The sequence below is a fragment of the Schistocerca piceifrons genome, chromosome 8 (genome assembly GCF_021461385.2).
Source record: "Schistocerca piceifrons isolate TAMUIC-IGC-003096 chromosome 8, iqSchPice1.1, whole genome shotgun sequence".
Lineage (NCBI taxonomy): Eukaryota > Metazoa > Arthropoda > Insecta > Orthoptera > Acrididae > Schistocerca > Schistocerca piceifrons.
The window spans coordinates 51943047-52231404 of record NC_060145.1 but is presented as its reverse complement, the minus strand read 5'-3'; the positions used below and the strand labels follow the sequence as shown (position 1 = coordinate 52231404).

At 42.6% G+C, this 288358-nt stretch overlaps 1 protein-coding gene across 1 annotated transcript; it reads left to right on the top strand.

The window, feature by feature from the left end:
* Positions 1 to 69915: 69915 nt before the first annotated feature.
* LOC124712070 (arginine and glutamate-rich protein 1-like) lies at positions 69916 to 257664 on the top strand. Its single transcript, XM_047242364.1, has 3 exons — positions 69916 to 69945; positions 256664 to 256698; positions 257181 to 257664. Exons 1-3 carry the CDS (start codon positions 69916 to 69918, stop codon positions 257647 to 257649), a joined length of 534 nt encoding a protein of 177 aa, XP_047098320.1. The 3' UTR covers positions 257650 to 257664.
* The last annotated feature ends 30694 nt before the right edge of the window (positions 257665 to 288358 follow it).

Here is a 288358-nt window from a genome sequence, read left to right as displayed (position 1 = left end):
AGCACAATGTCGACAATATAAAGTCAGTTCGTAGTAAAAATATTTCTGTTACTGATACATCAGATGTATGTACAGTATTTATCAATCATTTCCTGAGCATTGCTGCTGAATTAAATAAAATTTAGTTTCTACAGGGAATCATATAACTCTCTTGGCAAATGCCTTTCTTATATTGATGTCTGAAATACTCCCCTGTGATACAGACAAGGGAGAGATGGAGTCAATAATTAAATCACTGAAGACTAAGGGCTCTCATGGGTAAGATGGACTGTCTAACCCTGTATTTAGTAACATTTGTAATTTTTCCCTTAGGAAAGGTCAGTATCCAGATTGATTAAAGTAGTCAGTAGTAAATCCTTTATAGAAACGGAAAAAGGGATAATGTAAACAATTTAAACATATTTCTATGCCATCAGTGTTTGCTAAAGTTACTGAAAAGGCTGTGTGTAAGGATATTTGATCATTTCATATCGGAAAATTTCTTATCAAATGTACTGTTCGGCTTTATAAGTTGTTTAAGAACTGAAAGTTCTATATTCTCTTTTCTCTGTGAGGTACTGTATGGGTTAAACAAAAGGTTTCGAACGCTAGACAGTTTCTTTTTATTTACCTACGACGTTTGATTGTGTTGATCACAAAGTATTGCTCCAGAAGTTGGACCATTGCGCAATACGGGGAGCAGCTCACAGTTGATTCACCTCTTACTATAGCAACAGACAGCAAAAGGTTATTATTCACAGTGTTGAGATTGGCTGTGATGTGGGGTCTGCGTGGGGTACGGTCAAATGTGGGGTGCCCCAGGGATCAGTGTTTCACCCACTCCTGCTCATTATTTATATAAGTGATGTGCCCTCTAGTATTATGGGTAACTCTAAAATATTTCTGTTTGCTGATGGCACTAGCTTGGTAGTAAAGAATGTTGTGTGCAGCATTGGCTCGGTTCCCAATAGTGCAGTTCATTACATAAGTTCATGGCTCGTAGAAAACAAACTAACTCTAAATCACAGTAAGACTCAGTTTTTACTGTTCCTAACACACAATTCAACAAAACCTGACATTTTAATTTCACAGAATGGGCATATTATTAGTGAAACGGAACAGTTTAAATTTCTAGGTGTTCAGATAGATAGTGATTTGTACTGGAAAGCCCACGTTCAGGATCTTGTTCAAAGACTTAATGCTGCCTTTTTTAATATTCGAAGGGTAAGTGATCGTTCGACACGAAAATTAGTCTACTTTGCTTATTTTCATTCGCTTATGGCGTATGGTATTGTATTTTAGGGTAGCTCCTCCCATTCCAAAAGGATATTTTTGGCTCAGAAACGGGCGGTTTCGACAATAAGTGGTGTAAGTTCGCGAAACACTAGTCTGGGTGTTTTGACATTGGCCTCTCACTATGCATACTATTTACTGTCATTTCTTGTTAACAATATCATCTTATTCAGGAAAACAAGCAACTTTCACTTAGTTAATACTCGGCAGAAATTAAACCTGGATTTGGATCTGACTACCTTAACTCTTGTGGAGAAAGGTGTGCAGTATACTGCTGCATCCATTTCCTAATAAGTTACCACATGCATTGAAAAATCTTAGAACTAATCCACCCGCTTTCAAATTAAAACTGAAGAATTTCTTGAAAAATTAAGCTGATTATTGTTGTATTTCTGACTGAGTTTACTTAAACTTGTGGTTTGACTTTTTGGGTTCAAAAACGTTTTATTTTTATCTGTTATCACTTTTACGTTATAATTTCATGTACTGACACGTTCGATGACCTTGGAGATTTGCTCCTCAATTTGGTCTTACGAAACTTGACGTGTAAATAAATACATACATAAAAATTACATCATCGTACGACTCTTAGTTCAGAAGGTGCGACGTCATGAAGACTGAATGCGTGAAAACTACCTAATTATGCAAGACTGCGAGCCAGACTGCCATCTGGCCCAAAAACTGGTTTCCGAGTCACAGTCTGGCACACAGTTTTAATCTGTCAGGAAGATTCAAACCACTCTATGGCAATTCTCTTGGCTGTGGCTCTGCCATTTCATTTTCCTTTCCCAGAAGTGCCAGTCCACTGAGGTGTGCTGGAAAGCCTCTGTGAACTGTAGAAGGTGGGAGGAAGGTACTGGCAGAAGTGAAGCTGTCAGGGTGGGTCACTAGTTGTCCCTGACAGCTAATTATGTACGAGCATTGACTGAAAGAGGCAAGGTTCTAAATCTTGCAAGTAGTTTTAATTTGCCAGGGAGTTTCGACCACAAAATGCTTTACAGAGAGCTGCTGATGTCTGATATTTGCAGAATTCTTGGAATGGAAACAAATTTTAGCCCTTTATCATCATCTAGATCAAAGTGCTCAGTTTTTTGCTTCTATCAGGAAAATGTTTTAAGCCGCCCAGTTCTTGAGTACGAGAGTTACGGAATGCTAGTGTCGGTAAACAAACGCATAATCAGAAAACGAGAGAATTGCCTCAGGTATACTAGCAATGGAAAGTCAGCGACACATTATGAGTCCGAGGAGTGAATGCTCCGCTACTGCAGTGTACGTCATGTCAAAAGCATTCTCTGTATCTGTGGTGTCACCGCCAGACACCACACTTGCTAGGTGGTAGCCTTTAAATCGGCCGCGGTCCGTTAGTATACGTCGGACCCGCGTGTCGCCACTATCAGTGATTGCAGACCGAGCGCCGCCACACGGCAGGTCTAGAGAGACTTCCTAGCACTCGCCCCAGTTGTACAACCGACTTTGCTAGCGATGGTTCACTGACAAAATACGCTCTCATTTGCCGAGACGATAGTTTAGCACAGCCTTCAGCTACGTCATTTGCTACGACCTAGCAAGGCGCCATTACCAGTTACTATTGATACTGAATCATGTACAGTCAAGAGCGACGCTCATCATTAATGGATTAAAGTTAAGTATTCCTCCAGCTACGTCCGTTTTTCTAAAGTCTAAATTCCTTGTCCTTTTCCAGACCTCACGCCAGCCTGCGTGAGCTAAAACGCGTGCCTTTCGACCTTCCTCTAGTACCCGGTGTTGGCTCTCCTGCCAACCCACAACAGTATCCATATCCATCAACTGTCTGTGGTCAATGATACTGATTGTGTTCGGAAAACGATGTACATGCTATTGCAAAAATAAATAAATAAATAAAAATAAAATAAAAAATAAAAATATAAAAATTGGAAATATAGTTACAAATATTTAAAAATTTTCAGAGTACCCCGCCCCCCCCACCCCCCCGTTAATCTACATTTTTTTTTCTAGCAATTTTTTACTAGGAACAGTATGTGTCCTGGAGTGCTTCAGTGGAAACCTCCTTTGGAGTAGTTGGCACAGCAGGTTAGGTCACATCAATGCCATCAAAACAGTGTCCTGTGAGGGTGGTCGTGATCCTCAGACACAAAAAGAGGACTGCTGGAGCCACATAGGGACTGTGAGGGTGTTGCAGCAGCACTGTGAACTCACGCTTCACCGATAAGCCACGGAGTGGTGTGGCCGGAAGTGTTGTCGCAATGGAGCATCAAGGTGGCATCCGTCTCCTTCAGCACCCGAAGGACCATTTTTCTCCATCTTTCGATAACATCCACCGTGTAGGCAATGTTGACAGCATGTCCTGGGGGCCTTAATGTCAAAAAGGATGGCATCATGCTCACCATCGAAACAGTGTGCAGATGAAACTCGGTGTCAACTTTCACTCACAGCACATTCAGAAATATAATGTTTATGAAATGTGAAAAACTGTAAAAAATATTAAAATACCTTACATTTATGACGGAAAACTAAGATGAGTGACTAGATGGTAAAGCTGGACTCAACATAAGCAAAATACACCAATAATCCTAAACATTGTTATCAGTGCCCTCCCTTCCCCCAGGTATCAAATGCTGCCTGGTGGCATTGTGGGCATGCGACAAAGTAAGGAAAGTAAATAAGTGCAGCACAGATGAAAGGGGAATCACTCTAGTGGCGACACGGGCTTCAAACTGGGAAACCCACTGACATAAGCAACTCTGACAAGGGCAGATTCTTACGACCTGGCATCCAGGAACGAGCGTATAGGAAATGGCGAAGTTAGTCAGCTGTTCTCGTGCTACTGTCGTGAGCATCTGCAGAAAGTAGCTGAAGGATGATGAAACCACTAGTACGTGACAAGGTGTCACATGTCCAAGTTTCATCACAGAATGTGGAAGTCAGAAGCTTGCCCCCAGTGTTCAAATGGCTCTGAGCACTACGGGACTTTGCAGCTGAGGTCATCAGGCGCCTAGAACTTAGAACTACTTAAACCTAACTAACCTAAGGAAGTCACACACATCCATGCCCGAGACAGGATTCGAACCTCCGACCGTAGCGGTCGCTCGGTTCCAGACTGAAACGCCTAGAACCGCTCGGCCACCACGGCCGGCTTGCCCCCAGTGTTAAGCAGCACAGGTGGTAATCTGTGACAGATATGACGACAGAGTACAGTGTTGGAGCTAGCACAAATGTTTTGGAGCACATTGTTCAGTGCTAGTTGTTAAGTGTGGGGATCTGCAGTGGATGGCCCTCCTGATGTGTTCCCACGTCGACTGAACCGAATCGTCAAATACGATTGAGGTGGGTACGGGATCAGCAGGATTGGACTGTGGATCAACGGAAACATCTCACCGTGTCAGATGAATCAAATTTCCTTTTCACCAGGTCGATGGCAGTGTCCAGAAATGCCGTCATTCACGTGAACAGCTGTATTATGCTATGGGTAACAATGACCTGAGCTTCTACGGGACCAACAGCAGTATTGGAGGCACTGTGACAGCTATGGGCCGATTGAAAATTACTGAAGACAACTCGAGTCCCTTCATTCTCGTTTTCTTGCCTGACAGTGATTACGTCCTCAGGAAGGATAAATGCCCGTGTCACAAGGCCAGAACTGCAGTACAGCGGTTAGAGGAGCACGGCAGTCAACTCGTGTCGAAGTCTCAGCCACCAAATTTGTCTGACCTGAAACTATCAGGCTCTACAATAGCACCCACATATAGACGGCCCATAATTTATGGGAATTGCCTAGTTTCTGTGGAGACATCTGGTGCCATGTACCTCTGGAAGCCTGCTAATGTCTTGTAAAATCCACCCACATAATCACTGCTGTATTACATTTGAAAGGTCAACTAAAACACTATTAAGCAGATAGTCATATTGTTTTGGCTGGTCAGGGTATTTCTATAGTCAGTTAATCAAAATTACACAACCATTGTAGAATTTGGCTAACACCTGTGGTGTAATATCTTTACCCTCTACGTGAATGGCTCAGAAAATATGTCGGTCAATCGATTTGGAGGAGGGGACCAAACAGCGAGGTCAAGTTTATTAGTCCGTTGCTACTAACTCCAGGCGCAATACTTTTCGCAGACAGTCTCCATATTAGCCGCTCAATGTACCTACAAAAATATATCATTGTGTGACTCATAGTTCATGAGATACAACATCAAATACTGAGATGCGTGAGAAATTCTGCATCATACATGTAGCTTTAATTTATTCCCGCTTTACTAGTAACTCTACTAGCAACACATTTGGTAGCAGGCGCATGTTTTACTGGATGTACCTGCAGATTGTATCATTGTACAGCACGTCGTTCAGGAGGAAGAGCGTCATAAATATTAAACAGCGAGAAACTTAACATCAGGACTGATGGTCATGAAGTAGATGAAGTTAAGGAATTCTGCTACCTAGGCAGCAAAATAACCAATAACGCAGACTAGCACTGAAAAAAGAGCATTTATGGCCATGAGGGGTCTACTAGTTTCAAATATAGACCTTAATCTGAGGAATAAATTTCTGAGAATGTACGTTTGGAACAGAGCGTTGTATGGTAGTGAAACACGGCCTGTGGGAGAACCGGAACAGAAGAGAATCGAAGTATTTGAGATATGGTGCTACAGACGAATGTTGAAAAATAGATGAGCTGATAAGGTAAGGAATGAGAAGGTTCTGCACAGAATCTCCTACCGCCTCCCCCCCCTCTCTCTCTCTCTCTCTCTCTCTCTCTCTCTCTCTCTCTCTCTCTCTCTCTGCTTCCACCTTACCCTTTCCCTGTTCATCTCCTGTTGTCACTTCTCCCTGTTTCTCTATATCTCCCCCCTCTCACTATCCTTCTCCTCTTCTCTACCCATTCACAACCTCTCTTAATCCAGCCCCCTATGTCACTGTCCATCACCTCCATCCCCACCTCTGTCCAAAACCCCCTCTGTCAACCTCCTCCACATCCACGTGGAAAACACTGACCAGGAGAAGGGATAGGATGGTAGGACGAACATTTGTTAAGACATCAGGGAATGACCTCTGTGATACTAGAGGGAGCTGTAGACGGAGAAAAGTGTAGAGGAATACAACCAGCAAATAACTGAGGACGCAGGTTGCAACTGCTACTTTTGACGAAGGCGTTGGCACAGGAGAAGAGTTCGTGGTGGGAAGCGTCAAACCAGTCAGAAGACTGACGGCTCAAAAGAAAAAAAAAACATTAAATCGCGTGAAAATGACACAACAAGGTGAAATACGGGTGAAATATGTTAAATATATTTGAAATATATCTGACATGTCCATATGCGAGCAAGACCTAAGGAGAAAGGTCATCCTAAACTTCTGGAACATTTCAGTCAGATTTGGTACACATATTAGTTACAGTCTGGAAAGATATAATGTGGAGGTAAGAACAACCTGCTTCCTATTGGGGTGAATGTGATAATGTGGAGAGAAATGAGGAGATGGACAGATAACGAGGGAAAAAGAAGAGACATGCAGAGATAGGGGAGGGGGGCGGAATGGACAGGGAGAGGACAGAGGAGGAAATGGACAGAGAATAAAAGAGGAGCAGAGGGATAGTTACAGGGGTAGGAAGAGAAAGGGAGAGAGATGGGGAAGGAGGAGGTGAACGGAGCTAAGAGCAGACAGACCAGGTAAGGGAAGAGAAGGACTCGGGCAAGGTGGGGGTGGAGGAGATAGAAGTAGAGGAAAAGAAGAGATGGGCAGAAGGCGAAGGAGCAGATGGACAGGCTGCAGAGGAGCAGATTCACAGAGAGAGAGGGGAGGAGGTGGAGATTGCCAGGGGAAGTAGTAGGAGGAGATGACAGTGAGTGGATGTGGAGGAGGTTGACAGAGAGTGTGGAGGAGATGGACAGACGTAGGGATTGAGGTGATGGACAGTGACACGGGGGGATGGAAAAAGAGAGGCTGAGGATGGGTAGAAAAGAGAAGAAGGATGGTGAGCGGGGGGGGGGGGGTAGGAAGAGAGAAACAGGGGGCAAGAAGAGATGAACAGAGAGAAAGGGAAGGTGGAAACAGAGAGAGAAAGAGAGAGAGAGAGGAGGTGGTAGGAGATGGGCTAATAGAGGATTTAAATAAATAAATACCAGGGAAACGCCGGTTCCTCAGCTAGTACATAATAAATACGTTGTACGTTAATAGTGTGTAGGCTGATCCTCTTGCTACATGTTGTTGTTGGTTGTTGTGGTCTTCAGTCCTCAGACTGGTTTGGTGCAGCTCTCCATGCTACTCTATCCTCAGCAAGCTTCTTCATCTCCCAGTACCAACAGCAACCTACATCATTCTGAATCTGTTTACTGTATTCACCTCTTGGTCTGCCTCTACGATTTTTACCCTCCACACTGCACTCCAACACTAAATTGGTGATCCCTTGATGCCTCAGAATATGCCCTACCAACCGATCCCTTCTTCTAGTCAAGTTGTGCCACAAATTTCTCTTCACTCCCGTTCTATTCAATACCTCGTTAGTTATGTGCTCTACCCATCTAATCTTCAGCATTCTTCTGTAGCACCACATTTCGAAAGCTTCTATTCTCTTCTTGTCTAAACTATTTATCGTCGACGTTTCACTTCCATACATGGCTACACTCCATACAAATACTCTCAGAAACGACTTCCTGACACTCAAATCTATACTCGATGTTAACAAATTTCTCTTCGTCAGAAACGCTTTCCTTGCCATTGCCAGTCTACATTTTATACCATCCCTACTTCGACCATCATCAGTTATTTTGCTCCCCAAATAGCAAAACTCCTTTACTACTTTAAGAGTCTCATTTTCTAATCTAATTCCCTCAGCATCACCCGACTTAATTCGACTACATTTCACTATCGTCGATTTGCTTTTGTTGATGCTCGACTTATATCTTCCTCTCAAGACACTGTCTATTCCGTTCAACTGCTCATCCAAGTCCTTTGCTATCTCTGACAGATTTACAATGTCATCGGCGAACCTCAAAGTTTGTATTTCTTCTCCTAGGATTTTAATACCTACTCCGAATTTTTCTTTTGTTTCCTTTACTGCTTGGTCAATATACAGATTGAATAGCATCGGGGAGAGGCTGCAACCCTGTCTCGCTACGGTCGCAGGTTCGAATCCTGCCTCGGGCATGGATGTGTGTGTTATCCTTACGTTAGTTAGGTTTAAGTAGCTCTACGTTCTAGGGGACTGATGACCTCAGAAGTTAAGTCCCATAGTGCTCAGAGCCATTTGATCCATTTTTTGCAAACCTGTCTCACTCGTTTCCCAACCACTGCTTCCCTTTCATGTCCCTCGACTTTTATAACTGCCATCTGGTTTCTGTACAAGTTGTAATTACCCTTTCGCTCCCTGTATTTAACCTGCCACCTTCAGAATTTGAAAGAGAGTATTCCAGTCAACATTGTCAAAAGCAAGGTCGGCTTCTAGTAGTTTATCCATTCGTCTGTAAAGAATTCGTGTCAGTATTTTGCAGCCATGACCTTTTAAACTGATAGTTCGGTAATTTTGACATCTGTCAACACTTGCTTTCTTTGGGATTGGAATTGCTGCAAATAAACAGTAAGTCCGGCATACTAGCATGCTAGCGCCGCGGGGAGGGGGCGGGGGGGAAATGTGTTACTGTATTTGTGTTCCAAGGAGCTAAAAAATTGCTTCATTCCATTACGAAACCTCAATTTTTACCAGAGTTAAAGACTATTACCCAAATAAGAAATCTACGTGTACTTCCGTGAACTACCAGTTACTTAAAACTGGTTTCGAACCTAGAACTGTTCACGAAATAAAGCTACGTGTTACGCAACTCAGCCCATATCCGCATCTTCTCGTTAGACGCTCAGTTTCCAATTGCTTTCATGAACCCAGGAGTTTGCTCCATGAACACAATCCAGCCAGTCCGTGCCCACATTTCCTTCTGGGCCAGATGGGTCGAAGCCAGTCGGCTAATGAAACACTAGCAGCAGAGTGGCCGGTACGCACCGGCAATCACACGCAGATTAGCTGTTTATTATGAGACGCGGGCGCGCCGGAAGATGGCAGCCGGCGCGCTTCTTGCTCGCTGATTAACCTCGGCCGCCTCATCGCGCTTGCGAGGCGCAATGTTTCGCAGATGCGGGCGACTAATTGCCCGCGCTGCGATTACGGCCGGATCTGCTGCCCGTGACCGCAATTTCATTAGCCGTCCAGGCTCGCAGCGGCGCACTGGACTGGTACACGCTGCCCGCCAGTCCTGTGCTGGGGCCTCAGAATGTTACACTACGCACAGTGGCATTGCCGCCTGGTGACGGCTGACGGTCACGACTGGCTTCCTAACAGTCCTCGCCACTCCACAGATTTCCTTTCTATGAACACCCGGTATCGTATTTTAAAACGTCGTTATATTATGCATAGGCCATCATCCGTTTGGAGGATTGATGAGAGTAATTCGTGACATTGATTAGTTATTGACAGTTTAAAAATTTCTTTCACGTTCGGTATTACTGTCTGTAATCGGTACACTTTCCGTGTCCTGTATGCCAAAGTGGTTAGATTCAGTTAAGTTGCCTCACAAGCCACTTGATTCTCAATTTAGGTCGCAACCACATTGCATGTATGTAAGGTGTGTTGCATGCCTATCAGGCGTTACCTTATAACGATCTTTTTCTTAACGTATGCGGTCAGTAGCTTCCTAGATTCCCCTAAAAAAAGGAAGCAAAGTCTACAAACTGAGTGAGGATATATAAGGGGCCAGGTAATCAATGGAACATTTTGTTCTACATAGTTATCCTCTTTTTTTTACTTAAAAATAAACAGTATTTACAGCAAAACTCAAACTGTTAATATTTAATTCAGGCTTTATCCGAAAATTGTTGATTTATAACATGAAACAGCGAACATAAAGAAAATAACACAGATTTATTATATAGCCATAGAAACGCAATCTCCTCAACGAAAAGGTAAAATCAAAAAGAGTGCAACACAATAATATATCAAACGTCACTTCAGTACGTCATCGAATTTAGTTTCTGTTATTCATAAACAACTTTCGTATTTATCAACAATAACAGGAAACTCTTGCCTTTGATCATCATTGAGAATGTTCTATTGAGTAGAAAACACCACCAGTCACGTAAGACGTAACACCCCTGTTACACACATCAAAAAAGTTTTGCATCACCTTGGTTCCGAGAGTTCTGGAACCTGTACAGAAAACTGGAATGGAGAACAACATAAACATCATATCCCCATATTTATTGCTCATGAAAACCACACATTGCATTTTGTACCACCATACATCGAGACCTTCAGAGGTGGTGGTCCGGATTGCTGTACACACCGGTACCTCTAATACCCATTAGCACGTCCTCTTGCATTTATGCACGCCTGTATTCGTCGTGGTATACTATCCACAAGTTCGTCAAGGTACTGTTCATCCAGATTGTCCCATTCCTCAACGACGACTCGGGGTACATCCCTCAGAGTGGTTGGTGGGTCACGTCGTCCATAAAAATCCCTTTTCAATCTGTCCCAGGCATGTTCAATAGGGTTCATGTCTGGAGAACATGCTGGCCACTCTAGTCGAGCGATGTCGTTATCCCGAAGGATGTCATTCACAAGATGTGCACGATGGGGACGCAAATTGTCGTCCATGAAGACGAATGGCTCGCCAATATGCTTCCAGTATGGTTGCACTATCGGTCAAAGGATGGCATTCACGCATCGTACAGCCGTTACGGCACCTTCTATAACCACCAGCGGCGTACGTCGGCCCCACGTAATGCCATCCCAAAACAGCAGGGAGCCTCCACCTTGCTGCACTCGCCTGACCAGGTTGCCTTCAAACACGTCTCCGACGATTGTCAGGTTCAAGGCATAAACGACACTCATGGCTGAAGAGAACGTGAAGCCAATCCTGTGCGGTCCACTTGGCATGTTGTTGGGCCCATCTGTACCGCGCTGTTTGGTGTCGCGGTTGCAAAGATGGACCTCACCATGGACTATGGGAGTGAAGTTGAGCATTATGCAGCCTATTGTGGACAGTTCGAGTCGTAACACGACGTCCTGTGGCTGAACGAAAAGTATTATACAACATGGTGGCGTTGCTTTCAGGGTTCCTCCGAGCCACAATCCGGAGGTTTCGGTCATCCACTGCAGTAACAGCCCTTTGGCGGCCTGAGAAAGGCATGTCATCGGTAGTTCCCGTCTCTCTGTATCTCCCCCATGTCCGAACAACATCGCTTGGGTTCACTCCGAGACGCCAGGACATTTCCCTTGTTGAGAGCCCTTCCAGGCAGAAAGTAACATTGAGGACGCAGTCGAAACGCGGTATTGACCGCCTAAGCGTGGTTGAACTACAGACAACACGAGCCGTATACCTCCTTCCTGATGGAATGACGAACTGATCGGCTGTCGGACCTCGTCCGTCTAATAGGCTCTGCTCACGCATGATTGTTTAAATCCTTGGGCGGCTGTAATGATATCTCTGAACAGTCAAAGAGACTGTGTCTGTGACACAAGATCCATAGTCAACGTCTATCTTCAGGAGTTCTGGGAACCGAGTGATGCAAAACATTTTTTGATGTGTGTATTTCGTGGAAGGCTGCACATATCGAAACGCGGTTTTCGCCAAATGTTTGAGCGTCGAAGGCACGTATGTTTTTGTTTGTGAATGTTTCTACCTCTGGTATCAACGGAGATACTGAAACTTTTATAATTACATGCGATAGCTCTTAAGATAATAGTTACAGTAATATAGCGTTTGTTAATGTTGGCATTCAAACCTGTGATACAGAATGAAGAATTATCCTAGAATGTGAGAGCACAGTGACCGGAAACAGGATCTGCGGTACAAATATTGCCAAGCAGGCGTATTTGTACACCGTAAAGTACGCCTGCGCTACGAGAATAAAGCTTGATTTTCCCTTGAATCAACTGACGTCCTAGATGCAGGTACATATACGAATGGTGTATATGGAAATACGACGTAGGGCAGAATTTAGCGTATTACAAGGGGGTTAGAAAAACTGTTTCACATTTCTGTATCCTCCCAGATTTACGTGAGATGAAACAGAGAAATCAACTGCTTGTTCTTCAAGAAAAAAGAGGTCTTGTGCGCTGCAAAAAGCAGTTGCTAAATGTCAGAAGGGAGATTTAACCTATCTTTTCCTGTACGTGACTGTGTGTTTCTTAGAGATAAAATACATGCTGTTGGTTGGTTGGTTGATCGGAGGAGGGGACCAAACAGCAGCGTCAGCGGTTCCTACATGTCGAACAACTGTCTCTACCTACATCGTTCTAAATTACATCCCAAGGGATACATTCGTTGAACTAAACATTTTAATAAAAATCCTTTGAGGGTCACATTTACATCGGAAAATAAATATTTTTCTTAACAAAACGTCGTTCCATCTTGAACGTTAGCGCGTAATAACATTGTCACCAGTTATGTGCAATATACACTATCGACTTATTTGACATTGAAATGCAGTTTCGAATAGATGTAAATGAAATAAACAATTTACTAACAATAATTTGGTACCCACCTGATTCACATGACATAAATTTTGGTTTCCAAAAAAGTAACTCTACCCTTTATTCAAGCATGTGTTCAAAATGTTGACCATAGACTGAACGGCACATTTGTAGTCGCCGTTCAAAAGAACGATGAACAGATGAGGTTACATTGGATGATATGTCAGAGCATGCACTGGCGATTTGACGACACATACCGTATGGGGCTTTGTCATTGCATCTTTCAGTGCTCTCCAAAGAAAGAAATCAAGAGCAGTCAAATCGGGGAACCTCTCAGGTGGCTTGGCAACAGAATTTCTTCCTATGCAAACTCCAGGAAGGTTCTCGTTCAGTATCTGTATTGAAGCCGGGACGATTGAGAAAGACAACGATCGTGTTGCGCCCACATACTCTGTCGAATATCCAATGGTAGCTTGTCTAGAAGAACCGGCAGAATGTTCGTTAGGAACTGTGCGTACGAATGACAATTTGATTTTCAAACAGCTGAGTAAAACTGAACGTACTCAGACATTCACTAAAGTGACACACAAGATTTTTAGCGCAACGAAATCTGACTTTCAGTAATCCCTAAAAAAGAATGGCCCTGACTAACAATAACCTATACCTTTCATGAATTCTTACCTCACAAAAATCTTCATTACTCGAACTACTGCAATACAGCGAGTGCCAACACTGCCAGCTAAATAAAAGAGTCTAACTACTGAAGGCACTAACTACTGATAGGCATAGTTAGCAAATGAAAAATTTTGGTAGAGAACAAACAATGTATTTACCTTAATAGTGTTCAAAAGTCATTATATATATATATATATATATATATATATATCAGTTCATGACATCTAGTCTTACAAATTTACTGTCTCTGTCCAGATCATCCGCTCTCAAAACTCCGCCATCTCACTCCCCACATCCACCACTGCTGGCGGCTCACCTCCAACTGCGCAACGCTATGCGCTATTAACATCCAGCTGCCAACACTACAATAGCAAACAACAATGCAAACCACCCACCGCCTGCACACAGCACAGCCAGTGATTTTCATACAGAGCGCTACGTGGCGTTACCAATAAGAAACTTAAACAGCCTACTTACATAGCCCCCATGCTCCCCACAAAAAATTTTACAAATTGTTTTGGTCAGTGGCCAGTAACAATTTGATAAAATTTTTCATAATTACAACAAAGATATCAAATGCACACACTTATTGATACAATGTTGGTCAAAAGCTAAAATTTTCTCACAGTCCATAAAGACAGTCCTGGTCATTCATCACAGTAAAATTGCTGTGTTTTTTTTCTCATGGTTTGAGTAGTAAAAGAAAATGCACACGGAAGTAGTGAATTTGCATGCAGTCTTGCAGAAGTAGTGTTGTCCTTCCAACGGAAAGACAGTGCAGACTCTTGACATGCAGACAGGTAATGGGCCACAACAGAGGAAAACCACCGCACTGTCAGTCGAAGTTTTGAAGAATATTGGTAGGTAGGTCATTACAGAGCAGCCCCACTGTAGTCCTGGTAGAGAGTATGGTATTGGTGGGCCACCAGAGGTGCAGACCCACTGCAGTCCTTGTAGAGACGGCCAGCAGCCATCTGTTGCGACTGTGCACTTGCACAATCACCATCGAAGAGTCTTGCAGACAATATAGCATGTCCATGAACCACCACTTGTGCACTCACAAAATTTTTTTTTGAAATGTCCTTAGAACCAGCAATGCTGTTAACCAGTCGCTTGCTGAATTATTAACACATGTGCAAACACTAACAGTCCCAACGTCTCATCTATTGTGCATATACTATGACCAACAGAAACGTGTGCAGTGAAATGTAACTTAAATTGAAACATTCGTGTCTATACAATTACAAATTTATAACATAAGAATATAATTACAAAGGTACAAAGTACATCATTAAAGAACATAACAATACAGATAACATTGGTAGTAATAGGGGCTTTACAAAAGAATAGAAATAAACATATATATCAGTGTTACAGGAATTATGACATAAGTAAAAACATAAAAGGTCTGAATAACTTTAGAAACATCAACTTCACATGTGAGCATTAAAACAAAACAGAATAAATAATGTGTAAACATCTATACAAAGTAAATAACATATTATAAATGCAAATTATGTTTGAGGATAACAGTATTCCTCATCATAGTGAATGTAGCTAAGTATTAGAAAAATTCCACAACATAAGTCTTATCAGATAAACACATAAAGACCGGAAGAACACAAATACACAAGGTACACAGACACATAGTGGAATAACACAAAGGATAGGTCAGGGTTTGTTTTCAGTGTGACATTTGGTACTGCAGTCCAACCCAAAACTTCATTTCATAGATGTTTCCTCTTATTTCACTTTGTGTAATACCTTGTCAATGCATTTCTTCCAATTCCTCACAACTCACTATCTAATATAGTCTACCCCCTCTTAAGCTAACTTAAATCTTCTGAGCTCAGATGCTAAACTAAGGGACGAGGCAATGCAGCAGTACAAAACAATTAACACAAACAGCAATGACAAAAGAATGCAAATTGGCAAAGCAAGCAGAAGTATATTTAAATTAGCAAAGCAAATGCAACATTACAACTAATATAAGGCAATGTGCAGCAAATAAGAAAAATAAATCAGTAGTAAAACTGGCTTAACAGTGTAATACAAAGTGAAATTCAGTAGCATTATGCCTGGCAAACAGCAGCAGCAAATGCAATAACTTATATCTAAACATGACAAACCCACAAGCAGAAAAAAATAGTACACTGAAGACAACAATGCAGATAAGGGAAACGTATATTCACATCTTAATGTCTATGTAATTAAAGTGGTGCACCACAACTCATTCTACAAAAAAAAATTACCAAGTACTTGAAAAGAAAATTATGTATGCAGGTACTGTTGTTAGTCACTTCTTATTGTTCTTTCCTTTCTCAGTGCTCCTTTTTCGAAGAATGTGGATCATAAAATTATTATTTAATAGATCTGTTGACATAAAGTGTTCACATTAGCAAACCCATTTAATTTTATTTTATAAAACCAATGCTGCAATACAACTGGAAAACAGATATCAAATGAAATAACCAACTATGTAAAGCAAAGCATAACAATATCATTCAATAGTCATATGGCATTTCGTAAGTTATTAGAAATTCTCTCAATTCTCGTAGAAAGACACTTGTCATAATCAGGTGTGAAGATGTAAGAATATTTTCGATCAATTCAAAAGCATTTCAGTAAGTAGCATAAAGTACGTTCTCCACAGTATAATCATATGTTTCCAAGTAATAGTGTGTCATATTTGCGATGCTTTCTACAAAGGAATGTCAATAGCGAGGTTAATGGCATCTTTTTTCTCCACCTAATGGCTTTCTCTCCAGGCAGCTGGCACAGCTGGCCACTCACAATGCATTACGTCAAGGTCACTTAGCTTTCTTACCAAAATATTTACGACAGCAATTTGCACTACAGTGACAGTCTCATATAAAAAATTTTGCAAATCGAGAATTTGCGTTACAAATGTGTAGAAACAAAATCCTATAAATATAACAGTGTTCGAAAATTTTCGTTCAGTTCCCAGCCACTACTCATTATTCCTTAACTTATTACACATATACATATTCGTCGACAATTCTTCAATATTTCATCATAATATATTCCTCATATAGCATCAGCATATTGATCATAAACATACCTCAACAGCATAATACATATCATCATCGTAATAATAACATCATAACACCTTTTGTCAAATCTAAAAATCGTCATAGCTTCCTCCAATAATCTCAAAACAAAAAAAAAATTCTCTGTTCATTTCAATAGTGTCATCTGCATCAAACATACTTTAAAAATCATAATCCCATACCAAATATATCATTCAAAGCTCTCATAGTATCACAATGGTTCCAAAAAAATATGAACAGTTCACAAAGTACAGATAAAATACAATTTCATAAGTGTGAAGTTATGCAACTGTGTAATTGCGTAAACATGTGTCAGTGACGTAGTAAAAGAAATGTTTGTCTCTCTCAGTTAAATGATCAGATAGCTGTGTAATTCTGTGTTAGAGAAATATGGTACTGATGTGTAAAGTTGTATAAGCAAATACCATATTAGCTAGGGCTCCTTGTGCTTGCTACACACATAGTACACAAAGTAGGTGTGTACACCCTGAGGATTAATGTAATTATACCATCAAGTGTTACAAATTATAGCAATGGAATGAAATGTATCACGAAAAACCTTTGTATCTTTGTAATTCAAAAATCTTTAAAAAATTATGTTTTACGTACAAAATTAATCACTAAAATACGTCTACTGTAGCGCTAAACTGTGCGTCTTGTTATAAGATAATTTCTGTCATTACTTAACGGTAAAAAATGTGCCAAGTGTCGTAATTATCGTCGTCCATAAGCAAAGTTCTGTGGAAGTCAATGTACTTACCTCGTAATAAACAAAAGCGAAATGCTGTGCGTATAGATATCGTAGTTATTACGTACAGTACTGTGATCAAGAAAGTACTATACTGTAACGTATTGTTGTGCTACGAAAAAGGCTGTCTCATTGTAGCTATAACACAAAAGTTACTACTAAAACATGTTTTCCTTTCCAGAAGAATTCAGAAAAACTGTGCAGAGATAAAACAGATACACCACAAAAGCAACAATGTAAATTGTGTCACATAGTAGTAACGTCGTGATATAATCGTGTAGCTGTCAAAGAAACCAAATGCTAAGTCATCTTTAATCTCGCAGAAAGTGCTTCAAATAAAGAATGTCTTTTCAAGTAAACCAAAATGTTGCATTAAAATCTCATTACCAGTATATGTTCTAAGTATTTAAGCCGTATATTTGTTATGTAATAGTGCAACCAACAAGCAAGAATGTACAAATAACAACACTGCACCGTCTGTTCACTATGACGATGCATTTGTAATTACTGTCTAAAGAAGTTGCCCAGGTTCTTGACTGGATAGTTAACTTTAAAACATTGTTGCATGTTAAAAGTTTCTCAGTGTGTCAAAACACACTAGTAACGTGAAGTGAAAAGTTATATGGCAAAGACAAAGTTAAAAATCAGTTTAGCTTTCAATAAACGGTTTTTCATGTGAAATGTGGTGCAAGTCTTTACTCTTCCTACTATGCAGAGCTCCAGCTTCAACGGAATTATCATGTGGTATATGGTACATCGGTAACGAATGCTCAAATTTTTCTCAAAGTTAGCATCTATGTTATTTTTCTCTGAGCCAGCCGGCGCACGTGGCTGCCTGCGGTGCGAGTCATTGTCTGCTATCTCTTTGTTGGCATGCGTCGTTATTAGGATTACGAGACCTAACTTCTACAAATTCACCTTGTCGAGAGGGCCCTGCCATGTTTGAATCCCGCCAGTTCTGATAAAATTCAGGTCTGTCGCTTTGTCGGTAGATTACATAATTTCTTTTTTGTCGGTCACTAGGTGGAGAATTTCTCCCTGAATCGTAACTGTGCGCTGAACTGCTGCGTCTGAAGTTATTCTGTCTCCCTTGATAATAATTATTTTAGCTCCCATATTGTCTGTTTCTCTCATTGTCTCTGTGATATTCATTACTACGGAAATGCGATCTTTCTCTGTAACTATTACTCTGCCAGTGGTTCTCATATGGGTGGTGTCTGTTTTGTTCACGATTTGCGTTGTAAGAATAGCCTTGTCGTGTCCAGTTATTATTTCTGTCATCGCAGAATTGTGATGGATGTGACCTGTAATTCTTGTGTTCCTGTTTTCGCGTCCCGCGATTGTCAGTGTCAATTTCCAATTCTTGTAAGAGTCCCTGAAAAGCTTCAATGTCGTCTTTGCAACGTCCTGCCAAAATAATATGTCGCAAATGTTCAGAAAATTTGATTAAGCAAATGCGGATGAGTTCTGTGGGGCCGTATGGGTTTGAAAGGTACTGATTCTTGTGCAACATGTCTTCAAAATATTTCACAATACTGGAAAATTGAGATTGTTCGAAATGTTTCATCGTTATGATGCTATGTTTTACTCGATCTTGTGTAGCTTGAGACAAATATGCTGAGAGGAAGGCGTGATAAAATTCTCCTTCACTGTGACAATCGTGAATGATCGATCGCATTCTTACAGCTGGTTCATTCTCTAAGTAGCCACACACAAATTCTAATCTGTGCTGTAATAACCAGTTGGGAGGAAAACAATGAGAGAATTGATGAAGCCATGCTTGTGGATGAAAGCCGTTGCCAGAATTCTGAAATGTTTTGAATATACGTGTAGTAACGAACAGCTAATAGTCGCATATCGGTCATTGTTACTTCGTTTCGCCGGTTCAATCTTAAAATTCGGTGCGCCTTGCCAATTTCTTTCATAATTTCCGAAATGCCCTGTGTTATTATTTTGTGACTTTCCGTATTTCTAAGTCCCTCTTCCCATGTTGGAGGGCGAGTCTCCTCAGAAATATGTAATTCTTGTATTACCTGTGTTAACTGATCTTGTACTTCCCGGATTTCTCTTTTGTACTGTGTATTGATTTGATTCAGAGTTTGTTTGAATTTCTTAATTTGTTCACACTCTTCTGTGTCAGTGAAGGCTATAGGTCTTGTGTCATTCAGATCATCATCCACCTTTGTGGATAAGTTGGTGAACTGATCCGAAAGTTCGGCTACTTTCTACGATAGAGAACTTATTTCCTCAGTGTGTTTTTCTGAAGCAAGTTTCAGAGTGTCCATTTGTGTTGAAATCGTATCTACTGTGTCCTTTAAGTTTTCCTGAGTTTTTGCAAGTTGCGTAACCGAATCGGTAGATGCAACTGAGTCAATTTTAGCTTGCAAGGTGTCGTGATTTTCATGAACAATAGTTTGCAGTTCCTTTATGGCTGCTTCGTGATTCTGTAATGCATTTTCATGACACGAAAAAATCGGTTGGAAATGCTCACAAATTTGTGTTTTTACGTCATTACAGACTTTTTTACATTTCGATTCGATTTTAAGTAACTCAGCAGTTAAACCTTCACGTGTTTGTTCAAGTGTGGTGTTTAAATTTTGAAGCTGTTGCTGTGACTGTTTTTGATTTTGTTCCATTGCGTCTAACTGTTGCTGTGTTTGTGTCTGGTTTAGTTCCATTGTGTCTAACGTTTGAAGATTTTGTTCCATCGTGTCTAACTGTTGCTGTCTTTGTCTCTGATTTTGTTTCATTTGTTGCATTAATTGCAATAATAATGTACTAGTGTCTGGAATCTGTTCCTCTATGCTTTTCGGCAGTGCATTTGCACCGGTAACATTCACATTTTGACAAGCAGAAAATGTGTCTTGACTTATTTGAGAAAACGGTGAGGACCCAAAATCTGAGTCTACAGTATTTGCGGGATAGTGTCCTGTCATTTCGGATTCCTGGGGCGAGCTGTTGCCGACTGATCGATCAATAATGCTTCCCTGTTCACTAATTGTTTCACTGTCTACACCATTATTTGCCGCCCGCTCCATTTCCCTATGCACAGTTACCAAATTACTATGTTGAACATTAGTTAATTCATTACAAGGTGGTGCTGATACACTGCTATTGTCTTCACTGTCATTTCTCAGTTTACTTTGGAGCCTAGTATTATGTTTTTCACACGCGATAATTGTCATAATATTTCACACGGTAACACAGAAAAGCAGAATCGGAAGAGTAAAATAAGAAAACACATTAACATAGCACTGAAAATAATATCTAGTTAATCGCAAGCGCAGCTGCAAAATACTTGGCGCAAATCTACATGCATGCCAACACTGTTTTACTGTACAACAATGGAAACTACAACTACAAAGAAGATTCTCTCTACAAATACGCGCTAGCCTTAAAAAATAGCTACACTAATTACACAAACTACAAGAAAAAATCAGAAGATTCCAGTGTGGTATCCTCGGCTAAGGGTCGACATATGTAACGTCCCCTTAGAAAAATTAATGAATTACTGTGTGATAAACATCTTATTTGATTTTCAAACAGCTGAGTAAAACTGAACGTACTCAGACATTCACTAAAGTGACACACAAGATTTTTAGCGCAACGCAATCTGACTTTCAGTAATCCCTACAAAAGAATGGCCCTGACTAACAATAACCTATACCTTTCATGAATTCTTACCTCACAAAAATCTTCGTTGCTCGAACTACTGCAATACAGCGAGCGCCAATACTGCCAGCTAAATAAAAGGGTCTAACTACTGAAGGCACTAACTACTGATGGGCATAATTAGCAAATGAAAGATTTTGGTAGAGAACAAACAATGTATGTACCTTAATGCTGCTCAAAGGTCATTATATATATATATATATATATATATATATATATATATATATATATATATATATATATATATATATCAGTTCATGACATCCAGTCTTACAAATTTACTGTCTCTGTCCAGATCATCCGCTCTCAAAACTCCGCCATCTCACTCCCCACATCCACCACTGCTGGCGGCTCACCTCCAACTGCACAACGCTACGCGCTGTTAACATCCAGCTGCCAACACTACAATAGCAAACAATAATGCAAACCAGCCACCGCCTGCACACAGCACAGCCAGTGATTTTCATACAGAGCGCTACGTGGCGTTACCAATAAAAAACTTAAACAGCCTACTTACAGCGTCGTAGCCAGAAGTGCTTCTTCGCGTTCTCTGTCAGTTTCAGTCTTCCTTCTTGTCCTCTTTTGACCTTCAACCAGCCTTTCTGCATCCTGTAGTACAGAGAAGTAAACAGGTTAATGTGTTGACATTCTGATACAGCGTAGCGCGATAGCTCTGCTGGGCAGTGTTTGCACCGCTAGTGGCGATTCCAACCACCGTGCTCTCAAATTCTAGGAAATTTCTCGAATTTTTTTACGGCAGGTTTCAGTGTCAATGCTAAAACACGCTGTGTCACTGTAATCGTCGTCTCAAGAGCTATACAATGGAGCTATAAAAATATACAGTTCCTTAATAAAAGTAGCTCTTCAGTATCTCTTTTGATACTAGCGCTAAGAACATTAACCAAGCAAAAGTATGTGGCTCTCGATGCTCTATCACGAAAATTGCGTTTCGATTTGTGTAACCGTTCACGAAATAAAAGGGGTGTTACGTCATACGATACGTAAAAGCGCATAAGTTACGCCATCAACTAACTTTTCTTACTTAAAAATGCAGTTTATGTTCTGTAAGGATATAAAATACACGATGAGAAACACAGAATGACGCGGTTCTAATTATGTGCAAAAGAAACTCCCTCCCCCCCCCCCCCCCCAAGAAAAAAGCAGAAAAGTCGTAGGCTCCTAGTTTCTCTCTTACATATTCATTCATGTTTCTCTCCCTACGAATTCTACCAATACTACTGGTAATACTACCATTTATTAAGTCATTTACTTAGTATACCAAAACTACCGAACGGTAATTTTGGTAGATTGCAACTCTAGACCAGCCACATCTCATGGAACGTGCTCTCCTGGGGTAATCCTTGGCTGCGTCTGGTGCGAAAACCAAGCCGTATCTTCAGCAATACGGGCATTCGTAAAATAGTTGCATTAACTCTGTTAACGATTGTCAAATTAGGGCAGAGAAAATCGAGAAGGTTTCGGCTTAAGAAGGGCTTGAAAAGCGAATCGCTGTAGGGTTAAGTTACATAATGCTTTACAGCGGTCTGAGAGAAATGCTAGCGGAAGTTATTCCCTCAGTTAAACGCCCAACTCTTTTTCGGCTTTAAATTGACTATGGTTGAAGTATATTGTTTAATTTCACTTTGCGCATGCATAATATCCATATTCTCGATGTTGTATTCACTACCATCAGTATGAAGTAACTTACGTCGTTCAGGCTTCAACATTGGAATTCGTTTCGCAATTTCAGATGTATGGAAGAGGAGACTTTTTTGACGCTGCTCGCCATCATTGAAAAAGATATTTACCAGCAAGATACAAACATATTGCATTCCATAGTGCCAAGAAACAGGTACATATATTTTATAAGAAATTTTCATTATAGCAAGAACTTCCAGTGTGTAACTTCTGTAACTTTGAGGTTTCTGGCCACTGGGGAAACATTTAAGTCCTTAACCGAAGCAACATGTATTGGAGAAAACTCACTATTTGTAATAAGTAACATGAACTATTACAGATAATACTTCTAACAAATTAAAAACAAATACGCAGAAGCTTTCAGAAAGCAAACGGTGAAAATCGCGAATCTGCTATCTTTGGCTGTAAAATTCACGATGCCCCTACCCTTAAAATTACCTCACTTTTGTTTATATTACACTGTGCTGTACTCAACAGTTGAAAGACTACAGTTGGTTGAATACCCTTATTCTTATCGTTCGTTGCCTGATGCTGTGCATTACAGCCTCAATAATCGCTCATGATTTCGTTGCCTTCTTTGATTCAGTGCCAAAAAGAGGACGGCCCGATTGTTTACTCGGTTAATTAGTTACCTTAATCTCGAATTAAACAACATAGCATAACGGATAACTCAGATGTGACGGATCAGGCAACAGAAGGAGATAGCTGTATAAAACCATTTGCAGCACGCTCTTACACCATAAATACCGACATGGGATTCTAATTTAATAACTGATTCATTAGATGTTCTTCAGGGCATGAATCTATTCAGGATTGTTTTATTGCACGGGCGTCAGGTGACTTCAAGAACTTGCGTGAGAAACTTGGTGCTAATTCTTGCTTGTAGATACAATTTATTATTGGACTCCAGCCAAATCTTAAAGATGAACAAAACATCTGCGGTAACCAGTAGGGGGCTTGGGAGGAATTTCACCTGTAGCGTCGAGAGTCAAGAGCAGAGTGTGACTTGAAGAAGCTACGCTCTCTCTGCTTCCAGCTCCAAACCGAGAGGACGCAGATCTCCTGCCCGCTCTTTTCCTACTTTTAGGCTTTGGTCTACTGGAGATGGGCCACGGTGGCTCCCCCAAATTGGTAGCATGTACGCCGTCCCTAGGCTTGCCGCTTATATCCCATCGGTTGAATATATTGAGTTTTTGGTTATCAAATCCCATGTTTTTTCCAACAACTTACGTACACCTACATCATTCAGTATTTATTATCACCCCACCTCCCCCCCACCCCCCCAAAAAAAATTGCGTGTCCAAGCAGTTTTTTATTCATTAATATGCCGAAGATGTATAATTTATTGCTTGTACTTGGATATGAGTAGGCTTTTCATTTTTTCCTTCTTTTTTCGTGTTTTGTGTTTGTTAGTGTCTACTGGCACTATCGTTTACGTACTGTACTTTCACAATGCGTGTTATAACCGTGAGGCCTTACGTTAATCATTAAACGTTATACTAACCAAGATATGGCCTTAATCGCTGCAATGTTTTAAACTTTATTTTTTCATAGTGGCGAGCGAAACGTATTCGTTGAGAGAGACAGTTGGTGGTAACCTCCTGTGCGTAATCTGATTCCCATATGATAGTATTTTGTTGTTAACGTCGATAGCCAGATAAAACCACAGCATTTTATTCGTTTCTGGGGACCCACAATTCAATTAAGAAGCAACAAAACTGGTTACCAGAGGACCATGAGGAAAAAATTGTCGACCTTGCAAAACTAGCAAGAAACGCCTTGAGTTTGAGGTCGCAAGGCGCCGGCGACGTTTACGCCATTCGACGCCCCACATACTGTCTACTGTGCGACTACAATACTGGCTGCTCATGGCAGGATATGTTGGACGACGATCAGTTTGGGCTTAGGAAAGGTAAAGGCACCAATGAGGCAATTCTGACGATGCGGTTGATGATGAAAACAAGATTAAAGAAAAATCAAGACGTGTTCATAGGATTTGTCGACGTGGAAAAAAGTGTTCGAAAGTATAAAATGGTGCAAGACGTTCGATATTCTGAGAAAAATAGGGTACGCTTAGGCAGAAACGAGTAACATACAATTATAAAAGTGGACGATCAAGAACGAAGTCCTCGAATAGAAAAGGGTGTAAGACGAGGATGTAGTCTTTAGCCCCTACTGTACAATCTGTGCGTCGAAGAGGCAATAAAGGAAATAAAAGGAAGGTCCAAGACTGGGATTAAAATTCAGTGTGAAATGATATCAGTGATACGATTCGCTGATAACATTGCTATCCTGTGTCAAAGTGAAGAAGAATTACTTGATATCCTCAATAAGGTGAAACGATATCAGCCATACGATTCGCCGATGACAGTGCTATCCTGAGTGAAAGTGAAGAAGAATTACTTGATACCCCGACTCGAACGAACAGTATAATGATGTGAAACTTCCTGGCAGATTAAAACTGTGTGCCGGACCGCGACTCGAGCTCAGGACCTTTGATTTCGCGGGCAAGTGCTCCACCATCTGAGCTACCCAAGCACGACTCACGCCCCGTCCTCACAGCTTCACTTCTGCCAGTAGCTCGTCTCCTACCTTACAAACTTTACAGAAGCTCTCCTGCGAACCTTGCAGAACTAGCACTCCTGAAAGAAAGGATACTGCGGAGACATGGCGTAGCCACAGCCTGGGGGATGTTTCCAGAATGAGATTTCCACTCTGCAGCGGAGTGTACGCTAATATGAACTTCCTGGCAGATTAAAACTGTGTGCCGGACCGAGACTCGAACTCAGTGCCTTTGTCTTTCTCGGGAAAGTGCTTGGAAGGTAGGAGACGAGGTACTGGCACAAGTAAAGCTGTGAGGACGGGGCTTGAGTCGTGCTTGGGTATCTCAGATGGTAGAGCACTTGCGTGCGAAAGGAAAAGGTCCTGAGTTCTAGTCTCGGTCCCGCACACAGTTTTAATCTACCAGGAAGTTTCGTATCAGCGCACACTCCGCTGCAGAGTTGAAATCTCATCCCAGTCTAATGATGGTCTGAAAGTACATCAACCAAAGACGGAAGTATTGAGAGGTAACATAAATGAGAAAAGAATTTACGGTCACGAAGCAGATGAAGTTAAGGAATTCTACTACCTAGGCCGCAAAATAACCAATGACGGACAGAACAAGGAGGACACAAAAGCTGATTGGCACCGGTAGAAAGGGCATTCCTGGCCAAGAGAAGCCCACTGGTATCAAACATAGGCATTAACTTGAGGTAGAAGTTTCTGAGAACGTTACCTTTGGAGCACAGCATTGTATGGTAGTGAAACATCTACTGTGGGGAAAACGGAACAGAAGAGAGTCGAAGCCTTTGAGATGTGATGCTACAGACAAATGTTGAAAATTAGGTGGACTGATAAGTTAAGGAATCAGGAGGTTATGCGCAGAATGAGAGAGGAATATTTGGAAAACGTCGACAAGGAAAAGGGACATGATGATAGGATATCTGTTAACACATCAAGGAATGACTTCCATGGTACTACAGGGAGCTATAGAGGGCAAATACTGTAGAGGAAGACAGAGATTTGAATACATCCAGAAAATAATTGAGGACGTAGGTTGCAAGTGCTACTCTATGATGAAGAGGTTGACACAAGAGAGGAATTCGTGGCGGACCGCATCAAACCAGTCAGAAGATTGATTACGCAAAAAAAGAGAGAGAGAGAGAGAGACAGAGAGAAGGCAACAGAGGGCGGGTCTGAAGGTACACGTAACCAATGGTGAGCACAGTAGGAGAGTATGGAGCGTAGATGAACTGCTTCGTCGACGAGTAACTCACAGCAGTGGCACAATACAAGTGGTGTTGATACAAAGCAAAGCAATGGCAACGATAAATAAGGCAAACATTGCATTATATCTAGAACAGCGGTTGCCGAAGTTGACATTTCGTCAGAAAGGAACTCAAGAAAATGGCAGAGTGAGGAAGAAGTGACAGATGAAATATTGACGTTTCTGCAGTATGAGTCAGTGGAACGTGTCGTCTCGTATACTCTCGGCTGAGCAGATAATGTACTTGAGGAGTACAATGATGAAATTAAGTGATAAACAAGTGACAATTATACCGAAACAGGTGTCGTTCCATGTAGCTCGTCATCCTTGTCGGACAGGGAGCCAGAAATCCCGTCTCCAGTGAAACGTAGTAAGACATTCGTTGTCCAAGAAGCAGGTGCTAAACATAATTACGTACATGGAACGTCATCCGCATCATAGAAAAAAAAAGACAAATATGAACAAATTTCGAATAAGTCCGCAGCAATATTATCGTGTAGTTCGTAAGAAGAACTAAGGTTATTCAAGGGATCACAAAGCGCACTTTTTGCAAAAAAACTGGCGTCTGCGCGTTTCAGGTGCGCTGGATACTACTCACAGGGTGTGCGTGATAGAGACCTACAATGTTATTCACATCAAACTGCGCTCTAAATAGATTACAGTGATTTCAAAGGAAACAGTAATCGGTTACATAACCTCAGACTGTGCTATAGAATTGGAAGACGTAAAATAACGAAATTTCAATCAAAGCGTCAACTTGACGATGCACAGGAAACTGCGGGATCAGCCCGAAAATGTATATATGAGATAAGCAAACTTATCCCATTGTTTAGTAAGGAATTTGTTTCCAACTCGGACCAAAAGGAATTTGAAGAAGAAATACATATGGAAAGAACCCTGGAAATCAGAAGTACCGAGAGAGTTGTATAAAGATCAACTACCGACAACGTCTTAATGCATTCGTATGCAATTATGGCAACTGTTAATCTAGATGGTAAACTAGCTGGAAAGTTATTTATTGTGCTGCGAGAAGTTGGAGTCCTCTGCACCCTACAATTCTTTCTCGTGTGTGTGATCTTAACAGGGACAGTAGGGAATATCTACGTTACAAGAAGTAATAGTGGTGAAATGCTCAGAAGAGAACTACAGATATGTTACGAGCACTGCTTTGGCCAATAGCTGGTCAAAATAAATTGCTTTTGCTTGACTCCTGAAAGGAACGAAGGAATATTGGGTTTAACGCCACGTTGACATAGAGGTCATTAGAGACGGAGAACAGGCTCGAATTTTCTCTAGGATGCGGAAGGAAATCGGCCGTGCCCTTTCAAAGAAACCATCCAGTCATTTGCCTGGAGAGCTTTAGGGAAATCACGGAAAACCGAAATCTGGATAGCTGGATGCGGATTTGAACCGTTATCCTCCTGCTTGATTCCTGCTCTGCGTACTACAATCATACTCCCCTAGAGCAAACTATCCCTCCAGAAAAGTGTGCGACATTGCAATTCGGATCACCTAAAACCACTGAAGAAATTCAGCCTCTGGGTGTTTGCCTTCTCCGTGCCACAAAACATTATCGCACTATCTGCTGCTACTCCTTTTGGACAGCCAGTTCCACGATAAGCTCCACGACAGACTGTTTTGCATTCGATTGCATGCAGTCACATTCCATCATATCTCATCGACCCGTTATTCCAATGTGATTCTATATGAGTTCCATTAACAGTGGGTACCTAGCTGAACGTGCTGCACAATTTGTGACTCGCTTTCGATCATGTTGATGTGAACCTTTGTGATCACTGTCGTGCGCCATTTTTCGTTCGCTTTTTATGGCATAAGTTACTGGTTTGCTTTTAAATTTCTTGAATGTCGACAGTGGCCATTTTGTGAAGTGTAAGACATACATCCCATAGAAGTTGATCTCTGCACCTCCCAGACACTCATTTTCTGTCACCTTCCTGATGCACATGATGAGACATTAGCAGCTACATTTTTCTATGATAATTGTTAATACAACACTTCCAAACGAGCTTTACTAAAGACTCAACGTCCGGCCTCACACATAATAGGTTACTTGTCAGAAGTAACGAGTGACAGACTGTCACACCAACGCACAGATCAGGAAAGGATAAGTACCAGTATTTCTTCTCAGTAGCCTTGCCATTCCTCGCCACATGTGGCAAGACATTCTCATGTTAAAATATGTTTAATGTGGTTGTCTGAAGGAAACCACCAAGTCCTCTTTTAGAAGTCAAAATGGCGCGTTTTGGCCAACAGTGCCACAAACTAGCACACGTGGCGTTCGTCTGGTATACGCTATCAGATAGTATCCGCACACGTACTAGTAGACATTAATATCGGTTGTTTCCATCTCCAAGGACTTCAACTGTGGTGAGGACAGTTTCAATTAGGGGTCTAAATGTGTCTTTTTAAAATAATTGAAAAGCCACGATCGCTTCAATATCGTTTACTAGATGACCGATTTCAGTACTCTGAAGGTGCCATCATCAGATCTGTGAAGGTATAACATAACAGGTTTGAGGGAGGGCTTACATGAGTTAACTATACACATAACAATTATTACAGAACCACATACCTGAACCGTGGATTAACATTTATAAAACCATATGGACATCACGGAACATGAGGTAGACCATCTGATAAAAATCATTGTCACAACCAATAAAAATAATAAAAAACTGCTCTCGTGGTCGTTCTTTCCATAAAATATAAAACTGAAGTCACCAGATGAAACTACCACTGCTCGCCTAACACCGGTCGACATCATCACTGCCCTACCCCACGCAGGCTTACCTGCTGTGATTCTAGCGGTTCACAACCGGCCACCAGATAGCGCTGTCCAAGCAGCGCATACACAGTCCCACAGTTTTACCACTCATTACTACTAAAACACAACTTTACTGTCGCTGCTTGTCACATACCCATGCAAAGCCCACACCTGCGCATACATTTCCCGTAAATACTAAAATCACTGTAAAGTACGTCAATTACAAAGTAAAAGCATCTGAGGCACAGACATTATCCATTAGCGCCTTACAAAACTACATGTTATAATTTACCTTTATTCATATAAGAACGTCAGGAATATGCACACAGAAAGCTGTGTGTACTGAACATGCAGCCCAGTCTTCATCGAGAACCGAAACCAGAGTACATAGTGATGTTGGACGCTACAGTCTGGAGCAAAGTCGACGTTGTAACTCATTTCTAAAGTGACCCATTGGGTTTAGGTCGGGACTCTGGGCAGGCCGGTCCATTTCTGAAACTGTATGGTCTGCAAACCACTGCCTCACAGATGCTGTTTTGTGACACAGTGCATTACTATGCTGATACAAACAACCGTCGTCTCCGAACTATTCCTGTATTATACACAGTACGCAATGCTGTAATATATGTACATATTCTTCCTCATTTAGCGTTTTCTCGAGCGCAGTAGGGGGACCACACTCTAACGACGAATAACACCCTGTTAACGTAACGCCGCTTTCTCCGTACTTCACTGTCTGATACTACACACAATGGCAGCTGACGTTCTCCAGGTATTGACCAAGCCTAAACCGTTCAGGATTTCCGCAGGTTACAGCCAAGTTCATCGCTCCGAATCACTCGTTTCAAGTCGTACACCATCCAATGGTGTAGCTCTTTAGACCCCCACAAGCGTCACTTAGCACTGACATCAAAGAAAAAAAAAAATGTTCAAATGTGTGTGAAATATTATGGGACTTAACTGCCAAGGTCATCAGTTTCTAAGCTTACACACTACTTAACCTAAATTGTCCTAAGGACAAACACACACACCCATGCCCGAGGGAGGACTCGAACCTCCGCCGGGACCAGACGCACAGTCCATGAGTGCAGTGCCTCAGACCGCTCGACTAATCCCGCGCGGCAATGGCATCAAAGATGTGTGGTTTAGGAGGAGATGCTTGACCACTGTATCCCATTCCTTTTAACTTAATACGCACAGTCATTGTGATAGCTGGACCGCTGGTAGCACTTGGGACCTCATGAGTGAATCGTTCATGCGACAGTTCACAACGATCCTCCGAGATGCTCGATTGTACGTGCCTGTCAGTACATGAGGCCCCTGCTCTTGGTTTAGCAGTGGTTGTTCTTTCACGTTTCCACTTCACAATCACGTTACCAACAGTCGACTTGTACAACTTTAGAAGGGTTGAAATGTTCCTGATGGGTTTGTTAGCTGCGTGATATCGAGTGACTGGTCCACGTTCGAAGTTAATGAGCTCCCCTCACCGCAAGCCATTCTGCTGCTATTCCTTCTCTACTGACAACACAGTACACTCTACCTCCTCTTAATTCGAGGGTCAGCCTCTAGTGACAAACCGTGTTCAATTCCGAATTACCCATAGGTGTCCAGATACTTTTCACCATACACTGTACCTCTCAGCACAGTGCGCCAGTTGTAATCTTAGGTGTTCCTTGTCTCTAGATACTGAAAGGCAAAAAACTTTGCGTTGGAAGCAAGTGAACTGGTTCGCTTAATACGAGTACAAAATAGCAGAGAGCGTCAGAGAGAGTGGGATTCCCGCTCCGCTCTTCTCTGCTGGGCCAATCGAGCCTGCTGCCTGCCAGTGCATGCAGTAAGAGATTGCACAACAACATATTTATATATAAAAGTATCAGATCTTTTGTAACATAGTGAATAATGTAATAAATTCTCTAAAAACCGTTTTAATTCGTACTTTTTAGAGTCACACTGTAATGTGTGTAGTTTTGAATCTTCGAGTATGGACTCAACAAAAAAAAAGACAGTTGATTTATTAAAAAAAGAGGAGTGTTAATCTGTATCTTGTGAAAAGAGGACGGGTTGCTAGGCCGTCGCTCAGAACGTACTGTTACATTTAATTAAAATTGCTATTTCAGTGATAAAACCGAGTAAAGTATGTGTAAGAGTTGCCAAACATTTATGTATACAAAATTTTCTGGAAGTAAAGAATAGAAATATCTTGAGTTTTGAAAAGGAAGTGAACTTCATTGTCATCGCCGGCTATCAATCGACAGCATTGCAAGTGTAAAAAGTTCATTAAAATACATTCTCTATAGTTTTCATTCAATACTTAACAACGTCTCATCATTTCTTAATTGCAGTAATTGGATTATGTTCTTGTATATTACTATGGTGCTGAATGCTGAACTCGACTGATCAATTTTGATGTAGCAGGACGTGTAGTTTGAAGGAAGTTTGTGTACCAAGCAATCTCATTTTCTCACGAAAAGCAGATTGCTGTTTGATCTTATTTACATGCACCAGTGGTCCCTTAGGTATGAAAAGCTACCAAAAGTTGGCCTCAAAGCTATCCGCAATATGGCCAAGTAACCAACAGAGTCGGATATTAAATCTTAAAGAACAATAACTTCCTACAAATTATAGCACGTTACCAACCGGTGCAGAAACTGATCATTTAAGGAGACAGCAACCAAAATTCAGGTACCAGTTACAACTTAAAGTAATCAATCAAAAATCAATCTCTCTCTCTCTCCACACACATATATAAATATTCATATTATTAAGATTAAAGGTATTCTATATTGAAGCATGACAGTTTCTTTTATGGACTGCCAGGTTTCAACACAGGATTACAGCCTGTGCCGTCAGCCTCCGTAGCTCAGCGGTAGCATTACCGCATACCACCAAGGGGGCCCAGGTTCGATTCCCGGCAGGGGACTGGGTGTTGTGTACCTTTCATCATCATTGACACGCAAGTCGCCGAAGTGGCGTCAATTACAAGGACTTGCAATACGGCGGCCGAACCCCGAAGAGGATATCCCGGCCAATAAATGCCATACGATAATTTCATGGCCGCGCGGAGTGGCCGCGCGGTTAGAGGCGCCATGTCACGAATTTCGGAGCCCCTCCCGCCGGAGGATCGAGTACTCCCTCGGGCATGGGTGTGTGTGTTGTCCCTAGCGTAAGTTAGTTTAAGTACTGTGTAAGTCTAGGGACCGATAACCAAAGCAGTTTGGTCCCTTACGAGATCACACACATTTGAACATTTCTTTTTTATATAATTTCATTTTTCATAGCCTCTGTCATAGTACACAACAATCTGGTTGAGGAGCATGGTACAGTGTTGTGTTTACATGGTGCTAGTGGTAGCACTAAGGTTCTTGTGGTTCAGGTACGATGGTCGAGTTAACATAACAGCTGCGTCAGTTGGTTGGGAAATATGGCAGTTAGGGACAACTAGGGCGCCCGTTGGCTGAGAAAAGACGAGGTGCCATAGGCGGGCCCTTGCTGGTACAACGGCCGAGTTAACCTGACAGTTGCGTCAGGTGGCTGGGAGGAGTTACAGTTTACGTCTGTGAAGCTACTGTACCTGACGAAGGAAACTGCTACAATAGAGTCAGCTTTGAAGTAGAACCCCCGTCGTACCTGACTCCTTGGAGGTGGCTAGTAATAATACAGTTAATTATCCCACTCTGAATAAGTAATAGTTTATTAATTACAACAAAACTTATCTTCGCTCGCCTGGCTCGGATGTAGCTATGAAACTGCACACGTAGACTTGCGGCTCAGAACGCGCTAAGTCTGCCACTATTACTGAGTGGCAAACTGGTGAAAGTTCAGAAAGGGCGTACTGTGGGTTCATTACAGTTCCTGGAAAAGACAAGGTCGTAGACTCTTCTTGCCTTAGTTCTGATAGCGTTGGAGCGTAGGCGCAACTCACAGAAGACGAAAGTCTCTTCACTCCCCGACAGTTGACAGGGACTGCGTCGCGGTGAGTAGCCAGTACAAAGACGTTACTCCTGAAGGAACTTCCTGGAAGTGGCCAGGATCCGACATCGACCTGAACTGCCTTCCTGACCTCTGGCGACGCTGTTCCAGGGCAGAGGCGAGTCGGTGGCGCCTCGGAATTGCAGGAGGTACGGCGTCTTCATAGCGTCCCAGTGGCGCCTCGTGATACCACTTTGCTGTAGTATCTCTGCGATGATTGATGCTTCCGAAGCCGCTCTCGAAACTCGACGTCATTGTATAAGAACCCCAGCATACAATTGCAGAGCTTTCAGACTAGAGTGACTCACTAAAGGGCAGCATGAATGCTCTGATGTTTTGAACTATGGAGGTAGGCAATGTCGGTGGGTTAGAAGAACTGGACGTTAGGAGTGCTCAGATAGATGTAATGATTAGTGATATGTTGTTGGCTACATCATTACAGGGCAGTTGGATGTATTTAAATGCTGCCGTGGTCTTCAGTCCTGAGACTTGTTTGATGCAGCTCTCCATGCTACTCTATCCTGTGCAACCTTCTTCATCTCCCAGTACCTACTGCAACCCACATCCTTCTGAATCTGCTGAGTGTATTCATCTCTTGGTCTCCCTCTACGATTTTTACCCTCCACGCTGCCCTCCAATACTAAATTGGTGATCCCTTGATGCCTCAGAACATGTCCTACCAACCGATCTCTTCTTCTAATCAAGTTGTGCCACAAACTTCTCTTCTCCCCAGTCCTATTCAATACCTCCTCAATAGTTATGTGACCTACCCATCTAATCTTCAGCATTCTTCTGTAGCACAACATTTCGAAAGCTTCTATTCTCTTCTTGTCCAAACTAGTTATCGTCCATGTTTCACTTCCATACATGGCTACTCTCCATACAAACACTTTCAGAAACGACTTCCTGAAACTTAAATCTATACTCGATGTTAACAAATTTCTCTTCTTCAGAAACGCTTTCCTTGCCATTGCCAGTCTAGATAGCAAAACTCCTTTACTACTTCAAGTGTCTCATTTCCTAATCTAATTGCCTCAGCGTCACCCGACTTAATTCGACTACATTCCACATATTTAAATAGGATGTGGAAATATTAGGTGTGTCAAATAGTGACCCTAGGTGCTGAGACCAGACAGTAGGGTAAGCAGTTCACTACATTACTGCATCCTCAATTAGGAATGATGAACGATCGTCAGTTTTGTATAGGTTTTATTTCCAGCCTAGTTAGTAGCCTTCAGTGAATTAAAGCAGGTGTTTTGGTTAAATGATGTACAGATTTTGCTGTTGGAGGTTTTGCTGTTGCTATTACCACATGCTAATGGCATTCTCGCGCAGATGGGAACCAGAGTTACTATTCCTAGAAAACTTTTTTGCAGTTACCATGCTGTGCTGCGTAATAGGGGTATGGGGTGAGGAGGGGGTGGGACTGGTCCGAATTGTTGTTTGTTTCCCAGGGCACGGCTAGAGACATTGTCTGGTCGCTGCCCCAGGTGGCAGCACAGGCATAGGACTCTATTCGTGTGTTGTATTTGCGAAATTGTATTTTTATTGTAATTAATGACCGTTTGGTGAGTGTCACTCTTTCCCGTGGGCTGTGGGGGGTATGGACTATTTTTGGGGAAACGAGCTTGTTCCATTGAGCTGTGGGGGAGTCGCTGGCGCCAGTGATTCTCTTATCTAGTAGGGCTCTATTTATGCGCTGCGCTTCCGGCTATGCTCTCTTGGTTTTTCCGCTGCGGGGCGCTAGTGGTCGTGCCTGCCCGTTCCTTGGGCATATGTTGTGTTGGCGAGTCTTGGAGTGACCGTTACCGAGGATTGTTGCTTGCTCGCGGCGCTGTCTTATGATTTGAGGAGTGTGTCAGCGGCGGAATGGTGGTGATGGCCTCAAATGCATTAGCAAGTGTGTACATTGTACTACCTGATGCTGGATGCCTATGTATGCTATATGGATTCTCGTCCTTTGCTGCTACTGATGGTGGGCATCTGCTACTTCTATGAAGTTGTGTTTTGTCATCAGTATAATCTTAATTTGTGTTCACAGCCGGAAACAGTTATTTGTATGTGATTATCTTCGCTGTGGCGGAAATAAAGAATTCACTCTTCGTTCCGGTATAGTCTATTATTAAAACTAATACACTCCTGGAAATGGAAAAAAGAACACATTGACACCGGTGTGTCAGACCCACCATACTTGCTCCGGACACTGCGAGAGGGCTGTACAAGCAATGATCACACGCACGGCATAGCGGACACACCAGGAACCGCGGTGTTGGCCGTCGAATGGCGCTAGCTGCGCAGCATTTGTGCACCGCCGCCGTCAGTGTCAGCCAGTTTGCCGTGGCGTACGGAGCTCCATCGCAGTCTTTAACACTGGTAGCATGCCGCGACAGCGTGGACGTGAACCGTATGTGCAGTTGACGGACTTTGAGCGAGGGCGTATAGTGGGCATGCGGGAGGCCGGGTGGACGTACCGCCGAATTGCTCAACACGTGGGGCGTGAGGTCTCCACAGTACATCGATGTTGTCGCCAGTGGTCGGCGGAAGGTGCACGTGCCCATCGACCTGGGACCGGACCGCAGCGACGCACGGATGCACGCCAAGACCGTAGGTTCCTACGCAGTGCCGTAGGGGACCGCACCGCCACTTCCCAGCAAATTAGGGACACTGTTGCTCCTGGGGTATCGGCGAGGACCATTCGCAACCGTCTCCATGAAGCTGGGCTACGGTCCCGCACACCGTTAGGCCGTCTTCCGCTCACGCCCCAACATCGTGCAGCCCGCCTCCAGTGGTGTCGCGACAGGCGTGAATGGAGGGACGAATGGAGACGTGTCGTCTTCAGCGATGAGAGTCGCTTCTGCCTTGGTCCCAATGATGGTCGTATGCGTGTTTGGCGCCGTGCAGGTGAGCGCCACAATCAGGACTGCATACGACAGAGGCACACAGGGCCAACACCCGGCATCATGGTGTGGGGAGCGATCTCCTACACTGGCCGTACACCACTGGTGATCGTCGAGGGGACACTGAATAGTGCACGGTACAACCAAACCGTCATCGAACCCATCGTTCTACCATTCCTAGACCGGCAAGGGAACTTGCTGTTCCAACAGGACAATGCACGTCCGCATGTATCCCGTGCCACCCAACGTGCTCTAGAAGGTGTAAGTCAACTACCCTGGCCAGCAAGATCTCCGGATCTGTCCCCCATTGAGCATGTTTGGGACTGGATGAAGCGTCGTCTCACGCGGTCTGCACGTCCAGCATGACCGCTGGTCCAACTGAGGCGCCAGGTGGAAATGGCATGGCAAGCCGATCCACACGACTACATCCAGCATCTCTACGATCGTCTCCATGGGAGAATAGCAGCCTGCATTGCTGCGAAAGGTGGATATACACTGTACTAGTGCCGACATTGTGCATGCTCTGTTGCCTGTGTCTATGTGCCTGTGGTTCTGTCAGTGTGATCATGTGATGTATCTGACCCCAGAAATGTGTCCAAAAAGTTTCCCCTTTCTGGGACAATGAATTCACCGCGTTCTTATTTCAATTTCCAGGAGTGTATTTATACAGTTGCTGACAAGGCCGTGAAATGTTGAAGATATTTATGTACTCAGATACGGTTTAATACTTGACTGTAAATTACTACAGATTCTGAAAGAACTGAACTGCAAGAAGTCGCTTTCATTCTGTCTCAAAGACGGCCATTGCTCATCATTCCGCATTCTGCTAAGCGAGGCGGTGATCAGAATTCTCAACTTGGGATTTACCCACATCCGGCCACATTACTCCTCTCTGCACCTGACTTGTTGGTACTGGACGAGACGCTCCATCGGCCATCGGGCCGCACAGCTAGTCGTCGGTTGCACAAGCAAATTCACCCTCTCACGCCAACTCCAGGCGGCCAAATCGCTCGCCTACATAGGCGTAACGTTACAGATCCCGGCTGGAAGGGTTTATTGAGATTTGGGTGATGGGTGAGGATGCTGTTTGAGCTGTCAGTTAGATTCACTATTGGTGAAGAGTCGAGTGTTCCCTACGCCGTAGGCACTGAGGGACAAAAGTGTCATCATTATAGCCAGAGGGATCAGTCTCTAGGATTCAGTAGGTATTAGCAGGTCGTTACAGAAGCTGTGAGTGCGTAACCATGGCCTTTACTGTAGCTGGCTAGCGCGATCCCCAGTCGATTGTAATCGAAAATCTCCAGTATGGTGAATGAGACTACGTTCATATGCCATTTCTGTTCTACGGAATTGTGTTTCCACATGGAATAAATAAAGGTATAGTTAAACTAGATAGTACTGTTGCCTCAGACTTTTCGGTATTTTCGAGTTTTTGTGACCCAACAGTTTCCCAGATCCGAGTGGCGAGTGGAGCATTACACCATCCACTTTATTGGCGAGCAACAGTTATTGTTACTAACGGAATTTCAGAGGTTGTATTAACAGTTCTATAAGTTTTCACTGTCTACGTGTTCGATCAAAGGAGCTCATAACTTATTGACTTGTTTTAGGAACTGGGTTAAATGAATTTCATTGAAAAATTGCCTAATTGCCACATAGCATCATTCAATAACGATTCTTCAGCTGGTGGAAAGTGAGATATGAGCAGCCGAAATGAATACTGCAGGTATTAGCACTATTTTCATCTTTGAACATTTTACAGGCTCTTGTTGCTTGGGTTGATGAAAGAATGATGGTAGATTTAAGTCGGATTTCAGTTCTTGTCCCAAAAATTGACTGCCAATTAGTGACGCGAAGTGATAAACATCTGAGTGAGGAAATGATAAAAAAATTATCTCTGCCATTCCACAGATACTAGGCGTGTCCCACATCCAGCTACGAAGTTAACGTTGCTGAATCATCGACTCGTACACATTCACAACTGTTATAGTTCAGAATTAAATCAAGAATGTGGACGACGTTGTAAAGTCCACTATGACAATGTGGACTAAATGGCTGTCACCTCATGAAATGGTTGCATTCGATAGCCCAGTATCCTCCTGTCATTGTCCTGGAGCCTCTTCTGTCCTAAACAAGAGACCTGGCGCAGTGGATCACATGCTGATTTTGCATTCGGGAGGAAAAGAGTTCAGATCCCTCTCAAGCCATCCCGATTTGAGTTTTCCATGGCTTACCTAGAACGACTAAGGCGAATGAAAGAATGGTTCATATGAGAATGTCTTCATTGTCTCACATTACCACCATCCTCAGGCGCCGGCAGTGGCAAAAGAGTATTAGAATTCCTTGGAGCATTTATTGTGGAGTCTTTGTTACTAGCACACGTTGGCTAACTCTCCTGGGGAGTGTTTCCACGACACCGTGTTCAACACGGCCTGAGGATGGCGGTAACGTGCCGCCGAAACTAATCACGTGAGACAGTAAAGCCGTTCTCATGATACAGTTGTGGTGGTACTTTTCCTCATATATATCATCATCTAAAGTCCCTTGGCCATTCAGTAGGATGGCGATCCATAAAGAGCATGTCTCCTTTGAAATCGAAAGGTCGCTTACATGAGATCTGCAAGGATACATCGCGATGATTGACTACTCATGTTGACCGGAAAGGTTTAGTACACACTGTGCTTAACAGGCAATAACTGGATGAGAGGGACAATTGGAAAAAATTGGAATGTGAGCATAAAAATAGAAATAAGTCCACGGAAGACCCAGCTACAGGCTAATGCCAGGATTGTGTACGACTGACACTCTTCAACTATGGAGGCGATCTAGATTAATACTAAATTGGAAGCAAAAACTCTAAAAAGCTAAGATAACAATAGTACAGCTTTAATTTTGATTACCGCTTTGCAAAGTATCCGAAGATAGTAACAGCATTCTGAAAGCGGTAATCGAAGTAAATGCGGCAGAACAGCGACCTTCTCTGACTAAAGTTTTTGCTTCTAATTTCATAAGACGAGGATCATAATTATAATCGAAGAAGCCGAGAGAGGGAGGTGAGAGAATGAGGAAATATTGAAAAGGGATAAAAGTGCTACAGTAGTCGATTGTGATGCTAAATGGTGGAAATGATGGAAATAAGTAAATAATACAATGGACAGTACCCTTACTATAAGTAGCTAAAGACATCTACAAGTGCAATGAAGCTCATTATTAAAGAAATACACTCCTGGAAATTGAAATAAGAACACCGTGAATTCATTGTCCCAGGAAGGGGAAACTTTATTGACACATTCCTGGGGTCAGATACATCACATGATCACACTGACAGAACCACAGGCACATAGACACAGGCAACAGAGCATGCACAATGTCGGCACTAGTACAGTGTATATCCACCTTTCGCAGCAATGCAGGCTGCTATTCTCCCATGGACACGATCGTAGAGATGCTGGATGTAGTCGTGTGGATCGGCTTGCCATGCCATTTCCACCTGGCGCCTCAGTTGGACCAGCGTTCGTGCTGGACGTGCAGACCGCGTGAGACGACGCTTCATCCAGTCCCAAACATGCTCAATGGGGGACAGATCCGGAGATCTTGCTGGCCAGGGTAGTTGACTTACACCTTCTAGAGCACGTTGGGTGGCACGGGATACATGCGGACGTGCATTGTCCTGTTGGAACAGCAAGTTCCCTTGCCAGTCTAGGAATGGTAGAACGATGGGTTCGATGACGGTTTGGATGTACCGTGCACTATTCAGTGTCCCCTCGACGATCACCAGTGGTGTACGGCCAGTGTAGGAGATCGCTCCCCACACCATGATGCCGGGTGTTGGCCCTGTGTGCCTCTGTCGTATGCAGTCCTGATTGTGGCGCTCACCTGCACGGCGCCAAACACGCATACGACCATCATTGGGACCAAGGCAGAAGCGACTCTCATCGCTGAAGACGACACGTCTCCATTCGTCCCTCCATTCACGCCTGTCGCGACACCACTGGAGGCGGGCTGCACGATGTTGGGGCGTGAGCGGAAGACGGCCTAACGGTGTGCGGGACCGTAGCCCAGCTTCATGGAGACGGTTGCGAATGGTCCTCGCCGATACCCCAGGAGCAACAGTGTCCCTAATTTGCTGGGAAGTGGCGGTGCGGTCCCCTACGGCACTGCGTAGGATCCTACGGTCTTGGCGTGCATCCGTGCGTCGCTGCGGTCCGGTCCCAGGTCGATGGGCACGTGCACCTTCTGCCGACCACTGGCGACAACATCGATGTACTGTGGAGACCTGACGCCCCACGTGTTGAGCAATTCGGCGGTACGTCCACCCGGCCTCCCGCATGCCCACTATACGCCCTCGCTCAAAGTCCGTCAACTGCACATACGGTTCACGTCCACGCTGTCGCGGCATGCTACCAGTGTTAAAGACTGCGATGGAGCTCCGTATGCCACGGCAAACTGGCTGACACTGACGGCGGCGGTGCACAAATGCTGCGCAGCTAGCGCCATTCGACGGCCAACACCGCGGTTCCTGGTTTGTCCGCTGTGCTGTGCGTGTGATCATTGCTTGTACAGCCCTCTCGCAGTGTCCGGAGCAAGTATGGTGGGTCTGACACACCGGTGTTAATGTGTTCTTTTTTCCATTTCCAGGAGTGTATTTTTGTCTATTTCATACTTGAGTGCTGCAAGCTCACGGAATATATATATTGCGAGTAGAAATTATTCGCCAGTTTTTAACACCTTGATTTTACCTACCGAAAAGTTCTTTTTGCTCCTCTTTTATTTAACTGGGCAGCAATCGGAATGTTCACTTATTGCTGTTTTCAGCTGTAATCTATAGATCCAGTCATGCAACATTAGAAGACTTTGTTACACAGCGACACATACTTTGTTGTGATAATGGCATCCATCCATCCTTGAGGGATGATGGTGTAACATGCTTGGTTCAGAGTCTGCAGTGTCTGCTGAGGCTAAAAAGTCCCACTCGAGAGTGGCAGTCCCTACTGCAGTTTGGGCATGTGAAATTTGAGGGACTTCGAACAGAAGCCACTCTGTCTCTCCACTTTGTCCTGTTCCTGATTTGTTCCTGTGTGCGTTCGCCCTCTGAGAGCTTGACGCCGTTGCGCACAGTTACTCGCCACTTGACACGGTCAGCTGCAATGCTTTCCCAGCGACTGGGATTGATTCTGGTCTTGGTCAGGTCTCTCTTGCATACATCCTTGAAACGAAGATGCGGTCGTCCCACTGGCCACACACCCTCCTGAAGTTCTCCGTACAGCAGTTGTTTCGGTATCTGTTCAGGATCCATGCGCCTGACATGTCCCAACCGTCTTAGAAGCCGATGACTCAGGAGTGCAAAGATGCTGGTTGTGCTTGCACGATGAAAGACTTCGGTGTTGGGTACTCTATCTCTCCAAGAGATCTGAAGGATCTTCCAGAGACATCGGAGATGGAAGCCGTTGAGTCGAGATTCATGCTTAGAGTTGTCAATGTCTCACAGCTATAGAGAAGGGTGCTTATAACACAAGCGTTGTAGACTTTTAATTAAGTTTTTGTGGTAAGCAGTCCGTTGTTCCATACTCTGTTTCTCAATCTAGCCATGACAGATGATGCCTTTGCGATTCTGTTAGTAATTTCAGTGTCCATGGACAAGTTGCTACATATTGTGGATCCCAAGTAGGTAAAGTCATCAACTACCTGGAGAGGATTGCCATCATTGCTGATGGATGGAACGTGCTCTGCGCCATGATCTTAGTCTTTTGAAGGCTGATGAGTAGACCAAACTTTTCACAGGCATGTGATAGTTTGTTAATTATATACTGCAGCTCATCTTCTGTGTTCGCTACTAGAGTTGCATCGTCCGCATATAACAACTTACGGATAACAACTGTATTTACTTTGGTCTTGGCCATGAGGCGAGCAACGTTGAAAAGATTTCCATCAGACCTCGTATGTAGATACACTCCCTCCTCACAGTCTTCAAAGGCAAATCTGAGCAGAAGGGAAAAGAAAATCCCAAATAATGTAGGAGCTAACACACACCCCTGTTTCACACCGCTATTAACAGGGAATGCTTCTGATGTTTTATCGTTGAAGCAGATTGTTGCTTGTGTTTTCTCATGGAAAGAGACAATTATTTGTAGTAGTTTAGGTGGGCATCCAATCTTCTGCAGCAGTTTGAAAAGCAAATTTCTGCTCACTAAATAAAACGCTTTAACAAGGTCAATGAAAGCAATATAAAGTGGCATCTGCTGCTCACGACATTTCTCTTGTAGCTGTCTTAAGCAGAAGATCATATCTACGGTTGATCAGCCAGGCCTGAAGCCATACTGAGATTCTGGATAGATTCTGGAAGCTACGATTTGTAATTGCATTAGGATGACTCTTGCATAAGCTTTCCCGGCTACACTTAGTAATGAAATGTCTCTGTAATTGTTACAGTCACTTCTGTTCCCTTTTTGTTTGTATAGAGTAACTATCTTCGAATTCCTCATACTCATCGGGACATAACCTTCTTCCCAGCTGGTTGTGATAAGTGAGTATAAATGTTTGAGAAGAACGGAATTGTTATACTTAATAACCTCTGCAGGGATCCCATCTTCACCTGAGGCCTTTCCGTTAGCAAGACAATCTATTTCTCTACTGAATTCTTCCATAGTAGGCATTCCATCTAGTTCTTCCATAACTGGCAATTGTTTGATGACGTCACATGCATCCTTGCTAACTTCATTCTCGGCTGCATACAACTCGAGGTAGTGTTCAACCCAGCATTCCATTTGTTGCACCCGTCTTGGACTTCAGAGGAGCTATTTTTCTGACAATTGGTCCAATTGCTTTCTTAATACCGTCCTACATTGCCTTAGCATCCCCAGAATCGGCCGCTTTCTGTTTACCTGCACGTAAATTCAGCCAGTAGTTATTTGCGCATCTCCTGGATGTTTGCTGTGCCCGGTTCTTTGCTTTTCGTAGGTCATGTCGAGTTCATTCATTTGGGTTTCTTTTGTAAGCAAGCAGGGCTTTCCGTTTAGCCTCAGTGACTGGTTCCATTTCTTCCAAATTTTTGTGACGGCTCCCAAATCCCAGGTCCTCAGCGGTACTTTTGTGGCAGCCACCACAAATTGTATAAAGTGTTAAAGTGTGGGTAGTGACCAGGATGTAGCTATGTCTGTTGGCCGAAAAATAATTAATGAGAAGAATTGCGGCAGCTATAATGAAGAGATATCTTTATTTCTGACGAAACGTGCCCCAGCAGTACAAGTCCAAGTAATATCCAAGAGTAATCCGTGTACTGAGCCTAGTCGAATACAACAGCAAATATGACACTGCAATGGCTCCGCTATAAACTACACGAAATGCTAGCAATAGACAATCGACAATAGACTGTCCGTCTCGGGGCCAGCGCTCCTCCCTATATGCAAAAGGCAGAGGGCGCTGCACGTTTCCTGGGAAAGCACTTTCAAAATTACTGGCAAAATCCTCCTTTCTTTGTGTGTCATGGACATGATCTGTGTTGATACGGGGATGACCTCTCGGTTTAGCGTGGTGACATTTCTTAGGAGTGAGCCTCAATGTGCACCTCAACAGGTATGGGAAGGGGAGGTTGGCAAAGCTTATAGGTGACAGCATAGGTGGGGTTGGTGGGATCACTCATGGGAAAATTCCTGCAGTAGTGGGTGTTAGAGCTGCACCTTTTTTAGATTGAAGTCAGCTGAAAGGTATTCCTGCTTAAGGGAAGTCTCTCTAACAAGGGAATCACTTTTGACAAAGCTTAGGTATCCGAGTAATGAGGGAATTAGTATATTTCATCAAAATATACAAGGTATTAGAGATAAAGTTAGTGAACTGCTTATAGATGTTGACTCTGAAATTATTGCTATATCTGAACACTTCTTAAATAAGGAGATAATTCAGAGGCTTCCTTTACCAGGATACAGGTTGACTGGCAGCTTTACGACGAGCTCTTTGCGGTGTGGGGGAGTAGCCATGTATGTGAAAAACGGCATTCCATTTGAGTCAATTGATGTTTCAAAGTACTGCACTGAAAAGGTGTTTGAGTGTTGTGCAGGTATGGTTAAATTTAACGGAGCTAAACTTCTAACTGTTGTTATTTATAGATCCCCAGACTCCGATTTCACAACATTTTTGCTAAAGCTAGAGGAGGTTCTTGGTTCACTTTATAGGAAATACAAAAAGTTAGTTATATGTAGTGACTTCAATATTAATTGTATAAGTGATTGTGCAAGGAAGAGGATGCTGGTAGACCTCTAAATTCATATAATCTTATGCAAATCGTATTCTTTCCAACGAGAGTGCAAGGTAACAGTAGAACAACCATAGACAACATTTTTGTTCATTCCTCATTACTAGAAGGGCATTCTGTTAGCAAAAGGGTGAATGGCCTTTCAGATCATGATGCACAAATTTTAACTTTAAAAGATTTTTGTGCTGCGACACGTGTTAAATATAGTCATCAGCTGTTGAGGAAAGCTGATCCAGTTGCTGTAGAGACCTTCGTAAACCTTATAAAGGAACAAGAGTGGCAAGATGTTTATAGCGCTGATACAGTAGACGATAAATATAATGCTTTTCTCAAGACTTTTCTCATGCTCTTTGAAAGTTGCTTTCCGTTAGAACGTTTAAAACAGGGTACTAGCACAAACAGACAGACTGGGTGGCTGACTAGAGGGATAAGAATATCTTGTAGAACAAAGTGGCAATTATATCAAAACGTTAGAAACAGTCAAAATCTAAATGCAGCAGCCCCTTACAAACAGTATTGTAAGGTGATTAAAAATGTTATTAGGAAGGCAAAAAGTAAGTGGTATGCAGATAGAATAGCTAAGTCTCAGGATAAAATTAAAACCATATGGTCAGTCGTAAAGGAAGTTGCTGGTCTGCAGAGACAGGTCGAGGATATAGAATCTGTGCGTAGTGGGAATTTCCGTGTTACTGATAAGTCGCATATATTTACAGTATTTAATAATCACTTTCTGAATCTAGCAGGTGAACTAAACAGAAACCTAGTCCCAACAGGGAATCATATAGCGGTCTTAGAAAAAAGTGTTCCGAGACTGTTACCTGAAATGCTCCTCCATGTTACTGACAAGAGGGAGATTGAATTAATAATTAAATCACTAAAGATCAAGAACTCTCATGGATATGACAGGGTATCTAGCAGAATACTGAAGTATTGTTCTATGTATGTTAGCCCATTTCTCAGCCATATCTGTAACTTTTCCTTTAGGAGTGGTCGGTTTCCTGACCGATTAAAGTACTCGGTAGTGAAGCCACTTTATAAAAAGGGAGACATTGATAATGTTGACAATTTTAGACCTATTTCTATGCCATCGGTGTTTGCTAAAGTTATCGAGAAGGTTGTATATACAAGGTTACTGGAGCATTTAAATTCACATAATTTGCTGTCAAATGTTCAGTTTGGTTTTAGAAATGGTTTAACAACTGAAAATGCTATATTCTCTTTTCTCTGTGAGGTTTTGGACGTATTACATAAAAGGTTGCGAACGCTAGGTCTTTTCTTTGATTTAACGAAGGCTTTTGACTGTGTTGACCACAAAATATTACTGCAGAAGTTGGACCATTATGGAGTAAGGGGAGTAGCTTACAATTGGTTCGCCTCTTACTTTAAGAACAGAAAGCAGAAGGTAATTCTCCGCAATATTGAGAGTGGTAGTAATGTTCAGTCGCAATGGGGCACTGTTAAGTGGGGCGTTCCCCAAGGGTCGGTGCTGGGACCACTGCTCTTTCTTATTCATATAAATGATATGCCTTCTAGTATTACAGGTGATTCAAAAATATTTCTGTTTGCTGATGACACCAGCTTGATAGTGAAGGATCTTGCGTGTAATATTGAAACAGTAACAAATAATGTAGTTCATGAAATAAGTTCGTGGCTAGTGGAAAATAATTTGATGCTAAATCACGGTAAGACTCAGTTTTTACAGTTTCTAACTCACAATTCAACAAGAACCGATATTTTGATCAGACAGAATAGGCAAATTGTAAGCGAGACGGAACAGTTCAAGTTCCTAGGCGTTCGGATAGATAGTAAGCTGTTGTGGAAAGCCCATGTCCAGGATCCTGTTCAGAAGCTAAATGCTGCTTTATTAACCATTAGAACAGTATCTGAAATAAGTGACTCTTCAATACGAAAAGTAGTCTACTTCGCATATTTTCATACTCTTAAGTTGTATGGTATTATTTTTTGGGGTAATTATTCTGATTCAAAAAGGGTATTTTGGGCTCAAAATGGGCTGTTCGAGGTATATGTGGTGTAAGTACGAGAACCTCTTGTCGACCCCTATTCAAAAATCTGGGAATTCTGACATTGCCCTCACAGTACATATTTTCTTTGATGTCGTTTGTTGTTAGCAATATTAGCCTATTCCCAACAGTTAGCAGCTTTCACTCAGTTAATACTAGGCAGAAATCAAATCTGCATGTAGAATGCACTTCCTTGACTCTTGTGCAGAAAGGAGTGCGGTATTCTGCTGCATCCATCTTCAATAAGCTACCACAAGAACTCAAAAATCTTAGCAGTAGCCCCAACTCTTTTAAGTCTAAACTGAAGAGTTTCCTCATGGCTCACTCGTTCTATTCTGTCGAGGAGCTCCTGGAAGAGCTAAAAAATTAAGCAAATTCAAGTGTTACATTGTTGATTTTCTTCATTTAAACTTACGACTTGTCACCTGAATATGTTTTTTTTATATTTCATTTTATTTGTTTCTAATATCGTGTTATAATTTCATGTATTGACTCGCTCCATGACCATGGAGACTTCTCCTTAATTTGGTCCCACGGAACAATAAATAAATAAATAAAAGACCCGAGCTCAGCCGTGGTGCGACCTCTTCCGTCGGCGGTAACGCCCTGAGACGCCGACGGTCCGCGACAGCAACTGTGGCCAGCGATGTCACGGCCAGGGCGCGCGTGCGCGAGTTGGTTGGTTAGTTGGTTGGGTCCATGGATACTACACAAATTTTGCTCGTACCAGGCCTTATTTCTTATTCCTTTTATTCCATAGGCCAATACTGCTGAGTTGTAGATTGCACCCGAGAGTTTTGCCCATTTCTTATCAACATTCCTATCTGCACGTTTCCTGGGAAAGCACTTTCAAAATTACATCTACATCTACATCTACATTGATACTCCGCAAGCCACCCAACGGTGTGTGGCGGAGGGCACTTTACGTGCCACTGTCATTACCTCCCTTTCCTGTTCCAGTCGCGTATGGTTCGCGGGAAGAACGACTGTCTGAAAGCCTCCGTGCGCGCTCTAATCTCTCTAATTTTACATTCGTGATCTCCTCGGGAAGTATAAGTAGGGGGAAGCAATATATTCGATACCTCATCCAGAAACGCACCCTCTCGAAACCTGGCGAGCAAGCTACACCGCGATGCAGAGCGCCTCTCTTGCAGAGTCTGCCACTTGAGTTTATTAAACATCTCCGTAACGCTATCACGGTTACCAAATAACCCAGTGACGAAACGCGCCGCTCTTCTTTGGATCTTCTCTATCTCCTCCGTCAACCCGGCCTGGTACGGATCCCACACTGATGAGCAATACTCAAGTATAGGTCGAAAGAGTGTTTTGTAAGCCACCTCCTTTGTTGATGGACTACATTTTCTAAGCACTCTCCCAATGAATCTCAACCTGGTACCCGCCTTACCAACAATTAATTTTATATGATCATTCCACTTCAAATCGTTCCGTACGCATACTCCCAGATATTTTACAGAAGTAACTGCTACCAGTGTTTGTTCCGCTATCATATAATCATACAATAAAGGATCCTTCTTTCTATGTATTCGCAATACATTACATTTGTCGATGTTAAGGGTCAATTGCCACTCCCTGCACCAAGTGCCTATCCGCTGCAGATCTTCCTGTATTTCGCTACAATTTTCTAATGCTGCAACTTCTCTGTATACTACAGCATCATCCGCGAAAAGCCGCATGGAACTTCCGACACTATCTACTAAGTCATTTATATATATATTGTGAAAAGCAATGGTCCCATAACACTCCCCTGTGGCACGCCAGAGGTTACTTTAACGTCTGTAGACGTCTCTCCATTGATAACAACATGCTGTGTTCTGTTTGCTAAAAACTCTTCGATCCAGCCACACAGCTGGTCTGATATTCCGTAGGCTCTTACTTTGTTTATCAGGCGACAGTGCGGAACTGTATCGAACGCCTTCCGGAAGTCAAGAAAAATAGCATCTACCTGGGAGCCTGTATCTAATATTTTCTGGGTCTCATGAACAAATAAGGCGAGTTGGGTCTCACACGATCGCTGTTTCCGGAATCCATGTTGATTCCTACATAGTAGATTCTGGGTTTCCAGAAATGACATGATACGCGATCAAAAAACATGTTCTAAAATTCTACAAGAGATCGACGTAAGAGATATAGGTCTATAGTTTTGCGCATCTGCTCGACGACCCTTCATGAAGACTGGGACTATCTGTGCTCTTTTCCAATCATTTGGAACCCTCCGTTCCTCTAGAGACTTGCGGTACACGGCTGTTAGAAGGGGGGCAAGTTCTTTCGCGTACTCTGTGTAGAATCGAATTGGTATCCCGTCAGGTCCAGTGGACTTTCCTCTATTGAGTGATTCCAGTTGCTTTTCTATTCCTTGGACACTTATTTCGATGTCAGCCATTTTTTCGTTTGTGCGAGGATTTAGAGAAGGAACTGCAGTGCGGTCTTCCTCTGTGAAACAGCTTTGGAAAAAGGTGTTTAGTATTTCAGCTTTACGCGTGTCATCCTCTGTTTCAATGCCATCATCATCCCGTAGTGTCTGGATATGCTGTTTCGAGCCACTTACTGATTTAACGTAAGACCAGAACTTCCTAGGATTTTCTGTCAAGTCGGTACATAGAATTTTACTTTCGAATTCAATGAACGCTTCACGCATAGCCCTCCTTACGCTAACTTTGACATCGTTTAGCTTCTGTTTGTCTGAGAGGTTTTGGCTGCGTTTAAACTTGGAGTGGAGCTCTCTTTGCTTTCGCAGTAGTTTCCTAACTTTGTTGTTGTACCACGGTGGGTTTTTCCCGTCCCTCACAGTTTTACTCGGCACGTACCTGTCTAAAACGCATTTTACGATTGCCTTGAACTTTTTCCATAAACACTCAACATTGTCAGTGTCGGAACAGAAATTTTCGTTTTGATCTGTTAGGTAGTCTGAAATCTGCCTTCTATTACTCTTGCTAAACAGATAAACCTTCCTCCCTTTTTTTATATTCCTATTAACTTCCATATTCAGGGATGCTGCAACGGCCTTATGATCACTGATTCCCTGTTCTGTACATACAGATTCGAAAAGTTCGGGTCTGTTTGTTATCAGTAGGTCCAAGATGTTATCTCCACGAGTCGGTTCTCTGTTTAATTGCTCGAGGTAATTTTCGGATAGTGCACTCAGTATAATGTCACTCGATGCTCTGTCCCTACCACCCGTCCTAAACATCTGAGTGTCCCAGTCTATATCTGGTAAATTGAAATCTCCACCTAAGACTATAACATGCTGAGAAAATTTATGTGAAATGTATTCCAAATTTTCTCTCAGTTGTTCTGCCACTAATGCTGCTGAGTCGGGAGGTCGGTAAAAGGAGCCAATTATTAACCTAGTTCGGTTGTTTAGTGTAACCTCCACCCATAATAATTCACAGGAACTATCCACTTCTACTTCACTACAGGATAAACTACTACTAACAGCGATGAACACTCCACCACCGGTTGCATGCAATCTATCCTTTCTAAACACCGTCTGTACCTTTGTAAAAATTTCGGCAGAATTTATCTCTGGCTTAAGCCAGCTTTCTGTACCTATAACGATTTCAGCTTCGGTGCTTTCTATCAGCGCTTGAAGTTCCGGTACTTTACCAACGCAGCTTCGACAGTTGACAATTACAATACCGATTGCTGCTTGGTCCCCGCATGTCCTGACTTTGCCCCGCACCCGTTGAGGCTGTTGCCCTTTCTGTACTTGCCCAAGGCCATCTAACCTAAAAAACCGCGCAGCCCACGCCACACAACCCCTGCTACCCGTGTAGCCGCTTGTTGCGTGTAGTGGACTCCTGACCTATCCAGCGGAACCCGAAACCCCACCACCCTATGGCGCAAGTCGAGGAATCTGCAGCCCACACGGTCGCAGAACCGTCTCAGCCTCTGATTCAGACCCTCCACTCGGCTCTGTACCAAAGGTCCACAGTCAGTCCTGTCGACGATGCTGCAGATGGTGAGCTCTGCTTTCATCCCGCTAGCGAGACTGGCAGTCTTCACCAAATCAGATAGCCGCCGGAAGCCAGAGAGGATTTCCTCCGATCCATAGCGACACACATCATTGGTGCCGACATGAGCGACCACCTGCAGATGGGTGCACCCTGTACCCTTCATGGCATCCGGAAGGACCCTTTCCACATCTGGAATGACTCCCCCCGGTATGCACACGGAGTGCACATTGGTTTTCTTCCCCTCTCTTGCTGCCATTTCCCTAAGGGGCCCCATTACGCGCCTGACGTTGGAGCTCCCAACTACCAGTAAGCCCACCCTCTGCGACTGCCCGGATCTTGCAGACTGAGGGGCAACCTCTGGAACAGGACAAGCAGCCATGTCAGGCCGAAGATCAGTATCAGCCTGAGACAGAGCCTGAAACCGGTTCGTCAGACAAACTGGAGAGGCTTTCCGTTCAGCCCTCCGGAATGTCTTTCGCCCCCTGCCACACCTTGAAACGACCTCCCACTCTACCACAGGTGAGGGATCAGCCTCAATGCGGGCAGTATCCCGGGCAACCACAGTCGTAGTCCGATCAGGGGATGCGTGGGACGAGCTGGCCGTCCCCGACAAACCCCCATCCCGACCCCCACAGTGATGCCCATTGGCAACAGCCTCAAGCTGTGTGACCGAAGCCAACACTGCCTGAAGCTGGGAGCGAAGGGATGCCAACTCAGCCTGCATCCGAACACAGCAGTTGCAGTCCCTATCCATGCTAAACAAATCGACAAAATTTAAACGGTTATTAAAATACAAGATTGCCTAGTAAATGCAGTAATGCTGCTACTTGCGCACTGCTGACACTGCTCGGCGGCGGAAGGAGACTAAGCGAAATTACACTATTCAGGTACTAAAACACGATGCTACACTCTCAAATACTATAATACGCCCGAAATTTATGAATTAAACAATGCAAGTACCAAAAACACGCAAAGAAATTAAGAATTAAACTATGTAACAAATGAGTGAGCTAGGAGTATACGACTTGCTGCTCAGCTGCTTATCCAACGGCGGCAGGGAGCACACTGACTGCGACCAACCGACACTGGCCGTTCAAAACAAAACAGTAGACAAACGACTACGCGAATTTACACTATTCAGGTACTAAAACGCGATGCTACAACTCTCAAGTACTATAATACGCCCGAAATTTATGAATTAAACAATGCAAGTACCAAAAACACGCAAAGAAATTAAGAATTAAACTATGTAACAAATGAGTGAGCTAGGAGTATACGACTTGCTGCTGCAGCTGCTTATCCAACGGCGGCAGGGAGCACACTGACTGCGACCAACCGACACTGGCCGTTCAAAACAAAACAGTAGACAAACGACTACGCGAATTTACACTATTCAGGTACTAAAACGCGATGCTACAACTCTCAAGTACTATAATACGCCCGAAATTTATGAATTACACAATGCAAGTACCAAAAACACGCAAAGAAATTAAGAATTAAACTATGTAACAAATGAGTGAGCTAGGGGTATACGACTTGCTGCTGCAGCTGCTTATCCAACGGCGGCAGGGAGCACTGGCAAAATCCTGCTTTCTTTGTGTGTCATGAACATGATCTGTGTTGATACGGGGATGGTGGCACAGTACAGTCCAGGAGGGCGTTTTTACCAGCAAAACCTACGCCATGAAGTCTTGGCTCGTCTTGAGACTCCCTCTGCCAGAAGAATGTGTTTAGCGTGGTGATATTTCTTAGGAGTGAGCCTCAATGTGCACGCCACCAGGGCGTGGTCAGTGTTGCAGTCAGCTCTATGATAACTTCGTGTCAGTAGCACATTTTTGAGACCAGTACGCCTAACTATGACTATGTCGAGTTGATACCAGTGATGAGAGCGCGGGTGTCTCCAGGACACCTTGTGCTGATCCTTAAGCTGGATATATGTGTTTGTCCATAAAAGCAGCAAACTTCAACCAGTCTCTGGCCATTTTCATTCATTTTTCCCACCCCATGATGTCCCAGGCAATTCGGCAATATGTCAATTATCTGATCCAACTCTAGCATTAAAGTCCCCTAGACTATATAGTGTCTCGGTGCTAGGTACCTTGGTTATTCTGTCACTGAGTAAGTCATAAAACAGATCCTTCTCTTCTATGCTGGATGATACGGTGGGAGCGTACACATTTAGGATGTTGACAGTGCCGCTTGAGGAGCATATTTTTAAAGCAATAATTCACTCCGTTCCGCCGGATGGTGGCACAGTACAGTCCAGGAGGGTGTTTTTAACAGCAAAACCTACGCCATGAAGTCTTGGCTCGTCTTGAGACTCCCCCTGCCAGAAGAATGTGTAATTATCCTCCCTGATAGAGCCCGCGTCTGGAAGCCGCGTCTCCTGCAGTCCCGCGATGTCAACATTCAAACGATGGAGCTCTCTGTCAATTACGGCAGTCTTACGAATGAAGTCAACCCCTTGGGCATCGTCAATGTACCTTGAACACACGGTCCTAATACTCCAGGTGGCAATACGAAATATTGATTTCTTTATTATTCCATTTTTGTTTTTAGTGGGTGTACTATATCAACCTGTTTGTCGAAGATTACTTCTAAGCTCCACACACCCCCTGAAGCAGGCGGATAGTGGCGGGACAGCACCTTATCGGCTGGGGGCTGCCCAGCTTGAGGCGGGCGGTAGCTGTCCAATGAGATGCAATGATCTCTCCCACCGTCGGAAGTGGCACCTGGCACTCGAGTCTTACGCCAACCAGACAGAGCTTATAACCGGTAACTGGCTCTTCCCGTGTTGTGCCGAAGTCCTTGGACATCGATGAAGTGTCCTCTCCAGGATGCTACAAGCCTGAGTAATAAATAGGAAGACACGTGAGTTGCCCAGTCATCACGGTCTCCCTCTCGACCTAAATGACAATATCCAGAGGAAAGGCAAGCCAATACGTCTGGTATCACTTCGGTTGCAGGAGCTACCGGAAGGGGACGTAGTACGCCTTCCAATCGCCTTTGGGGCCCCACTCCAGATTTTCTTTCAGGGTTTTCTCCCTTAGCCTTCATCCCTCCTGAGACCAACCACAAGGCAGTGGTGTGTTAAGGTGATTAGAGAAAGAAAAGGACTGGTAACTGAGGAGAGGGTAAGGAATAGGATATATAGGATATAGGATATAAGACGTGTCCTTGTGAGGCACACTTTGTATGGATCCTCTGCTGAGACCTGCCCGACTAGGTTGGACCTGCCAGTAGCTACGCTACCGCCGATATAGCTCTCAGCTTCCTTGGAGCACACAAACTCTCCCGCCCAGACGGACAGTGCTACGATAAGGCGGTGCCTCACGGGAGAGCTATACTTCGTTGTAGTCTTGCGTTAAATGTCTATTCTTATCACCATGAGTAATGACGATGAGTAATGACGAAAGTTCAGGCAGTAACTACATTTTCATGAAACAGGTATAGTAAGATGTCTGCGGTAGCTATCGTGACGACCTATTCAAGTATTGTAAGAACGGAAGCGATCTAAACTGAGTCCTCGACGAAACTGAGAATAAATAGCACTACGAGCAGTGTGAACTTATGTAAGGGGCGTTGCTTGCGGCTTTGTTATCAGTAGATTCCCTTGGAAGGATTCATTTAAGTTTCTGGGTATGTCCGCGTAGTGGGACTATATCTTGATGGAGAATGAATTCGTATGTCGAGTAAACGCCGTTACCATACAGAGCAGTAATAATTAAACTCCTACCACTTGAGCCGATGTACAAGGATAACTATTTGCCGTTTGGGTACTTAGTTTTATTGGAATGATATTCACACTGTAGGATGAAGGATTTGCGTTATTTATAGAGTTTATATCATGACTTGCCGTTCGGCACCAGTAGTTGTTCGGCGAATAGTTTCACAAGCATCGTTACAGCTCCCGACATTCAACATGGGTCTGGGTAAGGTGAGCACCATGTGATTGTGACAATGGGCCACGTTTCTAGCGTGGAACGCAAACCTGGTAAGCAGTTAACAAATGCTACGGTCTCATGTGGAAATTAAAATTTGCTTCTTTCAAAGGTTTATTCGTTACTTATTTCCCGTATAACATTACAAATGTTAAAGTTTCGTTGTCCTACGTTGACTCGTTTTTCATGGCGGGCCCCTCCAGTAGCGATGGTTTTATTATAACCATCCAGCCATCCTGTACATTCCGACTGAATCGCAACGTCTCAGATAAATTAAAACCATGGCAGTGGCAGTTTCAGAAGTGTATACAGAGATGTAAAAGTTCGTTCAACAAGGGCTACACTGAAAATAAACACATTGGCCCAAAATCAAAGGAAGGATTGACCCATTGGAAGATATCCCATATACGTTACCTGACCAAATAAGCCCGCCCGGCTAGCCACGCTGTCTAACGTTCTGCTTCCCGAGCAGGAGGGCGTGCCGTTTGTAAAGATATTGCTTTCCCCCATAGTCGATAATACTTTCTTTTCTTTTGTGCATCACCTTGTCATTGTACGTATGTATAATTTATGTCAGCTATTCTTTATTTGTTAATACGTCACATTGTTTCTTCATTCATTTTGCTACTGTTTTATATTTTATATTGTACGAATATGAATATTCTGGTTTTATATGCATTGTAAATCTTTGGTTAGGCTAGGAGAAACACTGTGACAGAGAGAGAGAGAGAGAGAGAGCGAAAGGCTATCGATAGGGAGCGTACGAGTTGATGTGGTATCGTGGCCGGTTCGCTGGTGGAGAAACGTTGCGAAGTTCGGCGTGAAAGACGGAACAATTAATTACAGTGCGTCCGCTGTGTTAACAGAAGATCGTGCATTATTAAGTGAACAGTAAAACCTGAAAAGTATATCGAGTGTTTGCGGTGACGATTTTACATACTGTGTGAACTTGTGACAATTAGCAGTGAACTAGACACCATTGTCGTGTGGAGACACTAACTGTTATAATTGCGCGAAAGTGGAACAAACCAAAAGAACAGTGCTGTGATTTGATCAAGAAATATTTATTATATCATTCAAACTGTCTTAAGGACGACGACGTAAATTGATGTTTAACGGACTGTTATAGTGATAAACACATGTGACTATTTCCTATGGCAACACTGTGAAAGAACTGTGCGAAGTATTGGCATGAACCGGCTATATATCGTAAATACTAAAGACATTGAATAATTCCGACCTACCCGCACCGCGTATTAACAAACTTTTAATAATAAAACTTCGCGCGCGTAACGACAACGCACACACTGGAACTATTATTATCGCGCCAGTGCTGCCAGCTGATTCGACTTCAACGGAGACGTGAACCACAGCCGTATCTGAAATATTAATGAAACAGGAGGATCCATCATTATCTTCACGCCACGAACCAGGATTCACTTCACACATCGTCCGCGCAGACCACAGCTGACGTCATTGCACTGCCTGCAGCAACAGTTAAGACATTAAAATAAAATTATTACGCTGTCTCTCATTTCAAAATTAAAGACAATTGCAGTTAAATTATCTATTTTAAAAATACTGTCACAATATCAAGGTTCAATTTTGTTTAATTCCGATAAATATCCTTTCCACTATTTCGTCTTGTTGACAGTGTTGAAAGCCCGCCAAATTAAAGTTCAACTAATAATTTTCTTTCAAAATTCTTCTCAGACATTTTGCTGCGCATCATAATTTTATTTTAATGTTTGTGTGTAACTTCTTTTGGAGAGAGTACATATTTTATTTTTTGTGCAGTAAAATTAGCTACCATAAAATTACGTATATTACCAGCTGATGCTGTCCGCCATTACTGCTTGAAAACTGACCAATAGTATTTTTGCACCTATTTTCTCGTTGTCTGTCAGCTTCAAAACAAAATTAGGTATTTCGTGGGCATCTAGCAGATGCGCGATGTCTATGTAGGCCACCACAATAACTTTTTTTTTTTTTTTTACTTTTGCAGGTTTACTGAAATTATATTGACTTTAATTGTTCATTTGTCCCCAGTTAAAGTGATTTAAAGCATCTATATAATAATTGTACTGAAATATCTAATGTATTTTTTTATTACATAAACATTGACACACCATATTTAGATTAAAATTAGCGTCTTATTGGCCTCACATAAGATTCTGCACGTTCTGACAGAGAGTATGTCAATGTGTTTCTTTCGTCCATGACTAACAGGGGTAGTCAAGATTCCTTGTATAGGTCATGTTCTATTATTTGAAAAGGTTTCTTTTGGAAAGTAGAGAACCAGTTTCGTTACAGATGGCGACCGTTTAGCGTCAGGACAGTATTGTGCCATGCTGTCATGTCGAATTTTTGCAGCCTTCGGGTACGAGTTCAGAGTTTGACAGAGTAATTTTCTGTTTTGATTGGGTTAACTGTATTTAATTTTGTGGGCAATATGACGATCAAAGAGGAAGAAAGTGTAGCTAGCTTTCAGATGTGGGAATATAAAGAAAATGAGGAAAGAGACATGGAATTTGTTATGGAAAAAGCAGACATTGGGACAGCCATTAAATTAGAATCTGGTGTCAAAAGAGAAGTAGATGAGAAGGGAGTAGTAGAAAGTATGTTAGCATTGCTGTTGACGAATATGAAGGAAATGGAAAAGGGACTTGGTGGCAAGATAGAATCTATTAATACATCACAGAAAGAGATGATAGGGGATATACAAGCCGTTAACAAAGAGGTAAAAGCTGTTAGCAAAGATATGGGTGGCAAGATAGAAGCTGTTAGCAAAGAAATGGGTGAAGAAATTAAAAGGCTAGATGAAAAGTTTGAACAACGTCTGAAGGGATTTAAACAGGAACTGGAAGAGGGGTTCGAAAAGAGAATTTTGGATTTTAAGTCAGTTGTTAATAAAAAAATTTGAGAAGTTTAAAGATGATGTTAAAGAGACTATTAACGAGACAGAGTTTGAGTTAAATAAGAAGTAAAAGAAACTTGAAAACAGCGTAAAGGAAAGTGTAGAAGGCTTGGGTAAAAACATTAAAACCCAAGCTACCGAATGTATGAAAGGGAAGGAGGAAATTAAAGGTTATTGCAAAGGAATTTTCTGTGAATATAGGGAAAAGATTAAGACAGAAGTGGAAGATATTAAAGAGACCACTTCTAAGATTGGCAATAGAATAGGGAGTTTAGAAAAGACAGTACAGGATAAGCAGTTTACTGTATCACCGATAGTAGTGCAGATAAAGGATGGAAGTAGTTTCAACAATATAAATTTGATCCTAATGGAGACGTACATCCTGTGTCCTTTGTTAATAGTTTGAGGGGTCAGTTTACTACAGATTGGACAGAAAAAGATAAGCTAAGGAGGGCAAGTGCTTGTTTAAAGGGAGAAGGTTGAGATTGGGGAGCTGATGCACCAGAAAAATATGAAACATTTGTGGATTTTGCGTCAGCGTTTTTGAAAGAGTACTGGTCGAAAGAAAAACAAAGTGCTGTCATAGAAGCTTTTAAGAAGGCCCCATGGTATGATAGGAGGAGTAGGGACAATATGAGAAAATATTGTGAGAAGTGGATCAGCAAACTGAAACAGTTGGACAGCCCGTGGAGTGACAAAGACACATAGAACTATTGATAGAGAAGTTGCCTCCTAATAGAAGATGTGGGTTGATAGGAAATGTTAATACTATTAAAAATTTTCTGAACAGAGTGAGGGATGTAGATAGGTGGCAAGTGGGCTGTTCATTTAATGAAAACAGGCATGTAGATGGTCATCATAAGACTCAGGATAGAATAGGAAGAGTGAACCAAGTAAATGTTAGAGGTAGAGGAAGAGGCGAGGAAATTTCAGAGGAAATAGCCAAGGTTATCAGGCAGTAGGGGAGTCACGAGAGGGAACCCCACATCAGTGATGGCCCGTGCTGCGGCGGGTCATAGGTTAGGGCTTATTGAATTTTCAAAACACCATGGTAATATAAGGGATACAGTGATGTGTAATAGTATTAGTAATGGTTCAAATGGCTCTAAGCTCTATGGAACTTAACTTCTAAGGTCATCAGCCCCCTAGAACTAAGAACCACTTAAACCTAACTAACCTAAGGACATCATACACATCCATGACCGAGGCAGGATTCGAACCTGCGACCGTATCAGTCGCGTGGATCCAGACTGTAGCGCCTAGAACCGTTTGGCCACCCTGGCCGGCAGTATTAGTAATGATTATGCTGATAGGGTGTGTAGTCATCATGGTCCGGTGATTGAAGAAATTGGACCTGAAGTTAATGGTGAAGTTGGTAGGGAATTAGGGGACCTATGTATGGAAAGATTTTCCCAGATGTATGAGGGAGTTAAAGATTATGAGGGGCAGCCAAAGAGGGTGATAAAGAAACAGAAGATATTGCAAAATGCAAGTGATAACAGTGAAGGGAAGAATATGAGTAACGGTTGCAGTAGGGGAGGAGAGAAAGAAATTAGTGGGAAGGGTGCTTTCCATCAATGTGATGATTTAAGAAAAGATGTTAAGCTAGGAGAAGGTTCAATTCCTGAGGTCAATGGAGAAGTGATGAATGCTTATGCTTTGAACCATAAAGAGAGAGTAATTAATGAGGAAGAAGTTAATGTTTTTATTATTCATAGAGATGTAGGAATAGCAGCTGATGATAAGGAGGAAGTGGGTGTTTATGCTCTTCAGAAATGTTTAGAAGGGAATGAAAGTTCAAAGTTGAATTGTGATGACTCGGTTCATAGTGAAATTGAGGAGGTTTTGTTACATGAAGAAAGTAGTGATCAGGATGATAAAATTAAGCAACCTTTTGTGAGAATTGGAATGTATGGTGGGGAAGAAAAAGCTCTTTTGGATACAGACAGTGAAATTCGTGCCATTGCTGAAAGTTTATTTAATAACATAAAGGATCATAATAAAGTGATGAATATACCAGTAGTAGGTTTGAAGGTAGTGGGTGCTACAGGGAAATTAAGCAAGGTTATTAAACATCAAATAATTCTGGAATTTGAGATTTGGGACATAGGTCTAGTACATAATTTTTTTGTAGTACCTGGGTTAACAGTGAATATTATACTGGGCACGGATTGGTTGACACAATGCAAAGCAGAGATAAATTTTGGAGAAAGTATTGTTAATTTTGAGGATGATGGATCAAGGATCAGTGTGAAGTTTGATGGATTGGTTATAGACAAGGACCACTTATTAGGGCATTTGAAAGTGAAGATGATGCCTGTAGGGACTAGTTTGGGTCATGTTAAGCTGAACTTGGATTATAAAAGTGAGGAGGATACAAATGGACGTATAGAGGAACTGCAGAACCAAATGTCTAAAGTTGAAGGGTTAGATGAATGCCAGAAAGAATAACTGAAGGAAGTTTTATGGGTAAATAGAGATGTTTTTTCTGACAAACCGGGAAGAGTAAAGAATTTTGAATGTAAGTTGGATATTAAACTGCATGAACCTTTTTCGAAAAACGCATGCTCCATACCGTTAGCGCAGAGGGGAGTGGTGAGTCAAGAGATTGAGAGATGTTGGATTGTGCTGTTACAGAGTGAGGGAAGAGTGAATATAATTCACCTTTGGTCGTTGTGGGCAAGAAAGACGGTAGTGTGAGACTAGTTATTGATACCAAAATGTTAAATGAAGTGGTAAGGAGAGAAACTGATAGGCCAGAGGGTGTGGAAGGGATGTTACAGTGGTATCACAAAGTAAACTATCTCAGTAGTCTCGATCTGACCTCTGGATACTGGCAGTTGTCACTTGCCAAGGAATATAAGAAGTATACAGCGTTTTTGGTAAACGGGAAGTGTTATCAGTACACTGTTGTCCCATTTAGGCTGAATATTAGTGTATCTGTTTTTATACGAGCCCTTGATCAAGTATTAGGACCAGAGATGAGTTCAAAACAAGCAATAAATGTGGATGGCCTATTAGTTGCCACTGAGTCATGGGAAGAACATTGTTGTTTATTAAATAAGTTGTTTCAAGCCTTAAGGAAAGGCGGCATGACCCTGAGACTCAAAACGTGTGAGTTTGTTCGCAAGGAGATAAAGTTTTTGGGTAGAATTTTGTCAACTACTGGTATTAAAGTCATCCAGAAAAATGAAAGCAATTAAAGAGTGTATATCCCCAAGGAATAGAAAATAATTAAATTTTTTACGGGTATGTGTAATTTTTACCGTAATTTTGTGTCAGGTTAAGTTTTTAACAACTCGTGTTTGAATAAGTTATTGAGTCCTAAAGTGAACTATGTTTGGACAAAAGAGTGTCAGAAAGCCTTTAATGAACTTAAGGATGCTTTGAAAGAGGAAAAGATTTTACACCATCCTGATCTTAGTAAACCATTTTGTTTGGGGACTGATTCGAGTTGGTACAGTATTGGAGTGGAATTGTTTCAAAATTTTGGGGATGAGGAAAATGAAGATCATAGGACCATGGCCTTTGCAAGTAGGTCATTGACCAGGTATGAGAGAAATTACACTGTGAGTGTCAAGCATTGGCAATAGTTTGGGGATTTCAAAAGTTTAGATTTCACATATGGGGAAATAAAACTATTTATACTGATCACAGAGCCCTTATATTTTTGAAAAAGTTTCGACTGGTACTTAGACGGTTAACAAGATGGACCTTGTTCTTACAACAGTTTCCTTTTGAGATAAAGTATGTTGAAGATACACAGAACAAAACTGCAGATGCCTTATCCAGGTTACTGTTGAGTGAAGGTAGTGAGGTAGGGTACGATGTGGATGAGGAACATGTAAAATTATTTTATATAAAAGGTGTTCAAGGGGAAAAGAAAACTGAAGGGATTTGTAAAAACATGAGAAGGTACCAGAATCGGGATGGAATATGGAAGATGGTGAAACGTTGAGTTGAAAAGGAAGGATAATAACAATAAATTGCCAAAATATTACAAAATTCGTGATGGGGTATTGTTTAGGCGAACTGATGAAAATTCGGATGGTTGGAAAGTGTGTTGGCCTCCGGCATATATAGATAAGATAATAGATTATATACATTTGAGTTTTGGACATGTAGGTGCTAAGAAGTGCGTACAGAAATTAAGGGAAAGTGTGTATTTTGACAACATGGCCGTGCGGTTAAGGGCGCTGCAGCCTGGAACCGCAAGACCGCTACGGTCGCAGGTTCGAATCCTGCCTCGGGCATGGATATTTGTGATGTCCTTAGGTTAGTTAGGTTTAATTAGTTCTAAGTTCTAGGGGACTGATGACCTTAGCAGTTGAGTCCCATAGTGCTCAGAGCCATTTGAACCATTTTTTTTTTTTTTTTTTTTTACAACATGGTAAGGAGAGTGAACAGCCGAATCAAAGCCTGTGACAAATGTGAAAGATCAAAAGCTACAAATCAAACATGTAAGCTTCCTATGCAAAATATTAAACCGAATGGTGTGATGGAGCTGTTATCTGTGGATCTTTATGGTGCATTGCCGAAGACTAAGGGAGGTTTTGCGTACATTTTTGTGGTCTGAGAAGTATTTTCTAAATTTATAAAACTCTATCCCTTACATAAAGCTACTGGGAAAGCCATTTTGAGCAAGTTGGAAGGTGATTATTTTGTGAAGTTTGGGAAACCTAAGGCCATATTGTCTGACGTCTTATTGGTCCCACATAAGATTCTGCACGTTCTGACAAAGACTTTGCCAATTTTATTTTTTCATCCATGTCTAACAGGGGTAGTCAGATACCTTCTATAGGTCATGTTTTATTATTTAAAAGGTTTTTTTTCAGAAGTAGAGAACCAGTTTCTTTACACGGTTCCCGGCACAACTGCGCTCAGCGGATTAGTGTCGAGGTCCGGTGTGCCGGCCAGCCTGTGGTTTGTTTTTAAGTCAGTTTTCCATCTGCCTCGCGCGAATGTGGGTTGGTTCCTCTTATTCCGCCTCAGTTATACTATGTTGGCGATTGCTGCGCAAACACTGTCTGTACGTACGCGTACACCATAATTACTCTACCACGCAAATATTGAGGTTGCACTCGTCTGGTTAGAGACGTTCCAGGGGGTTCACTGGGCCCCGCACAGTAACCCTGGGTGGACCGCTGTGGCCTGTCCTGTGATGTGAACCACTGAGGGCTACGGTGGGAAGAAGCATCACCCTTATTTCTAGGTCCCCAGTTCAATACACAATTCAATGCGTACCCGACCTAAAGTATCCAGACACCTATTAGTGAACATTAATATGGGATGTGTCCACCTTTCGCTTCTATTACAGCTGGAACTCTACCGGGGACACATTCTATGAGGCGTCTTACCGTCTATGGAGCAATGGCAGCTAATTCCTCAAGCGCGGAAACCAGAGCGGATAGTAAGTTAGACTCTGGGACTAGGAGCACCATCTACGTCCTAACCCCTTACAGAGGTGTTCGATTGGATATAAGTCGGGACTCTGGGCAGACCAGTCCATCGCAGGACTGTTAATGTCCTAAAATCATTGGGTCATAGACGCTTCCTTATGAAAGGCTACATAGTTACGCTGACGCAAACCATCATCGTCACTGAAATGTTCCCATATGGAACGCAGTTCACAAAGCTGTAAAATGTATTCATATCCGTCGGTATTCTTAAGCGCAATAAGGGAAACACACCCTAACCACGAAAAATACCGTAATACCATGGCAGCGCCTCCTCCACTCTTCACTGTTGGCATTACACATGATGGCACTTAACGCACTGCTGGCAACTCGCCAACTCTTCCTCCGGATTTTCACTGTGTACAGTGCGAGTCATCACACCAAATCTCTCATTTCTATTCAGCCACTGTCAGGAGTCGCTAATAAGACCACCTCGTGCGTTGCTTAGCAGTGACTTCAGGAATCTGTGGTTTATGAGGAACTGCTCTACCATTAAGCACCATTACACCTCCCTCCGCACGGTCATTGTGCTAGCTGGACTGCTAGAAGCATCTTGGAACTCACATATGATTTTCTCCGCTGGTTCCAATCGAATCTTTGCAGCCACCCTTCGCGGTACTCAATGATCAACGTGTCAGTGTAAGAGCTGTGGCAGGTCTTGGTTGCGTATTATTTTAAGATTCCACATCACGACCAACTCTCCAACAATTGACTTGGGCGACTTTGAAGGGTTGAAACGTCCAATGACTAGTCCTCGTTTGAACTCAATGATCCCTCCCGACCGACTCATTCATCTGTTTCTGCTTCTCTGCTGACAATACAAATCTCCTTGCCTCCTTCCATACTGGCCGGTCCACCACACGTGACATCTAATGGTCAATTGCTCGTTACATAGGGGTGTGTGGACAAGTGTGATCACACAGTGTGTGACACCCAAATGGGGCGATTAGGTGCGTCACGTGATGCTACATGGCATCTGTCAAGACTGTTAGCTAAATTTTTCTGGTGAATACGACAGCATGCCACGAGGGTATGAATTTCAACGTGAGCAGATAATCGTTGCAAATAGCATGGGTCATAGCCGGCAGGTGTGGCCGAGCGATTCTAGGCGCTCCAGTCTGGAACCGCCTGACCGCTACGGTGGCAGGTTCGAATCCTGCCTCGGGCATGGATGTGTATGATGTCCTTGCGTTAGTTAGGTTAATGTAGTTTTAAGTTCTAGGGGACTGATAACCTCTGAATTTGGTCCCATAGTGCTCGGAGCTAATTGAACCATTTTTAGCGTGGGTGATAGTATGCTGTAAACAACACAAGAATTGGGTCGTGTAGGGCCATAAGAGTCTAGGAGATCTTCAGAATCGCAAAGACATTGTGTCCACAGGCAGCTAGCCCTAAAGGTGGAAAAATGTAAGTTAATGGGGAAGACTAGAAAGAACTGTAGTGTTACGATATAGCATTACTAGTGTCCTTGACACAGTCAAGTCATTTACATATCTGGGCATAACGTTGCAAAGCGATATGAAATGGGACGAGAGGTTGAGTACTGTGGTAGGGAAGGCGAAATGTCGAATTTCGGTTTATTGGGAGTATTTTAGGGAGAGTGGTTCACCTGTAAAGGAGACAGCATATAGAGCGATAGTCTAGTGCCATCTATTCTTGAGTGCTGCTCGAGTGTTTGGGATCCGTACTAGTTCAGATTGAAGGAAAACATCGAAACAGTTCAGTAGCGTGCTGCTAGATTTGTCATCGGTAGGTCTGAAGAGTTACAGAGATCCCTCAGGAGGTCAAATGAGAATTCCTGGAGGGAAGGCGACGTTCATTTCGAAAACCACTGCTGAGAAAATTTAGAGAACCGGCATTTGAAGCTGACTACCGTACTGCATTAAACATACCTTGCTCGTAAGCCACAAAGATAAGATACGAAAAATTAGGGGTCATAAGGAGGTATACAAACAATCGTTTTTCCCTCGCTCTGGAAATGGTAAGTAGTGGTAGAGGGTACCCGCCGCCACGCACCGTACCATGACTTGCGGAGTGTCTACGTGGATGTAGATGTAGACAAACGGATACCGCGTCGTTGCCTAAGAGTCACACTGGATCGATATTCTGCTGTGATTGGATCGCTGCTCTTTGAATGTGGAGGCCAGAAACTCAGCTCTAGCGGGGCTGCCGGGGTCCCACGTTCGCCTCATACGCTCATACCTGGACGGGAGGACCTTCCATATGAGGGTTGAGTCTGGACTGTCAACAGTTCGTCGCATCCGAGCAGGCGTGCCACAGGGCTCCGTTTAAGGACCGCTTCTGTACGAGCTTTATACGTCTGCTCCCCCTAAAATTGATGTCGCCCAGTTAGCCCTCTACGCTCACTACTCGGTGCTGTGCAGCAGGAGAATAACCGCCGAGACCGTCCGTTACCGACTTCAGCTCGCCACAGACACCTAGTGATGGGCACAACCGAATTAAAACGGTCGATTCATTCGATTGTTGCAAAACAATCGGCTCATTCCGTTGTAGTTATACATATCAGCTGAAATATTCATTCCTCCTTTTGAGTGAAACTAGCCTGTGGGAGCAACTGAATAAAAATAATCGTTCAGTCTGCATCTACGTAGATACTCCGCTGGGCACCGTACCGTGCGTGGTGGAAGGTACCCTGTACCACAACTTATAATTTCGTTTCCTGTTTCATTCGCAAACAGGGCGAGGAGAAAACGACTGTCGGTATGTCATTATGAGCTCTAGTTTCTCGTATCTTATCTTCGTGGTCGTTATGCGTATTGTATTTTGGCGGCACTAGAATTGTTCAGCAGTCAGATTCAAATGCCTGTTCTGCAAATGTTTCTCGAAAAACCGTCGCCTTCACTCAAGTGATTCCCATTTGAGTTCCCGAAGCGTCTGCGTAACACTTACGTGTTGTTCAGCCCTACCGGTAACAAATCTAGCTGCCCGCCTCTGAATTGCTTCGATGTCTTCCTTAAATACTACCTGGTACTGGTCCCAAACACTCGAGCAGCACTCAAGAATGGGTCGCAACATCGTCTCCTTTAGAGGTGAACCACTCTTTCCTAAAACTCACGCTAGAAACCGAAGTCGACCATTCGCCTTCTCTAGTACAGTTCTCACAAAGCCGTTCCACCTGTGACGGTACTTCACATAAATGGACATTTGGAGAAAGGAAAAAGAAGTTTTTGCTATGCGACGTGTGAACCATAAATTATCTAAAGACTAAGTATGTCTGTGCGATGTATAACAAATAGTAAAGAATGTAAATTATTATTATCAAATATCATTGTAACTGTTGTGTCTAGACAAGACAGCCTAGACACAATGAGAGGAAGCCGAAAGGTACGCGCTTAAACTCACGCAGGCTGGCGTGAGGTCTGCAACAGGATACGTAATGAATGCTATAAAGAAAAGTACGTAGCTTCTGGAATTCTTAACTTTAATCCGCAATTGTAGAACATCTCTCGTTACGGTACATGCTTCATAATATTAATTATCAATTGAATACGGCGCCTTGCTAGGTCGTAGCAAATGTAGCTGAAGGCTATGCTAACTATCGTCTCGGCAAATGAGAGCGTATTTGTCAGTGAACCATTGCTATGAACGTCGGCTGTACAACTGGGGCGAGTGCTAGTACGTCTCTCTAGACCTGCCGTGTGGTGGCGCTCGGTCTGCTATCAATGACAGTGGCGACACGCGGGTCCGACGTATACTAATGGACCGCGGCCGATTTAAAGGCTACCACCTAGCAAGTGTGGTGTCTGGCGGTGACACCACAGTAACTCCGGAGGCTTTCCGGGGGTAATAATTGATAATATTCTTCTCGGGTGTGCAGCCGGATAATAACGTCATCTTGACACAATATTTCAGCGTTCCAACTGGCCGACATCTTCAGGTGAGAGTGCTGGTACACGATCTCGCCGGAACTGACTTTTCAGCGCAAGCGGTGGCCCCTATCTAGGCCACAGAAGGCCCACAACGCTTGCGCGGGAAGGTGCCGTACCTGTCCTTTAGCGCAAGTAAACATACAGCGCCCCAGTGGTGGAAACAGGCGAAATCGAGATATCGCTGTCAAAAATAAAACATTATTCCGACGATTGAAACACAGACCGTTGTTTGTTAGTGTCTGATAACACCGGGTTCCAAGTCTTACTCAAAAGGTAACCCTTGTGTCTATTAATAAGATTCGTGATGACTGGGTGTTGTGTGATGTCCTTAGGTTAGTTGGTTTAAGTAATTCAATCTATGACCGAGAGTTCTGAAGAAAATTTATTTAATAAAGGTTTTCGAGAAGCCAGAGAACAACTACTAAGTCGTAGGGGACTGATGACCATAGATGTTAAGTCCCATAGTGCTCAGAGCCATTTGAACCATTATTAATAAGATTATCAGATAATCGAACCTCTATGGATTCTTTTAAAACACAGTCCCAATAGCGAAATGCAGGGGCAACCATTTGTGTCTCGTCATGCAGCATTCTATGTCCCTCGGTGAGACAGTGATCCGCCACTGCAGATTTCTCAGGCTGAAACAACCGTCTGTGGCGCCGGTGCTCAACACATCGGTCCTGAAAGGTCCGGACTGTCTGACCAATGTAAGCCTTCCCATAGTGACAAGGGATCTTGTACACACCGGGCTTCCTCAGACCCAAGTAATCCTTAACTGAGCCAAGAAGCGCTCTAATCTTGGCTGGCGGACGAAAAATACGTTTGACATGATATATTTTTAGAATTCTTCCTATTTTCGAGGAAATGCTCCCAGCAAAAGGTAGAAAAACCACCGATTTGCGGGTATCTTCTGGTGGTTCAGGCGAAGGTCCAAACTGGAAAGCACGACGGATCTGTTTATCTGTACAGCCATTCTGCTTGAACACAAACTTGAGATCGTACACTTCTTGTGTCAAGCTTTCTCCGTCATAAATGGCATAATCTCTTCTCACCAACGTCCGCTGGACCGCCGTACGTTGGAACGATGTATGACAGCTAGAAGCATGCAGGTAACGGTCCTTGTGGGTAGTCTTTGTATTAAAACGGTGTCCCAGTGTCCCATATTCCTTCCTGTACACCAGAACATCCGGAATCGGAAGCTTTCCATCACTTTCCACCTCCATGGTAAACTTGATGCTAGGATGCAGGAAATTAAAATGATCTAGGAGGCGGTCAAGAGCTTCTCTCCCATGAGGCCAGACCATAATCGTAAGGTTGACGTACCTCAGAATCACGTTGGTTTCAAAGACGCCGTCTTCAGTGCCATGTCGTCAAAATCCTCCATAAAATGATTGGTGACTATTGGGGACAATGGGCTCCCCATAGCCACTCCGTCAGTCTGTTCAAAATATTTGTCATTGAATACAGAGTACGTCGACGTCAGCACATGGCGACAAAGCTTGGTTGTTTCCTCATCCAGTTTCTCGCCAATTAATTGCAAGGATTCTTCCAGAGGAACCCGGGTAAAAGGCGACACGACATCAAAACTCACAAGCAAATCACAGGGACTAAGAGACAAGGACTTAAATCTCTGAATAAACGCCATGTAATTGGGAATATGATGTTCACATTTGCCGACGAGAGGGCCAAGAACAGACGCTAAATACTTGGCTAGATTGTAGGTAGGAGCACCCAAATTGCTCACGATCGAGCGAAGCGGGACCCCTTGCTTATGAATCTTGGGTGGACCGTATAATCTCGGCGGAACGGCAGCACAAGGATGAAGTTTTTTGAGAACATCGTCAGGTAAGGAACTCTTCTTCAGAAGTGAAAGCGTCTTCCGTTTTATCCGTTCAGTTGAGTCGTCCTGCAATCTTCGATGTGCTGAGTCCTCAAGTGATCCATCTTTCCTAGATAGTGATCCCGTGACAGAAGAACCGTTGCGTTGCCTATGTCCGCTGGTGGCTGTCCACCCGAGAAGAATATTATCAAATATCGATGTAACTAACAACGAACCGCTGTTTGTATAATCTCTGTGTAACATAGGCCGTGAAGAACAGAGACAATGCTTTGATTGGACTCCCTCTCCTGTTTTTGTTTTCGTCTAGAGGTAGGCCGCCACTGTAGTGCTGGAAGAATATATTTCCTCTTCGAAATAGTAGCGTTTGGAAGGCGGTGAGTAGAGCGTTGTGTTTAAACAATATTATATGGTACGTACTTCGGGGCAGCCGATGTCCGTACGTGTGTGCTATCGCGGTAAGTTAGTTAAAAGTCTCATGATAGCCCACAATATTTAGACACCACATCCAAAATCATAAAATATAATTATAAATATAAAAATATATAATCATCCCGTGATAAGTATCCCCATATATAGCTATACCGTGATGCACCTCATATCGCTTTGGAACGTTACGCCTAGATATCTAAACGACTTGTGTAAAAGCAGAATACTATTAATACTGTATCTGAACATTACAGGTTTGATCTTTCTACTCATTCTCATTGACTTACATTGCTTCACATTTCGGGCTAGCTGCTAGTCGTCTTGTCTTCCGACAGTCAAACAACTGCAGATTGCTGCCCACCCTGTCAGCCAAATCATTTATGTATACAGAGAACAAAAGCGGTCCTATAACACTTACCTGGGGCACTCCTGACTGTTACCCTGACTACTCATTCATACCTTGTAATGAAATTAGTCTGTGTGAAAAACCGAATAAAGACAGTAGTGTCAGTTGGTTGTAGTTTTACCTGTAGATTGGATTGTTATTCATTTATTTCTTTCGTGTAATAGCAGTCAGTGAGAGTAATCGCATGAAAAGATTCGACACCGTTGTTGCTTTGGATATTAACAGAATAGTTCATATAGTTCATTCTTTATTTTTCAGTGAAAACAATCTGTAGTTTATCGGTTGAACCATGTACTCATTCTGTGAACATAAACCAGTCTTCAGTGTTTTAGCTGGCACAGCTATCCATTGGTCCTTCTGACTGAAACCAGCCTGTAATACTTTAATTCGCTGAACTAATGCTGTGCTACATTATAGTGACAGAGGGTCGTCCTAAGTGAAGACGTACCTCAGGGGTATTCCAAAGTTAACACAAACAGTATACAATATACAAGTTCATTTAACGGTGAACTGGGTGGAGTAATTTTTCTTTTGATAATTTAAAACTGATTCATATACTGTTGTAAATTAAATTGTTCCAGGTGCCATTAACAAGTAACTAATTATCCTTGCGTATCACTGGTGTAGTACTGCCATCACTTAAATTGCCGACTCCACAAAAACTTCGAAAACCCTCAGACATGTGCGTCAAATCGGATTATTTTCCCAGACACAGACAGTCTGTAAGTTGGCCGATGGCCACGATGTCCAGCGGCGAGTGGGGACATGAGAAGGTGAGTGTTTCCTCGCTTGCGTTTCTGTGCTAACAATGCCAGCAGGGGCGCACCTCCTACCGATCAGTAGATATAAATTACACATGAGAGTAACAAGAATCTGTGAAAGCGTATTACAGAGCTGTTCGTACCCAGAAGCAGTACTAATTCCCAATAAGTAAAGTGAACGTAAATGAAATCATTTTTATACAGCTCATTGAGTAGAAAACAAATGACACTGTCGACATTCAGTTGTCTTGCGGGCGGCGTCGCGGCATACGTAATCGCCCATTGCCGGTGTCTCTCACCGTCTCAATAAAGTAGTATGAAAAACACAAGGTGCTCCTAAATTCTCTCTACAACTTTGATCATATATATTTCAGAAATGGGGATAGGTAGAAAAGCGCCATTGGCGGCATAATATTCATATACTAGTAAGATTCTAGTAACCGCTTAACAGAGTTCAGTGTATTAAGGTGACCATACTATCTAGAGCCAGATTCGGGGCACATTACAAAATTCGGAATTGAGCGTAATAAATGCTGACTATAACTTTAATTTGTTACAAAAGTAAATCAACTTATAATTTACTAGGACCTTTAAGATGGAGTGCCACAAGGCATACAGTATTTTTCAGTGCTATAGATTTTTTTCAGCATGCCTGTATTCTTCGACCACCTTATTAAAACATTCAACTTAAGTTTCATAATGACTCACTCTAGGCACTAACATTGCTTTTGTAGTGTCTGCAACAAACAGTAAACCGGCCGCTGTGGCCGAGCGCTTCTAGGAGCTTCAGTCCGGAACCGTTACTTAGGTTTAAGTAGTTCTAAGTCTAGGGGACTTATGACCTCAGACGTTAAGTATCATATTGCTTAGAGCCATTTGAACCATTTCAACAAACTGTATTTTGAGACTGCTCCATACGTTACTCATTTGGGAAAATACCCTTTCAGTAACAGCATACCGATACAGGTGAAATGAACGTACAATTCGTGGTAAACCGTTTCATGATTGTTAAATAGGTGAAATGAACGTACAATTTGTGGTAAAGCGTTTCATGATTCTTAAATCTGGGACAAATAGGTCTCCCGAATTACTCTTGAAAATTTCGGGACAGAGCTAGAAAAAATGTGACTGTCCCGAAAGAAGAGGAGACGGGACAGTTTAAATGCGTGCGTCATTTGTAGCACACAGGTTATCTAAGCGATATTCCAGTTCTGTGTCCGGCCTATGATGTCCTCATTAATGTGCGCTATTGCTGCTCTGATGTGAGCTCACAGTTCGTGCAACCCCGCCGAAGAAAAAAATGTATGGGTCTGGGTGTCAGATCTGGTCCGCCGCCTCCAATCTGTCCATGCAGCCCCAACTGATTCACCAGCTGCGACATGACACTTGGAAATCGACGACCGCCGCCTCTCCAAAGTTTCAAAATTTTGGCAATCAGTTGGGGATGCAGCTGGATCTATCGTCCAGTGTACCTTTTCCACGTAAGTGCATTCACAAATTGAGCTGCTACTTCCCTCCTCCCTCAGTGTGCCAAAGTAGCGAAAGGGGGGGGGGGGGGCGGGCGGCGTTACTGTTACCAGTGGATACGGTGATTACGATAAAGCATCAGCTATCCGCTCACCAGAGTGGCGCTGTACCCTCTATGAATTGCAAAGAAATGCCTCGAGCACATAGGCAATCACCAACAACTCGCTGCCTATACCTGCACCATCGCGATCTCTACAATATTAGTGCGCCTGTGTTATTCCGAATTACGATGTGATATCCCTTCATGCCTACGTGTCCGAAGGAACGGGCACTACGGTGACTACAGCCGTTATGAAACACTTGACATGTATTCGCAGTTGCAAATATAGAGAATCATCAGCTGTATAATGGAATGACGGCCCTAGACTCGAACACGGATTTCCCGCTTATAGCGAGCGGTAGCCTCATAATTTAGCTATCCGAGGAAGACTCACGGCCAGACCTGAACTTCAATACGTCGTCCACGATGTGTCTACAATCTGTACTCGTACATCCATTAAGTATATTCCTAAACAGGCTGACATCGGGCAAGCGACTTTGAACTAAAATGTTTGTCCTGTAAAGGAACATTCATAATGGATGTAGAAATATAGGTTTGAGACACATGGTTGACTACATGCGGAAGTTGGGGTTTGGCTGTGAGTCGTGTTCGGATAGCCAAATGATAAGGCAGCCGCTCGCGATTAGTGGGAAATTCGGGTTCGAGTCCTGTGCTGGCACAAATTTTCAACCTTGTCATTCCATTATAGAGGTCATAGTGTCCGCGGCTCGTGGTCTTGTGGTAGGGTTCTCGCTTCCCGCGCACGGGGTCCTGGGTTTGATTCTCGGCGGGGTCAGGGATTTTCTCTGCCTCGTGATGACTGGGTGTTGTGTGATGTCCTTAGGTTAGTTACGTTTAAGTAGTTCTATGTTCTAGGGGACTGATGACCATAGATGTTAAGTCCCATAGTGCTCAGAGCCATTTGAACCGGCGGGGTCAGGGATTTTTTCTGCCTCGCGATGACTGGGTGTTGTGTGTCTTTCATCATCATTTCATCCTCATTCACTCGCAAGTCGCCGCAGCGGCGTTAAAGAACTTGTGGAGCGGCGGTCGAACCGCCCCGCGAGGGGTCTCCTGGCCACCAATGCCATACGCTCATTATTATTATTACAGGTCATGGTTGTCTATATTCGCAACTGCGAATGCATTTCATGTGTCGCAACCTCTGGCGACTATTTCTGCTTTGCTTGTATCCCTTTAATGTGGCCTGCGTTTTGCCAGCTGTTCATGTCCATCCATATCGCAATTTGTTCTTGACAGAACAGTATAATTCCGTTCAAGTCGCTAGCGGAGTTACGCCAGTGATACTGTGCATTTTCTGAGTTCCATAAATTTGACCTGCGCCTCTATATAATACTTTTCGCTTGTAATAAATGTCACCAAATTGTTAGAGTAGCAATGATATTCGTCACTTCGTTATTATGAGTCACACAAAGTGCTACAAATGTTGACCCTGGACATTGATTCATGCTATAAAGCAATTCTGGATGGACGGTATCGCACATCGAATTTCATCTGCAGTTATCACAGCAGAGGCTTCTTTATACGGCTTGTCATATCTTCGCAAACTGTCGGCTTTCCTTTGTAGATTATTTTTTTCCTTCTCCTACTATCACTCGCTATGTACATCGTCCTTTGTACACCCTTGGTAGCGAATTTGCCAGCGCCAGGACTGCCAACGACCAGGCAGTATTATGTTTTATGTTTTAAATCATTCAAAAAGGAAAAAAAAAACTAGAACATGGAAAATTGGGAAATGCCGAGAGGAGAGGAAAAAAATGAGAGCAAGCGGGGGGGGGGGGGGGGTTGTAGAGAGAGAACTTGTGAATGAAAAAAAGTCACTGTAGGGGAAAGATATAGACACAGAGAGAGAGAGAGAAGTTGCGAGTGAAAGGACTGAGTGAGAATTGGGAGACGAGAGAAACGAACTTGTACAGGCGAGGAAGCTGGCATGAGCTGGTACGACAATGAACAAAATCAGCTCTCATTTCGGCGGAAGTCGACGACACTGTCGGTTGTTAGCAAACTGAATTAAATGGCGCGTCGTTAGCAGGAGCCGCCATTGTTTGCCGACTCGTTAATGGAATGATCTCTGACTGTTAGTTGCTCACACCGGCGCCAGGAGCGCTCGCAGCACAATGGCGGCGCTCGCAGGTGGCGGTGCCGTCTGCCGTCTCGCCGCCTTCTATTGTCGAAAGGGAGAATTGAGGCCCGCCTTAATGTCTTACTGCTGGCACAAAACTGACTAAAGGCTGGCTGGAAGAGGTTTCCCCGTCTGTGTGGAGGAACAAGGAAGGTGGAAGGGGCGGGCAAGGGAAGAGAAGAGGGCGCAGGGGGTGGGAAGGGGGGGGGGGGGGGGGGAGTGGCTGAGCAATCGAGACGTGTCAGGCCGCCCGCAGAGCTTTTGTGCCGAGCTTTTTCGAAACAGCCAATCACGATTAGCGACAGCTGGGAGCGTCGCTGGGGTGGTGGGCTATAGGGTGAGAGGCAAATGAAACTAAGAACTTATTTCCTGAATGATAGAGATCAGTTTTCACTTGCAACTATGTCAAATAAAAGCACCATTGAGTCTCTACCCGATTCAAAATACTATTGTGCCCCGCTCTAGACTGGAAAAGGTCAGTTTTGCTTCAGGTAAATATGCAGTTCAGCGTTATAGATTACCAAAGACATGTAATAATGTGAAATAGAACATCCGGTTCGAGGTCGGGAGTCAATATAGAATGAAGATATGACTACTCACAACCCAAGTTATTCCTTACAGCTAAAACAATTTGCAGTTTCAAATGCTACAAAATGTATATAGCGCTGTAGTCATGCAACAGTTTGATTCACAAGCAATTCCGAAAGTACAATTGCAGTGCTATAAACTAAAATGTATTTTTGCCAATTATTTATTATAAATTCACCAGAAAACTTTTTTACTATATTTTAAATACAACAAAACGTCTGATAAGCATCGTGTAGTGCACATTACACAATTTTTAAATAGGATGAGTTCTGAGTAGCCATATTAGAACCAATATAAACTTCTTGTGTACGAAAACAGGTCTTCTTCGATAATTTGCTCTTTTCACTTACATACAGGGTGTTTTAAAGTCTTGGCGACAAACTACTAGGGGTGATAGATCACGTCATGGGGAATAACCCTTTTCAGAGACCAAATGTTCACCGATGCTTCCTGGCGGCGTTATTCATCTTCAGTCATTTAGCACCCGAGAGGCGTTTAAGCTTATCACTTTCCCGCTTCATAATGCAGTGTGTGTTTCCCATTAACCAGTCTACTCCACGAGAAAAGTGGTGCGCCGAACTCCTAAAATATCTTTCTCCGCTTGGAGACGCAGATGCTTCAGGTTTTCGTGATGAAAATCATTCTATCGATTCACTGGGATAGATAGTAAGCAGATTGCAAGTTAGTGTACCCGGCAGGTTAGGTGATCTCTCGTTGCCACAGGGCCAACGTAAACAATGACACAATACCTGGCGTAGCTCTTAAGCATTTTGTCTCTTATAAAAGTTGTTCTTCATGATGTGATCTATAACACCCCGTATAGTGACTATGTACCTGTTTCATTCGTCGCATTTCGAATGGCCGATTACACGCATAGGGTGTGTTAAAAATTATCCCTTTTACAGGAGATAGAACTAGTGAAAACCGTGAAAACACGTCAGTAAACAGTTGTCTACAAACAGGTATTTTTGTAAGAAATTGTTCATGTCCACGTAGAATTATGGTTCCTCGTGGTACCACTGCCTCGACATATTTTTCAAATGAAAATGTTGTCCATTAAGCGCTGTAGAATTTCGACATTTTAGTTATCATCAAGCAAAATTCAGATCACATTTATGTAACTTGTTGCCACTCATTTAGCATGAAAATCGGTCCACCAGTCTACACGTGGAGACACTTACAAACATTAAGGTGAACACAGAGAATCCACACCATTTCATGCATTAACATCCAGCTCATAATCATGGTACGTCTACAGTCTGAGTATGGACATGCTGCTAGAATTAGTAGGCGAAGTACTTACTATACTGAGATTCTTTGGGAAATTCTTAACGGCTCTGAGCACTATGGGACTCAACTGCTGTGGTCATCAGTCCCCTAGAACTTAGAACTACTTAAACCTAACTAACCTAAGGACATCACACACATCCATGCCCGAGGCAGGATTCGAACCTGCGACCGTAGCAGTCGCACGGTTCCGGACTGCGCGCCTAGAACCGCGAGACCACCGCGGCGACGAAATTCTTAAGGCAGTGTGATTAATCCAGGAAAGAAATGGCTTACAGAACACATGTTTGACCGATCGTAAGTATTGTACATCACTCTGGCACTCTTGCCCCGTTGTATTAATAGAAGAGATGGACAGGACTAAACGAAGTGCAGCGAGATCCGTACGAGAGCTAGAATTTAGTAACCCCGAGAAATCGCAGATGTGTTGCGCCACACGAGGAGTTTCACTGTCGAAATTCCGGAAGTGCACGTTTCAGAATGATAACGAAGAGAAATTCAGAAATATTAGAGTTCATATGGAAGCTTATCAAGAGTCGTTGTTACCGGGTACCGTTTGTGAACGTAGCAGGAGTAAGGCAGCTTGCAGAGTGTGGTAGTAAAAATAGATATAGCTATATAGAAAGGTGTGTAATTCCGGAGTGATTTCGGTGAGGACATGAGTGCGGCGGGTAACATCAGTCCGCTGCTACCATTTGCTTGGTAGCGGAGTGGAGGAGTATGTACCCTAAGAATTTGAGAATGACCACGTTCATGTTAGGATGTCGAATCAAAACACCTTTCAGCCGTCTAAATTTACAATCGTTATTTTACTGAGCAATCGGTTTCGGTCTTACTTTACGCCATCTTCAGGCCTACAAGTGGTGATCGAAAGGATCGCTTTGTCAAGAACCTATGAATACCAGTCCTTGAATGCTGGCCCCAATTTTGACTGGCCCAGAGGTGGGATCTTCCTTCAGGTCGAACAGGAGACCGGAAGATGGCGTAACATATCGCCGAAACTGGTTGCTCAATAAAATAACAAATGGAAATTTAGACGGCTGAAATGTGTTTTTATTCAACATTATGTACTGAACAGCCGTTAAGATGGACATTCACGGGTGTTCGTGTTTGGTTCACTAGTGACTTCTCTGCAGGGAACACTTGAACAGGTGATTCTTGATATTGTATCTCACGATTGGTGTAAAGTTTTACAACTGAAGACCTGGGACCACAGCAGGACTGGAACACACAGCTTGTCTGTCATTTCATACAACTAGCGCAGCACAGGTCGAGGGTGTCAAGATTACGCTTGTGGCAGCCTTCAGACGTCACGTGACCAGTAGAAAGTCTTTTACTTGAGGGCCACTGACGTAGGGTGGTGCTGTACAGTCACAAAGAGGCTGATAAACAGCTGTATGCCGTTAATTAGGGGGCGCCAAGCAGGCACGTCTCAGAGCTTGAGAATCAGATATTTAACTTCAAAACATGTACACTGGTGTCCAAAATTAAAGCAACAGACGGAAATCTAGCAAGATTGCGAATGTGCTCACCATGGGGTGTTCCCATCTCTGGCAGCAGTACATGCTTGATAACTACGAAGCATGCTGTGAGTGATGTAACGTCTCGTGTTGAGGCAATAACAACTATTTTTCGTGCAGAGCCGCTCACAAGTCTTAGAGAGTGGTTGGTGGATGCTGACGTGATGCAATCTGACTCCTTAATGCACGCCAGACATGCTCTATGGGATTCAAATCTGGAGAGCGAGCAGGTCAGGCAGTGCATGCAGTATTTTCCGTATTTTTGGCCGGAGAAGTATACGTAGACATTAGTTTTTAATTGAAACTGACAGCAGAGAATTTCGGAAATGTATTTTGTTAAATTTCTTTCACCTACTCTTTAGTAGCTTGACATTTCATGGCTTAGAATTAGAACAGACTTGTTCATTCTTGAGATATATAAATTGTGTATTATTACTCGACGACAAAACAGATTTTAATTGCGTGCCATCGAAAGAAGCGATGGAAATGATCATAAACAAGTTTTCCAGCCAGAAGTCTACATACGGGAATGATGTACGACCTGTTCTCCACAGCTTGAGAATCTAGTGCTGGCGATAAGCAGAGACCAGAAACTGAAAAAATATTTCAAACGATATTTCGCCTCTCCTCTGTCTGGTTCACAGTGGCCTTAAATTAGTCACATGACACTCAGTTTCGGACAGGCGTCTTTCCTGTTTTCCACCAAACAATTCTACCGTTTCCACAATTACAACTGTTCAGACGCGTCACAGCTAAGCTTAATGTTTAATAGACTACCCACCTGCTACAAGAGTACAGTTAAATTTCTACCATCTCAACAACATTAGAGAATATTCTCTATCATTTCGCGGTGATTTCGTGGCGCTGCCTCAATTCGGCAGGTTCCCAACCAGGAAGGGGAATTTTTCGAGCTGTAAACCGAGGGTTGCCACAGGAAGGGAATGGCCTGCGGTTCTTTTCACGTGCCCGCCGCTAACATTGGGGAATTGGCAATTTCCGTAGCTGGCTCACATTTTTTCCAAGGTAAACGTCTCCCTTTCAGGTTTCCCTCTGCTGCTAATGGCTTTGCGGGACGGACTCATATTTTCCGCAGCGGCAAACGCATGCCTGACAGCTCTTTTAGCTCCGAGTAGCAAATCAATGCCGTACGTTGCACGAATCGCATCGTTTTATACCCATTGTAAAAGCACGTTACGGTAGCCAATAAAGAGTGAGCTGCAACGCTGGACTCGTACGACGTTAGAATTGGCGTTAAATCTAGTTACTAAACTGGAAACGGAATTTCTTTGTGTATTTCAGACTCAGGGGGGATTTGACTCGGTATGGATTTGAGGTATTCTTTTTTTTTTCCTTTTTTTTTGGCTCAATGGTTGTTTGAAGAGCTGTCTGCACATTCCTGTCACCAGAATGTAGCTTTGTGACCTACTAACAAACTCGAAGTCGTAAATAAGCGTCGTGAAGTACTCTTTTGTTATATTGTTATACATTCGTGTGAGAAACATAAGCAGGAAAGCAGTTTTCGCATAATATGTTACTGCCAAGTAACACAGCTCGACGATACAGTATAATTCGGAAGGTAATTGAATGAAATACGCGACGATACGAAGAGAAACGACATTTGTACACACAGAAAATTCACTGCACTCACCGCGATTTTTAATGTTTCCCTCGACATTACAAAAGGCAGGACATGCCGCTTAATAGTGTATGTGACCGCCACTGCTCACAAGGCATGCTGTGGAATGTGTTTTCATGCTGGAAACTACACTCATGCTCATAAATTAAGGATTATGATGACACATGGAGAAACAACGCTCTGGTGGGCGGTTTGCTGATTTAAATCATCTCGGGGTATGACCATGAGGTGCATTTGACCTGCGGTCGTCGCACGGTGGTGCTGGCGGCAGTCCACATACGCAGATGTGTGTTGGTGCATGTCAGAGTACAGTGCAGCGAGTAAGTGTGCAGACGTTCTCAGACGTGCTAATGGTGGCTGTGTGTTGAAAATGGCTCAAAGAAACACATATTGATGACATTATGAGGGGTAGAATATTAGGGCGACTGGAGTCTGTTCAAACACAGCAGGTAGTAGCACGGGTCCTCCGTGTGGCAGAAAGTGTGATCTCAAGGTTATGGCAACAATTCCGGCAGACAGGAAACGTGTCCAGGTGCTACAGTATGGGACGTCCACAGTGTACAACACCACAAGAAGATCTATATCTCACCATCAGTGCCCGCAGACGGCCACGGAGTACTGCAGGTAGCCTTGCTCGGGACCTTACCACAGCCACTGGAACAGTTGTTTGCAGACACACAGTCTACAGACGACTGAACAGACACGGTTTATTCGCCCGGAGACCTGCAAGGTGCATTCCACTTACCCCTGGTCACAGGAGAGCCCGTAGAGACTGGTGTCAAGAATAGAGTACATGGTCTTTGGAACAGTAGTCGCAGGTTATGTACATGGACGAGTCCAGGTATAGTCTGAACAGTGATTTTACTTGAAATTCATGATTTTCTGGTTTTTATCTTAAAAATTAAGGAAGCAAGATGGATTAAGTAGGCAAGTAAATAAAGCTAGGATGTTTAAAGTTAAGTAGAAGGGAAATCCGCTATAATCACAAAGATGTGAGAAGTTTCAAGTGAACAACTAAAAAACTATAGCGATAGTGTATCTCCAAAGGGCAAGTTCAGAGCTCATCTACTGCGTGTAGTGTAATTAAATTAATTCTCTCGCCCAAAATATTTGACTTTTATTATGATTACTTACCTGTGTGCTGATTGCACATTTAAATTGAGAGCTTCATCAGCCATCAGCAAAGGAAGCAATGATTTATTCGATAACTTAAAGTGGTGCATTACTAGCCCAGCAGCTACTTGGGAGACCAGATTTGATCTGGCGTTCCCTTAGCCGTCCGCACCGCGGCTTTATATGTAAGAACGCTGCGCGAGAGAAGAAGGCCCCAGTTGTCGCCAGACACTGATTAGCGCACCACCTGTGCTGGGAGTCGCGTCGCGTCGGTATCGTTGATATAAAAAACAGCCTCAGATGCAGTAATAAGTTACTCGGGATACGCGTAATGTAGTGGGACGAAATTAAGCGTCACCCATCCACCAAAGTCAGCCCAGTTTGCAGGTGACTATAAGTTTAATTTAGTTTTTGTTTATGTGTTTTCTTATTATTTGTAATAAATGTGAATTATCTAAAAGTTTGTATTTTTTTATGTGTTTCATGTACGGAGAGGTCGGCGCAACGAACGGGGACAGCATCTTCGTTGCCGCGACCAGAGAGGAAATTGCTGGCCGCTATACGTCGCGGGTCGACAGCCAAGGAGCAACAGAAGATCCTGGAACCGAGTTGTTGCGTCGTGTTTCTAAAAAATTAAAAATGAATTTTTATACTCTTTTTGTACAACAATGACATCAAATAGATCTTAGTCTTATTGAAATGTTAGTCACTGTCTGTCAACGCTCAAGTTCACATCTGTATGTGTAGTAAGCTAATAAAATAGTGTATGCTACTAAAGTTGAAACACGTGTCTTGAAGATTTATTTATGAAGAGTTATGTGAACGGATTAATAATATATTTGACAAGATTATTGATTCAGACAGCGTTGGCCGAAACTTTGAATCTAAAAAGTTTATTTAATGTGTGATTCTGATATCGATTAGATCAAGATAACGTGTGTCGATATAATTTTCTGAGGAGAAACAAACGAACTTTAAATTCGAAAAAGTTACGAAAACCAATTGGCCCAAGTGATGTAATTCTCTGCACACGACTCAACTGATGTTTTACAGTTTCGTTCAAGAACCATTCTATGACAATTTAAAAAGAATATGAATCATTTTTGAAGTGGGTTGTAACTGACGTAGGTGACGAAGTCTGCACATGGTCATATATCAAACGAAAACCTAAAATACGTCGTTACACCGCAGTAACCATGAAATCGTTTTCGAGTGAGGTGTTAATTTTGGGATGACATTAATGATCTATCTTTAGTTTGCGTATGTCGTATTTTCACGTGCCGCCGCAGGACAGACATTCTACATTATTAGCGTGGCGTTTGATGAACATTATCATCAAATTATGGCGAGCATTCAATTAAACATTTAATTTGAACGGTTACAGTTGCATCAGCGCATGAGACTCCAAACTGCTCTGGTAGTTGGATTGTGTGGATTATTTTTGGTCTGTGACTTTCAGAATATAGTAAACATTTTAGAGAAAATGGTTTTTAATTATGAATCCCAGACAATCTCCTAATTCCTCAGAGCTATAAGCTGTAGCTATTAGTATATTTCTCAGATGAAGTGGGCACTAGGAATTCTAATTACAGGCTTCACGTTTTGCTAATCACTTTCTGGTTGCCAATATTATAGTTAGAGAGCCAGTGTTGAGAATGGCAAACAGCATAAATAATACAAAACATTTAACCAGTTATTCCACCCGCCGCCCCACAGTGTGATGGTGTGGGGTGGGATTATGAATGGTGAACGTACGCACCTGCATGTGTTTGACAGAGGAACTGTAACAGGTCAGGTGTACCGGGACGTAATTTTGCACCAGTCTGTCCTCTTTTTCAGGAGTACAGTGGGTCCCACCTTCCTCCTGATGGATGATAACGCACGGCCCAACCTAGCTGCCATCGTGGAGGAGTACCTTGAAACAGAAGATATCAGGTGAATGGAGTGGCCTGCCTGTTCTCCAGACCTAAACCCCATAGAGCACATCTGCGATGCCCTCGGTCGACATATCGGTGTACGTCTTCAAACCCCTAGGACACTTCAGGAGCTCCGACAGGCGCTGGTGCAAGAATGGGAGGCTATACCTCAGCAGCTGCTCGACCACCTGATCCAAAGTATGCCAACTCATTGTGCGGCCTGTGTACGTGTGCATGGTTATCATATCCCATATTGATGTCGGGGTACAGACGCAGAAGACAGTGGTGTTTTGTAGCACATGTGTTTCGGGACGGTTTTCTCAACTTATCACCAATACCGTGGACTTACAGACCTGTGTCGTGTGTGTTCCTTATGTGCCAACGCTATTAGCGCCAGTTTTGTATAGTGCCACGTTATATGGTACCACATTCTACAGTTATCCTTAATTTATGAACATGAATGTGGTTTGATATGCAGTTCTTGTGGTAGGGAATTGTGTTCCTGTACCAAAGCAATTGGCAACTGCATGATGGTCTTTGGTATATATGGACGTGCTGCAGTAAGTTACCCCAAAAGGATCCCATGCGTGCTCGATGTGATTTAAGCCGGACGAATGGGTGGGCCAGTCCACTCGCCGAATATCCTCTTGTTCAAAGAGCTCCTCCTTTTGCACAATGCGGTACGGTTGCGCATTGTTATCCATAAAAATTAAGTCAGGACCGAACCCGCCTCTGGAAAGACGCTCTTTGACAAGGAGTACAGTGACATAATGATACTGACCGTTCAGTCTACCACGTTAAAAAATAATACCTCCCAACAACTTAATGTCTGGACCTCCAAAACGATCATGTTCGGTTGTGTTCCTGGATGGATTACGTACCCTTATAACATAAGTAATGGGAACACGTAATGCAACCAGGAGCACTGACGATCAAGATCGTTTTGATGGTCTATGTGTTACTGTGCATGGGTGTATTGACCTCCAAATCTTTGAAAACGGCACACTAACCAGTAAACGTTACTATGACACTGAACTCCCACCCCATGTGCGTCTTCTCAGGGGTGCATTCGGCCCTGACTTCATTGTTATGGATGACAGTGCCTCACCGCGTCAAACATTTAGGTGGAGGAGCTTTAGAAAAGAGAGGATATTCGGGGAATGGACCAGCATGCCCGTTCTCCTGACTGAAATCTGATGGAGCACGCGTGGAATGCGTTGCGGAGATGCATAGCAGCACGTACGCTAACGACTATCCAGTACTCGTCAACTGCACTGGTGTAGGAATGGGATACTGGACAAAAGAACCCCTTACGAACCATGTGGACAGACTGGAAGCTCGTTGCAGTGGTGACCACACACCTTATTAAGAACCGTGTTCCACATTTTGTAAGGTGATTATAACTAAAGTTAAACTTTCAAAACGCTGTAGATGAGACGCCCGCTAAACCCACTGGGCAGAACAGGTGATTAGGAATGTGGAAAGGGCCAAACAAGGTTGGGGTCAATTTCACCTTAAATTTGTAATTTATTGTAATTTAATAACACATTTACAAACAAAGCGGCACATAGCCGAATCTTTACAACAACGAATTTCAAAATGCAATTCTTTCACGGCTGAAGGCCTCCAAACAAGAAATCTTAAAAATCAACAGGATAAAAATGCACTTAAAATAGCAAATAAAATAATTAAAATATGTACATGGTCAGCTAGGCAGAAAGCCTCAAGGCAAAAGTGGATAGACAGACATAAACAAGACGCAATACAAACGCCTGAAGGCCCACAGTAAAATTTCCAAAACTGATTTACACAATTTTTTTTTACTTTTAAAGCATTGGCTATCATAGATTATAAACAGACAATTAAACACCCGTGAGGAACACAGTAAAGACGACGGCACTCAGAAGCATCCAGGGGATCAGTCTGCCCTTGTTCACTTAGGTGAGACAGGTGGTGAGACCAACTACACTTGATCCCTCGGTAACCCAACCAAGGGACAGCCACGGACCGACCGACAAAATGACTTGCTTGCCACCAATCGGTACATGATAACTCAAACACAAAATGTTTCGGACGTGATTATCAACAATGAAATATGTATTAAGCTATCAAAACTACACACCATGTTGGACAGCGACAATAGGTGAGGAAAGGACGCTGCCTGAAATTACGTTATTTGCCAGGATAGGTAACCGGAACACTAACGGCCACAAGGCAGAAAATTCCGCTAGTACACTTGAATTTGAAATACGGTAATATAGTTAATTTCACCAAAAAGGAACACTGCCTGAATTTACGTCAGTGGCCAGGGCAGGCAACCAGAACACTAACGGCCACAAGGCAGAAAATTCCGCGGATGCACTTGAATTGTAGTGAACCAATAGTTAATTCCACCACACAGCGGCTCGATTTCACCACTACAAACACGCGGTGTTTCTCACAGGAAAACCTCCCCAACAGCGAGCCACCGAAACGAACCACACAACATGAATGGACGTGGCTTGGGTACTTAAAACCACTACTCAACTTTGATGTCCTGGGTCGGTGAACCACGAAGCTCATTGCTATCGGACAGCTCCACACACGCTCCGTCACTGCGCAGGGGCTGCCAGCGGCCCCAGCCGACTGCACCGCGCGAAGATACAGGGTGTTTCAAAAATGACCGGTATATTTGAAACGGCAATAAAATCTAAACGAGCAGCGATAGAAATACACCGTTTGTTGCAATATGCTTGGGACAACAGTACATTTTCAGGCAGACAAACTTTCGAAATTACAGTAGTTACATTTTCAACAACAGATGGCGCTGCAAGTGATGTGAAAGATATAGAAGACAACGCAGTCTGTGGGTGCGCCATTCTGTACGTCGTCATTCAGCTGTAAGCGTGTGCTGTTCACAACGTGCAAGTGTGCTGTAGACAACATGGTTTATTCCTTAGAACAGAGGATTTTTCTGGTGTTGGAATTCCACCGCCTAGAACACAGTGTTGTTGCAACAAGACGAAGTTTTCAACGGAGGTTTAATGTAACCAAAGGACCGAAAAGCGATACAATAAAGGATCTGTTTGAAAAATTTCAACGGACTGGGAACGTGACGGATGAACGTGCTGGAAAGGTAGGGCGACAGCGTACGGCAACCACAGAGGGCAACGCGCAGCTAGTGCAGCAGGTGATCCAACAGCGGCCTCGGGTTTCCGTTCGCCGTGTTGCAGCTGCGGTCCAAATGATGCCAACGTCCACGTATCGTCTCATGCGCCAGAGTTTACACCTCTATCCATACAAAACTCAAACGCGGCAACCCCTCAGCACCGCTACCATTGCTGCACGAGAGACATTCGCTAACGATATAGTGCACAGGATTGATGACGGCGATATGCATGTGGGCAGCATTTGGTTTACTGACGAAGCTTATTTTTACCTGGACGGCTTCGTCAATAAACAGAACTGGCGCATATGGGGAACCGAAAAGCCCCATGTTGCAGTCCCATCGTCCCTGCATCCTCAAAAAGTACTGGTCTGGTCCGCCATTTCTTCCAAAGGAATCATTGGCCCATTTTTCAGATCCGAAACGATTACTGCATCACGCTATCTGGACATTCTTCGTGAATTTGTGGCGGTACAAACTGCCTTAGACGACACTGCGAACACCTCGTGGTTTATGCAAGATGGTGCCCGGCCACATCGCACGGCCGACGTCTTTAGTTTCAAAAATCAAATGGCTCTGAGCACTATGGGACCTAACATCTATGGTCATCAGTCCCCTAGAACTTAGAACTACTTAAACCTAACTAACCTAAGGACATCACACAACACCCAGCCATCACGAGGCAGAGAAAATCCCTGACCCCGCCGGGAATCGAACCCGGGAACCCGGGCGTGGGAAGCGAGAACGCTACCGCACGACCACGAGATGCGGGCTTCTAATTTCCTGAATGAATATTTCGATGATCGTGTGATTGCTTTGGGCTATCCGAAACATACAGGAGGCGGCGTGGATTGGCCTCCCTATTCGCCAGACATGAACCCGTGTGACTTCTTTCTGTGGGGACACTTGAAAGACCAGGTGTACCGCCAGAATCCAGAAACAATTGAACAGCTGAAGCAGTACATCTCATCTGCATGTGAAGCCATTCCGCCAGACACGTTGTCAGAGGATTCGGGTAATTTCATTCAGAGACTACGCCATATTATTGCTACACATGGTGGATATGTGGAAAATATCGTACTATAGAGTTTCCCAGACCGCAGCGCCATCTGTTGTTGAAAATTGTAACTACTGTAATTTCGAAAGTTTGTCTGCCTGAAAATGTACTGTTGTCCCAAGCATATTGCAACAAACGGTGTATTTCTATCGCTGCTCGTTTAGTTTTTATTGCCGTTTCAAATATACCGGTCATTTTTGAAACACCCTGTAACTTCCCTGGTTCGCAGCAACCGACCGACTCCTCCCAGAATACCGACAACATCTAAACTAGTCGTCAATGGAAATAACGCCGACTACACACACAACCTGACAAACACTTGGACGAAGACCTGAACGATACCAACAGTAACTAAGCACACACGAAGACAAATCGGGAGTCGATGCACACACTCGCAGCCGACTCATAAACGACCGGTAAGCCAAAAGGCGTCGTCCGGTAGGACGACCGACCGACGATCCACCAAGACCGTGGCCCGGCTCAAGTGATGCGCGGCGGCAATGGTTGGGCGATCCATATCGACGCAGCCCTCACTGCTCCAACCCGACTGCACTAGTGCCGCATTGCAACTCCCCGACTGGCAGGCCCGGACTGCACTTCAAGCGCATTTTAAACGACTGGCCGCTGAACTCACGACCCCAAACTCTTAACGACAGAAGTAATAGCAGCCGAGCAAAGATATTACGAGAGGGGATGTATCGATAAGCGCTGCTGGCGCCGGTCACGATCAGGCAAAGCATCAAAACTCAGTGAGAGTATTAATTTAAATTAAGGTAGTGAGGTGGAAGTACGTTAAAAACAGGGTGTAAAATACATGATGACGGGAACACGAGCCACACACGGCTCAGTAGAAATAACACCATTTGTCAGAATGACGTCAAATTGCAACGGAATATTATCGGAGAAGGGGGGGGGGGGGGAACGCATGGCAGAAGAAAAAAAATAGTGTGAAAATTGGTCAATAAATGGCGCTGCATGTGTCAGAATACGTAAATGAAAACACCTGCCATGCGCACGACCGATTGAAGTTGGTATAAACACGCCGGGTACACGGCTTTTCCTCTTTTCACCTCTGCGACGTTCGCCATAACTGCCTCAATGCATGATCGCGCTCTACTTGTAGAGCTGTATTACAAGAATGATGACTGTGCACACATCGCTCTGCAGAAGTTCAGGACACTGAAGGACTTGAAAGAAGGAGTTGGTCCGATGACTGCCATGGCTGATTGGCAGGCTGAAGTGCCTTCTGGATATCTCTAGACGAGTACCCATTCCTGCTTAACACTGATCGTACGTGTTCTATTTCTGTGGCCAAACTATCAGGATCTGACAGAGTTTGTGCTCTGTGGACCAGTGTTTTGAGCACTCCATTCTTCTGAGCCGGGTGGTAACTGCTGGCTAGTAGGTATAAGTCAGTGTGCCATCCGAACATTCATTTCACAATGGAAATGGAGAACGATGGACTACTTCCGTTCTTGGATGTTCTAGTGGAGAGAAAGGCAGATGGCACATGTCGACACAGTGTGTACCGCGAACCTACGCACACTGACGTTTACCTACAAGCCAGCAGTTACCACCATACGGCACAGAAGAATGGAGTGCTCAAAACACTGGTGCACAGAGCACAAACTCTGTCAGATCCTGATAGTTTGGCCACAGAGATAGAACACTTACGATCAGTGTTCAGCAGGAATGGGTACTCCTTTGGGGATATCCAGAAGGCACTTCAACCTGCCAATCAGCCAAAGGATCCAGAAGAAGAACCGGAAGAGTCAAAGAAGATGGCATACCTGCCATACGCCGGACCTATCTCTGCCAAAATCAGCAGGATTCTCCAGAAATATGACATTAAGGGCTTATTTTGCCCGCCTACCAATATTGGGACTATGCTGGGGAATATAAAAGATGACCTGGGGCTACGCAAGCCAGGTATTTACAACATACCATGCCAGTGTGGGATGTCATACATTGGCCAAACCATCAGAAATGTGGACATCAGGTGTAAAGAACACCAGAGACTTACCAGACTCAGACAGGCAACTAAATCAGCCATAGCAGGGCATTGTCTGGAACTTAGTCATTCAATGGATTGTGACACAGACTTCAAGATTTTGGGACAGTGTCATTAAAAAAGCCTTTGAGATTAAGGTCACAGACAATCTAATCAACCGTGACTCGGGATACCAAGTCAGCACTGCCTGGAATCCAGCGCTTGAGCTTGTGAAAACTCAACGCAGGAGACTCCGAGATTCTACAGGAAATAGAAATGGAGGCCGAGAGAACAGCCGTGAGACAAGGTGTCGGACATTAGAGACCAGATTTGACAGACCCTAGATCATGAACTCGACTTCAGAAGACTGCCCGGCCGGGCGCGGACGGCGGTCGGAATACCGGCGACCAGAGAGGGCCAACGTAGCAGCGTCTGGCGGGCGCGGACCGCAGACGGAACACACGACACAGCGCGGACCGATTATGGAGCGCCCAGCTCGAAACAGAAGTGGAAATCGTAGTAAGAGTCATGAGACAGAGTACCCAACATCTGAGTTCGGGTCTGACACAACTCAGATGACGACCACAACCGTTGAGGACGGCCAAAAGGGGCGCGGACGGCAGTAGGGACATCCGCGACTGGAGGAGTCCATAGAAGCCGAGTCTGGCGGGCGCGGACCACAGGCGGAACAGTCGACTCGGTGCGGACCGATTAGGGAACGCTCAGCTCCTTCCAGGCATAAATACTAGACTCGATCGGCCCAAAGAACAGTCTCAGGTAGCACCTGAAGAAGACAACGAGGCACGCTGTTGAAATGTCGTGCGAGAACGACTCGAACATCCGGCTGGATTCTCGAATACCCAAGATTTCAACAGATCGCCGGGAAAGCATGACGAATTACAGGATTCAGTTAGTTTGTAAGTGTTTCAACTTTGTCCTTTATTTCTCCACACAACTTGTGGGGAATGCTATGATGTTGTTACCAGAGACGCGTTTTATGGTGTTTATGGATTTCTGATTGGCGCCGACCTGACGTTTCTTATGAGTTTTGAGTTTATGGTTTACTATTATCGGCTATAGCGGCTTGAGACTCTCTACACATTTAGACTTGTAGCTAAACATTCTTTCATCACCTTCGGTTTCTCCGTTACTTGCTATTCTGAGCAGTATTGTTTACTCCATGATTGCTTTGTAATATGATGCCAGTTAACAACTTCTTTTTCACTCACAATCGTTGCCCCCTTTGGTGTCCAAGTGTGTTACTTCAGCAGTAGGCTCATATTTTGGTATTTTATTGGACTCCGCACACTTACGTATCTTTCAGTTTTACCCATACCTGCATTACCTACAGCGATACAACTTGCTATGTATCAGTTCCTATTTGGAAGGGTTCGTCGTTTTGTAGATAGGTCGTTAGTGTGATAGATTATACTCCTAGGGAAATAGTATGACGTTGTCGGCAGATTTTGGAGGGCTCCCTTTAGTTATTGTCAATACCATGTAATGTAAGTGTACAGAACATTTTTATCTTATTTAATACCATTAACATAATATCTGCGGTTTCTGATTTAGCAGCTGTAGGCTATTACACAGTTAACTGCTCTTTGTTCCCCTGTTGTAACGGTGTTTGAGTGGTGTAAGGGATACCAAGTCATAACTTTTTACTTCCATCTGGTATACAACAATTTCTGTCAAGGTATTTTTTTGAGTGTTCTTCGCGTATTCTTCGGTTCCGTTCTGCCGTTGGGTTTTGCGACAGGTTGTATTCTTGGATCTATGATAACTAGTAGTGATAATACTGTAGATATGCAAATTGCTGTGACTTCATAGATTATAGTACGACATCTTTGAATGAGGGTCCTCATAGGTACTAGGATTTTTGTGTTTTTCTCTTGTGTAAGAACTACATATTAACAAGCTTTGTTCGGCGAAACTTCTGACTGTATATTGTCAGTTTTTGTGGTTTTAAGTTTTGTCATGGTCTGTTATAAACCTCTGATGTTAAAAGAGTTTCATGACTAACAAGTATATACACTTATTTTATTCTGTTGTGCTGTATATACACAGGGTTTTTTTTATTAACGCCGCTACTTGCGTTTTGTAAGTTTAAGTATTTTTATACCACTTCCTCTAAAGCTTGCTGTGGTACAACCTTATATAGACTACATGTATACTCTTCTTGCTATGTAGGGGCCTGAAGATGGCATTATGAATTGTTGAAACCTGTAGCGAAAGTAAACTAAAATAGCTTCTCAATTGCACGGTTGTTTGGCGAATTTATTTGTTAACAGCTGAGCACAATGTCGTTCAGTCTCTCCACCACTGCAGTGAGTGAACACATGTACAGGGTGCATATCGGCTAACTCCTATCCACAATGCTGCTGAGTGTCACCGTTACGTTCAACTAACACTGCCGGAAAAATATTGCTGAGACTAAACATAGTAGTACTGAACGAAAACTTGAAGTGGGCGAAGGTAAATGTGGTATCACTATTGTCAATACCATGTAATGTAAGTGTACAGAACATTTTTATCTTATTTAATACCATTAACATAATATCTGCGGTTTCTGATTTAGCAGCTGTAGGCTATTACACAGTTAACTGCCAGTTCCAACGACCAGAGCGCAGATATGTTTCGCCCTCTGCACCTTTTCACATACTATGTAAAACATTCCAAATGCTTATAGTTGTGTAGAGAAATTAGTTTAATTAGTAATAAGTTTCCTAGTGCTTCTCTAACGGCAAATGCTGTTTTTCCTCACTCTTCAAACGGGTCATCTGGGGCTGACTTGGTAACAAGTCGAAAACGGCTGTAATACATGGTGTAATATGTATAAGCGCATATATTTTTGTATGTTGTACCTTGACATGTACACACTTCACCGTACTGGTTGCTTCTTCTATGCATTGAATTGTCTCCTCAGAAGCACGTCACAAATCTTACGACCTGATATTTTCTGCACAGTCGTACTGCACCACTAAAAAGTAAGTGGGCTACGCCTGTCAGTATATGCCAGGGGTTCCTAACAAAATTTTCTAGAGGACCCCCTCATCGAGCATGATTGGTACCTTGTCATATCACAGTATCAAGTACCTAAAAAAGCCACATTAAGAGTCTTTTTATACGTTTTCTATTTTTGGTACTTAGAAAAAACATTGACGTATTTATTATTGAAAAAATATTGAGCGGCCAAAACAAAAAATATGTTATCATACGAAATATATTTAATATATGTTTTGTTCTAATAGCATCTTTCCGACCCCTTTGGCATAGCTCGCGGGAACCACTGGTATAGGCTAACCATTTCGTGTCCACGTGTAATGGAGATACTAACCGATCTAAAAACGTAAGACTTGTCATGGCAATTATGTTTCTGCAGATGATGTAAATACTGATGCAGTGTTGTTCAGTACAACGCCCTCAGTCACAGACAGAAATGTCTAGACTTATATCCATTAAACCTTGTAAACACGTGTGATGTCTGGTCTGTTGGAAGTGTCTGCACTCACACACACACACACACACACACACACACACACACACACACACACACACACACAGACACACACACACACACAAACTCACACACTCATTATATATAGTATGTTTCAAAAAGGACTTCACAACTTTAAAAATTCATACAAATTTATTGAAAGAAGATATAAAGACGGGTGTAGTGTTCTTTTGTTGGGAACCACATCAAGTTATTTTACCTTAAAAAAAGATGTTGCACGTGGCTTCCGTTGGTTATCCTGCACACATTCCACCGGAAGTCAATTTCTTCCCAAACTCACTATAGCGTTGCAGGTGTAACTTGCTCAGTGGCGGCGCAAGTTCTTGCTCTTTGCCAAACAGTTGTATGTGGGGTTTGAGGTTCGCGAGATGCACGCCTCGTCGACGTCTGGAAACATCCCCCAGGCTGTGGCTAAGCCATGTCTCCGCAATATCCTTTCTTTCAGGAGTGCAAGTTCTGCAAGGTTCGCAGGAGAGCTTCTGTAAAGTTTGGAAGGTAGGAGACGAGATACTGGCAGAAGTAAAGCTGTGAGGACGGGGCGTGAGTCGTGCTTGGTTAGCTCAGATGGTACAGCAATGGTACAGCACTTGCCCGCGAAAGGCAAAGGTCCAGAGTTCGAGTCTCGGTCCGGCACACAGTTTTAATCTGCCAGGAAAGTTTCATATCAGCGCACACTCCGCTCCAGAGTGAAAATCTCATTCTGGAAAGTTTCGCAGGCGTGTTGACGAAACGTTGTCATTCACTCAACGACGACCTGATGATTTCCCATGTCTCACCGAGTCATCGGCGGATACATATGGCTGGCTCGGAGGGCACGCACCTCCCCCTCCCCCCCCCCCCCACCGTAACCCCCCTCCCCCCTTGCGGGCCGCACGCATTGCCACCCGCACCGCCCCCGCCAAGCAGCCCGCACGCTATTAGTTCGTTTCTTTCGTCAGTGGACTCGACTGAATCGAGTCATCGAATAGTTGTACTTTGCTATGTAGCACGCCCGTCCGCGTCATCGTATTTTATACGTTTCTGTCTGGCACATGGATAGCTAATACATACCTAGGAGAAAAATCGCGGCCATTCTAGTTATCTCGATGCGCAATCTGTCTGGCATAAGTTCGAGAAAAGTCGCGAATGTTCTACTGTTTTCTTGTACAGGAACCTTCGATACGTAGCGTTATAAATGCGGACTATTAGCCGAATAGGAAGTCAGTTTACATTCAGGAGCAGAAATATTAAGGCTGAAGAATGAATAAGTAAAGAGACCTAGTTGTAGCAAGTGCAGGTATGAAGATTAGTCAAGAGTGAGAGTGATCAGGTGATTGTGTAGTATTAATAACGATGAGTGTTCCTCGTCTTATAGGCAGACAAAGTCACAGGGAAAACTGCGATCATAATATTGATGCTATGACATATTGGAAAAAAACGGTTTTTATTCCCACGCTGGGCCATATTACGAATGACATGAGAGAACTTTTTGCTGAAGAAAATATTTATCAATTAAAGTTCAACATACTTTTTCCCTCATAACTACTAAAACATGACGGTATTGATCTGGAATTTAAATTGAATCAGTGCCTAACTGAAGTACTGTTCTTTGAAGAAGAATCACTCTTTGTGATTAAGAAGAGGCTCATGGGAGAGATTCTTCAATACAAGCAAATGAGCATAAACGTCCTTAATGATCGTGATTCTGCTACGCAAGCGTTGTCTGTTTGTTCTAGGTCTGACTATCCTACTTTGCACACACTGTACAAAATATCTGCTTGTCTGGCTGCATCTACTGCTACAGTAGAAAGAAGTTTTTCAACACTGCAGCGTACAAAGGCAAGCCTGAGTTCTACAAAGAAGGATGATCAACTTAATGGCTTACCTCTGTTGAACACTCACTTTGACATTGATTGCCCTATTGACGATGTAATTAACCAATTTGCCAGGAAGGATAGGCACGTAGAATTCATCATTTATGGAAGAGAACCACAATTGTAACTTATTTATACATAAGATGGTATTATCTTTTATATGTGTATAAGGAGTTTAAATAATACCGTTTTTAACTTTTTATGTGACTTGATTATTTTTTATTACTATAAAATTAAAGGTAGCTCAAGATATCTTTAGCGCCCCCATCTTGGGGTTTTTCTGTATCTGCCACTGTACCGAGGACCCTGTTTTTACTAAACATTTATGACCACTCATAAACTGTAGATCTACTTGGAGGATCTTTAGCGTACTTGGTACTCAAATTACGCTGAACTGTTTTCGCCGATTTCGGTTCTTCAAACCTAAACACACAGCACGGTTGGGTCCAGTGAAGGCAGCTATCTTTAATACAAATACCACTGGCGCACCTTACAGGGCGATTCAGCACTAGCGAACTACGCGAGATATAACCTGATGTGTTACCCTACAAATTGACACCACAATCACCTCTGTAGGCACTATGAATTTTCAAAGTTGTAAAGTCCTTTTTGAAACACCATATATATATATATATATATATATATATATATATATATATATATATGGTGTTACAAAAAGGTACTGCCAAACTTTCACGAAACAGTCCTCACACACAAAGAAAGAAAATATGTTATGTGCACATTTGTCCAGAAACGCTTACTTTCCATGTTAGAGCTCATTTTATCACTTCTGTTCAAATCACATTAATCATGGAATGGAAACACACAGCAACAGAACGTACCAGCGTGACTTCAAACACTTTGTTACAGGAAATGTTCAAAATGTCCCCCGTTAGCGAGGATACATGCATTCACCCTCCGTCGCATGGAATTCCAGATGCGCTGATGCAGCCCTGGAGAATGGCGTATTGTATCACAGCCGTCCACAATACGAGCACGAAGAGTCTCTACATTTGTTACCGGGGTTGCGTGGACAAGAGCTCTCAAATGCCCCCATAAATGAAAGAGGGTTGAGGTCAGGAGAGCGTGGAGGCCATGGAATTGGTCCGCCTCTACCAATCCATCGGTCACCGAATCTGTTGTTGAGAAGCGTACGAACACTTCAACTGAAATGTGCAGGAGTCCATCGTGCATCAACCACATGTTGTCTCGTACTTGTAAAGGCACATGTTCTAGCAGCACAGGTAGAGTATCCCGTATGAAATCATGATAACGTGCTCCATTGAGCGTAGGTGGAAGAACATGGGGCCCAATCAAGACATCACCAACAATGCCTGCCCAAACGTTCACAGAAAATCTGTGTTGATGACGTGATTGCACAATTGCGTGCGGATTCTCGTTAGCACACACATGTTGATTGTGAAAATTTACAATTTGATCACGTTGGAAGGAAGCATCATCCGTAAAGAGAACATTTGCACTGAAATGAGGATTGACACATTGTTGGATGAACCATTATCAGACGTGTACCCGTGGAGGCCAATCAGCTGCTGATAATGCCTGCACACGCTGTACATGGTACGGAAACAACTGGTTCTCCCGTAGCACTCTCCATACAGTGACGTGGTCAACGTTACCTTGTACAGCAGCAACTTCTCTGACGCTGACATTAGGGTTATCGTCAACTGCACGAAGAATTGACTCGTTCATTGCAGGTGTCCTCGTCGTTCTAGGTCTTCCCCAGTCGCGAGTCATAGGCTGGAATGTTCAGTGCTCTCTAAGACGCCGATCAATCGCTTCGAACGTCTTCCTGTCGGGGCACCTTCGTTTAGGAAATCTGTCTCGATACAAACGTACCGCGCCACGGCTATTGCCCCGTGCTAATCCATACATCAAATGGGCATCTGCCAACTCCGCATTTGCAAACATTGCACTGACTGCAAAACCACGTTCGTGATGAACACTAACCTGTTGATGCTACGTACTGATGTGCTTGATGCTAGTACTGTAGAGCAGTGAGTCGCATGTCAACACAAGCACCGAAGTCAACATTACCTTCCTTCAATTGGGCCAACTGGCGGTGAATCGAGGAAGTACAGTACATACTGACGAAACTAAAATGAGCTCTAACATGGAAATTAAGCGTTTCCGGACAAATGTCCACATAACATCTTTTCTTTATTTGTGTGTGAAGAATGTTTCCTGAAAGTTTGGCCGTACCTTTTTGTAACACCCTATATGTGTGTGTGTGTGTGTGTGTGTGTGTGTGTATGTGTGTGTGTGTGTGTGTGTGTGTCACTGCCTTTATAACTTCAATGCAGATGCAAAACAGGGTGGAAGCCTCTTGCGGGAATACCCAGTTGAGAATTTGGATCAAACGGGGAGTGCGTCCTGATTGCCGAGGCTGTGAAGGTAACCAATTGCGCTAATCGGGAGATACGGATTCGAGACCCGGTCCGGCAGATATTTTCAACTTTCACCATTGAATTATTTCGTGCCCGACAAGGTCCCGTAACCTCATCCTCAAAACGGTGTCTTGTATATTCGAGCATTTTCGTAGAGAAATTGTGCATTTGGTGGATATGCATGTTCACTGTCGTGAGCTACACAGAGGTCTACGCATCTCCATCTTGCGGAGCGTCACGGGTTCATCGTGTTGTCTGAGGGATCAGTAGTTCACCGTCGCCTTACAGTCCAAATATTTGGTGTAGAATATTTCTGAAACACGTATGTAGTAGACAGACACATTAGCGAGAAAACGAGTAGAGATTGTAGAAAATAACAGCTTAAAATGCTGTAAGATAATGAGGTGTGCTATACCATATAATTCAAAGTTAAAACTATGTAATGGTTAATCATAGAACGAAGGCTTTGATGGTCGGTATTTGCGTAATTGCTGATATTAGTTTTATGGGCGTACGCAGCGTGTAATCACGTCCCGCACCGACCTTCCGTCGATACACGGAAACAGTTCACGTTGATTAGCTTGTTAGAGACTGCAGTTGCTTTCTGAGTCGTTAAAGTCTCTGATAATGTCTTCAGCACTGGAAGACGAAACCACAGACAGAGTATTATACCTTGGACCACGGCCTTATTCCCATAACAAAAATATCAGCAATTACATGCCACGCTTAACTTAAAGTTTGACCATATGAGAATTGTGGCCTCACGTAGGTCTACAAAATCAAATAAAAGCAATTAAATACTGATTAATTTACAAACTGTAAGGCATGCAATTATGTCATGTGAGTAGATTGGAAATAGAAAGGCGTGTGAGTGAATTTCATTTATCTGCATTGCAACACACGAAAAATTACTAGAAAGGTTCCAAATTAGAACGAGCATTTCCCACTTTTAGTTCGTTATACTGGATAATTAATAAAAAAACATGGGATAAGTTTATTACACACCAATATAAATATCAACTGCAGCAAATAATCACACTTTCGTATCCCGTAAACAAAGATCGCGTAGTCGCGCAAATACAGTCACCGAGAGCAAAGCCACCTGTTATAGGTTACATGACAACTTACGCTGGTAGCCCGTACTCAAGAAATAATTCAAACTCAATATAATTTTTAAAGTTTTTCAGTTGTGCCTTGCTCCTAGTCCTCACAGCATTGGTTTGAACAACGTTCTGGACAACTCAAGCGAATAATTTGGCCACCAAAATCGCCCGACTTGAATACCATCTAACATTCATGGAAAATAATCGAGATATCAGTTCGTGCCCAAGATCCTGCACCAGCAGAATTTTTGCAATTATGGACAGCTATAAAGTCAGCATGGCTCAATATTTGTGCAGGGAACATCCAACGACTTGTTGAGTCCGCGCAACGTGTGTTGCTGCACTACGACAGAATTTACAGTAATACCGCAATTTGCTTATCAAAATAGTACTGAAGGAGATCTCAGACTCTGTGGTTATCTGCGATGCCCTTGATCGCATCAGTTGTGCAACGCTGCGGCACTCGTTGTTTGTGGCGTAGAAGCGAGCAGTTGTGTTTTTAGAGAAGGAGGTTTGGTATTTATGAATCTGAGAGAAATTATCTGGAATACCTTATTACGGAGATGGAACCTTATTATTGAACAGATGTTATTGATTCCACTGATAGAGAAGACTTCTTGGAGAATTTTTTAAAGGTAACCAGTGCATGCTCAAGAATGAAACGTTCGTTTATCAGAACTATTAATTGAATGTAATCTTTGTTTCTCAGATAACTAATAATATTCATGATCAGCGTTAATTTTATTTCTTTGTTTTCAGAACAAAAACAGTCGGTTGGAAAATTATTTAATGTCTACGAGACATTTCACCCTTTTGTGGCATCATCAGGTTGTGTAAAAGTGGCTGGATATGTGGTCCATCAGTCATAAAACCACACACAGTACAAAATACACACCAAAGTTTTCATTATGTGACAAACAACACAATTGGTCGGAATGTCTGTAATTGTTTTATTGAGAGAATTTCGCAATTTTTAGTGTTCTCTTATGTTGTAAGACTTTTTTCGACAATATTCAGAGTTTAATTTTTCAAGAATGACCTTCTTTAAAGTAAAACCCTTTTCCATCATTCTTAGTAAAGTTTTGAAACTTTTATCGTGTGTGCATTGCACCTAACGCCGCACGAAGCCACAGATTGTCTCTGACAACCAAACAAAAAATTTTGTAGTGAGCTGTTCATTTTTTCCTTAGTTACATTTGCTGATTTCCATTTGCTTTCGAGAACGTTAGCACACCCCAGAAACAAAACCACATGCTTAGTATGAGGTAAACTACAATTATTTCAGGCAGATCTCACTTTGAATCCTTGTGAGCAAACAGTACGTAGAATTTTCAGCTGTTATGCTTATTAAGTAGGTTAATGTACAGTGAACAGTGTAGGTAATACTAGCAATATTTTTCTACCGACTAGAGGATTATTTTATTCTGTGGACATTTCAAGTCAAACTTTGCACTTCATGTTTCATGACGTACTCCGGTATTGAGTTACAGTTAAATAGTTTTCACTAACAAGGGAACCTCCCTATCGCACGCCCCTCAGATTTAGTTAAAAGTTGGCACAGGGATAGGCCTTGAAAAACTGAACACAGATCAATCGAGAAAACAGGAAGAAGTTGTATGGAACTATGAAAAAATAAGCAAAATATACAAACTGAGTAGTCCATGCGCAAGCTAGGCAACATCAAGGAAAGTGTCAGCTTACGAGCGCCGTGGTCGCGTGGTTAGCGTGAGCAGCTGCGGAACGAGAGGTTCTTGGTTCAAATCTTCCCTCGAGTGCAAAGTTTAATTTTTTATTTTCAGATAATTATGAAAGTTCAGGCACTCACACGTAATCAACTTCGCTCTCCAAAATTCCAGGACATGTTCAGATTTGCTTGGACATATGCAGGATTTCACGGTCTACGCACGGGAACATTTGAAAACGTAAAAAACATATGTTTTGACAGAGCACAGGGAAAACTGTGCGACTGTGAAACTGTTGCATTCATTTGTTGCAGTTTATGTGACAAACTCTTAAGTTTTCATCACTTTTTTGGGAGTGATTATCACATCCAAAAGTAAACCTAAATCGGGCAAGGTAGAAGAACCTTTTTACGCATTCGCCAAGTGTGCAAGTTAGGTGGGTCTACAACATATTCCTGTTATGTGACGCACATGCCGTCACCAGTGTCGTAAAGAATATATCAGACGTGTTTTCCTGTGGAGGAATCGGTTGACCTATGACCTTGCGATCAAATGTTTTCGGTTCCCATTGGAGAGGCACGCCCTTTCGTCTACTAATCGCACGGTTTTGCGGTGCGGTTGCAAAACACTGACACTAAACTTAATACAGTGAACAAAGACGTCAATGAATGAACGGACAGATCGTAACTTTGCGAAAATAAAGAAAGTAAAATTTTCCTTCAAGGGAGGACTCGAACCAAGGACCTCTCGTTCCACAGTTGCTCACTCTAACCACGGGACCATGGCGCTCCTCAGCTTATGTTCTCCTTGATGTGGCCTATCTTGCACATGGACTACTCAGTTTGTATATTTTGCTTATTTTTTCATAGTTCCACACAACTTCTTCCGGTTTTCTCGATTGATCTGTGTTTAGTTTTTCAAGGCCTATCCACTGTGTCAGTTTATAACTAAATCTGAGGGGGGGGGGGGCGATGGGGAGGTTCCCTTGTACGTTCACTACTTTTGGGATTTAATCAGGTTTACTTTCATTATTTCGAATTCAGCATTTCACTTACATTTGAGTGTTGTTTCACGACACCGTTCACATGCCCAACACAGAGCCGATCAAGAGTCAGTATTGCTCAGCAGTTGAGTACAATATCTAAAACACACTTTACACGAGGAAAATTTTCAGTGTTTTCAGTTATAGATATATTGTTATAGGAAGCTTACAAGTTTTACAACAGTAGAAAGTCAAGAGGCATATGGGTATTTCTCGCACACCTTGTAGGATAAAAGAAATTTTACATCTTGGTGACTGTGCATACCTAAAACTATATACCTACTGTATCCATGAAGACAGCATTTGTTTTCAAACAAGACAACACAGCACACACCAGCGACATCTGCACTGTTGCCAAGTTAGAGAGTGGGACATTAAAGGTGGCCCAGAGAAAAGAGCAGGGGAAAGAAAATAAGGTACTAACGTGACTACAGCAGATGTTAAAGTGACGACCATTCATATCTTAGCACTTTTGGGCATTGGTCAGCGAGTTCCTGAAGGTGGATCGAAGCTGGACTGCTGGAATTACTACAATGTCATCCGAAATGTTCTGCTGTAGTTCTTGAAGACTATGAGGTTTGTTGCGTTACATCTTATACTTGAGGGCTCCGTACATAAAGTAATTGCACACCGATTATCAGGTGATTTGGGTGGCCAGCTAGGGCAACGACGAGACTGATCTCTACCAATAACTCCGTCAGGCGTGAAGATTGTGTAAATGTGCTCAAAGGTTCGGCCATCTGTATGGACAATAACTCCAGGTCTTTACCTCCTCTGTTAATGCCGCCACAAATAGTTTCAAAACGTTGGCAGTTTAAAGCGACGAAGTCTGCACCTGGTGAAAGAAGTTGGAACTAAAAATGCAGCACACCAAACCCCAACCTTCTGATCACGCAGTGGTGCTTCGTGGAAGTTATGCGAATTCTGCCCAAAATCCGTGATTCTGTGAGGAAATGGGATGGAAGCTGGAATACCTTCGAGTGGAGGCGTAACCACTCACAAGGGGAGGCCGCCAATTGTGAAATTCAGATTCGATTCATACTGCGCATAATAAAAGCTCATGGCCAGAGGTGTAATGTGGCAAAGCACCAAGATGCACTTCTCAGCCGTTGTCGAGAAAATCGACAGTTAAAAGAAACCGTTGCGGTGAAATAATCTCTACGATTAATAGTTTCCTACAGCGTCGTGGCGCAGCGGTAAGCGCTCGGGTTCGTAATCCAAAGGTCGCCGGATCGATTCTCGCGCCATGCAACATTTTTTTTCAGCATTTGTTTTTTGTAATTCATATATATATATATATATATATATATATATATATATATATATATATATAATTCCCGGTAATCAGTTGCAACAATTATGCATATAATAAGTTGTTGAAAGTCGTCTGTTGTGGAAAAACTGGCGACTTCGAACATCATTATGTTTTCCGCAAACAAAGTTGTATTTCACAAATGTTATTAATTGTCTTCATAATGTTAACCACGTATAGTTAACGGAAGACGTAGAAACGATATTCCGAAACGAATACGTATAGCGTAAGCCAAACGTTCAAATTAGAATAGAGACCCCACGAACACAAATTTGCTGTGGCACGTATGATATATAAACTCCGTTACTCGCTCGTTACACTTGAAGGACAGATGTTGAATGGGCCGAAACGAGCCGCCGCATAACAGCGTAGTTGCGTGCTAACGTCGAAAGAAGGTAGATGAGGTCCCTAGCGCAACTTATGACATCGTCGAAAATCAGTGCGGACGGGAGAGCTTTTGTACACCCTGTTAAACAAACGGAAAAATAGGGGCGGTACAATTGGAGAGCGATCCGCCTGCACCAACATGCATCAGCAATTCATTAATATATATATATATATATATATATATATATATACACTCCTGGAAATTGAAATAAGAACACCGTGAATTCATTGTCCCAGGAAGGGGAAACTTTATTGACACATTCCTGGGGTCAGATACATCACATGATCACACTGACAGAACCACAGGCACATAGACACAGGCAACAGAGCATGCACAATGTCGGCACTAGTACAGTGTATATCCACCTTTCGCAGCAATGCAGGCTGCTATTCTCCCATGGAGACGATCGTAGAGATGCTGGATGTAGTCCTGTGGAACGGCTTGCCATGCCATTTCCACCTGGCGCCTCAGTTGGACCAGCGTTCGTGCTGGACGTGCAGACCGCGTGAGACGACGCTTCATCCAGTCCCAAACATGCTCAATGGGGGACAGATTCGGAGATCTTGCTGGCCAGGGTAGTTGACTTGCACCTTCTAGAGCACGTTGGGTGGCATGGGATACATGTGGACGTGCATTGTCCTGTTGGAACAGCAAGTTCCCTTGCCGGTCTAGGAATGGTAGAACGATGGGTTCGATGACGGTTTGGATATACCGTGCACTATTCAGTGTCCCCTCGACGATCACCAGTGGTGTACGGCCAGTGTAGGAGATCGCTCCCCACACCATGATGCCGGGTGTTGGCCCCGTGTGCCTCGGTCGTATGCAGTCCTGATTGTGGCGCTCACCTGCACGGCGCCAAACACGCATACGACCATCATTGGCACCAAGGCAGAAGCGACTCTCATCGCTGAAGACGACACGTCTCCATTCGTCCCTCCATTCACGCCTGTCGCGACACCACTGGAGGCGGGCTGCACGATGTTGGGGCGTGAGCGGAAGACGGCCTAACGGTGTGCGGGACCGTAGCCCAGCTTCATGGAGACGGTTGCGAATGGTCATCGCCGATACCCCAGGAGCAACAGTGTCCCTAATTGGCTGGGAAGTGGCGGTGCGGTCCCCTACGGCACTGCGTAGGATCCTACGGTCTTGGCGTGCATCCGTGCGTCGCTGCGGTCCGGTCCCAGGTCGACGGGCACGTGCACCTTCCGCCGACCACTGGCGACAACGTCGATGTACTGTGGAGACCTCACGTCCCACGTGTTGAGCAATTCGGCGGTACGTCCACCCGGCCTCCCGCATGCCCACTATACGCCCTCGCTCAAAGTCCGTCAGCTGCACATACGGTTCACGTCCACGCTGTCGCGGCATGCTACCAGTGTTAAAGACTGCGATGGAGCTCCGTATGCCACGGCAAACTGGCTGACACTGACGGTGGCGGTGCACAAATGCTGCGCAGCTAGCGCCATTCGACGGCCAACACCGCGGTTCCTGGTGTGTCCGCTGTGCCGTGCGTGTGATCATTGCTTGTACAGCCCTCTCGCAGTGTCCGGAGCAAGTATGGTGGGTCTGACACACCGGTGTCAATGTGTTCTTTTTTCCATTTTCAGGAGTGTATATATTTGAATTACAAAAAACTAATAATTAAAAAAAATGCATGGCGCGAGAGTCGATCCGGCGACCTTCGGATTACGAACCCGAGCGCTTACCGCTGCGCCACGACCCTGAAGGAAATTATTATTCGTAGAGATTATTTCACCGCAATGGTTTCTTTTAACTGTCGATTTTCTCGACAACGGCTGAGAAGTGCATCTTGGTGCTTTGCCACATTACACCTCTGGCCATGAGCTTTTATTATGCGCAGTATCTGAATTTCACAATTGACGGCCTCCCCTTGCCAGTTGAAACCAGGCGCCATCAGACATTGTAACAGCGAAAATAATACCTTCTGCACCATCCAAATTTTCGCCATTTAATATCCGTTCATAACTTGCACTTCTGATTCTGAAGCTGTAAGTTGTTTTACTGGACCTAAATTTAATAAGTAATCGATGTAATAGTATATTTATTTCTGACTGTATATAATTGATTGTAATTATAATGAAAATATTGTAAATTGCTGGGTAATAACTAAGGGAACTTTATTTGAATGTATCGATAGTAACGACGAAATGGCAGTAGCTGTGTCGTTGTTCATCTTTGCATATGGAGAGTCTGTGTCGCGTTGCGAGCAGAGAGGAGGGAGAGCAGTTTGAGTCATGCAGAGGTCAAGGGTGCGGAAGTGTTTGTTGGTCGCTCCTGCAGACGCGGTGAGAAGCTATGTTCGCGCCAATGTAAAAGCGCCTGATTCGTTAACCCGCGAGTACTGAGCACACGACATGAGTGGACAGGTGGAGCTAGCTGCAATTCCAACTACTCCCTGTCCCACACTTATCCGTGGCTATGGAGACGACTCGGGGTTCTTTTCACTGAACAGCAGCCGCAACAAGAACGGTAGCTCAGCATTGTCGTCGGCTACATTCTTCGTCGTCCGCAAGACAGTCGTAAGACTGTTCTGTGAAAAATTATAAACTTACTTAGGCACTCCCTAGGAACATTTCCTTCACAGAGCATGGCTAAGCTGAAGAATAACCTGCAATAGTTAAAACTTGTAGGGCACCTGGGTTGTAATTGTCTTGAGACAGGCTGCTACGGTCGCAGGTTCGAATCCTGCCCCGGGCATGGATGTGTGTGATGTCCTTAGGTTAGTTAGGTTTAAGTAGTTCTAAGTTCTAGGGCACTGATGACCATAGGTGTTAAGTCCCATAGTGCTCAGAGCCATTTTTCTGTCTTGAGACATTATTAACGCGCAGGGCCCCTTTTCCTTTCGATGCTATCGCCGGGTGTCGTAAGAATATGAAAATTGATTAATTATTTACTGCCAGTTTTGTGCGTTTGCCAATGACCAGTTTCAGTGTAAATTTTCTGCCTCAGTAACTGTTCATTCTTGTATTGCGTGATAGATGCTGCTTAAAGTAAAGTAAAATTTAACTGGGAAACTAATAACTAAAGATACAGCACAAATTAAGAGTGCGCAATTTCATTTATTCTGTGTTTAGCTCAATGGGTGACTTCTGCAGGCTGTATGTATTTTATTGTTGTTGTTTTAAAAGTAAAATCAATTGCTCATTTGCTTAAAGTAAATTTACTTCAATCTTTCAATAATCAATTGCTTGCCTTTTTCTAAATTTTGCATTACCCTACCCTGAGATTACTGAAAGTAATTGTTTTACATAACAAAGTTTAAAGTTAAGCTACTCGTTTGTTCAACCAGTAATTTCATTTAACGCTACTTTCCAGTTTTTTTCAGAATAAGTAACTGCAAACTCAATGATTTCTGATTCATGTATTTTCTCGTGAACTGTTGTGCTGAGGAAAAATTTGACATTTACTACCAGTCTGTGAATAATGGAAATATGTTCGTCCATGTGCTCTTACATGATCTGTGTATATTTTGTCGAATGATTCTGACTGCGCAGGTAGACCTGGAACATGAGGTCCAGCAGCGGCTCTACTGATGGAGGAATATTTTCTGTCCTTAGGATTATTCTGCCTGTCTGCTCAGTTACTGGAAAACAGAGATAATTTCCCTTTGGATGGCACAATCTATCTTCCGCTGCGCTGTCAACAGTATCTCTTTTTTCTCTAGTCTACTTAAAAGTAAGTTAAATTCTAAATTATCATAACTGGGTGTAGCTGGCTTGCTGTTGGCTCTGGTTTCTGTTGTGGTTTCTGCGGTGGTATTAGATGGATTGTGGCTTGGGGTTGGCCGCTGATTGGGAGACATTTTACGATCTGTTTAGGATGTAACACGGTTACACTTCATTTCTTTGTCACAGCCTTCTTCAATGCTTTTTGCCTTCACAGGTTTTTCATTGATGTTGGTGGTGCTTGCTGGTGTGGTGTTGTCTATGGTGGTGATTTGTGGGGGATTGACTGTAGGTGTCATATTGTCTTTGTTGATGTTTGGAGTGGTGGTTGTTTCTAGACGCATATTGACACCGTTGCAAATGTCAGATGTGTCTCCCTCAGATTTTTCCTCGTCTAATTTGTCTACTTTTATAAGTCTGGGTCCGGTAGTTGTGAGTTTTGTATTCGTTTGTGGCCCGATTGTTTCGGTGTGTATTGGTTCAGGCTATACGTATCTGTCTATTCCTTGTTCCTCTTGCTCGGGGTGAAGAGTGCCTTTCGATACAAATTTGACTCATTTGATATACTGTTCACATTTATGTGTGTCGTAGTGTTTCCCATATGATGATGATTCCGGTTTGTGTCATATTGTGTATGAGTGATATTGAAGGTGACAAGCCGATCTCTTACGACAGGCGTCGGGTTGATTTTGTAAGACTCTGAAGCATTTTTTAATGAACTGATGCCACATATTCTGGCATACGGGGAAGATTCGGAATGTTTTCTGACTTGTTCAAAGTAGATCGTGTCTGACGTCATTTATGGACGAAGCGTTGCATGGCACTCTTTTCCGACATTTCGACATCATTTAATTTTCAAGAAACAACTGACCACAATTTCCATCACTTTATTGTCACGTAACTTATCCCACAATGAACACATGCTGCTCCATTGTGAGTACCATCGTCTTCTTTGCTCTGCTCCACTCACACTGTCGTAGCGCGCACTACGCCCTGAACCGGTATGGATCACGTGGCGGGTTTACACGTGATATGCGCGTTACGGGGTGCGGTTATACGGATACATTAAAGTCCAACCGTATCACCAGTCCGGGCCACTTTTATTTACCTCGCCCTGTAGTGTCAGTGGAATACAGATACAAAAGGGAACGGGAACGAGGTATCAAAAGAAATGCTGTATAGCGTGTATTCTTCAAGAAGAATATAATAATTCCAATCCCAAAGAGAGCAGGTGTTGACAGATGTGAAAATTACCGAACTATCAGTTTAATAAGTCACAGATGCAAAATACTAAAACGAATTCTTTACGGACGAAAGGAAAAACTGGTAGAAGCCGACCTCGGGGAAGATCAGTTTGGATTCCGTAGAAATATTGGAACACGTGAGGCAGTACTGACCTTACGACTTATTTTAGAGGAAAGATTAAGGAAAGGCAAACCTACGTTTGTAACATTTGTAGACTTAGAGAAAGCTTTTGAAAATGTTGACTGGAATACTCTCTTTCAAATTCTAAAGGTGGCAGGGGTAAAATACAGGGAGCGAAAGGCTATTTACAATTTGTACAGGAACCAGATGGCGGTTATAAGAGTCGAGGGGCATGAAAGGGAAGCAGTGGTTGGGAAAGGAGGGAGACAGGGTTGTAGCCTCTCCCCGGTGTTATTCACTCTGTATATTGAGCAAGCAGTAAAGGAAACAAAAGAAAAATTCGGAGTAGGTATTAAAATCCATGTAGAAGAAATAAAAACTTTGAGATTCACCGATGACATTGTAATTCTATCAGAGACAGCGAAGGACTTGGAAGAGCAGTTGAACGGAATGGACAGTGTCTTGAAAGGAGGATATAAGATGAACATCAACAAAAACAAAACGAGGATAATGGAATGTAGTTGAATTAAGTCGACTGATGCTGAGGAAATTAGATTAGGAAATGAGACACTTAAAGTATTAAAGGAGTTTTGCTATTTGGGGAGCAAAATAACTGATGATGGTTGATGTAGAGAAGATATAAAATGTAGACTGACAATGGCAAGGAAACCGTTTCTGAAGAAGAGAAATTTGTTAACATCGACTATAGATTTTTGTGTCAGAAAGTCGTTTCTGAAAGTATTTCTACAGAGCGTAGCCATGTATGGAAGTGAAACATGGACGATAAATAGTTTGGACAAGAAGAGAATAGAAGCTTTCGAAATGTAGTGCTACAGAAGAATGCTGAAGATCAAATGGGTAGTTCACATAACTAATAATGAAGTATTGAATAGAATTAGGGAGAAGAGGAGTTTGTGAAACAACTTGACAAAAAGAAGGGACCGGTTAGTAGGACATGTTCTGAGGCATCAAGGGATCACAAGTTTAGCATTGGAGGGCAGCGTGGAGGGTAAAAATCGTAGAGGGGGACAAAGAGATGATTACACTAAGCAGATTCAGAAGGATGTAGGTTGCAGTAAGTACTGGGAGATGAAGGCTTGCACAGGATAGGGTAGCATGGAGAGCTGCATCGAAACAGTCTCAGGACTGATGACCACAGCAACAACAACAACAGTCTCTGATACCGAAATATTCAGAAAGTAGCCCTAACACCCCCTGATCAGTGGAGTCCGGGTTTAGCCAGTTAATATTTCCAGCTGAGCCTGAAACTGAAGTCCTGTGAATGACGTCATCCTGCCCCGGCTCACGTTGATAGGTGGTCTAAAAACGATGTTTACCGGTGTGTCGGTTTTGTAAGTGCTTACACGTGGCTGAGTGGCGGAATTGATAGGCTCCGGGCCCACCCGGCGTGTATCGGCGTAGCGAGCGGGAAGTTGCGGGACCTCGTCAATGCCATGGCGGCTTTGCAGCGCGCGTCACCCCAACAATGGGCGAGTGAGCCGTATCGACAGAGGGGGTCACAACAGCCAGTGGCGCGAGCGGTCGGCGGCGAGGGTGAAAGGGGTGGGGATTGGGAGGGGGGGGGGGGGGCGAAATCCAATTTCCGAACGGGCGGTGGTTAACAAAATAAGTGGTTAGGGCCGCGTCGGTGGCTGGCAGGCGCTTGATTAAATTTTATTTGCTTCCAAACCACTAACTTAGCAGTAATTGCTAATTATTTTAACAATTCCGCTTAAGCATTCATAACGTCATTATAGGGCGTCTGTTTGAGCTCCACAGCACACTCTATAATAATGTGATCACGTAATAAGTGCGTATTAATTTTAGCAGTTTCACGTAAACAATGAAAGTAGCGCAATTAGTTCTCCAACCCCTGTAAGGAGCTGCCGTTTGTAAGCAGCGTTGTGATATTTTGAGCGATCGACAGTCCCACAGATTCAGATATGAGGAAACAAGCTGTCTTGGTTACAGTGTTCACGTTTCTGTAGTTATTTCACGGCGACGCGTGTCACCTTTATTTAGGCATGTTTGGATTGTCTATGTATGGACACACGGGATGGAGAGGATGAAATACAGCAGCAGTTAGACGACCCTAATCAAGGGCTTAGAAACATTGCACGCTGTCCTTATTACGGCATGTGGCGCAGTACAACGCAAACGCAAGCCAAACGGGATCAGGCCTACAGCAAAGCTTTACATCCATCCGGAATGTGCACTGCACCTCCAGCGTCTTTATAATGTATGGTTTTACTGTAGACCTGATCCAGTTTGGTTTGCATTGGACTACTCTACTCAACGCAGTTGTGACTCACAGAGATGAACGTGAGTGCCTCACACAGAGAGCATCACAGTGTGTCCTCAGAGCTACAACACTAAGAATCGCTTTTCTGCTTTTCGCGAGATCAATGTGTGGTTCTTTTTTTCTTCGTTTCTTTTTTTGTCACGGTTATTTATTTATGATAATATACAGTCAACTCACCAACAATTGTTACAGCACCACAACCATTGTATCCTTCACAACAGCCTCCCGCGGTGGCCGAGAGGTTCTAGGCGCTTCAAAAAAATGGTTCAAATGGCTCTGAGCACTATGGGACTTAACATCTGTGGTCATCAGTCCCCTAGAACTTAGAACATCTTAAACCTAACTAACCTAAGGACATCACACACATCCATGCCCGAGGCAGGATTCGAACCTGCGACCGTAGCAGTCGCGCGGTTCCGGACTGAGCGCATAGAACCGCTAGACCACCGCGGCCGGCACTCTAGGCGCTTCAGTCCGGAACCGCGCGAGTGCTACGGTCGCAGGTTCGAATCCTGCCTCGGGCATGGATGTGTGTGATGTCCTTAGGTTAGTTAAATTTAAGTAGTTCTAAGTTCTAGGGTGACTGGAATTCGAGTGTAGGAAAAGGGAGAGAAGGAAACATAGTAGGTGAATATGGATTGGGGCTAAGAAATGAAAGAGGAAGCCGCCTTGTAGAATTTTGCACAGAGCACAACATAATCATAACTAACACTTGGTTTAAGAATCATGAAAGAAGGTTGTATACATGGAAGAACCCTGGAGATACTAAAAGGTATCAGATAGATTATATAATGGTAAGACAGAGATTTAGGAACCAGGTTTTAAATTGTAAGACATTTCCAGGGGCAGATGTGGACTCTGACCACAATCTATTGGTTATGACCTGTACATTAAAACTGAAGAAACTGCAAAAAGGTGGGAATTTAAGGAGATGGAACCTGGATAAAATGAAAGAACCAGAGGTTGTACAGAGTTTCAGGGAGAGCATAAGGGAACAATTGACAGGAATGGGGGAAAGAAATACAGTAGAAGAAGAATGGATAGCTTTGAGGGATGAAGTAGCGAAGGCAGCAGAGGATCAAGTAGGTAAAAAGACGAGGGCTAGTAGAAATCCTTGGGTAACAGAAGAAATATTGAATTTAATTGATGAAAGGAGAAAATATAAAAATGCAGTAAATGAAGCAGGCAAAAAGGAATACAAACGTCTCAAAAATGAGATCGACAGGAAGTGCAAAATGGCTAAGCAGGGATGGCTAGAAGACAAATGTAAGGATGTAGAGGCCTATCTCACTAGGGGTAAGATAGATACTGCCTACAGGAAAATTAAAGAGACCTTTGGGGATAAGAGAACGACTTGCATGAATATCAAGAGCTTAGATGTAAACCCAGTTCTAAGCAAAGAAGGGAAAGCAGAAAGGTGGAAGGAGTATATAGAGGGTCTATACAAGGGCGATGTACTTGAGGACAATATTATGGAAATGGAAGAGGATGTAGCTGAAGATGAAATGGGAGATATGATACTGCGTGAAGAGTTTGACAGAACACTGAAAGACCTGAGTCGAAACAAGGCCCCCGGAGTAGACAACATTCCATTGGAACTACTGACGGCCTTGGGAGAGCCAGTCCTGACAAAACTCTACCATCTGGTGAGCAAGATGTATGAAACAGGCGAAATACCCTCAGACCTCAAGAAGAATATAATAATTCCAATCCCAAAGAAAGCAAGTGTTGACAGATGTGAAAATGACCGAACTATTAGCTTAATAAGTCACAGCTGCAAAATACTAACACGAATTCTTTACAGACGAATGGAAAAACTAGTAGAAGCCAACCTCGGGGAAGATCAGTTTGGATTCCGTAGAAACACTGGAACACGTGAGGCAATACTGACCTTACGACTTATCTTAGAAGAAAGATTATGGAAAGGCAAACCTACGTTTCTAGCATTTGTAGACTTAGAGAAAGCTTTTGACAATGTTGACTGGAATACTCTCTTTCAAATTCTAAAGGTGGCAGGGGTAAAATACAGGGAGCGAAAGGCTATTTACAATTTGTACAGAAACCAGATGGCAGTTATAAGAGTCGAGGGACATGAAAGGGAAGCAGTGGTTGGGAAGGGAGTAAGACAGGGTTGTAGCCTCTCCCCGATGTTGTTCATCTGTATATTGAGCAAGCAGTAAAGGAAACAAAAGAAAAATTCGGAGTAGGTATTAAAATTCATGGAGAAGAAATAAAAACTTTGAGGTTCGCCGATGACATTGTAATTCTGTCAGACAGCAAAGGACTTGGAAGAGCAGTTGAATGGAATGGACAGTGTCTTGAAAGGAGGATATAAGATGAACATCAACAAAAGCAAAACAAGGATAATGGAATGTAGTCTAATTAAGTCGGGTGATGCTTGTAACCTCCCCCTCACTTATCGACCTTAATGACAGTGAAAAATGAAACCGCGTGTACCTAATGGGAATTTTGGAAAAGCAATCGTCACCGAAGTTAACCTGTCGGTAAAGAGGGAGGAAAGGGTTACATCTAAATGAAAGGAAAAATGCAAGCGAAACTGGTGGAAATTTATTTTGAAATAGGGATAAAGTTAATAAAGAAAGTAAATGTGCGGCCGTTACGTTAACAATCAACTAGCAGTAATTAGATATTTGAGATTTGGGGAAATTACGGTCGCCAGTCCTATGGACAATTACTATAATAACTGAAAAAGAAAGGTTATTACACATATAATTAGCACTAGAAGCGTGGCAACTGAAGGTTGACACGTGTAGTGTGAAAACTGAAAGTTTGTCAGAAGTAATAAATTTCGCTACACTTAATTTAGCGAAAGAATTAATGAAACCGGATAATCGAAAGTTAATTTAGTGACTGAAGTTAATAGTGAGCTTTCTTTCTGAAGCACATCGAAATACAGTTAGTCTTGGACTACCTCAACAATCATTTCTAAAGCTACTTGAATCTACGCAATTTAGAAAGAAGAGATTTAAATTTGAACTTGAATTAAACGATTCTGAACAATTAACAATAGTAAAATTTAGTACGTACCAAGCTGAGCTGCAGTCACAGGTAAGCTAAAATACGGTAACAAAACTCGCACTCTTAATTTGTGCTTGTGTAATCTAACTATTGTAGCCAGCTATGAATACTTAAATTGAACTTTGAAATTAAAGCAGTGAAATGGAATTATGCTGGCGTTTGAATTTCAACGACACTCGGGTTCATTTCGGAAAATGAAGGGACCCTGCTTGGCAATGCAATTGGGACAATGAGCAACAAAGGTTCATGCTAAGTTGCTGTAATTTTCCGAGGCAAATGGAACAATTTGAAAAGCTGAGGTCTGCCATACAGTTCTGAAACTTTACGTGCTTTTAGTCTTCCTTGTTGGTTGATTGAAGGTTTGAAGCCGTCGATCGAGGAGGTGGCGACAGTCACTCATTGTCGGCCGTCGCTGTTGCAGAAGCTGGATGTTGGCGCGCCTTCTTCTCGACACGGTCACCAGGCGAAACGGGCTCTTGATGTGCGCCAGCTAATGCTTCCCGTCCGCGACATCATGTCAGAAACTATCATCGCGAGTCGAGCGCAATTACATGCTGCCAAACCCCGAAAGCGCGGCAACTCGCGGGAGCGTCACACAACACACCTGCTCCACTCGCTACTCCAGCCAGACTCCCACAGCTCTGCCCGCGCTCCACGCGGCAGAGTTAACACTACCAAAGATCCTACACACTTTGAGTCTTCACACGACCTATCGATGTAATCGTTCGATAGCAGTTTTCCCTAGGCAAGACCCAGCGTAAAAATACAAATAATATTTACGAAACAAACCAATTATACATCGACATAAATGCATAAATATATATATACAAATAGTAAAACAATTACAATATGTAAAGACACAGAAATGTCATATATTCAGGTAACAAAAATAAGGAAAACAAATTATAGTACAATAGATGGAAATAGGAGGATATGCATTTCCGGCGTTACATGCTGAGGGAATTAGATTAGGAAATGAGGCACTTAAAGTAGTAAAGGAGTTTTGCTATTTGGGGAGCAAAATAACTGATGATGGTCGAAGTAGAGAGGATATAGAATGTAGGCTGGTAATGGCAAGGAAAGCGTTTCCGATGAAGAGAAATTTGTTAACATCCAGTATTGATGTAAGTGTCAGAAAGTCATTTCTGAAAGTGTTCGTATGGAGTGTAGCCATGTATGGAAGTGAAACATGGACGATAAATAGTTTGGACAAGAAGAGAATAGAAGCTTTCGAAATGTGGTGCTACAGAAGAATGCTGAAGATTAGATGGGTAGATCACATAAATAATGAGGAAGTATTGAATAGGATTGGGGAGAAGAGAAGTTTGTGGCACAACTTGACCAGTAGAAGGGATCGGTTGGTAGGACATAATCTGAGGCATCAAGGGATCACCAATTTAGTATTGGAGGGCAGCGTGGAGGGTAAAAATCGTAGAGGGAGACCAAGAGATGAATACACTAAGCAGATTCAGAAGGATGTAGGTTGCAGTAGGTACTGGGAGATGAAGAAGCTTGCACAGGATAGAGTAGCATGGAGAGCTGCATCAAACCAGTCTCAGGACTGAAGACCACAACAACAACAACAACAACAAGTTCTAGGGGACTGATGCCTTCCGATGTTAAGTCCCATAGTGCTCAGAGCCATTTGAATCATTTGATACCTTACGGTCGGCATCCAATGTACACGTCGCTAGCCAATCCGAAGGTGCCTAAATAAACGTGAAACGCATCATTGGCAAATAATAATAAAAATTTTAACACTGCAACCAAGACAGCTTGTTTCTTCCTATTACACATACTGGTTGTGGAGCCAACCCCATTATCAACTGGAAGAAGAAGTAGCAGAAGAAACACTTTCCTTATGCACATACAGGACAATATTCCAGTGTACATTGAAAATCGAATGACATATAGATAATGCTAAAAGGAATTCCTGTCTTTTACCATCCTCTTCATTTTAGAGTGGCACTACACCCAACGTCTTCAATTATTTGTTGTTGGACACTCTGCAGCACCGTCTAATACGGTGAAAGTTATTCCAGATGTGCTATCATTCTTGTCAGTATCTTACACGTGTTCTTTTCTTCGTCAATTCTGTAGAAACCCGGTTCACTCTTTATCCGGCCATCTAATTTTCAACATCCTTCTGTAGCACCACCTCATCCGAAACACTTCAATTCTCGTCTGTTCTGTCATACAATGCTGTGCTTCAAATGTACGTGCAGAGAGACTGCTTCCTAGCACTGAGCTCGTGTTTGCTACTAGCTGACTTCTATTGGTCAGGATTGCCCTCACTGACTCTGCTAACTTAATCTTCATGTTCTCTTTTCTTCGTCCGTCAGGTTTTGCTTAAAGCGTAGCATATTTCCTTCACTTCGTATACTGCGTGATCCCAAATTTTGAAGTTAAATTCATCGCCAATATCTTTTCTGCTACACCTCATTACTTCCATTTTCTTCACTTTACTCTGAATTCATAGTCTGCACTAATGAGACTGTTAATTCCATTCCACGCATCCTCTAATTCTTCCTCTCTTTCACTAAGACAGTAGTGACATTATTGAATCTTATCACTAATATCACGTCACAATGAACTCTTCAATCTTTCTTTTGTTTGCGATAGTGCTTCTTCGAAATATTAACTGAACAGTTGGGGAGAAAAATTACATCCACATCATACGTCCTTATTAGTTCGAGCATTTCGTTCTTGATCATCCACTATGGTTATGCAGCCTTTGTTCTTGTACATGTCGGAAGTTACGCGTTGTTCCCTATTACTTATTCCTATTTTTCTCTTAAATTTGAGCATCTTGCACCATTTTATTAGGGAAAAAATGGCAAACTTCTTCAGTCATTCCTTTGGGAGAAGAAAAGGCACAAAAACTAATTCATACCTATAATGGTCAGGTTATAGTTATCTCATGGTGCTTCTTCTTTGGTCGCAAATTGGCCGAGAAATTTCAGTAGTGAATCATTTAAAAGAGGTTACTAACTTCAGAACCACACTGTCCCCTGCGGACTTGATTGGCAGATATCCACAAACAGTTTTCCAACATTGTTACAATTACTAGAATAATTTCTTATTAATTACTGACTAAACCACTCGCCAAACCAAGTAATGGAAGAATACAACGAATGAACACTTGTTGATCAAATACCGCCCATAGCACCTGAAGATAGCTTTTGTAGATCGAAACCGGTTTTGGTTATATCATAAAAAGTGATTTGTGTCAAAAACAAAAAATAAAAACATTACAATACGTCAGTCATCGTCTCAGCATAGAGAATGTCGTTCTTTTCATGAGAATTTTCGTATGTGCTTTTTTACAAATAACGTTTTCATACGCGCCAGAATGTCAACCTGTATGTCTTAATACATGGCTTCTGATGGCCATGTGGCGGCCCATTGAGACATGCGAGGGCTATATAGAAAGTAAGTTCCGATCAGTCGCGAAATGGAAACCACAGTGAAAATCCGATGAAGGTTTGCACGCCCACCGGGCACGTCACTTCGCTCTTTTCAGTTCTGCGGGAACAGTGAGCACATAAAGATGCCTAGAAATAGTCTCTCGCCAAGCGCAAGGGCCTGGTGAGTGTTTTCTATGGGGAGTGTTTGATCACCCGCAATATAGCTCATAAATGGCTCCCTCTGAGTTTCATCTCTGCTCACATTAGCCTCTGCCTATGAAGACAACATTTTGGCAGAGACGAGCTGTGGACCAGTACAGAGCTGGCAGAAAGCACAGGCGGCTGTCTGCTATGACGAAGGTATTGGAAAGTTGGTTCAATGCTACGACAAATTTTGCAGTGAACACATAGTGCATAGTGGGGCGATAACTCTGTTGTAGAAATAATTCCAAAGGCAAGATAGCTTAAATACTGTTTACCGGATAACCGGTTTCAACACACTAAAGGTGCCATCCAGATCCGATGATGGCACCTTTAGTGTGTTGAAACCAGTTATCCGGTAAACAGTATTTAAGCGATCTTGGCTTTTGAATTATTTCTGCTACGACTAATGTCTAACTCGGATCGGCATGTATATAAGTAGCTGGAAGTTGTAGCAAAGTATTGAAAAAAATTACAATTTTTCACTTTCACAGTGGTTTTCATTCCGCGGCCGATCGGAAGTTACTATCCGAATACCCCTTGTATAAGCTGTGGTAAGTGCAGGATGTTTTTCAAGATGGAGCTGATTCGGTGATGTTTTGGGGGTGTTCCTCATACCATAACTTGGAGCCACTCACTCTGTTTACCGTGAACTCTTATCATGACGTTTATTTCATCATTTCCTTTGCCAACGAGGGTTTCTTTATGATGAGTCTGCTGTGTACATTTTCGTCTTCCAACGTGAGAACTATATTCACACGGCTACAGGCACACGTTCTTGTTTGACGAACACCGAGACGTCCTGTGCTACCTCAACTGAAGTGCATAGTCACCCGATCACAAACTCCACGGAAAATATCTAGGGCTATTTTTAACAATGGGTGAAACGCATCACTCATAATTCCCGCAGTCTGTTCGTTCTACGGAATCCAATCATCAATGAGAGAATCCAGCTGGATATGGCACACCGGAGGGAACTTGTGTGCTCTCATTAAACCACTATTAAAGCTTGACGCGCTGTTGTAATGTACTGGGGTGCTTCCTACTGGAGGCGACAAATTTTCTTTTATATTTTTGTCAATCTCTTGCGACATGACATGATATCACTTAACAATGCGACTACGTAATACGGTCTTCAGCGGGTGCTGTGGCACACTTATCACTTCCAGGTTGACAACTGGCAACAGAGCTGTTAGCTGTCGGAAGTCATGCCTCATCGAATGGGGTATAAATCTCTCTTTTTTTGATTGGCAGGTTTAAAGCGTTCTACACGGTCCATTCTCATCAGTGCGACCACCACCTATGTTCGACGCCAGCGTGCAATAACCACTCACAAACGATAGTTGGCAGCACTAGCTGTGGCGGGTAAATAAGCTTGTCGGGAGCATGTGGAAAGGAGTGCAGTCGTTGTCGTAATACCAAAACGGAGCGATTTATCTGACGTACAAAAGGTCACGATCATAGGCTTAGGGCCAAGGGTGTAAGCTTTTCAGAAATGGCTAAGTTTGTAAATCTTTTGCGTACCCATATGAACCAAGCAAGTATCGGAAGTGTCTCCTAAACGACCGACCGTTCAGCAAACGTCGCTCTGTATTTGCCTCCGCAGCAAGCGCCCGTTTCAGTGAACCGTGCTGATTGCTGTCTACCGGTGGTAAAGACTGTTATTTGTAGCTGGACGTCCACTGAGTGGCCACAGATGGGTATTTCGGATGAATTACGTTTTAATGCTCTATCGGACAGATGGACGTTGGTGTGTACGGAGTGAAACATCTGAAAGCAAGGGATACAAACCGAAGTAAGGAATGATAAGGACTCGAGAATGTTATCGTGGGATCCCTGGATTATATCTCCATTCTCGAAGGCACAGTGAATCAACACAAGTGTCCGTCCACCCCTACATGAAGTTTTTTTCTCCTCATCGGGATGGCATCTACCAGCAGGACTATGAAAAATGTCACACAGCTCGCAGTGGACGTGAGTAATTCGAAGAGCATAAGGATGACTTTACCGTACTCCCCTGGCCACCAAACTTCCCGGATTTGAACCTATTCGAGAATTTGCTGGATCTACTCTGTCAGGCTGTTCGCTCCATTGCTCATCAACAATCTAGTGCAGCTGGCCAAGGTGCTGGTGTCGATATGGCGCCACATCCCTGTCCGTACCTTCCAGGACCGGTTTGGCTCTCTTCCTGCACTCTCACGCTGCAAAATTAGATTATTTAGGTTTTTGATACCTGATGATATTAATTTGACTGGACCGTGTATGTCGTTAAGGCCCCACATTTGCAACTCGCGATTATTTTAGCTGGCTGATTAGGACATTTGGAGGGAGCTAACGCTACAACGGGCGAGAAAGTGCTATAACGTGACCACGGAAGCAGTTTTCGATGTTCCAAATTGTGAAAGGATGAAGTAGGGGTTTAGAAGAGCTGTTGAACGGAATGGAAGGAAGATATAGGATGAACATCAACGAAAGAAAAACGAGGATAATGGAATGTAGTCGAATTAAATCACGTGATTCTAAGGGAATTAGATTATGAAATGAGACACTTAAAGTAGCAGATGTGTTTTGCTATTTGGGCAGCAAAACAGCTGATGATATTCGATGTAGAGAGGATACAAAATGTAGACTGGCGATGACAAGGAAAGCGTTTCTGAAAAAGAGTAATTCGTTAACACCGAGTATAAATTTACGCGTCAGGAAGTCTTTTCTGACAGTATATGAATGGAGTGTAGCCATCATGTATGGAAGTGAAACATCGACGATAAACAGTTTAGACAAGAAGAAAATTGAAGCTTCTGGAATGTGGTGCTAGAGGAAGTACCGAATAGAATTGGAGAGAAGAGGAATTGGTGGAACAACTTGACTAGAGAAAGGGATTGGTTAGTAGGACACGTTCTGAGTCATCAAGGGATCACCAGTTCAGTATTGGAGGGAAGCGTGGAGGGTGCATCACAGGACCTGTCACTTTGTGTGGCAGACATTAAACATCTTGGGCAACGCCGGGCGTTGTAGTTAGTTTCCGCTAAAGAAATATGTGTATAGGAGAGCGTCTCCGCGTGCTTGGCTCTGGATTTTAACATCAGACGAACGGAATTGCATACGCGGCAGTACTCATTTTGTGAACTTAACTACGATTCAATAAAATCTATTTATTTCCGATTTACTGAATTTCTCCACACAAAACAATACGTCCGGGTTTACTCCAGCATGATGCCTGCGGGCCCGTTCGAAATCCCGGGAAAACCATGCGTATGGCAGCCTTTGCTCAGTGCAAACTTTGCCACTCCGCTTCCTCCTCCTCTCCCCCCCCCCCCTCCATACCTCTATCCACCTCTCTACCGGCATCCCACGTTTCGTTGAATCCTCATCTCTGCTTACCTTTTATTTCTGATTATTGAGATCAATACGGTTTCACAATTAATTACAAGGTAGAAAATTTTTTTTTTTTTTAAATTAGGATTTTAAACATGGAAATCATACCGTAAAATAACACGATCCCTTCTTCATTATTTCAGTATCCCATATCAATGCAAAGCCGCTAGCATTAGAGCAACAAACGCAAAATTTCCTTCTGCCCTCTTGTACTTCTGTTTCGGTTCACAAAAAAACGTCTGCGGAACGTCTTTTAACAGAGAACCAACCACACGATTTACAGGTGATCTACATACTGATAATAAATGCAGATAGCTGATAAAGTTGGAAATACTTGCCGGCCGCGGTGGTCTCGCGGTTCTAGGTGCGCAGTCCGGAACCGTGCGACTGCTACGGTCGCAGGTTCGAATCCTGCCTCGGGAATGGATGTGTGTGATGTCCTTAGGTTAGTTAGGTTTAAGTAGTCCTAAGTTCTAGGGGACTGATAACCACAGCAGTTGAGTCCCATAGTGCTCAGACCCATTTGAACCATTTGGAAATACTTGTACACAATGACCACGTGACTTTGCGTCGTAGCTTAGGTGTCAATAGACGATCATATTTCCTGTTTTCACCTGTATTACAGTAATCTATAGTTACGCATATCCTATTTAATTAATATCTAACGTTTTTCTCTGAAATTATTAAAAATATGCAGTACGTTATAGGTGCCATTACATTGTTGTTATTCATTTATCTACGACTGTAGCATTCACTTGTCACCTGATGATGAAATAAGCATATATAATAAGTCAGTTTTGACAGTTAAACGTTACTAAAATCTTAGCTATGTCGTGCAATGCAGAACCAGGTAGAAATATAAGTTTTATCTTGTGGTTGTCAATGGGACGGATTTAGGTAGCTTGCACCTCAGAGTTAACTAATATCTCACTAAGTTTCATCGCTATTGTTAACAGCCCATGTATCAATATGTACTTGTCTCTTCTTGAGCACTAAAACGCCGTTAACAATTCATGTCGGAGCATTAGACAGATAATGTCTTGGCTGATACAAGAGTTAATAGCATTAACAATCTAACAGAGATACACGACCCTATAAACCTCACAATTTGAACCCTTCAGGAAATACACTGAGGAGCCAAAGAAACAAGTACCTTCCTAATATCGTGTAGGGCCCACGCGAGCACGTAGAAGTGCCGTAACACGACGTAGCACGAACTGGACTTATGTCTTATGTAATGCTGAAGATAACTGACACTATGAATCCTGCATGTCTGTCCATAAATCCGTAAGAGTACGAGGGGTTGGAGATTTCTTTTGAACCACGTTGCAAGCCATCTCACATACGCTCAATAACGTTGATGTCTGGGTTGTTTGGTAGCCAGAGGAAGTATTTAAACTCAGAAAAGTATACCTGGAGCCACTCTGCAAAAATCCTGGACCTGTGGTGTGTCGCATTGTCCTGTTGAAATTGCCCAAGTCCGTCGGAATGCACAATGGACATGAATGGATGCAAGTGATTACACAAGATGCTTTCGTACGTGTCACCAGTCAGTCATATCTAAACGTATCAGTAGTTACATATCACTCCGACTGCACATGCACGCATTTACATAGCCTCCACGAGACTGAAGAGTCCCTGTTGACCTGCACAGTCCTTGTATTCATGAGGTTGTCTCCATACTCGTGCACGTCCATCCGCTCGCCACAATTTGAAAGAAGAGCTGTCCGGCCACGCAACAAGTCTCGAGTGATCAACACTTCAGTGTCGGTGTTGACGGACCCAGATGAGATGTAAACTTTTGTGTCGTGCAGTCATCAAGGGTACACGATGGTCCTTAGGCTCCGAAATTCCATGTCGATGATGTTTCGTTGAATGGTTCACACGCTGACAGTTGTTGATGGTTCAGCGTTGAAACCTGCAGCAATTTGCGGAAGATTTGCACTTCTGTGACGTTGAACAATTTTCTTCCGTTGTCGTTGGTCCTGTTCTTGCAGGATCTTTTTCCTGGCCCAGCGATGTCGGAGATTTTATGTTTTACCGGATTTCTGATATTCACGGTACACTCGGAAATGGTCCTACGGGAAATTTGCCACTTCGTCGCTAGCTCGGAGATGCTGAGTTCCATCGCTCATGCGCCGACTATAGCACCACATTCAAACTCACTTAAATTTTGATAATCTGCCATTGTAGCAGCAGTAACCGATCAAACAACTCCACCAGACACTTGTCGTCTAATATAGGCGTTGCGACCGCATCGCCGTATTCTGCCTGATTACATACGCATGCCTATAACAGTTTCTTTGGCGCTTCAGTATAAGATGGTTTTATGTGATTCATTCTGTATATCCAGAACAGCCGCAAAGATGATAAGATTTGAAGAAAATCATTCTGATATACAAATTTACCAAGTATTCTTCTGCTTGTGCAAAATCCTCAAACGAAACAAAAAACAAAGTACTTTAAACATAGCTGCGCTACAGCAACGGTTCCACGTAAATCAGACTAAGAGCAGCCGACCAGTTGCAAAGGATAAAGTAATCTTTACCTAGGTTTCAATAGATATAAATCTATCTTCTTCAGAAGACGGCCTGGGGACAATGAACATCGTAATATATATTAAGGTATGAAACATGAGTCAAGTTTTTTTTTTTTTTACTTTATTGTTATTTTAAAACCTGTACAACAGGCAGGCTGTCAGCAGCACACTACGCTGCTCTTCAGCCATAGAATATACAAGCAGAGAAAACAGGAGAAGACACATAAGTTACAGAATGTGGGCAATAAAACAGGAGACACATAGAGACAAACACGGAGCCGTTCACACTCGTCGATAATCCACACTGCTAACTGATGAGACGACGCACAAACTCTGAAGATGACGATGGCACTGGTGAACGACGGAGTGTGACGGGGAACACTGAACACTAAACACGACGGCACACACTAGACACTGATGGCGATGATCTCTGGCGCGCGAATGTTCACCATGCGTGTGCGAGTCCGGGGACCTGCCAAGAGAGGAGGAGGAGGAAGGGGAGTGGGAGAGGGGAGAGCAGAGATGCCACGGGCAGGAGAGAAAGGGGGGAGGGAGGAAGGGGGAGGGGAAGCCCGGGGGGAAGAGTGGTGGAGGGAGGGGATGGGGGAAAAGGAAAGAGAAGGGGAGGGAAGGAAGAGAAGGGAGGGAGGGAGGGTGCCTAAAGGAAAGGACACCGGAAGTGGGTGGTGGGGCAGGGTCAAAGTTGATAGGAGGGGTAGATGGAGGGGAGGAGGACATCATCAGGGAGGGGGAGCTGGCGGAAGCCACCTTGGGAGAGAGTAAGGAGGGTGGAGAGATGGAGACCGGGCGGGACGTGGGAATACAGGCGCGGCAGCGGGCGGGGATGGGAGAGGATTGGGGAGACGAGCGGGTGAGGAGGATCGAGTTTACGGGAGGTGTACAGGATCCGTATCCTTTCAAGGAAAAGGAGGAGGTGGGGGAAGGGGATGAGATCATACAGGATCCGCGTGGGGGAGGGGAGACGGATGCGATAGGCGAGGCGGAGAGCATGGCGTCATGAGTCAAGATTTTTTTTTTTTTTCTTTTTTTCTTTATTGTATTTCAATTCCCCATCGGGGCGGGCTGGCAGCAGCATATGCGCTGCTCTTCAGCCGAAAGACATAGAACAAAACAATAGAAGACATTTAAAAACAGCAAAGGAGAGAAGAAGGCGAACATAGATATAAAAAAGGGAGAACATCATGGAAGGCAATATACAAAAAAGACGGGGTGACTGTAAAATGGAGATAAAAAAAAACTGTTTAAAAGTAGCACACACAAAAAGCCACACTCTGCGACGATTAAAAGAACACAAGGCACAGTATGACTGGAGCATAAAGGTGTTGACGGATGGCATAGCACACAACGTAACACTGACGGCGAACCTCAAGGCAGTACACAATTAAAATCACACCTCTGGACGCACACGAGAAACAGCACGAAACAACACTGACGTGGCACACTGATGATGATCAATACAGAGGATCTGCCAGGTTCAAGGAGATGAGGGAGACCTGAAGAAGGGGGGGAGGGGAAGAGATGGGGGAGGGGAATGGGGGGCGCTCGGAAGAGGGCCAGGTAGGGAGGGATGTGGGAAGGAGAGAGGCAAGTATGGGGTGCAGGGTCTCAGGGGTGGGGGGGGATGGAGGAAAATCCGCTCTGGGAGAAGGAGGAAAGAGGAGAAGGGGGCCCTGGGGAGGGGGGGGGGACAAGGCCGGGTTATAGTTGGAAGGAAGGGTATATGTCACGGCGAAGTTCGTCATCTGGGAGGGGGAGGCGTTGGAAATTGCCCTGATGAAGGAGATGGAGGGTGTGGAGGTGGAGAGAGGGAGGGATACAGCGATAGAGGCACGGCAACGGGCGAGGGGTGGAGAGGAAGGAGGAAACCAGAGGGTGGGGGGGATCAACCCTGCGAACAATGTAAAGGATGCGGAGATGTTGGAGGAACAAGAGGAGGTGGGGGAAGGGGATCAGTTCATACAGGAGCCGTGTGGGGGAAGGAAGGCGGATACGGAAGGCAAGGCAGAGCGCATGGCGTTCAAGGATTTGGAGAGCCTTGTAAAAGCGGGTGGGGGCGGAGATCCAGGCGACGCTGGCATAACAGAAGATAGGACGGATGAGGGATTTGTAGGTGTGGAGGATGGTAGAAGGATGCAATCCCCATGTCCGACCGGACAGGAGTTTCAGCAGGCGGAGGCGGGAATGGGCTTTCTGCTCGATGGTCAGGAGATGAGGGGTCCAGGTGAGGTGTCGGGCAAGGGTGAGGCCAAGGTATTTCAGGGTGGGGGTGAGTTGGATAGGACGACCATAAAGGGTGAGGTAGAAATCTTGGAGGCGAAAGGAGCAAGTGGTACGGCCTATGATGATTGCCTGGGTTTTGGAGGGGTTCAGACGGAGGAGCCACTGGTTACACCAAGTGGTGAACTGGTTAAGGTGGGTTTGGAGGGTACGTTGAGACCGTTGAAGGGTAGGATAGAGAGCCAGGAAGGCGGTGTCATCAGCATATTGGAGAAGGTGAACTGGTGGGGGTGGCTTGGGCATATCAGCTGTATACAAGAGATAAAGGAGAGGGGAGAGGACAGAACCCTGGGGGACGCCAGCCGTGGGATAAAAGATATGGGAGTTGGTGTTGTGGAGGGTGACATAGGAAGGACGGTGCGAGAGGAAGGAAGCGACCAGACGGACAAAATTGATAGGCAGGGCGTAGGTTTGGAGTTTAAAGAGGAGACCGGGATGCCATACACGGTCATAGGCATTTTGGAGGTCAAGGGAAACAAAAATGGTGGAGCGACGGGAGTTGAGCTGGAGGGACAGAAGGTGAACAAGGTTGAGGAGTTGGTCGTCAGCAGAGAAGGAGGGTCGGAAGCCACACTGGGTAAGGGGGAGGAGGTGGTGTTGAGCAAGGTGCCGATGGATACGGTGGGAGAGGATGGATTCAAGGACCTTTCTGAAGACGGAGGTGAGGCAGATGGGACGATAGGAAGAGGCGGTTTGAGGAAGAGGAGGACGCGGGAGGTCTTCCACAGGTCAGGGTAGAAGCCAGTAGAGAGGATGACATTATAGAGATGGGCGAGGACAGTTAGGAAGGAATAGGGGCTTTCTCGAAGGTGACGGTAGGTGACACAGTCGTGACCAGGGGCCGTGTTGCGCTTGGACTGGAGGAGAAGCTTAATGTCTTGTGCTGTGATGGGAGTGTTGACGTCGGAGGGGGGCAACTGCCCCAAGTACTGGAGACTAGGAGCAAGTGGAGCGACTGAGGTATCAGCACGTTCCATGACGGTGGGGAAAAGAGAATAATCAAAGTGGGGATCATCAGGGATGGAGAAGACCTCGGAAAGGTGGGAAGCGAAGTGGTTGGCCTTACTGAGGTTGTCTGGAAGGGGGCGATCGTCATGGAGAAGGGGGTAGTGGGGAGCGGAAAGGGAACCAGTAAGACGATGGAAGGCAGACCAGTACTTGGAGGAGTTGATAGGGAGGGTGGCATTGAGTCGTGTGCAGGTCTGGCGCCATTCCCGGGGTTTCGTTGCTGTAATAAGGTTCCGTACGTGTCGCTGTATTTGCCGGTGGCGTTGGAGTGTATCCCTCTCACGAGTGCGGAGGAAGGAGCGATAGAGGCGGCGGGATTCACGGAGGAGGAGGACAGCCCGCGGAGGGAGAGTGGGACGGTGTGGGTGGATGGTTTTAGTAGGAACATGGGCCTCCACGGCGTCAGTAATTACCGTCTGAAGGAAGGACGAGGCGCGGATGATGTCGTCAGGATGGCGATAGGTAAGAGGGTGGCTTTCGACCTGGGTGGAGATGGAGTCCCGGTAGGCATCCCAGTTGGCACGGCGATAGTCATGGACGACCTTGGGAGGGGGTGCACGTTGCGGAGCTGGAGGGGGGCGGTTTGCAGACGTTATGGTGAGAAGGACAGGGAGGTGATCGCTACCTGTGGGGTCAAGGACGGCGACAGTGATACGCCCAAGGAGGTTGGCGGAGGCAATGACAACATCGGGGGTGGTGTTACTTTCGGGTCGGGTGTGCTGGGGAATGGGAACAAGGTCACCCTGGATTGTGGAGAGGAACTGATGCCACCGCCGAAGGGCAGCAGGAGTGCGGCTATGGACGTTGAGGTCAGCGGCAATCACATAGGTGGAGAAGGTGTGGTCAATGTGTGAGATGAAGTCATAAGGAAGAGGAGCAGTGGAGCGGACATAGATGGTGGCACAGGTAATGGTGAGGGAGGGGAAGAAGACGCTAAGGATAAGGTGTTCAGTGGGGTCATTGAGGAGAGGTTGTGGCCGGACGGGGATATGCTTAAGGTGGCCAATCGCGACTCCACCCTGCGCACGAGGACCAGGAGCATCAGTGCGGTGGAGGATATAGGGGGAGGAGCGGATAGAATGGTGGGGCTGGAGAAAGGTTTCATTCAAGAGGAAGGTGTCGACCTGGTGGTGGGAGAGGGTGTGCATGACGAGGTATTTGTTGGAGCGGAAGGAGCGAATGTTCTGGAAGAGGATGCGAGACTCGTGCCGCGCCATGACGGGAAGGAGGGGGGGAAGAGAGGGAAGGGAAGAGACTAAAACTAGGGTGTCGAGGCGGGTGAAGGTGAAGTGGGCTTGGTTGTGGGAGTAAGTGGCGAAGGTGTTCAGGTGGAAAACAGAGCGAGCAGCAAGGGATATTTGTTGGAAGGTGTGCGGGCGCTGGAAAGGGTGAATGTTTTGGAGTACAACGGTAATGAACCGGATGATGTCCTCGGCCGTGGGGGGTGGACGGAGGGAATTGTTAGGATGGACAGGAGGATCGACGGGACGAACTGGGACTGTAAGTTCAGGGGTGGCTGGAGGGGGTTTAGCTTTACACTTGTGGGAGTATGTGGGATGGGGGCCATTGCAGGTATTACAGGAAGGAGGAGCAGCGAGGTTGGGGCAGTTCTTGAGAAAGTGGGAGGCCTTGCAAAGGGGACAGGTGGGGGGGTTTTTGCAGTCGGGAGTCAGGTGGTCATTGTACATCAGGCACCGTTGGCAACGGTAGGATTGGGGAGGGGATTTGGAGGATTCAACAGGGTGGCGACGGTGGTATATCAGGGCACCCTGGGTGAGGAGATGGTCTATGGACGGGGCAGACTCTGAGAATACCCGCATGAGGCAGGTGGGACCAGAGGCATTGTGGATACGGCGAGCAGAGCGGATTTCAAAGTCCGGGTGGGAGTTCAGTTCTACCAACACTTCATCCTCTGTGATCACCGGGCTGAGCTTGGTGATCACAGCGGTGTAGGTGGGGGGGCGACGGGGAGGCTGGGGCTGACGAGGAGTGGAAGCGGAAAGGAAGGGTGTCAGAGAGGCGTGGGGGCCAAACATAACTCGGGGGAGTTTTCGCAGGAGGTCTGTGTGAAATGATGGGGACGGGGACTTGATAAGGACTGAGTCCCTGCGGGGAATGAGTTGGGAGATGGGAGCACCAGGTAAGTACTTTCGTATTTCCTTGGTGAGGGTACGAGCGTCGAGGAACTTAGGATCGGGAGTGTACAGGACAAAGGTGTGGAGGGTGGGGGCCAAGGTAGGGGTGGCAGGAGGAGGGGTGGTGTCCATGGTGACGGCAGGGGGAGGGGGAGGTGGCGTTGATTTTTTGTGGGAAGTGGCAGGAGCAGAGTCGGTAAGGACGCGGTTTTGGGGTTTTTTGGAGACTGGAGGCTGTGAGGAGGGGAGAGGGACGGGGAGGAGAGGGAGGTGGCGGGTGGCAGATCCCTGTGGCGTAGTGGAGGCACCGGGAGAAGCAGCTGGTTCAGTGGTGGCGATGGTGGCTCGGCGCAACGTGATGCGTGCGGGAGATGCAGAAGACGAAGCGATGGGGTCGGTGAGAGAGGGGAAGCCAACCACCTGAGGGGCGGCAGCAGAGGCGGCAACAGAGGCGTACGTGAGGGCGGGGGTAGTAGTGGGAGCTGTTGAGGGTGTGGAGGCAGGAGGAAGGGTGTAGAGGAGTGGGTATACAGCAGGGGAGGAGATAGGGGGGTGGGTAAGTGGAGGAAGGGAGGGGGAGGTGAAAGGAGGGAGGCCAGAGGCGGCACTCCAGGAAGTGACTGTGGGAGAGGGGGAGGGGGAGGTGTAGATGACGGTGGAGGTGGGAGTACTCATTGCAGACGAACGGCGACGGACAGACGGACGTGCAGCAGGCGGCGTCGGCGTCGGCGATGGGCAGCGGCGAACAGCAGGCGGCGTCGGCGTCGGCGGCGAACAGACGGACGAACAGCAGGCGGCGGCGGCGGCGGCGGTTACGACGACGGCGATGGACAGCCAGCAGGCGGACGGACGGACGGACGGACGGACGAACGAACGAACAGCGACAGCAGCGGGCAGACAGACAGACAGACAGACAGACACACACAATCTTCGAAGACGGAGATTCCACCCTGAGAGTAGCCCAGGCTTTGCAATCTGATGCTTTCGAAGGAGGGGATCAAACCCTCTAGATGATGAGTCAAGAATGAAGTTTAACATATATTAGGAAAATATTGTATTACAAGATGTGAGATAGATTCTTGGTACTTACAGTATTATAACAATATGAAGTGATATGTCCTTATCGTTTAGGCAAACATCTGCATAGTTACATTAATTATATAAAATATAGCCCTGAAAACAGGGTTTGTCAGACAAATAAAATAGGTACATGGAAGTTGGAGGGCGCCTAAGCGACTGAGTAAAATCGGCCAGCGTAGTAGCACAGCGGCCAGGGCAGGTGGCGCTCATGTCGCGAACTATGTGCCGATAGGCGTACTGAAGTAACATTTGAAACATCAATATTAAATGCGTTCTTAAATAGAGTGATAATAAATAAAATGGCAAGCATTTAACTCCCGTTATGACATTGTGGGAGGTATAGGAACAATAACGTAGATACATACATCAAAAAGACAGGTGGCGCTTCCGCCGTGAGTTACATGCAGTGGTCTATATAGCCAAAATATAAAAGTTATATTACCATATTAGTGAAGCCCATAGAACGTATATAAGTCAAAACATCCAGAACAATCAGTAATGGCTTTTAAGAAAATTACGAGACCTGGTCTACAATCCAGTTACTACGTAATATAGAATAAGAGAAAATTACATGAGGGCCGCTGTAGTGGCAGCTATACATCGTGAGAAGAACACATTATATAAACGGTAGTAAACTGAAAGATTTGAAAGTGCATTATAGCTTCCTGAGGAAATAGACTACTGAGGTTACTAGCATTAATGTTATATATTAAACAGTACGGGATTAAAGCCTTCGAAAAATTGTTTACAGCCAAGGTTTAACTGATCATTCAGTATATTGCCGTCTTTGAGCTCTAGATGTTTAAAAATAAATAGCTCTTCCCACAGATCTAGTCTCCGTCCTTTGACCTGTCTATGTAGGATAACCGTGTCTTCTAACTGTTTAGGCGTATGGCCGGTTATCAAGAGGTGTTCAGCAAAGGTAGAGTTGCGAATATTCGTTCCTTTTTTACCTAAAAGATGTTCTTTATATCGTGTTTTCACAGCTCTGCCGGTTTGACCAATATAATAAGAGGGGCAGTTATTACAGGTTAGCTTGTAAATACCTGAATTAGAAAACCAATCGCTGGCAATCTCTACTGACTGTACAAGATTTCTTTTTAAACTGTTATCTGTAGAAAAGGAGACGTTACAGTTATATTTTTTATTTAGAAGACGTTTAATCCTATACGATAAGTTACCCAGGAAAGGGATGGAAATAAATTTATTAGTTTCTGTGGTATCCGTGGGGACAATATTTCTCAAAGTCGAACATTTTTGGGAGATTTTCTTATTGAGCAGGTAATCGATCATATTCTGGTTATACCCATTATTAACCGCAATCGCTTTGATGACATTCAATTCCTTTTTTTGATCAGCAGGTGATAAAGGGGTGGTTACCATTCGGTGAATGGCGGAATGAAAAAATGCCAATTTATGAGCTTTTGGATGGGTTGAGTCAGCAGGAATGACATTATCTGAGAATGTTTCCTTGCGGAAGATATTAAAATGGAAGGAATTATCTTCTATAGAAATTGTTAAATCGAGAAAATTAAGTTCACGTTTATCATTTTGAAGTTCTTTTGTGAAGGAAATTTTTTCATGTAAACCGTTGAAAGTGTTAAAGAGATGCTCTAACTCATGATCAGTGCCATCAAAAGCAATGAAAATGTCATCAACATACCGTGCATAATAGCGGATTTTGTGGCGTAATTCTGAACTTGAATTGAAGAACGTGGGTGCGGGTGAGGGGGAGTGGTTGTACCAACATACCCTGAAAACAACATTGTGAATCAAAAATATTCATACAGTATTGTTTAAGCCAATAATAAATATTCTGAATTTCATGACACACTCTCACTCTACTGCGACCCTAACTTTTCTGTACCGAACAGAATGTAAACCACAATGTGAACCACATCAGCCATACAAAGATATATATGACTGTACTGAAGCATCCATACATGCTTACGTAAGCAACGAATTACATTGCACAGGTGTCACAATAAAATCAGGTCTGCTTCGTAACGAACATATCTTTCTTGCATTTCGTAATATCACTTAAAACATAAAACACTAAACTGCAATAATCAGGGCAGGGATGATGTTCCTTTGAAAGTACGTTTCAGAAAATATTGTTACATCTGCCATGAGAAGTTAACCAGTATTTTTATAATTTTTTTGTTATCCTACGAAATGAAAATGGTTCAAATGGCTCTGAGCACTATGTGACTTAACTTCTGAGGTCATCAGTCGCCTAGAACTTAGAACTAATTAAACCTAACTAACCTAAGGACATCATACACATCCATGCCCGAGGCAGGATTCGAACCTGCGACCGTAGCGGTCGCTCGGTTCCAGACTGTAGCGCCTAGAACCGCACGGCCACTCCGGCCAGCCCTACGAAATGACAATTATATTGTTTGACCATTTCAAATGGTGCTCTTCAGATCTATGTCTTGACCAGGATGACACTGCATAGAGTAATGTAGGAAAATTTAAATAGAAAAGTCGTCTTCCTTAACAAAAAACCCATTATTTTCTCATATTATTTACAAAAACTGAAGGACAATTTACAACATGTCCATATCTAAATAAAATCTACATTTTTAGGTCAAGTCGCTTACATACTAATAGATGCCTCTGTAACAGTGTGGTTGAACGTTTTAGTTATTATAAATGAATAAACCAATATGTTGTAAGGCGAAAATGGATTAGAAACGTTAAAAATAACTTTCAATATTGACATTTAAGTTTTTCGTTTACTATGACGTCATTCCCTTCTTCGTCATTCAAGGTTTGAAACCATATGTTCAGATAACAATCAAGATGTTATGAAATAACATGACGGTCTCAAAAGAACGCTGTTTTGCTATAAGAAAAACAGAATTTATTTAGCTGTTTCTACGGAAACTGCTGGGTTGTGTACATCGGGCTTCCACTCGCAGACCATTGTTACTGGGCAACGCAGGTGGACCTATAAAGGCACATTTGCATGCCGAGCATGAGTTTCCACGGAAACGCGAAATATTAATTAAATAAATAATCAGTGACAAATAAATAAAGCCTATGGCACACAACTGCAGCGCTGTGTCGCTGATAAAACAAAAGCACAATTACGTTACTCTTATGTTTGATTAAGAAAGAGAGAGCTCTGGTTGAAGTGGTGCGAGAAGCACGTATTTTATTTTATTGTCTGGCACACCGCCATATTTCATGTTATAGAAGAATACTGCGAGTTGCAACCACACTAGGCACTCGATTCTGTAAAGAATTTATATTTATAAAAGTAAGTAGGATTATGAACTGTAGGCTTATTCATTGAATGTATCTGATTTAACTAACTGTGTAACTTTTTTATGTTTAGTAGACAATCACCTCTGTACGACGTATTGGCATGGCTGGCAAATTATTGTAATATTGAGATTTAGATTATGAGTCCGCACCTACCGCAGCAGTCTTTGGAAACGATTTAATTACGAAGTCCGATTATTCAGTTTTATTTCACGGTCAACTACGAGTAACATTGCCTTTACGAAAAAGCCATTGTCAAGCGTCTGATAACGAATAATCAAACGTCCACGTTCCAGATAAGCAAACACAATTGCAATCACAATCACCATCATACAGATAGAATAATTAACATATTTAAAATAACAACATTTTTTTTTAATTATTTTATTTATTTTATATTGGCGACTGCGTGTCGGACTTGTTATTTTGTCATTTGTTACATTGTTCTCTTTGTTTCATGTAAAAAATCAACTTTCTGGACCTGGACGTCAATGTATGAGAGATAACAAAATCTGAAGATATTTTCCAATTCTGAAATTTTGCGGGAAGACGCAATGAAACTTCCAGCAAAATAAGGTAAGACGCAGCATCTTTGCATTAGCAGGCTTGACCAGACGTATAATTCAGTGTATTAGCTTTTCAGTAAATTCTGTAGTGTTTCTTTTCTGCATAACAGTTTCAGTGATAAATTTCATTCTCAGTACTTTTCCCTAAACAATAACGTATGCAACAATACCAATACACGAGTGTACAATATGGCCGACTTCTGTACGATATCATGTAACATGGCCAGCAGCCATTACCAATAATCTCAAATTCAGTTTATATTTTTAAATTAACAGACAGCCATTGTTGCTACGAGCGATTCATGCTCAACTACATTTTATTTTAAAAATCAGTGTCAAAAATTTTCTTGAAACATATATCACGTGTGGCATGGTAATAACTAGAAAACAATACGCAAAAATGGAACAGCAAGGACGTACTATTCAGACGCAATCCGACTCGGACGTGAGACAAGTGTTAGAAAATGACTTTACGACAGCAACCGGTAGTGACGATTCATCAAACATTGACGCAAGTGTTGACGAAAATTTTGACGATAGGCCGTCCACTACAAAAATTTCAAAATCTCAATCAGAGCCCATGTTAATGCATGACGTCACGTCTAATGACGCGGCGGGGGCAGAGACCTTGCAAACGGTAAACATTGCCGACATGTTACAAATGCTAATGAAACAAAACGCAGAAAATATGGCAACCGTAAGGAAACAGAACGCCGAAAACATGGCAACCTTAAAGGCACAATTAGAGACACAAAATGAACAGTTAAAAACACAAAATGACGAAATCAAATCTGATCTCATAGCAATCAAGATAGGTAATGACACTTTATGTAAGCGTGTGGAACTTATAGACGCCACACTGACCAAACAGATGACCGAACTCAGTACTAAATTTTCCCAGCTCAATACGAGACAAGAAAAGACTACAACTGACGTAGCACTTTTACAGACACAAGTAAAAAACCTTAATGTCACGTGTGAAGTTCTTACTGAACAAATTCAAACATATCCTTCAGTACATGACAATCTTGAAAAACGAATTATTGACGTACAGAATAAATTTGACAATGTTGAACAACACCTGACTGACATCTTACAATCAGATGCCACAGCTCATTTTCAAAATATTAATAAAGAATTTCATGATTGGGTTGAGAACAAAGACAAACATTTTGATAGATGCTTACGTGAAAATTTACCAACAATTGTGCACGACTCCGTAGCGCAATACATTACTAATAACAAACAGCTGATCAGTGACGCAGTACAATCCGTCACTGCACCCATGAGACAATTCACCGATCAACTACAGTCTGAATGTAACGAAAATATCAGTCAAAATGTACAGTTCAGAAACCAATATACATTCGAGTATGATACACACATTCCGCTCACGACAAATACACAAGAACAAAACACACCACGACTACAACACATACCACGATGTGGAAACACAAACACAAGCTATTATCATGGTAAACCACAGCAACATTATCGTAATTACTCGCCAGCTGAACATACCAGTAATTACAGTGTAATAAATCCATATCACAATGCGAAGGAAGATGAAAGCTTAATGAAACACAGGCAATTTCAGATTTTTATCCCAGAAAAACGAACCATTCATCCGGTGATTTTTCTTAAATCTTTTAGTAACGCATTTCCACGCACTTGGAGTGACCGGAAAAGGATTTCATATATTGTCGGTTACATCCAAGGCGATGCAGCTGTCTGGGCATACAGTCAAGCTGACGTATGTACCACGTACAGTGAGTTTGAGCGTGCTTTTCTGAACAAATTCTGGTCGCAATCCGTCCAGGAGCGACTCAGAAGACAAATTTTAGAACCTGAAACTTTTAACAGTAAAAATGGTAACTTACGCAGATATTTTGAAAAATACTTGAACATGGGACACTTTTTAGACGAACCAGTCGCAACGCGTGATATACTCCGAGCGTTGAAGGCCAAATTGCCTTTCAACATTAAGGAAAAACTTCTACATATCCCGGATGACGATTCAGATTATTTTTTAACAGCTTTAGATTCGGTTGACATGTTACTTGAAGATCAGCGCTTCGCGCGGCAAAACAGCAGCCACGATGTTTACTCTAGTGGTATGCAAAACGTGCAGGCTTGCCAACACAATTCTGGCGCGCCCACAGTTGGATACGCGATACAACAAAAACAGCAAACTCACATGCCGTCTCAGTACGGAAAACAAAATCAACACGCGTATTCCAATACAAACAATAGTTACAACAGTAATAACATTTCATGCGGCAATCCATACAAATGGCACCGCGGTAATAACTACAACGGTAACAACGGATACAAAGGTAATAACAAAAACACAAACAGAAATAGAAATAATAATAACTACGAGCCAAGACAGCATCAAGGTTGGACTCGTAACGATCAGTACTTTCATTCAAACTCTGCTTTACCACAGCAGCCACCAGGACAAAATTGGAGCATACCTTACGACCGACAGGTAAGTTATAATGCGCAACAGCAACAACAACCGCAAAAGTTTGGAGATCATAATAGGCAATATCCGAATGTGAATATAATAGAAACGACACCTGATGCACAACCTCAATCTGTGTCAGTACCTAGTACAAATGATAATCCAACAAACTAGAAACAGTCACTACTTTGCCCCAGGTCGTGGCTGAAGAATTCTTGGGGGGCGACTTCAATGTTAATCAGTTATTTGACACCGCACTTGAACAACAGAATATTGATATGCCGAGTAATTCTAAACAAAAACTACCTGTTTTATTTATAAGATACAACCACAATAACAATATATCAGATGAACTTTTACAAGACAGTACACAATGCCGTTTAAACACAAATGAAATTGTTTTAGCATCTACTACTGGTGTAGTAGGTGGGATTCCAACTACTATTATCCTAGATACAGGTGCAGCTGTGAGCGTTTTGTCTTTTAATTTCTATAAAAAGATGTGTGAATTGGAACCTGTGCCTGAGTTTCCTGCCCAAAACTGTAAAATAACTACTGCACTAGGTAATAAGTCATGTAGGGTTACGAAGCAAGTTTTTGTAAACGTTAAAATAGGTAATGGAACCGTACAATGGCCATTCCTGGTTGTACAAAACCTTGTGACAAATTGCATATTAGGAATAGATATTATGAGCGAGAAGGACTGCATTATAGACTTCTCCAAAGGTAAATGTATTTTAAATGATAAAGGCAGTGTAATTATTATTGATTTGGACAGGAGAACTCTAAAGCATGACAAACACTGTACAGGGTACAAGGTTCAGTTAGTACTTGACAATGACATTCAAGACATGCAAACACACTCATCTGACACAGAGCTAATGGACTTGAAAACATTGCTTGATCATAAGATAAGTGAAGCTACAGCTCTCAGTGTACATGAACGTATAAAACTACAGGAAGTGTTATCCAAATATTTACAAGTTTTTACCAAACGATTAGGTGTTATCAACACGTATGTGTACAAGATTGAAGTTAAGCCTCACAAGATCTTCTACCATAAGACATATAACGTACCGTTATCTCAACGACCTGCTGTGTGGCAAGAATTAAAACAAATGTTAGACTGGAAGGTCATTGAACCATCCACCTCACCTTATTGTAGTCCTCTACTTGTTGTCAAAAAATCAAATGGAAGCATTAGGTTAGTGTTAGACGCACGAGCTATTAATGAAATAATTTTACCGGTTCACACAAAACCTGAAAATTTAGAAGAGCAATTACAGAAATTTCTAGATGCAAAATATTTTTCCACAATAGATCTCGCTAATTCGTTTTGGCAGGTGGGTATCACTCCTGATTCTCGGAAATATACTGCATTTATGTTCGGGGGGCGAACCTATCAGTTTTGTGTTCTACCCTTCGGACTGAATGTCAGCTCTGGGGTATTCATTACAGCCCTGGATACCGTGCTTGGCGGCGATTTAGTTGAGACAGTCACACACTATGTAGATGATATACTGATAGCTACACAATCTTGGAATGAACACGTTGACACTCTTCAAGGAATTTTAGAAAAATTTGCACAAGCTGGAGTCACAGCCAACCTAAGAAAATCAAAATTTGGTTGCAGTGAGATAAAGTATTTAGGACATATCATTAATTCACAGGGCATACGTCCGGATCACAGTAAATTAGATGCTATCAGAAACTTTCCTAGCCCTCGAACTAAAAAGGCAGTTAAAATCATTCCTTGGGCTATGTTCATTTTTCAGACGTTTTTTGCCACAACCACTTTTGAACAGTAAACATCTGCTAAATCTACTCAGAAAGAATCAAGTTTGGATCTGGTCGAAACAGTGCCAGAATGACTTTAATACAATTAAACATGCTTTAGTGAATGCTAACATATTGAGCCATCCAGATTTCAATTTAGATTTTTGTATGACTTGTGACGCTTCACGTACTGGCTTGGGCTGTTGCTTATTTCAAGTTGTAAAGAATAAAGAGGAGGAACAGATAAGAATTATTGGGTTTGCGAGTCGCACTCTTACTGAATGTGAGCGTACATACTCCACTACTGAGTTAGAAACACTTTCCATAGTATGGGCATTCAAGAAATTCAATTATTATTTATTTGGGAAACATACGGTAATTTACACCGATCACCAGGCCCTGACATTTTTGTTAACTTGTAAACTTGTACATCCTAGACTATCACGATGGGCAGTTACACTTCAGAACTACTCTTTTGAAATTAAGTACATAAGAGGTAAGGACAACACCATTGCAGACACTTTGTCTAGACTTCCACAAGGTATGAATGATACCAACAGTGACTTAGAAAATATAAATGACTACAGGATTCTCTTAATGCAAGACAAGCAGTATCACCAATATTATATTGATATGTGCAGAAACATGGCTGAATTACAAAAATCTGATCCTCACTGGTACAAGATAATAACATTACTGGTAGAAAAACACAATCATCCTTTGACTAAGTATTACAAGTTACACAATGATGTGTTATTTTACCGCCGACATCCAAATGCTACTAACTGGTGTGTATGCATTCCCAAAGAGGCTGAACGTAATCTAATTTGCCACACACACTTAGTTTGGGGTCATTATGGGACGAAAAAGTGTTTGGCAAAGCTCAGTACATACTGTTATTTTAGCAATATGAGAAGAAAAATTTACAGGGAACTAAAAACATGTGTCATATGTCAAAAATCAAAACCTCAGAATTTATCCACAAAAACAGATTTACATTCTATTTTACCTAGTAAACGCCTGGAAATTCTGTGTACTGACATCAGTGGACCGCATCCAGCAAGCTCTGGAGGCGTCAAATATATCTTAGCTTTTTACGATATATTTTCTAAACATGTAAAACTTTATGCTTTAAAATCCGCCACTGCAAATGCGATAATACGAAGATTCTCAAGTGATTACCTGACGCACGTGGGAAAACCTAAAGTAATTCTATCAGATAATGCAGCATACTACTCTGGGTACAAATGGAGAAATTTCTTGAAGGACAATAACATTGAAAGTATACTTATTTCGAGGTTTAGTCCACAATGTAACGCGACTGAGAGACTTTTCCGAGAATTAAACCGTTTCATGAGGACCCATATTTCATCAAAACATACTAATTGGGTGTCCTACCTAAGTCTTTTCGAAGACGTACACAATAACTTAAATATTTACGATACGAATTACACACCTAACGAGATCATGTTCAATTGCAAACAGAACGATCAGTGGATAGAACCATTACCTAAGTTGTCAGACAAGGAAATCACACCTGAACAGAAAATAAAAGAAGTATTGACTACATTGACACATCACGCACAAATACGAAACAAACATCACAGAAACATAATAAAAAGAAAACAAAAATTCGAGGTAGGAATGCTTGTACTAGTTCGTACTCATCATAAATCTGTAGCACTCAAACGACGCAACGCTAAATGGCGTCTGCTACATGAAGGACCTTATATAATTGTTAACATACCGCATCCTGGTGCGTATCTGTTACAACATCCTAGAACTAACAAAATTATTGGGCTATACGCACACCGAGATCTTAGAGCATTTCATGCTGAATAATGTCAAAGTCATACCCATCAAAATATTGCTAAGCAACTCGAAAAACTCTGTTGTTACAACACAGATAATAAGTAGTATAGAAATTTTCATTTCAGCGGTTCCAGTGACGCAGTTGAAGACAGAAGAACTCTTCTTTCAGCGCGCGCCTCCACCTGAAAGACGGAATATTAAAGTAAAATTTATGATTACGTAGCAGTGGATGACATATTAATTTTCACGGAACATTTGTTACTGAAGGTACCACTGACTTGGTGTGACACCTGACGAACTGACAGTCGTCATCTGTGAAGCGATCTTTTACTTTGAGAAATAGATTAGACGCACATCTCTCAACACGAAAAGCATCTATCAGTAGTCAAGGCCACACAGACACTCTACACACACGCACAAAACGCGAGGAATCGAACACTTTCTCTCTCTTACTATTTTGAATATTTATTGAGTAGTGAAAACGCCTGGTCTTGCCTACTGATGTAATGAATGTTGTGTCTAACCTATCTTAATTTCAGATGACATCACAAAAAACATCGATAATATCCCAGCGAAACCGCTAAAGAGGATGTAAATATCTGCAATTCATGTGATCAAATGTGACACAATGTAATAACCTATAGCGATGTAATGATGTAAACATGTTTATGTGCAACTATATTATGTTTATGCTAAGAAAATATGTGACGTGTGTATGTATAATTACTTATTTTTTTAACTGTTACTATGTAAAAATTTGAACAAAACGAGTGCCAAAAAGACATTGCATAGTGAACCACTGTTCACGGACATTAACGAACATTACTAACTCTGCAACTACGCGGAAACCTATGTGAAAGAAACTGTTAATGCCATTCATTATGCAGCGTATCTATGTAAACGCGATGAACGATTTCCTTGATTAATAACTACGAACATTTAGGTGAGCTATATTCAGCAAAAAACTGAAATGTGAAGTGCATAATTCGTGCATCGTCTAGTGACATTACTACAGTACCCGACTTCAAGATGTTAACTGGATTAAATGGACACAAAGTGCCTGTCCAGAAAACAACACGACGGGTGGAAGAATTTTGGTTGGAACTTCAGGGAATGAAATGTTCTCGAAATGTGACGGACACTCTTACCTGGACTGTCCAAGGATCGACGCCAGCTATGTGCCGTCCGAGGTTCTGCAGCCAAGCTTCCACGGAATGTAAAAAACGAACTGCACGTGGACCAATTACTCGACGGGTCACGTCTGATCTGTAATAAGCAATGCTTTTAGTCACAACCAACTGCATCACTACGACTATAATGGAAATGGGAAATGGACACGCTTATGTATTAATCACGTTGTTATACAACGATGTTACTGTGATCAAAAAAACTTTACCATGACGATACTAACCTGTAAAAAATTATTGTGCAGTGGATGAATATGAACTGTAATAACGACACGATGTGTATAGGTCAACGCACCTGAAAAATACGGACATTTTTCTTTGAAGTATTTCAAAACAATACTATGTAACTAAGAACATTCAACAATCTAAGTTGTATTGTGTTATAACAAATATTGTAAATTTAAAACTAAGTTACCTGTCATAGAATGTAGTCTTCATATGTAATCTTGGTTGAATATTTTCTTTGTGCAACGACTGAAAAACGCGCGCTCACGAACAATGTGATCTGCAATACTGTGCCGCGTGAATCTAACTGTACGATATAACGGCAGTGCCGCAGTTACACAGACGCTTCTGCGCATGCGCGCACTCTATCTGCCAACATTAGAACTTTTACCGCGCACCCGCGTCATTCAAATTTTGTATATAATGTGTATAATGTGTAATGTAAGTCATGTAAATAGTTGTAGATAACTTAGATTTTCTTGTGCCTTTAGGTGAATTGCTCGCCTGCAGGTGTGTCCTTTCGCCTCGCAATTCAGGGGGCAATATAAAGGCACATTTGCATGCCGAGCGTGAGTTTCCACGGAAACGCGAAATATTAATTAAATAAATAATCAGTGACAAATAAATAAAGCCTATGGCACACAACTGCAGCGCTGTGTCGCTGATAAAACAAAAGCACAATTACGTTACTCTTATGTTTGATTAAGAAAGAGAGAGCTCTGGTTGAAGTGGTGCGAGAAGCACGTATTTTATTTTATTGTCTGGCACACCGCCATATTTCATGTTATAGAAGAATACTGCGAGTTGCAACCACACTAGGCACTCGATTCTGTAAAGAATTTATATTTATAAAAGTAAGTAGGATTATGAACTGTAGGCTTATTCATTGAATATATCTGATTTAACTAACTGTGTAACTTTTTTATGTTTAGTAGACAATCACCTCTGTACGACGTATTGGCATGGCTGGCAAATTATTGTAATATTGAGATTTAGATTATGAGTCCGCACCTACCGCAGCAGTCTTTGGAAACGATTTAATTACGAAGTCCGATTATTCAGTTTTATTTCACGGTCAACTACGAGTAACATTGCCTTTACGAAAAAGCCATTGTCAAGCGTCTGATAACGAATAATCAAACGTCCACGTTCCAGATAAGCAAACACAATTGCAATCACAATCACCATCATACAGATAGAATAATTAACATATTTAAAATAACAACATTTTTTTTATTTATTTTATAGACCGAATGCTTACAAACAAGCTAGGAGCAAAATTTTTCTGTTTATCATCCTTGTGAGGCAGCTTGCCGCAAGCTGTTTACGTTTCTCCCGCATCCCAGCCGACAAGCTACTTTCTCGATGGCTGAAAGTTACGGAAGCCGCTACTGGACTTCTTACGAAACAAAAACAACCAAAAATAAATAAGTCGGTTGTCGCACAGAGGTAGCAACTGGACTGATCCAGATTAGACGAAGGTGCTGTGCTGCAGCCCATATGCTATTGCAAATATGAGTTCGATTACAAACCGCTACCGATGGGCTCTGGCTTCAGGAATCAGACGAATAAAGCTAGATGTGCGGACGAAGAAATTAGATCTTGAAAAACTGTGAAACGAAGGGGGGGAGTAAAAGGGCTGAATTCATTCATCAGAAAAGCAATCGAAGTAAAAAGGTGCATACCTACTCCTCGACGTAGTCTACATTAAAGAGTTTACAAATTTAGAAAACATATTTTGACAGCGTTGATAGAAATTACTTTGTGAAATTTTAAAGTTAGGAGGATTAAAATGAAGCTTGTGCAGAAGGCAGATTGCAGTTGTAAGGATAGGACATTAAAAGTAGGTAGCAGCTTGAGAAGATGGTAAGACGCCAGTGTAGCCCATATCCCATGTTATTTAACCTGTACAATGGGCTGGCAGTAAAGGAAACCAAGAAGCAATTTGAACCTGAAATTAATGTTCAATAAGAAGAAGTGAAAACTTTGATGTTTCTTGATGATACAATTCTGTCAGAGATGATAAAGTATTTGGAGGAGCGATGGAATGGATAGCATGATGACAATCGAAAACGATAAAACAAGGCTAGTGACACACAGTCCAATTAAATCAAACGATTCTGGGGGAGTTATATCAGGGAATGAGACACTAAAAGTATTACACGTGTTTTGCTATTTGGCTAGCATACTAACTGATAATGGCGAAAGAACTGACATCAGATTTCTAGCGTCAATTACAAGAATATTATTTCTGAAAAATAAAAAAGAAATTTCTTCACACCGAACATAAATTTATGCTATGAAATTATGTTTTCCTTGGAAGATATGAGTCTCAAATTTGGTTTAGATAATGATTGAAGCTTAAGAAATGAATTAAAATTGATGCCACAGCTGGGACTTGAACCCAGATCTCTTACTTACTAGCATTATGTTCAAAGCTGGGTGCTATACCATTACCGAAGAGCCTTGGCAACAGTGTGACGCCTTAAAAGTGGGAAAATAGGCTGATGGTGTGTAACTGAAGTTTGTGTTATGGAGGGTATTGTACTGGGGTAGTCTGTGCTGCGATGTTAGCTATACTGCTACGGAGTTGTAATACGAGTAGCTATCTCATCTGCGTAAGAAGCAGGAGACTTAGGTTGAAGTACCGGCTGTGGCAGAAATGTTACTTCGTTTCTTCAGCTTCTGTCATTATCGAAGATGAATTTATATTTTGGGAAGCATTTGCTAGAAGTATTTAGGGTGTAGCATTATACACGAGTGGAACGTTTACGATAACCAGCGCAAGCAGAAGGAAATAGAAGCTTTGGAAACGTGGTCTTACAGAACACTGTAGAAGAGTCTGTAGTATATTGAGTCAGTAATGAAGTACTGAATCGAATCGGAGAGAGTGGAGCCTTATTCATGAGCTCCTTAGAAGGAGGCATAGCTTGGTATTACAAGACTTAGGGCATCAACGCACCGTTCATTAGGTAGTGGAGGTAGTGTGGATAGTGGCGGTTGTAAAGGGAGACCAAAGTTCAACTACTAAGGAGGTCCGAATGGATGTGAATTTCTATATTTAGGTCCATTTGACATCTGTCAGGCAGCCGTGAAACTGTCATCGTGTACACGGCACGCTTCCAGGGCAGTTTCACATCCATGTGGCTGCTGCCATGCGCAGAATAGCGTGGACCGAAAAGTTTTTTCAATTTATTCCAGCCCAGACTGTCAGCTCAGTCTCAACGAAATAGAATACATGGATCTTAGATCTTTTCAACGTAAATAAATGCCACGGACTTACGCCACCTTAGAGGGGGGCCTGTATGTCCACATGGTACCACTTCGCTGGTCGACTTAGGAGCCATAATATGAGAACGATGGAGGTAATCGTCGAAAGCTCGAGATTTTATCTAGAACTGACGCGGCAAGAATACCGAGAATATTTTATACACTTAGGAGCCATAATCTTGCTGAATCCATAACCCCCCCGTTATCTATTTACGGCTACCCTTGGAGCGCTTCTTTCAACTGATGCCGGAAAGTGAGGATTCTGCGCTGTAGATTGGATGAGGAAGAACAGTGTGATGAAGTTTTGTGAAGGTGTTTGGCAAAAAAAAAAAAAAAAGAAAGATGATCAGCCTCGTGTAATATCCACGACACTATGTTAAAATGTACTAAGTGTACAAACTTCAACAAATATTATCGATACAACATAAAAAAGACTGTATCGTGTAAAGATGACTATAATTATTTCATTATTTCTGTAATAATTTAATTTCTGTGTGAATTAAAACTATTATCAGACAACTACATTCATAGACAACGACAATTATAATCTGTTTTTGTTATCTGTGATAATTGTGGTTCAGTTGTTCTTCCTGTGCTAACGGATGAACTGTTCGGACGTGAGACGTGTGAGGTCTATAATGAGAAAACCTGTAACTATATATTGTTAATTATTATTTGAAAAATAGAGTCGCTATTGTCTAGATGTAGATTTGTATTTATTTCAGTTATGATCCAATCTAATTTATGTTTTTAAGTGTTAATTTTCAGCTCCGCAATTAGGAGCGCAGCTATCAGCGCTAGAAACGTACAGCGGAGTTTACTAGTACCTGGTATAAAAAATGTGAAACATTTTCGTTGAGAATAATTTTAAATGCTAAAGAATAGAGAATAAAAGGCTTAAAGACTTTTATCTGAATATATTAACTTGATATAAAAGGAATGGAGAATAACAAGAGACAAATTGACTCTCGTCTGTCTGCCGCCATCTTAGCAAAAATATCTCCGCGGCCGTTTTGAATCGAGAATTTTAACATAAATGTTGTTAGATATAAATGAATGGAAATAAATGTGCACCGGTGGTCCCGAATCTGCTTTAAAAGACAGAATTCAGCTCAGATTGAATCTTTAAAAATAATGCTCACAGCACGTAAGGTAATATCAATTTCTTATTTGCTGATGTATGAAGCCTAATTATTTCGGACGATTTACATGAAATATTTTAATAGGAGACATACGTAAATGTTGTGCGCGGGTAGTATTTTGTGGCTAAATGTTCCTTTTGCTAGAGAAAACTGCGTCCATGTTAAGTAAAAGCACTCCGTCTTCAGGCCACAGTGGCCTACCGGGACCATCCGACCGCCGTGTCATCCTCAGAGGAGGATGCGGATAGAAGGGGCGTGGGGTCAGCACACAGCTCTCCCGGGCGTTATGATGGTATTCTTGACCGAAGCCGCTACTGTTCGGTCGAGCAGATCCGCAATTGGCTTCACGAGGCTGAGTGCACCCCGAAAAACGGCAACAGCGCATGGCGGCCTGGATGGTCACCCATCCAACTGCCGAACAGGCGCGACAGCGCTTAACTTCTGTGATCTCACGGGAATTGGTGTAGCCACTGCGGCAAGGCCGTTGCCATCTTAAGTAAGAATTGTGTAAAATCTGGTAAATGATGCGCAATTTAGTGCCACTCACACGACTTTATAGACAACATTTCTACACAACGTCAAGTGGAGATTTCTTTAGCAGAGTGACAAATATTAGCCGGGATAATCATTTTTGTGATGAAACGAATTGTTACGCTGACAATAGGTAACTGGTTTCATATATTTTTTGATCTACCTGAAATATCATTTGCAAGTAATTAAAGTCACGAAATACTATAAACCGGTTCCGCCACACTCGTAACGTGAAAGCAATTCCGCACTGACGGTCCCCCATTGTCCTTTATTGTCTTCTGTTAGGGGGCGGGAAACGCAGTAGGCACACAACTGTAAGTACCCAAACTGGGGGTCGAGCGTGGCAACATCGTCCAGTTTTGCAACAAGGTGTTTGACTGTTATCCATCAGTCAGCTTGAATGAGAGTGTCAGTGCGTTCCAACATTGCAGCAGTCACAGCTTTGTATGGCCCGCCGCCACGCGGGAGATCGGACAGGTTTGCGTGACCTTGTTGCAGTGGTGACAGGTGCCTCATCCAACGACTCACCGTACATTTGTTCACTGCCAGGTCTCCGTAGACATTTTGCAGGCGCCTATGACTATCTGCGATGCTCTGTTTTTTCCGCCAAAAGAAACTCTGTGACAGCTCTGTGCTTGGAACGCACCTGCGTTACAGACACCATTTTCTGGGCTACGTATAGTGGTGCCACCTATCGCAACTGCATGAAACTGCAGGGGATGAAGCAGGAATATTCTACGATGTCCCACAACATATTCCGAATTTTTCAAACGAAACTGGACGAGAAAAAAAATGTGTTGAATTTCTTATCGAACATCCCTCGTATTTCAAGAGATCCGTAACGATCCTGCGAAATTCATGCAGTACTTTCGAATGAACTATGTGGGCGACTGAAGGATTCGTTAGAAGTGAAATAAAAATACTACATCAGGATAGAGAAAAGCCCCCTCCTCTTTTCTCAGCAGGTCCCCGGAGTCGTACACGCTCAGTGGACATTCGCGCGCCGGAGATCATCGCCATTAGTGTCTCGTGTGTGTGCCTTCGTTTTGTGTTTCGTGTTCTTTCGCCATCACGCCACCACCGTTTACCTGTGCCGTCGCAGTCGTCCATGTTACGTGCGCCGTGTCAACAGGTTTTAGTGTTTTTCTTTTGCAGCGTGAACGGCTTCGTGTATATTGTTTTTCAGTGTATACAATTTTTTACCCGTCATTTGTCTTGTATCATCTGTACCTCCATTATGTTTTATATTGTTTCACTCTCGGCTGAAGAGCAGCGTATTATGCTGCTGACAGCCCACCTTTGTACAAGGTATTGAAAATAACAATAAAGAAAAAAAAAAGATAGAGAAAATTAATATTTTGCACTAGACGCATCGTAATCCATTGGGTACTTACTGCAGGAACAGAGGAATAATGAGACACATAATTCGAAAGTTTCAAAAGAAGTTTGTTTATATACGTGTATTTGCTACCGAGCAACGTATGGAGAATTTTTCAAACGTCTTATAACCTGAATCGTTATTTTTCTGTAGAGATATTAAGTGGGGTAGGACGTCAAACGGGCCGACTTGGAGCAGGAGAGGCACCACAGGACATTTTAATTTCCACTGTTTATACTTTTACAAATAAATTCATAAAACTTTGTCAGCATGACCAGGAAGGATTCAGAATTCACACTCATGGGAGTGGAAGTTCGAAAACATAACGAAATGACTTTTTTTTTTACATTTGAAATTTCATCACTTTTTTCACTTGCTAATGGCAGTATTTGTTGCTATAGGTACACTTTTCTTCATAAGTAAGAGAGATTCTTCGATGAATTTTGCACAGCATGCAAACCATACTTAAAGGTGTATGAAACTCTAGAATTTTCCAAATCTATTAAAAACTTTCGTAAAAAATGGGGTAATTAACTATAAAATTTGTGTTTTTTCTAAACATGAAGTTTAAAATATAACAGTTCATTCGTTTTTTCATAAATTAAATACATTCTAGAGTTTCATACACCTGTGTGTATGGTATGTATGCTGTGCAGAATTCATCGAAGAATCTCTGTAACTTATGAAGAAAAGTGTACCTATAGCAACAAATGCAGCCATTAGTAAGTGAAAAAATGATGAAATTTCACACGTAAAAATTTTATTTTGTTATGATTTCGAACTTCTACTGCAATGAGTGTGAATCCTGAATCCTTTCTGGTGTTGCTGACAAAGTTTTACGGATTTATTTGTAAAATTACAGACACTGGAAATTAAAATGTCCTGTGATGCCTCTCCTGCTCCAAGTCGGCCCGTTTGACGTTGGTTGGTTTGGTTGTTTGGGGAAGGAGACCAGACAGCGTGGTCATCGGTCTCATCGGATTAGGGAAGGATGGGGAAGGATGTCGGCCGTGCCCTTTCAGAGGAACCATCCCGGCATTTGCCTGGAGTGATTTAGGGAAATCACGGAAAACCTAAATCAGGATGGCCGGACGCGGGATTGAACCGTCGTCCTCCCGAATGCGAGTCCAGTGTCTAACCACTGCGTCACCTCGCTCGGTCCGTTTGACGTCCTACCCCCCCTTAATAGCATATGTAGTATCGCATAATTTTGTGGGCGAGAGAGCCGCCTCTGAGACTGAAAATACGATATTCATAACTGAACTTGCAGGCTTCTAGACAGTTGTATATAGGAATTTCAGCAAATAGTCTAAGGAACAAAATGATAGATTACTTTTTGAATTCGTCTGTGTCTGTAAACGTGTAAACAATTTATTGAATATGGCACACGAAAATATCTTTAAGTGACTGAAAAACCTACGAGTGGTATTCTCTTTCTTCCCTTGCTATTCATGTTTTGCAAATGACGCATTCAAACGCTTGAATACAATGATAAGTGGAGTTTTGCATGAATACTGTTATTCCGATTTTCTGGAGTTTTTTCCCTCAAAACTAACAATTCTGTCACTAAATAAATTAATCTCTCATGTCAGTTGTCCAGGCCATGTGTATTGGAACAAAAAGTAGTACAGATAGCAGTATAACGAATCAACTGATGTACACGGCGTTGTTGACTCTGAGACTGCCGTGCTGTGCCTAAAAGATGCGAAGGTGGCTTTATTTACAGAGCCAACATTATCTTTTACGTCACAGTGCTGACGGCACGGCAGTCGTCAGTTGTAGAGGGAGTGCCCGCCAAAATCAAGGCTTTTGTTTGTGTCTGTTCCTGTCAAATTTGTACGCAATAAACATAGACGAATCAATTCAGGTTAGCATGAGATAACGTCTTTTCGCGGCGCGCTTGAAAAAAAAAGCACATACAATACGAAATCTTCATAAAACGTTTCAGGGATCTACAGGGTAACATTTTCTGTAGATGTTCACATTATGGAGATTTTGACTGCCTCAGGTACACTGGTGTGCAAGACTTAAGGAGGAAAGTAGATTTCACTCGATTTGTCACTGCCAAGTAACACAGCTTGATGGAACTTGAACTAAACACGGAAAGAACTGCCACAACGTAGTACATAAGTCAAATAAAAAGAAATGAGCAACGAGACAAGCAGATATGACTTATTCAAAGACGATAAGTACATCGAAGTCACCGCGACTTACGTTGGCCCCCTGAATATAACAAACGGCTGGATATGGTTCTAAATATGGCGTGTGAGTGACAGGGACGGTAACGCACGCTCTGCAACGTGTCCCATGCTGCGCACAAGGCTGGTAAGGAATTCTTGTGGTAGGGCGTTACATTCTTCCTCCAGCCAGGTTGACAACTGCTGAATGGTCGTTTATACTTGTAGACGTGCTGCAGTACGTCTTCTAATGCAAATCACACGTACCTGATGGGATTCATGTCGTAGAAACCGGCAGGCCAGTCCATGCTCCTGATATCCTCTAGTTCAGTGGTTGGCAAACATTTGTGCTCGATGGCCAGTTCTGATATTTTAGGACAGCAGCTCTGGCCGTATGTGCACCGATATTACTATTAATTATTATTAATTGTTAACTCACTAATTATTACGTTATGAGCCGCCAACAATAAGGACGCGATCAGTAGATCGCAGGCTGCCAAGTGGTCATCGTTAAAATTGGCCACCAGCCGCACTTCCTGTCGACTATCCTCTGTTTCAAATTACTGCCAACTTCAGCGACTCTAATCGTCTGTGTGACCGGAGGGTTAATTGGTTAGTAAAAGTGTGAGCGGCATGGGTGCTATTCTGTAATTCTGCGCAACGGATTAATCTGAGATGTACCCTTTACCCTGTGGCTCCTGCAAGATGCAATTTCCACCCCCACACTACTACAGGAGTCAGACAGACGCTCCTAACCTTCTAAAGAGAAATGCCTGAAAAACCTTCAGCAATAAATGTCTTCTGGAGTCGTCCACAGTAAGGAAATGACACAAAAATTCACAAAATTTCTTACGTAACTAGTGGGATACTTGGGTACTGGAGTAGTGCTAGTTAGTGTAAGAAAAAACATGAAACTAACGAAAATTATTATTTATTTTGCTAAAATTCTGAGAAATCACAAAAGGACTTTTAGCTATGAACTGAACAAGTTATTTCCGGATTCTGTTCTGAATGTGAAATTACCTCTAAAGGATAGGATTCGCTAATGAAATTTCTATACAAAGTTTAACATTGTTATTGACTTGGCAGAATGGCTGAGAGCCGCGCCTACTCAACTTGAATATTTATCTGTTAGAATGTTGCCAGGTACAGTCGAGACTGTTGCGTGAGAAACGCAGTGAAGTGTAGTGTTGTGGAGGAAATATGGGGCTCGCAAGAGCTGTAGCGCACAATACCGTAAGCTGCGATGACTGCTGTCTGCGCCGCTCGCTGCTGACAAGTAAGATAACTCTCGTTCTATCTGGATTGACCTTCGCCAATCAAACTCTCTCTACGCCTTGATGAAGTCAAAGACTCCTATTCGCCCCTAGTCTAACTATCGGCGTGGTACACCGGTCAGATAACCAGTCCACCGCGATGCCATTCAAAAATTCGCTCGCAGGCGTTTAACTATAACTCTGTCTGTTCACACCGCACAATAAGTGTGGGGGCCAACACAGTGTACAACGCTCAATCGCAAAGACTCAATGGACTCAATATAGAGTCGCACTTCGATTCGCTCTCGAATGAGGTGCTCTCCCTGTAAAGTACTGAGGAGAGACTTGTTCCTCACTCTTTGAGTACACGTACGAGCGCGCACGCTCTCATTACATGTTCTCGCTCCAAGAGCGACAACGGAACGGCCCCTCTCGACACCAGACGTGAAGGGTTATATGTTTCGCTCTCTTCAATTACTCCTTCAGCTCAAGGCATCAGAAATATTGTCTGCCAATCAGCATTGCTCTTCTAAAACGGCAGAATGACGTTTCGTTTAAGGCGACCAATCCGGAAATCTGTAGCATCGGCGCTTGGCGTTTGTTGTCTCCCTGTGAAAATCTCTGAAACTGCGTGCAATGTTGTAAAGAATGCATAGGCTGGGCGCTCCCACACAATGTAGCGGAATTGGCTTTTAAGCAGAACACGGGGTTGTTCTTCCTTTCACTCGGGCAAACGCTGTCTGCTCTATGGGCGGTCACCGGCTGACATAGATAGGCTGAGTCGTCCTCTGAAGGGACCGGCCCCCCGGAGTGTGGTTTGCGTATCCCGAACTAAAAGCCCTTGCGACCGTCGTGTCTTCAATGTATGTGTGTACGCCAGCCTCGAGTATTTCAATCTCGGTGCGCATTTGCGATTTATTTGTTTATGCATATCGTTTACATGAATTCATACAACATTGACTTTATCTTATCGATTTTGGATTCGAATGAAGCGTCTTGATGTTAGTAATATGATTGTGAGGGCGGAATATGTAAGCAATGAAGGTCAGGAGACCACAACGTCTTACAACAGTGATTGTACTTACATTTAAATGCATCATGCAATATGAGACAGGATCAATTGTCTGTTTTGACCTATTTTTCTTCTACTCATTGTGCTGTATTACAGCAGCCTTCATTTAGTTCCATGGTCTTTGCTACGAATATGTGCAACATTTGAAGACGATCCTCTCTATAATCCATGTACTTCCATGCCAAGATTTCTACCTCAGCAGCTGATCGGTACAAGTCACGCATGCCTGTCAGTTATCAGTGTTGGAGGACAAAGAATGAAACATGCCCATTCTCACACACTCCAGCCTCTCAGTGACCATGCCACTTCCCACTCTGCCCCTGAGGTAAGTGGCCAACTTTACACAGCTCACGGCGTGATCCGCGAACGCCAATTGAAATGAAGCATTTGTTAAAGTATTACTGTCTCCGTATTTTTTTTTGTAACTGATCAAGAAGAAAGCTCTTTTCAGAAGCTTTTCAAGTTGGCAGAGATAGTTGGATTCGGCTCTTAGTTGCTAGATGCATATTGCTATAAATACGACAGAGAACCCAGGCCGACAGAAGTAACTAGCTTGGGCCGCATGCAGCCGAGTGCCGCAGTTCGACGCCCACTGCTATAGTTCCAAGAGCTCCATCAGCTCCGCTTTTATATGCGTTCGCATATTGGCAACCATGAAAATGACGTCAGGCCCGAATTCATAACTGAAAAGATGTCATGGGGGAAGGAGTACAACACATCAATAACACTGACCAGCGAGTGTACCGTGTTGAAAGATTTGGAAATCAATACGCCAATGAAACATTAAGCATCCGCACTAGATAACAACTGCACCACAAAAATGATCACGTTTGGTAGTGTTCCTGAGCGTATTACGTGTTCTCACCTCTCGCCATATAACCATACGTCCAGCATTTGTTTGAAAAAAATAATTATAGCTTATGTCTGTACGTGTGTAAATAAGTACTCAAATAATATAGTGAAAACAGATTGCATTGCTGAAGCCCTTTCTCCCTGAAATTATAGATCATTGGCTCTGAGCACTATGCGACTTAACATCTACGGTCATCAGTCCCCTAGAACTTAGAACTACTTAAACCTAACTAACCTAAGGACATCACACAACACCCAGTCATCACGAGCCAGAGAAAATCCCTGACCCCGCCGGGATTCGAACCCGGGAACCCGGGCGTGGGAAGCGAAAACGCTACCGCACGACCACGAGCTGCGGACTATGGATCATTCTAAATTGTGCTGAACACGGGAAGATAACTAACATTCATGGGCGCTACTAATTCAGAGTAACCGTACTCTCTGAGGACAATCAGGAAAGCTCTATTTCGGAGATTCACATAAGTTGGAATTGATTTACTATCAGTGTTTTTCCATTGGTGAACTTCATGTTCCCTTTCGCTATATCTTACCACAGTCTAAAGTATATACTATTCGAGTATTGGCTCTACATTTGTAAACAACAATTGTGTAACGGAAGAGACACCGCCAGAGCCATTGTCAGAGTGACTTGGGCATTCGCCATTGCCAGACAACACCCCTGCTGATACAACAACTCAGCAGAAGCCACCGCTTTAGCCCTGCTGCTTCCACGTTTCAACGACCAGAGATTCTGACTATCTTCATGAAGCTTCTGGATTTTTAAACACTGCCACCTGAGAACAAATGAACGTCGGTCACTGACCTCAATCCGGACCTTTCTATGGTGACACAGAAATGCAGTCCGTTTTCACACTGTCAGCCAGAAGCAACTGCCAGTAGGAAATCCATGGTGGGTGACCAATTGAGCAGGTTAGCTGCACCCAGTCTGTTTGAAACACCGCCTGGGAGTCTTCACCACAAATATGTCAGACTTCAAGCTATTGTTAGGCTCTGTCTGCCCTGCGTTTGGCAGCAAATATCCTGCTACTACCTCTATGGGTCCACTCACCATGGTATCTACCGCCGGAGGATTCCAGCCATCCGCCACTGTTCTGCAGACTTTGGTCCAGAGTCAGACTGCAGTCAGCACCACGACCTTCCACAAGGCAGAAGACACTGTCACGTCGCCTCATTTCTGTATCGACGCTGTGTTCAGCCTAATGGCTGTCCACGTTTAATGAATTAATAAGGAAAATTTAATATTTATCGTTGGTTCTCTACAGTTGTCCATAACGTCCCAAACCACTGAAGAACCCAACATGCCAGTGGTGGAGGCTGAACCTGGAACGATCTTGCTTCCTTCTACATAAGCCTCTTCTGTTCTTCTTGGTAGATGCGATGGCTCCAAAAATGAAAGTTCTACTAATAGTCTACACCAATAATGTGGTCGACATTAGACGTAGACTTAAATCTATACTCGTTAACAAATTTCTCTTCTTCGGAAACGCTTTCCTTGCCATTCCCAGTCTACATTTTATATCCTCTCTACTTCGACCATCATCAGTTATTTTGCTCCCCAAACAGCAAAACTCCTTTACTACTTTAAGTGTCTCATTTCCTAATCTAATTCCCTCAGCATCACCCGATTTAATTCGACCACATTTCATTATCCTCGTTGTGCTTTTCTTGATGTTCATCTTATATCCTTCTTTCAAGACACTGTCCATTCCGTTCAGCTGCTCCTCCAGGTCCTTTGCTGTCTCTGACAGAATTAAAACGTCATCGGCGAGCCTCAAAGTTTTTATTTCTTCTCCGAATTATTCTCTTGTTTTCTTTACTGCTTGCTCAATATACAGATTGAATAACATCGTGGATAGACTACAACCCTGTCTCACTCCCTCCCTAACCACTGCTTCCCTTTCATACCCCTCGACTCTTATAACTGCCATCTGGTTTTTGTACAAATTGCACATAGCCTTTCGCTCCCTGTATTTTACGCCTGCCAACTTCAGAATTTGAAAGAGAGTATTCCAGTCAACGTTGTCAAAAGCTTTCTCTAAGTCTACAAATGCTAGAAATGTAGGTTTGCCTTACCTTAATGTATTTCCTAAGATAAGTCGTAGGATCAGTATTGCCTCCCGTATTAATATTTTGCAGCCGTGGCTTATTAAACTGATAGTTCGGTAATTTTCACATCTGTCAACACCTGCTTTCTTTGGGATTGGAATTATTATATTGTTCTTGAAGTCTGAGGGTATTTCGCCTGTCTCATACATCTTGCTCACCAGATGGTTGAGTTTTGTGAGGGCTGGCTCTCCCAACGCTATCAGTAGTTCTAATAGAATGTTCTCTACTCCCGGGGCTTTGTTTCGACTCAGGTCTTTCAGTAATCTCTCAAACTCTTCACGCAGTATCATATCTCCCATTTCATCTTCATCTACATCCTCTGCCATTTCCATAATATTGTCCTCAAGAACATCGCCCTTGTACAGACCCTCTATATACTCCTTCCACCTTTCTGCTTTCCCTTCTTTCTTTAGAATTGGGTTTCCATCTGAGCTCTTGATATTCATGCCCGTGGTTCTCTTTTATCCAAAGGTCTCTTTAATTTTCCAGTAGGCAGTATCTATCTTAACCCTAGTGATATACGCCTCTACATTCTTACATTTGTCCTCTAGCCATCCTTGCTTAGCCATTTTGCACTTCCTGTCGATCTCATTTTTGAGACGTTTGTATTCCTTTTCGTCTGCTTGATTTAATGCATTTTTCTATTTTCTCCTTTCATCAATTAAATTCAGTATCTCAGGTCCCATCTCCTTAACTTCCCACCTTTTTGCAGTTTCTTCAGTTTTAGTCTATAGTTCATAACCAATAGATTGTGGTCAGAGTTCACATCTGACCCTAGAAATGTCTTACAATTTAAAACCTGGTTCCTAAATCTCTGCCTTACCATTATATAATCTATCTGAAACCTTCCAGTATCTCCAGGTTTCTTCCATGTATACAACCTTCTTTCACTATTCTTGAACCAAGTGTTAGCTATGATTAAGTTATGCTCTGTGCAAAATTCTACAAGGTGGTTTCGTCTTTTATTTCTTACCCCCATTCCATATTCAACTACAACGTTTCCTTCTCTTCCCTTTCCTACTATCGAATTCCAGTCACCCATGACTATTAAATGTTCGTCTCCCTTCACTATCTGAATAATTCCTTCTATCTCATCATACATTTCATCAATCTCTTCGTAATCTGTGGAGCCAGTTGGCATATAAACTTGTACTACTGTGGTAGGCGTAGGCTTCGTATCTATATTGGCCACAATAATGCGTTCACTATGCTGTTTCTACTGGCTTACTCGCATTCGTATTTTTTTTATTCATTATTGCACCTACTCCTGCATTAACCCTATTGATTTTGTATTTATAACCTTGTATTGACCTGACCAAAAGTCTTGTTCCTCCTGCCACCGAACTTCACTAATTCTCACTATATCTAACTTTAACCTATCCATTTGCCTTTTTAAATTTTCTAACCTACCTGCCCGATTAAGGGATATGACATTCCACGCTTCGACTATTTTACCTCTGGAATATTTTATCGAAGAGGACGCCATCATTTAACCATACAGTAAACCTGCATGACCTCGGGAAAAATTGCGGCTGTAGTTTCCCCTTGTTTTCAGCCGTTCGCAGTACCAGCACAGCAAGGCTGTTTTGGTTAGTGTTACAAGGCCAGATCAGTCAATCATTCAGACTGTTGCCCCTGCAACTACTGAAAAGGCTGCTGCTCCTCTTCAGGAACCACACGTTTGTCTGGTCTCACGACAGATACCCCTATGTTGTGGTTAAACCTACGGTACGGCTCTTTGTATCTCTGAGGCACGCAAGGCTCCCCACCAATAGGAAGGTCCATCGTTCATGGGGAGGGGGGGGGAGGGTCATTACCATAATTTAGGAAAAACTTTAGAAAATCTTGCGGGACCGGAAAACATAGTAAATGTGATTGGACGCTCAACTTACTTCGTCTCAGACCGATTCTGGCATGCAAGAAGATGGCCACCACCAATCACAGCGAGCTCTGTACTTTCTACCCACTATTTGTTAGCTCACAATTGGGTATATCTTGGTGTACTGCTACGTTTCCGTGTCGACAGTGAGATGGTTTCGAGACAGAAAAGAAAAATGAAATGATCGTGTGGCATTGCTGGTCGCGAGGCCCCATCCAGGGAGGTTCAGCCACCGGCTGCAAGTCTTGTTTCAGGAGGTGCCACACTGAATGACTTGCGTGTCGGTGATGATGACATGATGATTAGGACAGCACAACACCCAGTCCACAGACGGAGAAAATCTCCATGCCGGCCGGAAATCGAAGCCGGGCCGGCAGCATGGTAGGCGAGCACGTTGCCGCTCACCTAAGCAGGCCGACGGAGACAAAGTGAAAGATCCGCCTCATTCTGATGACAGTAGACTTCAATAGCAATTCAGCTTAGTCAGGAACATATTTGAGTAGCATCAAGGACTTTTGATTTTCAGTAGTAGGATCCTTGTATCCTGGTATCTTTGTATCCATGTATCTTTGTAGTCTTGTTGTTCGCTTTGTCGGGTTTTTGAACCAGTTGTAATGTTTGGTAAAGGCGTGATAGCTTAGACTATAGACACCTGTGGAGTATAAGGAATGTAATTTACCAGGTAACACCGCCTCGCGCACTGGGTCTCACAATGCAATTTGTTGCGTTTTTGGTAGAAAAGGAGCTACGCATGCCAGTGTCAGGAGTGCACCAGGACAAGACATGGGAAACCATGGGTGAATAGAGGACACAGTAGAGGTCAAAATAGGAGTACTTTTTTTCATAAATACACTCCTGGAAATTGAAATACGAACACCGTGAATTCATTGTCCCAGGAAGGGGAAACTTTATTGACACATTCCTGGGGTCAGATACATCACATGATCACACTGACAGAACCACAGGCACATAGACACAGGCAACAGAGCATGCACAATGTCGGCACTAGTACAGTGTATATCCACCTTTCGCAGCAATGCAGGCTGCTATTCTCCCATGGAGACGATCGTAGAGATGCTGGATGTAGTCCTGTGGAACGGCTTGCCATGCCATTTCCACCTGGCGCCTCAGTTGGACCAGCGTTCGTGCTGGACGTGCAGACCGCGTGAGACGACGCTTCATCCAGTCCCAAACATGCTCAATGGGGGACAGATCCGGAGATCTTGCTGGCCAGGGTAGTTGACTTACACCTTCTAGAGCACGTTGGGTGGCACGGGATACATGCGGACGTGCATTGTCTTGTTGGAACAGCAAGTTCCCTTGCCGGTCTAGGAATGGTAGAACGATGGGTTCGATGACGGTTTGGATGTACCGTGCACTATTCAGTGTCCCCTCGACGATCACCAGTGGTGTACGGCCAGTGTAGGAGATCGCTCCCCACACCATGATGCCGGGTGTTGGCCCTGTGTGCCTCGGTCGTATGCAGTCCTGATTGTGGCGCTCACCTGCACGGCGCCAAACACGCATACGACCATCATTGGCACCAAGGCAGAAGCGACTCTCATCGCTGAAGACGACACGTCTCCATTCGTCCCTCCATTCACGCCTGTCGCGACACCACTGGAGGCGGGCTGCACGATGTTGGGGCGTGAGCGGAAGACGGCGTAACGGTGTGCGGGACCGTAGCCCAGCTTCATGGAGACGGTTGCGAATGGTCCTCGCCGATACCCCAGGAGCAACAGTGTCCCTAATTTGCTGGGAAGTGGCGGTGCGGTCCCCTACGGCACTGCGTAGGATCCTACGGTCTTGGCGTGCATCCGTGCGTCGCTGCGGTCCGGTCCCAGGTCGACGGGCACGTGCACCTTCCGCCGTCCACTGGCGACAACATCCATGTACTGTGGAGACCTCACGCCCCACGTGTTGAGCAATTCGGCGGTACGTCCACCCGGCCTCCCGCATGCCCACTATACGCCCTCGCTCAAAGTCCGTCAACTGCACATACGGTTCACGTCCACGCTGTCGCGGCATGCTACCAGTGTTAAAGACTGCGATGGAGCTCCGTATGCCACGGCAAACTGGCTGACACTGACGGCAGCGGTGCACAAATGGAGTGCAGCTAGCGCCATTCGACGGCCAACACCGCGGTTCCTGGTGTGTCCGCTGTGGCGTGCGTGTGATCATTGCTTGTACAGCTTTCTCGCAGAGTCCGGAGCAAGTATGGTGGGTCTGACACACCGGTGTCAATGTGTTCTTTTTTCCATTTCCAGGAGTGTATGAGTTTTGTAAAGAAAAATGAGTAACGTAAATTATAAACCTTAGGTAACAGATTTCAGGAACTTTTATATTGGATTTACATTACGTGGAATACGCGACTTAGGGTACTCAGTCTGGTAGGAAACAATGGTAATTAGAATAATAAGTAATGTGTGTATTAGGAGAAAGGATAGTCTCGGAGTTAGCATGATTTAGTTCCCAGTTGGAATATAGATAATGAGCATGTTGTAAGAGTCGCAATGGATTCTGATGGTTGTAATTGGATGGTTCAGATATCCTGTCGTTACGTTATGCGCCACTGAACCAAAGCAGCAATGTACTGAGGCACCACACACATGCTGTACGAGTGATTGGCCCTGACGTTCTCCGTTAAACCACTCCATTTTTTTCATGACACAGTGCACATGATTGCAGAGAACCAGCCACTACAGAAGATCACATAGGATGCTAGGGAACGTCTTATAAAGTTTTCTGAAGGTGTATTATGGGCACAGGAGGGCAGCTATAAGGAAACTGTGATCCAGGAAGAAAGCCCATCGTATCAGAGAGCTCAGTGAGGCAGGGCACCTGTAAATTCTCTGACTGAGATGTTGTTGTGAATTTAAATATGGAGATTTATTATGAACTATCGTAAGTAATAGGATGGAGAAGTATTATGTGTGTTTGTTGATGTATTGAAGTTTGATTTTATTCCGGTGACCAAGAATGAATTTTGATCGTACTAACCCACAGGAACTATCGACTTCAATTTCGCGATAAGATAAACTACTTCTAGCAGCAACAAACGCGCCCCCGCCAACTGTGTTTAACCTACCCTTTCGGAACATCGTTGGGTTCTTCGCAAAAATTTCGGCTGAACATATCTCCGCCTTTAGCTAGATTTCAGTGCCTATAGCGAATTGAGCATCAGTGCTTTCTATTAGCTCTTGGAGCTCTGGTACTTCCCCCAACACAGCTACGACAATTTACAACTGTTGCTGTATCTGCGGTTTTCCTGTGTTCGCCTGCACACTTTGTGATTGAAGCCCTTTTTGTGATTTCCTACAACCCCCTAACCTAAAAAAAACCGCCCACTCCACTCCACACAGCCCTTCTACCCACATATCCGCCTCCTACGTGTAGTGGACTCCCGATCTATTCAGCAGAACCCGAAACCCAACCACCCTATGGCGCAAGTCGAGGAATCTGCAATCTACATGGTCGCAGATCCGTCTGTGCCTGTGATTCAGAAACTCCACTCGGCTCTGTACTAGACGTCCGCAATCTGTCCTGTCAACTATGCTCCAAATGGTCAGCTCTGCTTTCATCTCGGAAGCAAGACTAGCAGCCTTTACCACATCTGTTAGCCGCTCGAAACAAAAGAGAATCTTTTCTGATCCAAAGAGACACACATAGTTGGTACCGACGTGAGCAACCCCCTGCAGTTGGCTGCACCCTCTGCTCTTCATGGCATCCAGAAGGACCCATTCAATGTCTGGAATGACTTCACCCGGCATGTACAGGGTGTGCACATTGACTGTCTTCCCCTCCTTGGGAGCCATATCCCTGAGAGGCCCCATAACGATCCTAACGTTGAAGCTCCCAACCATCAATAATCCCACTCTCTGTGATTACTCAGATCTTGCAGGCTGAGAGGTTTCCTCTGAAACAGGACAGGCGACTGCATCTGTCTCAGCGACAGTGTCAGTCACAGACAGCACCTGGAACCTATTTGTCAGACAAACGAGGGAGGCCTTACGTGCAGGCCCTTAGGAAGTCTTTTGCCGCCTGCTACGCCCCGGGTCGACCTCCCACTCGACCAGTGCCAGCAGTAGTAACCGGGATGGCCACCGGTGAGGACCGATTGGAGGACTCGGCCATGCTGGACGCCCGTTGGATCCCCACGGCCGGCCCACAGCAGTGGTGCCCATCCATTAGAGCTTCAAGCTGTGTCACCAAAGCCATCAGAGCCTGGAGCTGAGAGCGAAGTGTAACCAACTCAGGTCACATCCACACACAACAATCGCAGTCCCTATCCATACTAAAATCTGCAGTCAAGTAAACTGATAAACGGACTATCGGCACGTGCTGCGGAACTCTACTGTAGACCCTGACGAAAACGCAGGAACTGTGTCTAATAAATTAGATTGATATGCAGAGATACAAAAACCAAAGTACTAAAGCACTCAGGTGAAACTAAATAATTCCTGGTTAGGAAATTGAAATATGTCATAAAACCGGTTTACTTTCCGACGCAAACGAAATCGACACAACTGTTGCTATTACATATTAAATTAACACGCACAAACTCAAGAAACTAAACTACCAAAGCCCGCAGATGAAATAATACTGTTCTCTCCTGGTTAGGAACTCATGGAAGTCACAAAATCGTTTACTTCCCTGTGGTTGCGCTGTCTCGCGCCGTCTTTGCTGTCTGACTGTCATTGAATAAAACAGAAGTGATTTCTGGCGTTCCCCAAAGTAGTGTTACAGGCCATTTGCTGTTCCTTATCAATATAAACGATTTCGGAGACAATCTGAGCAGCTGTCTTAGGTTCTTGGCAGATGATGCTGTCGTTTATCGACTAGTAAAGTCATCAGAAGAGCAAAACAATTGCTAAACGATTTAGGAAAGGTATCTGTATGGTGCGAAAATTGGCAATTGACTCTAAATAGCGAAAAGTCTGAGTTCATCCACTTGAGTACTAAAAGAAATCAGTCTAATCTAAAGGCCGTAAATTCAACTAAATACCGAGGAATTACAATTATGAACAACTTAAATTGGAAGGAACATACAGAAAATGTTGGGGGGAAGGCTAACCAAAGTCAGCGTCTTATTGGCAGCACACAGACTGCCTACACTACCCTTGTCCATCCTCTTTGAGAATACTGCTGCGTGGTGTGGGATCCTTACCAGGTAGGATTGACTGAGTACATCGAAAAAGTTCAAAGAATGGCAGCACGTTTTGTATTGACGTGAAGTAGGGGAGAGAGTATCACTGAAATCATACAGGATTTGGGCTGGACATCATTAAGACAGAGGAGTTTTTGTTCTCAGGAATCTTCTCACTAAATTCCAATCACCAACTTTCTCCTTTGAATGCGACAATATTTCGTTGACGCCGACCCACATAGCTCAGAGCTCGCACCGGAAGATAAATGTGTCCGATCTTTCAGCGCGCTTTTACGAGACTGGAATAATAGAGGAATTTGTAGGTGGTTCGATGAATCCCCTGCCACGTTCTTAAATGTGATTTGCGGAGTATCTATGTAGATGTAGATGTAGAGGCTAATAGAGAACTGCATGAGTCGATAGAATCGCGATCGTCACAACGGGGTGTAGATTTGTCAGTCGCAAGTTTAGTTGCTCGTTCTCTAGTAAGGCATCTGAGGATGTGCAGGCCTTTGAGGGAGACCTTGGAAATCTGGCTCAGATGGAAGGTTTGTCTGATAAGGAATTATTGAGAGTTGCAAAATTGAGACTAACAGGTAATTTGAAACTTACATAGGGGATATAGGAGCTCTTAAGCGAGTCACAACATTCGAAGAAATTAAAGAAGATTACAGAGGTATACGAAAGTAAATAGTGCCAGACAGTATAGGGAACAATTATGAGTGATAACTAAGGAAAATAAGGAAAGTGGGGAACGGTTTGCCGATAGCACAAGAAAAACTACTGGATGTAACTGTGAATTAGCACAGAATGCTGCAATCAACGAAATTAGTTAGCTGAAGCTGACGATAGAGCACTCGGTGCATTTTAAGAGGGCTGCATGTGGAAATGTCAAGACATGTACTGATAGGTTGTAACAACAACTGTACATATAATAATTTTTTCTTCTGATTTTCGATAAATTAGTGTAAGCAATGTTTTGATTTCATTTCTTTTTCTTTTCGTGTCATTATGTTAAAGAAACTGTAAGCAACTTTCGATGTGAATATTAATATTTATGTCAAATTTCAAACAATGCTATAGCAGAATTAAAGTGTAACCCATGTTGAATATATTGTAACATGTTTAAAATTGTAATTGTGCGCCTGGTCCATACGTAGGCAATGTATTAGGATATGTGGAATGTAAAACCTTTGGTGAATACCCTGTCTGTAGGGGAGCGGTAAAAGGTGGATGGCAGGCGAGCGCGGGAAAATGCACACGGGCGCTGCACGGCATAACGGGCTCAGCAGAGTTAGAGTTGGGCATCGGTCTGAGAAACACGCTCTGGATCGAGGAGGCTCTCCTGGGAAACGTGATTTCATTGAGCCTCGGATGTGCTGTTTCTGACGACTATACAGCATGGCTATATTCCATAGGCACCAAATGGAAAAGGATTGCGACGCTAAGAAGAAGCAAAGTGCCGATACATCAAGAGCCATAGCTGTGATTGTACGTGTGCTCTGTGCCTCGCCATCTCGCCGCCCGCCAACCGCCGCATCGACACGAACAGGTTGAAACATTTAGTACTGTATTCGTGTGGACCAGTGTTACTTTTGTTCCTGACTGTTCAATAACAACTTAACTTTTACCAGAATTGTCCTATCATTTAATTATCCTCATCACTAACTTAGACAGGGTCCTTTCCACATGTTGTGCAATCCAAGTGTCCCGAAATGAAGATTTAAAGTTTATGTTAATAAGAATTACCTGCAGACCTATCTATGCTAGAATGATGTTTAAGGAACTTTATTGTTAATGAAAATACAAGTAAAGAACATAGGTCTGACAAAGTTGGAAGATAATGTTGAAATTGGTTTAGTAATGAAGTATAATTAATTTGAGACAAAAATAATGGTAGTTAAATAAGCAAGAAATAAGACAAAAAGAGCAGTAATTCATATATTGGAAACCTTGAGTGCTTAATGAGTTCAATAGTCAAAGAACTTCAATACAGTGACAATTACAGTTTCAGGGTCCCCACCCCCCCTTTTCTATTCATTTAAATTCTGAAGTGTACTGAACTGATTTGACCAGCAAAGTTAAAGTCAATATAAAACCTAAATTTATCAGTGTTTTACCCTTCTTAAAATTGACATTGTATGTGTGTTTCAAAAGTGCTATTTCTAGGGTAACCTATGCCCGATTTCAGTCGGATCAATAGACGAAACGCAGTTTGTAGTAATCATTATAGTTTAATGTTGTGTATTTATAGCTTGTCCAAATTAGTACAGAAAGGGAAAATATTAGTTCAGTAGATTTTTCTGGTTCTAAAATTTACCGTATAATGCAGTATTACTACGTGTTGTTGTGCTTGTACGTACATCCACTCGTACAAGGAAAAAACTTACTTAATGCCTAATTAGGCTGGCGACCGTATTATTAACAATTGGTAGCATCTGCTGTGTATATTTCTTGCCCGTCCTAATGTGTAGTTACACTTTAGACTTGCTTGACGTATCATTGTTGTTACTGAGTGGGTGTCTGATTTTGCCTCCATTCAGGTACACGCGGTCAACATATTTACTAAAATCCTTTCTTATAAGGTGAAGCCCGTCAACTTACCATAGTACAGACTTTAAAGAGTTAATGTACGCCCGAGCATAGACGTTACAAGGTGGTCCGACGGATTTGTGCACTGCTGTGCGATTAACTATAGGGACTGAGGAGATCGGTTTGTCGACTGGAATGCGGGGTAAATGGACAGTGTTTGCTGCTGATATAAAATCTTTCAGATGTCGATGAACCGGACAGTAACGAGACGGTGTCACCAGCCTCAGGGTGACGCGAATAAGGTAAGAAGTAGTTGTGATTTTAGAAGTAGAGGACCGGGAAACAGTAAGGTGTTAAACGCTAACAGGAGCCCCAGGTCAACTTATGGTCATTCCCAGTAAGATTGTATGTTACAAAATCATATTCGAAGGTGGACTGTGCGAAAAGAGGAATAGTAGGAGAGAAGTATGCAGGATATTATTGGAAAAAGGGGCACGTGTATCGGTCACCACAAGTGATCTGGTAAAACATAAGCAGTGGGACCCACTATGGTACAGATTGCATGGAGTGAGGATAAAGATGTCACACCATTGTGATGGGTGGAAGTAGATTTTTGCCAGGATACAGTTCAGTTTAAACAATGTGCAGAGATTGTGCCACATGTGAGTGAGGGTTACAACGTCATATTAGGATTAGATTTCTTATATCAGCTTTGTGGTATAATCGACCTTAGGCAAAATGGAGTGGAATTTGACGGGAAAATGTTTCAGTTAGGTGAAGCCATTGCCAGTACAGCGATGTTGCGAGGAGAGTCTGTCTCAAAAGATGAACTGATTAAGCCGTGAATGAGCGCACTAAGGCTTTATTTGAACGATCGTGTGCCTAAGGGTCCTGGCAAATCACTTTGGGTCACTGCTGAGTGTAGCTTGCAGGTGGAAACTTTGTGTGTGGTGGAATAGTCAGAAGAGAATGAAGTATTTGGTCCTGTGGGTTGCTTAGTTAAAAGACGTATTTTAGGCATACAAGAAATAAAGAGTGAATAGAAGGCACCTGTTTATACAGATAGGTAGATAGGGCAGAGAACATAGGATTAACAGAGAGGTTGTTAATCGCTAGTATGGATATTCTGGAGGAAGAAGAATGGGACACGAGGGGTGCCAGCCATGGAAAATCGCCAGACGCCATTGAAACTGCATCACCAGGAAAAGCGAAGCACCTAGAAGAAAGCAACATTGAACGGATGGAAAAAAAATACTTTTGGAATTTAAGCATTTATTTTTTCCTAAAGGGCCGTAACGGCTACGCATTATACACACCACTGCATACCAATAGGAAATGAATCGCCAGTCTACAGCAAACAATAGAGAATAACTTGATAATTACCGAGCGAGGTGGCACAGTGGTTAGACACTGGACTCGCATTGGGAAGGACGACGGTTCAATCCCGCGTCCAGCCATCCTGATTTAGGTTTTCCGTGATTTCCCTAAATCAATCCAGGCAAATGCCAGGATGGTTCCTCTGAAAGGGCACGGCCGACTTCCTTCCCCATCCTTCCCTAATCCGATGAGACCGATGACCACGCTGTCTGGTCTCCTTCCCCAAACCAACCAACCAACCAACCAACCTTGATAATTGCTACCAATTCTGAGGGAATTTATCGATCAAGAGCTGAAAGATAGAATAATTGAAGAAAGTAATAGCGAATGGGGTGGGGGGTGGGGGGGCGGCAGGAATAGACATTGTCCCCAAAAATTGATGTATTGAACACAGGAATAAAGTTTTGATGTGATTACAGACACCTAAATGCAAAACTGATATGGACGTCTACCCGTTGCCAAACATCATCATTTAGGGCAATGCAAATATTTTTCAACAGAGGATCTGAAGACTGGTTATCAGCAGATAGAGGTTGCACCGCTGGGTCGACAAAAAACAGCCTTTTGCAACACCCTGGGATCACTACCAATTAAAAGAGTGCCATTTGGATTAAAAATTTCACCTGCACCATTTCACAGCGTTGCACAGAGTAGACTGAGGTTTAAAACCACGGCAATGCTAGTGTATATGGAAGTGATACGGAACAACAAATTCAGCGATTAAGGGAAGTATTCCATGGTTGCAAGCAGCGAAGGTAACATTGAGTACGTACAGAAAATATTTATTTTGTGGTGGAAGAAGTAGCATACCTACGTCGTATCAAAAGTAAAGTTAGAGTTAAGAGAGACCCAAGATTAGCTGTACATGAATTTCCGGTACCAGCGTCTGTAAAGGAGTTGCAGTCGTTCTTAAGAGTTATGAAATATTACCGGCGATTCATAAAAGGTTTTGTGAAGATTGCCAGGCCATTGACACAATTATTAATTTTTGTGGTCAGAAGAGTGCCTGCATGTCTTAGAGTAGCTAAAAGAAGCCTTAACATCGATTCCGATAGGGATATTACCGGATTTTAATACAGAACATGTTTTATCATATGATGCATCAAAACATGCTCTTGGCTGTGTATTGTTACAAGAAGTAGAAAGCGTAGAACATCCAGTAGTTCACGCAACAACTAATTTCTGCAGAAAGAAATTATTCCGTAATGGAGAAGCGCTGTATCATGTGTGAGTTACAGAGGCGAGCGAGTGTGCCGGGACTTACACCAGTTCACTGGTAGCAGCGCTACGACACCTTAACGCGTCTGCGTGTAGCGCACAAGTATTGCACCGCAATTAAGTATGAAATTAAAAATCAAACTTTACGTTTAAAGCTTTGTTAAAACATAATTTTGTGCTATAATGTTCCAAATACCAAGTCTTAATGATCTAGACTTAACAGATTACATAAAAATTCCGTTTTAAGAGAAAAATAAGTGGCACTAAATACTGAAGCTAGAAAGCCAGAATTTGGTCAGAATGTGCAGTTTGAGCTCATAAATAAGTGGTGCAGGTTTCCAAAGCCATATAACAAAAATTAACACCGGAATCCACGTTTTAGGGAAAAATCAGAGGCGCTAAATAATGAACTTAGAAACATGAAGATTTGTTTTATGCTTCAGATCACCCCAAAAATAATAACTAAAAGACCACGTTAAGATTCCTTTTATAGTTCTTGAGTAATTAAGTAAAAAACCAATTTTGTAACCAAAGTATACCCAATCGTAGTAGATTGAAAACCTGTAATTTTAATGATAAGAGAATTTTGGTTAAAGTGAATGTTAAAACGTACCAAATGATAAATCTATACCAAATTTGAGAGTTGTAGTATTAATAATAGCCGATATAAGTGTTAGTAAAGGTATGGTTCAGAGGTAACGATCTACCGTTAGTTCCACTATGAAATTTCTAAAAGGCAAAGTTTCCATTCTAGCGATCTGAAACTTTTTCGCTGATTTCAAACAGCTTGACTGTATATAAGTAAAAATTACGAGGTTTCTGAAGTAACTTGTAACCAAGCTATTAAAGTTTATATGCCCGAGAAAGCGGTCGTTTGGAGGCTGCTGCAGTATGCAGATAGCTGTAGACAACAGATGTTCCACCAGTCGTCCGCTCCGGGACCTTCCAGAATGAGATTTTTCACTCTGCAGCGGAGTGTGCGCTGATATGAAACTTCCAAGGCCAAGTTCCCGAGTTCGAGTCTCGGTCCGGTACATAGTTTTAATCTGCAAGGAAGTTCCGGAAGTAGAAGTCTTAGATAGGGAAGTAGTAGTGACAAAATGGTTGCAGTCCTTAGAAGTCAGTGTTTGGAAAGCACGTGGAAAGTAACAGAACTACAGGAGGCTATGCAGCAGGCTGTAGCGGGCAGTTAGGGGCAAAATTCTTGTCATCACAGCGGTATTTAGTGGTCTAGAGAAATTGCAGAAGAAACTACTACGGGGGTTGGGGTTGGTTTAGAACCCGAAAACAAAAACTTACCTTTTTGTTTCCAGGTATCCACAGTATTGGTGAGAGTGGATGGGATATACGCTTACATTTCCGTATCTGTAACAGTAACAAGGAAACGCCTAAATTACGTGTGCTACATAGTTAAGGCATATGATGTCAAATGGGGGATACTGAAGAAATCCGTAAGAGTGAAAACGCCGTGAGTATTATTGGTTGCAAAAGACAAGGGAAGATGTGTAGAAATGGAGGAAGCAAAGCTACAAAAATGCCACCGCGAGGAGATCACGGTCTGTCCGAATATCGTATAAGGGATGGGCAGGATTCCAGCGCAGTGAAATTGCTAAAGGGGCAAAAGAAGGTAATGAAATGTCCCCTTTTGAAAAATTATACATGACTGTGCTTAAACTGACACACAATATTTTTAGCGCAACGCAATCTGACTTTCAAAAATCCCTACAAAAGAATGGCCCTGACTAACATTAAACGTTTCACAAATCACTTACCTCACAAAAATCTTGGTTACTCGAACTACTGCAGTACAGCGAGCGCCACTACTGCGAGCTAAATAAAAGATTCAAACTACGGAAGGCACTAACTACTGATAGGCATAGTTAGCAAATGAAAGATTCTAATAGAGAACAAACAATGTATTTACCTTAATAGTCATCAAAAGTCATAATATATATAGCAGTTCATGACATCCAGTCTCACAAATTTCAAAACTCCGCCATCTCTCTCCCCACATCCACCACTGCTGGCAGCTCACCTTCAACTGCCGAACGCTATGCGCTGTTAACATCCAGCTGCCCAACACTACAATGGCAGACAACAATGCAAACTAGCCACAGACTGCACACAGCACAGCCAGTGATTTTCATACAGAGAGCTACGTGGCGTCACCAATAAGAAAACCTAAACAGCCTACTTACATAGCCCCCATGCTTCCCACAAAAAATTTTACAAATTTTTTTGGGCGCTGGCCAATACATATTTGTTAAAATTTTTTTCACAATTACAATAACAAAGAAATCAAATGCACACACATATTGATACAATGTTGGTCAAAACTAAAATTTTCTCACTGTCCATAAAGACAGTCCTGATCATTCATCACAGTAAAATTGCAGTGTTTTTGTTCTCAAAGTCTGAGCAGTAAAAGAAAATGCACACGGAAGCAGTGGATTTCCATGCAATCTTGAAGAAGTAGTGTTGTCCTTGCAATGGAAAGACAGTGCTGACTCTTGACATGCAGACAAGTATTGGTCCACAACAGAGCAAACCCACAGCAGAGTCAGTCAAAATTTTGAAGAGTATTGGTAGGTAGGTCATCACAGAGCAGACCCACTGTAGTCCTGGTAGAGATTACGGTATTGGTGGGCCACCAGAGGTGCAGACCCACTGCAGTCCTTGTAGAAATAATGGTACTGGTGAGTCAGCAAAGGTGTAGATCCACTGTAGTCCTTGTAGAAATAATGGTATTGGTGGGTCATCAAAGATGCAGACCCACTGTAGTCCTTGTAGAGATGGCCAGCAGCCATCTGTTGTGACTGTGCAGATGCACAATCACCATGGAAGAGTCTTGCGGATAATATAGCAAGTCCATAACCACCACTTGTGCACTCACAAAGTTTTTGGAATTGTCCTTAGAACCAGCAATGCTGTTATCCAGTCCCTTGCTGAATTATTAACACATGTGCAAACACTAACAGTCCCTACTTCTCACATATTGTCCATATACTATGACCAAAAGAAACGTGTGCAGTGAAATGTAACTTATAAGTTATATGATGATCTGGTATCAATTACAATTTTATAACATAAGAGTACAATAACAACAGTACAAAAGACATCATAAAAAACATAATAATACAGATAACATTTGTAGTAATAGGGGCTTTACAAAAGAATAGAAATAAACGTATACATCAATGTTACAGGAATTATGACATAAGTAAATACATAAAAGATCAGAATAATTATTGAAACATCAACTTGAGCATTAAAACAGAACAGAATTAATAATGTCTAACATCTTTACAAAGTAAATAACATATTGTTAATGCAAATTATATTTGAGGATAACAGTATTCCTCATCACAGTTCATGTACCTGAGTATTAGAAAAATTCTACAACATAAGTCTTATCAGATAAACATATAACGACAGGAAGAACGTAAATACACAAGGGTACACAAACACATAGTGGGATAACACAAGGAAAGGACAGGGTTTGTTTTACTGCAGTATTTTGCAAACAAAACTTTCTTTACTTCTCGGAGATCTCCCTTCCTTCTTCATTATTTCCAAAAAGTCCTATCCATACCTGCTTTCCATACTTTTCTCGTATAGCCTCTCAGCGCATTTCTTCAAATTCATCGCAACTCATTCTCATATAGGCTACCCCCTCTTAAGCTAACTTAAATCTACTGAGCTCAGATGCTAAACTAAGGGACGAGCCAATGCAGCAGCACAAAACAATTAACACAAACAGCAATGACAAAAAAATGGAAAATTGCAAAGCAAGCTACAGTAAATCTAAATTACCAAGCAATGCAACATTACAACTAATATGAGCCAATGTGCAGCAACAAGAAAAATAAATAAGTTGTAAAACTAGCTTAACAGAGTAATACAAAGTGAAATTTAGTAGCACTATGCCTGGCAAACAGCAGCAGCATTTGCAATAACTTATATCTGAACATGACATATCTCAAGCAGAAAAAATATTACGCTAAAGACAACAATGCAGACAAGGGAAATGTATATTCACATCTTAATGTCTATGTAATTAAAGTGATGCACCACAACTTATTCTACAAAAGAAATTACCAAGTACTTGAAAAGAAAATTCTGTATGCAATTCCTGTGAAATGTTATTGTGCTCCTTCGTTTTTTTTTAAGTATATCGTAAAGTGGTTATTTCCTGGATCTGTAGGCATAAAATATCTATATTAGTACATCTATTAAATTTTATTTTAACCAATGCTGCAGTGCAGCTAGAAACTAGATATTAAACAAAATGAGTAAATATATATAGCCTATATAGAGCAATGCATGAAACGTCATTCACTAGGCAAATGGCGTCTCCAAAGGCAAAAGAATCTCTCAACTGGAGAGACAATAAATGTAAAATGTTTCTCATCATTTCATTAGGCATTTCAGTAAATATCATAAATTAAGAGCTCCACAGTGTAATCATATGTTTCCAAGTTTGAGTGTGTCGTATTTGCGATGCTTTCTACAAAGAAATGTCAATAGCGAGGATAATGGCCTCCCTCTTTTTTTTCTACCTGTGCCTCTGAAAAGGCACACACTAATGGCATTTTCTCCAGGCGTCTGACATGGCTGGCCGCTCAAGATGCATTACATCAAGGTCACTTGGCTTTCTTACCAAAATATTTACGACACCAATTTGTACTACTGTTACATCTCATATAAAAATTTCACAGTTCGAGAATTTGCATTGCAAATGTGTAGAAACAAAATCCTATTGATATAACAGTGTCAAAAAAATTTATGTCGGCATTGTAATACATTCACGCATTTACATACATTTCATAGCTCTTAAAGTACGATTCTTGGTTTCCAACAACCTTTTTCACAAACCAGAGTCCCTAACCACTACTCATTATTCCTTACCTTATTCATCGACACTTCTTCAATATTTCATCATAACAGATACATAGCATACTCAAATAACTCATATAGCATCAGCTTATTGATCATAAACATACCGCAACAGCATAATACACATAGTCATCGTAATAATAACATAATAACACCTCAGTCAACTCTCAAAATCGTCATAGCTTCCTCCAATAATTTCAAAACCTAAAAAAAATTCTCTGCTCATGTTAAAAGTGTCATCTGCCTCAAACGTACTTTAAAAATCGTGATCCCATACCAAATACATCATTCAAAGCTCTCATAGTATCACAATGGTTCCAAAAAAATATGAACAGTTCACAAAATACAGACGAAACACAATTTCATAAGTGCGAAGTTATTCAACTGTGTAATTGCTAAACATCTGTCACTCATGTAGTAAAAATTGTTTGTTTCTCTGTTTAAATAATCAGATAGCTGTGTATTTTATATGTTACAGAAATATGGTACCGATGTGTAAAGTTGTATAAGCAAATACCATATTAGCTAGGGCTCCTTGTGCTTGCCAAACACATGGTACACAAAGTAAGCGTGTACCCCCCTGAGGATTAATGTAATTATACCCTCAGGTGTTACAGATTACAGCAATGGAATGAAATGTATCACGGAAAACTTTCTTTGTAATTCAAAAATCTTGAAAAATAAATGGTTTAAGTACAAAATTAATCACTCAAATGCGTGTCCCGTAGCGCTAAATATGCGTCTTGCTGTAAGATAATTCTCTGGAACTGTCGTAGTTATCGTCCTCTGTAAGCAAAGTTCTGCTGAAGTCAATGTACTTACCTCATCATAAACGAAAGTGAAATGCTTTGCATATAGATACCGTAGTTATTACGTTCCTCACCGTGATCAAGAAAGTACTATAATGTAACGTATTGTTGTGCTACGAAAAAGGCTGTCTCATTGTAGCTATACCACAAAAGTTACTACTAAAACATGTTTTACTTTCCAGAATAATACAGAAAAACTGTGAAGATATAAAACAGATACAGTGCAAAAGCAACATTGTAAATTGTCACTCATTAGTAGTGTCGTGATAAAATCGTGTAGCTGTCACATAAAATAACCACTGTGTCATCTGGAATCTCACAGAAAGTACTTTAAATGCAGAATGTATTTTCAAGTAAACCAAAATGTTGCATTAAAATCTCATTAGCAGTACTGATAAATGTTCTAAGTATGTGAGCCTTATAGTCATTACGTAATCATGCAACTAAAAAGCAAGAATGAACACACACAATAACACTGTGTCGTATGTTCACAATAACAATGCATTCGTAATTTCTGTTTAAATAGGTTCTCTTGGTTCTTAACTGGATATTTTATTTTAAAACATAGTTACATGTTATCAGTTTCTAAGTGTGACAAAGAGTACTAGTTACGTGAGGTGAAAAATTTTGAAGTAAAGACTGAATTAAAAAAAAAATAACAGATTATCTCTCAACAAACGGTTTTACATGTGAAGTGTGGTGTAAACCTTTACTCTTCCTAGTATGCAGTGTTTCAACTTCGATGCAATTATCATGTGGTATATGTCGGTGAAGAATGCTAAAATTTTTCTCAAGGTTAGCGTCTATGTTAATTTTCTCTGAGCCAGCTGGCGCACGTGGCTGCCTGCGGTGCGAGTCATTGTCTGTCTCTTTGTTGGCGTGCGTCGTTATTGGGATTAGGAGACCGAACTTCTACAAATTCACCTTGTCGAGAGTGCCCTGCTCTGTTTGAATCCCGCCAGTTCTGATGGAATTCATGTCTGCCGTTATGATTATATCGTCTGTCATCATGTCGGTAGTTCCTGTAGTTTCTTTCTTGTCGGTTAAGTGGTGGAGAATTTCTCCCTGAATTATCACTGCATGGTGGACCGTTGCGTCTGAAGTTATTCTGTCTCCCATGATAATAATAGTTCTGGTTGCCATATTGTCTGTTTCTATGATTGTCTCTGTCATATTCATTACTACGGAAATGTGATCTTTCTCTGTAACTATTACTCTGCCAGTGGTTGTCATATGGGTGGTCTGTTTTGTTCACGATTTGCGTTGTAAGAATAGACTTGTCGTGTCCAGTTATTGTTTCTGTCGTCACGGAGTTGTGACGGATGTGACCTGTAGTGATTGTTTTCCTGTTTTCGCATCGCACGACTGTCTGTGTCAGTTTCAAATTCTTGTAAGAATTCCTGAAAAGCTTCAATGTCGTCTTTGCAACCTCCTGCTAAAATAATATTTCTTAAATGTTCAGGCAATTTCATTAAGAAAATGCGGATGAGTTCTGAAGGGCTGTATGGGTTTGAAAGATATTGATTCTTATGCAACATGTCTTCAAAATATTTGACAAGACTGGAAAATTCTGATTGTTCAAAGTGTTTCATCATCGTGATGCTATGTTTTACTTGGTCTTGTGTAGCTTGAGACCAATATGCTGAGAGGAAGGCATGGTAAAATTCTCCTTCACTGTGACGATCGTGAAAGACCAATCGCATTCTTACAGCTGGTTCATTCTCTAAATAGCCACACATAAATTCTAATCTATGCTCTAATGACCAGTTGGGAGGAAAACAATGAGAGAATTGATGGAGCCACGCTTGTGGATGAATGTCGTTGCCAGAATTCTTAAATGTTTTGAATTTACGTGTAGTAATGAGCAGGTTATAGTCAAAATCATCATGTCGGCGAGTCACATGTCGGTCATTGTTACGTCGTTTCGGCGGTTCCATCTCAAAATTCAATGCTCCATGCCAATTCCTTTCATAATTTCCGAAGTGTCTGTGTTATTATTTTGTGGTTGTTCCATATTTCTATGTCCCTCTACCCGTACTGGAGCGCGAGTGTCCTCTGAAATATGTATTTCTTGTATTACTTGTGCCAACTGATCTTGTACTTCCCGCATTTCTCTTTTGTACTGTGTTTTGATTTGATTTTGATTTTGTTTGAATTTTCTAATTTGTTCATACTCTTCAGTGTCTGTGAAGGCTACAGGTCTTGTGTCATTCAGATCATCATCTACCTTTGTAGATAAGTTAATGAACTGATCCGAAAGTTTGGCTACTTTCTCCGATAGTGTACTTATTTCCTCAGTGTGTTTTTCTGAACCAAGTTTCAGAGTATCTACTGTGTCCTTTCAGTTTTCTGAGTTTTTGCAAGTTGCGTAACCGAATCGGTAGATGCAACTGAGTCAATTTTAGCTTGCAAGGTGCCATGATTTTCATGAACAATGGTTTGCAGTTCTTTTATGGCTGCTTCGTGATTCTGTAATGCATTTTCATCCGAAAAAAATAGGTTGAAAATGCTCACAAATTTGTGTTTTTACTTCATTACAGACTTTTTGACATTTCGATTCAATGTTATGTAACTGAGTAGTTAAATCTTCACGTGTTTGTTCAAGTGTGGTGTCTAACTTTTGAAGCTTTTGCTGTGTTTGTCTCTGATTTTGTTCCATTGTGTCTAACTGTTGCTGTGTTTGTCTCTGGTGTTGTTCCATTGTGTCTAACTGTTGCTGTGTTTGTCTCTGCTGTTGTTCCATTGTGTCTAACTTTTGAAGATTTTGTTCCATTGTGTCTAATTTTTGAAGCTTTTGCTGTGTTTGTCTCTGATTTTGTTCCATTTGTTGCATTAGCTGTAATAACAATGCATTAGTGTCTGGAATCTGTTCCTCTACACTTTTCGGCAGTGCATTTGCACCGGCATCATTCACATTTTGACAAGCAGAAAATGGGTCTTGACTTATTTGAGAAAATGGTGAGGATGCAAAACCTGAATCTACAGTATTTGCAAAATTGTGTCCTGTCATTTCGGATTCCTGAGGCGATCGATCGATAATGCTTCCCTGTTCACTATTTGTTTCACTGCCTATGCCATTGTTTGCCGCCTGCTCCATTTCCCTATGCACACTTACCAAATGCTGAACATTAGTTAATTCATTACACGGTGGCGCTAACACACTGCTTTCGTCTTCACTGTCATTTCTCAGTTTACTTTGGAGCCTAGTATTACGTTTTTCACACACCATGATTGTCACAATATTTCACACGATTACACAGAAAAGCACAATTTGAAGAGCAAAATAAGATAACATAGCAATGGAAATAATGTCTACTTAATTGCAAGCACAGCTGCGAAATACTTGGTGCAAAACTACATGCATGTCACAACTGTTTTACTGTACAAAAATGAAAAACTAGAATTACAAGGGAAATTCTCTCTATGATTATGCTCTAGCAATAAACAAAGGCTACACTAATTACATAAACTACAAGAAAAAAAATCAGAAGATTCCAGGTTCATATCCTGACAGGGTCACCATATGAAACATCCCCTTTCGAAAAATTATACATGACTGTGCTTAAACTGACACACAATATTTTTAGCGCAACGCAATCTGACTTTCAAAAATCCCTACAAAAGAATGGTCCTGACTAACATTAAACTATACGTTTCACAAATCACTTACCTCATAAAATCTTGGTTACTCGAACTACTGCAGTACAGCGAGCGCCACTACTGCCAGCTAAATAAAAGATTCAAACTACAGAAGGCACTGACTACTGATAGGCATAGTTAGCAAATGAAAGATTCTAATAGAGAACAAACAATGTATTTACCATAATAGTCATCAAAAGTCATAATATATATAGCAGTTCACGACATCCAGTCTTACAAATTTCAAAACTCCGCTATCTCTCTCCCCACATCCACCACTGCTGGCAGCTCACCTCCAACTGCCGAACGCTATGCGCTGTTAACATCCAGCTGCCCAACACTACAATGGCAGACAACAATACAAACTAGCCACAGACTGCACACAGCACAGCCAGTGGTTTTCATACAGAGCGCTACGTGGCGTTACCAATAAGAAAACCTAAACAGCCTACTTACAGTAAGAGTGCAATAAAGAAGTGATCAAGCCAGAATTGTATGTTCAGCATGTCGAGGTCCATTGGTTGTACTCCACGTTTGACAAGATGGTAGTAGTGGTTAATTGGGTTACTTGTTTCGACCAGGGTAAACTTACATCAGCAAAGACACTAGAAATAAGTGGCCGTAGTTTGTTATTAAATGGAACAGTGTGTAAGATAATGGGGCCTACTTTCGTCTGCCTACCACGAGTTCAGGGTTAACTCAGCTGAATAAATCATAGCCTCGTTTGTATTGGCCATAGGAGCCCATGGGAGTGCTACCTGCCGCAAATCTAATCAGCTTAAAGCTAACTCTAAGATCAGAATTAATGCAGTCTACAACCCGCTTTTGAACCAGTATGAGGGACGAGACTCCCTGGAAGTCTTATTGCAGCATGTAAATTTATATAGGAAAATAAGTACTGGAAAGAGACAATATTGACTTTTTTCATACCTACCGCCACAGAAAAACTTGTTCTGCTGAGCGTAGTCCTTGTTTCGGTATGTAGAAGGCGAAGCACAAAACTGAGTTCGGACCGAGCTGTCATTGAGATTCCAGTCGATTGGATACCCCAAGCATAAAAGCAGCAGAAGGCAGATGAACAAATGAGGGGGTCGCCTTAAGATATTAAGCTTGTAAGTTTGGAATAGATAGTTAGAAGTTATTGTGTAAGAAGCTTAGTAACGAAATAGGTTCCTTGGTATTTGAATTAAGGAGCAGGCCAAGGGTTCAAATGGCTCTGAGCACTATGGGGCTTAACATCTGAGGTTATCAGTCCCCTAGACTTAGAACTACTTAAACGTAACTAACCTAAGGACATCACACACATCCATGCCCGAGGCAGGATTCGAACCTGCGATCGTAGCAGCAGCGCGGTTACGGACTAAAGCGCCTAGAACCGCTCGGCCACAACGGCCGGCCAGGCCAAGGGGGGCCCAGTAGAAATGTGTAAAATTAAGTGTTGCTGTTAAGGAAGCCAACTGTTACAACAAATCTTGAGACGCGAAATAAGACCAGAAGAGCCGGTCGCCAGGAACTCTAGTGTAAAAGATAATCTAGTTTGGTCGATCTGAGGGACCAGATCTTCATAAAAGAAAAGGAGACCAATGTAACATATCGACCATATTCAGTCAAAAAATACGCCAGAGTGGAAGTGAGTTTTAACAGAGCCAACCGCAAGCACCGGAGAGTGTTATGCGTTGTGAAGCAAAACACCACCCGAGACGTGTTGCGAAGCAGAGTCAGCTGGGCGCGGTGTATCTATAGCTGATAGTGGAATAGGCTAGCGGGAGGAGAGAAGCCCTTCCTCACTTCCCACCGAAGTGTTTAGAGTATGTACATTAAGCACTAAATTAATATAGTCATGAGTGGATAAGTAATCAACCATTTCGTACACTAAATTATTCTCGTCTCAGCGTCACTGCCTACACCACGAGGCTGTGACACCTGGAGTGACACTTTGGACTGCAGTACGGCGTCCGCTGTTCGCCCTCTGCCCTACCACGAGAGAGCTGCCGCCAGAGCAGGGAGCCATCCGCTGGCTGGAGAGACCACGGCCATCGTCAGTTGTGCCTCAGTGCTGTCATCACATTTGCAGGCAGAGACGTCGCTGACAGCGGTATTCGAGTGACGGTTCGCTCGGCCCCGCACTTTGCGCTGTCAGCAACGTTGGATGTCTATTATTTAACATTTGAGGCAACTGGACGCCTCCACCAAGCTATTCCTGATTTACTATGGCCGAGCGCCAGAATAAAGAAGTTAATTAAACAAAACAACTGTCGTCCTGACGTGTCATTTCTCTCTCCACGGGTGAGAACCGAAGGATTATCTAAGAAGTAAATGGCTTGAGAGCATTGGCACCGTGTAATCATCCTTTTGATAAGTCCAGAGCAATGAAACACAAAAGGAATAAGCCATAGAAACATCTTGAAGATAATACTGTAAAACTGTGTGCCGGTCATCTAGTCAAACCTGGGACCTTTTCCTTCATGGGACCTTTGCCTTTCATGGGCATGTGTTCCGCCGACTGAGCTACCCAAGAACCACTCACGAGCCTTTCTCACTACTTTTCTTGTGCAAGTACCTCTCTCCTGCTTTTTCACAGAAATTCACCTGTAAGCCTTGTGGAACAAGAATTCCTGTTAAATATTGCGGAGAACGCCACTGTTTGCTTGTAGGCTTCTGATGTGCATACACTTGTGGGTGAATTTTGCGAGGGGACTCACTGCTTTCCCCTTATTTTCGCTTATGTAACTGCTCCCAAAATATTTACTACAGAACTCCGTTGATATTTTCAGAGTTAGAACTTGATTCAACACTGAAATATTTACAGGCGCTGAGAAGGCATACATGCGAAATGGTATGTTCAACCTGAAACTTCCAGTCAAATAACCATCCATAAAAACACATTTCCTGTCTTGTACATGGTGCGAAATTCAAGGCTCCCATTCCAGTCTCTGGAAGGCATTATGCGGTGTCACCGCCAGACACCACACTTGCTAGGTGGTAGTCTTTAAATCGGCCGCGGTCCGTTAGTATACGTCGGACCCGCGTGTCACCACTATGTGATTGCAGACCGAGCGCCACCACACGGCAAGTCCAGTCTAAAGAGACTCCCTAGCAATCGCCCCAGTTGTACAGCCGACTTTGCTAGCGATGTTTCACTGACTACATACGCTCTCACTTGCAGAGACGACAGTTTAGCATAGCCTTCAGCTACGTCATTTGCTACGACCTAACAAGGCGCCTTATTCAGTTACTACGAATGTATTCTGAACAGATAATATTGTGAATCATGTACCGTCAAGAGCGACGTTCATCATTAATGGATTAAAGTTACGTATCAAACTAATTACGCCCACTTTCTGAATTCTAATTCCTTGTCATGTTCCAGACCTCACGTCAGTATAGTTCCTCCCTGCTCACGCCAGCCTGCGTGAGCTAAAACGCGTGCATTTCGGCCTCCATTAGTAACACGGTGTTGGCTCTTCTGCCAACACAACACATTATATAGCCGCGAGCTGGACTTTCTACAATGACTGGTCAATGGACGCAAAAAATACACCAGTAACATTTTCGAAATCCTTTGTGCAGGGTGGAACAAGTAAAAGCTGCCCGGAAGATTGGATACGACAGAAAGTGAATGTATGCATGTAAGCATGTATGCGCACCCCATTAAGTGTTCATCACGTGTATGCGCCCCATGTGAACCACTGGTTCAGAGTGTAGTGCGGGCTGTGTCAGTTTGGAGCAGTGTAAAGGGGATGGTAGTACTCACAGTGGAGCTGTAGGTGTTCGTTGTGCAAAGTTATGTGAGAAAAAAGTTGTGGGCATGGTGTGGTCAGTTGTCTACTCATAAGTCTAATTGTATCAAAGAGAGCCGGCCGGTGGGGCCGAGCGGTTCTAGGCGCTTCAGTCAGCCTCGGGCATGGACGTGTGTGATGTCCTTAGGTTAGTTAGGTTTAAGTAGTTCTAAGTTCTAGGGAATTGATGACCTCAGCTGTTAAGTCCCACAGTGCTCAGACCCATTTTGTATCAAAGAGCCAGAAAAGAGTGCCACACAACACTTAGTCCAAAAATGGCGTCAGACGAGATCTGCTTTGAACAAGTCAAGAAACATTCTGAAACATGCCCGCACACCAGAAAATGTGGCTGCAGTTCCGTAGAAAATGCTTCAGGGTCCTACCAAATGAAGTGGTCCTCTCCCACAAGAGACCTGTACATCATGTCGTTCATGCAAACGACTACTCCACCTGGACCTGCACATGCATACCTCCTGGTTGTCTGCTGTTCATGCATTAAATACCGGCAGCTGCACCTCAGCGCCTCCAGTTTTGAGAGTGGCTGTTTACTGAGCTAAAAGTGAATGACCTGGACATGGGTCTGTTCTTTATGTCTGATGAAGCCTGGTTTCAATTGAGTGGTTATGTCAACCCACAGAATTATAGGTTCTGGGCAGCATAGAATCCATAAAAATTCCACGAAACACCATTGCATGATCAAATGTTTGTGGTTTGGTGTGCAGTGTCTGCAAGGCACATTATTGGTCCAATCTTCTTTCACCAGACGCTGGCATCAGTGCATTACATTGCCAACATTTTGAAACCATTTGTGGGAGCATTAACGGATGAGAATAAGGCATATAGCTATAGCCAACAGGATGGAACAACTGCCCATACAAGCCAGCTGAACCTCAGAGTACATTTTCACAATCTTCAAGTTCGGGAGAGTGTTTAGCCAAGGTCAGTCTGCCTGTGGCCGCAGCTGGCCTTCCAGGTCACCTAATCTGTCAGTGTGTGATAACTTTGTGTGAGGAGCCCTCAAGTCTAAAGTGTATCGCACGAACCCTTATAGTATTCAAGAACTGTAGCAGAACATTTTGGATGAGACTGCATCAATACCAGTATTTAGCAGTTTGCTGACCAGTGCCGGAAAGTTCCAAGAGATGAATGATGGTCACTTTCAACATCTGATGTCGCAAACACTGTATTTCCTCTCCTCTGCTGTGCTTATTTGAACCCTGTAACTCTGTTCTCAGGGCCACTTTTATTTGCCCCTCCCTGTACTTATAAATGAGAGAAAAATTTGCAGACACATGTTATCAAGTTGGTTAAAATGAGATGTTGCAGGAGGATGTATGATAAACAGTTTAGTAATAATTAAAGAAAACTGAACACTGTTGACATCAGTCCTTCTGTTTTTTCAGCCTTTTTATCGTGTCTGGCAGTCAGACTTGAAATAATTAATAATTCCTGAGAACGTAACTTGCAATAAAAGCAAACATATAAAAATTACTCCATGCCATTATGACAGGGTACTACAGTATGCAAATTCGAATTATTTCACAATAAAGTCAGTCTTTGTTATTAATATAAATGACGCGTTTCACCGTTTTGGGGCATCATCGGATTGTGTATAAATAGCTGGGTATAAAAGCAATAAACAAAGCTATATAAAATGTTTTTATTTTGTAAAAAAGAGAACATAATCCTTAAGTAAAATCAACTTTTGTTTCCTCTGTCGCCGTCAGAAGGTTCATAGATTCAGTACGATTTTGGTTACAAAATGGTTCAAATGGCTCTGAGCACTATGGTACTTAACATCTGAGGTCATCAGTCCCCTAGAACTTAGAACTACTTAAACCTAACTACCCTAAGGACATCACACACATCCATGCCCCAGGCAGGATTCGAACCTGCGACCGTAGCGGTCACGCGGTTCCAGACTGAAGCGCCTAGAACCGCTCGGCCACACCGGCCGGCTTTAGTTACAGCCAACTTTAATAGTGAAAGTACTAATCGACTTGAATTAATCCAAAACAGAAAAGTATCCTCACTATAAATGCTACGATTTGTGTGTTCGAAAGCCTACTTGTACACTGCGCATTGTTGTTATACGTAGCTGTCTTATACTTCGGATTAACTTGGTGTAAGCTGAATCAGCATTTAGTAATTTTACGTGAGCCTAAAACTTGATTGTAAAATCGCCACTTTCCTTGCTCAGTTTTGATTCCTATGTATCTTCATTACTTCGCAAAATACTTATCGTGATATGGATGCAAAGACGATCCTGAGTATGGGATGCCTCACCCAGTTCTATCCTTATATGGTTCATTTCTCGTCTATAAATCACAATGGTTGGCGATCGGACTCATAATTATAACGGGCGGACACTCGCGTGCAGTAAGGCCTCAGTGTTGATTTCACTAAAAGCTCTAAGCAATGCAGAGCTAAGCTCTTACAACACAATCTTTAATTTTGAATAATAGTAACCAATGTAGTAACTTGACAAGAAAAAAAAGGGGCAGGAGAACAAACAACATAAGTCGTAACCACTTTGAAATAGCGACATATTCTTCATATGGACATTATGGATCCTGCACATGTATTATTTTCGTTACCGCAGGGAAAGATACTTTCATCAGTACAGAATACATCTATTTTAAATTTGAGACACTTTTATGTAAAAGAACACTGAAATGTTGAGTGAAAATAACCCGCTAATCGTTGAAGACACATATCTACTGTCGTGGTGTTATCTGTAATTTTTGTAAGTAATAAACATCTTTCTTTAAGATTATCTTTAGAGAGAGTTGACCACTGCCTGAAAATGTGTTTTTACACTGATGTTTCCTCATAATATCCAATGTGAAGAATTTTGCAACTAATAGTACTTCAACCCAATGTAACAAAAACACTTTCCTGCACTTCCGTTGAAACATAAATTTAGTTTGTCACACACCATGAGTCAGTAAAATCATATGTCCTGGACACCAAAGTAATTATCTTTTTTGTATTAATGAAAATGTGCTCAATACCTTTTGTTGTCTCCTTTGGAACTGCTTTTATTATGCTTGTATATAATGTGATGTTTTGCTTAATATGGCAACAATAAATTTAAGAATAAGCCTACGTATAACCAGCTTATATTCTGAAAATCTTGCTCAAATATCACAATATGTGAAGAGGGCACACTAAAAATCTACTGAAATAACAACACTATGACAAAGCTTGTTGCTTTTAAACACTTAACTTGTACGAGGTGCATTCAAGTTCTAAGGCCTCCGATTTTTTTTCTCCGGACTGGAAAGAGATAGAAACATGCGCATTGTTTTAAAATGAGGCCGCGTTCATTGTCAATACGTCCCAAAGATGGCAGCACCATACGGCAGATGGAATTTTACCGCCAGTGGCGAGAATGACAACTGTTTTAAATAAAATGGCGACGTTTTCCTTACTTGAACAGCGTGAAATCATTCGTTTTCTGAATTTGCGTGGTGTGAAAGCAATTGAAATTCATCGACAGTTGAAGGAGACATGTGGTGATGGAGTTATGGATGTGTCGAAAGTGCGTTCGTGGGTGCGACAGTTTAATGAAGGCAGAACATCGTGTGACAACAAACCGAAACAAGCCGGTCTGACGACATGATCGAGCAAGTGGAGAGAATTGTTTTGGGGGATCGCCGAAGGACTGTTGAACAGATCGCCTTCAGAGTTGGCATTTCTGTGGCTTCTGTGCACACAATCCTACATGACCACCTGAAACTGCGAGAAGTGTCATCCAGGTGGGTGCACGAATGCTGACGGACGACCACATGGTTGCCCGTGTGGCATGTTGCCAAGCAATGTTGACGTGCAACGACAGCATGAATGGGACTTTCTTTTCGTCGGTTGTGACAATGGATGAGACGTGGATGCCATTTTTCAATCCAGAAACAAAGCGCCAGTCAGCTAAATGGAAGCACACAGATTCACCACCATCAAAAAAATTTCGGGTAACCGCCAGTGCTGAAAAAATGATGGTGTCCATGTTCTGGGACAGCGAGGGCGCAATCCTTACCCATTGCGTTCCAAAGGGGACTACGGTAACAAGTGCATCCTACGAAAATGTTTTGAAGAACAAATTCCTTCCTGCACTGCAACAAAAACGTCCGGGAAGGGCTGCGCGTGTGCTGTTTCACCAAGACAACGCACCCGCACATCGAGCTAACGTTACGCAACAGTTTCTTCGTGATAACAACTTTGAAGTGATTCCTCATGCTCCCTACTCACCTGACCCGGCTCCTAGTGACTTTTGGCTTTTTCCAACTCTCCGTGGCCGCACATTCACCAGCCGTGCTGCTATTGCCTCAGCGATTTTCCAGTGGTCAAAACAGACTCCTAAAGAAGCCTTCGCCGCTGCCATGGAATCATGGCGTCAGCGTTGTGAAAAATGTGTACGTCTGCAGGGCGATTACGTCGAGAAGTAACGCCAGTTTCACCGATTTCGCGTGAGTAGTTAATTAGAAAAAAAATCGGAGGCCTTAGAACTTGAATGGACCTCGTATTACTCGAACAGAGGCGTCGAATCATGACTTTTACAATATGTCCGTTATTATGAAAAATAGAATATACTGAACCTCACCATGGAATTAAATACTTCAGTCCTTTTGTGGCGTTGATCAACGTATTCTAGCTTTTGAGGATATTTTGCTACCGATGGATGGTTTAGCATCTTTTACATAGTGACTTTCAAATCGTAATTTCCATCGTAATACTTGGCCTGTACCGTACAGTGAGTAATCCTGCAACATAATGTCTGCCTCCTTCACAGCAAAAGGCGACTTCCCACTCGCCCTCGTAATAGCATTGGCAAATGGCTGCTTAATACTGTAGAATTATGTGTAGCAAGAATTTACCGTCCATCTGAAGCCGTTTAACAATGATTACGCTCATATTTATCACCACACAATACAGTGCGTTGGCATCGCGCCACACGCTGCTTCACAGCCCTCCCGACTCACAAAGAGAACTGTTCTGCAACTTTCTGTCACAACTTTTCTCCCACCTTACCCTTCTGCGGGGAAGTCCCTTTAGATTTTAACTTAAGCCTAATACCATGGCTCGTTACAGCTTTAGTTACAAAGGTTCACAATACTTTTAAAACTAAGATCTACTTAACAATATATTGCTATCAATACAAAAAAAACATTATTTACAACTATATATTTAAAACACAGTTACAGATTATTGGTTATGTACTTCGCAGGTAGATGGGAGCACCTTACAGCGGCGAACTACCTTTCTTTACCTTGCTGCCGATAGATGGCACATGTGCCTTCTACTTGCTTAATACAGCTTTTTACGACTGCCCTGCTACGTATCGTATTTTTTTTTAGTTATGGCAGAGAATAACGAAATAATTTCTACAAAATGAAATGAAACAACTCCTACACTGTGTGACGTATATTTGTGACATTACAACCAGACACTACCTATGAAGTTTGCTCTATGTGAGGTTTGGCAGAAACATGGAACACGTTTCCAAGAGTGCGAGCCAATGGACGCATAGTAGGCAATCCAGTACGCGGCAGTGTAGCAATTCAAACCTACTTGTTCCTATTCCTCAACATCTGCCTGGTATTGAAAGGCGCTGCTGCTGCATTGCTGTTTTGGTGAGACGGTTCTGTGTACTGGGTTTATCCGTAGTAACGACCTATTTGCAAAGTTATTTCCTCAATCGTTCGTGAGGTGCTTGCTTTCCACTGTAAAGTTTACAGTAATTCGTTTTGCTGAAGTTGCTGTGACTCGCAGGGGTGAACTTGTGCTGTAGGTGCCGTAGCAAACGGTTTGTCTCTTTGTGAAGTCGAGAGACACGAGGTTCCGTACAGATTCCGACTTTCGTTAGTCAAATGTTAAGAGTTATACAGTCAGTTTAGTCACTCTTCCCTTTAGTTTAGTGGACAAAGTCCTCTGCATCAGGTGGTAAGGAGACATTGTTCACACAATAACTTTACAACTGCACTTTACCCCTCACGTGTTACATTGCAAGATGGCGTATATTTCCTTTCCAGTTGATTTTACAAGCAAATCACATGAAATACTATTCAAAAATTGGTTCTTATATTGATTTCCTGCTCATTTATTGGGTGTATAACTCGTAACTAGTACTGTGCGCCATCATTCGTCAGTAAAATGTAATATACAGCTTATGGCTGTGCTGATTGATCCATTTTACGTTCTTGCGTAATATTTTCGCATCAGAGGTGGTATCATGAACTATAGTGCTTTTGCTTATCTTGTAAGGTGGCAACAACGGCCTTTGCCGCAATGGATACACCGGTTCCCGCGCGATCATCGAAGTTAAGCGCTGTTGGGTGTGGCCGGCACTTGGATGGGTGACCATCCAGCATGCCGGCACGGTAGCTCAGCGTATTCGGTCAGAGGGCTAGCTGCCCTCTGTAATAAAAGAAAACTGAGTTAATGGATCAACAACGAACTAAAACGGGTTTCTTTCGACGTCCGCCCCGAGCAGATACAACGAACGAAAACGAACAAAATGAGATTAAAAAGGCCGGCACGCTAGCTCAGCGTGTTCGGTCAGAGGGCTGCGTGCTCTCTGTAATAAAAAAAACTGAGTCAAAGAATGAACGATCAACTTGAACGGCTGTGTTATGACGTCCGCACAGACGAAACGCAGCGAACAATATCGAACAAAATGAGTTAAAAAAAAAAATCCGCCATGCCCGGTTGCCTTTTTTCGGGATGCACTCAGCCTCGTGATGCCAATTGAGGAGCTACTCGACCGAATAGTAGCGGCTTCGGTCAAGAATACCATCATGACGACAGGGAGAGCGATGTGCCGACCTCATGCCCCTCCTATCCGCATCCTCCTCTGAGGACGACACGTTGGTTGGATAGTCCCGGTAGGCCATTCGTGGCCTGAAGACGGAGTGCTTTGTAAGGTGGCGGTATAATTTTTCCCCTTAACGTACTATTTTAAATACAGAAACGTAATCTACTCATCAAGCTGAGCAGTTTCATACAATGCATGCCCTACTTCAAGTAAAGTGATACTAATTTGCATAGTACGGAGAGAAGTACAACTTCGAATGCATTTCTAGAGGGGCCATAAAAAGCCGACCCTCTACAGTGGGGAGGCGGGCACCGCTAGCACAGCCAAAGCTGGTCATTTATGACAATGCACAGCTAACAATAGGAGATTAAACGAGCTTCTCTCACACCTGTGTGGAATAGAAAGTAATATCTACCATAGCAGGGGTCCGCGTGGTCGCTCTTAGAACCCCAATACACGGAATTCGCATTTAGGAAAGATGTTGCGTCACACAAAATAAAGTTAACAGCGGATCAGAGACAGCTGGGCGGGACACGCGTAGAAAGCTCGCACCGGATGCCTGGGAAAGCGTCTTGAAAACGAATGCTTTCAGAATCACGCCGAGAGGTCTTTGAAAAGCACGAAAAACGTTGTTGCTAGGTTTCTTTTTTCAAAACAGAAAACAGGTCACAGGAGAAAGCACCGCTGATTTTAACAAATACTCGCGTATCGTGTGATGAAGGCGTGGAGAACACGAGGTTGCACGTGGAAAGCTCGTGTATGGGCAGAATCTTAAAGGATAGGAGCAAAACATGAGTGCTTTAGGCCAGAAGGTAAATAGTTTCCACCCCAATACGCTTATCAAGCCTCATTGGGCCAAGAAACGACGCAAGTCGTACCACAATCAGCATTGACCACTACGACTTGTAGTAGGAGATGAACGGAAAGTACAGTGGGGAGAACCAAAACGATATACAGGATGGTCTCATCAGAGAGAGGGGAGAGGGGTCTCTTCAGATCAGGGCAGTGGGCAGAATGGAGAGAGGTTCTTCAGAGCACGGCCCTGTGTAGACAGAAGACCTCCTGTTCTGTCGGCGCAGAGGAGCTTTTTAATGAACGCTTGCGTTAATAGAGTTCGAAAATCTCGTAATATCTCCGGAGTGGAGATTAAGAATTTCGGGTCGAGTTAGTTACGTTCTGTGGTCGCTAGGCCAAAGCTAGTGGACGCTGCCAATAGTTTAGCTAGGGAAAAACACAGCTTTTCGCTTCATGAAAACTCAGGACAGTTTCTGACTGCTGATACAGTCAAGGCCTGAATAATAATGAGGTTTACAGGTCCCCACATCGCCGACGCGCCACTGCCAACCACATAAGCCGCCAATAAAGCACAGTAAATAACGCGTCTGCTCAGATGGTCAGTAAGAAAGTCACTAGCTTGTGTGTGCACTTAAGTTCTATTGGAGACTGGAGTTGTTACGTATTTTCTTCTCATTCCCTCTAGTCCATGCTAGCCACGTACGTGTATGCGTTCATACAGCGTAAAAGTCGAGAAAAGTATCGGTAAGTATACGTTACTATCCAGCAAAAATAGCATAGACAATAGGGCACATTAAAGTGTTGTGGGTGTAATATTTTGGAGGGTAAATTGTTTTGGATCATTGTATTGTAAGTTATGCTAGGGATTGTTTTGTCATGTAGGAACACTTTTTAAAGGTTGTTATGTGTTAATGTTTATCACGATCAATTTCATTTAGTTTGTGAATTCATTTTCCAACGTTACCAACTGCACACTCTAACGCAATGTGTCTGCTGATTCTGTAACAAAAAGATTTACTACAGGTAACAGTTGCTTGTGTCGTCTAGAGTAGAGGCTAGTATAACACCCCAAAGCCCCCTTAAAGTCAATTAAGACAGAATATCAAAATATGAAGTAGGGAAGAGTTATCTTGGCAAATACGACATCTTTGCCGGTGAGCTAACACCAAGAAGTTTTGATAATAATAACATTATTCATCACTCAGAGTTATTGTTATTAAAAGAGGAGGAAGAAACCTCAGATTTAATTAATGGACAAATATCCAAGTAATAATTGCAATTAATATCTTGAAAGCTACGTCCAAGGTGATGTTAGACAGAGATAACTTTTATGTGGAAGAGAGTTGTAAGCGCAACGAAGAAATTCAATGCGCCTGGAATACTCTTTCACAGAAGAAGTCGCTTGCTGGCTCTCGTCCTGTAAAGACGTGCGAGAACAATTCTTGTCTTAGTTATTGAAAATGAAATGTCGTGTGACGAGGGCCTCCCGTCGGGTAGACCGTTCGCCTGGTGCAAGTCTTTCGATTTGACGCCACTTCGGCGACTTGCGCGTCGATGAGGATGAAATGATGATGATTAGGACAACACAACACCCAGTCCCTGAGCGAAGAAAATCTCCGACCCAGCCGGGAATCGAACCCGGGCCCTTTGGATTGATAGACTGTCGCGCTGACCACTCAGCTACCGGCGCGGACCGTCTTGGTTATTGAGAGTACGGAACGTGACGAGATTGTTTGCGTTCAGAAGTGTTTCTTGCGTGACTTGATTCACGAACTTCGGAAACTGATTTTCTAAGCGGAGACAGGAACTGATAGACGCGTTTAACCGTGCATAACGGGTTAATTGAACTTTATTGACGACACTAGTGAATATTGGACTTGACTTCCAAATAGTTGGAACTAAAAGAAGAGTGGACAGTATATTAAAGGACTACACTCTATTAGTCTCGAGTAGGACACAATTACACGAGTTCACGAAGATAATACAATTACGCTGAAGAGTCAAGTTGTCGTAATTGTCAAGAAACTTAATTTTAATAGAACTGACTTTACCAACCAACTGCGTGTGCGTATGGTGCGAAAGTTATAAAGTATGTAGTGGCCAAGGAACAATAAACTGTTCGTTCCAAGTGAAATATCAAGCGTGGAATACATCATTAAGTGATTTAATCAATGATAGTTAACCAATGACTGTTCAGCAGCGACAATTTAATCTGAATATCAAAATACCTACTTCATTAATTGAAAAGAGAACTTTTGAACATTTTGTTTAACATTACGGCGTAGGTTCACGCGGCCGTGATCAAAGAGTGTCTGTGGATCTCGCTTCGTACAAGTTCAACAACTCCATAGCAACGAGCCAACAACGTACGAGAAGATTGACAATTACAATGTTTCCTCGCAATAGGTGGTGTGTACGATGCGGATGAGATAAGATTTAACAACTACTGCATACCCGGGCAATGAATCATTCGATCTTAAATCAGAAGAAGCATCCAACGTACGAGTTCGCATTTCTGTCGCCCGTTCACCAACGGGGACCTACGTCATCGCGCATCGTGTCTCAACTCAACTGCGAGAGCTGTGGCAGTGGCAGCTCTACGGCGTCGACAGTATCAACACGCGGTTGGAGTGCGGGGACGCCGCACTACCCCTTCCTCACTGAAACATCTTAGAGTGTGTATGATGGCTGTTACTCTGATGTCTAACCGTGACTTCAGCCAGGATCTCCTTACCTTGCAGGGCCTGTGTTCACAGGCAGATTAGTTCTGTGAGATATCTCCGTGCGTGGAAAGTGGTAAGGACGGTTCTTAACAACCGAGGGAGCACGTTACTATCTTATATTTTTCTGCTCACATTCTCAAAGACAGCTGTCGATCATCAATAAGCGTCCGTCGCATTCGTTCCTATGAAAAATGGAGCCCAAAATGGAGCAACGCGTTAGTATGAAGTTTTGCTCCAAATGAGAGAAAACGACGTCAGAGACTGCTGAAATTATAGTGCAAAGGTACGGTGTTAAAGTTAAAATTATACATGACTGTACTTAAACTGACACACAATGTGTTTTAGCGCAACGCAGTCTGACTTTCAATAACCCCTACAAGAGAATGGCCCTGACTAACATTAACCTATACCTTTCACAAATCACTTACCTCACAAAAATCTTCGTTACTCGAACTACTGCAATACAGCGAGCGCCACTACTGCCAGCTAAATAAAATATTCAAACTATGGAAGGCACTAACTACTGATAGGTATAGTTAGCAAATGAAAGATTTTAATAGAGAACAAACAATGTATTTACCTTAATTGTCATAATATATATAGCAGTTCATGACATCCAGTCTTACAAATTTCAAAACTCCGCCATCTCTCTCCCCACATCCACCACTGCTGGCGGCTCACCTCCAACTGCGCAGCGCTACGCGCTATTCGCATCCAGCTGCCCAACACTACAATGGCAGACAACAATGCAAACTAGCCACAGACCGCACACAGCACAGCCAGTGATTTTCATACAGAGCGCTACGTGGAGTTACCAATAACAAAACCTAAACAGCCTACTTACATAGCCCCCATGCTCCCCACAAAAAATTTTACGAATTGTTTTGGGCACTGGCCAATACAGATTTGAAAAATTTTTTCATAATTACAGTAAGAAAGATATCAAATGCACACACTTATTAATACAATGTTGGTCAAAAGCTAGAATTTTCCCACAGTCCATAAAGACAGTCCTGATAATTCATCACAGTAAAACTGCCGTTTCTTTTCTCAAAGTCTGAGCAGTAAAGGACAAAGCACAAGGGAGTAGTGGATATCCATGCAGTCTTGAAGAAGTAGTGTTGTGCTTCCAACAGAAAGACAATGCTGACTCTTGACATGCAGACAGGTAATGGGTCACAACAGAGCAAACCCACAGCAGAGTCATTCGAAGTTTTGAAGAATATTGGTAGGTAGGTCATCACAGAGTAGACCCACTGTAGTCCTGGTAGAGATTGTGGTATTGGTGGGCCACCAAAGGTGCAGACCCACTGCAGTCCTTGTAGAGATAATGGTATTGATGAATCATCAAAGGTGTAGACCCACTGTAGTCCTTGTAAAGATGGCCAGCAGCCATCTGCTGCAACTGTGCAGGTGCACAATCACCATCGAAGAGTCTTGCAGACAATATAGCAAGTCCATAACCACCACTTGTGCACTCACAAAGTTTTTGGAATTATCTTTAGAACCAGCAATGCTGTTATCCAGTCCCTTGCTGAATTATTAACACACGTGCAAACACTAACAGTCCCTACTTCTCAAATTGTGTCCATATACTATGACCAACAGAAACGTGTGCAGTGAAATGTAACTTACAAGTTACTTAATTTGATGAACTGGTGTCAATTACAATTTTATAACATAAGAATAGAATTACAAAGGTACAAAATACATCATTAAAGAACATAACAATACAGATAACATTTGTAGTAGTACAGGCTTTACAAAAGAATAGAAATAAACAGATACATCAGTGTTACAGGAATTATGACATGAGTACATATGTTTAGACATTATTTATTCTGTTCTGTTTTAATGCTCATGTGTGAAGTTGATGTTTCGAAAGTTATTCTGATCTTTTATGTATGTACTCATGTACTCATGTACTCATGTACTCATGTAGTATTAGAAAATTTCTACAACATAACTCTCATCAGCTAAACACATAAAGTCAGGAAAAAGACAAATACGCAAGGGTACATAGACTCATAGTGGAATAATACAAAAGGAAAGCCAGGGTTTGTTCTACTGCAGTATCTTGCAAACTAAACTTTCTTTACTTCTTGGAGATCTCCCTTCGTTCTTCATTATTTCAAAAAGTGCTATCTATACCTGCTTTCTGTACTTTTTTCGTAAAACTTCTCAATGCATTTCTTCCAATTCATCGCAACTCATTCTCTTATACAGTCTACCCCCTCTTAAGCTAACTTAAATCTACTGAGCTCAGATGCTAAACTAAGGGATGAGGCAATGCAGCAGCATAAAGCAATTAATACAAACAGCAATGACAAAAAAAATCAAATTGGCGAAGCAAGCAGCACTAAAATAAATTAGCAGAGCAATTGCAGTATTACAACTAAAATAAGGCAATGTGCAGCAAACAATAAAAATAAATCAGTAGTAAAACTGGCTTAACAGAGTAATACAAAGTCAAATTCAGTAACACTATGCCTGGCAAACAGCAGCAGCAAATGAAATAACTTATACCTAAACATGACAAAGCTCAAGCAGAAAAAATATTACACTAAAAATGGCCATGTTTAATACCTATGTCACATCCTAACACTAGAGTGATGCATCACTGTAGCTTGCTCTAGCAGTTATGTTACCAAGTCACTGACAAAAATTATGTATGCAATTCCTGTGAAGTAGAAATGTCTTTTAGTGCTCCCTCATTTTTTTTGGAGTACATCGGTCATAAAGTTATTTTTTACTGGATCTGTAGGCATAAAATACTTATATTAGTACATCTATAAAATTTTGTTTTAACCAATGCTGCATTGTAGCTAGGAACTAGATATTAAACAAAATAGGCAAAGCAAGGCGTGAAACGTCATTCACTAGCCATATGGCATTTCAAAATGCAGTAAACAGTCTTTTAACTAGCAAGACAATAGACATGAAATGTTTCTCATCATTTCATTTCAGTAAATATCATAAATTAAGAACTCTACAGTGTAATCATGTTTTCAAGTTTGAGGGTGTCGTATTTACGATGCTTTCTACAAAGGAATGTCAATAGCAAGGATAATGGCCTCTTTTTTTTTCTTCTCCACCTGTGCCTCTGAAAGGCACACACTAATGGCTTTTTTCCAGGCGTCTGTCGTGCAGCTGGGTGCCCACGACACATTACGTGAAGGTGGTCACTTAACTTTCTTACCAAAATATTTACTACAGCAGTTTCCGCTACAGTGACAGTCTCATATAAAAATATTTCACAGGTCAAGAATTTGCGTTACATATCTGTAGAAACAAAATCTTACTGATATAACAGTGTCCAAAAAATTTTCATCGGCATTGTAATACACTCATGCATTTACATACATTTCATAACTGTTAAAGTACGATTCTTGGTTTCCAACAACCTTTTTCACAAATCAGAGTCCCTAACCACTACTCATTATTCCTTACCTTATTATACATATACATATTGTCGACACTTCTACAATATTTCATCATAACAGATACATAGCATAATCAAATAACTCATATAGCATCAGCTTATTGATCATAAACATACCGCAACAGCATAATACACATAGTCATCATAATAATAACATCATAACACCTCAGTCAACTCTCAAAACTGTCGTAGCTTCCTCCAATAATTTCAAAACCTAAAAAAAATTCTCTGCTCATGTCAAAAGTGTCATCTGCCTCAAACGTACTTTAAAAATCGTGATCCCATATCAAATATATCATTCAAAGCTCTCATAATATCACAATGGGTCCGAAAAAATATGAACGGTTCACAAGGTACAGACAAAATAATATTTCGTAAGTGTGAAGTTATCCAATGGTGTAATTATGTAAATATCTGTCACTGATGTAGTAAAATAAATGTTTGTCTCTCTCAGTTAAATGATCAGATAGCTGTGTAATGTATGTGTTAGAGAAATATGGTACCAATGTGTAAAGTTGTATAAGCAAATACCATATTAGCTAGGGCTCCTTGTGCTTGCCAAACACATGGTACACAAAGTAAGCGTGTATCCCCCTGAGGATTAATGTAATTATACCCTCAGGTGTTACAGATTGCAGCAATGGAATGAAATGTATCACAGAAAACTTTCTTTGTAATTCAAAAATCTTGAAAAATAAATGGTTTAAGTACAAAATTAATCACTCAAATGCGTGTCCTGTTGCGCTAAATGTGCGTCTTGCTGTAAGATAATTCTGTGGAAGTGTCGTAGTTATCGTTTTCTATAAGCAAATTTCTGCTGAAGTCAATGTACTTACATCATAAACGAAAGTGAAATGCTTTGCGTATAGATATCGTAGTTATTACGTACCTTACCGTGATCAAGAAAGTACTATAATGTAACGTATTGTTGTGCTACAAAAAAGGCTGTCTCATTGTAGCTATACCACAAAAGTTACTACTAAAACATGTTTTACTTTCCAGGATAATTCAGAAAAACTGTGCAGATATAAAACAGAAACACCGCAAAAGCAACAATGTAAATTGTGTCACACATTAGTAGCGTCGTGATATAATCGTGTAGCTGTCAAAGAAACCAAATACTAAGTCATCTTTAATCTCTCAAAAACTGCTTCAAATAAGGAATGTCTTTTCAAGTAAACCAAAATGATGCATTAAAATCCCATTAGCAGTATATGTTCTAAGTATGTAAGCCTTATAGTCGTTATGTAATCATGCAACTAACAAGCAAGGATGTACACACACAGTAACACTGTGTCCTCTGTTCACTATCACAATGCAGTGGTAATATCTGTTTAAATAAGTTCTCTAGGTTCTTGACTGGATATTTAACTTCAGACATTGTTGTATGTTAACGGATTCTAAGTCTGACAAAGCATACTAGTAATGTAAAGTGAAATTTTTATAGCAAAGACTAAGTTAAAAAACAGATTATCTTTCAATAAACGGTTTTACATGTGAAATGTGGTGCTATCCTTTACTCTTCATAGTACTCACAGTTTGATTTGAATGCAATTATGTTGTATACGTCGGTAAGGAATGCTAAAATTTTTCTCTAGGTTAGCGTCTATGTTATTTTTCCCTGAGCCAGCCGGCGCAGGTGGCTGCCTGCGGTGCGAGTCATTGTCTGTTTCTTTGTTGGCGCGCATCGTTATTGGGATTTGGAGACCTAACTTCTACAAATTCACCTTGTCGAGAGGGCCCTGCTCTGTTTGAATCCCGCCAGATCTGATGCAATTCAACTCTGTAGTTACGATCATATCGTCTGTCGTCATGTCAGTAGATTCCATAGTTTCATTCTTGTCGGTCACGTGGTGGAGAATTCCTCCCTGAATCGTAACTGCGCGCTGGACTGTTGCGTCTGAAGTTATTCTGTCTCCCGTGATAATAATAGTTCTGGTTGCCAAATTGTCTGTTTCTATGATTGTCTCTGTCATATTCATTACTACGGAAATGCGATCTTTCTCTGTAACTATTACTCTGCCAGTGGTTGTCATATGGGTGGTGTCTGTCTTGTGCACGATTTGCGTTGTAAGAATAGCCTTGTCGTGTCCAGTTATTATTTCTTTCATGGCGGAATTGTGACGGATGTGATCTGTAATTGTTGTGTTCCTGTTTTCGCGTTCCGCGATTGTCAGTGTCACTTCCTAATTCTTGTAAGAGTCCCTGAGAAGCTTCAATGTCGTCTTTGCAACGTCCTGCCAAAATAATATGCCGGCCGCGGTGGTCTCGCGGTTCCAGGCGCGCAGTCCGGAACCGCGCGACTGCTAAGGTCGCAGGTTCGAATCCTGCCTCGGGCATGGATGTGTGTGATGTCCTTAGGTTAGTTAGGTTTAAGTAGTTCTAAGTTCTGGGGGACTGATGACCACAGCTGTTAAGTCCCACAGAGCCAGCCAAAATAATATTTCTTAAATGTTCAGGCAATTTCATTAAGCAAATGCGGATGAGTTCTGAAGGGCTGTATGGGTTTGAAAGATATTGATTCTTATGCAACATGTCTTCAAAATATTTGACAAGACTGGAAAATTCAGATTGTTTAAAGTGTTTCATCATCATGATGCTATGTTTTACTTGGTCTTGTGTAGCTTGAGACCAATATGCTGAGAGGAAGGCATGATAAAATTCTCCTTCACTGTGACAAACGTGAATGACCGATCGCATTCTTACAGCTGGCTTATTATCTAAGTAGCCACACATAGTTTCTAACCTGTGCTCCGATGACCAGTTGGGAGGAAAAAATGAGAGAATTGATGAAGCCGCGCTTGTGGATGAATGTCGTTGCCAGAATTCTTAAATGTTTTGAATTTACGTGTAGTAATGAACAGCTTATAGTCAAAATCATCATGTCGGCGAGTCGCATGTCGGTCATTGTTACGTCGTTTCGGCGGTTCCATCTCAAAATTCAGTGTACCTTGCCAATTTCTTTCATAATTTCCGAAGTGCCCTGTGTTATTATTTTTTGGCTGTTCCGTATTTCTATGTCCCTCTTCCCGTATTGGGGCGCGAATGTCCTCTGCAATACGTAATTCTTGTATTACCTGTGTCAGCTGATCTTGTACTTCCTGGATTTCTCTTTGGTGTTGCGTATTAATTTGGTTCTGATTTTGCTTGAATTTCCTAATTTGTTCGCACTCTTCTGTGTCATTAAAGACTACCGGTTTTGTGGCATTCAGATTATCATCTATCTTAGTAGATAAATTATTTAGCTGATCCGAAAGTTCAACTGCTTTCTCTGATAATGAACTAATTTCCTCCATGTGTCTTTCTGAACCAATTTTCAGAGTATCTACTGTGTCCTTTAAGTTTTCCTGAGTTTTTGCAAGTTGCGTAACCGAATCGGTAGATGCAACTGAGTCAATTTTAGCTTGCAAGGTCTCATGATTTTCATGAACAATAGTTTGCAGTTCTTTTATGGCTGCTTCGTGATTCTTTAATGCATTTTCATGCCGCGAAAATATAGGTTGAAAATGCTCACAAATTTGTGTTTTTACGTCATTACAGACTTTTTGACATTTCGATTCAATGTTGTGTAACTCAGTAGTTAAAGCTTCACGTGTTTGTTCAAGAATTTGTTCCAATGAGTCTAACTTTTGAAGCTTTTGCTGTGTTTGTCTCTGATTTTGTTCCATTGTGTCTAACTGTTGCTGTGTTTGTCTCTGGTGTTGTTCCATTGTGTCTAACTTTTGAAGCTTTTGTCCCATTTGTTGCATTAATTATAATAACAATGCACTGGTGTCTGAAACATGTTCCTCAGTGCTATTCGGCAATGCATTTGAACCGCCAATATTCGCATTTTGAAAAGCAGACAATGTGTCTTGACTTATTTGAGAAAACGGCGAGGACGCAAAACCTGAATCTACAGTATTTGCAAGATTGTGTCCTGTCATTTCGGATTCCTGAGGCAAGCTGTTGCCGACCGATCGATCGATAATGCTTCCCTGTTCACTAATTGTTTCACTGCCTACACCATTATTTGCAGCCCGCTCCATTTCCCTATGTACAATTACCAAATTATTACTTTGAACATTAGTTAAATCATTACACGGTGTCGCTAACACACTGCTTTCGTCTTCACTGTCATTTCTCACTTACATAAGTAGTGAGTAAATAGTGAGTGAGGGATTCATTTTTTTTAGACATGGAACTGACGCTTTCGAAGATGAGCCACGGTGTGATCAACACTCATAATCCCAAACAACATCGAACGAGTGCGACTGATACCTGCGGATGATCTGCGGCTGTTACTGAGAATGAGAAAGTTGAAGATAAGCATGGATACTGTAGGCGCTGATGTTAATGAACAAATAAAGACGCTTCGTACACCCGACCACGATGATTCGAGTAATTCCACAAGAAGCCTAGTAAAGGTATTTGCTGTGTAACTTTTGATTGTGTTATTTTCACAGACCAGTCCCAGAGTTTCGCAGTCGCACGTTGTACACTGTGTAGTCACATTAATGTAACCACCTGGCAACAGACTGAATAACCACATTTTGCAGCATGCACTGCTGCCAGACAGCCGCCCGGAGTTGCTGAGCGGTTCTATGCGCTACAGTCTGGAACCGTGCGACCGCTACGGTCGCAGGTTTGAATCCTGCCACGAGCATGGATGTGTGTGATGTCCTTAGGTTAGTTAGGTTTAAGAATTTCTAAGTTCTAGGGAGCTGATGACCTCAGAAGTTAAGTTTTTTTTTTTGTGCCCGACATACAGTGACATTCTGGGAGCTATCGACAGAGGTTTGGAGCCTTGGCGACTCCAGTGGCCTAGCCATCTGTGCTAGATGTCGCAGTTGAGCACCTATGGTACCTATGGTGCGAAATGACCGATGGAGGTGGTCCCACAGATCCTGTACTGAATTACAATCCGGTGAGTCTGGTGGCCAGGAGATAAGGATAAACGCATCCTGATGCTTTATAAACGACGCACATACACTGCGAGATGTGTGATACCGTGCATTGGGCTGCTGGTAGGTGCCATTGTGCCGAGGCAAAGCTGCAGTTAGGAATGGTCCCCAAGGGTAGAAACATACTTGCGTTGATCCATCGTACCATCGAGAGTAGGGAGATCACCAAGGGAATGCACAAAAACATTCCCCAGGCCATAATGCTCCCTCCTCCAGCTTGGACCCTTCTAATGATTGGGGTATTTGCCTTCAAACTTTTAAAGCTGCACATGGCAACTGTCATTTCTCATTTAAAAAAAAAAAAACACCCTTCGCCACTCAGAGGACCTCCGGTGGCGGCACTGGCATGCAAATACCAGCCATAGTCGCCGGTGAACAGCAGTCAGAATGGGAGCACGAACCAGGCGCCTGCTGCAGATGCCCATACGCAGCAATGGTCGCTCAATAGTCGTTGAGGAAACACTGCTGGATGCCCCTTGGATCGTATGGGTGGTCAGTTACTCAGAAGTTGCGCATCTATTCCCCCGTACATACACTACTGGCCATTAAAATTGCTACACCACGAAGATGACGTGCTACAGACGCGAAATTTAACCGACAGGAAGAAGATGCTGTGATGTGCAAATGATTAGCTTTTCAGAGCATTCACACAAGGCTGACGCCGGTGGCGACACCTACAACGTGCTGACATGCGGAAAGTTTCCAACCGACTTCTCATACACAAACAGCAGTTGACCGGCGTTGCCTGGTGAAACGCTGTTGTGATGCCTCGTGTAAGGAGGAGAATGCGTACCATCACGTTTCCGACTTTGATAAAGGTCGGATTGTAGCCTATCACGATTGCGGTTTATCGTATCGCGACATTACTGCTCGTGTTTGTCGATATCCGATGACTGTTAGCAGAATATGGAATCTGTGGGTTCAGGAGGGTAATACGGAACACCGTGCTGGATCCCAACAGCCTCGTATCACAAGCAGTCGAGATGACAGGCATCTTATCTGCATGGCTGTAACGGATCGTGCAGCCACGTCTCGATCCCCGAGTCAACAGATGGGGACGTTTGCAAGACAACAACGATCTGCAAGAGCAGTTGGACGACGTTTCAAGTAGCATGGACTATCAGCTCGGAGACCGTGGCTGCGGTTACCCTTGACGGTGCATCACAGAGAGGAGCGCCTGCGATGGTGTACTCAACGACGAACCAGGGTGCACGAGTGGCAAAACGTAATTTTTTCGAATGAATCCAGGTTCTGTTTACAGTATCATGATGGTCGCATCCGTGTTTGGCGACACCGCGGTGAACACACATTGGAAGCGTGTATTCGTCATCGCCATACTGGAGTGTCACGTGGCGTGATGGTATGGGGTGCCATTGGTTACACGTCTCGGTCACCTCTTGTTGGCATTGACGGCACTTTGAACAGTGGACGTTACGTTTCAGATGTGTTACGACCAGTGGCTCTACCCTTCATTCTATCCCTGCGAAACCCTACATTTCAGCGGGATAACGCACGACCGCATGTTGCAGGTCCTGTACGGGCCGTTCTGGATGCAGAAAATGTTCGACTGCTGCCATGGCCAGCAAAATCTCCAAATCTCTCACCAACTGAAAACGTCTGGTCAATGGTGGCCGAGCAACTGGCTCGTCACAATGCGCCAGTCACTTCTCTTGATGAACTGTGGTATCGTGTTGAAGTTACATGGGCAGCTGTACCTGTTCACGTCATCCAAGCTGTGTTTCACTCACTTCCCAGGAGTATCAAGGCCGTTATTACGGCCAGAGGTGGTTGTTCTGGGTACTGATTTCTCAAGATCTATGCACCCAAATTGTGTGAAAATATAAAGCACATGTCAGTTCTAGTATAATATGTTTGTCCAGTCAATAGCCGTTTATCATGTGCATTTCTCTTGGTGTATCAATTTTAATGGCCAGTAGTGTACACCTGTCTTGTATGGCCTGTGGTGCACCTCAACACTTGTTTTGGCAATTTGGACAATCACAGTATAATTTAAACATAGTGGCAGGCGAACAATTTACATACTTAGCCATTTTGGATATGCCTCCACACTTGGCCTAAAAGCCAATGATCGTGCTCTTTTGGATGGCAGATAAAGCGCTTTGTTTTCGCATTACGACAGCGACTAGAAATATTCCCGCGTCCTCCTGACACGGTTTTAACCCTCCACTGCTTGTGCTGCCATCTGCTGCCTGTCAGTTGTTATTGTTTGTTGACGTTGAAATTACTTAAAGGTCACATTAATATGGTTACACAGTGTACATTATCTACTCAAGATCGGCCTGTCATCTCTACAGCTTGAGAAATACGAGGGTAATCCCATAAGTAGGGTCTCCTATTTTTTTTATAAGTACATAGACCTCTTTATTTCTACAATGGTTTACATCAGCTTACAGCTTGAACATTTAGCTATTTTTCGACGTAATCACCACTCCTGTCCATGCATTTTTGTAGACGCTGTGGCAGTTTTTGTATGCCCGTGTCATACCAGCTTGCCTCCATGCTGTTCAGAAAGTTATGAACCCCTTCTTTCACCTCGTCTTCGGAGCTGAATCGCTTTCCGGCCAAATGTTCTTTTAACCTAGGGAACAGGTGATAGTCACTGGGCGCGAAGTCAGGACTGTAAGGTGGGTGGGTGATTATGTGCCACTGAAACTGTTACAGGAGAGCAACGGTTTGCGGAGCTATGTGTGGGCGATCGTTGTCATGGAGAATGTGTACGCCCTTGTTCAACATTCCTCTTCTCCGGTTCTGAATTGTCAGTTTGAGTTTTTTCAGAGTCTCACAATACCTGCCAGCGTTAATTGTGGTCCCAGTGGGCATAAAGTCGACCAACAACACCCCTTTCTGATCCCAAAAAAAGGTTGTCATGACATTACCGGCAGACTGCAGACTGTGTTTGTTTGAATTTCCGCGGCTTTGGCGAAGAAGGATGCCGCCACTGGCGTGATTGTTTCTTGGTCTTAGGTGTAAAGTGGTATGCCCAGGTTTCGCCACCCGTGACAATTCAGTCCAGAAAGTTGTCCTCTTCGGCTGCAAGGCGGTTAAGAAATGCGCAGGAGGCATCAACTCGTTGCCGCATGTGGTTCTCAGTCAGCATGCGTGGCACCCATCTTGCGCACACCTTCCGGTAGTTCAATGTTTCCGTTAAAATGCTATGAGCGGTGCTTCGGGAAACCTCAGGAACCAACGTGCAGAGATCATCTAGGGTGATCCGCCGATCTTCACGCATGCTTTGCTCAACCTTCAACACTGTCTCTTCAGAAATTGACGGTCTCCCACTCCTTTGTTCGTCGTGAATTTCGGTCCGACCAGCTGCAAACTCTCTACACCACTTGACGAACGTTTTTGACATCCATGCACGACTCACCACACACTTCCGTCAATTGGCTATGGATTTCAATCAGCGCAGTGCCCTTTGCGTTCAAAAACCTGTAATATTTCTGGCTTATTCAGCCATCATATTAAGCTCCAGGAAGCTATTCCCAGGTCAGTGGAGATGCAAGAAGCATAGAGATGACGCAATGTGGGATGAGCTACCGGTGACAGATGTTAGATTCGGCTCCATTCCCGTGAGAAAGACCGCCTGCATGATGCTGCTGCTCTGTGATTGGCTGCTGTGTTCGGCGGTAGGGCGCCAAAACGTTAAACTTTAGTTGCTATTATTAATTAAACCTGGCATCCAAATTACTTCATTTTTTAATTAAACATCTCTCAACAGCCAGCTGTTAATCAGTCATTTCAAAATTATTAAAATCAAAGTATTACTAAAACGAAAGACTGACGATATTACTGCCGATGCACTTCGGTGGCGTTCGGGTCACGCCTTGCTGGTTTGGCGCGCGAAGTGTCTCGGGCAGTCCGGCTCTCCATTTCTGACCGTTCCAGTAGACAGACATGTTGTCTGTTATAGCAGTATTTGTTTCATGCAATTTTATTTACTACAGTTCCGACCGTCGCTAGGTACAGACATGTTGTCTGTAATAGTAGTATTTGATTCATGTAATTTTATTGTCCAGTTCTGACGGTTCCAGTAGACAGACATGTTGTCTGTGGCAGGATGTATTTCATGTTATTTTAGCCAGATATAATGACTGTGGAAAGATATGTTCAATACCTTGTGATCAAGAATAGTTTCTCGTGGCTATATCAATAAAAAGCGTGAGTGGCATCCCAAATGAGTTACAGTTCATTCGTAGCAGCAGTTCCTTGCGAAGTTAATTTCAGCCTCAAGAAAAAGAATCCACGACCTGCGTGCTGTTTTCTGCGCTGGGGACATCATCATCATGAAGACAGCAGGTTAGTGAAGTCGTACAAGAACTTATGTATTCCACACAGGGCAGTGGAAACAACTAGGCACCTCACGTGTACTGCATGCACAGTACAAATGTGCTCAGTGACACGTCATCTGCAGTAATGCAGAGGAGGTAAAGAAGGATGAAAGTATTAACACTATCTCACTTGTATTCCTTTTTCTTGCCGTAAACCGAATAACTGCGCGCAATTCGCGCTTGCCGGTAACATCTAACGGGAGCTCCATTCTCAACGGCTGCCAAGCCAAGACTGAACGCCTCAGCGCGGCGAGCGCGTGTTTAAACACAGCGCGTGAAGCACTCTTCATAACAGTGCGACCAGCTGTCGCCCAAACAGAGTTCTGTACTTATAAAAAAAATAGGAGACCTTAGTGTTGGGATTACCCTCGTTGTTGCCTATCGTTCCGTGGCAAAATGAAGCATTACTTTACAGGTGTAAACATTGCATCACTGGTCGTGACAGACGCGCAAAATGGTTGCGCCAGACCCAGGCTGGCACGAATCCTTAAGCCGTCGGCACACGGACCGTGCATCCGAACGTTGAGCGTTGAGCGTGCCGAGTTTCTGACGTCATAGCGTGGAATAGCACGTTCGGGAGTCTTTCCGAACGTGCAGAGCAATATCTGGCATGTCAGATATTCTGAGCGTGCGTCTGAGCGTTGACCAATGAGATGGCACAACGCCACCTACGTCACACACACGCCGTCTCCCTTCAGTACAGAGTTATGAGGCGCTACACTGGCATTCATTTCAAGCGTACATGTATATATGCCGTTTCTGAGCACCAGAAAATTCAGAATCACTGGAAAACCCATTGTTAACTGTGTGATTCGTTCCAAGAAAATAATTAGAAACATCATATTCGTGGCAAAAGAATTATTGTAACTTGCGTAGACTATTTGAAGCCAGCAACACACTGAAGATCCACCCAAAACGCATTGCTCTTGGTACAATTTCTTATAATTAAATTTCAGTTAGTAACATATCTACGATTAAGGTTCTCTGAAGGAGCTAACATAATATAAATAGTCGTTGGAAGTGAGTTATTGGTGTAGTGTAGCCGGCACGGTAGCTCAGCGTGTTCGGTCACAGAGCCGGTTGGCCTCTGTAATAAAAAAAACTGAGTGGGAGGATCAACCACCGAACTTGAACAGGATGTCTTGCGACGTCCGCAACGACCAAACACAACGATCAATAATGAACAAAATGAAAAAAAGAGAGAGCCGGTTGGCTTCTGTAATAAAAAACTGAGTGGAAGGATCAACTACCGAACTTGAACAGGATGTCTTGCGACGTTCGGAACGACCAAACACAACGATCAATAACGACAAAAAAAAAAAAAAAGCGTCAGTGTCCGCTGTAGAGATATTTGATGGGGCGATGGTTCGCGTCCTAGCAATTCCAAATTTTTTTTCCTAACATTCGCATTTTTATTGGGTTCTAATACTTTATTATTATTTTAATATAAGTATATACTATAATATTTGATGTTATGTAAATATCAGTTTACCTTTTTTTGAGGGGTGAGTGTTCGATTGGCTTAATCTACAGGACAGCTTGCGCTACTGCTGTAAAGATATTTTGCTCCTTTTTCTTTTACGCTTCGTAACTCACATGTTGCAAAGATTCTGTTACTGGGTAGGAACACTGATCAAGTAAGACTGACCTTGGGATTTTACTAAAATGTAGGAATGATGAAATAATGTTTATTTCATGCGGAGAAGTATTCCAAATTTGTACCGCACTGTTTGAAATGGAACTTTTATAAGCCTGTGTCCTTATTGGTTGGACATGGTACTTTCCTTTTCGTGGACGATGGAGGAAATGTGCGTTTTAATAGAGCTAATGTGGGAATTTTACGCGCGCCCGTTGAGTAAACAATGTGGTTTATGAACTAGAAACATCCCTCAACTGCCGCTGGAGTGTGTTGCGATCGCGTATACCACGTCGGGGCTCACGCACCGTATGCACAAGTCGCATCGTTTATGAGCGTTCAGCAGCACGTTGAACTTGGCACGCTCAACGTTAACGCTCGACAGCACGGTCCGCGTGCCGATTGCTTAAGTGTCGGAAAGGGCACCAGTGCCGAGGTGGTGCCGGCAGCGGGCAGGCTTGCGGTGTAGGCCTGATGGCTTGCCATTAATCGCACTGCTCCCTGCCCCCACTGTACTGCTGGCCTGGGGTGCAGCTGCGGGGGCAGTCTATTGGGGGGCGCGGCTGCCGGCCAGTGTGCTGCGCCACACCGCAGGTGCCAGGCGCCAGTGGCACGTGCTGTGCTGTGCTGTGCTGTGTCCCTCCCGCCCCCACCCTCCCCCTTCGCCGTGTCGCAGCCTAATTGGCTGCCAGCGGCCTCGCCGCGCCGTCCCATATTGCACCAGGTGCGGCGCGGCTGCCTCCACAGCTGATTGCTGTCCGTTCTGAGCGTTCGTCACATCACGTCAATGAAGCTATCCCGACTGTTGGCGAAACAGACGACACCTGTCGCGCCGAGAAGTGTGAAAGGCCAGAACAGATGAGAAATTAACACAACACGGAAAAAAATTTCAGCAAGAGCAACACATTTGGACTGATACGACGCCCGACAGATTTCAGTATTCGGTCATTCCATTATTTATTTTAAGCAAATTAGTGTATTATGATGGCCCAGGAACTTCAACGAAATGGCCCAAGACATATTTCACAGGAAAAGATTTGAACAGGACAGACACGTATTCAACCATCGGCTGCGAAAAATTGCATTTGGTTTCCCTCAGGGTTACATTTTAGGACCATTCCTTTTCTTTTCGTTCATCATAATCGATGGGATTCATAAAACTGACATTCATGATTTAAACAATGAAACACTGCGCCAGTTACGTATTTTTCCAAGCTTAGCACAAGACATTCCGAGAATTAAGTCTCATTTTCAAGTGCAGATATTGACGTGAGTATTTTGTGTGATATTTGCATGCTTATTGCTCTGCCTCGGCTGCACCGTAGTCGTATTTTTGCATTCGCGAAACCGGAAAGAAATAAATCTTCGGAAGCGTTTTATCTGCTAATTGCTGTCAATTCTGAGTGGACGACTCATTTGTCAATGAAACTGCCCTGACTGATGGCGAAACAAACGACACACCGTGATGTCGAAAAATGTGAAAAGTCACTACAGAAGACAGTTCAATAAAACATGAGGAAACACGCTCCTTTATAGTAAGCGCAAAGGATTTAGAGATACGACATAGGTTAGGTTCTAGGATTCGGTCATCCCACTATTTGAGTAAATTAGCACATTATGATGGACCAGGAACTTCAGCGAAATAGTCCAAGGCATATTTATGAACTATTGCGCTTGGTGTCCCATAAGGTTCCATTTAAGGAAGTTCTTTTTCAAAATTTTATTCATAATAATCGATGATTTTGGAAAACGTACAATCGTCATTCATGATTTAAACAATAAACACTGCAGCAGTTACGTATTTTTTCAAGCTTAGAAAGAGCCGTTCCGTCCAGAGAATTTATTCTCACTGAGAGCTACAAATATTTACATAATTACAGGGTGACCCAAAAGTCTGTTAACGTTTGAAAATGTGCTGCTTCGCGGACTAATATAGGCCGAGAAGTAAAACTTGACACACTTGTCTCAAATGACATAAGGCTTTACTGAAAGCAAAACAAGTGCAAAAACTGGCCAACAAATGGAGCTGGACAGCAATATGTTACTGATACCGCGTGAGAACCGTGTATAAAATGTCAGAGCGACGGGTGTAAGGTACCGATACGTTACAGAATCGCATCACTTCTTGCCTGGCTAATAAACACCTGCTGGAGAATACGACTATTATGCAGGCTAGCGGTCCTACTGCTACACGTGTGGAAGACGTCTTGCGCAAATCGTTTGTTGAGGATTGCGTCCTGAGGCACCACTTCCGTCATGCTTGGCTTCCCAGGCCTCCAGACCTGGTTGCGCAGTTACCTGAGGTTGCAAATCTACCTAAACAATCCGACAACCCTCCCCTCTCACTCTCTCTCTCTCTCTTTTCTATTATTATTTATTCATTTATTTATTTTGAGTCATCAGCTTTCTATTGGATAATGCGTCCCGCTAAAAATTGCTGTGCCAACCACTTCATCTTCATCTCAAAGTACCACGTCCTAAATTATTTGCTGCATGTACTCCAGTCTCTGTCTTCCCCTACAGTTATTACTTTTCAGAGCACCCTATGTTATCATGGACGTTATTCCCTGATATCTTAACAGATGTCCTACCGTCGTGATCCTTCTTCTTCTCGTCAATGTTTTCTCTATATTTTACTCATAGCCGATTCTCCCAAGAACTTCCTCATTCCTGATCCTGTCAATTCAGCTGACTCTCAACATTTGTCTCTAGTACCGCCTCTCTTCTTCTTTTCCGGTTTTCCTACAGTCCGTCATTCACTAGGACACATTGCTATGCTACAAACGTACGTTCTCAGAAATTTCTTCCTCAGATTGAAGAATATGACTGATACCAGTACACTTCTCTTAGATCTCTGTTTCGTTACCACTAACAACAAAGGATTACCCTTGCAGAGCAGCAGGAAGGTGCTCAGTGATTTTCCTAGAAGCCAACACCGACCTGTACTGGTGAAAATTGGACTCGGAATCCCACTTGTGAAGTCTATACCAAAGCCACGATGGAACTTCCAAAAAGCCAAATGGGAAAAATTCTCTGAAGAGGTTGATCATATTATTCAGTTTATTCCACCTAAAGTTAGGCACTACGACCGCTTTGTTAGACTAATTCATTCCATTGCCAGAAAACATATTCCAAAAGGCTACAGAGAGAACTACATTCCTGGATGGAGCCCTAGATGTCAAGAATTGTATGACGAATTTAAAACGACTCGAGACACCAAGGTAGCAGATGAATTGATTTCGGCCCTAGATTCAGCTAGGCAAAAGAAATGGATGGAACTATCTGAAAACATGTCTTTCCAACACTCGAGTAAGAAAGCTTGGAATTTATTAAAAAAGCTTGGCAGTGCCACAAAAGTTAATATCTTATCAGACAAAATAAATCCTAACAAAATAGCAGCCAGGATTGTTAATATAACAAGAACACCAAGCAACAACAACAAACAGAAAGCCAAAGAAATAAAACATGAGCTAAAGTCTAAAATGTCTCAAGCACAGCCTTCCGAATTTGCACAGAAAATCTCGGCAGCCGAAGTTGTTTCAGCCCTAGATACTCTGAAATCTGGTAAAGCGGCTGGTTGTGATGGTAATACCCGGAGTTCCTTAAACATGCTGGCCAAGGTGCAGTGTAATGGCTAACTGCACTGTTTAATGTAATTCTCGCAACAGGAAGACTGCCAAATCTTTTTAAGAAAACTAAAATAATTGCCATCCTGAAACCGTCAAAATCTGGTAACAATCCTGAAGACTATAGACCCATTGCACTTCTAAGTGCTGGAGAGAGCACTCTATAATAGAATTGCACCAACTATCCTGAAACACATTCCTGTAGAACAGGCTGGCTTCAGACGAGACCGCAGTTGTAGCGATCAAGTGCTAGTGTTGGCAACATACATAAAGAAGGGCTTCGAAGACCTGAAGAAAACAATGGCCGTGTTTATTGACCTAACATCAGCATATGGCCGAAAGGCATGCTTATTAAGTTCTTAAGAATAATTCCATGTAAAAGAATTGCACAAATACTCAATAACATGGTGTCCAACAGGAAATTCCAAGTTCACCTAAAAGGTCAAGTAAGCAAGGTATACAATTTAAATGACGGACTACCACAAGGATCAGTATTGGCCCCCCTACTTTTCAATTTATATGTCGCTGACTTGCCAGAAACGAAAGCAAGAACATTTATCTATGCTGATGACATAGCCTTGGTGACGCAGGCTAACGATTTTACAACTTCAGATATGACTCACTCAGGATCTGCGAATTCTAGATGAATTTTTTAATGGATGGCGACTCAAAGTAAACAGAAATAAAACTGAATCCTCCACCTTCCATCTGAGTAATAGGCATGCTCCCTATAAACCGCAAATTTCCTTTAGGAATTAGTTGCTGTTATATAACCCATTCCCAAAATATCTCGGCGTGACCTTGGATCGTTCGCTACCATATAGAAAACACCTAACTGAAACAGCTTTACAAATAAGAACCAGAAACAATATATTACACAAACTCTCCGGAACAAGCTGGGGAGCTAAGGCATCAGTACTCAAAACAACTGCCCTCTCACTTGTATACTCTGTTGGGGAATACTGCAGCCCAGCATGGCTGAACAGCGCTCGTACAGCCATGGTAGACACGCAGCTGAATGTAGGCATGGGAAGCATATCCGGGACAATAAAATCCACACCCACAGAACGGCTACCTGTTCTGTCTAATATTGCACCACCGAAGTTACGACGTCAAGCAGCGTTGAAAAGGGAATGGTAGAAATGCTCCAAGAATCCCGAGTTACCGCTACACCAGGACTGTGATGCCACTCAAAGGCAAGTCTTAAGTCCAGGAATCCCTCCTGGAGACTTGGAAAAAGGCTTACTTCTGAAGGATTCCAACCAGAAACAGCATGGCGGGAAGAATGGTTCGCAGCCAATCCCGATTCTGCAGGTCTCATTGCTGATCCTACACGAGTCCCTCCTGGATTCCACTTACCAAGGAGGTCGTGGAGCACCCTAAATCGCATACGCACCAAGCACAGAAGATGCCAGGACTTGATGCATAAGTGGGGAATCGCTGGAAGTGCCAAGTGTGACTGCGGACACCAACGACAAACAATACACCACATCATTGCTGTTCAATTCAAGTAATGTATCCTTGATGCCAAATGAAATAATAAAAACTTCTCTTAGGCAGGAATACCATTTTTGCCAGAGCTAGTCTGCACACTTGGTCTACTGGTAATGTCTTTCATCGCTTATCAAAGCGTCTTCGGTCCCGGATTCAAACCCCGCCACCGCTTAAACTATAAATAATAATCAGCATTGGCAGCTAAAGACGTTCAGGGCTCTCTCTTCCCCATGGGATGGGAAAATGTTCTTAAACATGGATCTGCAGTGTTCAGCGGCGAGAGGATGCAGAAGGCAATGAAAACCACTGCATGAAAGACACATAACTCACAGGACAAAAGGCCTGTAATTCAAAAAGGGTCATGGTGATCTCTCCATTGACAAAATATTCCGGAACAGTCCACATTCGAATCTGCAGGAGGGGACTACAAAGGGAGAAGTGATCATGACAAAAAGATTGAATAACCAATGAAAGGATAAAGTTGTACGAGGTGTGGCATGGAATGGCAGATGCTTGAAATGGTAGGGAAGCTCGAAAATCCGAAAAGGCAAGTGAAACGATCAGTCTATATATTATGGAGTCAGTGAAGTGAAATGGAAAGAAGGCAAGTATTTCTGATTAGATGAATGTAGGTAACATCAACAGCAGCACAAAGTAGAATAACAGGAGTAGGAATCTTAATGAATACGAAGGTAGGGCAGAGGCTGAGATACCGAGTTACTGTGGACAGTGCAGTGAAAAGGTTATTCTCATCTGAATCGACGGCAAATCAACACCGACAACGATGATTCAGGTATACATGCCGACGTTCCAAGGTGAAATGAACAGACAGAATAAGCATATGAGAATATTGCACATACGTAAAGGGAGATGACAATCTAATGGTCATGAGGGAAGGAATACGGTTGTGGGGGAAGGAGTAGAAGAAAGGATTATGGAAGAATATGGGCTCGGTGCTAGGAATGGGAGAGGAGTAAGAATGAATTCTGTAATAAACTTCAGCTGGTAAAAGCGAATACTCTTGTTAAGAATCAGAAGAGGACCAGGTATAATTGGAAAAGGCCGAGGGATACGGGAAGATTAAATCACGGTCAGGCAGATATTCTAAGATCAGGTAATGGATTGTAAGACGTACACAGGAGCAGACATAGACTTCGATCACACATTAATAGTGATGAAGGGTAGGGTGAGTTTAAGAGATTAGTCAGCAAGATCAAAGCGCATAGAAGTCGGTACTGAATACAGAGATACGCTAGAAGAGATACACTGCGATAGCGAAAAGCTCAGTAGCCAGTCCAACTGAAGAGAAATCGACACCTCTAATAAGGGCAATCACAGAAGTTAGGCCGGCCGCTGTGGCCGAGCGGTTCTAGGCGCTACAGTCTGAAATCGCAAGACCGCAACGGTCGCAGGTTCGAATCCTGCCTCGGGCATGGATGTGTGTGATGTCCTTAGGTTAGTTAGGTTTAAGTAGTTCTAAGTTCTAGTGGCTGATAACCTCAGAAGTTAAGTCCCATAGTGCTCAGAGCCATTTGAACAGAAGTTGGAAAGACAAACACGGATGCAAAGGAGGTAGCTACAAGGAAACCATGAGTAATTGAAAAAGTGCGTCAACTTATCGATAAAAATGGAAATACAAAAATGTTCAGGGAAGTTCAGCAACACAAAAAATGGAAAATACGGCGAATCTAAGGCTAAATGTCTCAATGAAAAATATTAATAAATATAAAAAGAAATTATTGTCGGGGGGACGGACTCAGCGTCTAGAAAAGTGAAAACAACTTTCAGTGAAGGTAAAAGCAAGGGGTGAATACATTGAAAGTGCAATGGTATGTTAAATGTGTACGACAGAGCCGATAGGTGGTAAGAGTACAACGTACGCTTGGATGAGGGGGAACACCTGTCTGATGACGTGACAGAAGAATGAATAGGAGTTGAAATGGAAGAAGCAGGTGATCCACAATAAGAATCAGAATTTAAAAGAGCTTTGCAAGACTTAAGATGGAACAAGGTCGAAGCTATAGATAACATTCTATCAGAATTTCTAAAGTCATAGTGGGAATGGGCAACAAAACAACTATTCACCTGGATGTGTAGAATGCATGAGGCTGGTTATATACCATTTGACTTTCGGAAAAATATCAAACACATAATTCCAAAGACTGCAAGAGCTGACCTGTGCGAGAATTATCGCACAATCAGCTTAGCATTTCATGCGTCCAAGTTGCTGACAAGAATAATATACAGGAGAATGAAAAAGAAAATTGAGGATGTCTTAAATGACGATCAGTTTAGCTTCAGAAAAGGTAAAGGCACCAGAGAGGGAATTCTGACGTTGTGGTTGGTAATGGAAGCAAGACTAAATAAAAATCAAGACATGTTCAAGGGTTTTCCGACTTGGAAAAAGGTTTCGACAATGTCAAACGGAGCAATATGTTGGAAAATCTGAGGAAAGTAATGGTAAGGTATAGGCAGAGACGGGTAATATACATCATGTAAAAAAGCCAAGAGGGAGTAATAAGAGTTGATGATCAGGAACGAAGTGCTCGTATTAAATAGTGTGTAAGACAAGGATGTAGTCTGTCGTCCCTACTGCTCAGTCTACATATCGAAGAAGCAATGATGAAAATAAAAGAATGTTTCAGGAGTGGAAATAAAATTCAAGGTGAAAGGATATAAATGACACGAGTAGCTGATGATATTGCTGTCCTCGATGAAAGTAAAAAAGAATTACATGATCTGCTAAATGGAATGGACAGTCTAATTAGTACAGAATGTGCATTGAGAGTAAATCGAGGAAAGACGAAAGTAATGAGACATAAAAGAAGTGAGACCAGCGAGATACTTAACATCAGGATTGACAGTCACGAAGCAGATGAATTTATGGAACTCTACTATGTACGCAGAAAAATAACGAGTGACAAACGGAGCAAGAAGGACATCAACAGTACCTAACTTTGACGAAAAGGGCATTCCTGGTCAGAGAAGTCTACTAGTGTCAAATATAGGACCAGTTTGAGGGACAAATTTCTGAGAATGTACGTTTTGAGCACAGCATTGTACGACAGTGAAACACGGACTGTGCGAAAATTGGAACACAAGAGAAGCGAAGCATTTGAGACTTGTGAACCGTGGTACTACTCGGTTCTTCAGAAAATCAAAAATTACAATCTCACCACAGTTATTTAAAGGAAATAGGAAGCCCGGGACCACAGTTCGTGGACAAGCTTGTGATTGTTTTACAATTTTAATTTGAGTCAAAACAGACTTTATTATAAACATCAATTCGGACATTTGTCCTCTTACTGATGCAATATACAAATTTTCACTTTCATTGAATTACATAAACACGAATAGGAATCATATTCTGCATCCGCAATCAAAATCGTAGATAGTAGGCACGGTGAATAATCAATCATAAACAATTGTTCTTGTTTAAACATATCTCAAAAGAGAGTAACACTATATACTTCCAACTCAAAGTTACAAAGCCACATAATACCACAACTTCATAAAAAAAAACAAAGATCTTAAAGCTTAATAAAACTGAACTTCCCACATAAAGGTCCACAGTGAAATATGCTTATACTAAAAATGCAAAGAGGGACAACCAAGGGCGCAAAACTGGCACACAGGAAAAATAACAAGTCGCACATTCATTAAAGATACACAAATATCTCCTTAGTTAAACACATAATAAAAGTCATACGTAACTTGGAGCTTGCAAATTACGGGCTGGGAAGCTGTTCAGCGTGAGACGACGGACCCACCACAATTTTGCACGTCAAGGCGCCCATTGATCGACACCGTACATCCGGCGCGACAAAAGACAAGGACGGCAAGCACGGCGAGGCCCATGCACCACGGTTAGGGACGCCAGCTAGTTTTCAACACACGCTGGCTCGTTGAACCCCGACCGGAGACTCTCCCGTCTCACGTTCACCCGGAAAACTGCCGGATGGAGCAGTCAAAGATAGCAACACAACCGAATATCGATATCAGCGATGCAAGTAGAACACCCTAGCGCTAGCCGCCACTGCTCACTTGGTGCTACAGACGAATGTTGAAAAGCAGGTGGTCAGATAACGTATGAAATGGGGAGCTTCTGTGCAGAATCGGAGAGGAAAGAGTTCTGTGGAAATTACTGACACCGAGAAGGGACAGGATGATAAGACATCTGTTAAGGCATCGGGGAATAACTTCCATGGTACTACGGAGAGCTGTAGACGGAAAAAAAAACTGTAGAGGAAAACCGAGACTGGAATACATCGTGGAAATAATTGAGGACGTAGCTTGCAAGTGCTAATCTGAGATGAATGGATTGGCACAGCAGGAGAATTCGTGGCATGCCCCATCAAAACTGTCAGAAGGATGATGACTCACTAAAAACAAGAAAAAGGTCTGCTTTTTATATCCTCCTTGTTCCGTCCGTCATGTGTTATCTTGCTGACTAGGTTTGCAGAATAACTTAGCTACACCTACTTCTTGATTTCCAATCCTGATGTTGTTTCTCTGTTGCTGTTCTCGTTTCTGCTACTTCTCACTTTTTTCGCCTTTCTTCCGTTTATTCTCAATCCATACTCTGTACTCATTAGACTGCTCATTTCGTTCAGTAAGTCTAGTAATTCTTCTTTACATTCACTGAATATAGCAATGACATCTGTTAATCTTATCATTAATACCCTTTGACGTTTAAGTTTAAATCTACTTTTGAACCAGTCTCTTAATTTCAATCGGCAACCAAGGTGCGACTGGATCCCCTCTGACAATTTTATTTTGACTAAAGCCTTGGTGACAGTTGGCTGTTAATATTTTCAGAGTTAAACTGATTGTCAGTTAATAAGACCGCTCTGAAGGAACGTCTTAAAACATTACTTGTGAACACTTATTACAAGAGAACACTTTGCGAAACCACAAGATCCAGCTAAAATACACCAACACAGAAACAGAGAAAGGAATAGCTTAGTACAACATGTCGTTCAGATTATATCTAATGACAGAAATACAATTACAATCAAACAATTGAACCGGTTAACAGCTGAATCTAACCATAAGGTCCTTCTTTGTTTAACGGCAACCTGTGTCTTTGTACAATTGTTCCGGCTGTATTTACGACCAAGAGCTGATTAATTAGAACATTCTGGTACAAACAAGAAAATAATAAGGAGGGCAGGTAGACAATGAAACAAATCACCACGAGGATTACAGAATGTTACTCCCCTTTATCATCAAACAGTTCCATGAGTCGACGGTGCGTCGCAGCTGTTACTGAGTGGTGGCGATGAAAACCAGGTAGAAGAGGGCAGCCAGGCCACGAACGGTCGTTCAACACGAATGTTGCCAACCAGCCGAAGGGATGTCGGCCTGCTGCTTGTAGTCAACGCTGACCCAGGTGAAGTACTCTGGTATCCTCGCTCTGCGCAGGCCCTCCTTGCGCCGCTCGTGGCTTCGGCCGCTCGGACCTCGTGACCTCTCGTCACGACAGCACTGCCAATCCGCAAACTTCGTGCCTCCCAATCGGTTTTCCTTTTTCCCCCCTTTATTGAATTTCTATCCCCTCCCCACCCCCCATCAGAGGCGATAAAACGGTGGCTTTTAAAAAGTGTAAAAGGGCGGAAAGTTGTGGAAGCTGAAATAGAAAAACAAGGGGCTGACGATGCTAATGAAGACACACAGTAAGTAGACAGGCACAATTTAAAAAACACGGCGACAGTCTGGTTTCAGTTCCCAAAAGACAAAAAACACACCTAGTGACAGTATGGTTTCTGTTTGCAACACTTAAAAAGGGGACGCACAACACTGAACATTCACTTAAACACTGCACTACATAGGAGACACGAAGATAACACATCACAGCCTAAGGTGGATGGGGGGCCGTCTCGGGCCAGCGAACCCCGTATGTATATCGGCAAGCACAACCCACAGATACCAACTCTTTCTCATAAGTATTGGCAATGGGCCCGCAAGAGGGACAGTCGATACTACATCTCAGCCAGTGGCGCCAGACAGAACAGTCCACTAACGTAATAGCACCACGGCTCACAGAGAACCTCTGGCGTATCTCTTATTCGTAAGTACTTCCGTATCCGTCGTCTTTGCGCATTGATTCTTCCTGACTAATCTCTTAAACTTCACACTACTCTTCATCACTGGTAAAGTGTGCTCTATATATCTGCTCCTGGGAACGTGTTACAATCCAATGTCTGACTTTGGGAGTCTGCCTGACCATGATTAATTTTCCATATCTCGCGGTCTTTTCCAAATATAACTGCTCCTTTTATGATTCTTAAACAGAGCACTTGGTTTTACTAGCTGAAATTTATCATAGAACTCATTCATACTCCTCTCTCATTCATAGCACCAAGCCCATATTCTCCATATCCCTTTCTTGTACTCCTTCCCCCATAACCATCAGATTTTCATCTCCCTTTACGAATTGAATTACCTGTGTAATATCCTCATACACTTATTCTGTCTCTTCATTTCACCTTGTGACGTCCGCATGTATACCTGAACTATCGTTGTCGGTACTGGTATGCTGTCGATTCAGATGAGAACAACCCTATCATTGAACAGTTGTCAGCAACTCAGTAGCTCACTCTCTGCCCTACCTTCGTATTCAGAACGAACCCTTCTCCCGTTATACTATTTTCTGATGCTATTGATATTAGCCTATACTCATCTGACCAGAAATACTTGTCGTCTTTCCACATTTCCCTTCACTGACCCTCAAAATATCTAGATTGTCGTTTTCGTCTGGCTTTTCGGGTTTTCTAGCTTCCCTACCATGTTCAAGTTTCTGATATGCCACACCCCGACTCGCAGCACCTTATCCTTTCGTTGGTTATTTAGTCGTTTCGTCGTGGTCACATCCATTTTGTAGTTCCGTACCGAAATCTTTTGGCAATGGCGAGATCATCATAACACTTTCTTAGTTGCAGATCACTTGTCTTGTGGATTCAAATTATGTGTCTTTAATCCAGCGGTTTCTTCATCTACATCACATCTCATGCCGTTGATTACTGCTGATTCTTTCACCTTGTTTGGTAATTTCCCACCCCAAAGGCAAAACAGTGCTATTAACCTCTGTCCGCTCCATCTCCCTCTTTGACAAAGCCGTTGGCTAACTGACGGTGATTTCTTATGCCGGAAGTCTTTGTCCGCCAGTGCCGATGATCTTTACTAAAAATTTAAGCGGTAATTGGATAAGAACCCGTGTACGAGGGTCCCTTTGATTACTACATCTACATCTACATCTATACTCCGCGAGCCACCTTACGGTGTGTGGCGGAGGGTACTTATTGTACCACTATCTGATCCCCCCTTCCCTGTTCCATTCACGAATTGTGCGTGGGAAGAACGACTGCTTGTAAGTCTCCGTATTTGCTCTAATTTCTCGGATCTTTTCGTTGTGATCATTACGCGAGATATATGTGGGCGGTAGTAATATGTTGCCCATCTCTTCCCGGAATGTGCTCTCTCGTAATTTCGATAATAAACCTCTCCGTATTGCGTAACGCCTTTCTTGAAGTGTCCGCCACTGGAGCTTGTTCAGCATCTCCGTAACGCTCTCGCGCTGACTAAATGTCCCCATGACGAATCGCGCTGCTTTTCGCTGGATCATGTCTATCTCTTCTATTAATCCAACCTGGTAAGGGTCCCATACTGATGAGCAATACTCAAGAATCGGACGAACAAGCGTTTTGTAAGCTACTTCTTTCGTCGATGAGTCACATTTTCTTAGAATTCTTCCTATGAATCTCAACCTGGCGCCTGCTTTTCCCACTATTTGTTTTATGTGATCATTCCACTTCAGATCGCTCCGGATAGTAACTCCTAAGTATTTTACGGTCGTTACCGCTTCCAATGATTTACCGCCTATGGCATAATCGTACTGGAATGGATTTCTGCCCCTATGTATGCGCATTATATTACATTTATCTACGTTTAGGGAAAGCTGCCAGCTGTCGCACCATGCATTAATCCTCTGCAGGTCCTCCTGGAGTACGTACGAGTCTTCTGATGTTGCTACTTTCTTGTAGACAACCGTGTCATCTGCAAATAGCCTCACGGAGCTACCGATGTTGTCAACTAAGTCATTTATGTATATTGTAGACAATAAAGGTCCTATCACGCTTCCCTGCGGTACTCCCGAAATTACCTCTACATCTGCAGATTTTGAACCGTTAAGAATGACATGTTGTGTTCTTTCTTCTAGGAAATCCTGAATCCAATCACAAACCTGGTCCGATATTCCGTAAGCTCGTATTTTTTTCACTAAACGTAAGTGCGGAACCGTATCAAATCCCTTCCTGAGGTCCAGGAATACGGCATCAATCTGCTCGCCAGTGTCTACGGCACTGTGAATTTCTTGGGCAAATAGGGCGAGCTGAGTTTCACATGATCTCTGTTTGCGGAATCCATGTTGGTTATGATGAAGGAGATTTGTATTATCTAAGAACGCCATAATACGAGAACACCAAACATGTTCCATTATTCTACAACAGATTGACGTAAGCGAAATAGGCCTATAATTATTCGCATCTGATTTATGACCCTTCTTGAAAATGGGAACGACCTGCGCTTTCTTCCAGTCGCTAGGTACTTTACGTTCTTCCAGCGATCTACGATAAATTGCTGATAGAAAGGGGGCAAGTTCTTTAGCATAATCACTGTAGAATCTTAAGGGTATCTCGTCTGGTCCGGATGCTTTTCCGCTACTAAGTGATAGCAGTTGTTTTTCAATTCCGATATCGTTTATTTCAATATTTTCTATTTTGGCGTCCGTGCGACGGCTGAAGTCAGGGACCGTGTTACGATTTTCCGCAGTGAAACAGTTTCGGAACACTGAATTCAGTATTTCTGCCTTTCTTCGGTCGTCCTCTGTTTCGGTGCCATCGTGGTCAATGAGTGACTGAATAGGGGATTTAGATCCGCTTACCGATTTTACATATGACCAAAACTTTTTAGGGTTCTTGTTTAGATTGTTTGCCAATGTTTTATGTTCGAATTCATTGAATGCTTCTCTCATTGCTCTCTTTACGCTCTTTTTCGCTTCGTTCAGCTTTTCCTTATCAGCTATGATTCGACTACTCTTAAACCTATGATGAAGCTTTCTTTGTTTCCGTAGTACCTTTCGTACATGATTGTTATACCACGGTGGATCTTTCCCCTCGCTTTGGACCTTAGTCGGTACGAACTTATCTAAGGCGTACTGGACGATGTTTCTGAATTTTTTCCATTTTTGTTCCACATCCTCTTCCTCAGAAATGAACGTCTGATGGTGGTCACTCAGATATTCTGTCACTAATGACAGACGCTATTTCTAGGCAAAAGACAGTGTCGGCACGTTTTTCACTATACCTACAGATAGGCTGCACGGGGCTGTTCACAACATGGGTCCTCTACTACGGGTGTTATTTAGAACCGAGTCTTTGCTTCAAATGGTTCAAATGGCTCTAAGCACTATGGGACTTAACATCTGAGGTCATAAGTCCCCTAGCACTTAGAACTACTTAAAACTAACTAACCTAAGGACATGTCACACATCCTTGCCCCAGACAGGATTCGAACCTGCGACCGTAGCAGCAGCGCGGTACTGGTCTGAAGCGCCTAGAACCTCTCGGCCACAACGGCTGGCAATAGAGTCTTTGTTAAATATCAGTTATACTCGTACTGCTAATTATTTCTTTTGTCTCATATGAAGCGCTATCTGTTGATCTTTTGACTGTTTGTTTTGTTTTCAATAAAAACGTATTTCGTGTAAAGTTTTATGTGTGTGTCTCTGCCTCTCTTGCACTTTGCAATATTATGGTGCAATCGGAAAACCTGACAAAATGAATCTTGCTGTTTTAGACGGGCTAATGTCAACAGTATTTTCTCTGAGTAATTACACATGCTCTGTCTCCTCTATTACACAGGAAATACCACACACGCAGATCATTACTCCCTTTGTCCGTGAAAATATATATTATTTCCTGTGGATTACTTTATTTATATAATGCTGTCACTATTAAGTTTTTTCTTACCATTACTTTTACTGAAGCCGGCCGGCGTGGCCGTGCGGTTCTAGGCGCTACAGTCTGGAACCGCGCGACCGCTACGGTTGCAGGTTCGAATTCTGCCTCGGGCATGGATGTGTGTGATGTCCTTAGGTCAGTTAGGTTTAAGTAGTTCTAAGTTATAGGGGACTGATGACCTCAGAAGTTAAGTCCCATAGTGCTCAGAGCCATTTGAACCATTTTTGAACTTTTACTGACATTTAAATTGCCCGTTACTGAGAATGGTAATATCATATCGTCAGCAACATTCATTGACGTGAATGAGTCGAGTGAGGTCCCAAGAATAGTTTCCTACAGTAACGTTTAACAATGTGTGTTTTCAAAAGTGTAACTTAATGTCAACGTGGACGCCAAGAACCGGGATAAACTGTCTTTCTTTGGTCAAGGTGGTGTGGCTACATGACTGTTATCAGAGAAGCTGACATGGAAAGAGGTCAGCTAGGTAACAAGGGCGCCCCGTGGAGTATGGCTGTCGCGCTATGCGCAAGTTACGAGGTGATTCAGTTGTCCCTAACTATCGGTTTTATGCAACCCACAATGCCATCAAATACACGTGCAAGATTTTCATATTCTCTCACACACTGCAACACAACCTATTTGTCCTACACAAAAAGGAGCAGAACACTCTTGTAGGAACTTTACTGTTGTTAAATTTTGTACTGGATACGTTGCCCATGGACGGCCTGTTTTTCGAATTATTCAAGATTAACCAACAAAAGTGACCTTCAAACTAATTGTTTCTGAATAGTTCGAAGAAAAGTCTCTTCCAGAGAAAAAGTATCCCAGTAAAAAACTGAACTACATTAAAATTCCTACAAAAATGGTCACGTTAATTTCTTCTGTAGAACTGGTAGTTTGCGAGTGAGAGAACATGAAAATCTCATGCATGGTTTTTGAAGTCATTGAAGGTTCGTGCTGCACTTAGCTTCACTGGGTAGATGTGGGTCTGCACAACATACACAGTCAGTATGTTAGTGCCTCTTGGGATTCTATAATAGTTTCTGTCCCTACATAGTTTTTCGATCTCACTCTTTCGCCATGATTCCTCATCGTCTTGTATTGAGTTTCCTAGTTTGAAATGTTACAGCATGTAATTTCAGGCACCTGGCCTATAAGTTGGATGGGCCTACTTTACAAGTGGAAATTGGCGCCAGTCAGTTCTAAGCCTGATCACCTAGAAGAACGCTCTAGATGTAACAACATTACCACATTATAACATTGTTTTGTTTACATATGATACAATCGTCACAATAAATAACAAACCATGTATAGTTCTAGAAGTAATTGTTAATGTCATTTTCATAAACATGAAGCAATGGTGCTGGATTGTGAATCCTCAGTTGCTAACAATACTGCACTGATGATTTTAGCTTAGGGCCGTCTGTATGCAACTGAATAAAGACAATATTTGTTTTGACAGACGTATTTCTCCTCAGTTTATTAAGGTACTACGAGTAGCCCGATATAGATTCATTTGTGTGCAGCACTTCCAACTTATATATTCTGCTCTTGCACCCGTAGATAATGACCGAAGTACCTTTGATTTGATGTATTTGAGTTCACGGCAATTTTAACTTCGTTTGTAAGCTACTTTTATGTTGTCGTGACTTGAATGCCAATGGTGTATTTCAGAAACAAATAATAGATACATTATCTCGAAATAAGATGATCCCTGCAACAGCCAGTTGTAATGTATGATCTGTCTCAGCTGGTGATAATTCCCCAACTGCAAAATAAATTTATTTCTGAAACTACGTCAGGACTGAATTTTAATCTTCTGTTCAATTTGAAGCTCCTTCTAAGAACTCTAACATATGTGTTCATCTATCCAGTTTCAGTCAAACAGCGAGCTTGTATGTGTCATCGGCTTCTGAATTCCATGAAATGTATTCGCAGTCGGGAATGTGGACACCGATCAGCTGTATAATGGAATCATGACAATGAAAATCTGTGCCGGACCGGGACCCGACCCAGGATTTCCAGCTAGCCGCCCACGTTCCCCTCACCATTTTTCTGATTATTTTTCACTTTGATCTTTATTATTATCAGCATTTGGTCTGGGAGGACGTCACCTGTATCTGTTCAATTTGATTGTTGAATACTTCACTCAGATTTCGGATGAAAAACGGCATCCCATTTGAGTCAATTGATGTTTCAACGTACTGCGCTGAAAAGGTGTTTGAATGTTGCGCAGGTGTGGTTAAATTTAATGGAGCTAAACTTCTAACTGTTGTTATTTGTATATCCCCAGACGCCGATTTCACAACGTTTTTGCTAAAGCTAGAGGAGGTTCTTGGTTGACTTTATAGGAAATACAAAAAGTTTGTTATATGTGGTGACTTCAGTATTAATTGTATAAGTGATTGTGCAAGGAAAAGGATGCTGGTAGACCTCCTTAATTCATATAATCTTATGCAAACCGTATTTCTTCCAACGAGAGTGCAAGGGAACAGTAGAATAGCCATAGACAACATTTTTATTCATTCCTCATTACTAGAAGGGCATTCTGTTAGCAAGAAGGTAAATGGCCTTTCAGACCATGATGCACAAATTTTAACTCTAAAAGAGTTTTGTGCTGCAACACATGTTAAATATAGTTATCAACTGTGTAGTAAAGCTGATCCAGTTGCTGTAGAGACCTTTGTAAACCTTATCAAGGAACAAGAGTGGCAAGATGTTTATAGCGCTGATACAGTAGACAATAAATATAATGCTTTTCTCAAGACTTTTCTCGTGCTCATTGAAAGTTGCTTTCCGTTAGAACGTTCAAAACAGGGTACTAGCACGACCAGGCAGCCAGGGTGGCTGACTAGAGGGATAAGAATATCTTGTAGAACAAAGTGGCAATTATATCAAAACGTTAGAAACAGTCAAAATCTAAATGCAGCAGCCCATTACAAACAGTATTGTAAGGTGCTTAAAAATGTTATTAGGAGGGCAAAAAGTAAGTGGCATGCAGATAGAATAGCTAAGTCTCAGGCTAAAATTAAAACCATATGGTCAGTCGTAAAGGAAGTGGCTGGTCTGCAGAGACAGGTCGATGATACAGAATCAGTGCGTAGTGGGAATGTTCGTGCTACTGATAAGTCGCATATATGTACAGTATTTAATAAACACTTTCTGAATATAGCAGGTGAACTAAATAGAAACCTAGTCCCAACAGGGAATCATATAGCGCTCTTAGAAAAAAGTGTTCCGAGACTGTTACCTGAAACGCTCCTCCATGATACTGACAAGAGGGAGATTGAGTTAATAATTAAATCACTAAAGACCAAAAACTCTCTTGGATCTGACGGGGTATCTAGCAGAATACTGAAGTATTGTTCTATGTATGTTAGCCCAGTTCTCAGCCATATCTGTAACTTTTCCTTTAGGAGTGGTCGGTTTCCTGAACGATTATAGTACTTGGTAGTGAAGCCACTTTATAAAAAGGGAGACATTGATAATGTTGACAGTTTTAGACCTATTTCTATGCCATCGGTGTTATCGAGAAGGTTGTATATACAAGGTTACTGGAGCATTTAAATTCACATAATTTGCTGTCAAATGGTCAGTTTGGTTTTAGAAATGGTTTAACAACTGAAAATGCTATATTCTCTTTTCTCTGTGAGGTTTTGGACGGATTAAATAAAAGGTTGCGAACGCTAGGTCTTTTCCTTGATTTAACGAAGGCTTTTGACTGAGTTGACCACAAAATATTACTGCAGAAGTTGGACCATTATGGAGTAAGGGGAGTAGCTTACAATTGGTTAGCCTCTTACTTTAAGAACAGAAAGCAGAAGGTAATTCTCCGCAATATTGAGAGTGGTAGTGATGTTCAGTCGCAATAGGGCACTGTTAAGTGGGGCGTTCCCCAAGGGTTGGTGCTGGGGCCACTGCTCTTTCTCATTTATATAAATGATATGCCTTCTAGTATTACAGGCGATTCAAAAATATTTCTGTTTGCTGATGACACCAGCTTGGTAGTGAAGGATCTTGTGTGTAATATTGAAACAGTATCAAATAATATAGTTCATGAAATAAGTTTGTGGCTTGTGGAAAACAATTTGTTGCTAAATCACAGTAAGACTCAGTTTTTTCAGTTTCTAACTCACAATTCAACAAGAACCGATATTTTGATCAGACAGAATAGGCATATTGTAAGCGAGACGGAACAGTTCAAGTTCCTAGGCGTTCGGGTAGATAGTAAGCTGTTGTGGAAAGCCCATGTCCAGGATCTTGTTCAGAAACTAAAGGCTACTTTATTTACCATTAGAACAGTATCTGAAATAAGTGACAGTTCAACACGAAAAATAGTCTACTTCGCATATTTTCATACGCTTATGTCGTATGGTATTATTTTTTGGGGTAATTCTTCTGATTCAAAAAGGGTATTTTTGGCTAAAAACGGGTTGTTCGAGCTATATGTGGTGTAAGTTCGAGAACCTCTTGTCCACCCCTGTTCAATAGTCTGGGAATTCTGACATTGTCCTCACAGTATGTATTTTCTTTAATGTCGTTTGTTGTTAGCAATATTAGCCTATTCCCAACAGTTAGCAGCTTTCACTCAGTTAATACTAGGCAGAAATCAAATCTGTATGTGGAATGCACTTCCTTGACTCTTGTGCAGAAAGGAGTGCAGTATTCTGCTGCATCCATCTTCAATAAGCTACCACAAGAACTCAAAAATGTTAGCAGTAGCCCAAAGTCTTTTAAGCCTAAACTGAAGAGTTCCGTCGTGGCTCGCTCCTTCTATTCTGTCGAGGAACTCCTGGAAGAGCTAAAAAATTAAGCAAATTCCAGTGTTACATTGTTGATTTTCTTTATTTAAACTTACGACTTGTCGTCTGAATATGTTTTTATATTTCATTTTATCTGTTTCTACTATCGTGTGGTAATTTCATGTATTGACTCGTTCCATGACCATGGAGATTTCTCCTCAATTTGGTCCCACGGAACAATAAATAAATAAATAAAAATAAATAAAAAGAATAAAATAAATACACAGGGGAGCCAGCCCTCTGGCCGGACACGATCAGCTCCCGTGCTGGCAATCGTTAGGCTATCCGGGCGCGACTCATAGCCACACCCAAACTTCCATATGTCGTCAACTATCTGTCTACAACCTTCGGCCCTACATTCATTATGTATATTCAGGTAAATCGGAAACGTTTCAAAGTAACTGAAAAGCCACGATCGCTTCAATCGTTTATTAGATGACCGGTTTCAGCACTCTGAAGGTGCCATCATCAGGTCTGTGAAGGTATAACATAGCAGGTTTGAGGGAGGGCTTACATGAGGTTACTATATGCATTACAATTATTACAGAACCACATACCTGAAACGTGGATTAACATTTATAAAACCATGTGGACATCATGGCATATGAGGCAGACCATCTGATAAAATCATTGTCACAACCAATTAAAAAATAAAAAACTGCTCTCATGGTCGTTCTTTCCATAAAACATAAATCTGAAGTCGCCAGATAAAACTATCACTGCTCGCCTAACACCGGTCGACATCATCACTGTCCTATTCCGCGCAGGCTCACCTGCTGTGGTTCCAGCGGTTCACAACCGGCCACAAGATAGCGCTGTCCAAGCAGCGCACACACAGTCCCACAGTATTACCACTCATTACTACTAAAACACAACTTTACTATAACTGCTTGTCGCATACCCATGCAAAGCCCACATTTGCGCTTACATTTCCTGTACATACTACAATCACTATAAAGTACGTCAATTACAAAGTAAAAGCATCTGAGGCACAGACATTATCCTTTAGCGCCTTACATAACTACATATCATAATTTACCTTTATTCATATAAGGACGTCAGGAATATGCACACAGAAAGCTGTTCATAACTCGACTTAGGTACAATGTGACGAGCGATAAAAACCTGTATGCTGGGCTTTACCTGTCTAGGCACTATGGTCTTAGGTATTGTAAGCGCTGAAAAAGAACATTTTCACTTGCCATAAAATCTCTCACCTTCTATACATTCGTTATGAGCAAGGTAAGAATCAACTACGAAAACCTGCATAGGCACACGCAATTAAGGAATGCCAGGTCAGAAGCAAACTGAAGGGCACAAGAACAGGAGGGAGATGACATGCGGACCAAGATGCACCTTGACTCCACGTACGCTCCCATCGGCATGGCACTCGTTTCGTCCATGGGCCTTAACGAATGAGGAATAATGACAAACTACATTACTATGATACCAAAACCACAAGCGTTCTAGCTTCATACACAAATATATCTGTAAAACACAGAAATAAGACCGAACGAGGACACGCTTGGCGGGCAATGCTAATCATCGAGTAAAATTTTACTGGCGAAGCTGGCCAACTACAATTCAAGCCTTATAACAAGTATTTACTTTACCAAGGTAGACCATCCGAAAAAACATATAAATAACATTAGCAGTATTCTAAAGGTGGCTTTCCGAGCCTAATAGATACACAGCACGCATCACTATGTGTGCATGGGTCGCACAGGGTCTCTAACAGCACCGCATCAAATATGTCAAAGAAATTATGATCCACCGATTCTAACTGGTCGTTCAACAATTTGCTCGGAAACCTCTTTCTGTTTTTGTAAACTTCGATGTTTTCAAAAACGTTGAGTTTGCTTCCTTTCGGTGCTTTACGCAAGATTTTCGTACCTTGCTGCATACCAGTAATATTGTGGTTCGAATCCCGCAGAGTGATCGCCCCATGACACACCATGTGTTCACTGCAAAGCAGGAAACATTTCAGTTGGAAATCGCTTGTCCCGTGTATGCGGATAAATACGATATTTCATTGCATCCATGCCCGAAGGAACGTTGCAACGTAGGGGAGACAGGGGCACACTAGTCGTAGGGGCAAGATGCACGATGGCCTGTCGGTTTTATTTCGTAAAGTTGTCTTCAGAACACGCCACTGACTAAGGAGGTTGGTAGCAACAGGATAAACGCATTGGTGCATTTACATTGTCGAGCGAAGAAGGGCAGGCATTTTGTGTTTTCTTGTTGGTGGAAGTAAAACTGTTGAAACTTGTTCAAAAATGAGCTGTGAGTATTGAAGTCGGTGTATTGTCCGTTAAATAAGCAATGTGGTAACTAAGTCGTATGGATCAAGTAGCTCCAGGTGCGCGACCAACATGTCTCATTGGTAGGGTAGGTTGGCCCAGATATATATATCTCTACGAATAGACAAGCGGTGAGAAGCCTTAATTACTTTTCTATAAAGATGTGCATGGGGGCTTAATTATTTAGAATTCAAATATTTGTAATTTTTTAGTAGCTGTTTGTCCGATTACAAAGTCTTGTAAACGGTTGGCCCTGATTAGTATTTGTACGCAATCTGACTGCATAGAACAACAACAAAGAATGAAACGAAATTTCCGTTAACACAATTAATTAATTAAGTCCCCAGCAACTATAAAACCTACGAAACAACAAAGCACAAGTGTAACTGTTCTGTGTGTGAAAGTGTGATTCAACGTACACATCCGGCACGGTTCTTCCTCAATACGACAAAATATTTTAAATACCCTTTATACTGAAGTAATTAAAAAAATAAACAGAAATACTATAATTGCACATAGTAACCAGAAATACAATCTAATACAAGAACACGAGCCAGCTGCTTTGTTGACTGAACCTGTGACCAAGAGGCATTATTGTTTAAGACATTGAAATAATAAAAAAAAGGATTTTTTTACCTTCATATATATTGACTAAAAGCACACTCTGATCATTACAGCATCCCCAATCCAACAATATCTGGTGTCTTGTCCATCAAAACAATATGACATCTGAACAAGCACTCTCCATGGGAACTTCTCAACAACGACTCACCACTGCTACATCTTGACAAGCACTCTCCACCACCACATCTCGACAAGAACTGCCTGCTGCTACTTCTCAATAAGCACTCTCCACTACCACTTCTCAACAAACACTGCCAGTGGAGGCGGCTCAATAATACCCTTTGGCGCAATCTCTGGCGCTGTGGCTCAGTGTAGCCACCTTTCATATGCCCCTCCTCCACGAGCTAGAATTTGATGGTATTTTTGCCAGCATTGGTGGTGAAAATACCACCAAATTCGTCAAAAAAATACAGACAAAAATAAAAGATAATATTAATAAGTAAATATCATTTCACTCATTAAATTTTGGCTTTGCACTGACCGTTCCGTAACCTAATATATAAAATACAGTAAGGAATACAAATGCTTTCATACATGTGATTTTACATCATGGTTTACACAAGTATCATTCAATCAATGGCACCAGCAATGACGAATAGGTATAGGTAAGAGTCTCATAACATCTCATAAACAGTAAATACACACAAAATCAGTTTATACAAATATTCACTTAAAATCTTGTCAATAGTTCAGTAAACAAGTAGTTGACAGTTCCAGCAGTAGCACCCAGCAATGGTCAACACGTGCAGACACCAACGAGTGACATTATTTCAGTAGAAACAGTTCCATCAGTGGCACCCAGCAATGTTAAACAGGTGCAGACAGCAAGAAGTAACATCATTTCAGTAGAAACACTTCTAACAGTGGCACCCAGTAATGTTTAACAGGTGCAAACACCAACAAGTGACATTATGTCAGTAGAAACAGTTCCATCAGTGGCACCCAGCAATGTTGAGCAGGTGCAGACAGCAACAAGTGACATCATTTCAGTAGAAGCAGTCCATCAGTGGCACCCAGCAATGTTGAACAGGTGCAGACACCAACAAGTGGCATCATTTCAGTAGAAGCAGTCCATCAGTGGCACCCAGTAATGTTGAACAGGTGCAGACACCAACAAGTGACGTCATTTCAGTAGAAGCAGTCCGTCAGTGGCACCCAGTAATGTTGAACAGGTGCACGTAACAGTCCATAATATTCACTATCACTAATTAGACAGTTCATCAGAGTTTATCAGCAGAAATTAAACATTTCCAAGTGGCACCCAGCAATGTTGAATAGGTGCAAGCACGAACAACAGTTTGAATGCACACACAATTGCTTTTACAAAATTATTATCAAAGCTCTTACACTAAACATACAAAATATAATAAACACACAATGGATACCAGATAATTGTCATATTAACAATTACAAATACACAAATATCAGTAAACCTATAATATTTATGGGCGTCAGTGCAAGCCACAACAAACAAGTAAAATAATATTTAGGAGATAGGTCGGTACCAATTATTTGGTATTTGGAAAGGAAAACACACAAAACACACTCACTCATCTTTCATCCACATTAAGTACTACTGTGTAATTGAATAGTTTTAACTGTGTAAATGCAATTCTGTGCAAAATTTTATGTTCAACATGTGTATCAAGTAGTACTGGTAACAGTGTATAACAGTCAATAATAGTTAGTCAATGTCGTAGTCATCATGTCAAGACCAATGTTTGCCAAGCCAAATCAAAATGTACGGTTGCTGAACAACTGTCAGTGTGCCGAGATATGCAATTACTTCCTCTCTCCAAAAGAGTATATACTGCTTATTGATTTAACAAACAAAGTGTGTGTAGACAATCTTCCTTCCACTTGAGTGTTCTAGTCTGCCATCTTCATCCTACTTGTTCCATATAGACCAACAAAAAAAAATATGCTCCTCACTTACTTTACCTCTTATCCACCAAAACTCCAATAATCATCAGAATCACATAAACTTAATACTTCAATAATACCTCTTACGTCGATACATATAAACCTTATCATCAATATCATTTACTTTACCTCTTGTCCACCAAAACTCCAACAATCATCAACTTCACACAGTCTCAATACCTCAATAATACCTCTTCAATACGTCGACACATATAAACCTTATCGCCAATATCATTTCACTTCCATAACAACTCTTTCGTCTAGTCAGTCTCCTCGAACAAGTACAGATAAAAACCTAGTGCAAACTTCAATTTATCGTCTCATGCAATCTGAAGACACAATGTCCACACACAACCTCTGTGTAATCCATCTGACCCAAATCTTCTACTCATTATGAATTATAAAATACAATTTGGTTACCTTGTCCATCATTAAATAAGAGAAATGCATACATGACCTCTAACAGCCTTTAGTTTGAATAACTTTCAGTAAGTAAGTACGAGTACAGAGTTTTAATGATCGTAGTATTTCACAGTGTGTACACCACTTCAAGAATCATGGCAAAACAGAAGCAAATATGTGGAGTATTTCTTGTGTCAAGTGTCACTATTTCAATTGCTCACGAAAAATGCAGTGTAATAACTGTCAATGGTCTAAACCTAGTGTTGGTATTTCATGTCGTTAGCTTCCTTTCTACTAGCATAAATTTATACAGCTTCCATAAAACCTCCAGCTCATGGCAGTTCATTTTCTTATCTTAAAATATAAGGCACTAAGCGTAAGCAAAACATACAATGCGAGTAAATATACCAGTAGAGAACAGAATGTCAGCAAGTGGATGCAGCACAATTCCTACAACGAGGCTCTGCCAAGCAAACAATCTGTAGTTAGTACCATGGTGTGACCCAAACTCCATGTTCGTACACCGTTTATCAGCATTTCTATATACCAAATTAAAGAGTAGTTATGACAACAAAACAGAAATGTGTAAATGTGCAATCCATACGCAAGCAGCAATTATGTATCTTACATAATAAACAGGTCATTAGCATCATATCAGCATAAGCAAATAAATGTTCATATGTAATCTTAATAAGTAAACATGAAGGCGCAAGCAGATAAATCACAAAGTGTAACCTACATACATAACCATATCAGCACAATTAATCAGGTGACAATTATAATTTAAATAAATAAGCACAGTAGGCACATAATTAAAAAAAATGTGACATCAGTGAAAAAGCGTAGCAGCCAAGCGATGCATAATATACACAAGTAACAACCCTGTTCATTAATCAATCATTGTCAAAATCAGTTAATGTACGCAAGCACGTCGCTTCACAAGTAAATTCATAGAACACGAAATATAGCACAAAGTATGAATCACGTAATCGCGAGCAGCAAATTACGTCTAAAGTACGTACCTAAGTGGAAATATGTTACCTGAAAAATAAACTCAATTAATGGTTACCTTTTTAGTTTATTACTTTCTTCTTCGAAATTACATTCTTCCAGAAATTTTCTCCATAGCAAGTCCTCTTAACGTCGGAGACACACAGAATTTACCTGAAGTTCTTAAATATTTTATACAACCGTATCCTGAAAAATACTGAACGTTAATAACAAAATTTATCAAGTCAATATAGCTTTATACTGAATTTAATCGGAGAAATTAGACTGTGTATTTGTTTACGGCTGTCAGTGCAATGCACTGAGCGCTCGATCAGCTGTAGGCGCGTGACGTAGGAAGTGATTGTTTGTGGTCAACGACTGCCTTGGCGGCGCGCAGACTTGACTGTTGCTTTGAGTATGTGCCGCCGCCGGAACACGGCGCGGTATCCTTGCATTCTCTGCGTGTTTACATGTAACTGTTAGTCTCTCAAAAGTATGTCATTCCACAAAAATTTTAACGTTCGATATATGATGTATTCCCTAAGAGCGCCGAGATTTAAGAGTTTCTACTTCAACAGTGTTATCATGAATAATTTTGCGAACCCTATATGGACCGTTATAAAGCAGAAAAAATTTGCGACACAAGCCTTTTCGTTTGTGAGATAAACGATGAGACTTAATTAACACCTTTTGACCAACTGACAAGGTTTTTAAACGACCAGGACGTTTAGCTGATTTCTCTCTTCTAGCAGCTGCAGATGCAATATTTCGTAGAGCCAGGTTGACAACTTCAGAATGCCGCAGTTTCCGTGTAGGCGGAAAAGGAACGATTTCAGAAATGCGATTTGGCGGTGCTTTATTTTTTAATATCAATATAGGCGGTAATGAAGTTGAATCATTAGGGAGTTCATTCAGAATGTTTTGAAAAATATGAAGATACTGATCCCACGTTCTGTGATTCTGATGACAATAAAGACGACAAAATTTATTGATTTCCTTCATCCATCTCTCTGAAGCGTTAGATTGAGGGTGAGAAAGTGAAATGATAATTGGTTTAATCTTACGACGCCTTAGAGCACGAAGCCAAATTTTAGAACGAAACTGTGATCCATTAACTGATATAACCTTATCAACATGACCCACTTCTCTAAGAAAATGTTTGATTAAAGCGTTAGATCCTGAACGAGCTGTTGCTTTGCATAAGGTGTAAAACACACATATTTTGATGTCAATTCTACTGTTACCAAAATTTACGCAAAACCATTAGTAGAACAAACCACTGGACCGAACAAATCGACTGCAGCCATCTCCTTTAATTTTGCTGAATGATAGGAAACAACGTTGCTCTGTGAGAAATAGTTGGCGGCTTAGCCTTTTGACATAATTTGCATTTGGCAAGAACAGATCGGCAATAGTTTTCTGCACTACAACGCCGTTATCTTCTATCCCTTGAAATAAGTGTGCACCTGGGCCTTTTCTATGATGAGTCCGTCGCCAAACAAAAATCTTTAGGTAAATCCGGATGTGAAAGAAGTGGAGCAGCAACTAAAGCATCACGAAGTTGTTCAAATTCTGATTGAGCTTCCTCATCCCAACACCAATTAGAACTCTTTCCAGATAGTTCACATAAACGAGGTGTGGCCAGATCGTCCAATTTAACAAAGCATCTAAGAAAATTACAGACACCAAGGAAACTACGGACATCACGTTTTGTGGTAGAAACAACATAATTACGAATAGCGTCTAGTTTCTCTGGATCAGGAAGAATACCTTCTGTAGAAATAATATGACCAAGAAATTTCACCTGAGAACGACCAAATTCAGATTTTTCCAAGTTCACTGTAATGCCAACTCCTGCAAAAATGCGTAATAATGAATCCAAAATTTTGTTGTGCTCACTCCAAGAACGTTTAGCAATAAGAATATCGTCAACATATGAAGTAATATTGTCAAGAAGAGAAACAGGTAAAATTTCGTTTAAACTACGAATGAATGCTGCTGAAGATACAGTAAGTCCAAACGGTAATTTCCGAAATTGATAACAGTTACCAAAGGCTAAAAAGACGGTGTATTTTCTACAATCAGGGTGGAGTTCTATTTGCCAAAAACTTGCGCGCATATCAATCGTGGATAAAACTTTAATTCCATGGAAATGTTGAAGAAGTTCATCTAAATTTTGTGGACGGTCAGTTTCAGGAATGATGATATTACTTATCTGTCTGGAATCCAGAACCAAACGAATTGACCCATCCTTTTTAAGAACGACGTGTAATGGGCTGGTATAAGGACTGACTGCTGGCTCAATAATAACTTGATCTAACATGTATTGAAGTTAACTCTTAACCTTGTCTCTGTAAGCCAAAGGAATAGCGTACGTTCTTCCTCGAAATGGTGTATGTACTTTTACTTTAAGTAAATATTGTAAGCCTTGTATAGTTCCTGTGTGATGACTAAATACTGTAGCATGTGAAGTAAAAATTTGGTGCAGTTCTTCTCTTGCAACGTCATCTGGCACTTCAGTTTTCTTAACCTTTTCATTAATTAATTCTTCGCTATTAATTACATCATTCATCGCGTCTCTGTATCTATTGTCGTTGTCATGAATGAACACATTATCGTCATAATACTCAGTGAAAACATCAGAAGTAAGAAACCTTAAACATTTTGTATCTGATTCAGATCTTGTTAAACACTCGAAAAATTTCAAACATTTCGGCATTCCAGCAACAGTCAAATTCACACTTCCTTCTTTAAAGTTCAAAATTGCCTTATGTATGGTCAGAAACTCCATACCTAATATAATTTGTGTACTGAGTAATGGAACAATAATAAAATTAGCAGAAAATTCGTATCCTTGACAAATAAAATTTAAGTTGGTCTGTTGTTTGACTTCCACACTTTTTCCAGAAATAGCGCCTCGAATTGTAGTTTTAGAAACAGGTAACACAGGACAAGCAATAGTTCTTACACATATACGAAAAACTGATTCACTAATGACATACAATGGGCTCCCAGAATCTAAAACTGCAGTGAACTTATTCTTGCCCACACATACTTCAATAACAGGATGTAAAAATGCGTCTACATTATTTTCCTTTTCGTCTAGCAAAATGTCTCTCATGTCTTCCAGGCATACGTAGTGTAAAGTCGTAGTGTCATTACTTTCTGAACCGTCTATATTGCTGCCAGAAGCCGAAGCTACAAGTCATTGCCGATTGTTTGCGTCACGTCTTTGATTATTCGCGTCATTTCGCGGATCAATTTCTACGATTTGCACATGTCTCTCTGAAGTTCTGCCACGTGGAGGATGCCATTTAGGTCCTTCCTGTCTGTTAGATGCAAATTCTTGGTTGTGTCTGTTATTAAAATTTCTATTTTCCTGTCTGTCTGCATGACTACATCTTGTGTAATTTCGACTGTCACTTCTGAAATTATTGTTGTATCTACTACCCTGGTTATTTCTGTAGTAAGAATTTCTATTACTGTATGAATAATTTCTGTCTTGATGATACCGATTACTGTTTCCGTATGATTGATCATTCCGGTAGGAGTTTCCGTTATTAAAACTGTCTGTGTAATTTCTGTTAGAACGTCTGTTATTGTCATAAGGCTGGTATCTATTGTCCTGTCTGTTTCGTCTGTCATTCTCAAAATTACCCATATAACGTCCGTTCCGATCATTATCCCTTCTCTCTGAAAATCTACTGCGATTACCGTTACTGAAAAAATTACAAGAAGTCCCGTCGTCGTTGTCATACTCAAGTTCTTGTAGCAAAGTCTTAAAAGTCTCAATGTCGTCTTTACATCTTCCGGCTAAAGCAATTTGTCTTATCGATTGTGGCAACTTAGTTAAACAAATGCGAATTAATTCAGTGGGGCTATGAGGGCTGGAAAAGAACTGATTCTTTCGAATCATGTCTTCAAAGTATTCTGCTGGCGTGCGGAACTCAGACTGTTTAAAATTACGCTGCATAATAAGACTATGTTTGACTCTGTCTTGCGTGTTTTCGGACGAATATGCCGATAGAAATGCATGATAAAAATCATTTAGATTATTACAATCTCTAATAAGTGCACGCATGCGCGTCGCCGGTTCGTTTTCTAAATATCCACACATAAATTCCAGTTTGTGACTTAGTGGCCAATTTGGTGGAAGTGCGTACATAAATTGATCTAACCATGAACATGGATGTATGTCGTTCTTAGAATTGCGAAAGATCTTAAATTTCCGAACAGTTAAGAAGTGTTTATAGTCAAAGTTTTCTCCTCGTGGCGACAAAGACCTACCGCGTCTGTCCCAGTCCGAATGTCGATTATTGTCAAGTTCGCACGCCTGGCGCTCTCTTGTTGCATCCCGTAGGTGAAATAAATTATTGTCTTCAAAGCCCTCTGCTATCTGTGATTCTAAATTCCTTCTGCTGTCTTTTCCTACGATTTCGCCTTCAATTTGTGTGACTTGCTTTTGTAATGCCTCAAATTCCCTTTTAACGCGTTCATTAAATTTTCCTTGATTTTCAACATGTTTATTAATGTTCTGGTACTCTTCGGTTTCTGCAAATGGCAATGGAGCTGTATCATCTGAATCTCTGTCCCCGTTTAAACTAAGACTTGTCAATTTATCTGCAATCTCCTCAACTCTTTCCGATAAGTCACCTATTTGTTCTTTCTGTTTATTTACGTCTTCCGTAAGTGTAGCGACTCGGGTTTCAGTATTGACACATTTAGTAGTTAATTGTTCATACTGTTGTGTTAAATTATTTATTCTGTCATTTGGTACGGATCCTCGATTCTTTCAAACATTTCTTCCTTATCGTGTGCACGTTGTAAATTTAACTCTGTTAATTTTTGTACTATCACGCGATCTCTTTCTTCCTGTTCTCTATCCTGTTCCTTTTGTCTAATTTCTATTGCAATTAATCTGTTATTGTGAGCATTCAAAATTGGTTGTACTTCGTCTCGAATTTCTTTCATTAATTCATCTTTCATGTTTTTGAAACATGTCCCTATTCGTGAGTCTAACCATGTTTCCATTGTTTCCATCTCTGTTCCTAAACGTGTTGCCACTGTTTTTAATTCGAATCCTAACCGTATTTCCATTGTTCCCATATCAGTTTTAATTGTTCCTATTTGTGAGTCTAACCGTGTTGCCAAAGTTCCCATCTCTGTTTTAAATTCAGATCGTAACTGTGATCCCAGATTTAATATTACACCCATTAACTGCTCCACATTGACTGGTTCGAAATTCCTTTCGCCCCTAACATTTCCCGCAAAACCAGCTTCCCTCGTCGTAGCTGTAAAGCTATCTCTGTTCGATACTATTCCAGAATCTTATGTCATTAATCTCGTATTCTGAAAATTCTTTAATTGTGAAAAGTTTTGAACTGGTTCTGGACTATTTTCCCTGCTTATTAAATTGTTTTCTACTTCATTATTCATGATACTGTTTACGTCTGTTGGCGAGTTCGCCATGTTAACAATTTCGTCATTCTCACTATCCATCATTTTTGCCTTTTTCATCGATCGCGTAATCATTTACAAAACATACAAAACTCGTCACTATATGAAAAATAAACACAATATGACACTTTATCACCAACAATACCATTCACACAAAATGCTTCCCTCAGACACGATTAACGAACAATTGAAATCTTCATAATTGCACAAAATTGTCAAACGCGTATACAAGACATCAAAAATTAAATTCTGCAAAAAAACATACCATTGGAAGAATGACAATTACAAAATCTACACATGCATTATAGACTACAATTGCTAAACTACAAATTACTACAACAATACTACTGTCTGCTATATTTACTATCAGAAGATTCCAAGGGACGATCCGAAGCAGCGGTCGCCACGTCCATGGGGGCTCAATTATTTAGAATGCAAATATTTGTAATTTTTTAGTAGCTGTCTGTCCGATTACGAAGTCTTGTAAACGGTTGGCCCTGATTAGTATTTGTACGCAATCTGACTGCATAGAACAACAACAAAAATGGCTCTGAGCACTATGGGACTCAACATCTGTGGTCATCAATCCCCTAGAACTTAGAACTACTTAAACCTAACTAACCTAAGGACATCACACACATCCATGCCCGAGGCAGGATTTGAACCTGCGACCGTAGCAGTCGCGCGGTTCCGGACTGCGCGCCTAGAACCGCTAGACCACCGCGGCCGGCAACAACAACAAAGAATGAAACGAAATTTTCGTTAACACAATTAATTAATTAAGTCCCCAGCAACTATAAAACCTACGAAACAACAAAGCACAAGTGTAACTGTTCTGTGTGTGGAAGTGTGATTCAACGTACACATCTGGCACGGTTCTTCCTCAATACGACAAAATATTTTAAATACCCTTTATACTGAAGTAATTAAGAAAATAAACAGAAATACTATAATTGCACATAGTAACCAGAAATACAGTCTAATACAAGAACACAAGCCAGATGCTTTGTTGACTGAACCTGTGACCAAGACGCATTATTGTTTAAGACATTGAAATAATAAAAATAAGGAATTTTTTACCTTCATAAATATTGACGAAAAGCACACTCTGATCATTACAGCATCCCCAATCCAACAATATCTGGTGTCTAGCCCATCAAAACAATTTGACAACATCTGAACAAGCACTCTCCATGGGAACTTCTCAACAACGACTCACCACTGCTACATCTCGACAAGCACTCTCCACCACCACATCTCGACAAGAACTGCCTGCTGCTACTTCTCAATAAGCACTCTCCACTACCACTTCTCAACAAACACTGCCAGTGGAGGCGGCTCAATAATACTCTTTGGCGCAATCTCTGGCGCTGTGGCTCAGTGTAGACACCTTTCAGGTGGTGAAGCAATGTACCAAAGTCTCCACATAAAAAGGTCGATGGAAACATTTAAAATGCAAGCTGGAAAAAATCAAGAGGAAAATGTAGGCCAATCTGACCCGGTCTCCCCTGCTTCTGAATAACACAGCCACTGCAATATCGTTTTTAGGAAACGGGTGTGCGGAGTATCGTATTCTACTTACTTCTCTACAGTTTTGTATAAGACACGGTAACCCCTACCAGCAAGTTAAGAACAATTGTCATTTATCTAATAACAAGTGCAGCAGTGACCTGAGAAAGTCCATCGACAGGGGTCAGTTAATAAACGTAACACTAGGAACACATTTTGTCCTCATGACAAGACTTATTTCCGATTATTGCGTCAGCAGTGTGTCCTGAAATCTGACGCTGAATCTTTACCCGTCGCGCCACACGCCTACCGCAGTGCGACGGCGCACCTTACGCTGGTGTCTCGCGAGCGCACAGTCTAGGATAGTGGGTGTGTTGGCCGCCCGGGCTGCGGAGCACTTACAGTAAATCTGTCGCGCGGGCACCGGAAGCAAAAACGCGACGTCGTTGCGGTGTGCGCGGCTGTGGGCAGACGATCTCCCATGTTCTGCTCGGCGGCTCGGAACACTGGCGCGACGGAGAATCTGAAATACACGGCAGGCCGTGACCCGTCACGATCCGTGAAGGCGCCCGCTGATATATTAGTTTGTACCTTGCAAGGCTGTCGCAAACGCTAGCGAGAAAGCTGTTCTTGGAATACTGGTCACGTGTGTATGATCTTCAACACTTCTCAGAGACATTGGTGCTGTAAGAGCTCCGAATGGGCTACTGGCACTGACAACTACGTCGGCTTTTTTCTAATATTTCTCGACTGCGTCACGCTGTCATCTAACTTTTCCTATTTTTTGCTAATGTCTTCATCTATACGAGTCTGCTAGACACGACATCCTCTGTAATCTGTTGAGCGCAATCTGGTCTTTGTTTGTGCCTCGTATTTGTGCTCTCTCCCTTCCACTACCAAGTTAACAGTTCCTGGCGTCGCCGCAGGTGTTTTGTCCCTACTCCTCCTAACGCTCTTTAATTAGACTTTATTCCTCTCCTATTTTCTTATTACATTGCCATTTGATACTCCATCTCCTCATTTTAATTTATTTCTTCCAGGCTAGCTAAGGATCAAATTAAGATAACCATGTTTTTATCTTTGTTTAACCCTCTCCAAAGAACTTCCATTTCCTCGAATGATATCCACTTCTCTCTACTGACCAAGTGACTCCAGTAGTTTCTTCGCTTGTATTGTCTCTTCACAACCTTTGAATTTCTCTAATTCTACTCTAAATTTATCTTTGTTGAGTATTTCTGCAGCTGAATCTGCATATCCTCTAAGTCCTGTTTTGTCCTGCTTCCCCACTTATTTCCTCTGTACGTTTCCGTCTTTTGAAAGAATGAGTGGATGCTCTCTGTTAATTTGTCTTCCTTCAGTCTCTCTAGAGGTCTGTAGAGTCTAACAAGTCTGTTCCAGATCTAGGGCAGAATGAATATATTTCCTTATTTGGTCTCTAAACTTAACTGCCATCTTTGTGCTAGATCAGACATTACATTTTTTGCAAGATCCTTCTTTCTTTCTACCCAAATCTTCTTAGGTCATTTTGCATCCGGATAAAAGTAGTGTTTTCACCAGATAGAGCACTTCTGGTTTTACAGTTGTTCTGATATCTTACTTTCATGTATGCTCTTTATATTTCTTTAGTTCCGATTTTAAATGCTTATTTTTTTAAAAGGATGCGGTTCAACTTTCCACTTAATTACTGACATTCTTCGACAGCATCACATTTCAAATGCTTCCAGTCCTTTCTTCTCGGGAAGTTTAACTTCCACACAACGCTGTGCTCATGAGGTATGGTGGGAAGTGCGAGCTGGTCAGCTGTGGAGGAGGCAGTATTTGACGTGAAAAACCAAATAGCCCATGCCGTACTAGAGAGCAACGCAGTGCAGCTACACCAGAATGTACCATATATCTGCTGCACACATCTTTTCCTTCTTCCTTGCCTTGTCCCTTTCTTCTACGGGGTTGGCATTGTTGCATGGGCTTTGGGAATATTAGTGGCAGCTGGTGGCTGGCTATCAATCCTGACACCACAGTTCCCCCGGAACGTAATTTATGTACCCCACCTGTCTCTGTACGCAGTAATTCAAGTGTAGAATGAGCTTTCTGTTTGCGTAGCCTGTATATGAGGTGGAAAGGGAACCTCAGTCCGGTATTTACCTAGTTGGTTGTGGTAAACAGCCGCTAACAACATCCAGGGTGGCCCGCTCACAGCTCACACCGTTAATCCGCGTCCGACCCCGGTAGCTGAGTGGTCAGCTCGACAGAATGTCAATCCTAATGGCCCAGGTTCAACTCCCGCCTGGGTCGGAGATTTTCTCCGCTCACGGACTGGGTGATGTGTTGTTCTAATCATCATCATTTTCATGCCCATCTACGCGCAAATCGCCTAAGTGGCATCAGATCTAAAGACTTGCACCCGGCGAACGGTCTACCTGACGGATACCCTGGTCACACGACATTTACAATTACCGTTAATCCGCCTTGTCCTGGAAGCGGAGCTCATATGATACACGTATCAATATCTTCTTTACAGACTATAAATTAAAGCTCCCAATGGCTTTTTTGAGTCAGTATGCGAAGGTCAATCTGAGGAACTACGATATGGATTTTGATGAAGTTTTAAATAATTGAGTCACTGACAAGGAAGGTTTGTGTATACAGGAAGAACATAAATACCAGTAAAACCAACAGACTACGGGGACGGAAACCTCACTGGAAAAGGAAGGATAAAGGTCCTATAAATATGTGTCCGGAAACTGACGGTATGTGTGCAACAACAACAAATCGTCCCAGAAAACAGTACAGATGTGCACCGCCTCTACGTCATAACAGCTGTTCAACGTGGCCTCCATGAGATGTAATGCTCACGTTCATATGTCGCATCATTTTGCCGCACTGTTTCGCACGTTCTGGCGTCTCTCTGGATAGCGTCACAGGCGTACTGACCCCAATGTTGAAGGGTCTGCTCGCCAGGAACTATTTCAGCACACGCAACGCATTTCAGATGCCCCCAGAGGTAAAACTCCACGCCATTTAAGTCCTGTGATCTAGCAGATAACGCAACATTACCTCAGCATCTTACGCAACGTCCGGGGAGGATGTTGTTAAGAAGTCGGCGACTGTAATGCGGTAATTGGGTTGCGCTGCGTCATGCAGGAACCACATAACCTATCACATTGTCAGTGGCACACCTTCAAGCTGCACGGGCAGAGTATTCCACAGGAAGCCCATGTACGTTCTTCCGTCGAGGTGTTATGGAATAATAGCCGGTCCAAATATGGAGTGGCCATGGATCCTTGCCCACAGATTGATACTGAACCCACGCTGATGAGGTATCTCAGCCATTCCCCGAGGGTTGTCTATAGCCCACACATGACGATAATGCAGACTGATGATACCAGTAGTCGTAAAATGTGCTTCGTCGTTAATGAGGACTGTTGACAAAAACCGAGTAATTGTGATGGTCTGGTAACAAAACCGTCGATAAAATCCTTTCCTTAGACGGAAATTCGCTGCTGAGATTCCTTGCACTCGTTGCAGGTGACAGGGGTAGTAGCGGTTCTCATGCAGGATACACATAGTCGTTTGTTGGCTTAAACCATGTTGGCGGGCCACTTGTCTGGAGCTTGTATTAGGGTTCTTCTCAATATCCTGCATAACCTCGTCCTTCATATCTGGTCTACGCACAATCCTTCGCCTCCCTGCTGGTTCGTCTGTCTGAAAGTGCCCATGATGAGACAAACGCCCAAAAGTGGCTTGAAATGATGTTTGATGTGGTTGGTGTCTTTGAGGGTGTTTGTTTTGGTATAGCTGTGCTGCCTCTCGACCGTTTCCATCTGTCATATAAAAACACTATCTCGACTTGTTAGAAACATGAATACGAGGCCATTCTGCTGCTTTCAGTGCGCTGCGTCAATCACACAGCACGCAACAGGCAAGGAACACACGGCACATGGTCAGGGGAAATTTCATTCGTCATGCCCATCTGCCGTGGCAACGATGCATTTCCACACATGTTCATAGGACCTCTTTTTCCTCCATTTCCAATCAAGAAACCGCCAATGCACTTTGTCAGTTTTATTAATGTTCACCGTTTATATTACCGCTACACCAGACAAGTCGTCCGGTTTTAGATAGTGCTACTCGTGCGAAAGTGGGTCGCCTTCACGTAGTGGCTGTCAGTTATATACGTAACGTTCCAATCTTCAGAAAGTTCATAATCATTACGTAAATTTTTCCTAATACCAGGACAGTGGTGATATCAGTAGGAATTTACGCACACGTCTAGTAGCGCACGCCTCGAGTTAGAATAGCTGGTCCATATCTTGATTGTGGAAGAAATTTTTACCACTAACCCACAAACGAGGAGAGGTGGTAGTGCAAAGATGATGATAACTACCCATTGAACCGAACCCCTAAATTCCAAGCCTCTCTGCAGTGTCTCGTGGAGTGATGGCAATCGGTGATATTAAGCCCAGCAGCCCCTTGGTGCTATTCCAGAGAACTATGCAATATACGGACACGAGCTTTCATTCACTCCCTTCCTTATCATACATCACACAGCGAGGAACCAAAACATTCGGACCACCTGCTTAGTAGCACGGTGGTTCTTTCTTAAGCCCGGTTTGAATCAATTAAGCAGAATGCAAATCTAACTACACCAGCTCCGAAGGAACCTTTGCTTTGCTTCATTAACCGACTAGCCTGGCACATGAGGGCCATTAAACATTCATTTTTGGAAGAACCAAGCTCATTTAAAAAGAAAGTACACAAGTATATATGAGAAATGGTTAGTATTCTCTTCAGTAATTATTAATTACGTAAAGCACAACAAACTATACCTCTTCAAATAACAAACGTGCTTTGATAAGCAGTCTTTTGATCTACTCAGAATGTAGTTGGCAGTGCAGATGCCAATACAACACTGAATTCGAGTTGTCACACTTTCTCATGAAATGAGCACTGGCAAAACTTCGTAATTCGGATCAGAGTGCATAAATGCAACAGTTAATAATCTTTCACACTTCAGATCAATAGTATTGTTCTTTTAACTATCAACTTTACAATTTTCAGGCAGATTTTCATGTAAGGCCAATTACGTAAGAAAACGAGTGCAGATTGATTTAAAAATACGCTGGAAGTGGAGTATTTCTCAAACTATAAAACTGAACTTTAAACATTATAACTCCACACATCAGAAAGCAATCACAGCTCCCCAAAAGGTCTTCCCATAATACATTAGGACACTCTAAATTCACTAGGATAGGATTCCTGTGCATGTTTTTAATTTGGGAGCATCACGGGTGTAAGATAGAGATTTTAGAAACACCACGATTATTATTAAAACCAATCAAATATCACAAATATCTGGTCCATTAGCAGAGTGCCAAACACAAAAAAATTTGTGGAAAGCTGGTGTTACTAGTGGGGTAATTTGCAGTGGCTGTTAGCATGCTGGCGATGCAGTCATGACAGTATGAAACGCCCCCTTTGAACAATAATACAAGACTGTCCTTTACCTGACACACAATATTTTGTTAGCGCAACGCAATCTGACTTTCAAAAAAATCCCTACGAAAGAATGGCCCTGACTAACATTAAACTATACCTTTCACAAATCACTTACCTCACAAAAATCTTCGCTGCTCAAGCTAGTGCAATACAGCGAGCGCCACTACTGCCAGCTAAATAAAAGATTCAAACTATGGAAGGCACTAACTACTGATAGGGATAGTTAGCAAATGAAAGATATTAATAGAGAACAAACAATGTATTTACCTTGATATCATCATATATAAATATAGCAGTTCATGACAAATTTCAAAACTCCGCCATCTCTCTCCCCACATCCACCACTGCTGGCGGCTCACCTCCAACTGCGCAACGCTACGCGCTGTTCACAGCCAGCTGCCTAACACTACAATAGCGAGTATTACAACAATGCAAAGCAGCCACAGACTGCACCTGGCACAGCCAGTGATTTTCATACAGAGGTGGCGTTACCAATAAAAAAACCTAAACAGCCTACTTACATAGAGAAAACATGAACAGCCTACTTACATAGCCCCCATGCTCCCCACAAAAAATTTTACAAATTTTTTTGGGCAGTGCCCAATAATGATTTGATAAAATTTTTCATAATTACAATAACAAAGATATCAAATGCACACACTTATTGATACAATGTTGGTCAAAAGCTAAAATTGTCTCACAGTCCATAAAGACAGTCCTAATCGTACATAACAGGAGAATAGCAGTGTTTTTCTCAAAGTCTGAGCAGTAAAAGAAAATGCACACGGAAGTAGTGGATTTCCATGCAGTCTTGAAGAAGTAGTGTTGTCCTTCCAATGGAAAGACAGTGCTGACTCTCGACATGCAGACAGGTAATGGGCCACAACAGAGCAAACCCACAGCAGAGTCAGTTGAGGTCATCACAGAGCAGACCCACTGTAGTCCTGGTAGAGATTACGGTATTGGTGGGCCACCAGAGGTGCAGACCCACTGCAGTCCTTGTAGAAATAATGGCATGGTGGGTCATCATAGATGCAGACCCACTGTAGTCCTTGTAGAGATAATGGTACTGGTGGGTCATCAAAGATGCAGACCCACTGTAGTCCTTGGAGAGATAGCCAGCAGCCATCTGTTGTGACTGTGCAGGTGCACAATCACCGTTAAAGAGTCTTGCGGATAATATAGCAAGTCCATAAACCACCACTTGTGCACTCACAAAGTTTTTGAAATTGTCCTTAGAACCAGCAATGCTGTTATCCAGTCCCTTGCTGAATCATTAACACACGTGCAAACACTATCAGTCCCTACTTCTCACATATTGTCCATATACTATGACCAACAGAAACGTGTGCAGTGAAATGTAACTAACAAGTTAATAATATCATGAACTGGTGACAATTACAATTTTATAACATACGAATACAATAACAAAGGTACAAAACACATCATTAAAAACATAATAATACAGATAACGTTTGTAGTAATAGGGGCTTTACAAAAGAATAGAAATAAACATATACATCAGTGTTACAGGAATTATGACATAAGTAAATACATAAAAGATCAGAATAACTTTTGAAACATCAAATTTACACATGAGCATTAAAACAAAACAGAATTAATAATGTCTAACATCTTTACAAAGTAAATAACATATTATTAACGCAAATTATATTTGAGGATAACAGTATTCCTCATCATAGTTCATGTAGCTGAGTATGAGAAAAATTCTACAACGAAAGTCTGATGAGGTAAACATATAAAGACAGGAAGAACATATATACACAAGGGTACCCAAACACATAGTGGGATAACACAAAAGGAAAGGAGAGGGTTTGTTTCATTGCAGTATTTTGCAAACAAAACTTTCTTTGCTTCTTGGAGATCTCCCTTCATTCATCATTATTCCCAAAAGTCCTATCTAAGCCTGCCTTCTGTATTTCGTTCACATCCTCTGTCAAAAATAGTTTTTCTCTCTGCTTTCTGTATTCTGTTCACATCCTCTGTCAATAATAGTTTTTCTCCACTGTACAGTATCCTTTTTATTTTGCCAGACCATTTTCTGATAGCTTCTCAATGCATTTCTTATAAATTTATAATAGTTAGTTTCTTATATAGTCTCCTCTTAAGCCAACTTAAATCTACTGAGCTCAGATGCTAAACTAAGGGACGAGGCAATGCAGCAGCACATAACAAATTAACACAAACAGCAATGCAAAAAAATGGAAAATTGCAAAGCAAGCTACAGTAAATATAAATTACCAAGCAATGCAACATTACAACTAATATGAGCCAACGTACAGTAACAAGAAAAATAAGTCAGTAGTAAAACTAGCTTAACAGAGTAACACAATTTAAAATTCAGTAGCACTGTGCCTGGCAAACAGCAGCAGCAAATATAAAAAATATAAAACTTATATCTATACATGACAAAGCTCAAGCAGAAAAAATATTACAGCAAAAACGACAATGCAGATAAGGGAAATGTATATTCACATCTTAATATCTATGTAATTAAAGTGGTGCACCACAACAACTGATTGTAAAAAGAAATATTACCATGTACTTGAAAAGAAAATTATGTGTTACTGTTACTAGTTCCTTCTTATTGTTCTTTCCTTTCCAAGTGCTCCTTTTTTAAAGAATGTGGATCATCAAATAATTATTTAATAGATCTGTTGACAGAAAGTGTTCACATTAGCAAATGCATTTCATTTTATAAAAGCAATGCTGCAACACAGCTGGAAACCAGATATCAAATGAAATAAGCAATTACGCAAACCAAAGCATAAAAACATCATTCAATAGCTATGTGGCATTTCGTAAGTCAGTAGCTCTCAATTCTCGTAGAAAGACACTTGTCATTATCAGGTTTGCATATGTAAGAATATTTCCGAGGATAATGGCCTCCCCTTTTTTTTTGTTCTACCTGTGCCGCTGAAAAGGGCTCGCAATAATGGTTTTTTCTCCAGGCGTCTGACACAGCTGGGTGCCCGCGACGCATTACGTGCAGGTGGTCACTTAACTTTCGTACAGAAATATTTACGACAGCAGTTTCTGCTACCGTTGCAGTCTCATATAAAAATATTTCACAGGTCAAGAATTAGCGTTGCAAATCTGTAGAAACAAAATCCTATAAATATAAGTGTCCAAAAAAAATATTCGTCAGCATTGTGATACAGTCACACATTTCATAACTCTTAAAGTACGTTTCTTGGTTTCCAACATCCTTTTCATAAATCATAGTCCCTAAACACTACTCATTATTCCTTACCTCATTATACATATACATATTCGTCGACACTTCTTCAATATTTCATCGTGAGAAATACATAGCATAATAAACATTCCTCAACAACATAATACACATCGTCGTCGTAATAATAACATCATAAAACTTCAGTCAAATCTCAAAATCGTCGTAACTTCCTCCAATAATTTCTAAGCCTAAAAAGAATTCTCTGCTCATTTAAATAGTGTCATCTACCTCAAACGTACTTTAAAAATCATGATCTCATACCAAATACATCATTCAAAGCTCTCATAGTATCACAATGGTTCCGAAAAATATGAACAGTTTACAAAGTACAGACAAAATACAGTTTCATAAGTGTGAAGATATCCAACTGTGTAATTGCGTAAACATGTGTCACTGATGTAGTAAAATAAATGTTTGTCTCTCTCAGTTAAATGATCAGATAGCTGTGTAATTTGTGTGTTAGAGAAATATGGTACCGATGTGTAAAGTTGTATAAGCAAATACCATATTAGCTAGGGTTCCTTGTGCTTGCCAAACACAAAGTAGGCGTGTACCCCCCTGAGGATTAATGTAATTATACCCTCAGGTGTTACAGATTACACCAATGGAATGAAATATATCACGGAAAACTTTCTTTGTAATTCAAAAATCTTTAAAAATAAGTGTTTTAAGTATAAAATTGATCACTCAAATACGTGTCCTGTAGCGCTAAATGTGCGTCTTGTTGCAACATAATCTCTGTGGAAGTGTCGTAGTTATAGTCCTCCGAAAGCTAAGTTCTGCAGAAGTCAATGTACTTACCTCATGATACACAAAAGTGAAACGCTTTGAGTATAAATGTCTTAGTTATTACGCTTATTGCCGTGATGAGGAAAGTACTGTGCTGTAACGTATTGTTGTGCTACGGAAAAGGCAGTCTCATTGTAGCTATACCACAAAAGTTACTACTAGAACCTGTTTTACTTTCCAGAATAAAACAGAAAACTGTGCAGGTATAAATCAGAAACACTGCAAAAGCAACATTGTAAATTTTCACTCATTAGTAGCGTCGCAATAAAACCGTGTAGTTGTCACATAAACTAACCACTGTGTCGTCTGGTATCTCACAGAAAGTACTTTAAACCCAGAATGTATTTTCAAGTAAACCAAAATGTTGCATTAAAATCTCATTAGCAGTACCAGTATAGGTTCTAAGTATGTAAGCCTGATAGTCGTTACGTAATCGTGCAACTAACAAACAAGAATGTACAAATACAACACTGTGTCGTCTGTTCACTATAACAATGCATTCGTAATTTCTGTTTAAATAAGTTCTCTTGGTTCTTGACTGGATATTTCACTTCAAACATAGTTGTATGTTAACAGTTTCTTAAGTCTGACACAGCATACTAGTAATGTGAAGCGAAAAATTTTATGGCAAAGACTAAGTTAAAAAGCAGATTATCTTTCAATAAATGGTTTTACATGTGAAATGTGGTGTAAACCTTTACTCTTCCTAGTACGCAGAGTTTCAACTTCAAAGCAATTATCATGTTGTATACATCGGTAAAGAATGCTAAAATTTTTCTCAAGGCTAGCGTCTTATGTTATTTTTCTTGGAGCCAGCGGGCGCACGCGGCTGCCTGCTGTGCGAGTCATTGTCTGTCTCTTTGTTGGCGCGCGCCGTTATTGGGATTAGGAGACCTAACTTCTACAAATTCATTCTGACGAGAAGGCCCTGCCCTGTTTGAATCCCGCCAGTTCTGATGCAATTCAGGTCTGTCGTTACGAATATATCGTCTGTCGTCATGTCGGTAGATTCCGTAGTTTCTTCCTTGTCCGTCACGTGGTGGAGAATTTCTCCCTGAATCGTAACTGCGCGCTGGACCGTTGCGTCTGAAATTATTCTGTCTCCCTTGATAATAACAGTTCTGGTTACCATATTGTCTGTTTCTATGGTTATCTCTGTCATATTCATTTCTACGGAAATGCGATCTTTCTCTGTAACTATTATTCTGCCAGCGGTTGTCATAAGGGTGGTGTCTGTTTTGGTCACGATTTGTGTTGTGAGAATAGCCTTGTCGTGTCCAGTTATTACTTCTGTCGTCACGGAATTGTGACGGATGTGACCTGTAGTGATTGTTTTCCCGGTTTCGCGTTCCGCGATTGTCAGTGTCAATTTCTAATTCTTGTAAAAGTCCCTGAAATGCTTCAATGTCGTCTTTGCAACGTCCTGCCAAAATAATATGTCGTAAATGTTTAGGCAGTTTGATTAAGCAAATGCGGATGAGTTCTGAGGGGCTGTATGGGTTTGAAAGATACTGATTCTTATGCAACATGTCTTCAAAATATTTGACAAGACTGGAAAATTCAGATTGTTCAAAGTGTTTCATCATCATGATGCTATGTTTTACACGGTCTTGTGTGGCTTGAGACCAATATGCTGAGAGGAAGGCATGGTAAAACTCTCCTTCACTGTGGCAATCGTGAATTACCGATCGCATTCTTACAGCTGGTTCATTCTCCAAGTAGCCACACATAAATTCTAATCTGTGTTCTAATGACCAGTTGGGAGGAAAACAATGAGAGAATTGATGGAGCCACGCTTGTGGATGAATGTCGTTGGCAGAATTCTTAAATGTTTTGAATTTACGTGTAGTAATGAACAGCTTATAGTCAAAGTCATCATGTCGGCGAGTCGCATATCAGACATTGTTACGTCGTTTCGGCGGTTCCATTTCAAAATTCGGTGCACCTTGCCAATTTCTTTCATAACTTTCGAAGTGTCCTGTGTTATTATTTTGTGGTTGTTCCGTATTTCTAAGTCCCTCTTCCCGTATTGGAGCGCGAGTGGCCTCTGAAATACGTAATTCTTGTATTACCTGTGTCAGCTGATCTTGTACTTCCCGGATTTCTCTTTGATGTTGCGTATCAATTTCATTCAGATTTTGTTTCAGTTTCCTAATTTGTTCGCTCTCTTCTGTGTCATTAAAGACTACCGGTTTTGCGTCATTCAGATTATCATCTACCTTCGTAGATAAATTATTTAGCTGATCCGAAAGTTCAACTACTTTCTCTGATAATGAACACATTTCCTGAGTGTGTTTTTCTGAACCAAGCTTCAGAGTGTCCATTTGTGTTGAAATCGAAACTACTGTGTCCTTTAAGTTTTCCTGAGTTTTTGCAAGTTGTGTAACCGAATCCGTAGATGCAACTGAGTCAATTTTAGCCCACAAGGTCTCATGATTTTCATGAACAATGGTTTGCAGTTCTTTTATGGCTGCTTCGTGATTCTGTAATGCATTTTCATGCAGCGAAAAAATAGGTTGAAAATGCTCACAAATTTGTGTTTTTACGTCATTACACACTTTCTGACATTTCGATTCAATGTTATGTAACTCAGCAGTTAAGTCCTCACGTGTTTGTTCGAGAGTTTGTTCCAATGAGTCTAACTTTTGAAGCTTTTGCTGTGTTTGTCTCTGATTTTGTTCCATTGTGTGTAACTGTTGCTGTGTTTGTTTCTGATTTTGTTCAAGCGTTGTGTCTAACTTTTGTAGCCTTTGTCCCATTTGTTGCATTAACTGTAATAACAATGCACTGGTGTCTGAAACATGTTCCTCAGTGCTTTTCGGCAGTGAATTTGCACCGGCAACATTCACATTTTGACAAGCGGAAAACGTGTCTTGACTCATTTGAGAAAACCGTGAGGACGCAAAACCTGAATCTACAGTGTTTGCAAAATTGTGTCCTATCATTTCGGATTCCTGAGGCGAGCTGTTGCCGACCGATCGATCGATAATGCTTCCCTGTTCACTACCTGTTTCACTGCCTACGCCATTGTTTGACGCCCGCTCCATTTCCCTATGCACAGTTACCAAATTACTACTTTGAATATTAGTTAATTCATTACATGGTGGGGCCAACACACTGCTTTCGTCTTCACTGTCATTTCTCAGTTTACTTTGGAGCCGAGTGTTACGTTTTTCACACGCCATTATTGTCACAATATTTCACACGATAACACAGAAAAGCACAATTTGAAGAGCAAAAATAGGGGAATACATTAACATAGCACTGAAAATAATATCTAGTTAATTACCAGCGCAGCTGCGAAATACTTGGTGCAAATCTACATGCATGCCACAACTGTTTTACTGTACAACAATGAAAAACTACAACTACAAAGGAAATTCTCTCTATGATTACGCGCTATCAATAAACAAAATCTACACTAATTACACAAACTACAAGAAAAAAATCAGAAGATTCCAGTGAGGTATCCCAGGCTAAGGGTCGACATATGAAACGTCCCCTTTTTAACAATAATACAAGACTGTCCTTTACCTGACACACAATATTTTGTTAGCGCAACGCAATCTGACTTTCAAAAAAATCCCTACGAAAGAATGGCCCTGACTAACATTAAACTATACCTTTCACAAATCACTTACCTCACAAAAATCTTCGCTGCTCAAGCTAGTGCAATACAGCGAGCGCCACTACTGCCAGCTAAATAAAAGATTCAAACTATGGAAGGCACTAACTACTGATAGGGATAGTTAGCAAATGAAAGATATTAATAGAGAACAAACAATGTATTTACCTTGATATCATCATATATAAATATAGCAGTTCATGACAAATTTCAAAACTCCGCCATCTCTCTCCCCACATCCACCACTGCTGGCGGCTCACCTCCAACTGCGCAACGCTACGCGCTGTTCACAGCCAGCTGCCTAACACTACAATAGCGAGTATTACAACAATGCAAAGCAGCCACAGACTGCACCTGGCACAGCCAGTGATTTTCATACAGAGGTGGCGTTACCAATAAAAAAACCTAAACAGCCTACTTACATAGAGAAAACATGAACAGCCTACTTACAACAATCATATTGGCCTCACTCTGTTACAGATATTCTTGGCGACGGTATTACATTTTTACAGGGCCAGAAACCATGCCATGATAATACTATCACCAATGCAGCATACGAGGTCCATAAATACTGCTCTTAAGCTCGTCTGGCCTTAAAACTTCAAGAATATGAGCCACTATGATCCGCTCCTACTAGCGAGATGTTAACCACAGACTCCTTACCTGCCACAAAGGACGAGTTGCCACTTGCGCGCCAACCACACCTTTCCCATTCTGCCAGGCTACTTCCGTAGCTACAGGGCTTCCCCACATCTTTTACACTCAACGCTACGTTCCCTAACGATGGACCAAGTCATTTACGGTACATTACATAACAATAATTCCAGTGGTTATTTAAATCCAAAAGCATAGTTTAAACAACATCGTTCAAAAATTCACATAACTGAGATATGTAGACATAGCGAAACATTTGCCGTGGCAGATACAACACTTTACATTAGCAATATTACAAATTGACATAGAACAATAGATACAGATACAAAACAGGTCGAAAACAGGAGTTACACACTGAGCATTTCTGAAGGCGGTACTCGGGTTGTAAGCCTTCTGTTTTTCACGCCTAAACAGTCTCAGCCTTCTTTGTATCTATGTAGTAACGGGTGGACGCGGTCTAAAGTCAAACATACGTTCTAGCACTCTCGAAATTCTGTGTAGGGTGGGTTTCGCTATCACGTATTTCTTATTTGTAAATTTTTTGCATTCTACAAGGTTCTTAGGGATAAACAAATTATGTTACCCTATTGTAATTCATTCTAGTAGCATCCTGATAAATGTGATTTGCTTGATGTGCTAAACTGAAACGAAGTAAAGCCACAACCCCATACTTCGTTTTATAGAAATCCCTAAGTATAGTTTGTCAATGGCGGTGTCAGTTTAATCTTTTATAGCCTTGGTAATTCCATTGTGGGGAGAACATTACGCAGCCACACATACACACACCACATGTTATGCACAAGAGAGTTTACACAAATATTCCGTTGCGTAACTTTCATGTTGAGGGATGTGTAACATCTAATTCATTTAGATTTCGTGTGGGCTAAATAATGAATACACACAAACAGAACACTAGGAAGCTTACGCCGCTTGCTATAACCAAGAAACCCAAGTGGTGGCAAAACATTTAATAAATAATGGTCACACTGTGGACTACAGCGACGTGGAGATCTTAGCTTCCACTTCATCATTGATTGGAGATTCGTTTGATGGAACATTTGTTAAAACGGCCACTGGTTTTTAATTCGGAAGAGATGTGGAGTCCGGCTATGCTATAATTAAATCGCAAAGAAATCGCCACGATGATAAACGAGAAAATCATTCAGCTTTCTGAGTGCTTCCTGCACTTGTTACAGGCGGCTCGTCTGCAGCGTGTACCTCTACCGCTTTGCCGCCGGCCAGCATTTATTGCGTGGATTCGCTTGCACAGTGCCACTGCGGTGTGGTACGTAAAATTGCTCTTGGCACCATGTTACCATTCTCTGTGCCCATTCCTAGGTTGGCCAGAAGATACGCATCTGCATGGTTGAAACTTAACTGACGTACAGTACAATTGTGATAAACTTCCAGTATAATAGTGTGTAAGTGTGTATGTGTGTGTGTGTGTGTGTGTGTGTGTGTGTGTGTGTGTGTGTAAAATGGATGAGGCAGGTAAAAGTATTTACGTAACAATTTTCGTGTAGACGTTGTAGGTCTCCATCGTGGAGTTTAGGCCATATATCGGGTATCCATATTTAGTTCAGGTCGAACATCGTGCTGCTCTGACACTAACATTTGCTGTAACGTGGACTGTTGCCAAAGCATAGAAGGAAATCTTAGCTCGACATTTGCTACCACGAAGTGTGTAATCTGTGGGTGATTTACTTTAAGAAACCTTTGGATTCGACCTTGCAAAATAATGGCAAGACATCAAATACATTAATTTACATTACCTTTGAACGATAAAGATTTTACAAGTAGTTACTACATATTTTGTATGCAGGTGGAACAGTGCCCCTTTGCTGAGAATGTTCGACAGTCACCTCCTGGGACTGGTCACATTTCTCGTTCCTATCTGTGTGGTTTCCTATAAATGACTCTCTCTAGAGTACTAGTGAGGAAAATACGAACGATTGCGATGACAACTGTATAAAAAATATTGTCTTCTTGCCACTGACTGACCTTCTGACATTCTTGTCGTTAAAACCACTTTCTTCAGTCATTGGCTGTTCGTTTCACCCGTGTAATAGTCATATACACTATGTGATCAAAAGTAACCGGACACCTCCAAAAACATACGTTTAACAGGCTAGGCCCATTGTGCTGCCACCTACTGAAAGGTACTCAATATCAGCGACCTCAGTAGTCATTACACATCTTGAGAGAGCAGATTGGAGCACTCCCCGGAACTCAGTGACTGAACTCAGTGACTTCGAACGTGGACAGCTGATTGGGTGTCACTTGTGTCATACGTCTTTACGAGAGACTTTCACACTACACGAGTACACTCTTTCCGATGTGATGGTGAAGTGGAAACGTGAAGGGACACGTACAGCACAAAAGCGTACAGGCCGACCTCGGCTGTTGAATGGCAGAGTCCGCTGACAGTTTAAGAGGTCCATAATGTGAAATAGGCAGACAACTATCCAGACAATAACACAGGAGTCCGCCCCTGGTAGCTGAGTGGTCAGCGCGACGGAATGTCAAACCTAACGGCCCGGGTGCGATCCCCGGCTGGGTCGGAGATTTTCTCCGCTGAGGGTCTGTGTGTTGTGTTGTCCTTATCATCATCATTTCATCCTCATCGACACGGAAATCGCCGAAATGGCGTCAACTCGGAAGACTAGCACCAGGCGAGCGGTCGACCCGTCGGGAGGCCCTAGCCACACGGCATTTCCTGTCATACAGGAATTCCAAATTGCATCAGTATCCACTGAAACTACTATGACGGTTAGCGGAAGGTGGAAAAACTTGGATTTCATGGTCGAGCGGCTGCTCATAAGCCACACATCACGTCGGTAAATGCCAAACGACGCCTCGCTTGGTGGAAGGAGCGTAAACATTGGACGAGTGAATAGTGGAAAAACGTTGTGTGGAGTGACGAATCACGGTACAAATGTGGCGATCCATGGTAGGGTGTGGTGTGGGTCTGGTGAAAGCCCGGTGAGCGTCATCTGCCAGCGTGTGTAGCGCCAACAGCAAAATTCGGAGGCAGTGGTGTTATGGTGTGGTCGTGTTTATCATGGACCCCTTGTTGTTTTGCATGGCACTATCATATCACAGGCCTACATTGATGTTTCAAGCACCTTCTTGCTTCCCGCTGTTGGAGAGCAATTCGGGGATGGCGATTGAATCGTTCAACAAGTTCAAGCACCTGCTAATAATGCATGGATTGTGGCAGAGTGGTTGCACGTTTGGGATGTTTTGGAGCGCCGACTTCGTGTCAGGCCTCACCGACCGACATCGATATCTTTGCTCAGTGCAAGAATGGGCTGCCATTCCCCAAGAAACCTTCCAGCAGCCAATTGCCTGCGAGAGAGAAAGCTGTCATCAAGGCTAAGGGTAGGCCAACATCATACTGAATTCCATCATTACCGATGGAGGGCGCAATGAACTTGTAAGTCATTTTGAACCAGGTGTCCGGGTACTTTCGATCACATAGTGTTCCTATTCTCGACGCCTTCAAACACATATAGGCGGTCCCTCCCTTTCCCAGAACTTTCCTATCAAGAATGTTAATGGTAGAAGTGTTGTATCTGATGGTATATGAAACAAATTTCCTTCAATAAACTTTTCTCTTCGTTGTCTTGCCTTAAAATTTCTAGGTTTATTCTTTTTTCTGCCCAGCTCATTCTTACCATCCGCGTGTCAACAGCTTCAATTCCTTTCCTATTCACCCCCGTCCAAATTTCACTTCCGTAGAACAGTGTACTCCATAAAAGTAACCGAGCGAGGTGGCGCAGTGGTTAAACACTGGACTCGCATTCGGGAGGACGACGGTTCAATCCCGCGTCCGGCCATCCTGATTTAGGTTTTCCGTGATTTCCCTAAATCGCTCCAGGCAAATGCCGGGATGGTTCCTTTCAAAGGGCACGGCCGACTTCCTTCCCCGTCCTTCCCTAATCCGATGAGACCGATGACTTCGCCGTCTGGTCTCCTTCCCCGAAACAACCAACCAACCAACCATCCATAAAAGTAATTTTGCAAACCATTTTCATATGTTTTCTGGTTAAAATGTTTTTATTAGTCTTAGATGACTGTTTTGCCAGTGGAATAATTCACTTCCGCCAAGCGCTGTGAGTCCTCCGTGATTGTACTACCGAGATAAGAAAATTCATTCACCTGATCAGTTCCGAATGAACTTTTATATTGGTTTTAACTTCTCCCGACTTTTTTCCGTGCTAGAAATAATTTCGTTATCCGTTTGTCCACATTCAGTTTACGTGGTTTAAGAGTGTTCGATAGGTAGCATTATATTCATTTGTTTTTCAGGGTATGCAACTATTGCATCGTCATCGGCAAATATTATAGAATGAATTGTTTCACCACTGGCTTTCATTCCGTCTTCTCTTTCGTGATATGAATAGCTTTCTCACACATTAAGTAACGGAGTTAGGGGACATCCTCGTCTAGCTCCTTTTCTAGTCCTGGGCCCTTCGTCTGCCTCAATGATGTTTGTATTTGTGGTCTGATTCTGATAGAGTTGATCAATTATCCTTCTGTCGTTTGAGTCCAGTTCTACTTTCTTTGCTGTTCTAAAGAGTATTTCCCAATTCATGATGTCAGAATCCTTTTCTCAGTCAATATAGGAGCAGATGACTGGTACTTCGACGGTTTTGTGCATCAAATGTAGCACAGTGTGTAATTTGCCCAATGAAAAATAACTCCGCGCTGAGACACCGAGGTCAATACAATGCTGGCCGGGGACCGTATCAGCCTCTCCAGTGTGGCTTGATGTGGATGAGGTATGGAGGAGCCTGTGATCAGTGCACCGCTTTCCTTGCGGCTGTCGGCTTTTTAATTGTAGGAACTGTACATATTGTTCCAGTCTTCCGCAGAAGGAACAGTACCTATCAGTACTGGGAACCGAACCAGACAGACAGTCAGACAAGCTGATAGGTAATCTACAGAGGCGTCCACAACATTTATAGTGTTAAACGTATCATGCATCACTACTCTCACTGGAACAGCTCACATCCGAGAAGAGTATGCTAACCCACTCTTCGTTGGTCCTGACCTTATACTCTTGGCATCATCGCGAACGGTGCATCCGATGTACTGGTGTCAACGGAACGGAGCATACTGGTCGTAGGGTAAAGACACCACCCCTATGCTACTGCCATGCCACTGTGGAACGTAAGAGTCTCTGCCTGGCAGTTTTGTTATACTGTTATATGTTGTCGCAACTGCGCCCGTTGTTTGACATGCCTTTCTTCTGGCCTTTTGCAGAATGTAGCGGTCATCTGCTGTTGTATTTGACCGCATTCGGTCACCTGCTGTCACGTAGGCAATAGTGACTGTGGGCCAGAAAGCTCCTCATGCACTTACTTGGTGTCAGATGTACCAAACTCCTTGGGCTACACTCGTCTCACTTCGTCCTCCTTCCAGTTTCCTCATAATACTTAGCCATATTAAGTCACGCAGTTGTGGTCTCCGGACCATGTTGTAATGAAGAACACCCACACAGATCACTGTAAATGCTTGCTGGCTGACACATATTGTCCTTTCTCGTTCTTCAACAGACTCGCGTTGCAGCTCCATTTGATGCTACAGTCGTGCTGACCTCACAAAAAGTGACGTTGAGTTACCTTATCTATCTCTGTCAGAAGAATGAATTTGACTAGTGACCACTTGGGATCAAAGTCGTAATCAGGTTGAGTTTAAATTCCAAATGTTCTCATTTGTTGAGAGATGTATTCGATGAGCTCGTCGAACTACCTGGCGGGACGTGGACCCAAGAAGTAGACTGGCTCACTCTCCAGTTCGAGTTAAATTGACTTTCAATTTCGCTGCGCTGTCATCGGGCAGTGCAATCGACATCAGAACGTTTCTTGAGTTCGGACCTAATTCTGCTAGGTGACAGGTGCACTAAAATGTGCAGCAGAGGACAAGACCCTTTGCCCCTCCACTGCGCTCTCTTTATGCGGGATTGGGACTACAGTATCGCCTCGCAGCATACTGCAGCAGTGCAGGCAGCACCTCTGACTGTTGTACCTCGTAGAACCTCTGTACCCTGTGGTAGCAATGGCTTTCATTAGGCTACGATGAAAGAAGTAATATGTTTCTTGACATCTTGTGAAAATCTCGCTCTCAGAGCATTGTAAGGCTCCCCGCAGTCTCTGTTACTGCAGTTTGTTGAGCATTTCTGTGAATCTCTCACGTTAAACAAATCTGTAACAAACTGCTTATCGCTTCTTTGAATTTCTCCTGTAATTTCAGACGTTCCAGTATTCAGTACTTCAATACTAAATATTGCTGGCATGTGAGTGAACTTCACTTTTTCTGGATCTCGTAGATCGATTTATGTGGCCGTTCATTTTAAATCACTTCGGACAGTATTTCCTAGATACGCGAAGGTTGTGACTAAACCCAGTCACTGATCATCGCTAGTGTAGAGCTGGTAAGATCATTTAGTTAAGCTGCAGTAGATGAAAAGACAGGTACGAAAATGAAAGATAAGAGAAGGAGTACATGAAGTCCAATAATGATAACCTGCAGCGTGGTAACGGGTGGGTGACCGTTACCCTCGTACGAGGACCAAAAGTCGACAAAGTTGCAGGGCTCGGAAGTTTTAACAGTGGTGACATCACATACCGGACATTTCACGACGCAGAAGTCTACAATAGAGACATGGGTAAATCATATCACCTGCCGTCAATGCCTTTCGTTCTCAGGACCAGCAATCATCATAAAATAAATGAGTCCGAATCTGTGTCAGTGTGGGTTAAAAGTGCTGACAATTGTAAACGAATTAAACTCGTCGGTGACCTTGCCAATTATTATAGAAATTAAATAAAAACTCTCCCTTCCCTATCTTCTAGTGATATGGGGAGATACAGATATGGACGAAACACTAGGGACAGGAACCATACCGTTTGAGAAGCCTGTTGGTTCTTCGAGTTACCTGGAAAACATTTTTCATTGGAACACTATCTTAGAGAAGGAGGTATCAAACAGTACAAACGGCACGAAGATGCATGTTTGCAACGAATAATTTACCACTGAACTAAAATCGGAACATAAAAACTCCATATTTACAAAATAACTATGCCACCGTTTTTTAGATGTGAAGCTCGGACATGGACGAGGAAGAATAAGCAGAGGAAAATTATTAATTGAAGGTGAAATGTTCTTGGTTGATAGGCTACGTCATGATCCTCTTCAATTTTTTATTCTCAGGCCGTCGGTGTCTAGACTCCTATGCTGGGATCTTCTTCAGGATCTTCCGGTGTCCCCAGTTGTCTGCACGCTTTCTACGACCAGGCTCACGTTCACTTATAAAAGGCAGTTGTCCTGCACCCATTCTGAAGAAGTGGGGTTATTCAGCGAAATCTCTCTGCCACCGTTGTCACTGGACAGATAGCGAAATAGTCGGAGCCAAAGAGGAGGAATGTTTACAAAGACATTATTGTCTTCCGTAACAACCTAGAACATTTTACCGTCAGTGAAAATGACGACGAAGTCGCGTGACAGAAGCTCTCACAGCAAACACAGTGAAAAGACAAGGGAAAGAAGCAACAAATCAAGGAAAAGGTCACCTTCTGGATCATCAAGCTGCAGTTCAGATGCTTCAGACGACGTACCAAGAACTGGTGCGCACTCTAGGAAAAGAAGTTACCATGATCGGAAAATGGATGAAGTTGAAAGACTGGCGGAGATGGAAAGACAGAGGAGACAAAGGGAGCTAGAACAAAAGATGGTGGAGGAAGAAACTGCAAAACGAATTGAAGAGCAAGTAAAGAAGAGGGTTGAGGAGGAATTGGAAAAACGAAAAGAGGAAATTGAGGCAGAAGTACTCAGGAGAGTTGAGGCAGCTAAGAAAATAATGGAAAAGCAAATGATGGAAGAAATGGAAAGACGGCGAGAACTACAGCTGGAAGAGGAAAGGAGGAAAGAGTTTGTGATTGAAGAAGTGGAACGATGACAAGATTTTTCTGCTCTTGTTTCTCAGTATAATATGGACAAAGTTCCAGTGCCACAGACATGCAATTAAAAAAAAAGATAGAGAGAGTGAAAAAGTATTTACACTTTTTGTGTTTTTCTTTTTGTAGTTTGCTTATATTTGGATATTTGAACTTCACTGAATTAAATATGAAATGGATTAAAAACAAAATAAATGCATGTAAACTTAAAAAAAAAGATTAATTTTTGAAACAGTGTCTTAACAAAGCCTTTTAAAATAGAGTTTGAGCATGGAGGTTTTGAATTAAAAGAACAACGGAGGTATACTTTCACTGTACAATGAGCCGTATGGGATTACACTGGTAAGAAGTAAGAAAATTAAGGCTCTGGGATATTTTCTTACAAGTGAAGAAGGAATGGTAAAATAATGCTATAAAGAAAGCCACAGAAAGAAGATATTCGTCAGTAGACCGAAGAACAGGTAACAAGACGAAGTCAGACAAACCTGTGCATGTCAGGGAAACATAAAAGGAAGTGAACAAGCAATCAGACCACAAAGCAATTTGATTTTTGTAATTTTACTGTTTATGGCATGTGAAGCTCAGAACTGAAATAACAATCTCCCATACCTGGTCGATGCAACTCTCTAAAATTCCCTAGAAAATCGACTATGAAGTTTTCCGTGCGTCCTTATACCCTGAAGCGAGGTCTATTTTTCGACAGACTGTGTTGCTCCACGGGAGGGGGGGGGGGGGGGGGGGGCTCTTGGGTTCTGTTCCCAACCAATGCAATTTTTGAGCAAAATTGCATGTTTCATGAACATTTCCATGAAGCAGGAAATACATAAAGAAGTAATAAAAAACATATGCAATCACTGGATCGATGGAGTCACTCTTGTTTCGGTTATTTTTTTACGTTTTTATTCCGTTCATTTAGAGTAAACACGTCATTTAAATAAAAAATTATCAAATATTTTCTAATTGAGACGTATATGTATAATTTTTATGAAGAATACACTGCTGCTTATTTCTAATTATATATTGCATATAAAAATCCAGTTTTCATTGCCAATAAACACTGATGAGTCGGAAAATTAAGATCACCGACCTACTGTCAATATAAACCGTCCAGGTGATGACAGCATCATCTGCCGAGGAATGAATGCTAGTCGGACACACGCACGGTACGTGTAGTTTTGGTGAGAGTGCTGTCCGTGTTGAGAATGGGGAAGGCGCGCCATCTATGCAGACTGTGATGGCCCGGAGGCTCGGCTCCATCGTTTCGGAAACTGTACGACTTGTCGGGTGTTCGAAGAGTGCTGCGGTGAGTGTCTTCAACACGTGTCGAAACCAAGGTGATATGTCGTCCAGACGTATTGACGTTGGGTAGCCCCATCTCGTTACAGATGTCGGACGTCGTAGGCAGGATAGACTGCCAAAACAAGACAGGTGGCGAACTGTGGCGAAACTAAGATCGGACTTAAATGCTAGGTAGTTTATAGGTTTTTCTGAATATATAGTGTACCGAACACCCCTAACGATGGGCCTCCGCAGCCGACGACCAATGAATGTGCCTTTGTTAACACCACGACAGCGGCAATTACATCCGAAATGGGCATGTGACCATCGGTACTGGACGTTGGCGCTTTGGTAAAGTATTGCATGGTCTGATGAATCGCGGTACCTTCTTCATCATGTCGATGGGAGGGTGCGGATCTGTCATCTTCAGCTCTTTGACAACTGTACTGCGGGACGTGACAAGCTGGTGGCGGCTCCATTATGCTCTGGGGAACATTCACGTGGGCATCCATGAATCCAAATGAGTTCGTACAAGGCACCACGACGGCCAAGGAGCATCGTACACTGGTTGCAGCCTACGTACACACTTTCATGACGAATATTTTTCCCGACGGCAGTGGAATTTTTCTACAAGAAAAAGCGGCATATCACAAGACTAGGAGTCTGATAGAGAAACACAGTAGCGAGTTCCAGTTGATTTACTCCCTCCCAACTCGCCAGATCTCAACCCGATCACACACATATGGGATGTGATTGAACGTGGGGTCACAGCTCACGCCCCCCCCCCTCATTCCCCCCCCCCCCCCCCGCCCAGAATTTACGGTAATTTGTTTGTGCATATGTGGTGCTAACTGCTTCCAACGAACATGCCACGACGTTTCGTCACTTTTATCTGCGCCAAAGGTGGACATACCGGCTGTTAGGTAGGTGGTCATAATATTGTGGCTGGTCAGTGTAAATTAGTAATTACGAGACTTTTATAAAAGAATGTTTGTAAAAATTGTTTAAATTTAAAATAAAATTATAAATAATTTTTTCCCATCTTTATATATTTTGCATGTCATAGACATGCTTGTGGAACAGGTACCTTTGCATAAGAATTTAATATAACTACATCGAACCCAGGTCTCACAAAAGGCAGGCACTCTTACATTAGGGTACTAATAATGCTCTTATAACTTCAGAGTCGGTTTCGTAGATAAGTTTTGAGAGGTGCACCGCACTGCACTGGATTACTCTCAACTTCACCTTAAAAAACATACAAAAATCGTCCTTCTAAAACAAGAAACAATGGAAATGTCTGAAGAATGACGCAGTGCACGACTTCCTTTCGTGGGCTGTTTAGGTAAGATAAAGATAAATAAATTAATTAACGTACATTTGGTTTTAACTAGAGTTACCTGCAAAACTTAGCATCACTTTAATGAACTCTTAGTTCATGAGGTATAGTCTCTCAGACAGTGCGAAAATTTCGAACTCGCTCTCCAAGGTCAGTTCCGGAGAAATGCGTCTATATCCCCGCAACCTCCATAAATCACCAACCATACAATGTTTTTGCTGTCGGTGCCATTATCGCGTTGTTTGGTTGTTGACACTAGTTGGATTCTCCTAGACAGCGCTTCGTGAACTACGTTACGGTTTTCTGCAGCGAAGTACAAACAGTGCGTGCAGGAAAGTATCAGTTTTAACGATCCTAGGTTTGATGAAATTGTTAGTCGGTAGGTGGAGTAAGATACAGATCAATAAATAGACGAAAAATACGACGATTTTACAATAGCCAGCGGTCACTGTTCTGCTAGGAAAGGATCATTCAGAGAAAGAACTACAGGACAAATTTGATGGGAATTTTCCGTTTCTCCAATAATATAATTAAGTGTTAGTTAAAACCAAGCGTCATCTATGTGACGGTAAAAATGTAGATTCCAGCGTTGAATTACAGTTTTCATGACTTTTGGTGGTGATAAGTTCCTATGGGACCAAACTGCTGAGGACATCGGTCCCTAGGCTTGCACACAACTTAAACTAACTTAAACTAACTTACGATAAAGACTACACACATGCCCATGCCCGAGGGAAGACTCGAACCTCCGACGGGGGCAGGGATTTGCGTCTTAAATCTCGGTTTAGAAAGAGCGATCCCAGACACCACATCTCGTAGTATACTTTACAGAAAAGTCACCTTGTCACTTAAGGGTTAAGTGTGACAGTAACACCAGGTACAGTGACTCACATAACTATTCGGACAATCATTAATAACTAGCCTTTGCGGCACACTGACTCTCTGGTTCAAAGAAAACGAAGTACTTGCAAACTAGTTGTTAATATCCCTGTTCGATAGAGTTAAAACCGAGATAAAGTGTTTACATATGGAAACAGAGGAGACTCACTGACCCTGGAACCTCTGAACGCCATTATCGTGCCTCATCAAAGTTATTCCGACACACTCAGTTGCCCTACAGAGGTCGTATGTATAGGAGATACGGGCGGTGTGAACATCAACATTTAACCGGGTAGTGTGCTGTGTGCAGCTGAAGTAATGACGGCCGCAGAGGAAGAGAGATCACATTCCAAACCAACGTCAGCTAGTAATTTTTCACCGGGCTAAAGATCAAAGTTGTGGTAAAACTGCTGAAATTTTACAGATAAAGAAAAGTACAGTGTCCGATGCAATCAGAAGAAACCGGCAGGAACATGGGGATTAAAATCCACCGCATAGGGGACGTCCAAGAATGTTTTCTGTGAGAGAAGAGCGTTATATCATCACAAAAACGAATAAGGGTCCCAAGTTATGTGTTCCAAAAGTCACTACTGGGATTCCCAAAGACATCAGAAAGGAGCGCATCCCAAAATAATAATGAAGGTGCTCGGAAGAGACAACTTTCAAAGCCGTATTTTGCAAGACGGAAGCCCTTCATTAGTAAAACAAATCGAAGATAAAGGATGCTGTTGGCCAAAGAGCATGTTATAGACGACAACATTAGTGGAATGACGTCGTATTTGCTGACAATAGCAAATTTAGCATATTTCAATACGATGGGAGAATAACAACGGTTTAGGAGCGATCTAATATTGAGCTGAAAGCAACCTTAAGTATGGTGGTGGACTTGTAATGGTGTAGAGGAGGATGTCGGCGAATGGAGTTGGTGAAATGGTTTTTACTAAAGGTAAAATGGATCAATTTCAGTACTTCAGAACACTGCGGAACAATTTGCAAAATACCGCCGAAAACATGGACATTGGGGAGAACCGCGTAGGCTTTCACGGCCGGCGTCTTCAGTAATTAAAACTTCCGGGCTAAGAGGCCGTGGTCCAATAGTAGAAATACTTCTCCCTGACGTTTCGTTGCTAGCTGCGGGCAACATCATCTGAGGTGAGTCTACGACTCAGATGATGTTGCCCGCAGCTGGCAACGAAACGTCAGGGAGATGTATTTCTACTATTGGACCACGGCCTCTTAGCCCGGAAGTTTTAATTACTGATTGGGGAGAACATTTTAAGTTTTATCAACATAACGACCCGAAATGTACTGCCTGGAATGTGAGGAGGTGGTTATTGCTGAACAGTCGAAAGGTACTTCACCCAGCCGCTAAGTCACCAGAATTGAATGAATCTGACTGAGAATCTTTGGGACAAACTAGATAAAGAAATATGGCAAACGCCAACCACAGTTATAGAACAGCTGAAAAACAGGCTGCCAAAGAGTGGCAGGAACTATGCCCCGAGTACACCCGGAAATTAGTGAAGAGCATTCCAAGTCGTCTCAGAGAAGTAATTAAGACGAAAGGAATGCCTATCAGTTGCTGAACTTCTGGGCCATACGGACGTAGAAAGAATCATTGCCGGGCAGGGTGGCCGAGCGGTTCTAGGCGCTACAGTCTGGAACCGCGCGACCGCTACGGTCGCAGGTTCGAATCCTGCCTCGGGCATGGGTGTCTGTGTGATGTCCTTAGGTTATTTAGGTTTAAGTAGTTGTAAGTTCTAGGGGACTGATGACCTGAGAAGTTAAGCCCCATAGTGCTCAGAGCCATTTGAACCAAAGAATCATTTTGTGTAATAATGGTTTTTTTATTGTATTCGTTCGCATTTGTAGTGTTCTTTACAAGCACAATGGACATGTAGATTTTACATTCCTTAAGGGAACCTGTATTTAATTTATACCAAGGGTTATTGTTACTGAAGTCACTGATAGAAAGTGAGATAGAATACATCATGACTTTTCTATTTATTATATGAGTCACTGTGCGTTTTTACTAGTGTAATTACATATTTTTTGTATAGTACATCTTCAGAGTTATTCGTAGAATACCGAGATTTAGCGGAACATGTACTGTACTGGGAAGAGCTTCCATTCGCTGATCCCGAGGGAACTCCCTGAGGAATTTGGGCTCTAGCCCTGGGTAATAGCTTACGTGAGGCCATTTCCAGCCGTGCCTCCTCCCCTGTATCTGTAGATCTTCGACAAGTACCCGGTCGGCACAAAACAGCACCGCAACGCGAATGCCTAAAGACGACCGCGATGGGCCGAAGATAAAGCGAGAGAGCGAGCCGGCGGGGTATCGTCCGCGCTGGGGCGTCTGCTGGCATCAGCTGATATCGTAAACCCATTACGGAATGTTGTTACCCGGCGCGGAGGGCCGTTTTTTATTTCCCACAGCCGTTCAGCTCGGATTGCTACTCGCGCGGAATGACAATGCGCAGTCCGGGGCCGCCGCCGCGCGAGCCGACAGACGCTCGTCGTGCGGGTCACGTGCGCGCAGACAAATCACGGCGCACAAAAAAGGATGGGGGGAGGGAGGGGGGGGAAGCGACATGGTGGGGATAACCCTGTCGGTGGAGGGGAGAGGGATCGGGGAGAGGGGGCGCTGTCGCTGTCCCTGCTGCCGCAACACTGGCCAGTATTTTATCTGCGGTGGAGCTGCGTCTGTATTGGACTTTTATCGCACCCGCGTTATTCGGAAGTGACCCGGAACAGACGCGAATAAAACACACACAGCTGGGTACGGGCGGCAGCTTCCTGCCGTCCGCGCAATTCCTCTTTGACTGATTCAAATGGTGCCGCTCCCAGCTCCACGATTATTACCCAAGATGCAACCGTGGAGAGTTTATTGTTTCTGCGTCTGAAACCACAGTCAATACGGATTCCGGCAAAAATAATTTGATCTGAAATCACGAAGGCCATTTGCCACAGTGAAGTCAGAATACGAAAAGAAAAAGCGGCAAGGGTAGTAATGCACATTCCCACCGATTTACATTTAGCAGCGTACATTCCTGACGTAACTCATTAGAATAATAGTATTTACTTGCATGAAAGCCAGGTGCGGGAATAATATTTTGTGTTAACGACCACTGTATTGTATAAACCTTATCACAGGGTTAGCCAGTTTTACAAATCGTTAACTACACTCATAATAGTTAAAGAAATAACATTACTATTGCTATTAATATTATCTTTTTCAAACAAAGACTATGTCACAAGAATGTAAGATAATGATAGAAGCAAGACGTTTGTCTGATTTCAGTGCAAAGTATTTTACATAAAATCAAATTACATAAGGACAAGCAATCAATTAAGTGAGATAATTTGTCGATAAATTACATTAGTTTGAGTGCACTGTTGCAGAAAGACACACAACCCAGTCATGGTATACATAAGACACAAGACAATTTCCTTTTTGTACAGACAGATGAAATGGCAATCAGATCTGACAACAGTCTTATTCATGTAACTATAAGCTACTCCATTACGAAAGCAATGGCTAAAAAAATGACTCTGAACACTATGGGACTTAACTTCTGAGGTCATCAGTCCCCTAGAACTTAGAACTACTTAAACCTAACTAACCTAAGGACATCACACACATCCATGCCCGAGGGAGGATTCGAACCTGCGACCACAGCGGTCGCGTGGTTCCAGATTGTAGCGCCTAGAACCGCTCGGCCACTCTGGCCGGCATGAAAGGAATCCTTGAAAAAAAATTTTTTTTTCAGTGGATATTTTGCATAATTTTATAACATTCTTTAAATTACGTTCAATATCCTCTTCAGTGAAGGAGGAATCAAAGTTTTCAGGGCGTAATATTTTTGAACGTCTCGTTTGATTAGTATCCAAGTGACCTGCTCTAGTCAGTTAATGACGAGATTTTCTTCTGTCGTGAACTTCGAGATGAGACATCAAGCAGAGCTTGGATTCTGTTGTTGAACAGCCCTATATACTAATGTTACTGTCTGTAACCACCAACATTATTCACTTCATTTCGCCTGGTTGACGAGGCTAATGAAGTTCATCAAAAATATCCACAGCCAGTTGTGAACAATTATTATGACCGCTGACACAGCAGTAGAAAAAAAATACTTCAATACCATAGTGCTATAACTGTCAGCTCACTTAGTAAAGCAATGATCAATATTAACAGTGCTCTACTAGGCATGGTCCTGCTGGAGTTGGTATGTTGTTGCCTTCCTGCGACCAGTTATCGGGGGACTTGTAGGTTAATGTGGATTCCGAACTCAAATGCAGCTCGCCATTTGCCACATCAGTAACCATTGCCAGGAGTAAAGAAAGTGATAACTGACAGATAAAAATCCTAGTGTTTACCGGGAATCGATTCGAGTCCTTAGGATTTTTATATTTCCACTCTGCCACCACTTTTTTCGCATGGCCAGTAATATAATGTATCAGCCAGGTAGAAACTCTAGACTACATAATATTTTCTGGGCAACTATTCGTATTTCATAGACGAATATTTAGTTAAAGAAGCATGTGGTAGTGCGTGTAACCAAAAAAATCGGCTAAATTTAAGAGTATAATTACTTATATGCACAGTTTAAAGGATACGAGGTGTGACAATAAAGTAATAAAACTGATTTTGTTTGCAAGATGTGGCAACCCTGCAGGCTTGTGTAGGCACAATATCTTTGACCTTGGTCTATAAGCTGCTTCTGGTCCAAGCGGCACATTGATGCAACTGCTCAGTCGTGAGTTGTGCTGTAATAAGTTAAACGTGTTCGTGTCTCACGTCACGGAAATGGAACCGCATAATATTGCGCAACGGTATGCCATTCCTTTTTGCGTTAAATTGGGTGAAAACGCGATGACAACTTACGCTAAGCTTCAGGAAGCTTTTGGAGCGGAGGTTGTGTCAAGAGCTCAAGTTTTTCGTTGGCGTAAAATGTTTAGTGAAGGCAGAACCAATGTTGAAGATGAAAACCGCAATGGACGACCATCAACCTCATGACAGATGTCAACTTGGCCAGGGTGCGTGAATTCGTACGATTTGATCGAAGATTGTCTGTGAAAATGATTGCAGAAGAACTGAACATCAATGGAGAAACAGTTCGTCTAACAATAACTGAAGATCTTGGTATGAGAAATATTTGTGCAAAAATTGTCCCCAAAAATCTCACACCACAACAGCGAGAAACAGAAAAAAGTGGCAGCTGATCTGTTAGAGCAAACGGAAATCAATCCAGAATTTTTGAGCCGTGTTATCAGTGGTGATGAAAGTTGGTTTTTGCAGTACGATCCAGAGACAAAACGCCAAAGTTCGCAATTGTGCTTAAAGGGATCACCCATACCAAGAAAAGTCAAAAGTGAAATGCATTCTCGTGTGCTTCTTTGATTCCAAGGGAATTGTTCATAAAGAGTGGGTGCCTCCTGGACAAAACAGTTAACCAATATTATACAAAGAAATTTTAGAAAGACTTCGTAAAAGAGTTCTTCGTGTCGTGCCAACATTGCTGATAATTGGATTCTGCATCACCATAATGCGCCATCCCATACTGCTCTGTCAGTACAGCAATTTTTAGCCTCAAAGCAAATTTCAGTACTACCACAGCCACCTTATTCACCAGATATCGCTCCGTGCGACTTTTTTCTATTTCCATGAGTCAAAACGGCGGTCAACGGACACCATTTTAAAACAACACAAGATGTCCAAAAAGCTGTGACGAGGGTCTTCGAGGATATTACAGAAGATGAGTTCCAGAAATGTTACCATCAATGGCAGAAGCGCTGGAAAAAGTGTGCGCAATCAGAAGGGAACTACTTTAAAGGAGACAACACTAAACGTGACTAAAACGGTAAGCAACATTTTTTTCACATCAGTCTTATACTTTATTGTCGGACCTCGTAATATGTGTTCATTGTTACGAAATTTGTTTCCTGTTTATTAACATTTAAGTGGTCCACAATCCTTACAGGTGATATGAGAATTGCAATCGAGCAGCTGAGGAAAGCAGGGGCGCATGCGACCTTCTGTTCGAGGTTGAGAAACTTATTGGAGACAATAGCAGTTCAATTATCGAGCGTCCTCACAAACGTCTGCACAAAGGCAACATATCACCAAGTTGGAGCGAACAAAATAGTCAATTTCCACACGAAGGTACTGTCCGAGACAAGGAGTTACTTTCCCATTATCTTGTTGTCTGTCATCTGCAAACGTTTCACGAAGACCTGACGAACGTGGCGCAAATGTGTTCGACGTAGCTCAGGCAGAACAGCCCTCGGGATTTCGGCGAATATTCATCATAATAGGCAACACCACATACAGGAAGTTACCAGCCGAACAGATGAATACGAAAAGCCCTAACGCTGGCAACACTGTCTGGATGCACTGGGGAACTATTTTGGTGGATACTAGTATTTTTTGTTCCATTTGTACTCGTGCACAATAAATCTGCACACTCTTTCGAAGTGTGTATTTCATTTGAGCCTATGCCGTAATCACATGTTCAAAATTCAAATGGCTCCAAGCACGATGGGACTTAACGGCTGCGGTCATTAGTCCCCTAGACTTAGAACTACGTAAACCTAACTAACCTAAGGACATCACACACGCCCGAGGCAGGATTCGAATCTGCGGCCGTAGCAACAGCGCGGTTCCGGACTGAAGCGCCTAGAACCGCTCGTCCACAGCGGCCAGCTATAATCACCTGTACGGAAAACATATTTTACATTGGCATTCAGATACACACTGCCTTACCGTTTCAATGCACACCGTGGAATTCCCATGTTGTCGCATGTACCACAATTGTATCTATCAGCCACAGGAATGTCTGTCATCTCAGGTCCTATTGATAAGAAATGAAATAAATGAATAAATTTACAAAACGAAGCAAATAAACACACATAGTATAGAATCTGTACAGCAGTCTTCATGAAGAGTTAGGTGGAACAGAGAAAACCAAAAAGTGTTCATATATCGGTAACGAACAAAGTTACATCAAATGCAGTCATGATGGTTAATGTCCTTGTAGTTACCCATCGTTCTGTTATGTCAATATGTTTAAAGTTGAAGCATGCATTAAGAGAAGCAGCATATAAATCATTTTGACCCATCTGCGTGAGCGAGCGAGGTGGTGTAGTAGTTAACACACTGTACTCGTGTTCCGAAGGACGACTGTTCAGACTTGCGTCCGGCCATCCTAATATTGGTTTTCTTCGATTTCCCTAAATCGCCTCATGCAAATGACGGGATGGTTCCTTTGAAAGGGCACGGCCGACTCCCTTCCCTAATCCGCCGGGACCGATGACCTCGCTGTCTCGTCGCTTCCCCCAAATCAACCAACCAACCAACCAACCGTATAGTACGCGCTACCAAACAGCGGCACATAACCGTTACAAAAATATCGAATACGGTCATGACACTAAACGAAATCTTTCACTATTTACCAAAAACGGAAGACATAGGCTTTTCTGCCGAATGGGAGAGTTTCCTTCCTCTTCGCATAGAGAGCATGAGGAACTTATCCTCCCTATCCGACGAACGGATAGCTATATCACATAGCTCACCGCTCACCCCCGCAACCCCCCCTCCCCTCAAAAAAAAAAAAAAAAAAAAAGAAATTTTCGATAGATTAGAATTTTAATCCAGAACTTTGGCACAAAGTCTTATGATCTTCAAGTCGAGCAAAACCGCACATGTGCTACATGTGGGCGTCAGTGACCACGCATACGGAGACGGGTCTCGACACTGCCCAACACAAAAAGAGGAAGCATTCAGAAAACATGGCCAGATATCAGTGCAACTTGGTACACACACACGCCATCGTTGGGGATATAACTGGTTAGAGCTACAATTCCCTGTGACACTTAGAAGCCAGCCTGAGTGGCCGATGTGGCCGAGCGGTTCTAGGCGCTACAGTCTGGAGCCGGGCGACCGCTACGGTCGCAGGTTCGAATCCTGCCTCGGGCATGGATGTGTGTGATGTCCTTAGGTTAGTTAGGTTTAATTAGTTCTAAGTTCTAGGCGACTGATGACCTCAGAAGTTAAGTCGCATAGTGCTCAGAGCCATTTGACACGCAGAATGGCCACCGGATTTCATTTGTGTTGTTTGTTACCGGGCCTGATGCGGTACATAAGTGCCATGAACAGCATGAAGTCTTGCACACATTAGGCCAACGAAGTCCAACGCCCGAAAGCCAACCTCTTCGTTGGCCGATATGTGCTTAGTGTGGATGTGTGCCAAATCGGTGCCAAGGAAAAGATTCGACTCGGTTGCGATTCGGTATGCTGCGGCGGTAACATCAAACCTATGGGAGTTGGTTGGCCTTTGGACCCCTCTCCTAGTGTGGACGCCGAGTGGAATGTTCGTCGGTTCAGTAGTGATTTGCATCCTCTCTAGAGCGGGTGGGTATCTAATATTTTCGTAAAAGCAACAAAGCGCACTTGCGTGTTTTGTTTACCGGTTTTGCTCTTTAATTTAACGAGAGCATCATCAGAAACTCTGGAATTTATGTTCTAAAGTACACTACTTGGCTGTTAAATTAAATAGCGAAACCGGTCAATAAAACATACTGAATTCGACTTGCCGCTGGCCTGAGAAACATAATTTCACTAGTCGCCGTCTCCCCTGCACAAAATGCCTGTTCTCGCTAATCATGTCTACTTATTATGTTTAAAAATACTGCAGTGGAATATGGAGAGATCATTAATGCTCATAGTTTTATCGTGAAAGGCCTTTTTTTTTTGGATCCTACCGACTGGGGTTATAAAAGCAAACTGAAAAGGGTAGACACTTGAAGGGAACTAAGTGAGCCGTTACAAAAAAAATTTGTCAGATGTGAAAAAGAAAATGTAGGCTTCATTGAAATCTTTTCGCCGTGAACTACAGAGAGAGAAAAAAAGAAAACTGGTGGTAACCATTAATCTTTGTGCTACAGATACGGCTCTCCTTAAAGAGGTGTCGTCTTTGGGAATTTTAGGGCCCAGGCAACACAATAACAAATCGATATCTGTAGCTTTCATGCGGAAAAAAATTATGAACCAACCCATACTTCAATTCATCTTTAAGATAGACTTTAATTTTGTCCCACCAAGCGCTTTCTACTTTTTAAAGCAGTTGTTGATTCCCAACCTTGTTTATTTTCTTCTTGTACTGATGACCAGCTGCTTGCAGTAAAATAAATGCATTTCATGCGAGACCATTACAGCCTCTTCAGCCCTCATAATACTGGTCGGTAAAATTGTACAAAGGGCGTTCAAAAAGTTTTGCATAGTCGTCTCAATTTTTTTTATTTTTTGCAGGTGGAGAATGAAATTTTTTGTGAACGTTCTTGTAACATTTAGCTATAACTTGATGTATAACAGTATTTTCTTTTATTTACAGGTGAACCATAATGGACTGTGAAATAGATGACAGGTTGCGACAACGGCCGGAGATGGATTCCTCTTCAAGACCGGCGATAACTCCACATCTACATCTACATCCATACTCCGCAAGCCACCCGACGGTGTGTGGCGGAGGGTACCTTGAGTACCTCTATCGGTTCTCCCTTTTATTCCAGTCTCGCATTGTACGTGGAAAGAAGGATTGTCGGTATGCGTCTGTGTGGGCTCTAATCTCTCTGATTGAACCTCATGGTCTCTTCGCGAGATATACGTAGGAGGGAGCAATATACTGCTTGACTCTTCGGTGGAGGTATGTTCTCGAAACTTTAACAAAAGCCCGTACCGAGCTACTGAACGTCTCTCCTGCAGAGTCTTCCACTGGAGTTTATCTATCATCTCCGTAACGCTTTCGCGATTACTAAATGATCCTGTAACGAAGCGCGCTCCTCTCCGTTCGATCTTCTCTATCTTTTCTATCAACCCTATCTGGTACGGATCCTACACTGCTGAACAGTATTCAAGCAGTGGGCGAACAAGCGTACTGTAACCTACTTCCTTTGTTTTCGGATTGCATTTCCTTAGGATTCTTCCAATGAATCTCAGTCTGGCATCTACTTTACCGACGATTAATTTTGTATGGTCACTCCATTTTAAATCATTCCTAATGCCTATTCCCAGATAATTTATGGAATTAACTGCTTCCAGTTGCTGACCTGCTATTTTGTAGATAAATGATAAGGGATCTATCTTTCTATGTATTCGCAGCACATTACACTTGTCTACATTGAGATTCAATTGCCATTCCCTGCACCATGCGTCAATTCGCTGCAGATCCTCCTGCATTTCAGTACAATTTTCCATTGTTACAACCTTTCGATACACCACAGAATCATCTGTAAAAAGCCTCAGTGAACTTCCGATGTCATCCACAAGGTCATTTATGTATATAGTGAATAGCAACGGTCCTATGACACTCCCTTGCGGCACACCTGAAATCACCCTTACTTCGGAAGACTTCTCTCCATTGAGAATGACATGCTGCGTTCTGTTATCTAGGAACTCTTCAATCCAATCACACAATTGGTCTGATAGTCCATATGCTCCTATTTAGTTCATTAAGCGACTGTGGGGAACTGTATCGAATGCCTTGCGGAAGTCAAGAAACACGGCATCTACCTGTGAACCCGTCTCGTTGACGAATAGCGCGAGCTGGGTTTCACACGACGGTCTTTTTCGAAACCCATGCTGATTCCTACAGAGTACGTTTCTAGTCTCCAGAAAAGTCATTATACTCGAACATAATACGTGTTCCAAAATTCTACAACTGATCGACGTTAGAAATACAGGTCTATAGTTCTGCACATCTGTTCGACGTCCCTTCTTGAAAACGGGGATGACCTGTGCCCTTTTCCAATCCTTTTGAACGCTACGCTCTTCTAGAGACCTACGGTACACCGCTGTAAGAAGGGGGGGGGGGGGGGGCAAGTTCCTTCGCGTACTCTGTGTAAAATCGAACTGGTATCCCATCAGATCCAGCAGCCTTTCCTCTTTTGAGCGATTTTAATTGTTTCTCTATCCCTCCGTCATCTATTTCGATATCTACCATTTTGTCATCTGTGTGACAATCTAGAGAAGGAACTACAGTGCAGTCTTCCTCTGTGAAACAGCTTTGGAAAAAGACATTTAGTATTTCGGCCTTTAGTCTGTTTCAGTACCATTTTGGTCACAGAGTGTCTGGACATTTTGTTTTGATCCACCTACCGCTTTGACATAAGACCAAAATTTCTTAGGATTTTTCTGCCAAGTTTGTATATAGAACTTTACTTTCGAATTAATTGAACGTCTCTCGCATAGCCCTCCACACACTACATTTCGCTTCGCGTAATTTTTGTTTGTCTGCAAGGCTTTGGCTATGTTTATGTTTGCTGTGAAGTTCCCTTTGCTTCCGCAGCAGTTTTCTAACTCGGTTGTTGTACCACGGTGGCTCTTTTCCATCTCTTACGATCTTGCTTGGCACATACTCATCTAACGCATATTGTACGATGGTTTTGAACTTTGTCCACTGATCCTCAACACTATCTGTACTTGAGACAAAACTTTTGTGTTGAGCCGTCAGGTACTCTGTAATCTGCTTTTGTCACTTTTGTTAAACAGAAAAATCTTCCCACCTTTTTTAATATTTCTATTTACGGCTGAAATCGTCGATGCAGTAAACGCTTTATGATCACTGATTCCCTGTTCTGTGTTAACTGTTTCAAATAGTTCGGGTCTGTCACCAGAAGGTCTAATATCACCACGAGTCGGTTCTCTGTTTAACTGCTCAAGGTAGTTTTCAGATAAAGCACTTAAAAAATTTCACTGGATTCTTTGTCCCTGCCACCCGTTATGAACGTGTGAGTCTCCCAGTCTATATCCGGCAAATTAAAATCTCCACCAAGAACTATAACATGGTGGGGAAATCTACTCGAAATATTTTCCAAATTATCCTTCAGGTGCTTAGCCACAATAGCTGCTGAGCTCTGCCACATCAATTCACAGGAAGTTGCTCCCTGTTTATGGTGAGGACACAGTGGATCGCAGCAGTATCCAGCGGTGCTACCAGAGTTTTAAAGAAGGTGATTTCCCTCTACTGGACAATCCATGATGCGGTAGACCATCGACGGCAGTGAGTGATGTAAATAAGGAGACCATTGAACAAATCATCCAAAATAACAGATGTCTGACGACACGACGGCTTGCTGAAATGACTCGTTTGTCATTGTATAGTGTGGTATCACTGGTACAGTCAACAGGGTACAGAAAAGTCTGTGGACGTTGGGTGCCTACATTATTAACAAGAGAAATGAAAACGATGAGGAAGAATGTGTGCGAGGGTCTCATGAAGACCTTTGCTGAAGAATGGTAATAGTATTTGACGGCGTCATTATCCAGGATCAAACAAGATTGTTTTTGACCGAAACTGAGAGCAAAACCCGATCCATGGAGTGGCGTCATCCGGGTTCCCCTCGGAAGAAGAGACCAAGACTTTCACGAACAGCAGGCTGAAAGTTGATGGCCTCCTTCTTCTGGGATCAGTGTGGTGTCATTTTCATTGACTTTTTTGAACCCGGCTCCACAATTAACCGGTACCGTTACTGTTTGTCACTGAACAAGCTGCGAAGTGCCATCAAGACCCACAGACCACAGCTTCAGGGTCAGCTCATCAGAATATACAATGACAATGCCAAACTCCATACAGCCCTTATGATGCAGGAAAAAAATCAGGAAAACGGGTTGGAAAATTGTCCCTACAGTCCCGACTTGGCTCTGTCTGATTTTTAACTCTTTGGTCGTCTGAAGGCCCACCTACGCCGTGAAACATTTGATAGTGAGAAAGACCTTATTTCCTGTGTCAACCGATGGCGTAAAAGTCAATCCCCAGAATTTTACCAAAGCGCATTTACATCATGTTAAGAACGTTGGGCCAGATGCGTCACAGCTGATGGAGGCTACACTGAGTAGGCTAAACGTATAGGTAAATGTTGTAAGTATGTTCACAAAAAATTTCATTTTCCTCCTACCAAAAATTAAAATGATTAGAGACGACTGTGCAGAACTTTTTGAACGCAGTTTGTAATCGAAATGCTACTTTGGTTGGTGAATTTCAGAGCCAGCTACGATAGTACATGGCCGAAACCCTTGGCCCCGATGTCTTCGTTCGGTGGGAATGAGAATCCGAACGACGAAACATTGGCGTCGTAACTTCGGCCGAATCCAGTGTCTATCATTCGTTGACCCTCGTTGGCATAGTGTGTCTGCGCCTTCAGATGTTGGCTGACCTATGTGTGGGACACGGAGACACCACGTACTCGCTTGAGACTGTGTTATCAGCACCTGACAGAGATTGGGAAGAGCCTCGCTGTAGGTTTATTTGGCCAGCTAATCGAATCAAGCAGTATGCAGATTTTCGACACATTCAAGTTTGGCAGTGGTTCGATGGTGGACTGCATGGGAACGTGAGAGCATCATATTCGTTATGGAGCCGGTCGACAGTGTCTGGCCACCATAAGGAAGTCGCACAGTATTGTGCAACAAGCACATCCTGACTCCCTTACATCTGTCCCTACCATCGCAGAAAAAGTAATAGACTCCCTACAACATTCTGTGTCAAACTGCGCCTTAGGTCGAAGACATGGAACGGCTAGACTAGAGGACTATCATCGCGGGCGTAGACTGTACTTAAATAAGTCATGGTTCAAATGGCTCTGAGCACTATGGGACTCACCATCTTAGGTCATAAGTCCCCTATAACTTAGAACTACTTAAACCTAACTAACCTAAGGACATCACACACACCCATGCCCGAGGCAGGATTCGAACCTGCGACCGTAGCAGTCCCGCGGTTCCGGACTGCAGCGCCAGAACCGCTAGACCACCGCGGCCGGCTAAATAAGTCATAAATGGCTGTATTTGGAGTGATGCACTGACTGGGAAGCATGGACTACTGATGAATGGTGTTGCACTGGCTTCAGCGATGAATCACTGTTCGTCGCTAAACTGTGTGACCATCGACAGTGAATATTTCAGTGACCTGTGTAGAGGTTGCATTTTTCCATTGTTTTGAAGAAACAAAGCGGTGTTACTCTTGGAGTCGTGGTGTGAAGAGACGCCGGGTGTGACTTCAGGTTAGGGTTGATAGAGACTAAGTGAAGTATGATGACACAACCATATGTCACCGACATCCTGCATCCTCATGTTGTACCTTTCTGCGACGGTACTATTGTGCCATTTTTCAACATGATAATGTTCATTAACGTATGACAAGTATTTCTGCGTGCTGTTGAGGTAGCCCCGTGGCCAGCAAGAGCCACAGACTTGTCACTAATACAGCGTGTCTGGTACGAGCTCGGACGTCAATTGAGGCCCCGTTACCAGTACCTGGGGTATCAAGGACTGTTTACAACAACTGTGGTCCAGCTAGTCTCGAGAGAGGACACGTCGGCTTGATGACTCCCACCCCAACCTAACCAGTGCCTGTGTCCAAGCCAGAGGGAGTCCAGCAGGATACTGGTAATTGGGCTCATGCTGCCGAGTTCTTTGTAAATTTGACTCGATCACTGTAACAATATCAGATGCCAACTAAGCCCGTGAAGTATCATTCAGTTTTCTCCTCCCACTGTGGATGCTTCACTTTCTTAGTTTTGCACTGGAAATTGCAACAATACCATGTCCTCAATAAAAGGGCAACTGAATATTTGATGAGACTGTGGAAGGAACCAGCTGATTATTGTTGCACTGTGTACATTCGGAATGAGTTCAGCGCTCCAGCGGGTTACAGGTGATCTGTGGCGTGTGGTTGGCTTCGATGTGACCATGTCGGCACGCGTGGTTATCCGTCACAGCCTCATTCACAATGTTATTATCCAGCGGATAGGGATATGTTTGTGAGTGGACTAAGGTGTGTCGGTAACTGGGCGTACGGCAGGATTAAAAACGGCACTCTGCCACTGCTAACCCAATAAAGAGGCGATGTTGGGGTTAATCCTCGCCACCGCCAGAGTAAATGGTTGGGATTCATCCAGGACTTTCAGCAGTAATATTAGTTACATACACAAACCTCGTATCTAAATATAATTCGGGTATTACGTTAGCTGTTGCCGCTGAATCCGCTGCCAATAATAATTAATATTTATTGGAACGAAACCGATTTTCCGTTAATTACGGGTGGGGCTAACTTAAAAATCAAAATGACATTGTCTAAGTCAACCTAAATTCAGTAATTACGATGTAGTCATTTTCTTTTACCTGTCATTGATTAACTGTGAAATACTCCTTAGAAATTTTAATTGTGTTCTGCATGCATCTGTAATTTTGCAATAATACTGGTAACATGTTAAAACACAAATTAAATTTGTGAAAGCAGTAATCGATACTACATATCTTCAGGTGACAGATGTCTATCTCTTTAACATCCAGTATGTGGCAGGTGAACCTGTGATACTTTCCATTATTGTATGATAAACATTTAAAAAAGAAAATTATTTTTCGCTTAAGGAATGATTTTAGCGATACAAGCAACAAGTGAAGCACATGACTGAATCGTGGAATGAAACCAACAATTAACTGATGACCTAAGACATTTCATTGATTAAAAAGTAAATGAAAAATTTTTGTGGAGATAAGAGTGTAAGCCAGATCGAGTTTATCCGATTCAGAACTTAAAATCGAAACTTTTGTGCTGATGTTGGAATAAAATGTCTTACAATTTAAATGATGTCCTGGAGATATGATGAAGTCATTTTGTCAGTCTATTTGTTGGCCGTTACGTAATGCAATGGTAATTTTGGACATCATATCATTGATAGTGCTTCCTTTCAGGGTGGGCACATAAAAAAATTGTTTTCCTACTCTGTGAAAAATACCTTCGCTTGGAAAGATAAAAGGTACCGTTCACCTTCTTTACTGAGCTGTATTGTTAGGTGTTTTCCAGTGATCCACAACATACAGGCCGTATGTATGACTCATCTGTCACCAAGAGCTAACTACGTTTACATCTGCGTACATCTACATCTACATCTACATTTATACTCCGCAAGCCACCCAACGGTGTGTGGCGGAGGGCACTTTACGTGCCATTGTCATTACCTCCCTTTCCTGTTCCAGTCGCGTATGGTTCGCGGGAAGAACGACTGTCTGAAAGACTCCGTGCACGCTCTAATCTCTCTAATTTTACATTCGTGATCTCCTCGGGAGGTATAAGTAGGTGGAAGCAATATATTCGATACTTCATCCAGAAACGGACCCTCTCGAAACCTGGCGAGCAAGCTACACCGCGATGCAGAGCGCCTCTCTTGCAGAGTCTGCCACTTGAGTTTGTTAAACATCTCCGTAACACTATCACGGTTACCAAATAAACCTGTGACGAAACGCGCCGCTCTTCTTTGGATCTTCTCTATTTCCTCCGTCAACCCGATCTGGTACGGATCCCACACTGATGCGCAATACTCAAGTATAGGTCGAACGAGTGTTTTGTAAGCCACCTCCTTTGTTGATGGACTACATTTTCTAAGGACTCTCCCAATGAATCTCAACCTGGTACTCGCCTGACCAACAATTAATGTTATATGATCATTCCACTTCAAATCGTTCCGCACGCATACTCCCAGATATTTTACAGAAGTAACTGCTACCAGTGTTTGTTCTGCTATCATATAATCATACAATAAAGGATCCTTCTTTCTATGTATTCGCAATACATTACATTTGTCTATGTTAAGGGTCAGTTGCCACTCCCTGCACCAAGTGCCTATCCGCTGCAGATCTTCCTGCATTTCGCTACAATTTTCTAATGCTGCAACTTCTCTGTATATTACAGCATCATCCTCGAAAAGCCGCATGGAACTTCCGACACTATCTACTAGGTCATTTATATATATTGTGAAAAGCAATGGCCCCATAACACTCCCCTGTGGCACGCCAGAGGTTACTTTAACGTCAGTAGACGTCTCTCCATTGATAACAATATGCTGTGTTCTGTTTGCTAAAAACTCTTCAATCCAGCCACACAGCAGGTCTGATATTCCGTAGGCTCTTACTTTGTTTATCAGGCGACAGTGCAGAACTGTATCGAACGCCTTCCGGAAGTAAAGGAAAATAGCATCTACCTGGGAGCCTGTATCTAATATTTTCTGGGTCTCATGAACAAATAAAGCGAGTTGGGTCTCACACGATCGCTGTTTCCGGAATCCATGTTGATTCCTACATAGTAGATTCTGGGTTTCCAAAAACAACATGATACTCGAGCAAAAAACATGTTCTAAAATTCTACAACAGATCGACGTCAGAGATATAGGTCTATAGTTTTGCGCATCTGCTCGACGACCCTTCTGGAAGACTGGGACTACATGTGCTCCTTTCCAATCATTTGGAACCTTCCGTTCCTCTAGAGACTTGCGGTACACGACTGTTAGAAGGGGGGCAAGTCCTTTCGCGTACTCTGCGTGGAATCGTATTGGTATCCCGTCAGGTCCAGTGGACTTTCCTCTGTTGAGTGATTCCAGTTGCTTTTCTATTCCTTGGATACTCATTTCGATGTCAGCCATTTTTTCGTTTATGCGAGGATTTAGAGAAGGAACTGCAGTGCGGTCTTCCTCTGTGAAACAGCTTTGGAAAAAGGTGATTAGTATTTCAGCTTTACGCGTGTCATCCTCTGTTTCAATGCCTTCATCATCCCGGAGTGTCTGGATATGCTGTTTCGATCCACTTACCGATTTACCGTAAGACCAGAACTTCCTAGGATTTTCTGTCAAGTCGGTACATAGAATTTTACTTTCGAATTCACTGAACGCTTCACGCATAGCCCTCCTTACGCTAACTTTGACATCGTTTAGCTTCTGTTTGTCAAAGAGGTTTTGGTTGCGTTTAAACTTTGAGTGAAGCTCTCTTTGCTTTCGCAGTAGTTTCCTAACTTTGTTGTTGTGCCACGGTGGGTTTTTCCCGTCCCTCACAGTTTTACTCGGCACGTACCTGTCTAAAACGCATTTTACGATTGCCTTGAACTTTTTCCATAAACACTCAACATTGTTAGTGTCGAAACAGAAATTTTCGTTTTGATCTGTTAGGTAGTCTGAAATCTGCCTTCTATTACTCTTGCTAAACAGATAAACCTTCCTCCCTTTTTTTATATTTCTATTTACTTCCATATTCAGGGATGCTGCAAGGGCCTTATGATCACTGATTCCCTGTTCTGCGCTTACAGAGTCGAAAAGTTCGGGTCTGTTTGTTATCAGTAGGTCCAAGATGTTATCTCCACGAGTCGGTTCTCTGTTTAATTGCTCGAGGTAATTTTCGGATAGTGCACTCAGTATAATGTCACTCGATGCTCTGTCCCTACCACCCGTCCCAAACATATGAGTGTCCCAGTCTATATCTGGTAAATTGAAATCTCCACCTAAGACTATAACATGCTGAGATAATTTATGTGAAATGTATTCCAAATTTTCTCTCAGTTGTTCTGCCACTAATGCTGCTGAGTCGGGAGGTCGGTAAAAGGAGCCAATTATTAACCTAGCTCGGTTGTTGAGTGTAACCTCCACCCATAATAATTCACAGGAACTATCCACTTCTATTTCACTACAGGATAAACTACTACTAACAGCGACGAACACTCCACCACCGGTTGCATGCAATCTATCCTTTCTAAACACCGTCTGTACCTATGTAAAAATTTCGGCAGAATTTATCTCTGGCTTCAGCCAGCTTTCTGTACCTATAACGATTTCAACTTCGGTGCTTTCTATCAGCGCTTGAAGTTCCGGTACTTTACCAACGCAGCTTCGACAGTTTACAATTACAATACCGATTGCTGCTTGGTCCCCGCATGTCCTGACTTTGCCCCGCACCCGTTGAGGCTGTTGCCCTTTCTGTACTTGCCCAAGGCCATCTAACCTAAAAAACCGCCCAGCCAACGCCACGGAACCCCTGCTACCCGTGTAGCCGCTTGTTGCGTGTAGTGGACTCCTGACCTATCCAGCGGAACCCGAAACCCCACCACCCTATGGCGCAAGTCGAGGAATCTGCAGCCCACACGGTCGCAGAACCGTCTCAGCCTCTGATTCAGACCCTCCACTCGGCTCTGTACCAAAGGTCCGCAGTCAGTCCTGTCGACGATGCTGCAGATGGTGAGCTCTGCTTTCATCCCGCTAGCGAGACTGGCAGTCTTCACCAAATCAGATAGCCGCTGGAAGCCAGAGAGGATTTCCTCCGATCCATAGCGACACATATCATTGGTGCCGACATGAGCGACCACCTGCAGATGGGTGCACCCTGTACCTTTCATGGCATCCGGAAGGACCCTTTCCGCATCTGGAATGACTCCCCCCGGAATGCACACGGAGTGCACATTGGTTTTCTTCCCATCTCTTGCTGCCATATCCCTAAGGGGCCCCATTACTCGCCTGACGTTGGAGCTCCCAGCTACCAGTAAGCCCACACTCCGCGACTGCCCGGATCTTGCAGACTGAGGGGCAACCTCTGGAACAGGACAAGCAGTATCAGCCTGAGACAGAGCCTGAAACTGGTTCGTCAGACAAACTGGAGAGGCCTTCCGTTCAGCCCTCCGGAATGTCTTTCGCCCCCTGCCACACCTTGAGACGACCTCCCACTCTACCACAGGTGAGGGATCAGCCTCAATGCGGGCAGTATCCCGGGCAACCACAGTCGTAGTCCGATCGGGGGATGCGTGGGACGAGCTGGCCGTCTCCGACAAACCCCCATCCGGACCCCCACAGTGATGCCCATTGGGAACAGCCTCAAGCTGTGTGACCGAAGCCAACACTGCCTGAAGCTGGGAGCGAAGGGATGCCAACTCAGCCTGCATCCGAACACAGCAGTTGCAATCCCTATCCATGCTAAAAACTGTTGTGCAAAGAACGTCTGAACTAATCTACAGAGAGCGCAAACAAATGGACACAAAATTTAAACGGTTACTAAAATACAAGACTGCCTAGTAAATGCAGTAATGCTGTTACTTGCGCACTGCTGACACACTGCTCGGCGGTGGAAGGAGACTACGCGATTTTACACTATTCGGGTACTAAAACGCGATGCTACAACTCTCAAATACTATAATACGCCCGAAATTTATGAATTAAACAATGCAAGTACCAAAAACACGCAAAGAAATTAAGAATTAAACTATGTAACAAATGAGTGAGCTAGGAGTATACGACTTGCTGCTGCAGCTGCTTACCCAACGGCGGCAGGGAGCACATATTCCGGAAGCCACCGTATGGTGCGTGGCTGAGGATATCTTGTACTAATACCGCTAGTCACTTAATTTCCTTGCCGCGCGGATTTAGCCGAGTGGTCTAAGGAGCTGCAGTCATGGACTGTGCGGCTGATCCCGGCGGAGGTTCGAGTCCTCCCTCGGGCGTGGTTGTGTGTGTTTGTCCTTAGGATAATTTAGGATAAGTAGTGTGTAAGCTTAGGGACTGATGACATTAGCAGTTAAGTCCCATAATATTTCACACACATTTGAACTTAATTACCTGTTCCAATCATGAATAGAACGAGGTAAAAACGAATGCCTATACGCCTCCATACGAACTCTAACTTATCTTATTTTCGTGGTCCTTTCGCGAAATGTACATTGGCGGCAACAGAATCGTTCTGCAGTCAACTTAAAATGCCGAGTACGTAAATTTTCTCTGTAGTGTTTCACGAAAGAACTTCATCTGCCCTCCTGGGATTCGCGAAGCATCTCCGTAATACTCGCATATTGATGGAACCTATCTGCAAAAAATCTAGCAGCGCATCTCTCTCGACGTGTTCTTTAAATCCGACCTGGTTTGAATCCCAAAGACTAGAGCAGCTCTCAATAAAGGGCCACAATAGTATACGCCTTCTATAGATGAGCTACAATTTAGAAAATTCTCCCAACACAACGAAGTCGACCGTTCGCCTCTCCTACTGCCAACCTGATCTGGTTGTTCCATTTCAAATCTTTTTGTAACGTTCCCCCTTAATAAGTGATCGATGTGACTGTGTCAAACAGCACATTACTAATACCATATCCGAACGTCCCTGTATTGTTTTTCTTACTCATCCGCATTTACGTACACTTTTGCACAATTAGAGCAAGCTACCATTCACCATACCAAGTAGAAATTCTGTCTCATCATCCAGTATCCTCCTACAGTCACTTAACGAGGCTACCTTCCCGTACACCACACCGGCATCAGAAAACAGCCTTAAATCGCTGCTCATCCTGTCTGTCAGGTCATTTATGGTTATAGAGAATAAGAACGGACCTATTACACTTCCCTGAGGCACACCTGGTGATAGCGTTTACTTGTCGTCGCGGACAACGTACTGGAATCTATTACTTAAGAAGGCTTCCACTCACTCAACTTGAGGGAACCTAATTCGGATACTCGAACCTTCGTCAACAGTCTTCATTGGGGAACCGTAGCAAGCGCTTTCCAGAAATCTAGGAATATGGAATCTGCCTGTTGCCCTTCATCCATGGTTCGCAGTATACCACGCGAGAAGAGGGCAAGCTGAGTTTCACGTGAGCGATGTTTTCTAAATTAATGCAGTATCAGCTGCAAGCGGCTTTTACGTACCCAATATAGACTGTGACGTCAGCGGATTGATTGCAGATGGTACGGACCGGCAGATTCGTGAGATACTTTAGAAAACATCCTGAGTCGCTAGATCGACAGCCGATAGGCAGTGTAACTGTTTTAAACATTATAACTTCAAATAGGTGACATTATCAACTGTGTCCGTATAGAGATAGGGAATAGTTATCGTGATGATTCATAGCGACGACGGTTACTAAAATTAATAAATCCGTCAAGAATGCTAGGAGAGTGTTTATGCTAGAAAGAGCAGTAAGCAGATGTTAGCATCCCGCTTCTAAAATGAGTGGAGATTATTTAGTTCCGACATGCAGGACGTAGAGGAATCATGGACAAATTTGAAACCGGTTGTAAATCGCGAAATGGAAGAGTACAGTATGTGCCGAGCATGCGAATTGCGGACGGGGAAGACCCACCGTGATTTAATAACACAATTCGGAAATTGCCATGAAACGGAGACGGTTACACTCTTGGTTCAAATGGGAACGCACCGATTACGACAGGCAAAAATAGTAGAAATTCATTCATCAGTAAAAAGATCGAAGTGTGAAACATACAACAACTACAACCGTTATAACTTAGAAACAGATCTTGTCGAGGACCCGAGAAAATTATGGTCCTACATAAAAGGCGGGTAGACGGTTACTATCGAGCCTCCCATTGATTCAATTGGTTCAAATGGCTCTAAGCACTATGGGATTTCACATTTGAGGTCATCAGTCCCCTAGACCTAGAACTACTTAAACCTAACTAACCTAAGAACATCACACACATCCATGCCCGAGGCAGGGTCCGAACCTGCGATCGTAGCAGCAGCACGGTTCCAGATTGAAGCGCCTAGAACCGCTCGGACACAGCGGTCCGCTCCACCCGTTGACTAGTGTGGTAATAGAAGACAGCAAAGAGAAAGCCGAAGTTTTAAATTCCGCACGCAAACATACCGTTGTTTCACCGTTGTACAGACTCCCGTTTGGAGGACGTAGTAATAGGCATCCCTGGCTAGAGAAGCAAAACTGAAAGGGTTCAGAGTAAATAAATCTACTGGTCTGGATGGAATCCCGACGCGGTTTTACGGAGAGTATTCCACTGCGTTGGCCCGTTACTTAGTTTGCTTTTACCTCCAATGTGACTCCCATACACAAGAAATGAATAACAACGCATCCGTAAATTACAGACTCATATTCTTAACATCTGTTGGCTGCAGAATTCTTGAACAGATTCTCTACATCAGTATAATAAATTTACTTGAGGAGGAAGAGTTTCTGTCCACAAATCAGCACGAACTTAGTGGAAAGCATTGCTCGTACGAAATTCAGACATTCAGATCACCTTATTTCTCGGGTCTAGATTGTCCAGAGTAAATCGGCCGAAATCGTTCAGGTATTGGGATGGCAATGTTGTTACTTCAGAACTACAGTGGGTAGATATCTTAGTGTGGATGATCCGAATCAGAGTCTCAGACTGTTATGCAACAGTGTGGGTTGTAGATATCTCGACTTGTGCCTTAGGGTGGTGGGGTTTCGGATTCCGCTTTTTAGGTCAAGTGTCCTCTACACGCAGGAGGCGGCTACACGGGTAGTGGGGGCTGTGTGGAACGGACTGGGTGGCTTTTTATGTTAGAGGCTCACGAAAAGTGCAGAAAGTGTACGGGACAAACACAGCACTGATATAGCAACAATCAATACTGTAGCTCTAAACTGTCGCAGCTGAGTCAGAAAACAACCAGAGTTGCAAGCGCTAACAGAAAGCACTGAAGTCCAAATCATTATAGGTACCGAAAGCTGGGAAATACAGTTGGTGGCAGCGTCTTTGTTGCTGTTAGAAGTAGTTTATCTTGCAGCGAAATGGAAAAAGATAGTCTCTGTGAGTTAGTATTCGTAGAGGTTATACTGGACAGCCGGAATAAATTAATAACTTGTTCCTTTAACCGAACCCCCTACTCAGATGATGCAGTTGCTAAACAGTTCAAAGAAAACATGAGGCTCATCACAAATAGGCACCCTACTCATACACTTATAGTTTTTGGAGACTTCACTCTACCTTCAATTTGTTTGCGGCAGTAAGTATTCTAAGACCGTGGTAGATATAAATCATCTCAGAGATTGTACTAAGTACTTTCTCCGAAAACTGTTATGAGGATTTATTTCAGGAGCCCTCTCGAAGTTGGGAAACATATTTTACTTCTTACCAACAAATAATCCTGGGCAATCAGGGAGCATCACGGCGGATACAGGGACTATCGACCACAAGATCGATGTAACGAGGCTGACCATCACAAAATTTAAATCCACCAAAAGTAAATGCAAGATATAACTATTTTTAAAAAATCAGGTAAAAATTCGCTTGTGGCCTTCCTAAGAGACAGTCTCCACTCCTTCCGAACTAACTATGTAAGTGTAGACGAGATGTGGCTTAAAATCAGAGAAGTAGTATCTGAGGCATCTGAGAGATTTATACGAAATAAATTAGTAAAAAACGTAAATATGGTCCGTAGTAGGTTGTAATGAGATGTTTATTTAATCGTCTGATTAGCTAATTTCGACTAATCGTCGTTGTCAAGCACTTTTGTAACATCTGTATTTGATGTCATTTTCAAGTTACTGTTAATTACAGGTAAAAAGTAGCCAAATAATTAAGAACGATTTGAAAACGACAGGAAATACAGATGTTAGAAATGTGCTTAACAATGACGCATAGTCGAAATTAGCTAATCACACGATTAAATAATCGTCGCCTTACAGCCAACTATGACCCATGTTTACGTTTATTAAGCCTCTAGAAGCTGTGGAATCACACAAAATTTTAAAATAGTAAAAGATGGTGCTATTCCCCATGGTACACGAAAGAGGTGACTACACTGTTGCAGAAGCAACGAATAAAAGCATGCCAACTTTAAAAGAAGATAAAACCTCTAAGATAGGCGACTGTTTACTGAATCTCGAAACTTAGCTCTGACTTCAGTGTGAGACGCCAATAATAGCTTTCACAGTGAAGCTCTGTGTCGAAGTCTGAAAGAAAATCAGAAGATCCTGGTCGTATGTAAAGTACACCAGCGGTATGCCAATGATAATATAACCTACAATAGAGCCACCAAAGCGGAGTTATTATAGTTCTCCAAAATTCTTTCATCAAAGAAAACGAGGTAAATATTCCAGAATTCGAATCGTGAACAACTGACAACATGAGTAACTTAGAAGTAGACATACTCAGTGTAGCGAAGCACCTTAAAGTATTTAATAAAGGCAAATATTCACGTCCAGGTAGCATAATAATTAGGTTCCTTTCAGAGTATGCTGATACAATTGCCCGATGCTTAACAAACCGATACAATTGCTCGTTTGACGAGATATCCATACCAAAAGATTGGAAAGTTGCAAAGGTCACCCCAATACTCAAGAAAGGAAATAGGAGAAATCCGGTAATATCGGACTGACGTCGACTTGCAGTAGGATTTTAGAACGTATACTGTGTTCGAACATAAGGAATTACAAAAATGGTTCAAATGGCTCTGAGCACTATGGGACTTAATATCTATTGTCATCAGTCCCCTAGAACTTAGAACTAATTAAACCTAACTAACCTAAGGTCATCACACAACACCCAGTCATCACGAGGCAGAGAAAATCCCGGACCCCGCCGTGAATCGAACCTGGGCGCGGGAAGCGAGAACGCTACCGCACGACCACGAGCTGCGGACACATAAAGAATTACATAGAAGAGAATCGTCCCTTGGTACATGGTCAGCGCGCGATCAGAAATTATCGTTCTTCTCGAACACCATTAGCTCCTTATTCGTAGAAAGCAGTGACTGATGTAGACAGGGGATATCAAATTGATTATGTATTTCTAGATTTCCAGACGTTTCTTGACAGTGTTCCTCAGAAGCTACTGCAAGCCGTCGCTCGCTTTAATCATATGTTTGAGTGACGCTACTCATGCACCGCCACAGTAAAATAAAACCAGTGAATGGTAGATGGAGTATGAATGAGAACAGTGGTGTATTTAAGTTCACGAAATGATGACGAGTTATTTAAACCTTTAGCAACTACAGTTAGTTGGTAAAACTTACACAAAAAAGACAAACGCAAGTAAGATAAGAAATGGTGTTTGATAGGCTAAGCATACATTGGGGTGGAAGCTAGACAAATTCTTCCCTTAATTAATCGCTTTTACAAAGCAATCTGACTTTGTTTACATGAAACCACCGTGAGGCCCAACTCTGTTCAAATGGAATCAACTACACCACAAACTATCGTTCACCTGAGAACAGGGAGCCGTTTTCATTTAGCAACCCTACGCCAGTGCAGCAGTGTTTACCCTAACATCTTTATTCAGGCGGCTGCAGAAAACGGCGCGCTGTGTTCGAGGAGCGGTCGCTACTGCTGCTGTCATGTTCTGACGCGTCCACGAAAGTATACCAACTACACAGTCTAACGTTCTAATTATCAGAAAAGGGGGAACCTCCCTATCAGGACCCTGGAATCCCGGCAGATTTCAGTCTGAGGTGCAAGCATTCGTTGGTCCAGACAAAGCAATGTGACTCAAGTATGACGGTGCAAGCTGGAACAGTCAGACGTCAGTCGACCGACTCACGACGAATAAGTTCACCGTCGTGACACACGGTACGTCCGAGAGATTACCCAATTCCACTGTCTGTACAGTTAGAAACTGCCACTGGCTCTTAATCTACCACAAGATACAGACCACAAGTCTCATCCACTAGCGAAAGTTCTCCACCAGGTCAGGACCAAAAGACGAAGTACTCGAAGAAATACAACCACTTTTCACCAAGCCTCAGTACGGGAGCAGAATTCGCAAAACGAAACCGCTCACACATTACACAAACCAATCGAACTATCCTCTACACCTTCCACCCCCCCCACCCCCACCCCCACTTCATTGTTCTGCTGGGCTGGTAGCCAGTCCAGACACAGAACCAGGGTTCTCATACTGCGGGACTAAGTCTCTACTCTTCACTTAAAGCCTCTACTTTTCGTATCTTGAGGACAATCAGCGACTCCAAATACCTCTCTTGCCTGAAAAATGAAGATTTTTGAACTGGGGCGGCGAGAGGGGGCGTCGTTCTCATGGTAAGCTTGGCCACATTTTGGCAAAACACATCTGACTAGAGGGGACCACAGTCCGTCAGTTATGGAGTGACCTAATCGTTCCAGCTGACCATTTTCAATTTCTGAAAGAAGGCTGTTAAGCTACTTAGACAGTTGTACCCATGAAATGTGTGTTTTTGCCGCTACTAAATGAACCTAGCGACTTCCCGCTGTCAGGGGGGGCGGGGGTTTACCAGCCTGCCTCCACTAGACACGTACCCCAGCCAATCTGTTTGTATCTTTCCAGCTTCTGGCAGGAGAATTCACGGATGTTTGTGACCACTCCACCATTCGCATAAAAGCTCATTTTACAGCCGCCTCTCTTAAACGGCTTCCTCTTCACACTTTCAGACATCAGGCCATCTTCCGCAACAGACTGGCACCTGTCACAGGTAATATGATTTGCAAACTGACGCCCCTCTATCCGACCATAAGCACAGGGAGAAGACTGCATTGACCAGAAGTCCCTCCACAGATAGGAACCACAGAACATTGTTTCCCAGAATCAGTCTCCTCGCGAGCTACCTGTTCTCGGTATTTTTGGTCCCCAATTTATCTTATTCCCCGTCCTCAGACGCGTCCGCTACGGCACCA

Coding starts and splice junctions, on each gene's coding strand:
- LOC124712070 (XM_047242364.1), top strand. CDS start 69,916: ATGTCCAGCGGCGAGTGGGGACATGAGAAG. Junction 69,946..256,663: donor GCGAGTGGGGACATGAGAAG/GTGAGTGTTTCC, acceptor ACACTATCTTAG/AGAAGGAGGTATCAAACAGT. Junction 256,699..257,180: donor ACAGTACAAACGGCACGAAG/ATGCATGTTTGC, acceptor AGTGAAAATGAC/GACGAAGTCGCGTGACAGAA.